The sequence below is a fragment of the Xyrauchen texanus genome, chromosome 1 (assembly GCF_025860055.1).
Source record: "Xyrauchen texanus isolate HMW12.3.18 chromosome 1, RBS_HiC_50CHRs, whole genome shotgun sequence".
Lineage (NCBI taxonomy): Eukaryota > Metazoa > Chordata > Actinopteri > Cypriniformes > Catostomidae > Xyrauchen > Xyrauchen texanus.
Genome location: NC_068276.1, coordinates 52,280,333 through 52,568,335, shown reverse-complemented (window position 1 = coordinate 52,568,335; position 288,003 = coordinate 52,280,333). Strand labels below are relative to the sequence as shown.

Here is a 288,003-nt window from a genome sequence, read left to right as displayed (position 1 = left end):
TCCAATTAACACTGTATAGCATCATCCTTCCCTCATCATTTCACTGAATGTAGAGGAAAATATTATGGACCTTTTTCACACCGGGTTTTGGAAAGCGGCATGAAACGTTTGCAAGGTAAACTTCGACAGCGGTGAATGGGAGATCACAGCAAATATTATTTTCATTAATAATATTAATGAATATTGGGGGATTAACAGTAAAAGAGTAAAAGAGTGGTGGATTAAGAGTAAAATGGGTGAAGATGTTACATTTACTGTGACTCTCAGCAGCTGTAAGAAACCCCATCGCTGTGACAATTCGTTTTTAAAACTAATTCCTGGGTAATATAACACAAATCATAATGTTTTAAATTTACACTCAATATTTTAACTATTTATAATATAAAAAATTGCTAGATGTACGCTGATAAATAAGGCGGAAACGTGTCATCAGTCTGTGGAAAAGGGTGAATGAAGAATAAACATATCCACTTATCTATAGCCTACCTATTATTTATTACAGATCTTACTGTATTTTTGCGCATAAGAGATTATAGAATTAAAGTTTTAAAAAAAAAGAAGAAAGAAGAAGAGAAGTTAACGTTATGCTGCACATGCAGAACCCAGATAATATGTTATACCTTAAATATATATATTTATATAGGCCTACCTTACGCTAGCGCCATCTTTGATTTTAATGGGAATGACAACGAGGCTGCGATGGATAGATTTACAGTCTCTTCAATGGGCTGTACTTTAGTTTAAAGCGTTTTTGGATCATTCCGCGCACAAAACATAAAAATATATTTCTGAGTACATTCAGTGCACAACATTTTTTTTATTCGGATGTGATCAATAAGCTTTTTACAGGTTTATAACGTGCATGCCATTGAAGAGATGGTAAGTCTATCCCTCACAGCCACGTTGTCAATCCCATTAAAAAGCAAAGATGTCGCAGCGTTTGACCCATTGAGTATCATTTCATTAGAGTAATAGTTCACCCAAAAAATTAAATGATCTTATCATTTACTCATCCTCATGCCATCCCAGATTACTTACTTTCTTCTGCAGAACACAAATAAAGATTTTCACAGCTCTGTAGGTCCACACAATGCAAGTGAATGGTGACCAAAACTTTAAATTCCATAAAGGCAGCATAAAAGTAATCCATAAATTCAATGTTTTAATCCATGTGTTCTGAAGCTATACAATCAGTTTTGAGAGAGAACAGACCAAAATATAACTTTTTTCACTGTGCATGTTGCATTGCAATCTCTAAAGACATGATCATGATTTCAAGCTTGATTACACTTCCTTGTGCTTGATGCGCAGAGTGCTAGGAAGTGTAATCAAACTTGAAATCATGATCGCAAAGCAGACTACTGATGTCAAGATTTATAGTGAAAATGGAGTTTTATTTTCGTCTGTTCTCAACCAAAACTGACTGGATCGTTAAGAAGACATGGATTAAACTACTGAGTCTTATGGTTTACATTTATGTGCTTTTTGAAGCTTCAACGTTTTTGGTACCCATTCACTTGCATTGTGTGGATTTACAGAGCAGAGATATTCTTTTAAAAATCTTAATTTGTGTTTTGCAAAAGAAAGAAAGTCATACACAACTGGGAAGGCATGAAGGTGGGAAAATTACAAGATATTTTTATTTTTGTGTGAACTATTTCTTTCATTTTAGCCTACTTTTAAACATTACTATAAAAAGCAATACACACTCTTTTATGGAAAAATAATCTATGCTGAGGTCTACTTTTTATTTGAAAAATACATATAGATCAGTGGCCTATTACGAGATAGGAACTCAGTGGTTCTACTTGGAGGCGTTCACGTCCTCAGACAAGTGATTAGTTTCTGTGGCAACACTTATAATGCCAAAACGGCTATGTTGTTGATAACAGTAACAAGTTTATCACTTTATGAATTCACTTCTATATGTTTTGCAAAATATTTAAGAACAAAAAGAAGGGCTCCAGGCATCAGTGGCATTATAAAATAGCAGAAATATGTTTACTACTGTATATTGATACCTGGCTTTCTACAGTATCGATAACCCCAAATACACACTCAATTCAGTACACATGCAATGTCTTACAGGCGGCTGTATGTGCGCGCACACGTAAGAAGAGCGCTTGCTATTAACGCTTGTATTTCTGGTCAACAAGCCTATGAAGCTAAATCAGTAGCAAAACTCGAGAGCTTGCAACAATAAATATTTGTTCTTGTAAGTTGAAATTTTGATGATACCACTCTTTTTCTGCAAGATGCTAACCTTAGCTCTAGAGTATATACAGCGATTTTCAGGTCTGTTGATGATGCAGTCAACATGGGATTGCATCATATCCTGCAACAACTGGATAGACTGGGGACATAAGGGATCCTTTTTGTGGACTTCAGTTTGGCTTTCAACACCATCATCACAGCTATTCTCCAGACTAAGTTAAACCAACTCCAAGATGATGATGAGTCTACATACAGAAAGGAGGTTGAACGGCTGCCTCACTGGTGCAGTCATAACAACCTTGAGCTCAACACACTCAAAACAGTGGGGATGATTGTGGACTTTAGGAGGAAAACCCCAACACTGACCCCCCTCACCATTCTAAACAGCAATGTGGCAGCTGTGGAGTGCAACAAAGAAAATAACATAAATAAAAAATATCAATAAATAATCAGTGTTTTTAGTAAACTATATAAAGAAAAGAAAATATCGGAAGGAAAATATGGTATGGATGGTTTGTTTCCTGATATCAAACATCATTTGAATAACATTTTAGAAAGGGTTTTGATGTGCATTTTAAAAACCCACATGACAATGAAAGAAACCAGAATATGCAGCGGGTGTGATCTGCACTTTTTCTGTCAGAGGGGCACAAATGAAGGGACTGGGATGACTTCAATACTCAAGTGCACTTGCATGTTTCAGATTGTGCGTCCATGCAACACTCAGCTGTGCGTGTTTGGATTGGAGGCTTGTTTGAATTTGCCTTGGTGGTCACTCAAGCGAAATTTTGGGCCTCAAAAGTGTATTCAGTGACATTTTCTTGCGTTCTAGACATGCTTTTCATCTAATGACATGGGCAGCTGTCAGTGTAAAACCATGTGTTTCATAATTTCTCTCAGTCACACATGAAGCCCTGACCACTAATAGCCATGCGCACATGGATATTAACATACTGTATTTAGCGGGTTCAGTTTGGCTCAGTGGTTGAGGCTCTGGTTTACTGACAGGCTACTGAAGGTTGGGGTTAAAGCCCCAGCACTGCCAAGATGCCACTGTTGGGCCCTTGAGTAAGGCCCTTGACCCTATCTGCTCCAGGGGCGCTGTATCATGGCTAACCCTGCACTCTGACCCCAGCTTAGCTGGGATATGTGACAAAAAATACATTTCACTGCAAACATTTTTATATAATATGTGACCAAAATAAAGGCTTCTTCTTCAACATACACAATGTATATACAATGCGTTTTGTTTTTTTGCTTGTTATCCCGTTTTCTAAAGCCAAACCAATTCCACACCATGGAAGATGCACTTTTTCCTTCATAATCTCCTCTAATCTTCTCATTCAAATAAATCTGAAGAATGAGCATTCACACCGCCTCACTCATTTATCTGACAGAGTGCGTACGTGTTATGTGTTGTACACATTTCTCATGTGGCAATTCTGTGTTACCGCAATAGAGAAGATAATCCAAAATGTATACTGGTTGGCAAATTTCTATCGGTTTATCACGTCTACCGGTATATACTGTCCCACCTTTATGGCTTTTTATGAAGAAAAAAAAACGAAAAACAAATTCATATCAGGACATGTTCAGACAAGTGGCTTTGGCTCCTTTGTGTTTTTATGCCAATTCCTCCTGAGTTTACTTAGTGTATGTAAAGTTCTGACCCACTGGAATTGTGATATAGTTAATTAAAAGTGAAACAATCTGTCTGTAAACAATTGTTGGAAAAATTACACATGTCATGCACAAATTAGATGTCCTAAATGACTTGCCAAAACTATAGTTTGTTAATATGAAATCTGTGGAGTGGCTAAAAAATTTGTTTTGTTTTTCTCCCCAATTTGGAATGCCCAAATCCCAATGCACTCTAAGTCCTTGTGGTGACGTAATGACTCACTTCAATCAGAGGACGAATCTCAGTTGCCTCCACGTCTGAGACCGTCAATCCACGCATCTTATCACGTGGCTTGTTGAGCATGTTACCGTGGAGACATAGCACCCGTGGAGGCTTCACGCTATTCTCCGCGGCATCCACGCACATCTCACCACACGCCTCACCGAGATCGAGAACCACAATATAGAGACCACAAGGAGGTTACCCCATGTGACTCTATGGTCACCCCCAGGGTTGGACTGCGAAGAGAAATCTCCCAGGATTTTACATAGCAACTGGCCCAAAAGTTGTTGAGGGGGGTGGGGCGGTGTTTGCTGTCCTTTCTGCATATCGCAGCGCCATTTTGTGGTCAATTCTGCATAACGCGGAAACAAAAGATTCTTACAGTCACTTTTACAAGTGCTTGAATTGAACAAAAGAAAATAAAAATTAACTCCATCAAGTCTGCCATCCTCCCCTCCTGGCGCTTTCTCTTAAATTCAATTCTGAGGTGCCTCCTCCAGAGAATGCAAGCAGCCAATCAAAACAGCATCTTTGGAGAGGGCCAGTAAGCAGCCAATCAATACAGAAATTGCAGAGAGGGCCAACAGTCAATAGCATTTAAAAAAAAAAAAAAAAAAAATTTATTGCATTTTAACAAGAACAAAAAATAATTTACATACAAGAGTACATATAACCATACATGTCAAGGGTACAAAATAAATAAATAAATATAAAATAACCCAAAAATAAATAAATAAAGAAAGGCATTTTACAGAAAAAAAAACTTATACCTATTAAATAGCTGTAAAGTTTTCCCTAAAGTGATTTAACTCGGTAAACACGATGGAAAATTTTATATGAAACCTCTTTCACTTTATTTGTGATGCAATATTTATGAGTGTCATCCAAATTTTACTCCAATCAAAACGTTTTTTAAATAGAAAGAATTCCAATGAGTAGTAACAGCAAGTATATTTTTAGATCGAAGAAGAGAACGCAAGAAAATATTATTACATCCAGAACTTATGAAATCCTTGCCCTGCAACTTGATACAAGCAGTAAATTCTTCAACTGTTTGTAAAGAATAATTATTATTACATTCTAATAGCCTCAACATTTCCTTGGGAATTGCATGTAAAACCAAAAAATATTGGATAGGATCAACTGAAAAGAAATAAATATGAACAAATAGCATTTGTTCACACATTACTTTGAGCCCCGCACCCGACCGTTAGCTGGCGCATAAAGACTAAACTCTTGTGTGTTAAAGACTAAACGACTCGGTTACTAACGTAACCTCGGTTCCCTGAGAGGAGGGAACGAGTATTGCGTAAGTAGCTTACGCTATGGGAAAACTCAGTTTCTCGAGAAATATTGAAGTCTTTATGTAAAACGCATTGCAGCTGCACAGCAGACAGCAATGAGCGAGGCAGCTCGGTCATTGGCTGTGCTGCGGCAACTTGCTCGAACCAATGACGGGGCGACTCTGAACGCGCGACCAATGAGCGCACTTCGCGCCCACGCGCTCAGAGCCCGCCAAGATGGGCGTGGCTAAGGCTATATATTAGGCGCCCGTCATGAGAGTTCTTTAGGTTCAATCGACTGAAGCGACTGACCAAGCACAAGCACGGCAGCTTACGCAATACTCGTTCCCTCCTCTCAGGGAACCGAGGTTACGTTAGTAACCGAGTCGTTCCCTTTCGAGAGGTCTCTCCTATTGCGTAAGTAGCTTACGCTATGGGAACACCATGCAAAACGCCGTGCGTGCTGACTTCGCTCTATAAAGCCAGAGGCAGATGCCTGAGCCTTAAAGCAAAGTGATTATTCAACGAGCCGGCCAACGGCGAGCTATATAATGGGATAATACAGAGCGCCTTTGCCCCAAGGTGGCCCATGGTGGGCGCTCATTGTAAAAACACAAGCACATATCTTATGTACTGATTTTTCTATTTACTGATATACATAAAAACTCTCTAAGTCAGTCAGAGACGGACCTTATAAGGGAGGAGATAATGCTCAGCATATACGTACTCCAGTCCATACTACAGTCAGGCTGATAGAATGTTGGAATGCAATGAGGGGACCTGTAGGTTATAAAACCTGATAAATGTCGAAGGCGAGGCCCAGCCTGCCGCCGCACAAATATCCTCAATGGGTATCCCACTCGACCACGCCCACGAGGAGGCCATGCTCCTCTTAGAGTGAGCTCTGACGCCTAAGGGGCATTGAAGGCCCTTGGCTTCATAAGCCAGCTCTATAGCATCTACTATCCAGAGCGATATTCTTTGCTTTGAAACTGCGAGACCTTTAGTGCGGCCGCCAAAGCATACGAATAATTGTTCCGTCTGTCTGAACGGGGCAGAACGTTCCAAGTATAATCTGAGCGCCCTGACCGGGCAGAGTAAATTAGCGTCGCTTTCGTCTGCTGGAGACGATAGCGCTGCCAGAGATATCAACTGTACTCTGAAGGGTGTGGAGAGCACTTTAGGAATATACCCGTGCTTTGGCCTAAGGACAACTCTGCAGTCGTTAGGTCCAAATTCCAAGCAAGCAGCGCTTGATGACAGCGCGTGCAGGTTGCCCACTCTCTTGACTGAGGCGAGTGCCAGCAAGAGCGCAGTTTTGAGCGAGAGCTGTTTAAAGTGTAGGGTTCGGAGAGGTTCGAACGGGGCACTCTTGACTGCGTCCAGGACCGTGGCCAGGTCCCAGATCGGTACCGAGGGGGGGCGAGGAGGGTTCATCCTCCTAGCCCCTCTTAGGAAACGAATGATTAGGTCATTTTTCCCTAATGAGCGTCCTTTATCAGGATTGTGTGACGCTGCTATGGCAGCCACATAGACTTTGAGCGTGGAGGGTGTGCGGCCCGCCTCCAGCAGCTCTTGCAAAAAGGCGAGTACACTTGGTATCTCGCACGATTTGGGGTTCAAGCTCTTGGTATCACACCAGTCACTGAACACTTTCCACTTTTGGGCATATAAGCGCCTCGTAGAGGGCGCTCGCGCCTCAGAGATGGTTCTCAACACTCTGCTGGGGAGGTTCTCTGGAACCCGTTGAGGGGCCATGCATGAAGGGCCCACAGATCTGGGCGGGGATGAAGAATCATCCCATTGGCCTGCCTGAGGAGGTCCAGCCTCAACGGAATCGGCCATGGGGCAGATTGCATCATCTGCATCAGTTCTGGAAACCACGTCTGGTTCTTCCAGAGTGGGGCTACCAGGAGCACTGCACATTTCACCTCCCTGATCCGACTGATGACCTGAGGTAGCATCGCGATCGGGGGAAAAGCATACAAGGGGCGGCTCGGCCAGACTTGGGCAAGCGTGTCCGTTCTCTTTGAGAAGACAAGAGGGCAGTGCGCATTTTCCCTGGAGACGAAGAGGTCGATCTCTGCCTCGCCAAAGGTTTGTCATAACCACTGAACCATCAGGGGGTGGAGAGACCATTCTCCTGGGAGAACTTTGTCTCTGGACAGCATGTTCGCTTCCTGGTTCAGGACGCCTGGCACATGCGCTGCTCTCAGCGAGCGCAGGTTGTGCTGTGACCATAAGATGAGCTCCCTGGCCATAGAGTGCAGGGAGCTCGACCTGAGTCCACCCTGACGATTTATATACGATACTACCGTCGTGTTGTCCGTTCGGACCAGGACGTGTTCGTTTTTCAGGTACGGAAGCAGGGCTCTGAGAGCCAAGGCGACCGCTTTCATTTCCAGACAGTTTATATGTAGGCGCTTTTCCAGGTTTGACCAAACACCGGAGACAGGTCTGCCCTAGTAAAGGGCCCCCCATCCTATTTTGGAGGCATCTGTCGTGATCGTTTTTCTCTGTGTGTTCACGCCCAGACTCACGCCAGTTTGATACCAGTCGACGGCCTTCCAGGGCATCAGGGCTTTTATACAGCCGTGATTCGCTCTGATTAAAAAGTGGCCCAAGCGCCACACGTGAGTGGGGACACGGCTCTTGAGCCAGCGTTAGAGAGGACGCATGTGCAACAATCCTAGCTGGAGTACAGCTGATGCTGAGGCCATGAGACCGAGCATCCTTTGAAATCGTTTGACAGGGGCGCGCGCCCGCTCTGAATGATGTTGCAAGGCGCCGAATAGCGAGCGCGCGCTCTGATGAGAGGCGCGCCATCATCTGCACTGAGTCTAGCACTATTCCCAGAAAAGAGATATTCTGGCTGGGGGATAGCATGCTCTTTGCAAAATTGATTCTCAGACCCAGGTCTTCTAGATGGCTGATAATCCAAGATCTGTGCGTCGTTAACTGACTCTCTGATTGTGCTAGGATTAGCCAATCATCGAGGTAATTCAGTATTCGCACTCCCCGCTGTCTCAGGGGGGAAAGTGCTGCGTCCATACATTTCGTGAATGTACGGGGGGCCAATGATAGGCCGAATAGTAGTACTGTGTACTGGTATGACTGTCCCTCGAAAGCGAATCTCAGAAATGGCCTGTGATGAGGCGCTATCGGAATGTGAAAGTAAGCTTCTTTCAAATCCACTGATAGAAACCAATCCCCGGGGCGAACTTACACGAGGATATGTTTGGTCGTTAACATTCTGAACGAGCGAATCATTAAAGCTTTGTTCAGATGTCTGAGATCTAGTATGGGGCGGAGGCCACCGTCCTTTTTCGGGACGAGAAAGTAGCGGCTGTAAAAACCCGCCTCGCTCATAGAGGGAGGAACAGTTTCTATAGCGCCTTTCTCTATCAGTTTGAGCACCTCGGTGCGTAGAACATGTGAAACATCTTTCCTCACTTTCGTCTCGACCACCGCTGAAATGCGGGGTGGTCTGCGAGCGAATTGAAGCGAGTAACCGTGTTTTATTATGTTCAAAACCCATTTTGGCATGTCAGGGATTTTTTCCCAGGCTTTTGCTCGCACAGATTTGGGCTGAATGCTGGCTGGGGGCGTGTCGCAGTGACGTATGGGCCCTGCCGGCGAATTGCTTTGTGCTAACACTGAGCTTATTGCTCTCAGAGCGCGGGAGCGCGCTGAGCAGCTTTGTTGAGTGCCGAGTGCAGGGGTGCGTGTGAGATTACAGGCACGCGCGCTATCTCCGTAATGCTCGCAGCATGAGCTGGAGAAATGTTTGAAACTGTATAGACAGTATTTACGGGTGGGGGTGCATACATTGTAATAGGCACGCTCGCCACTTTCATAAAGCTTCCCGTTCTTAGCGGGGAGTTTCTTGGCTCGCGCGTCGCATCTGTGATGCTCGCGGCATGAGCCAGAGAACTGTTTGAAACTGTATGGGCAGCGCTTATGGGTGGGGGTGCATATACCGTAGTAGGCACGCGCGCCATTTTCATAAAGCCTCCTGCTCGCGGCGGGGGGTTTTTGGGCATGCATACAGTGTTTGTGTGTAGGGGTGCATGCATGACAGCAGGCATGCGCGCTACCTTTATAGTATTTCCCGCTTTTACTGGGGAAGTGTTTATAACTGTGGGAACAGTGCTTGTGTGTAGTGGTGCATACATGACAATAGGCACACGATCCACATTTATGGGGCATCCAGCTTGAGCAGGGGAAGTATTCGGCACTGTTTGGACAGTATTGATATGTGGGAATGCGCACTTTAGTGTGGACACGTGACCCCTTAGTGACACAGGCAGAAAATGACTCTTTTTGTGATTTCTGTGTGTTGCCGTTAAAACGGCGTTTGATTTCAGGTGAGCGAGTTCTGTGACTGGCCCATTGTCTGCTGTACAGACATTTCCAGCCGCCTGTAAGGGGACTGGGTAATGTTTTACGCGTTTTGGAGAGAGTGGTCCGGCTTTTGCGAGACACGCACTCTCTCTTTTTCTTCCTATGGCTAGGAAGACTTATGAGGCTCCAGGTTCAGCACGATCTTGGGCCGAGGTCCCTGTCGCTCAGGCGGCTGCTTTCGGTTAGCGGAACGCGAGCGGCGTCGAGCGTCCGTTTCAGGTCTGGCTGGGAGACGGGAGGCGCCGCCCTGGCTCGCTGCTGCAGCTGAGGCGGTCTCTGGCGGCTCTGTGACGAGCTGGAGCGCTTGGGCCCAGCCAGTCGTCGGATGCAGCGTCCCCTGACGCGCCGAACGAGACGAGACCCACCGCTCTGGAGGGGTGCTGGTCTGCCTGCGTGAATTGAACTGGCGGCAGGGAGTCCTCGGGTGGTGGTGGAGCACGCGGGGAATGGCCCGGCGTGACGTCACTGAAGTCCGCGTGCTCTGGCGGCCTCCGTGAGCGGCGCTTTTTCTTGCGTGGCTCGAACAGAGGGGATGGCAGCATGGTGGTAGCAGGCTCGTTCGCGGCGAAGGCGGCAAAGCGAGCGCGCAGCTCGTGAGGCCCAGGGAGTCACATTCGGGGCATCCGCCACGAGTGAGAGCAGCTTCTGCGTGGTCAGGTCCCAGGCAGCGAGTGCAGAAAATGTGACGGTCCCCGTCAGGAAGAGGGCGTCTGCACGAGGCGCAGGTCGAAGGCATTTGAAACAACGCCTCGAATTTGCTCTTTCACTAAAGGACAAAAAGCTTCACAGAGGCGAACACTTGCAAAGTAGGCTAGCTTTTAGTAAAACGATATCAAGGTGATGCGCGCCGGATGGCGTAGCAGAAGGCTTTGAAGGCGGCTGAAGGCGCCGGCGTCCTCGTAGCAGTCCTGCTGTAGGCTTGTCGACGGCGGGCGAAAAGACTCCAATAATCCGGAGGATCCAGCGAAGAGAAGGTATTTGCTGAAGGAGATTAAATCCAAAGAACTCTCATGACGGGGCGCCTAATATATAGCCTTAGCCACGCCCATCTTGGTGGGCTCTGAGCGCGCGGGCGCGAAACGCGCTCATTGGTCACGCGTTCAGAGTCGCCCCGTCATTGGTTCGAGCAAGTTGCCGCAGCACAGCCAATGACCGAGCTGCCTCGCTCATTGCTGTCTGCTGTGCAGCTGCAATGCGTTTTACATAAAGACTTCAATATTTCTCGAGAAACTGAGTTTTCCCATAGCGTAAGCTACTTACGCAATACTCGTTCCCTCCTTTCGAAAGGGAACTCTTGTGTGTTAAAGACTAAACTCGTGCTTGTGTGTTTAGTTATGTGCGCGAGGGACCTTCCGGTTACGAGTGTTTGTTATTCATCCACACGTGTTCTGCAGAATCAAACTGTATTCGTAAGCTTTGTTACTGTGCTCACCATAATTTAATTCGCTGGCGAGCTGTGTTTCTGCGCTTGCGTGTTTTTTTCCCCCGCAAAAGTTGCGTAGTCAAGGCGTCAAGATTGAAAGTTTCCGTGCCAGATTTGAGAGGTAAGTGCCGGTTTGTGGTTGTACTGCGAAAATGAATTGAATTACAAAAGTTAACGTGTAACACAAGTTTGTGTCCGTAGTTATATTTATGTGAATGTCATTTTAATCACATTTAAAGTACGATTGTACTGAGACAAAAGTTAGTGGGACCTTTAAGTTTCAGAAATATTTAAAGATTTACTATACAGATGTCATCTAAAATTTAAACTTTTATTATAACCACTATTTATTTGATATTTCATCAAAGGATGGTCCAATATATGTCCACAGAGGTTTGGGCTAAGCCCCTGATAATATTCTTGCTCCAAGATCACACCATATTTTATAATGGCCTATTTTTATTGTAATAGCTGTATCTTAAGCTTATTTAATCAAAAGTTTATTTATTTCTATCCAGTATATGGTTCATAAAACACTGACAATGGTGACATTTGACAAATGAGGTCATCTTTAGCCAATGGGATATACTTCTGAGTTCTTGTACATCTTTTATAGTACGACAATATACTGAAATGAGAATCAATGCCATCGACACAGGTAATTACACGGCCTAGTCATGGCAAACAAGTATCATAATAGCAAATGGATCATTGCTTGAGGCTGGGAATTGATGGTGATTGGGAAGACAAAGTTAACAATAACAAGCCTTTTCAATCCTCTGTGTAAATCTGAATTACAGTGCATTTTTACTTGCACTTTCACAGACAACTGATTAACAGTCCATGTAATGGGCCTGTCAGGGTTGCCTTTGGAAATGGTTTCTTGAAAGCGAGGAATGTTCAAGTATTCACTTATGACAGTCAGTAACCAGGTCCCTTATGAGAGCTGAAAATCTCCTATAAATACTTCACAAGAAATGGACTTATTAGAACTTCGCATTTCACCAGCAAACTCCATAAAAGGTCCCGTAAGATCAACCAATCAATAATACAAAGTTTGTTTACAAGAGGGCATACTCTCAACACCAGCACAGGGTTGCACAAGGTTTATAATAATCTTGTGACCACAATTCTTACTACGCACACTGTTTTAGGACAACATTTCATTTATACGGTAATGTGCCTTTACTGTTTTTAGGTGTCTCGATTTTTATATTGTTCATGTAGGCAGCTAGTGCAAATGGGTTGACTAATCCGCTATGTTGCTTTTTTTGGTCTTTCCTTTGGTTTTGTGGTTCTTTAGTGTGTGTATATACTAGCAGTGTCCATGAAAAACATACTATCAAGATTTTGCATAATTAAACCATTCAAACAACGATTATCTTGGGGTTACAATACACACTCAAAAAGATAATTGTAAGATTTACGCATTTAACAAAATTAAGTTAAATGTAATTATCTTTTATAAAATAAAAACAAAATTTTTCAAGATTTATTTAATTTTGTTAAACATTATACTATCCAATTTAAAGCCATTTTGTTATGAAATTGAAATGCATAAATGAAGGCTACATTTTTTTTTTTTTAGTGCAGAATTAAACATTTTTTAGTTTGGATTACATGTTTCCTCTTGCATATCAAGAACGTGCCAGTACATGTATCAGTACAGTGTCCTCCAAAAGCACATTTGTGACTGAAATATAATTTGAATATATATATTTTTTTCATATGGTTGCACTATTTTAATCTAATGCACATTTAAACAACCTAGTCAACTCCTTACACTCTGTTGAAGCTGGCTTTGCTAAATTCAGAGGATGGAAGAGTTTATTTTTATTTTTTTTCCCCTTTGTGTGATTTGTGCATAATTCTTATATTCCGAAATAATTATTTTTATTTTAACTTGGAAAAGAGAACATCAGTTGCATAATTCTTCTCTTCATTGCAGACTTTACCATGGAGAAAATTATACTAAAACTCCCTTTGTTGTTGCTGGCACTGCAAATACAAAGTGGAAAGTTGATGTTCCCTGATAATCCTTTGGTTTTGATTATCGAAGCTCCAACACCAGAAATTGTGGAGTTCAACAACACAATCTATGCAACTTGTAAGGTGACCCCTATCCCCAATTTACCAACTGGCCAGCCAGAGATCTTTGGGCAAGTTCTCTTTAAGCAGGTCTTCCCCAATGGCACTTTAGAAGTCATTATCAACCTCCGTGGTTTACCTACTGATAATCATCAAGTCCATGCCATCCATATTCATCAGTTTGGAGACCTCAGTGAAGGATGTGTCAGTACTGGTCCGCATTACAATCCAAATAGAGTGGACCATCCTGGCCATCCTGGAGACTTAGGCAACTTTGTTTCCAAACAAGGAATTATACTGCGTTTTCTAAAGCTCCCAGAGGGCAAGCTGTTTGGGAGTCAATCCATTCTGGGACGTGCTGTGGTGTTTCATGAGAAGGAGGATGATCTGGGAACAGGGTCAGATGAGGAGAGTAAACGCAGTGGCAATGCTGGGAAGAGAATCGCTGGGTGTGTCATTGGCATTAGTTCTCCAAGTTTGTGGCAGATAGCTGTGGAGCTCCTCAGGGAAGTGGTGGAGGAGGATGCAGCGAGTCAAAGATGAGAGCAGAAAGGACGTGGTGGAAAGGAGAGCTACTCTGTGAAGAAACTGGAGAAAGGATGCCTCATGTCCTAGAATGGAATTTCATGCTGGTCTTTAAAAACTCATTAACTAGGAAAGAAATTATTTACGTTATGAAGACATGTATTTTGTCTGTGTTCCACATAAATATAAAATTATATTCAAAACTTGAAATTCCCTGTTTTCTTTGCCTGTCTTAAAAAAATATGGAAAGAGGGAGAGAGTAGATTTTATCATTTTGTAATCAGTTGTAGACTATCGGTTTTCAAGTTGTAAATAAACATCTTTTTTTTTTTTTTCATTTTTTTTTTTCATAGCAGAGTCATTATGACTTGGTTATCCTGTTTGGGGAATGCTTCAGCTGAATTGGGTTAAAACAAATTAAATATAGGATATTCCTTTCATTTTTGACAAGTTAATACTCTTAAGTGTGCCATTTATAATCTTCATTTATACTTCAAATTTCTCCTTGAAGTGAGGCTATAAACAAATAGACTATTGTCAACTACCAATTTATCAGGCCTTGACAAAAACAAAGAACTCTTAACCAACATTTGATATAAAATATCTATATTTAATATTAGATCCAGTGCATCTGGAAAGTATTCACAGCGCTTCACTTTTTCCACATTTTGTTATGTTACAGCCTTATTCTAAAATTGATTAAATTCATTATTTTCCTAAAAATTATACAACCAATACCCCATAATGACAACGTGAAAGAAGTTTGTTTGAATTCTTTGCAAATTTATTAAAAATAAAAAAATGACATGTAAAATGACATGTCTGTAAGTATTCACAGCCTTTGCTCAATACTTTGTTGAAGCACCTTTGGCACCAATTACAACCTCAAGTCTTTTTGTGTATGCTGCTACAAGCTTGGCACCCCTATTTTTGGGCAGTTTCTCCCATTCTTCTTTGCAGGACCTCTCATGCTCCATCAGGTTGGATGGGGAGCGTCGGTGCACAGCTATTTTCATATCTCTCCAGAGATGTTCAATCAGATTCAAATCTGGGCTCTGGCTGGGCCACTCAAGGACACTGACCAATAGCCACTCTTTTGTTATCTTGGCTGTGTGCTTAGGGTCGTTGTCCTGTTGGAAGATGAACCTTCGCCCCAGTCTGAGGTCCAGTGCGCTCTGGAGCAGGTTTTCATCAAGGATGTCTCTGTACATTGATGCATTCGTCTTTCCCTCAATCCTGACTAGTCTCCCAGTTCCTGCCGCTGAAAAACATCCCCACAGCATGATTCTGCCACCACCATGCTTCACTGTAGGGATGGTATTGGCCAGGTGATGAGCGGTGCCTGGTTTCCTCCAGACATGATGGTTGCCATTCAGGCCAAAGAGTTCAGTCTTTGTTTCTCATGGTCTGAGAGTCCTTCAGGTGCCTTTTGGCAAACTCTATCATGGCTGTCATGTGCCTTTTACTGAGTGGCTTCGGTCTGGCCACTCTACCATACGGGCCTGATTGTTGGAGTGCTGCAGAGATGGTTGTTCTTCTGGTAGGTTCTCCTCTCTCCACAGAGAAATGCTGGAGCTCTGTCAGACTGACTATCAGGTTCTTGGTCACCTCCCTGACTAAGGCCCTTCTCCCCCGATCGCTCAGTTTGGCCGGGTGGCCAGCTCTATGAAGAGACCTGGTGGAACCAATCTTCATCCATTTACGGATGACGGAGGCCACTGTGCTCATTGGGACCTTCAATGCTGCAGAAATTTCTGTACCCTTCCCCAGATCTGTGCCTCGATACAATCCTGTCTTGGAGGTCTACAGACAATTCCTTGGACTTCATGGCTTGGTTTGTGCTCTGACATGGACTGGTGGGACAGGTGTGTGTCTTTCCAATTCATGTCCAATCAACTGAATTTACCACAGGTGGACTCCAATCAAGTTGTAGAAACATCTCAAGGATGATCAGTGGAAACAGGATGCGCCTGAGCTAAATTTAGAGTGTCATGGCAAAGGCTGTGAATACTTATGCACATGTGATTTTTTTATTTTTTATTTTTTTTATAAATTTGCGAAGATTTCAAACAAACTACTTTCATGTTGTCATTATGGGGTTTTGTTTGTAGAATTTTGAGGAAAATAATGAATTTAATCAATTTTGGAATAAAGCTGTAACATAACAAAATGTGGAAAGTGAAGTGCTGTGAATACTTTCCAGACGCACTGTATGATGATATCAAATATAGTCTCTACTTTAGCCATAACTGTAGCCCAAATGCACACTATAAATTACAAGTCTTATTGTCTTGTCTAGACAGACTGCTGGACCATTGTAGCAAAAGCTGCCTCTGTTCTCATGCTACAAGAATATTCTGAGCCAATAATGTGAAATAAGTACAATTATAACATTGCAAGAATCTCCATTAGCTAATTTTTAATTACCTGATAGACACTAATGAAACACTTCATGTCAATGGACTTTTTATTTAAACATCCCAAACTATTTGTAAATCCAATTTAGTTTAATTTAAGTTAATCCATCTTGGACACACATTTTAGTGTATATTTCACTTTCTCAGGCCTTTATTTCTGACCTGTAAGTAAAGACTGAATAAAAAATTGGATGAGCCTTCTTAGACAACCAATTGCATGGTGGAAAAAATTGAAAATCGTGTCTGAATTTTGTATGTCTTATTAATGTCCCTTTTAAAGGGATAGTTCACCAACAAATTTAACTTCTCTCATGACATCCCAGATGTGTATGATTTTCTTTCTTCTGCAGTCAGTTAAGAGATAATGATTAATCGTTGCAATAATCGCCCGAAGATTCTAATAATCATTACATTAGACGATTATAAAAATAATCGTTAGGTGCAGCCCTATTCACTTGCATTGTTTGGATTTACAGAGCTGCAATATTATTCTAAAAATATTTGTGTTCAGATGAAGAAAGAAATTATACATATCTGGAATGGCATGAGAGTGAGTAAATAATGAGACAAATTTCAATTTAAGTGTATTGGATATTGTGTCACAAAAATAAGCAAAACTTTTCCAAGTCACAGATCCAAGCCAACAAGTGACATTATTTGCACTTCTTCACAAAATTTGTAAAATCCAGAATATCGTGAAGTTCCCTTGGCCACTGTGAGGCAATTTCATGAATTCCGTGTATCTGAACAACCACCGAGACAGGCTGCCACAATTCCCAAGGCGTAAACAAATCAAACAGAATATAAATAAGGACATAAAACGCAATGTTCCATGCACTTCCTCTTAAGGTCTATTTGGGACGTTGCTCTTGACGGGAGAACTGCTGAAATAATTGGATGCAATGAATAACTTTCAGCAGGGAGATCTGATGTGTAGAGGATGTCTTCTGTGAGAGAGGTCGCCATGGGGTAAGTGAACAGATTTAAATTTAGGGTTACTGCTATGCTTGAACTAATAATGTTTATGCATTAAGTCTGAATCACGGATTTCAGACTACTGTTTGCCTGATATTGTGAACTGAAAGATTTATTTTGTATTAAAGTATTATTTATGTACTCTGTGCTACATATTCAAAGCTTTAAGCTGTACAGTCTCTGCGTCTTACCCTATTTGTTGTATTGGCCACATTCCTGATAAAATGCTATTATGATTATTTTGCTTGGAACATTTTTCTGCATGAAATAATGGTGGATAAACCCTGATTAGCAAAACAATACTTAATATTTCCATTCCTAACTAATGCTAATCCTAGCCCAGGGCCAAACTCTAAAGCCTTTTGTGTCTGTATACATTTCACTAACTGGACGGTCTTTATAAGTAAATTATAGATAAATAAAATGATCTTCGAACAGCCCAATTCACCAAAAATGGACACCACTACCAATGACAGTTTCCTAGAAGGCACATCCCTTTTATTATAGGTTATTAATGCCACAGCGATATCAAGTCAAGTGGTTTTTATTGTCGTTTCAACCATATACAGTTAGTACAGTACACAGCAAAACGAGACAACGTTCCTCCAGGACCATGGTGCTACATAAAAACAACAAAGGACCAACGCAGGACCACATGAGACAACACAACGAAATAAAATACCTATATAAAAAACCCTACATATACCTATATAAAGTGCACGTGCAAACATGTGCAAAAAGTACAGGACAGTACAACAAATTTCTGACAATGAACAGGACAATAGACAGTGCAGTGCCGACCAGTACTCAGTAGTGCAAAAAGATGACAGTTTCTAGAAATGTAAACATAACATACTATGAGATAATGTTCTATGCACATATTAGTTATTGAGGTAGCAGACAGTTATAAAGTGACCGTAATTAAAGTGCAACTCAGGACACGTGTGTGTCAAACCAGTCTCTGAGTATTGAGGAGTCTGATGGCTTGGGGGAAGAAGCTGTTACACAGTCTGGCCGTGAGGGCCCGAATGCTTCGGTAACTCTTGCCAGACGGGAGGAGGGTAAAGAGTTTGTGTGAGGGGTGTGTGGGGTCGTCCACAATGCTGGTTGCTTTGCGGATACAGTGTTTTTTGTAAATGTCTTTGATGGAGGGAAGAGAGACCCCAATGATCTTCTCAGCTGTCCTCACTATCCTCTGCAGGGCTTTGCGGTCCGAAACGGTGCAAGTCCCAAACCAGGCAGTGATGCAGCTGCTCAGGATGCTCTCAATAGTCCCTCTATAGAATGTAGTGAGGATGGGGGTTGGGAGATGTGCTTTCCTCAGCCTTCGAAGAAAGTAGAGACGCTGCTGGGCTTTCTTGGTGATAGAGCTGGTGTTGAGGGACCAGGTGAGGTTCTCCGCCAAGTGAACACCAAGGAATTTGGTGCTTTTGACGATCTCCACAGAGGAGCCGTCGATGTTCAGCGGAGTGTGTTCACCTTGTGCTCTCCTAAAGTCAACAACCATCTCTTTTGTTTTGTCGACATTCAGGGACAGGTTGTTGGCTCTACACCAGTTCGTCAGCCGCTGCACCTCCTCTCTGTATGCTGACTCGTCGTTCTTGCTGATGAGACCCACCACGGTCGTGTCATCGGCGAACTTGATGATGTGATTCGAGCTGTGCATTGCTGCACAGTCGTGAGTCAGCAGAGTGAACAGCAGTGGACTGAGCACACAGCCCTGGGGGCCCCAGTGCTCAGTGTGGTGGTTGTGGAGATGCTGTTCCCGATCCGGACTGACTGAGGTCTCCCAGTCAGGAAGTCCAGGATCCAGTTGCAGAGGGAGGTGTCCAGGCCCAGCAGGTTCAGCTTTCCAATCAGGTGCTGGGGAATGATTGTGTTGAATGCTGAGCTGAAATCTATGAACAGCATTCGAACGTATGAGTCCTTATTGTCTAGGTGGGTGAGGGCCAGATGGAGGGTTGTGGTGATGGCATCGTCCGTTGAACGGTTTGAACGATACGCAAACTGCAGTGGGTCTAGTGAGGGGACAGCTGGGTCTTAACCTGCCTCATGACGAGCCTCTCGAAGCACTTCATGATGATGGGTGTAAGTGCGACGGGACGGTAGTCGTTGAGGCAGGACACTAAAGACTTCTTTGGCATGGGGATGATGGTGGTGGCCTTGAAGCACGTTGGAACGACGGCGCTGCTCAGAGAGATGTTGAAGATGTCGGTAAGAACATCTGCTAGCTGGTCTGCACATCCTCTGAGCACTCTGCCAGGAATGTTGTCTGGTCCAGCAGCCTTCCGTGGGTTGACTCTACATAGAGTTTTCCTCACATCTGCCGTGGTAAGACAGAGCACCTGGTCGTTGGGAGGAGGGGTGGACTTCCTCGCCATCACGTCGTTCTGCACTTCAAACCGAGCGTAGAAGTCATTCAGCGCATCTGGAAGGGAGGCATCTTTGTCACAGGCAACTGATGTTGTCCTGTAGTTGGTAATGGCCACATGCGCCGCGTGTCACCGCTGTCCTGGAAGTGACTGTGGATTCTCTGGGCGTGTGCGCGCTTTGCCTCTCTGATTGCCCATGACAGTTTGGCCCTAGCTGTTCTTAGGGCTGCCTTATCGCCTGCTCTGAAGGCGGAGTCTTGGGACCTCAGCAGCGTGCGCACTGAGGTCCCGCACTGAGGTCCCGATATCAGTTGGTATGAATCTTTAATTTAAGACACTTCCAGCCTATCTCAAACATAGTTTATTGCTAAAGTTTCTTTCATTTAAAGGAATAGTTCATACATGCAAAAACGATAATTCTCTCTTCATTCCTACTCGCCATTGCCATCTCAAACTTGTATAACTTTCTTCTGCAGAACGCAAATTAAGATTTTTTTTTTATGGATAAATGAGGTCTGTTTCTCAATACAATGCAAGTCAATGGGGTCCAAAACTTTAACGCTTCAAAAATGACAAAGGCAGTATAAAAGTAATCCATAAGACTCGAGTGGTTTAAACCATGTCTTCTGAAGAGATATGATTGGTTTTGGGTGAGAAACAGACCAAAATGTAACTACATTTTCACTTTAAATCTTGACATCTGTACTATACTATACACACTATAAATATTGACATTGTGTTGTATGGACAAACACACTGCATATAATGTATACTTCAAAAAATATTTTGTTTTCCGCATGAGTCATGAGTATAGGCATAAGGGTGAGTAAATTATATTTTTTTCATGGGTCAACAACTCCTTTATTAATTACATTTTCTTATATTTAATACAAAGGGTAAAGATGATACTTTCATTGTCAGATTTCAAATAAATTCCATTATTTTAAATGTTTCACAATGTTGTCATTTACAAAGATGAGCTGACTAGTACGGCTTAAAATGCATGTGCTCCTTGTAAAATAAATCCCACAAGATTTCATGCAGCCACCCTGTCACCCATCTGAATATTCTTTAGGTTAGTCAATGAATAATTCAAAAATGTACGCATGCATCCTCCTGTACAAATGCAACGTTTCTTATCTAATAGGACCAAACAGCAAGAAAAAGCAGCTGGAAAATATGCGTGACAGTGGCAAGGCAGAGAATGACGGCCTGCCATTGAGGCATCAGAGAGATGGCAGGCAAACACGGGAGGCAGCGCATAGTGGAGTCAATTGATGTCACTTCGAAGTTTTGATTTTACCTCTAGTTAAGAAGTTTTACAGTGGCAGTTTATAACAGCAGGGGACTTGACTGTGACAGGTGCAGACTGAAGCGATAGGGGAGATGACAGAGGGCTGACTGTTGACAATTCCTGTAGTGCATGGACATCCATGGATACACTCCGGCTAAAAAAAGTACAGCATCCTAAAAGCACATTTGTGACGAAATATAATTTGAAAGATAAGGATCTAAAAAGAGTTGTTGATGTATTTTACACAGCGCTGTCAATTATAAATGAAAGTACACATATTTGTGTGTGTGGTGCAAACCGGGACCAGAGCCATTTAATTCCATTTTGCCCCTCTGAATCAAATCTCCCTAAAAGGAAGCAAGTAAAACATGTCATAATACAAATACAAATACCAGAATTGGTACATATGTTGAAATTATCTATAATTGGTTAATCGGATAGCTCTGGCTCATAAAAATCATGGTAAACAAATAAGTGCTTTGTAACCTGTGGGGAAACACATAATTGCAGATTTTAAAGTATTTACAATAAATGAAACATAGAAAAATGCCTTTTCTTGTTTGATCATTTCCTTTTCCCCCACAATTTTCTGTTAGTAAAAAAATATGAAATTATGTATCTTTATTTAGTAATTTTCTATTGGGTCTTTTTGAGCAACTGACCAAAATTTTACTATTGTCACCAAGAATTTGACAATAGTGCAGATTTTCACTAACTTGAAAAAAATAAAAAGCCTTGCGTCTGTTTTATTTGGCTATCCAATGAGTAAAATGCATGTGGCCACTAAGCTATGGGATATTTCAATGGAATAAGGCACGCTAAAAAAATGTTTTTTTATTGCAAAATATCCAACAAAGTGGCATCTTCAAGCATAAATGTTAGACCATTTCTCAAAATTAAAATTTTCTTAGCCATTTTTGCACTGACGTTTACCCAGATTGTCCCAAGGTGATTTATAGTGGATATATGAAGTCAGTTCCTCTAAGTTTACACAGGTGTTGCAGCCTACCACAAATGTATTTCATCACATTAATCAATGTTCCTCTAAGTTTGACAACCAGAACGAGTTTTTGTCTTCATTTTGAACTCTGGAACCTAAAAAACTTCTTTTTGTGAAATGTTTTGCTTTGTAATTCATTGTTTTTTATCTATTTTTAAAGTTTGGCTGAAGGATCCAAATACTTTTGGTGGGCCACTGTTCCTGAAGTGTCACTCTCTATCTCACTGACATTGCAAATACACATATCAATAGAAGATGGACTAATCAAATATAAATACTTCCAGTCTGTGAATCAAATCATTCTTCGGTACAGCATGTACAGTTAATACACCAATTATCATTCTTGAGTTAGTGCATGGGTAAGGTGGCTAACCTCAGCCCGCAGAGTCTGTTAGCCACATAACTCCATTAGTTCCAACTCCCATCTGTTTCCTAAAAGTAATTCCGTCCTTCCTAATGCCTCTCAAATGGACCACATCAACTGCCTGACATCATGCCACCTAATGGGCCAGTGTATGTGTGTATTACTGAGGGAGATTAAAAGAGAAAATCTTGCCTTCTGCAGAACAAGCAGTTCTAAAGTTTGTCTTTTGATGTATTTACAGTAAGGATCCAGCTGCCTGCTGAGTCCACTTGGAGAGGTTCAAATATGCCACTACTTTTGAACAAGAATCTTTGACAGGATTAAAAGAAAAGTGACTGTTTCTTGCAGAAAATATTGAGTGTAAAAGAATGTTTAATGAATTATATTTTACAAAGGTTTTCGATCGATCACTCTTTATAAAATGTTAACTAATGCATTTAATTTACGGTCCAGACAAATGCATAAGACTTTTGGATTTACTGTGCAGGGTAGAGGGCACATCCTACACGATGTGTTTGTCTAACCTTGGCTATTAAATATTAAACCACTGTCTTGTCAGTTAGGCAACATGGTGAGCCATAATTTAGTACTTCACAAAATTCAAATGTACTTGAATGCATTTTCAGTCTGTAAGATAAACTCTAACCTGTAAGCATTCCAGAAACATATCTTGGCAGATGATTGTAAATACTGTGCTGGATTTTTTTATTTGTATGCAGATAGAAATGTAAAGGATTGCAGAACTAAAATAATTCAATGTAAATTTAAATGACTAAACCAATTCCATTGTAATTAACAATGTTTAAAGAGGCTCTTTTGAAAGAATGCACGTGTCCAATTGGTCCTTGGGTTTGACTTGGCTAACAAGCCAAGACCACATTGGCAACACTTTACATGCAAGTTCTATTCGTTAACATAAATGCATTAGGTATCATAAAACATACAATAAAAATATATTTTTTACAGCATCTAAAATACAACGGTTCATTGTTAATTCATGCAAGTTCATAGTTCATTAACTAATGTTAAAGGTACACTCAGTTATTTTCTTCCCCCATTTAAAAGTTTCACTCGTATAGAAATGAATTGGTACTTTGAAACATATGAATAAAATCAAGACCACTCACATGAGATGAGGATTCTAGTCATAAAAGCTGTTTTATTCTACATGGGACAAGGGCGCCCTCATGGGGCAGCAGTGTTGGGATCACATGACCAGCTGAATTCTACTCGCTTAATCTCAGTATCCATCTTGTTATTGGACACTTTCACTCTTGGATTAAATTAATCATGGCTGACTGTGAATAGTGAATTTCTACAATAGCATCTGTAACTGAAAATTATTGATTTTAAATGATCCTGCATCCACACAACTAGATGTCACTGTAAGTCCAAGATGACACAAACAAAAACTTACTCAGTGCACATTTAACAAATACAACATTTGATTAAAAAAATGAATTCGTATATGTTGATATTAACAAAGATTAGAAAATGCTTTAAAAGTATTGTTACAGTAAGGAACCATTATTGTTAAATGTTACTATTACATTAAATCACACTAAATTATATGAAAATTCATCTCAAAGGCCTTTTATCTGGTTGAAATTAAACATGTGTGCATATTACAGTCAAGTAAAAAAAAACTGAACACTGCAAAAAATGATGGTAAAATGGTAAATGGTCATTCACATTCACACACCAATGACGGCAGAGCTGCCATGCAAGGTGCTAGCCTGCCACTGGGAGCAACTTGGGGTTTAGTGTCTTGCCCAAGGACACTTCGACATGTGGAGTCATGTGGGCTAAGAATAGAACCGCCAACCCTGTGATTAGTGGCCGACCTGCTCTACAACCTGAGCTACAGCCACCCCATGATTTCTGCCCTCAGTCCATATTGCTCAATGAAATAAACAGATTTTACTTATGTTATGCTTTGAACTTTACTCAATTTAATGCAATATTTGAGACTTGATTTGATGTGTTGTTGTGGTGGTGGTGGCGTGGTGGGCTAAAGCACATAACTGATAACCAGAAGGTCACTGGTCCGATCCCCACAGCCACCACCATTGTGTCATTGAGCAAGGGGCATTGTCCCTGTAATAAGTGCACTGTAAGTCACTTTGGATAAAAGCGTCTGCCAAATGCATAAATGTAAATGTATTTAAAATAATGGAGAACCTCAACAAAGTTGAGAGTTATTGTTAAAATTAAGTGTTATTTTATGTGTTATGTCCAAGATGAATAAAGGGGGAGACTTGTTAGTATATAATGTTCTGTTATACTGAGATTTAGAAGAGTTTCTATAATGTTGGAGATTTGGGGGTTACCAATATAGTAAAGATTGGAACTTAGGCTTGAGTTTTTAAGCTAAATCCAAAATTTCAGAAGTTGCAAGCAATTAAAATAACTATGCTGGGCTACGTTTCCCAAAAGCATCGTAAGCTTAAGTTGATCATAGAGACCACTTGCGCCAATGGTTGATACGATCTACTTTGGCTTACGATGCTTTTGGGTAAGCAGACCTGAATGATCTTCAAATGTATATAGTGGGGTAAACCTAGATTTTAGGGTGAAAAAGAGGTGTGGTGCAGTTTTTGCAGTGAAAACATTTGTTAGGAACTAAACAATTTGGGCATTGGCAACTAAGGTTTTTAAGTAATATAAAAAAAAAACTTCCAAGTGGAATACACTTGTCATTTTCAAAAATGAAGCACTAAATTTTAAGTAAATTTAGCACATAATTTTCTACGGTGTACATTGTGACGAAATCTGATATGGTAAAAATGGGAATAAACACAACTTTTATGTCATGTGAGGGGTACTTGATTATTAAATGTAATAAAATATAACTAAATATACTCACAAGTATGTGCATTACAAAATAGCATTACAGAATGTGTGAGACCAGAAGTAATAACACAACGCAAGTATGTGTTGCATTCTCGACCTTGCCATTGCGAGATTACAGTGAACTGCCGCTTCAGCTGCGTTTTCTCTTTCTAGCCAATTATTGTTATGGCAGAGCAACAATTTGAAGAGATTATTGCTGAACAATTAAGTTGAAGTCAATATATTTATAAAAATTGGCAGAATATTAACACAGCAAGTTTAATGGCACAGACTTTTGAAGATAACTATATGCGCCCTCTTGAGTACTGAGGTTTGTTCCGGCTTGGTAACGCAAAAACGCACGTTTAGCATGTTCAACCAGAACATGTACTGATAATGCAGTGGCCAAGCGTTCATATCTGCATATGCATATTTGTGTAAAGTATGTTTCAGCCTTGAGAGTTAAATAGTTTGATCTGCAATAGACCAAAATTTAGCCACAAAATACACAAATCACTAATTTTTAATTCAGCTGCTTTGTAATTGATGCAGATCCAGGCAATAATAAACACATTAAAGCAGATTAATCTGAAAAGAAAGGAACTTGTAATCTCTAATGAAAGAGAGGAGCTTGTTTGTTGTTCAGGCGACACTTTGACTGCGGTCCATGTCAGTCTCTCCTAATTGACACCCCAGTTCCCACCCCTGCAGAAGAGAAGAGTTACTATACTCAACAGACTGCTTCTTTATGGAGGTTATATTTAATGAGGTACCTTCCAAAATATTTTCAAAGCTAGGTTTTGGCACTTCCCCAGCAGTATGAGAGTTGACATTTTCACTCACTGTTTGGTCAAGAGTAATGGAAGCATTTGGTGTCAATTTGAGTTGAGACAGAGTTGTCGCCAGAGCCAAGGCTGCATCTTCACCCTTCTCCACTACCAGACACCGTTCCCCATTTTCTTCCTCTAAATACTCTAAAATTGGGGTTCCCTCCTTGACAGGTCTGGGACCCGTTTCTAAGCAGGGACCTTCCATCACTTCAGTCCTGACCAGCCCATTAGTCTGTCTCACAATTTCGGTCCCACATAAAATGATCTCTTCCCCATTGTCAGGGGTGACAGGTGCGTCCACCTCCTCTCCACCTCCATTTGGACAGGTGTGGGAGCCATGCCACATGTTCGGGAAGCTGTCATTGCCAGCTGTGTCCTGCCCCCATAGCGATGGCAATCCTCTTCCTGTCCTGTCATCTGAGCCAAATCAGGGGGACAAAGAAGATTAATGTCATTGTGTTAGTTCAAATGCAATGGAGCCCTGCTCATTACCCTGATATTAATGTGTAATGTCCCGCAAAAGTGGAGCTTTTTATGCTACTATGATAAGCAGTGTGGAGGGCCAATGTTAAATAGCGGCTGTCCCTCACGTCTGTGTATATGCGCTTGTACTTGGGGGAATCCCAGAGTTTTACGTAAGAGGGAAACCTCACTATCGCAGCACAATTCCACTGCAGCTCTGGATAGAAACAAAACACAGCAACAACACAAAGTGAAACAATGGAGAATAAAATAGCGAAGTCTTCCTCGGATGCCATGTTTATTATTTACACAAGTGACACAGGGACATTAAAAATTTATGAATTTCATTGTATTAGATAATATATTAAATCAAGTGGCATTTATTTTTAAGGGATAGTTCATCCAAAAATGAAAATTTTCTCACCATTTTCTCATGCCTCATGCCATCCCAGATGTGCATGAATTTCTTTCTTCAGCAGAACACAAACAAAGATTTTTAAAAGAATATCTCAGCTCTGTAGGTAAATACAATGCAAGTGAAAGTTGATCAGACCTTTGAAACTCCAAATATCACAAAGGAAATGTAGAAATGAACCAAAAGACTCCAGTCTTTATATCCATATCTTCAGAAGCGATCTAATAGATGTGAGTGAGAAACAGATCAATATTTAATTCCTTTTTACTCTAAATCTCCACTTTCACGTTTTCATCTGAAAGTCACATGTGGTGCCTGTTTAGTTTCACTTTCACATCTGACAGTGAAAAAGTTAAAGTGGAGATTTAAAGATTTAAAATAAAAAGGAATTAAATATTGATCTGTTTCTCACTCACATCTATAACATTGCTTCTGTAGGTATGGATTTAACCACTGGAGTCATATGAATTACTTTTATGTTTTATTTATGTGATTTGTTTTTAGCTACAAAGGTCTGATCACATTCACTTGCATTGTATGGACCTACAGAGCTGAGATATTCTTCAAAAAATCTTTGTGTTCCTCTACAAAAAGAAAGTCATACACATTTGTGGTGGCATGAGGGTCAATAAATGATGAGACAATATTTATCTTTGTGTGAACTATTCCTTTAAGGAAAGATTGCACAAGCACACTTTGCTGCCAAAAAAGAAAAAAAGAAATATATATATATATATATATATATATATATATATATATAATGAAAACAAAGTGTGGCAGCGGGGGCGTGGTCAAGCGCCCGTCCGGGAGAGGAAAGCGGTAAGGGCGCTTACACCTGAGCTAAATTATGCCTAACACCTGTCTCTAATTCCAGTGAGCACGAGGAGAGCGGCATAAAAGCAGACACAGAGCCTCTAGTCCATGAGACGACAAGCCAACTCAGTGCGCTTGTATTATATTGTGTGTTGTAAAAACAAAGGGAATTAAAAAGCTTACCTTGTACTGAAGACCTGTTTCCTGTCCTCCTTCCTGTGAGAAGCCTTACACTGGTGCAGAAACCCGGGACTTTAAAGGAAGCATGGAAAGTGGTCGCCCCATAGAGTCCTCCCAGCTGGCAGAAGTCCTCCAGTCCCTCGCGACGCTGCATCAAGGCCACCAGCAATCCCTGCTTGAGCTCCGGCAGGACCAGGATCGCCGTTTTTTTGAAATCATGCGGGCTCAGGCAGAGGACCGGCTCGCCATCCGAGCCTCCTCAGCCAGGAGGCGTGCGCCTACAACCGCGACCCCGGACACCCGCTACGCTGCCCCCCATGCTACAGAAGATGGGGACAGCAGATGATCCTGAGGCCTTCCTCGATTTGTTCGAGGCTCAGCAGAAATCTGGGGCTGGCCCCGCGAACAGTGGGCAGCCCGCCTGATTCCCCTCCTGTCCGGGGAAGCTCAACTTGCGGCACAGCAGCTGCCGGCGTCGAACCTCCTGGCCTACACCGACCTGAAGAGGTCTATTCTGCAGCGGGTCGGTCGGAGCCCGGAAGAGAATCGCCAGCTCTTCCGGGGCATGAAACTAGGGATGTCCGATCGGCCGTTCGCGTTCGCTCAACGGCTCCGGGATGCCTGTCGGAGGTGGCTGCTCGCGGGGGGCCGCGACGTCGAGGGAGTAATCGACCAGGTGGTACTGGAACAGTTCGTTCAACGGCTGCCTCGGAAGACGGCGGGGTGGGTCCAGTGCCATCGCCCGGCGTCGCTAGAGGAAGCTGTTCGGCTGGCGGAGGACCACTTGGCGGCGATCCCGAGGGCGGACGAGCCCTCTTCTTCTTCGTCTCTCTCTCTTTCCCCTTCCCTTGTGTCTGCCCCTGCCCTCGCCCCATCCCCTATGTTCTCTCCTTCTGTTTTCTCCCCAGGGCCCGTTCCTGCCCCGCGCAGGCGTGGAGGGTTCCAGAGACCAGCTTCCCGGCCTTGGGAGAATGTACCCTCCCATTCCCGTCATTCAGCCGCTCTCCTCCTCAGGTGGGGGCCCGCCAGCACAAGTGCGGCCGCAACGCCTGGGCCGGCCTGTTGGAGGTGCGGAGACCGGACCACTTCCGGGATCAGTGTCCGCTGATGGAGGTGGGGACGGTGGTGCGGGTCTCCGGCGTCCGCAGGCTGCCCCCTATCGGGCTGGAGCATACCGGATTCGGTAAGGATCAGGGGGTATTTACCAAGCTTTGCTGGATACCGGCTGCAATCAGACCACCATCCACCAACGCTTGGTTCAACCCGGGCTTTGGGTTTAGCTAAACTGGTGAGGGTGAGGTGTGTGCATGGGGATGTTCACAAGTATCCCATGGTGACTTTGGCGATTAAATTCAGGGAAAAAACCATAGTGTGGAGGCAGCGGTTAGTTCCGCCTCACCCATCCGCTAATCTTGGGTACTGATTGGCCGAATTTTAAAGATATTTTAGAGGGTATTTGTGCGGAGGGGTCCTGCATAAAGAGGTGTGCGGTGTGCGATGCTTTGGCAGGGAGGCGGGCAGGGCCGCCTCGGCTGCTCGGAATGACGAGGGAAGGGGCGAGGTGGCCGCCCCTCCTCAGGGAATTCCCTGAGGGGGACTTCCCTCTAGAGCAGTCATGGGACAAAACCCTTAAACATGCTCTTGACCAAGTGAGAGTAATTGATGGTCAACAGCTCCGGCCGGGCATCGCCATTGCATACCCATATTTTGCCATGATTAGAGATCGGTTATATAGAGTGACGCAGGACGCTCAAACAAAGGAGGAAGTAACACAATTATTGATTCCACAGAGCCGCCTGGAAATGGTTTTCCAGGCGGCTCACTATAATCCTATGGCCGGTCACCTAGGGGAACGGAAAACACTTCTCCGTCTAATAGCCCGTTTCTATTGGCCGGGCATTGGCGGTGACGTCCGCAGGTGGTGTGCGGCGTGCCGTGAATGTCAGCTGGTAAACCCACCGGCCACCCCAAAAGCGCCATTGCGCCCTCTACCATTGATCGAGGTCCCCTTCGAAAGAATTGGGATGGACCTCGTCGGGCCATTAGAACGGACAGCACGCGGACGTTGCTTCGTGTTAGTCCTAGTGGATTATGCAACGCGATATCCGGAAGCAGTGCCTCTGAGCAACATCTCCGCGCGTAGTGTTGCAGGGGCACTCTTCAAGATAATCTCCGGTGGGGATTCGAAAGAAATCCTCACCGATCAAGGTACGACTTTTATGTCACGAACACTTCGCGAACTTTACAAGCTCTTGGGCATTAAATCGATTCGCACTAGCGTTTACTATCCGCAGACTGATGGCCTAGTGGAGCGATTTAATAAAACGCTCAAGAACATGATTCATAAATTAGTACTACGATGACGCTAGAAATTGGGATAAGTGGCTAGACCCCTGTTGTTTGCAGTACGAGAGGTCCCACAAGCCTCCACAGGGTTCTCCCCGTTTGAGCTGCTGTAGGGGCGACGCCCCGTGGTGTCCTTGACGTCATCCGCGAAGCTTGGGAGGAGGGACCTTCTAATAGCAAAAATGAAATTCAGTTCGTTCTCGATCTTAGAGCAAAACTCCACACACTGGGGCGACTAACACAGGAGAATTTGCTCCAAGCTCAAGAATGCCAACGCCGGCTGTACGACAGGGGTGCTCGGCTACGGGAATTTGCACCGGGAGATAAGGTACTCGTATTACTCCCAACATCGAGCTCTAAATTACTCGCCAAGTGGCAAGGACCCTTTGAGGTCACACGACGAGTAGGGGATCTCGATTATGAAGTTAAACGTACCGATAGACTGGGCGCACGTCAAATTTATCACCTCAACCTCCTGAAATTGTGGAGGGAGGAGGCGGCCTCTGTGACGTTGGCCACGGTAGTTCCGGAGAGGGTGGAGCTCGGACCGGAGGTAAACAAAAACTACAATCTTAACACTCCGGTTACTTGTGGAGACCACCTCTCATCGCGTCAACTCACAGAGGTTTCTGAATTACAAAAGGAATTTGCGGATGTGTTTTCCCCTCTACCGGGCCGTACAGACATCATACAGCACCACATCGAGACCGAGCCGGGCGCGGTGGTGCGTTGCCACCCCTATCGCTTACCCGAACATAAAAAGAAGATAGTACGGGAGGAATTAGATGCGATGCTTGATATGGGCGTAATAGAGGAATCCCACAGTGATTGGTCCAGCCCGGTTGTTCTTGTTCCGAAGAGCGACGGGTCTGTTCGATTCTGTGTGGATTACAGAAAAAAGTCAACGCGGTCTCTAAATTTGACGCGTACCCAATGCCCCGTGTTGATGAACTGCTCGATCGGTTAGGTACTGCTCGATTTTATTCGACCTTGGATTTAACAAAGGGTTATTGGCAGATCCCCTTGACACCAATGTCCCGTGAGAAAACAGCCTTAACGACGCCGTTTGGATTACACCAATTTGTGACGCTTCCTTTCGGTTTGTTTGGGGCTCCGGCCACGTTTCAGCGACTCATGGATCGGATCCTCAGACCTCACACCGCGTACGCCGCTGCCTATTTAGATGATATTATCATTTATAGCAATGATTGGCAGCGGCACATGCAACATCTGAGGGCCGTCCTGAGATCGCTGCGGCGGCGGGCTCACAGCAAACCCTAAGAAGTGTGCGATTGACGTGTGGAGGTACGGTATCTGGGGTTCCACTTGGGTCATGGCCAGGTGCGTCCCCAAATTGATAAGACCACGGCGATTGCGACTTGCCCTAGACCTAAGACCAAAAAGGGGGTGAGGCAGTTCCTGGGGCTGGCTGGCTATTATAGAAGGTTTGTGCCTAATTATTCGGACGTCACCAGCCCGCTGACTGACCTCACTAAAAAGGGGGCTCCAGATCCGGTTCAATGGTCGGAGCAGTGTCAACAGGCGCTTATGCAGATTAAAGCCGCGACTTTGTGGGGGCCGCTTCTTCATGCACCTGACTTCTCTCTCCCTTTTATTTTGCAGACGGACGCTTCAGACAGAGGGCTGGGGGCCGTACTCTGCAGGGGGTGGAGGGGAGGAGCCTCAGTGCTGTACATTAGCCGAAGCTCTCTTTGAGGGAGACTAAGTACAGCACCGTGGAGAAGGAGTGTTTGGCCATCAAGTGGGCGGTCCTCACCCTCCGGTATTACCTGCTGGGGCGGGCCTTCACCCTCTGCTTGGATCACGCCCCACTCCAGTGGCTCCACCGCATGAAAGATACTAACGCCCGGATCACCCGTTGGTACCTGGCTCTCCAGCCCTTTAAATTCAAGGTGGTCCACAGACTGGGGGTGCAGATGGCTGTCACTGACTTTCTCTCCAGAAATGGGGGGGGGGGGAGTGGTAGACAGGCCGGATGGTGTGAGAAGCCTTACACAAAGTATTGTTACTCTACTAGGACACATGTGAACTTGAGGGAAACTAATGTTATACATCCAGTAAAAATGACCTTGGTACAGTTGGTAAGAGTGAAGAGTGAAAGATCATTCTAAAGAAAAGGTCTTGCATCACTTGCTTTCAGATACCACTTGATTTGATACTCTGTTATCTAATCTAATGCAATAAAGTTAATACATATTTAAGAGTGGTTTCCAAATACATTGGCACTGAATACATAAAAACAGCTGATCAGCTTTTAATTGAAAAGTAATAGTATTTTTGACATTTTACATACTTTTCAAAGCATGTATACAGAACGTTACATTTAGAATAGTACACAAGCAACAAAAAAATTAAAAATACAGAAAACAAAGCCATCCAGCTGGGAGCAAGAGCATGATGGCCTGTCAGCATGATGGCCCCTCTACATCATTGGTGCCTATTCTGTTAGATTACTGACTCATAATTTGGAGCATTCAGCTAAAAACACAGCATGCAGCTTATTCGTGGAACAACAGAAAAGCGAAATACCACTTTACACAGCAGCATCCATATTTATGGGGCTGTCCTGACCACAAAACATGCCCCAAAAGTTGGTGAATGTCAAAGAACGAGAATTCGCTAGCATTTGCCAAATGCCATGGCATTTGAAAGGGATTGGATGTTTCGCCGGCCTGACCAATGAGAGTGTGCGTGAAGGATAAGCATGATAGCAAGGGGACAGGAGGGGTATTAGCTAATTACAGCACTTCAGTCATCTGACGCTATGATTAGCAAACAGCAGAATTGGTTTCACACAATTACACTGCTCACCTGTAGAAGGCCGTGGATTAGTTGTTTCAGGTGCTTCTGGCTGATCTGGAAGGCCAAAAGAGGAAGGGGTGGCGGGATACTGGCTCTCACACAGGGTGATGGCATCTCTGCCTCCTGTTGAACATCATCGAGAAGATGGTGTTATCTTTAATTGCAAAAAAGTTGATGTAACTTGCAGTATGAAAGTGTTGTTTTCCATAAAATTTACCTGTACATAATGACAATGGGACAGGGGGCCATTTTGACTAGATTTGCAACATGCTCATCCCAACCAAAAGTAAAAATTATGCAGTATGTTACTTAATAAAAGAACAAAATCGGTAATTTGGTAAAATTTTAATGTTGTTTATTTAAATTATTGTAAAGTAAAAAAATACAAATAAATATTTAATAATGAATACAATTATTTAAATAACAATTGAATTACTAATGCTAGAGATGTTGACAATTTACAGTGTGAAAGTTCTGTTATGCACACAGGTTACCAATACAAAGTAAATGTATGGACAATGGATGTGACCAGATTCATATTCATACCCAACCAAACGTATCCAACCCTTCCAAAACACTTAAATAATAAATAAGTAATGACGTCAAAATAACTGTCATATTACATTATAAAAGTCCAAAATATTACATTTTGGAAAATAAATCGTTATAATTCAAAAAAATAAATAAATTACATTAATTTGACATTTAAAATGAATGTAAATTAAATGTACATTGTATTTGATTTACATAACATATGTAAATTATATTACTAATTAATAACAATCCAAAAATATATGATTCTTTACTAATTATATTAAGTATTATTAATAAAATAACCAGTACAAATGTACATTTCAATTGTATTTTATTTACAAAGCAGAAAATTAAGAGAGAAAAAAATAACTACACCCAATAAAATGATTTTTCATTTTCTTATTCAAACACAGAAATAAGATATAAAATGCCAAAATTAATCTCTCTCTCTCATATATATATATATATATATATATATATATAGTAGCGAAAATCTAAAATGAAGATATTTGCAGTGGCATATGTGTAAACTGGAATGGATCTGGCTGCCCAAGTACAAGCACATAGGAAGAGACTACAGCTCCCCCCTCATCCGTCTTCATTAGTACTAGCTGCATGCATCACAGGTTAACACCATATCTTACTCACAGCGGACTGCACACTATATACTGGTGCCATCACAACACTGGCCACCAGTTCTTACATGCCAACAAGGTCTAATCAGTTTAAAAGCAGATTTCTAGGGATGCTGGGATATGAAGTATCAAAGTGAACAGGAACTAAAGCAGCATAGCAGTGCTGTGCCCAAGTGTCCAACCATGTATGAATGTCAGTGCATTAGATAGAAAATATCAAACCAAGAGGCATCTATAAGCAAATAATGCTGGATCTTGTCTCAGAAATAACTTAAAAAATTCTCTCATCATTTACTTACCCACATGCCATCCCAGATGTGTATGACTTTCTTCTGCAGTACACAAACAAGGATTTTTTCAAGAATATCTCAGCTCTGTAAGACCATACATTGCAAGAGAATGGTGACCAAACATTTGAAGGTAAATCCATACAACTTCAGTGGTTTAATCCATGTCTTCTGAAGTAATCCAATTGATTTTGGAAGAGAACAGACCAAAGTATAACTCTCTTTTCACTATAACTCTTGAAATCAGCAGTCTGCTTGGTAATCATGACTTCAAGCTCGATTACACTTCCTAGCGTGATCAAGCACTCTATGCATGCATCAGAATAAAAAACTAGGAAGAGTAATCAAACTTGAAATCATGATCATGCTCAGAGACTTCAGTGGCAGTGAAAAAGGACATTTAAATTTTTTACAGTTAAGCTTTGGTCTGTTCTTACCAAAATCAATTGGATTGCTTCAGAAGACATGGACTGTCGTATGAAATATCTATATGTTGCCTTTGTGCTTTTTGGAGCTTCAAAGTTCTGGCCACCATACACTTGCATTGTATGGACCTACAGAGCTGAGATATTCTTCTAAAAACCTTTGTGTTCTGCAGAAGAAAGTCATACACATCTGGGATGGCATGAGGGTGAGTAAATGATGAGAGAATTAATACATATTTTGGGTGAACTATCCCTTTAACTATCAACCAGAAAGTGTTAAAATATTTATGCCTTCATTTTGAACAGTACTGTTTGTCTATAGTTGTCATTTAAAACCTAAGAAACTTATTTTTTTGTGAAATGTTTTGCTTGAAGTGTGCTTGTGCTGTCTTATTCAAATAAATGTTAATTTGTTATCCAATGCACAGAAGTTGTTTCATTTTTAAATGTGATATAATTGTCAAATACTTTTATTTGTATTATATGCATGTATACAGAAATAAGTGAGTTTTTTATTTATTTTATTGGCACTAAAAATATACTTTAGCAGCTCTATGCTCAACATTCTTTGTTTGAAAAGGTCATTGAAGTGTTATGGAGACTGGCTTCTGAGCTAATTAAAAAGTCTGGCTAATTCTGTATGCCGAGCAGCATGGAGCTTCACTGCGGCTGCTTCACAGCTCGCTGTGCAAAACAGGATGGATGGATGAGAGGCGATACCCACCTGGCAGGTGCCCATCCATCCATTCATTCACTGCTTGTCCCTGCCTCATATTAAGGAACAAAATCATTGAGTTTTATGGACAAACCAAGCTCTGCTTCACATCTTACAGCTCAGAGGCCACAAAAGTCACCACAGAAGACTAATAATTTATTTTCATAGTGAATTTTGGCAAGTATAAAATAATAAATGATATTTCTCACTTTTGCATAAACATGCATGTCTGGTTTTTCTAAAGGGTTGTTCACACTGGACGCATTTTTATGTTAAAAAAGCACAACAAAATTGAACACTAAGAAACTTGAACTGCCTTTTTAAACGATAAACTTCTTTAAACTTAACACAGCATCTTAAAATGCATGGTGCTCATGGTTTCAGATGCTGAAAAACAGTGAAGCGCAACGCAATAGTCAAACATATAGTCAACACAAATAGTCTGTCTAGTGCATGTTTACATAGACAAAAAATGAAAAATAAAATAAAGAAGCAAGACTGTGTTCTGTGTGAACGGCTCTCTAGTCAGAACATTTGGACAAGACTCTAGTTCTTGCACACTGAAGGCAATGGCTATGTTCGGAAAAGCATACTCCAATACAATTCCTACTACTGCAGTGTATGACAGAGGAGACTCCAGTTAGAGACTCGGACGAGTCGCACTCGAGTCACATTTGAAATGATTTCAGAATTAACTCGACAAAGAGGACTCGTGAAAATAAAATAAAAAATTACTACATTTTTTAACCGTAACTACTATTATCTTATAAGGAAGAATAGGTTTTTTTTTATTTGTATGGTTTTATTAAATCTGCGTCACATTTTCCCGTGTCAGGATCGATCGGACCCTTATCATAGAATTAAATTATGTATTTTCGCGTAAACCCCAAAATGTGATAAGAGTCCCATGAAACATGGCACCACCCCGCAGTGCCATATGTGCTCACATTTGGTTGTGCCTTCAGAAGCACAAACTTCAGAAAGAACACATTCTTAAAGGTTAGTCACACTTATTAATACCCAAAGCTAGCTAATATTGTACTGGTCGCAATCATTGGGCAGTGTAGCTACAGAGCTGACAACTAAACAGACGATGTGGATGTCCACATTTTGAAAAAATTGCAAAAAACAATAAAAAATACTTTCTTTCTCTCCAAAGAGAAATTCTTCTATCCTCTATTTAAATGAAATTCTTTCACATATTAATTTTTGCAAGGCCACCAACTCTGGCGTTCAATCACTTTCATAGATTGAGTTGTGATCCTCTCTCTCATCCACAAAGTTCCCTAATAATAACACCACATTCCCCAAATGTGTTTGTAATGTGGGCAATCAGTTTCAGTAATGGATGCTTGTCAGTTTTATGGCTGTAGGACCACTGTTTTATGACAGGTGTGGGTCTGATCCACACTTCCATGAAAGTGCTTTACTACCCTCTTGTGGACGTCTACTGAAAGAACCGCTCTTGAAGTTTGTGCTAGTACGAACATCTTAGAGATGTATTTGGCCACTTGCTAAAAGCCCACAAGCAATTAAATAAAGACCTTAAAAACTCATTTAAAATGTAATTGTTATAAGTTGTTTCTGGGAGTATCACTATAACATTTGCAGGAATAAGTTTGTGACAGTCTGACCTCAAGAAAATTACTTGACTGTGTGTGCTTTCAGAGTACTACCAATACTGTCACATAATTGACTGTATTTGTGATAAGTTGAATGCCACTTTGGTGAATAAAAGTACCAATTTCTTTCCATTAGAGCAAAATCTGTACATTATTCCAATTTTGTTTTGGCCGCCAGTGTATATCCTATTTCATGTCAAATTATGATTGATATGACTTGAACCATAACCAGAGTAGACACTGAGTCTTTGAATCGTATCCTTGTGGCTAGGCAAAGATGTGGATATTGAAACAAGTCCATGAGCAAACACACTTACACCCTTTGACTGAATGGCTTTGGTTGATAGAACAGATGGAGTCAGGCACTACCCATGAAGCTATGTCAATAAATGGAAATAGCACAAAGCAAAGGAATATGAACCACTTTCAAGAAACGCTCACCTGGGAGACTCCAAAGTCCAGAAACTTCCAGTGTCTTCAACTTCTTTTCCAAATCAGCAATTCGATTTCCCAGAATTCTAAGAGGTATAATAAATTCACCCAATCAAGATTTAAAATAACATTGACTATCTTTTTGTGAAAACTATTTGTGTGTACAGTTTTTCTTAATATATAGGTTGAGATATTTGAATGTTGGTATAAGCTCTACAATAAAAGATGACAGATGGATTCAGTGGAAACAGAAGATCGGAATAGGCACAAGTGTATAGACTACTGACCAAAAGCGACCTAAAAGAGTATGGATGAGATACACACACACCTGTTGGTCTTTTTCTGGTGTTGAACGACTATGTTCTTCTCATGAATGGTCTCCAGTAAGGCTGTTGCTAAAGACTTCAGATCTGAAATAGACTGAGGTGTGGCTGGTAGACTGCGAGCATTTTCCTCTGACAACAACTCCTGCACTGCAGACAGAATGAAAACGTTGTGTAAGTGCACAAGTGTATGCAGTCAAGACATTTTTATTTGTATAGTGCATTTCGGAACACACATCATTTAAAAGCAGCTTTTCAGAATACGATGCAACAGAAAATTAAGCTGTAATGTCTATAATGTCTTAAAATCATCATCATTGTGCGAATTGATGAAAAACGTGATTGTAGATTATGCCTTTAAAAATATATTATTAGTCTTTAGACCCCCATTCTAAGTCAAAGGCGACTGTGCTGTGGCAAGGAACACCAAAAAACACAAAACTCCATAAGATGTTAGTAGTGGAGATAAATAACCTTGGGGGTAACCACGCCCACCAGGGGGAGGGGTTTGGGTGGAGCAGTTCCCCTCTGGTTAACCAGTAAAGACATTTGATATGCTGAATTTCAACAAATGTTCACTTCCTTGTCCATTTAATTCTTTGAGTTTCTAGGAAAGCCCTGAATAAGAGAAATCATTCACATGACTTATTCACCTTGTTTAGGAGAAAGGACTCCTGTAAGAGCACTGCTGTTAGACTTGCTCCCTATTTTTGAGTTTCTTCTTCGATCCAAATCTGTCTACAAGACATCCAGACAGCCATAATTTATTAACAGATTTAGGAATGTTTGAAAAACCAAATATTGAATGTTATGGAATTAATACTTAATTAATTGAACAGAAAAACAAATACCGCATAGCCTTACCTTATATTTCTGTATGTTACTCTTCAAAAGGAGGACCTCCTCTTGAACTTGTTTTAATCTCTCATGTAAATATCTGTAAATTATTCAGACATTGCTTTTTATTGCAAAAGAAACACATCTAATCTAAACTGAACATAGGCAAACATCAGCCAACCAAAACTCTGATTATTCTTATTTTTATCTATTTAGCATGCATGATTGCCAATACCCTGATAAACGGTTTTGGATGGTAGTTGGATTGACAAGGTTTCATTTACTGTATGTAATGTGTTCATTGTTCATGTATGATAGTCTAAATACTTGATCAGCTCGACTACCAGCTAGAGGGGCCAAGATCAATTCGGTTGACCATAGTGGCCATAATCAAACTTACTTAAAATGCTAAAAACCACTAAAAATGGATAAGGGCCTACAACTCATAAACTGCAGTTTCTGAAACTTCAGGAATCATGAAATAAATCGTAACTAATTCTTGTAATCTATTGACAGCGACACTATGTTAGGAATAGCCTAAAGTCTTGCCTATAAACACATTTTATTTTAGCAATTGTGCTCATTGGATATTTTAATGATCCCTTATTGTGTCCAAGTCTGTTTTCGTGTATTGTATATACTGTATTATGTTGGTGTTCAGGAGGTTGTTGTCCTCCTGCCAGGCTGATGTAAATAAGACTTTTGTTTTTAAAAGGTGCACCAGATGAGCTGGTTTGAGTATTTCTGTAATTGCTGATCTCCTGGGATTTTCACACACAACAGTCTCTAGAATTTACTCAGAATTGTGTCAAAAACAAAAAACATCCAGTGAGCGGAAGTTCTGTGGACAGAAATGCCTTGATGATGAGAGAGGTCAACAGAGAATGGCCAGACTGTTTCGAACTGACATAGTCTACGGTAACTCAGATAACCGCGCTGTACAATTGTGTTGAGAAGAATATTATCTCAGAATGATATTTTGAGATGCAGGTTGGCGCTGTTTTGGTGGCATGAGAGGGACCTACACAATATTAGGCAGGTGGTATTAATGTTGTGGCTGATCGGTGTATATATATGCAAACCTATTGCGCACAACGAACAGAGCTGATAAATGATAGCTGGAAGGCTAGTAGTGGTTGGCTATGTTAGTGCTAAACTCAAAATCCCTAACTTGTTCTCCATGCATAGGGCATCCACATCAATGATACGTCTCTCCTGGCCACCCAGAATGTGGTTCAGCTCACGGTTGAGACGTTCAGCCTTTTCCTTGAACACAGTCCTCTCTGCCTTCATATCCTGCAGTTCATCGCTCACTGTCTTAAGACTGTGTTTAAGCTCCTCTCTCTAAAAAACAGTACAAGTGGTTATTGTCACACTGTGTTAACATTGATTCCTGCTACAGCTGAGATCCTTATAGTGAATTCTGCAGTTTAAATGAAAATATGAATAAAATAATGATATGTTGTTCATCTTGATTATAACTATATGTACAAAAAAGGAGATGTAAGGATGGGAATCCTCTGTAAAATAAATATGTAAAAAAACAATGTGTCAATCATATAATTGGTATATAGGTAGATGCATAGTTCGTCTGTGAGCTTTTTATTTGATCAACATCAAGATTTTACTCTAAAATTCATATGAATGTAAAATATAAACTGTACATTTTAGGTGCTGTGATGGTCACTGTTTCTTGACCTCTGTTTTTAATCACCTTTTTGCCATCACTAGTCCATTTAAATTGTCCTGTCCTGTGACAAATTGATTTTAAACTACAGATATCCCATGTAGTCACTAAATTAACATGATGTCATTGAACTGCATCATAATAAACTAAATAATGTGAGATCAAAGCATTTCAAACCAAAGTATATAACAACTTGACTTGACTTGAAAAGAAAATGTAAACTCTCCAAATACAAAGTTATCATATGTAAGTTTAAGAGACCCATATTGCAGGTCAAAGGAAAGCAAATAATTTACCTGCAGTGCTGCCTTTTCAAGTTGTCTGACCAGGTCTTCTCGCTCATGAACAGGGAAATGTCTCACTCCAACTTCATCATCCCCAAGCCTCTGTTTTGTGATAGTCATTCTTAAAAGCTACAGAAAGATATGGGTAGGTTGATAACTATCAATCTATATTGAGGTTTAAAGCTTTATTTGCTTTTATTTGTGTATGTAATGTACCTTATTGTCTCCCTGAATCTCACTTAGTCTCTGAGTGAGCTCCTTCACCTCTTCTGAAAGTTGTTTATTCCTCTCCCGTGAATTCATCAACAACTGCGCCAAATTCACCTGAGTAAGAGAAAGACAGGAAGCCAGAGAGAAAGAGAATACAACGACCTGTGAAAACAGTCACACACAGAATGAATGAAATAACACAGTAATGTAAATCCTAATGTAAAACTAAGTCACCTGATTGCGCTTTTCTGGTGGAAGTGAAGGTTCACCATCCTGGAATATAGAAGAAAACACACTTAAGCTTTCCACATTTTGCTTAGGCCATTTTTAACCTTGGGTTAAGCAATGTTTAACATCCATTAGCAGTGTTAGCACCTACTACAGATTTGTGGTACTAAAGGTATACAGTTTAAAATGGTGTGGTGCTAGAATGTTGCAACAAGCTGTTTAGCATCAGACAATCAATCATAAACATACCAATGCTTGCCTCATGAAATATCCATGTGCTTTATAGTCACAAAAACCTTCATGCACGGTTTAGTTTCAGCATCTGAAGAAACTGTTTAAAATGCTGAACAGTGACAACAATTTGTTAACTAGATTGATAACAGTATTTATTATTAGCAGGTTTAGGTTATTAAAACAGGTTGCATGCTTGTTGTGTGCTTGTCGAATCAATTTTATTGACCTTGTAAATATGAAAATATTTATGTTAACCCAGGGTTTACAACAGAGTGAAATATTGAAATCTGACAACCCAGGATTAATTAATGACCCAGGGTAAAGTATGACGACTGTGAAACATAGAACATGGAACCCATGGTTACCAATTTCAGTTGTGCAAAACTCAAAGGTGCACAGAAATAATCCTTTACATTGAATAAAATAAAATAATGTAATCAGTATCAATTTAAATTTAATTGAAATAAAATGTAATGACATCTAAAGACACACAATTAGTTCTCTGTATTTCTTCTTTAAGCCCTGGTGTCTCTCTCGAAGCTGGTTGGCCATCAGCTTGTATTGGTCTCTCTCCTGTTGACAACTGTCCAGCTCTTTGGAAAGAATGAGAAGGGCATCCTTCTTGCTCTCCAGCTTGCGTTTGCATATCAAGAACTGCAGAAAAAAAGCAGAAGAGCACCAGTGTGGACATGTACAGTACAGTACAGTATGTGTGTGGTAAGACACAACACATGTTAAAATACCTCATACACATAACAGGATATGGATCAAGGAAATGTCAAGCTACCATAAATGTCATGGTCTTTAATATAACCGGGTCTGTACAAGTTTGGATCTGTGCTAGTGCATGTCTCTTATAACCAGTGGCATTACAGTGAGCTTAGTTACACAGACATTTAATTATTAGCATCTTGGCAACATAAATATTTGTCTCTGCTTGCACGGAGTTGATAAGGCTGGCATTTAATTTTTTTTAATTGTTAACACTTCAAGAGGGCCTTTTTGAATAAGGCAAAGGATGGCCACGTTGATAAACCTTCCAAAATAAACTGCTTTGAGTCATGTTGTCACACATTAAACATATTCAAACTTTATGACTAAGTGAGACAGATTTACTAGAATAAAGTAAAAACAATTTTTGGATAAAACTTAATATAACAAACAGCTTTATAACCTTGCTGGAATAATAAAAATAGATTCCACTAAAAATGTAATTGGGATTTTAGTATGTTTTGGGCCAAAGTTCATAATGATTTCATGGTTTATATTGGCTTCTCTTATTGGTCCCTAATGTTATCGCATCCACTAGACATGACATAACATGCCGCCGTTAGAAGCAACAGCAAAAGCCAATATAGAAGAACCCCATTGAGACCATAATAGTTTACATTTAAACCAATACAATTCCCCAAAAAACATCAATACCATTCGAATTTCTGTGAGGGTTCCTGTGTTATATATATATATATATATATAACACAGGATATATATATATATATATATATATATATATATATATATATATATATATATATATATATATATATATATATATATATATATATATGCCTATATATATATTGGAATGGAATCACCAATATATATTCAGTTTAGACTATTTCTTAATTAATTGTCCATTTGTGACAGCGCTAACCAGTGCCATATGGAAACAACTCGTGCACGCCAGCATTGTCATGCTCGTGCTTAAGTAAAGCACTCACCTCGTTCACTAAACCTTGCCAGTCACTTTCACTTCTCTTGGCAGAGTCCATTTCTTGCAGCGTCTGGCAATTCTAGTCTCTCTTATAGAAAATAAATGCTATGATACATTCGCGAGCATCGATCCACCTTCTCCTGTTCTCCTGCCCCAGTCACTGTTTACTCTGGATCAGCAGGCAGAGAGATCCGGTGTTATGGATCAACTGGGGATCATGTTAAAGGTGCAGTTTGTAAGATTCAGAAACCCTTGTTATTAATGACACCTGTGGCCGTTAAGTGAACTGCAGCAGCTACCTGTTGCTCGTGCTCGCGCTCCATAGGGATGCGAGCATCGGCCAAAACAATGACATAATGTTCAAAGAGGCTGAACGTGATCCACAGGGATCATGCTAACAGATGAGGTAGTATAATTAAAATGACAGTTATGATTGTTTTACTACAAACTTTGATACTGTATATTATATTTGACTCTCCAGTGCTGGAACAGGGCTAAAACAATGTGTGGATATATGTCTGACTATGCGAGACTGTAGTTTGAAGTAATCACTTTTCATTTGTTGATACATTGACTGCATTTATACAATAGCCTATGTTGGCGTTAGCTAGCTAGCCAGCATTATCAATAGCTGTTTGCTAAATTTGGTGGATGATGACAGTTAGCGGTTTATAAAATAGACTGTGCATTATAAATATGTTGACACAATTCAGTAGGCCTATTAGTGTTATTCCATCACAACTGAATTTTGATATCAATGCACTATTGTTTTATAATAATTAAATGTATATAATTTCTGTATAACCAAGTTACGGTATGAATGAAGCTTTTTGCATTACCTTAAACATTGTCTAGCATTAATTTAATGTATTATTGTTGTTTACCTTGCTAAATAATTAGAGATTAACATTGACATTAACCTGACTTTTAGTATAAAGAGAAGATCATTGAAATAATTTTAAAGTTATGAAGCAAGGTAGCTTGTAATTCGTCAGTGTTAGCAGACAAGATTAAGTTATCTACAATTGCACAGATCAGTCCTTATGGCACTATATTTCACATGCTTTGCAGATATGTAAGCTCACCTGCACAACAAGAAGAACGCCAATTCAGGGTCGGTTTTGATCCCCAAAACGGAACAAAGTTCCCTCCAGAAATCAAATGCCCTGCTGATGTTCACTGTTGTTTTTGCTCGACCATGATCACATTCCCGCTTAGCCAGACGGGATTCATAAATGTGTGTTTTTTTGTTTTGTTTGTCTTACTCTGAGTTTGTGTAGGAGTCGGTATTGTACTGTGAGCCGGATGTTTGCTGTATTCCATCTCTACGATAATGTTACCAAGTGTTGCAGACTGTCTGTTGACACTGTTGAATAGCGGAAGGACAAAGGCAAGGGGACTCACTCCTTTCACATGAAAATCTGTCTACTGGCTTTAATAAGCAACCTAGGAAGTCCGGTAAGGGCTCATTTTTTAAGTTGAATTACAAGTCATTCACACATTGGCACAAAATATGAATATTACATGAAAATTGTTACGTATTGCACTTTTAACTGGGGATGTGTGCGTGCATGTGAATCATTTTACTTGCCTTTTCAGCAGATTCATTCAATGTGACTTGTCAATGAGTAAAGAAAATACGTTTTGCACATTAAAATTTATTTTTTGCATTATTAACTGGCTTTGTTTCATCGATGTCTGTTCCAATAAATTTGACAATTTTAAGACCTATTTTATCGGTTTCACAGGGTAACATCTGGTTTCCCATGTTAACGTGGACATTGGTTTGAATGGGAACTGGCGATTACACTCATCAGTGTAGTAAAACATAAGTGGAACTCTTTAATTTGCTAAACTAAAGCATCATAGGCTGAAATGTGTCAATAATTGGCATATACTCTTAAATTACTTCCATTTATTAAAAAAATTATAATAATTTTATACGTTTAAGAAAATGATTGTTTGCTGATGATCAAAAGGATGTTTGGTCTGGTGGTAGAATGATTGTAACCATACAAATAGACATGGGTTCAATTCCCCAATAAACATCTGTCAATTAAATTATATTGATATAATAACAACCTTTACTTTTCAAAGGTTCTGTGCATGACAATGTCATAAATGTATGATTACCCATGACACTGCCAAAAGATGATCTTTCAGAAGTGCAATTTTGTTTTTGTGTGGAGACTGGAGAGCACAAAGGCCAGAAAGCATGAGAAAGTTCTTCAGAACAATGAGTTTGTTTGTTTGTTTGTTTGTTTGTTTGTTTGTTTGGCAAAATCTTAAGATTTTTTCTTAAATAAATTGTCTGACAATTTAAAAAAGCATGTAAACTATAGACAGCGTAGTTCATATTTTTCTTCTTAGTAATTCAAGCATTCTCAGAAAATTCATTAGGTTATACTGTGATTACTGGCTGTCAGATTAGGTTGAAATTTTGATATATTTGTTTAAAACAATGTAATACATTTTGTCTGTTTTCAATAGACCTATTAAAAGTGCATCACAATCTGCAGCAAAGATACAACTGCACTTGATGAACCAGGATCAGGACCCAGCTTGCTGAGTGATATAAGAGCATGACCTACCACTGAACCAGCATCCAAGCTCAAATTAATAGATCACTTTTTTCATTTTCAATGGTAGGAGAACATTACTCAATCTATAATGATTAATTTAGTCATTATTCATTATAAAGAGAAAAAAAAGCAATTGAAAGTATATTGCTGACATACATCAGCCTATGATGCTTTAGAGTTGTATATAAATGAATTCCGCTTGTGATTTACTCCTCTTGGCGAGTGTAATTGCCAGTTCCTATTCAAACTAATGTCCCACGTCAACATGGGTACCAGATGTTACACTGTGAAACCATATCAATCTCTTAAACTGTGTCAAATTCATCAGAACAGAATGAAACAACTCTGTTTAATAATGATACCAACATTTTTTATAATGTGCAAAACGTCTTTTCTTTACTCACTGACAATTCACATTGAACTAATCTGCTGAAAAGGCAAGTAAAATTATTCACATGCACGTGCACATCCCCAGTTGATCCATAACACCTGGTTTGTGAAACACAATGATAGCCAAACGCGTCGGCATGAATAAGTAACCGCAAGTTTCAATGTCACACATTGAATTAAGTACGAAATAAAAAGTATTTTATGATGCTTTTTAATAGCAGAGGAACAGCTCACAAAATATCTATCCAGTAGATGGCATAAAAAAAGTACATGCAGAGAACTTCTTTCAGCTTTGTTCATTGCATGCGGCATCTTTTTATTTATTTTTTATTTTCTCCCCTTTTCTCCCCAATTTGAAATGCCCAATTCTCAATACACTCTAAGTCCTTGTGGTGGCGTAGTGACGTGCCTCAATCCGGGTGGAAGAGGACAAATCTCAGTTGCCTCTGTGTCTGAGACTGTCAATCCGCCCATCTTAACACTTGGCTTGTTGAGCGTGTTACTGTGGAGACATAGCGCATGTGGAGACTTCAAGCTATTCTCCGCAGCATCCACGCACAACTCACCATGCGCCCTACCAAGAGCGAACCACATTGTAGCAACCACAAGGAGGTTACCCCATGTGACTCTACCCTCCCTAGAAACCGGGCCAATTTGGTTGCTTAGGAGACCTGGCTGGAGTCACTCAGCATGCCCTGGATTCAAACGTGCGACTCCGGGGTGTGGTAGTCAGCATCTTTACTTGCTGAGCTACCCAGGCCCCCAGCATGCACCATCTTTAATTTTTAACGGGAATGACAACGAGGCTGTGAGGGATATGTCCAGTCTCTTCAATTGGCTGTGCTACAGTATAAAGTGTTTTGGATCATTGAAAAAGATATTTCCTAGAACATTCAGTAGACGAAAAACTCCAGACAACACAAGTTGTGGAAAATCAGATGGGATCCAGGAGCTTTATACAGCTTAATACAGTGCATGCCATTGAAGAGACTGTCTAACCCTCACAGCCTTATTTTCATTCCTGTTAAAAATTAAAGGTGGCGCTACCATGAATAAGGTCTATACTGAGATGTTCTCTTATAAAACAGCAATTTTATCATAGGAAACTCCACACATAGTTCATTCAAAAGGATTGTTTAGTGTAAAACATATTAAAGATTAGTGGACAGGCGTCAGTTCATTAAGAGTTGATCTGCTTCCCCACAAAAGCAATTTGTTCAGCACACTGAAGCATGTACCATACCATTATTAAAAAATAAAATAAAAAAAACATTGAAAAAAAACAGCCTCAGGTCTCCTCACTAGTGGACTGCCATGTTATGCATTGCTTTGCTGACTTTGTAGGCTACCCTTTATAGAATGTCTCTGGGATAAATGTTCAGACAAAAAAGTACCAAAAGAGACTACCATGGATTTTATTTTATACAGTATGTTGTACCTTGGTTCTGCTATTTTTGTACATGTGAAATACCATGATATTTTCTGAAATACCTTATAGATTACCGTGTAAACTAATGTTAATGTTAATCATTCAATGTATGTCAAAGTAGCATGGTACAATTGCAATACTATTTCCATGGTAATGCTAGTGGGGCTTTTTTCCACAGTACTTGTAAAGGGAAATACAATTATTTAAACTATATTTGCTATATTTTAAAAATGTATGGTGTAGTATAGTAAGCTTGTTTCATTGTTTAGATTTTTGTTTTATATAGCTAAACATTTATTCATTTTTCCCCACTAACTGATCATGTAAAAAACAAAAACTATTTGAATCCAAATGCATGTACCCCTAATGCACTCTGAAATACTATTTAAAAATGCATTCTTTTTTATTATCATAATAAGGTAAATAATTCATCATTTTTAAAAGATAATAGATACATTTTGACCACAGTCTTTGTTCTCAATCATCCACTGTCATCTAGGGTGTCACTAGACCCTTTTTACAAGTTCTGCTGTGCCCCAGTATAATTTTCCTGATAAATCTTTGTCTGTCAAGGGAGATTACCATATACCGATCTCGGAAATATGCTTTTCTATTCATTGGATTTTACCATTTACATAAGACTAATTGTGACACACCATTTTGCCATTTCCTGGGCACGGATTTGATTGATAACATTTGCTTGTTAACTGTCCTGAGTGATTTAGTCATCACCAGGAAAGCTATTTGAAGTGATTTGTCATTTAGGGGGCTGCTAGCTGCTTTGCTCTCTAAAACTCTAGATTTTAACTAGTTCGTTTTTTAAATGTTCTGTTTGCTAGGAGTGACCAGTACTAGCTTAATACTTTTTATTTATCCAGATGAATATACACAGGGGCACTGATTCCAGGGGGGATGTTGGAGAGATATTATTTCTAAATACATTTATTTACATTTACATTTATGCATTTGGCAGACGCTTTTATCCAAAGCGACTTACAGTGCACTTATTACAGGAACAATCCCCCTGGAGCATCCTGGAGTTAAGTGCCTTGCTCAAGGACACAATGGTGGTGGCTGTGGGGCTAGAACCAGCATCCTTCTGATCACCAGATTACCAGTTATGTGCTTAGACCACTACACCACCACCACTCTAAATAAACATATTTGTCTGTGCACTACAGGTGTGGTATAGTCACAGTGCACCATTACATGATGCCCCTGAAGACGGGGCAGAAAATGTCTTCCATATAGTAATTAGCTCTAGATAATTAATGTGAGCTGAGCATAGCTCGTTCAGCAATGTCCATTCACTGTTCTCCCCTCCTGGATGGCACACCACACCTAAAGGGAAGCGTCTTTTGTTGCCACTTTCTGTAACATAAATGACCCTAAAGGCGTCCTGTGTGCATAAAACTCTGTGCTTTCCAGTGGCACTTTGCCACTGTCAAATAAAAATAAAAAATCAAATCCACTTGATGAAAGCTCTCATCCTCCAAATCCCCAATGGCAATACCTGCATGGCTGATGCCGTAAGGTCCTGTAACCTGAGACATATGCAATACTACACGCTTGGCACCGCTTTGAATTGTGGGGGACAATTAATGAGAGACAGAATACACTCTTCTAACAGACGAGAGTGTATCGCAAAGGAATTCAGCTCCAGTCCTAGAAACGTCACATCCTGAAACAGATTGAAATTGCTTTTGCCTAGATTCACTCGAACCCAAGAGATGCAAGGTACGAGATCATTAATTGTGCGTCTTGCACAACTTTCTCCCTTGAATTGGAAATGATTAACCAATTGTCTATATATGTCAGGATTTTCAGTCCTGCTAGGGGTAACGGGGCTAATCCCAATGAACTGCCCTTCTTTGGAAATAGGAAAAAACAGGACTAAAACCCCCTGTTGACACTGGTCCGGAGGATCAAACCGAATTGCTCCTTGCTCTAAGAGAGGACATTTCCTCTTCCAGAAAATTAGTCAAGCTCTCATTTATTTGAGAGAAAATTATTCAACTGAAACGCAGGGGTTTCAAGGCAAAATTAAGCCTGTAGCTGTGCGTTATTGTCTGAATTACCCAGTAAGGGGCAGACACGGCATGCCAGTCTTGTATGTGCTCCTTTAGCATTGCCCCCTGTGGTCAGCCTGCTCTCACAATTAAATTGTTAAGAGTAGACCGATTTTCCTTCGTCAAAATCGGTATACATTGACCGAAATTTCAAAACACTGTCCCAAGTGGCAAAAGCGGTAAGTGTTGTAGGGCATATGGGCACATGTGAGCTCCATTTATGTCCAGTGAGAGGTCACCAAAAGCTAGCAGTGAAGCAAGTTGTTTTCAGCTTTACAGGACATTATACAATGAAGATAAAAGCATATATTTATAGATTCTATACACCAACCCAAACCTTGCCTTAACCATTAGTGGAGTAAAAAAGTAATATTAGAGGGAAAAGTGAAACCTCAGAATCATGCTCGTCATCGATTATTCAAATATGGTTACTGCCTGACTTTGAACCCTAGTCTCCCACACGGCTGATACAAAGTGCTGCCAGTCATGCCAGGTGAAATGGTAAACGCATTGAAACCACTGCAAACATGTCTGATAAGAATGCTGTATGTCAGCACATCGGCATACAGTAACCGATCCTAGAGTACCGAAACTATCGGAAACATCATGCTGATTTCATATGTGATCATGTTGCCATGGTAGCGAATTGCACTGGGATGCAACATTGTGTTCATTTGTGATACAAGGACGCCATCTAGTGGACAACTGCTGATAATTCTTTAGAAATGCCCCTGCTGTCATCAACTTGAATTTTTCATTTTCTTTTACATCAGTGATGCAGAATCAAAGTTCGTAGTGAATCCAGACAGAACAAAAATCTAATCTGAGGAACCGAGCTAAAGAAATTTCTCAGACTTTGCCTTGAGTTCCATCCTCTCTCCTTGCCAAACATAAGCACACTCTCAAAGAGATCAGGGAATAACTCCATCAGGTTGATGCCCTCTGCATCCTGAGGCTATAGAAGGAGAAACACGTCGGTCGGTCGGTCTGTCTTATTGCAGTGTTGTACATGTTTGAAAGACTTGTATCACTTGCAGATTTGAATAATGAGGTGTTCATAAGTTTGAACCGTTAAATGTCACTGCCAAATCTGTGGCATATTATACCTCTCATCATTCCAGAAAAAAAGGATGTGCAAGGATCTGCTCCACAGTTGGTCTCTCCTTTGGATTTTCATTAATCATCCACTCCACAAGATCCTTCGCCACCTCATCATCCAGGTGCTCCAGCGAGTATTTTCCTTGCAGAATGTTGTACTCACAAACAGCCCCTTTGCCAAATGGATGGTGCCCTCTAGAGAGAATGTAGTACACTAACAACCCAGCAACCTTAGATTGCAGTGTCCCCACTTTATAAAGTACAGAGTTTTTTCTAAGTTCTTAAGATAAAAATGTGAAACACTTATTTAAGTCAATTGATTAATATGTACAAATCACCTAAATGTCAGAGCTCCTGTTGTACCCATCATTGCTCTCCTCATCTATCATCTCTTTTGGCTTCCAGCATTTAGTTCCAGCATAAGTTGTACATAAGGTCCTGGGTTTAGCCGACAACGTATGCCAAAATCAGCGAGTCTATCTTTTCCAGTTATGTCTATTTAAAAAGAAAATACCTTTATTTCTCTTCTAATAAGAAAGGCAATTAGTCTGAGAGAAAAATTGGATTCTGATCTATTAATCCAGTCTTACATATTCAAGTTTAGATTCTACCAATAAGAACATTCTGGGGTTTGATATAACAATGGAGCGTGTTGATAGCTGCACGGTGTAAAACCTGTAAGTTGCAGAGAATATCCTTCACAATTTCCTTCAAAAGAATATTTCTCGCAGCACTGTCAGCTGGTAAGTGTTCTTGAATATATTCTTCTAGTGTGTACTCCCACAACTTGATAGTCCCTCCATTGTACAATTTGTGGACTTTGTAGAGGATTAATATTTGCTGTACCTTGTCCTTCAGTTTTCTCTACACCTCTAAGCCGTCATCCCTCAGACCAAGAAAAACTTCTGTTCCATCACTTCCTTTGGCAATCTGAAATTCATCACTGAAAACAACAGCTACATTTCTCAGTATGTTGGTATCGCTAGCATCCATTTTAGCTTCTCCAATTTGGGCTTCGACGATGGCTTTGCCACTCTTCTTCACAGGAATACGTGGCTAAATGATTTAATTAGATTCCTTGATGCGAGTCACTGCACTTTCCGGAAATGGTTGTTCCATTTCTGTTTCATCCTCTTCTTTACCTTATTTGCTCTTTGAAGAAGCAGCTTTCTTACACAAAATATCTGTGAGCACTGACTTCAGATTTTGTAGCTTTCTTGTCATGTCTTTATTCATCATTATGATTGAAGAATAAAATATCATATATGGGACTGAAGACAATCCACAAGACTGAGTAAGTTTAGGGGCAAACTCATTTCTATAGGCAAACGATCCATAGACAAGAAGCTCAATTTTGCTTTAATTCCACAAAGGATGTGCAAGAGGCATTAAAGCAATGCATAACTTCTCATAGAACGAATGGGTTTTATCAGAATATAGGCTTTTTATATTTATTGAGCATTGTTAGGATTGATTTATTGAGAGTTTCTACTTTTGGGTTTATGCACTGCATAAGACCGTTTATCAGAACTGTCACAAGCCCACTGAATTCCAGAGGAGAAAAGCTTTTGCTGATAGACACAACAGCATTCAGGCAGTTCAGTCCAGTTCAACACTCCTGAGGTATTGATGGAAAGTGGTTGATGAGTCCTTCAATGCATCTGTCTACATTTGTTGTATCTGCTAACCACAATGTCATAAAAAACAGCAAATTGCAATGGAGTAAAGATCTGTGAACTATGTTCATCTTGATTAGTTTTTGCTGCAAGTATATTATTTTAACAGTGCTCATTGAAACTCCAGTTGTAACTGCATAGCGTAGATGAACTAGTCCATTTGTTGAGAATTTGTTAGGATCAGCAGGCTCTTCAAGGAGGTAAGAACAGATCGCTTCATTGCTGCATATAACTGCTGCTGACAATGGGGTAACACTGTCTTTCCAGTCTGCAAAATGGTACAGTCCATTGATATCCTTGCCTTTGATTAATTTGCAAAAATACTTAAAATTGCTGTTTACGATACATTGTATCAGCGGGTGTGTTGTACTTGGTGACACTGGTATGGAACATGGAACAGCCATGGTCCTTCAGATATTCAAAGTACTCTGTTAAGAGATGTTAAACATTTGGAATTATGACACTGAATATATGTTATTTTGTTGTCCAACATGTACTGAGTGAGACTGTCACATACGTACAAAAGCTGACAAGTTGTCAAATGATACTGACTCACTATTGGCACACGATTACAGTGCAAAATAGGCTGATAACTTTAAATTCCCCAGTGTCAATCTTAAATCTTAATGAAAAGTGGTCACACATCACAAAAAAAAAAGTTAAAGGAATGTTCCAGTTTCAATACAAGTTAAAGTAATTAAAATGATCACATAATTTACTCATCCTCATGCCATCTCACCCAAACTGATTGGATTGCTTCAGAAGACATGGATTAAACCACTTGAGTTTTATGGATTACCTTTCTGATACCTTTATGTGCTTTTTGGATCTTAAAACATTTGGTTACATTTAACTTGCTCTAAAAATCTTTGTTTGAGTCCTGCAGAGGAAAGAAAGTCATACACATCTGGGATGGCATGAGGGTGAGTAAATGATGAGAGGATTTCCATTTTTGGGTGAACTAACCCAACAGCATTTAAATTGATTATCACAAAAATTTGTGAATAAAAAGTGTTACTGTGAGACCAAGATGGCCGCAGATTGGACTGACTTGCCTTGAAATAGACTTTTCCCTGTATGCAATACAAAATAAATAAATAAATAAAAACAATTCTTTAATATAAACATACCAACTTCAATATGGTGCAAACTATTTGACAGCATGATCTTACCTGTATCTTAATTATAGGTATGTATACAGTCCACTTCAACAGCAAAAATACACAAAACCATAGTATAGCCACACAAAAGTCTTGGAAACCAAAGGATGAAAGATTCTGTGAACGTAGTAGGCTATAACAGGTGAGGTCGGATGTCGAAAAATTGAAGTCATTCTGGAGGCAATAACAGCCCCCCTAGCAGTCAGCCATATCCTCACATGCCAGATACTGAGGGACTCTGCTTAGCACAATACTAACAGTCAATAGCTTTGTGTTTCTATATTACAGTCTTATTGTTTGTAGTGCATGGACCTACTATTGTAGTACTACAGTTCACTTGCATTGTCCACTGAGGCTATAGATTGCAATACAAAAACAAGTGTCTTCATTTGAACTAATATCAGCCATAGCACAAGTTTCTTAAATTGATGTGTTGTACAATACGAACATTTATTTGTAATGGATAAAACACTTGAATAATCATATTAAAATATGTAGGAAATAATGTTGTTTATCTTCCTCAAAGCAAGTAATATCGCTGATATAAATGTTAAAATGAATAACATAATATTCAAATGAAAATAGCATGACTCAACAGATGAAGATATTAGAGTTATCACAGGCAAAGCAGAAAACCTCACACCATTAGATTAATCTGCCAGAAGAGCAGCGGTGAATCACAATTGACATAAAATGTTCCTCTGCAAGTTGCTTGCATCAGTTGCATGTAGGACCAAAGTTCAATCCCAGTTAAAATGAGGAAGTAATCACATTTGTATAAACAATCACAAGCGTGATATGGAGGTTGAATTTCTATCCCTAACATTGCATTTAGTCTCTAATGGTTAGGGTTAGATCTAGGTTTTGATTGGGGGGTACATAAAATAAAATAAGCATTTCTCTTCACTGTTTTACTCCCCGTTCAGCTGAAAACAATCATTTTTACAACTGACTTCTGGTGACCTCTTCTGGAAAAAAATGGATGTCATACTTGTTAATATGCTCTGAAACACTTCCTGCTTTAGCCTATGTGCTAAAGGGGTTTGGCACATTTTTCATTCTTATTTGAATGTCTGTCTCTGGTTAGTTACGATACCCCAACTAGGTGCAAATGAAACCTTAATTTCTAAGGTTAAAAAACACACACTGAAAGCAAATATTTATTGACTGTTTTTAATTAATGATTAAAGTTATGTTGTGCATTTGTGCCAACCCATATTGATGTTGGTGTGCACAGGTTATGGGTTGGTTGGCACAGTGTTAAAACATTTTCAGAGAGAAGCAACTCACATAAAAACAAACAATAGTTTATTTTAAACCAGGACAACAGTAGGCTACTCAATACATAATTGTCTTATATCATTAATATAAGTAATGATTATGCAATTATTATGATACTGATTTATATATAATTTATGTATAGTTTGGAGTTAATGTGACTTTTCTTTACTTGTATTAATATATATATACATCTTTTCTTATAATCCTGTAAAACATTTATAATGTCACATGATGGAAATAAATCGAATCATTGGTTTGGCTTGAACCGTGTGTATATGTAATAATAATAATTATTAACGTAATATATTATTTTAATAAAATCTCTGCATCTGTAGAGGTATTTAGGTTGTTAATAGCGTGAATGAAGGATATACATTGTTATCTTATCTTTTTTTATACCTAATGTGCTAACCAACCCAAAGACAATGAGCCAAAAAAAAACAAACAAACGAGCAAACAAACAAACAGAAAATAACCCTCTAAAAACAATATGCCAACCAAGCCCACTCACACTATTTTTGTAAATGATGTTAGCCAGCTAGCTTAGCTCATCACAGATAAGAAAATATATTTGATATCATCTATATTAACTCAAATTTATCAAAACTTTTATTTCTATAACATTTTAAGTAGTCATTTTTGTTTTGACAAATAGATTACATGAAAAGTTGTCTTCACCTTAACCAATTTTAACATGCAAATGGCCCAATAGAACCAATCGGTAAGCTATAGGTCAAGAAGGTAAACATTTGTTAGATTTTTGAAACTCTGTGCCAACCAACCACTATAGCCAACCAACCCTGGTCTCATCTAATGTCGGCGGGTTTGAATGAGAACTAGAGATGTTCTATTCACAAATTACACTTTTGAGTCAGTTTATTTTTTTTTTACAATGGTGTGGTCCCACCACACAGGATAGCAGAATGGTTTGAATTGTTTCACACTTCAAACTGAATCACCAGCTCACTCACCCACTGAACTCAGCAAAACCATACAGGATACTCTAATGGGGCTTTTCCATTGCACAGTACAACTCGACTCTGCTTGCTTTTTGGGGGTTTTCCACTGTGGAGAGTACCTGGTACTTTTTTTAGTACCACCTCAGTCTAGGTTCCAAGCTAGACCAGCCGATTCTAAATGTGACGTCAAAACCCTGTAGATCACTGATTGGTCAGAGAGAATCGTCACTACCGTCGTCACTGGATTTGCGACACGGGACATCAACCCACTAGTTTTAAAGTTAGCTACAGCGATAACAGTATCATCTGTTCACGCAACTTTCGAATTGTAAAAAGAAATGGCTGTGAGCAAAACCACGCCATGGTCAATTAACAAGGTGCAGACAGTCCAGCCATTAGCAATGAACGAAACAAAAAAGTATTTCAGGAAGTGTCTCAGCTGTTGGCCACACAGCTGAGACACGGCTACCACCGGACCTACCAACAGTGTAGGGAAAAGATTAAAAAAAAAACTTAAAAGTGACTACAGAACCATCAAGGTTAAGTGGAAGTGGTTGTACCAAATGGACGCTACCTAGACTGGCGAGCAATGGGAGGGAGAATGCCCTGGACTCACGTCATGTTATTGTTTATTGTTTTGTGTCATGTTTAAGATGATGTCATGACAGTAGAGGCGGCGCTAAACAGCAGTGGAAAAGCAAGCTCAGAAATGTAAAGCGAGTAGAGTCGAGCTGAACCGTAACGTGCAGTGGAAAAGTGCCATAAAACACAGAGAACAACAGAGCACTGGGTGGAGTGGGTATTTAATTGAGCTACATACATTATACTGAGTCATGTTGTGCATTTTTACATTTATTTTATTTTCACTTTATGTATTTCTACAATTTATTTCTTGTTTGACTGATTACTTGTGCACTGAAAGCTTCTGTCACCAAGACAAATTCCTTGTGTTTGAAAGCATACTTGGCAATAAAAATCATTCTGATTCAATCAATTGAAACCAAACCCCCTGGATGGGGAGAGGTAAGCCCAGATCAGAGCACAATAAACATTTATTTACAACAAATGAGAATAAAACCAAATATGATATATAAAAAGTGTAATTTTTTAATAACTTGCATAACAGAATAAACTAAAACTGGTACTATGAGTAGGAAGATTACTTGATTAACAAACAGTTTTTGAGTTTTTATAAGACTGAAAGGTTAAGGGTTAAGGGTTAGGATATCATGCATTTGCAGGCTGCAGTGATAATTTGGGGGTTGTCTTCCTTTCTCTATATTCAGCTGGCACAACATTAAGGAAATAAAGGCTCTTATTGTAACACTTGTTATTAAAAAAAATAAGACATTCAGTTTGTGTTTGCAGTTAGAACAATGATTAAAAAAGGCTTTTACATTCATTGCACAGAACAAAAATCTGGAACCAAAAATTAGTTAATCATTTGCATCGAAATTTAGAGAGTAACATTAAGTCACATCCATTTAATGGACATATGATGCTTTTAAAGGTTTGTGCTTTTGACAGTTTCCCTGTATTTAAGCATATATTATTATATATATATATATATATATATTTTTTACAAAATGCTTTATGTTCTTAACTTTAGTATGCCCATCCCTGTCTACCTAATGCCCACTCAATTGAACTTGAAGTTATTATTTGTTCTACTCAGAACAGATTCTGTTGAATTTGATAGAGGCGCTTCGTTTTAATTGATTATTTACCTGACATAGTTGTTCACCAACAAAGATGTAATTTCCACAAATAGTTAAATGATGAGGTAAAAATATTATTCATCGGACTTCAATGTTACTAATGTTAATAAACCTGCATTTGTCCACTGTACTTATATTTCAAATGTCATTTGCATGCCTGTTTTGAAAATTGTGCTTTTTTATTTGCTACTTTTTATTTTTGTATTTGTATTTTTCAGCCTCATCATGCATGGTATCAGCATCAGACTTTTAAAATGTTATATCAATATGGAGAGTGATTAAGATAGCTACAGGTGACAAGTGCAACTCTTTTCAGCCATCCATGCACCAAGTTTGGCAGAAATGTCTTCTGATTCAGTGTGGCTGAGGAATTGAACATGTAATGTTATAATTAATACATAACGATTCTAATATGGCATAGCAAAAAATGACAGGGCCCTCCCAGAATCATTGTAAAACTACATATATGCATGAAGTACTAATTAATGTTAGCCTGATAATGCCAATAAGCTTCTCAGACCTCCCTTGTCAATCACCCAGGAAAATGTCCATCTACCAAAGGGGGCTGCTGAGCACAAATGTGCCTCTACTGATCCAGTGTCCACAACAGCCCTCAAAGGCTCAGATCAATGATGATATGCTCAAAGATCTGTGTGCTGCCCTTGAAACTGGAGGCAAATACAAAGTCCCTTCGGTCAGTGGAGACCACAGTGAAGGAACGTGGAGCCTGGATATAGACTTCCTTGAAACGCTCAAACACTTTCTGCTCAGCATCCCACAGATAGACTTGTGAAAATGTATAGTCACTTCCAAGAGCCAGATAGTACCTCTCTTTGAAGGAAAAAGGCTGCAGGATCATGGATCCCCTTGAAGGAAGAGCCTGAATCTCAGAGAACTCCTTAGCACTCCAGCACAAGACTTTGGAGTCACCAATGTATCTCGTCATTGCCAGATACAGCTCCTCTTTGATCCAGAAGGTCTTGACAGCAACTACATCCTCCATGTTGGGGACCTCCCCATGCAAGACAAATTTCTGAGTGCTTTTGCTCCACTGGTAGATCACTGGTACCTGAGAACGGCTCGCTAGAATAAGATGGGCCTTATCGGCCAAATTTACAAATTCTGCATCAGTATCCCGAAACCATTCATGGAGGGACTGGTAGGAGTAGAAGCCCTTGTCATTCCATTTGTAGAGGGTAGACAGACCAGCCTTAGAGCTGTCAGCGATGATGAAGAACCAGTCATTGCCAATCTGAAAGGCCTCAATATCATTTGGCTTAGATATCTTAGACACCTCAATGTCCTGGAATTTCGTGAACTTGCTTTGGTCCTCATCAAATTTATAGATGTGGGAACCACCAAAAAGCTGAGCGACAATGACAAAAACCTGGTCCTGGATAATCACAGACTTGCAGCCAACAATAGACTGACCTGAAATTAATAAAAAGTGATGTTTGAGAGGATTAGTTAGGAAGGTGACATGAGTAACTTCAGAGTGACTAGTGGCACCAAACGGAATTGCAAATATAATGATTGTTTCCAAACAGATTTTCCAAGCACACCTAACATCTCTGCCCAAACCTCTATGTGCCTTCTTTGTTTTTTGTTTTTTTTGTTTTTTTTAACAAACTTGTAAAATCCATGCTAAACAACTTACTACAGGCAGTCCTGCCAAAACACTGGTTGAGCCTGAAGTTGATCTTTTAAACTGCTCAAACAAACAGATGTTCAATGCTGCCAAAGTGTTTACACTCTTTGGGAAAATCAATAAGAATGGCTTTTTTATTTTTATTTCCATTTTGTTTATCTTGTGCCATACACAATATTTCCCATCACATCATTAACAAGACTGTACCTGTGATGTTGTCGTAACTCCTGAAGTTCATCTCGATGTGGTCCCATTGGAGCACCATGCAACTCTCTATGTTGGGAGCAGCAATGGCCACATACACATCATTCTTGTGGGAGAATGTGTCCACAGACAAAGACTCAGTAGAAACAGAGTGAAGGGGGACAAAATCTGGCCAACAGATCATAAGGCAAAATCAGATCTAAGTTTTGAGTTTACACATTTAACTTTATCATTAGCTGTTCTGCACTTCTTATACTGTATAAAAGCCCTAAAGAGATACGCATTGTCTGTGTAAGATATGAAAAATGTCCATTCAGAATGTTTAAAAAATAAAGATTACCTTTCCTATTCCGTTGTCCTTGGGGACAAGCTTTTATATATATATAAACGCTATAAAAAACAAAAACGTCTATACACTTTGAGTACTGCAGTATGATGTGTGCTCCAAGAACTTATAATAATAATTCAACCAATAATGAATATTCTGTCATTTATTTTTTTCTCACACTCATGTCATTATAAACCTGTATGCTGGATATTTCTTCCATGGAACACGAAAAGAGAACTTTTGAAAATGTTCACATGGCTTTTTTCCGTAAAAGGACAGTTCATAGTGGTGTATGTTAAAGGATCAAAAAATAAAAACCTTCCCATAATAGCGCTATTAATATAGTCCATACAACTCACCGCTTTTCTGAAGCCATATGACTTTGTATATGATTAAATTTAAGTTATTGACTTTGGTATGTTCCTCACATACAATTTGTTGTGTGTTTTTAAGAAGGGCATGGAATATACTGAGTCATATAGACTACTTTTATGGTGCTTTTATAATTGTTTTTGTCCTTTTTGAAACTTCACACAGAAATGGTCACGTCCTTATATGGGAAACAAGCTATTTAAAGATTCTCCAAATTTTCTTCATCTTTTGTGAAACAGCATGCAGGTTTGGAACAACATTAGGGTGAGTAAATAATGATAGAATTTGAACTTTGGGGTGCACTTTACCTTTCATTAAGAATTTGTAAACACTGGCTGAGCTTGAAAGGCAGGTACACACTCGGGCACAATCAAGCTAGTATGCACTCACACACAGACATTTTCATACCTGTGGAGATGCACTCGTTATGCAAGCTTGCCATGTCATTGAGTCGTTTGCCCTTCATCTCCTCAGGGCCAGCACAGAGGACGTCTGATACAGTGGCATTAGTGCTCTTTAGCCACATCATCAACCATTTCGCTCGGCAATCACACTCAAAGGCATTGCCCCTCAGGTCTCTAGAAGGAAATATAACAAAAGCAAAAGATCAAAACCAACCCACCTTTAAAGATCAAAAACAGAATTGGTCAAAATAATTAGTGAACTGTTGAAAGCATTATTGTAAAAGCTTACATATTATAATAATAATAACTATAACATCAATATAACTTACTGAAATAATCTTATTACTATTATTATCATACAATGCATATGTATTTGTATGCTCCATAAACAGACCATCCTACATTAATCTAAAGGACTGTGGATTATCTACATCTTACAACAACATCTTACACACACCGAGTAATCATTTACATTTCCAGAAGTTCAAACTCACAGCTCTATCAATGAGTCCAGATCTATGAATATATCTCGTGGCAAAGCTTTAATGTTGTTATTTGCCAAAGACCTGTTAGGATACAGCAACATTGTACAGTAAAGTACAGTACAGTACAAGCATTTGGTAAAGGGATGTTATTAAATTATTATTATAATACACAGTCATAGACATACAGATGGGTCAAATCCCTAAGTCCTCTGAAAGAGTATTTTGATGTTGTCTCAATCTTGTTGCTTTCTATAAACCTAGAGAATAAGAAGAAAATTTAGACTGAAAGAGTAGAAGAATTTATGGGAATCATACAGTGGTCATAACAGGATGTGGATAATAAACAAACAAACAAATGGTATAAACAACCAAAAATATAATAATTATATATATATATATATATATATATAATATATATATATATATATATATATATATATATATATATATATATATATATATATATATTTGTGAAAAACATTAACGATTAAATAAAAGTTCATTATATTTCAATTAAATACATAGACATATACAGTATATATAAAAATAACAATATTTTCATCTTCAATGCATGAGAAATTAATATTGTTCATTATATTATAAACAGGTACAAATACAAAGCAAACAGGTGTTTGTATCTGAAAATCTCTTGCTCAAACATAAAAGGTTACTTAAAAACACATAGACCTAACCACTACTATAGCAAGAATACATTATGAGATTTTAAAATAGCTAAATATTTGTTAAAATAAAAGACCAAAATTATTACACACTTACAGGTACTCCAGGTGCGCAAGACCAGCAAACGCGTCATCCCTGATTGTAGTGAGTGCATTGGAGTTAAGCAACCTGTCAGAGATTTACAGCCAGTATGTAATTAAGACAAGTCAGACTGTGTTTTGCAGTGCTGTGTAAAAAACAATCTGTAATAAACATTCTTTATATAAATTTAGTTGGATCACAGACAGCTTTGGAATACACATACTGTAGATAAAACTTGCACTCTCACCATTAATGTAATCTCCATCTAGTGTTGGGGCAAGCATAGATCTATCTATATCCTTATGTAAGTATATCAAACCACTGACATCATGAAAGCGTCCAATAACAACTATGAGGAAGTCAACAGAGTGACTGTGTTCCACAGGGCTGCAGAATGTATCTAAATGCATTAGCAAATTAGGCTAAATGCATGTCTTTAAAAATGTAAGCATGTTATATTCCAACCTTGACCATTCTTTCAATGCTCCTTAACAAGGGCCAAAATATACAGTAGCTCTACATTCTTAATCATGATCGACGCATTTACCAGTCTGACATTAGAGTCTGCTATTTACATTAACATTAACTGGCGTTCTTACCAGCTCATCCAATGTGCGCACATGTTGAGCGCATCCTTCTTCACGGATTGATGTCAAAAGCAGAGCATAATGTGATTATTTAAAATGTCATGTTTAAATAAGCTAAATTTAATTGCGTATTGGTGTGCATCTAAACATTCTCACTGTCTGCAAGCACTTTTCATGTGGAGTTCAAAGCGCCATTTAATGCTGGTGTGGATGCCGTAGTGAGAATCGTGAAAGCAGCTGCAAGATTGCTGTAGCAAAGATGAGAGACTGTCCACCGATTAATTTTGTGGAGGATTAGCATTTAAGAGATTTAATGCCAATTGCAATGAATACTCAACCTATGGGGACTAGCTCTTTTAATAAGTCAACCTCACACTTAGAATTTGGGAAACATTTAATGTTACTTTTTTGGTGAATCTCAATAGTATCTCAATGCTTTGGCTTTCAAGGCTTTGTTTGTAAAATGTTAATAAAGCATTAGTGATATAGTATATATTCTTCTCTTTTGTTTCTATAAATGCATTTTGATAAGAAAATAAGCATATAGAGCCAATGTTCAGCACTTTCGAAATTTGCATTTAATCGTGGTTTTAATCGTGCAATTTAATCGGCTGACAATGCTAGTATTATTTGACCTGCAATGTTGTTTAAATCATCGTTTAACGTTAACGAATTGGCCCCATTCACTTCCATTCTAAGTGCCTCACTGAATGGCCCGGTTGCGGTTCCGGCAATTTGGTTGCGTATGAGACCTGGCTGGATTCACTCAGCATGCCCTGGATTCGAACTCACGACTCCAGGGGTGGTAGTCGCCCAGATTTTTGTTTAAGAAAAGGAGGAAACACATTTTTGTGGTAATCAAAATGATGCTACAAATGCTGTAGATTGAGCTTAACTTGTATTGAACTCAGAATATAAACACTTTAGTTACTAACAAAAAAAAGTACCAAAATTCACTTTTTCGGCACGGTATACCATGGTACAGCCATGTTTTTTGGGGAGCATGATAGCATTATAACACATGCACGTGAATACAGTAATCAGTACTGTTGTACTACCATCTGAAACCCTCAAAACACCACCACAGTACTTTTGTAAGGGGTATACAGAGCAACAAAGGGCAGGCAGCTCACATGAGCATGATCTCACTGGTTCAAAACTAACCTTTTTGTCTCTCAAACTAATAAGGTACATTAGGATACTGACTAACCCACATGATGGATGTTTTAGAAGGTTCCACATTTGGGAAGTGGAAAGTTTATGATGCTTCATAAGACAATATCAAGGCATTTGAGGCATACTCTTTCCCACACAATGAGTGCACATTTGCTTGGTCAGATGTCCACTTACAGTAACTGTAAGGATGGCGTGTGCGAGAACATCGCCTCCTTGACCTCGAAGAAGGTCCCATTCACAATACTCCTGCAATTGCAAACATCAGTCATTGTAGAAATTCAATGCAAGCTTGCTTTTTTTTTTTTACATATAGATGCTCTAGATATAAATGCATATGAGCCTTGTTGGCCTGGAAAATGCTAAACAATTATGGTAAACGCTTCTCCATATCTATTGAAAGATAAGTGCATGAGCCCACTCATTGAACAATAGCAGAAACATTCAATATATAGGCTTATGAATATATAGACTTACAATGAACTGACATCGTTGGGTATTAATCGTGGGACATAAGAGGACCCGACGCAAATGATGGACTCTTTAGAGCAGCTACAGGCGGACGGGCATTTAAAAACCTTTTTCGCCGTGTTTCCTGACGGGACCAGGCACGATAAAACCGCCGCTATAATCACGCAGTGTTTGACGACGGTCCGCATCTTGTTTGTCAGGTTCGCATGTGTGAATCCGGAGAAGATCGCCGTCGCCATTCACCCTGCAGCATGAAATGCAGCACTGGAGCTCCTGACATCAGCAGTTCAGCAGCAGTTCTCTCCTCTGTCTTATTTATTAGGGCGCCCAGTAACGGCGAACACTGGTTAAACAGCCTCTGTGTCAATTATGATGACTTTTTAAGGTTTGATTATTTGGCAATACATTAGCTTAACATTAGCTAAACAGCGATCCTGAAATATTATCAGAATTTGATTATATAATCTCTCTCTCTCTCTCTCTCTCTCTCTCTCTCTCTCTCTCTCTCTCTCTCTCTCACACACACACACACACCAAATAAACTGAAATAGGGCTACAATGTGGCTAAATGCCCCCCGGGGTAAAAGGCATCCCAAAACACTAAATAGGCCTAGCATCCAAAACTACCACAGGACTCTCCTAAACACCTGTTTGTCACCAGGCACTGAAACATGTTCCTGTTGCATGAGATCATTTCGTGCAATATGTCTAAAGATTGACTTTGATGTCATTTTATGTAATTAATTTCATTTTTTGTTTTTAGATGTTGCAGATTTGCTGCTAATGAATATTATGGAAATCTTCACATTTATTTTGAGACAAAATACTTTTTTGTTATTTTCAATTGTGTTCGAGGCAGTTAGGCCTACATAATAAAATTTTTCAATAACTGTCCAATATGTGAAAGGATAGTATTTGGTGGTAAAAAGCCCCCTGTTACAGGGGCTAAATGCACCTATGAAACACATTGTTTTTCTAAAGTGGAGGGATTTGGTATCAAAAATGTTCAAAGTGGGCTCACATTGGCAGATTCAATCACAATGGAGATTCATTTGTTTATAGAAAACTTAAGATGATATGAATAGTCAAAGGTGATTGAAATGATCAAGAATTTATGGCCCTTTTTCTGAAGTGGTTATTTTGAATAAGCATTATCCTAATGTGTTACTTCCTGTCAGACAAATTGTTGTGCTCTATTTTGCCCCCAGGTATCTGTGCCTTCAGGGGCGAAAATGTCATCAAAATGTTGGGGGGGGACAATAAACATAACAATTCTCAAGAGCAATTTTTGAAGGGGACACCAAGGGGTTTTTTGTTGTTGCCCCGTTTGCATTTGTATTATTTTATTTCTTAAACAATTATTTTAAGAATATATCATTATATTATTTACAATACACATATTTTAATTATATTTTAGGGGGGGACAACCCTCAGTCCTGACCCCCCCGACCCCTATATATATAGACATATATACATGTCTATATATATATATATATATATATATATATAGACATGTAATGTAAAACAACCTTTTGTTGTTATTTTTTCCCCCCCACAAATTATGTTGCTCCATCAATATTCAATAATATATTTATGTACCCTATGTTATTTTGCCATCACATAGACTTTTGCTCTTGCAATTTACTATCAGCACTATGGACAGGTCATCCATTTGCTTAGGTAAATGGTCTGCACTTATATAACGTCTTTTTAACCTTAGCAGTATTCAAAGCGCTTTACACTGTGCCTCATTCACCCATTCACATATACATTCACACACCAATGACGGCAGAGCTGCCATGCAAGGTGATAGCCTGCCATTGGGAGAAACTTGGGGTTCAGTGTCTTGCCCAAGGACACTTCGGCATGTGGAGTTATGTGGGCCGGGAACTGAACCACCAACCCTGTGATCAGTGGCCGACCTGCTCTACCTCCTGAGCCACAGCTGCCCCTTATTTTTGAGTGTGCACTATAAAGAGTTTGCCAAACTCTCATTTTCAAAATGTAACCATCTAAGTAACCTAAAATACAACATAGGCCTAATATATTCTAATATCTAATTGTTTGTAGCACCACATATTTCTCTTATGCAATTCAACATTAGTCTACATGAGCGAAGGCAGTATGACACTATTATATAGCCATAGGCACTATTATCAGCAGCCAGCTACCTTGTTGTAGTCAATGAAGCTGAATTTAAAAGAGGCGATAAATCAATGAAACACATTCCAGATAACGATGACTGAGTGTTAACAAAAGCTTACACAATGAGGTACACATTACACATAAAAGGCCACCAGCCACTTTAAAAAAAAAAAATTTTTTTTTAATTAAAATAATCTTCTGTTCTTATTTCTAGTCAACACAAATCATGTTTCTTAATTACTATTCAATTAAAACATGAAGTTTGAATGGAGTATTTAGGTCCATTTGTCAACATGGGCCATGCCTAATAAAGTAATTGGCAAAATAATTTTGATTAATCAAAATTTTCATCATTATTTTTTTTTGTCAAGAATGTCTCTAGATGATAACAGCCAAACACTCGCTTTGCAAGCTGCATGTAAAACTTAATCATCTAAATATCAAAACATAGACTGCTATAATTCTGCTCCAGTTTCACCCTGAAAATGCGAGTAGAACATTTTGCTCTCTAGACGTAAAAGTTACCACCATTGTGATACATATACTTAACAGTAAAATTATTCAATTCAGCCACTGTACATGTTTACTTCAGGCATTTGTCTACCATGTGTCCAATGCTTTGTCATCAATAAGGGGTGAATTGACTGTTTAAATGAGTAAGTGATGACTGAGGAAATGAGAAAGTGATAGGGGAAAAACTGCATTGTCAGCAAAACATCAAGATACACAGCAAGAGGAGAGTTTCTTACTTATACAGCTTGTTGAACAGATGGAATATGGACACGAAGTGCATGAGAGAGGGAATAACTGTGAGAGAATGAGAGTGCAGTATGACAGCACAGTGCCAGATAAAGGAGGTGTGCTGAGTGTCAGAGAACAGCATAGGCTGAGCCTGCATAAATCATTTAAAGAAATGCTGCTGTAGTGCACATAAAATGCATTACACTGTGCTGTGAGCAAGCTGATTCAGAACCTCTGACTCAAAAACTGATGCTATGCAGCTTCCTCTGGCACATTACACATATGTTTGTAAAAATGCTGGACAATGGTGTATAGTTTTCACATTAGAAGCTCCACTGAAATTAATAATTTTGCTCACACTGCACATCTTTAGCTTGCATTCTTTTTTGTATATGTGCTTACCCGGGGGCAGGAGAGGAACCAAATGTGTCAGTACAGACCTAAACACTCAAGAGGTCAGAACCAATGTAAAATTGTATTTTTGCGACACTTAATAAATTCAAATGTAACTTTGTCCAGGAAAAAAGGAAGTTAGTCTGTATGTGTTTAAGCACCTACATTTTACTGCTTCTAACACAACAATGAATCAAGTGCCCTTAAAGGTAAATACAGGTCGCTGCAGCTGAAGTAAAGAGAAGGCAATGAATGTAAAACAACTATATATGGATTAGAGATCAGTCACTCTACCTATATACAGATTACATCAGGACAGACTATTCAGGCAGACTACAAATCTCCACTTCATTTATCAAGTTCATCAGTTATCCAGTACATTTTTAAACAGGATTTAGGAAGCCGGTGCAGCCGACTCTAAATTGTCTGAAATGCCTCCTGCAATAGGGTTCAGTTATTATGTCCATTTTGCTTAAATATGAAAGAAATTCTCTCTCAGCAAATACAGCTATACAGGTGACCTTCTAACTTGATAAATTACCAAAATAGAAATTTGAATTATTTTATTTTATCATACATTTTTTGTCACATTTTAGCTTATTTATTTTTTTATCCCCTTTTCTCCCAATGTGGAACGCCCAATTCCCACTACTTAGTAGGTCCTCTTGGTGGTGCAGTTACTCACCTCAATCCGGGTGGCGGAGGACAAGTCTCAGTTTCCTCCGCTTCTGAGACAGTCAATCTGCGCATCTTATCATGTGGCTCGCTGTGCATGACACTGCGGAGACTCCGCATGTGGAGGCTAATGCTACTCTCCGCAATCAACGCACAACTGAACACGTGCCCCATTGAGAGCGAGAACCACTAATCGTGACCACGAGGCGGTTACCCCGTGTGACTCTACCTCCCTAGCAACAGGGCCAATTTTGCATAGGAGACCTGGCTGGAGTCACTCAGCACACCCTGGATTCAAACTCGCAACTCCAGAGGTGGTAGTCACCATCAATACTCGCTGAGCTACCCAGGCTCCCCACATTTTAGCTTTTTAAAACTGTACAATTTCATGTATTCCATATATATATATAACAACTACAACTACCGACCACTTTATTAGGAACACCTGTACACTTAGATATTCATGCGATTAATTAGTCAATCATTTGGCAAAAGTACAATGCATAAAATCATCCTGATACGGGTCAGGAGCTTCAGTTAATGTTCACATCAACCATCAGATTGGGGAAAAATGTGATCTCAGTGATTTTAACCATGGCATGATTTTTGGTGCCAGACAATCTGATGAATATTTCTCTAACTGCTGATCTCCTGCAGTTTTCACACAGAACAGTCTCTAGAGTTTACTCAGAATGGTGTCAAAAACAAAAAACCATCCATGCCTTGTTGATGAGAGAGGTCAACAGAGAATGGCCAGACTGGTTCGAGCTGAGAAAGTGTACGGTAACTCAGATAACCACTCTGTACAATTGTAGTGAGCAGAAAAGCATCTCAGAATGCACAACATGTCGAACCTTGAGGGAAAAGGTCTACATCAGCAGAAGACCATGTTGGGTTCCACTTCTCTCAGCAAAGAACAGAAAGCTGAGGCTGCAGTGGGGCTACAATCTGTGTACCTGAGCAGAAATCAAGATTCATCAGACCTGTGCCCACACAATAATTGACTCCAGCACACTGTGCCCACACACTTCTCCGACTAAATGGAATCATTTTACTATCTGTCCAATTTGATGAATTGTTTTTGACTCAAGTAACGGAATCCTCTCCGTCTTTCATCAGCACATCCTGACCTCGTACGTGCTGGTTGGTTCAACTTCTCATTCAGGGAACAAGTCAGGGCAAAATGTATCAGTATTTTCACACATGAACTCTTAACTGAAAATTGCAGGAACGTTTCTGGAAAAGGCTGTATGTGTGAAAGAGACTAATGACAAATGGATTGTGGAACTCGCGTTTGGACACACATTACACAGAATGAGTTCAACCAACCTTATACTGTCAATAGGCAGTGAAAGGCCTCTGTACTGAACTTCTTTGTCAATATACTACTCCTTAATGGTACTAGCTAATTGTACATTTTTATTGACATAGCGCATAATTTGGTGCAAGATATTTACTCGTAATTTAAAGGATTGAGTAAAAGATTGATCTTGGGATTTAGGAATCGATATCCAGATCATTAAAAGTTCAAACTAAGACTGCGACGCAATCGAAAACAGCGTTGAAAATGTAGACTGATAAATTAACACTTCAGTAATGTAAAACTTTGTAGTGTGTTTCAAAATATCTTTAACAGGAAATTCCATAAGAACATTGTAAAAAGCAACATCCATAGATGATTACAATTATTTTAATTATGTGTTGTCAGTCAGATTAAACAGCTTTCAAACACAGGTTTCCTAATTGGATTCATATGGAGGACATCAAAATATGATTTTTTTTTTTCAGATCAAAACTCACACATAAGGTAATTAACACAAATTCAAGTTATCAGAAAAATGGTCAAACACTTATCCAGAGAATTATACGATTATATATAGTCCTGATAAACAGTTTTCTCATGGGACCGTTCGGTCTTCCAAACATTCAGCTGGTGATGCTGACTCATTCTTTTCTGAAGAAGTTTCTTTCCTTAGGCTCTTGAGGGATTTATCCAGTCTCTTGATGCACAACGATATGTCTTCTTTGGCTATTCCTATAGCAGAGGCTGCGTTTAGGTATGGGCATGAATAGGCATCTGAATGGGACATGAAGCCGTGGAACGTGTGTCCACTCACAGTCTGTTCCACACCCAGTGGGACCACCCTGCAACAATGAGTGAGGCAACTGAGCAAACCATGAAAAAACATCAATGTCTGGTTTAGAAGCTTCTCTGCTGCTGGCACAAAGGCCCTTGAGCAGGTGGTGAAGACTGTACAGCTTTATTAATGTTAACAAAAACACCAAAAAACATTAACTTAAAAAGAAAACGCTGAAAAAAATTGAACAAAAATACATTTTCATGAATTATGATACCAGTTGTACGCAATTTTTTTAATTAAATTTCTTAATATTTATGTTCATATTTAACTAGTTATATAAAGGACTGTGTTCGTGAGCTTCCTACATTTTGCTGTGGTATCAAAATTGGTATAGGGATTTGTGATTGGCATTTACTGGTATTAACTACTGAAATGTTGGTATTGTGACAAGTAGTATGTATAATACATTATTACTGCAAATAATGTAGTTCTCATTTATCAGGGACTGCAGTACTGTTATTCATTGTCTCATTTAAATAACACCTCTTAAAGGCCTCATTAACTCCTAGAATACCTGTAAACACAGACAATAATGGTTCTATAACTGAGCTTTTTACAGGTTATGCATTAGCATTAATAGCACTTGGTCTCTTGTGGAAACTCCAGCATTAATTCAGAGTGAATTCAAATAAGAATCATGCATATTAAATGTCACAGATATAATTTGCAAAGCCTATTTAAAAGTAATTACTGAGAATAAACCATTAGCATCTTATGAATAAAAGGCAATAGTGTGAAATGAACCCTTGTAAAACTTAAAACAAAACTAAGCCCATTAGACATTGTGAGGTCACTGCAGTTGGATTATATAAAGAAACCAAATGCATTAAGAGGATACTTTATACCTAAACCCTGTTAGCATCACCTACATTAAAGCAGGTAAATCTTATGAACAATGAAACAATTAGATTGCTGGATCAAATAGAAGTATTTGGCTTTGTATGTTTCAAATAAACTTCAGACTGAAATCCATATAGGTACACTCAAAACCAGTGAAAATCAACAGATATTTTGTAATTTCTTGGAAGTACAAATTCTTTCCTGCTCCTTAATATGAAGTGCACACCTAGTATATTAAAATAGCAATATTAAAGCTCATCTATGAACAAAGTTAAATGGTTAGTTCACCCCAAAATGTAAATTCTCTCATGATTTACTAACCTTTAAGTCATCCCAGGTGTGTATAACTTTCCTTCTTCAACAGAAACTAAATGAATAGTTTTATGAGCAGATTTCCGCTCTGTTTGTCCATACAATGCAAGTAAATGGGTGCCATCATGCTGCTGGCTGTTTGATAGTCCAAAAGGCATATTTAAGTCGATCAAATTGAACAGTCGATGAATTAATGTCTTCTGAAGCGAATCGATACATTTGGGTAAAAAATAAATAGATAATTAAAACTTAATTAACCTTTAAAAATTGCTTCCTGCCATCAGTCCGTGCATCATGTTTCCGTCACATGAAGTAAGCGCTATGGTGCGTTCACATGAGAAGTCAGAAGCTTTGTTTACAACAGAGGAATGAACGTCATGCGAGAGTAATTCAGTGAGAGAAACAGCAATCCAGTGCTGGCTGGAAGCAACGATTTAAAGTTAAAAACGTTTCAATTATCAATTTGTTTCTTACAAAAACCTATCGAATTGCTTCAGAAGACATTAACTTATCGATTGGAGCTGTGTGGATTACATTTATGCTGTCTAAATATGACTTTTGGACCATAAAACAGCGAGCAGCCAGATGACACCGGTTTACTTGCATTGTATGAACAAACAGAGCTGCAATGGACTTATAAAATTCTTCATTTCAGTTTTGCTGAAGATGAAAAGTCATACACATCTGGGATGTCTTAAAAGTAAACATGAGAGAATTTTCATGTTTAGGTGAACTAACCCTTTAAAGGTAAGTATGTAATTCCTGCACCACTAGCTCTACTAAATGGAGTAGTAAAAAATAACAATTGTTTTCAACCAGGTTTCCTAAACACTTCACCATCTGCCATTGGTCGATAAGCAGGTAGTCCCACCCAAACTCAGGTCATTGGTTGTCCCAATGTTGCTGTGTCAGGCTGGGAATCATGCTTTAATGTTGCCTTCACGGAATGGTTGCTATCGGAATTATTCAACCTCTCACTTCGGCCATGGTAATTACATGTGTGAATGTTGAAGTGTTTTGTTATCCGAAACATGGACAATGCCTGGTTAATTCTTGCATATTTCTCAGGGAACTATTATTTAGAGACTGTACTACATGTTTGCTTGCTGACGACTGTGGAAATTTGGCCATATACATGCTATTTTCTCAGTGAAAACTGAAAATAATGTAAAAAATAAACCTAATTTGAAAGTCGCTTTGGATAAAAGCGTGCGCCAAATGACTAAATGTAAATGTAACAAACACATATATATATAAAATACAATCTATAAATATTTATTTGATATAAATAAAATATAAAATAAAACTTAACAATCACTAAAGAAACCATTCTCTCCTCCATCACTTTGAAAGTTTATGGATCCTAACTCAGAAATCAATTCAACTCATATTTACAATAATTCCAAGAGCACGTGAAGGCAGCATAACAAACAGAGCAACGTTTTGAAAGTGCCACAGAGTCACTATATAGTGTTTTCAACTTTTGGTGAAATCAACTTATCAATAGCTTACTTATCGTTCTCTGCATATTAAGCTTGGATAGAAGAAAGTCTTGCAACATTGAATAAATTACACACTTCACCTTTAAGACAAGTTACCTACATCATTTTGAAAGAGACTATGAGACAACGTTTTTGCTTAAAAAAACTAAAAAACTATTTTATTCCAAAACAGACCTTTAATGAATTGACAACCCAGAGCTACACCTAATTAAGATGAATCATCTAACGGTATGACATTTGTTTCAAGGAAAACAAATGTTCTCAAGACTTGCAACAATTAATTCTGCCACCCTACCATTAACAGTGAACGATTAATTTCTGGCCAACAATGATGAATCAAACCAGTCCTCCAAAAGTCTAATGAGGACAATTAAGAGTCTTTCTATCATGCCAATGTACAAGAAGGCAATTATTTTCTAACACAAAAAAGGCCAGTATCCATTCTTACACTCTAATTACACTGCAGACATTAAGTTCATCTTATGACTAAGTATCAAAGGATAATGCTGCAAGTGAAACCAATGAGAATGAGAAGAAAATACAGTTTTGCATACATTTTACAGCAGTTCATTCATGCACTGTTAGAAACAGTGGCCCAAAAAAGTATTAATACACTTTCCCACACTGAATGTTTGAAGCAAAACTTTTAATAAAAAAGGTGCTTTGTTCAAAATTAAGATTAAATATTCAATATTTGATAAGTATTTGAACACTTTCTGGTTCATGTCAAACATTAGTGGAACATGCTCATAGTTAATGTGATGAACTTGACCAGCTAGGGCACCAGTGATGACTATGAAAATGACTTCATACATGTACTAAAATGATACTGGGAGGAGCTGGTTTAAAAGCAATTGCAAAACTGGTATGCAGTGAAAATGAGTAACTATACATGGATATTAACCCTCATGTGGAGTTCAGGTCATTTTTAACACATTTTGATTTTGTTTCTTTAATACAAATGTTTGGACTTTTCCACCACTAGCTATCTAAACACACAAAGAAATCTGGACATGATTCGATAAGTCTAAGTGGTCGTAAAAAAGTGGCACTTGTGGTGTTTCGGGTCAAAATTGACCGGCCATTGGAAATTCATGGGAAATACTCAAATACAGAGATTTATTTTTTATTTATCAAATAAAAATTAATAAATCAGACACAGTGCAGATTACAATCACACATCAATAAAAGGGGTGATACTATAAAACATGCACAATGCAGAAAACACACACACACACACAGACACACATACATACATATATACACACACACACACACACACACACACACACACACACACACACACACAATGAGAGATTATTTTAGTAATCTTATTTTAGTAATCTCTCATTGACTTCCGCTGATTTCATATCAGGCTAAAAATATATTTTCTATTTCCAAATTCTACCCCTAAAACTATCCATTCTACAAACATGTGCACACCACTAGATTTGAACATCAACATAATCTGATCCATTTAAGAGCTTTTTTTTATTTTTTTACTGATGTGCGTAAATTACAACTTAGGCTAGTCGTGGCGTAAATGGGCACTGAGTCACAATTTACGCACTACTAAATATTTGAGCGTTGCACCATTAAACTTAGGTGGGTCGTAATCCTACATACAAACGAAATATTTACACCTCCAACCAGGAGTAACGGTTGGAATAAAAAAGCCGATTGATAATTTTATATCATCAATAAGCTCATGTTTAACGTGACAGGCATCAATAATTTTTTACATTTAGCCTACACTCTTTTACATTAACGAGAGAGGGGAAAAACATACTTTTAATCGGTTCTTCAGCATGAAACCGTTCAAACGGTGCCGTCTGAGTCTGACCCTGTGAGACAAAGTTTATGGTGGAACTGTAATGTATGATGTTTGAAATAAATGACAGGTAACAAAAAATTACTCTGTCTTTTCTTCATAACGCAGTCAGATTTGACTGTGGCAGCATGGTTTGACAGGATATTGGAGCATCATTGCAAAATCTGACATGTCAACACGTGGTTTAAAAAAATACTACAATTTGACAAATTATATTTTTTATATTGTCTTAATACATATATAATTGTGATAATATCTAGAGATACATTTTTTGCAACATTGGCTTGTAGAGATCAGCCAATGCATTGAGCACTGAAGCCATCTACTGGACATACTTGTTATTTCATGTAATTGTTTTTTTTTTAGTCCAGCAGATGTCACCAGAGTCCCCCAATGATGATTTAAATTTACTGAAATGTTTTATTGAAGTGAAGATAACATAAAATGTGCTTATTTTATATGAAAATGAAAAGCGTAAGTTAGTAATTTAGAGCTAAATAAGGTCTAAATACCATAAAAGTAAGTAAAAGTGGAAGTAATAATGTTTGCTTTAGTCAAAGTAAAATTAGGTCAACAAATACAGACATAAAAACATTAGTGCGCACAGAAGCTCACCTGGCCCCAGACACCTGTCTAGTGAAGAGCATGGAGCCCAGCTGGGTGACTGCTTTATCATTGTGAGTCTGGAGACAATTCAGTGACATGGCTGGGGTGCACAGGAAAGGGAAAAAAAGCCATTTAATGAGAGAAACAATAATTCACATGGTCTCTCGTGTGATGAATTTGCACTGGCATGTTCCGGATGTAATCTCAAGTTTTTTTCTCATCTTAGATGGAGAAGCATACAAATGCACCATTGTTAGTAAACCAATAGATACAAATACAGATCAAAACCAAATCCAACAAAGCTTCTATAGAGCATTCTCACATGCCAAAATGATTACGTCACACATGTATACTGCTGCTGACCGGAAGCGATCGCGTCACTTTATAAAACATTAATTTAAGCGCTGGCGCCATGAAAATGTGATTAGAAAGATTTTCTCAGATTTCTTTAGTAAGGTAATTTTTGGACTTTATCAGTGAATTGGTGTGCATGTAAACAGGCTTATAGTCAATCCCACATAATTTTATATTTGATTAGTGATTTAGAAATACAGCAGCAAAGTGTTTTTTTATTGTATTTATTTTATTTTAATTTTTCTAAAACCTAGAACTTATTTTATTTTCAGGTTTATATTAGATTTGAACTCCACTGACCACACTAATCCACATTAGATTTTTATAATTTCTCACCCAGTGATATTGGATTATGTGGTGTGTGCAGCAGTCTCTCTCCGTGTCTCTCGGATAGAGCTTTCAGCTCATCTGCCAGGTGGCTGTAAATCTCCTGCAGGCCATACAAAATGCAAGTTAAAACAGCTCTCCACTCTACACAGCTTTGTTTGTTGAACATTCTGTTTTCTCCTAATGTTGCAATTTTGTGTCTGCTGGCCAACACTCACCCCCTGCAATCATTCTCCAGCCCATCTGTTTCGCCCCTAGCTTTCTGTTCTCCACATGCAGATACGTTATGCAGCCATCATTCCCAACAGAAGCTTTAATGTAATTACGTCAACAGAATCGGCTGTGCTGGCAGTGCTGTTGTCCACCACTGGGATCAATTACAAATTAACTACAGGAGGCTTTCAGGTTATGGCTAAGGTTGACATTCTGTACTGTAGTGTTGTTAAAAGGAAATTTTACCCAAAAATAACAATTCTGGAACCCTCATGTTGTTCCAAACCAGTATGAATTTCGTGGAACACAAAGTCCACATTTTCTGTGTGAATGTTCATTGTGAGTGGGATATTGAATAAGAATAATGGATTCCTATGGAGTAATTCACATTGGGCCCTACAAATCATGCATATTTATACAGAGCATTCAGACTACAAAGAAAACCGGCCAACCAATGAGATAACTGCTTTTCGTAATGTGTTTCCGAGGCGCTGCAGTTACAAAATCCAGCATGTTAGTGTCATAAACCCACTAGAAGTTACTAAGCAAACCAACATTATACACCTGAACAAGAACAATGAACATTTACATTTATGCATTCGGCAGACGCTTTTATCCAAAGCGACTTACAGTGCAATTATTACAGGGACAATCCCCCCAGAACAACCTGGAGTTAAGTGTCTTGCTCAAGGACACAATGATGGTGGCCATGGGGTTAGAACCTGTGACCTTCTGATTAACAGCCCTGTGCTTTAGCCACTACACCACCACCACTCCATAAATGAACCACTGTTAAAGATAAAGATTGGTATCAGAAATCAAGGAATTATTTGATAAACACCACAGTGGCTGCAGAAATGCAGAGGAGTTATTATAGCAAAAATTTGCAGAAAGAAAAATCTGAATCAATGGTAAGTTTTTGTTACATTTATTTTAAGTAGTCTTGCGATTATGAAATTGTGTGGAGCCAAAAATAAAAAATGCCCTTTTTCTGTAGTTCTTAAAGTAAATTTGTTATTTTTAACTGTTATAGTTTTTAATATTCTATTATAGTTCTTGTTATACACATTATGGCATAAAATATGAGTTGTTTACCTTTTACTTTTAGTATAAAGAGAAGATTGTTTAAATTATTTGAAAGTTATGAAGCAAGGTAGCTTGCAATTCGTCAGCGTTAGCAGACAAGATTAAGTTATCTACAATTACACAGATCAATCCTTATGGCACTATATTTCACATGCTTTGCAGATATGCAAGCTTACCTGTCCAATAACTAGAACGCCAATTCAGGGTCGGTTTTGATCCCCAAAACGGAACGAAGGTCTCTCCAGGAATCAAATGCCCTGTCGATGTTCTCTCTAGTTTTCGCTCGACCACGATCATGTTCCCACTTAGCCAGATGGGATTCAGTAGATAAATGTTTTTTTTTTTTGTCTTACTCTGAGTTTGTGTAGGAGTCGGTATTGTACTGTGAGATGGACGTTTGCTGGATTCCATCTCTATGATAACTTTACCTAGTGTTACAGACTGTCTGTTGACGCTGTTGAATAGCGGAAGACAAGCTACTGTCAAGGCTCTCGGGAGCACGCATAAGTGTCACATCCTTTGGATTTTCCCAGCAAAAGCGACCCGCTCCCTTTGCATAAAAATCAGTCTACAGGTTTTAATAAGCAACCTAGGAAGTCCGGGAAGAGCTCATTTTTTAAGTTGCGTTTCAAGCCGTTCATACATTGGCAAAAAAAGGCAAATATTACATGAAAATTGTTACATATTGCACCTTTAAGCAAAATGTTAGCCTCAGTCACCATTCACTTTTTTTTTATTGTTTCTGTTCCACACAAAAAATAAGTCATACAGGCTTACAACAGCATGAGGATGAGTAAATGATGACATAATTTTTGGATTAACTGACCCTTTAATAAGACGCCTGAGATCTATGAAAAAACATGATAAAAAGCCCTTTCATTATACCACACGGACAAGTAATTTGTCCTTTACAATTCATAATACAGCCACCCACATTGCATGAATGCAACTCAAATAATTTCCTGATACCTGCAGGAAAGAGGCAACTTAAATAATACATTTATTTATGGTGCAGAACTAAGATTACTGAAGAAACCAGCAGAAATACAAATAGACGAAGGCATGTGTCACTTTGTCATCATCCCAGGATTCTTAAAAAAATATGTTAAGCCATTAAATCGGACCACAAATAACATAGTATCCAGTCAACAAAGGCAACTCTGTTCAATCTGATGATAAATTATTAATAATCAGGATGCATTAGTGGTAAAACAATATGTTTTATGGGGTCCATATCTCATGATGGCTAACGGTGTCTTCCACCATGAATTGGAGTTTCATCTAAGTAGCATGCCCACAGGTCTTCATGCAATCTTGAAAACATCATTTTAGGCTTCGACCAAGACCAAAAAGTCTTAAAAATCAACATGAAACCATTTGCAATCACAGACAATTTTAGCCAGTGAAACAGGATAGTCAACGAGAGAACATGCAGGGCGGGACTTGATTTATTTAACCAATTGGAATTGATCTTTGAGTTTGCAGTCAACTGTGGATGGCTCCACAATTGTGGATGCTCCTGAAACAGTTCTGGCATCAGTTGGTTGAAATTGAAGCAGCCTTGATTACATCAGGTGAAAGTAAATGTCCTTTCAGAGGCTGAGCTAGTTTTTACATTTTGATGAAAGCGTGCAAATACATTTTGGTAACACTTTACCATAAGTTTCCATATGTGTCTTAAATTAAATATGTAAAGGAAGAATATCATAAGTGAACATTTAAAAAAAGCTGAACTTTAATCCAGAATACATTTGTCCGACTAGTATATTAATTTGTACGTCCTGCATGTAAGCACCTGGCTGTTTTGTCCACACCATTAAAACAATAGCTTGCTGAACGCTCTGCACAGGACTGCATCGACAGCATAGTTCTGGCACGACTACGTCAGGCCTTTTTATTGAGAAATTCGACACTAAGGAAGGTAGACATTGTTCAGTTTCTTTTAAAGGTGTACTTGATTTCTCATTTATTTAAAAAAGTTCTACCCCTATAGATATTAAGCAATGGTTTAAAGTCATGTACACTCACATGGGATGAAGACTCCAGTCATATTACTAGCCTAATAAAAGCTATTATATTTTACGTGGAGATGGGCTGCTTCAGAGTGGTCGCCGAATTGAGATCACATGACCAGCCGATTACTACTCATTTCATCTTTATAACCACACTATTATCGGCCACTTTCGTTAATGGATTAAATTAAACATGGATGACTGCTAACAGTGCATTTTTGCAATGCCACTAGTAATCAAAAACTACTGCTTATGCAAGATGATGCATCCATGAGTGCACTTTAAAATGACTTTGAATAGAAAGTGGCTGCTAAGAACGTCGAAGTGAACATACATTCAGTGTACTAAATAATTAAGCTTGTTGCTACGATCAAACCACTTTCTAAAAGAAATGTAAATGCACATGAGGAGAAATTTGGCAGAGCAGCTTTGTGATGTCTCACCTTTCTCTCAGATAAGAGTTTCTTGTATCCGTTGGCCCCCAGAGAGAGCAACGTGATTAGCACGTCTAGAGATGGGGAGGCAGAAGCTCGACCTGGAGCAGAGCAGATATGACATCAGTGGTGATCCCAATGCCATTAAATTGACAGCTTGCAATAACATCAGGCTTATGTAAGTGAACTATAATGCATAAAGGCAAATTCTTGTCTTCATTACACTTTATTGCCTTTGACGGAGAGCAAAATTTTAAACATAATAGGGAGAGTGAAGCAGCTTGTTTATATTTGACTACATCCGCAGAAAAGCAAAAGATCTTATAAGCACTTTCTGTTTAAAAAGAAAATAATTGAAATGGATCATCAGAATATGGTAGTGGTGTCATCTTGGTAAAGTGCAGTACACTAAAGTAAAGGACAAATGCATGTTCTGCCTGACTAACTCACTCTAGCACACTGTGAGAATCAACGATTAAGTGTTTGGGATTTCCTCTGCACTGCAGAAAAAAGGTGGGAGGAAGATGCTGGTGCCAGCGGAGAGCAATTTTGTAGTGGCACGTTACACATACAAAACAGTCTTAAAAAACTCTTTGTTGAGAGGCAGCTAAACCAAGAGGTAATAAATAACTGTGTTATGAACAGCAAAATGTACATTCAGACAGAATATTTAAGGGAAGAGTTTTTACAGAATATATTCAGCAAGTTTAAAGAGTTCACCTAGAATTTAGAAAAAAAAAAGTTCTCTCATCATTCAGTGGGTTTCCATCCAAAATGTTTTGTGCATTAACATGAGGTAGCCGCCTAATCTTGGAGCAGCTGTATGACCTCTCCCTGCTTTGGGGATAGTTTTATTTACAAAATTGTAGCAAGTATCTCATTTTATTAAATGCATCCATGAGACACCACAGAATAAGGGTAATATCTGAAATAATGTGGGCTGAAATTGCTGCAATGCCCACAAAACCATGAGACCGCCAGTCTCTGCATACCTGGGAACCCCCGCTCTCAAAACTGTTCTGGCAGATTGTGCCACTTTATGGACCAGCTGTCGGTTAAAAACTTCCGAATGACAAGCGCTATCTTCAAAAATTGTGTCCCAAGGTCGGACCTTTCAGTGGGCTAGTCACAAAAAGCTATCGCACACTCATAACACATGCACGAATGGTCAAAACATGTCATCGTTTTGCAAATAAGCCATTTTCATCACCTTAATGTGCATTTTTACTAATGTGAAACTCTAGAAAATCCACCTCTTCCTAGCTCATTACATTTTAAGCGAATTTAGAAAGTTTATTTCCATATTAGAAATTGTATTCAAGCATTTCCATTCAGGATTTCTTATCCGCAATTTCAATTTAATCCATACGACTCCAGTGGTTTAAAACCATGTCTTCAGAAGTGACATGATAGGTGTGGGTGAGAAAAAGATCAATATTTAAGTGCTTTTTTACTATAAATTCTCCTCCCTATCCAGTAGGTGGTGATATGCTTGAAGAATGTCAATCACCAAAAACAGAATAAGAATGGGAAAGTGGAGATTTATGGTAAAAAAGGACTTGCATATTGATCTGCTTCCCACCCACACCTATCATATTGCTTCTGAAGACAAGGATTAAACCACTGGAGTCATATTGAATACGTTTATGCTGCCTTTGTGCTTTTTTAACCTCAAAGTTCTGCCTACCATTCACTTGAATAGGGTTCCCAAAGTTTAAATCAGCAGAATTTGCAAAAACATTTCATGCATCACAGAAAATCAAATGTTACATTTTTAAGGCATAACAACAATGCTGCACTGGCCCAAGAGGGCGAGTGACAGTTTCATCAAACAGCCCGAAACACTTGATTAAACTGCCATTTAAAGATTATATACATACCAGGGTACATTTTACTGATCTCCTTAATGAAAACGTCATCAAATCCAGCTATGATCGCCCCACCAACTGGAACCATGAAGTTCTTATCAAGACTTTGGACAAAGGCATCAATTCTCCCAATGCGGGCACCCTATAAAGACACTTCATAATCCACATTGGTTCCACTGAAATATACATTTCATATATAAATAAGTACATATAAACAAAGAAATAAAATGTATAGTAAAAGCACTTATACACAAATATGATTCATGTGGAGTGATATGAACAGGTAATAAAAATGGACTTTCTTACTACAAATGGATTATTACTTCTAAAAACGCAATATTATCCAGAATTAATATGTTCATCACTTAAACTTTCTATCTACAGTATATGCTCACAGAACCTCTATGGGGTAAAATGTATGTTTCAGTAGAGGGCGTTTGCTTCCTGTGGTTTTGACCTGCCTGTCAGGGACACGTGGTGCAAAGCAGGATGTTGTGGAATGGACACACAGGATATTTTTGGCCCCCAACTCCTCAATCTTCCTCTCCACTTCCTCCAGGTCCGTTCTCAGCTCATCTCCTTCCAGAACATTTTCAATTACCACAGGTTCAAAACCTATCAACATACATGGTACATTTGATATCATTAATGCGCAAGAAGTGTGATTCACTACTTGCATGTTCAAATTAATTTAACAAGCATAGAAAGGTCATGAGGGTCAAACATTACCTATTCTTCTTTTGACGGATTACAGTCTCTTTGTACAATTGTCATTTTAGAAACCTTCCTTTCTAATAATATCTTTCTAACTCTTTGAAGATTTTGCCTTTCCTTGTATGCAGTTAAGCTGCAAATCCAGCTTGTTTGTCCATACAATTATAATAAATATCAGGGCCGGACTGATAATCTGACATACCGGGCATTTTCCCGGTGGGCCGAAGCACATTGGGGCCACTCAGGGGCGGACTGGCCATCGGGAGAATCGAGCGGGCCGGTGGGTCGGCTGGGAAACGTGCCGAATGGGCCGTGATAAGCTAAAATGAGCCGCCGCATTATGCAGAACGAACAACAAAACGGCGCTGCGATATGCAGAAAAGGACAGCGAACAACAACTTTTGGGCAAGTTGCCATGTAAAATTCCGGGCCGATTTCTCATCCCAGTCCAGTATAATTATTTTTAATTATTAATATGTATAATTATTTGTCATACAAATAAAGCACGTGAAAACTGAAACTGGAAAACAATATCATTATTGGTTAACTTGTGACATCTAACAAGCAGTAACTCATAGTAAGTAAATAAGCAGTAAATAGTATTATTTGGGCAAACCATAAGGTGAATGTGATTTTAAATTGACTCAAAATGAAAATTTGCATAATAATAAAATCGTACCAGCAGTCACCATAGACTTGAAACAGGACTTTTGGTCAATACGAGGCCAGAGGATGTAGCGCGCTCCGGGCCTCCTGTGTCTTAGTGTGAGGAAACACAATGTGAGACTCATTCCTGTCGCTATGGGGACCACAAAACATGATTCTACACTCCTTACACCTGTGAAAATAGTTAAAGATGTGCACATACATGCTGCATTATTAGAGAAGAAATTGCTGCTATCAGTGCTCAATGATCCAAGTACCACTGGCATATACAAGCGTGTTCTCATTTAATTACTAATGTAGTTAACAATATTATTGTCCAAGGGTTCACCTGTAAATTTTAGAACATCTAGCACTACTGAATTGGTGACTTTATTCAGGAGACTGGAACCGGCTGCTTTAGGCTGGACAGCAGCAATGTCCCCTGATCGACCAATGCCATGAATTAGTCTGAAGGAAAAACACGGCATAAAGTCTTAGACTAAAAGGGAGTCACAGTTGATATTTCTGTATATAATCCATTTATCATATGGCCTATTCTTTCTCTAGATTAATGTGGCCTATTCTATTCCACTTTCTGTGCAACAACAACGCATTTTAAAGGAACAGATGGCTTGAAACAGTGAGGTGCAAAAGCTTACAGTGAGATGTGCCCAACCTGTAATGTCTTCTGGCCACCAGACTGGAGGCTACTCTGCCCTCTCTCTCTCTCCGACACCACAGTTCCCTAAAAAGTTATTACTGTCCATGACTGCCAGCTCGTTTAGAAAGAGCTCTATGGTGCTGTCGGTCCATCCTTCCACTGGACATTTGCCCTGAAGGAACAGAGAAATCTGATCATCAAAAAAGACTATAAAAACATGATACAATCCCTCCTCAGGGTTCACATCTTTCTGACCAATGAAACATGATGACTGGCACAGATGACCGGCATTTCCGGTCATCTGTGCACGATAAGGATTTTAAATAAATCATACAAACGGATTCGCTAATGCATCATTCAAAAGAACGATTCCTCACAAATCAAATGTCACAATGGCTTGAGAGCAAGTTACACTCTACACATGTGCAACAGACTATCTCAACCTGATGAAATATTTTGGAGCAAAGCATAACTATAAAAATTAATATTCATTACACAAATGTCCACAACTTTAAATATTTTAGCATTCTGAGATGATATTCTTCTCACCACAATTGTTCAGAGTGGTTATATGAGTTACTGTAGACTTTGTCAGTTCAAACCAGTCTGGCCATTCACCTTTGACCTCCCTCATCAGCAAGACATTTCTGTCCACAGAACTGCCTCTCACTATTTGTTTTTGGCACCATTCTGAGTAATTTTTATAGTCCGGAGAAGAAAAGGTGGACGCTACCATGAGTCCTGTGTCGTGCCAACAGTGAAGCATCTTGAGATCATCCATGTGTGGGGTAGCTTTTAATCCAAGGGAGTGGGCTCTCTCACAATTCTGCCCCAAAACACTGCCATGAATAAAGAATGGTATCAAAACATCCAGAAAGAGCAACTTCTCCCAACGATCCAGGAGAAATTTGGTGATTACTTGCATTTTCCAGCATGATGGAGCACCATGTCACAAGGCAAGTGTAATAATGAAGTGGCTCGGTGATCATTAGATTGAAATTTTGGATCCATGGCCAGGCAACTCCCCGGATCTTAATCCCATAGAGAACCTGTGGTCAATCCTCAAAAGGCAAGTGGACAAGCAGAAGCCCACAAATTGTGACCAACTCTGAGCACTAATAAGACAAGAATGGATCGCCATCAGTCAGGATTTGGCCCAGAATCTGATATCCAGCATGCCAGAGTGAATTGCAGAGGTTATGAAGAGCATGGGTCAACACTGTAAATATTGACTCTTTGCATTGAATGTTTTTGCCAGTAAAAGCCTTTAAAACTTATGAAATGCTCATAATTGTTTTCCAGTATAACATAGAAACGTGTGAACAAATAATCCACAAATACTGAAGCAGCAAACTTTGCAAAACACAAAAATTGTCACTGCCAATACATTTGGCCACGGCTGTGTGTGTGTGTGTGTGTGTGTGTGTGTGTGTATATATGCACTGTGTTGTTGTTTTTTGCAATACTAGGATTAGGATATAGTCTAACTAGCATTTACAAGTTTGATGTACTGTATTCTGCAAACATTTAAAATATCTTGTTTATATCTCCGACCCCCATTAAAATCTATTTTTAATATCACATTCACGTGGCTTTCAAATATTGCAATCATTTTCATGACTCTCTCAGACCAAGAAAACGACATTTTAAAATCCCTTGATATTTTCAGGACTGTGCAAACTCCATGTTATTGTATCATTTAAAGTGAGCACATAATCATAGAGTCATTACCTGCTCTAACAGGACTCTGATCAGTTGCTCATGACTGCGACGAGCTTGCAGACCATGCCGCACACATGAAGACGAGACGATTTTTTCGCTTATGTTGAAGTTTTCGTTGTTCATGTCTTTCTAGTCTCGACACTCGCTGGCAGTGTTTAGTGCACGTGTTTAATGAGCTGCTGATGTGACCTAATACTGTTTGACACTGATAAATCTGCGTATATATGCAAACGATCATTTCACTAATTTGTTTGCGTAACTGTGGCTGTTAAATAATTTCTAATATCTCTGTGTCAGCATGAGTAAAAAAAAAAGTCAGTATCTCAGTGGACTGTTTAAACTTTAAACCTTAATGGCGGCTATATTTCAAAGAAAAAGTCCCCCTTTTTCTTTAGGTGCACAGAGATCTGGTGGTACTCTATTTTTGGAACTTTGCTTCTAATTGCATGGTCAATTTCTTTTTATGAATTTTGGTCCAACAACTTATTATTATTAGATGTTAATCAGGGCAACTTCCACTATGATACCAAAACACATGGCAGGGAAAAATATAGTTTCAGGGCAATTAGTGACATTTTCTCAATTGATAAATAAATAACACACACATGTATTAGGCCTAGAAGTTTCCCCATGAACATTTATTTGAATAAAGCCAGATTTGTACCACATTGTAGATGTGAATGTTGGCCTTCAGTCATTATAATAGAGTTCAACAAACCTGGCCACTGAAATACTCAGATTGTGGCGTTCTGGACTTAAAACATTACAAAAAGTTATAAAACTTTTTATTTACTTTGGGCTATAACAGAATATGTTGTAAAAGTTTACAAAATCCGCTGATTTAAACATATAGGACTGTGTTATTTGTATAAGAATAATGTTGTAATGGCTCTATTATGGTTCCGTCAAAGGAAGTGTGTTTCCAAACCCTCCTCAACGACTATTTTAATTTCATACATCCTGAAAATAATCCTAAATTTAATTAAAGTACAGTATGAACACTACAGAAGAGCACATGCATTTAAACAGCAAAGTCACACCTGATTCCAATTGTATTTACTCAGGATCAGCAAGATCAGAATCAGAATCAGCTTTATTGCCAATTTGTCTTGGTGACAGGAGCTTTCAGTGTACAACAATACAAAAACAGCAGCAAAAACCAAACAAAAACAAAAAAAAGAATAATACAAATGTATTATTATACATATACGTACATACACTCACCTTCATACATACCCACATACACACACACATAGTGCAAATCTATTACAAATCCGTTATATAAAGAACAAAAATACAGTATATTATGTACAGTGCAATGACTGTGAAATCAACTTTGGGTGGATTCTGTTTCCTTTCATGAAAATAAGCACTTTGCACAGGAATGCTTACAGTATTTCACTCAACAGGTACATTTTCATTAATGCATTGCCAATACTTGTCTTAGAATGAAATATAATCATCAATACATCTGTAGTGAGAATCACCCTGGCACCAGTTGAAACGAACTGGGCCTCACACGAGACAGCAGGGCTGTAGCAAGGTAATCTGTGCTCCCTGACTGTATATTGCTCTGGGCCCCTTTCCTATTAAAGAAAAATACAGTTTAGAATTTGTTGTGGGGGTCCCCTGTACCTTTGGGCCACTAGAATCGTTACCACCTTTCACCCCAAGAAAAACACCAAAAGTATATGGTATCTTCACTTAAGGTGTAAGTGTGTGTGTGATTATTAATATCAGATGGTCCCTCCCTCCTCTGGGCACCAGCTAAGGAGCATTTAATTTTAATTTCATTTTAACAGTAAAATAAATATGTAAATTCTTATAATTCATCCTAACCCTTTAGAGCTCTTCTGTATCATCAACACGAGGAACACACAGTTGTAATAAAATTCATTTTATTTACAAAAAGATAAACAAGAATATCTAACAAAGCCTTCAAAATGGTACTAATATGCTAATAGATCAAATAAATGAATAGGTACATTAAGTGCATAGGATGGAAAGATGTAAGTGTTTGAATTGGATGTAGCGATGGCAAAGTATGACTATTATATTATGGACAGATAAATCGCTGTTTTTCTGTTAATTAATAAGGTGAAACCCTTATTTCCATTTAAACAAATTACTCAAATATTATTTGCAAGACATTTGATACACAGGTTATGCAATCTGAACATTAGAAAATCATAAACTGATAGTATACACTAATGCCAAGGACTCAGGAAAGAGTGTGATATAATGAAAGTGATATTTTCATTCTTCTTCATCGATCGATGAGTTCGGTTATATATCTCCTGGAAGCACAGAGAGTGCTTTTGACCTTTCATTTAAATATTCACAAAATTCTAACATTTAACTGAAGAAAAACAATTGAAAGAGGGGAACTATTTCATTATTAAATAAATATTTTTCACTCTTCGAAATTCTTAAGATAAAATATATCTGAAGTATATTCCCATACATATTTAAAACATTTTAGTGAACCTGTGTGACTAGGAACATTAAGTTGTTTAGCCATGACTTCCTGTTTCACAGGGGTATAAATATGATGTAACACACACAGGCCAAATTCCCTTAATCATCAATCACAGTGCGTTAGACTAAATAATATAGTTCTGATGTGAAGTTCCAATCGTCTGGTGATCTTATGAATCAGCCTGGACACACGCACAGCAAGGAGGATGGTTCAAGAGAATTGTAGAAGTTAGTTTGGTCTTGAGGTCAGAAAGTCCCCCCAAAAATATCAGACATCACCACAAGTTGTTTGGGAGGATTTCAAGGAAAAAAAGCCTCTGCTTGCATCAAACAACAAACTCAAGTCTTCAGTTTGCCAGACACTACAGAAACTTCAAATGCAACCGGGTTCTATGTTCAGATTAAACAAAAAATAGTTTTTTGCAGCAAACACCAGAGAAGGGTTTGGCACACACAGAGATGAAGTAGTCCCCAATGCCCACGGTTAAATGTGGTGCTGGATCTTTAATGTTGTGGGGCTGTTTTTCTGCCAGAGGTCCTCAAAATCTTGTTCGGATACATGGCATCACAGACTCTATCAAATACCAACAGATAAAAAATCTAAGCCTGGCTGTCTCTGCCAGAAAGCTTACAATGGGCCCTGGTTGAATTTTCCAGCACGACAATGATCCAAAACAAACATCAAAATCAACACAAAATTGGTTCACTGATCACAAAATCAAGGTTCTGCCATGACCATCCCAGTTCCCTGACCTGAACCCCATAGGAAATTTGTGGGGTGATCTGAAGAGGAGAGTCCACCAACATGGACCTCTGAATTTGAAGGATCCCTTGCCATGTGTTTGTCAACCTCATTAGGCATTATAAGAGCTCAAGAGCTGTTATATTTGCAAAAGGGGGTGACAAAAAGTATTGAATAAAAGGGTGCCAATAATTATGGCCAATGCGTTTTGGGGAAAAATATTTATTTAATAATGAGATATTTACCCCGTTTCAATTGTCTTACTTCAGTTAAAGGTTAAATTTTTGTGATTTTCATTTTTTTTTTTTATGAAAGATCAAAAGTATTAACAATGCAGTTAATTTCTTTCACAGCCTTCTTTGCTCATATTTACCAAGGGTGCCAATATTTTTGGCCACCACTTTAGAGTGAGACCAGAACAAAGATGTTTTAGAAGTGTATCCTGTTAATGACCCTCTGGACAGGGACTCAGGACAAAGGTGAGGTCATCCAGATGATAGTTTTATACCTTCTTGATGAGATTTCAATTTGGCGCTTCTTGTTTCAGGGTTATGATTGGCTGCTAAGATCGGAGGGGGGTCCACACAGTGTGGTTGTGTGTAGAACATTTGCATATTTTAAAGTACATAGTTAAAGTCTCATCTATGTATTTTTCCTTTTCCAAATCGTTTCCTCATCAAAAATACTTTATTTTTCTGAAGGTATAGAGACCAAACAAGAAATTGAAAGATTAAATATTACACATGCATTAATTTATACCACCATGGTTCAGTTTGTGTGAACTATTGTGCTAATTGAACAACTGCAATGTACATAAACAGAATGTGAACAAACATGGAGTGGATGAGTTGCAATTGGTGTCAATGTTAGCAATTAAAGTTTGTGTGTAAAGAGTTGTCTTTGTGGCTTCTTTGTTTCAGCTTTTGCCACATGGTTAATGTTGCTTCAAGAGGTCTTGAAGATATGTATGGTCTTTATCTCAACTCAGGACTTGGGCAAACCTTGGCATGGGAGGTGAGAGTGGTTGCTAAGAAACCCATGGACCAATGAAGTCTTTTCCAACGTGTTGGAAGGTCTTTCTTGCCTTTTGAGGGGTGTCTGGCAGCTGTCCAAGCAGCTTATCTGATAACTGTGCTTGACATTTGCAAAAATTAGCAAAATTTCAAAATTTAGACACTCTTCTTTGCCTTGACAGTTAGAGAGGGGCTCTGCCCTAAACTGGCTCATGGAATGACATCTGGTTCGATGGTTCACCACAACATATTAAAGTCAAAAATTCTACTTCAAAAATTCTGTATCTTTTATTAATCGCTGTGCTTGCATACTTTGATTGGCAAGCGTTATTTCAAAGTTATTTAAAGTCCAGTGTTATTACAGTAATTAATAAAACTATTTGTTCATTTATAAATTGATGTTGACAAAACAAGAAAGAGTAGAAGCAAAAATGTGACTGCGGTTTGGCAGTGCTGAGGTAGATTTAGAAAGAAGGTGAAGTTTGTCATTGACAACATCTAATGCTTTCAAACGTTCCATTCAATCCCACTGAACCTACACCAAACCACTATCATTTGATGCATAACACTAAAATACAAACAAATCTTCCAAAATTTAACAGTAAACATGATACTTAAAACCAATTAAAACCAATTAAAACCAATGGAGGGAGGGGTGGAAACAAGTATCAAGATGGTGGATACGTGCGTTTAGTGTGAAACTTCCTGAAGAAAGCATAATATGCATTTCAATTTTCAGACATTTTGCGAATCATGTAGTTGAGTATGCCACCATGAAGGAAGTAAGTGAGCTCCACATCCGTATCGAACCTCATCTTAGCTTGAAATGTTTTCCCAGTGTCCAGCTGCAGAGATGAATGAGAGTACACCATATGTACACCATATTTAATCACATGAAACAGATAAATCACATGGAAGTACGACATTTAAGGTATATCATAATGATATTACAAGTTTTTTTCTCCCACAAAATCTATTCTCCATTCTAGCCACTACAATATTTGAATATGGAGATGATTTTGAATTTCCTCAGCAATCTAGTAAATTAGTATTCATTTCAGAAAAAGTTATGTATCTTCCGACTACAGAGTCAAGCAGTACCTTGATGTCCACGGTCATTCTGGGCATGAGCTGTGGGGGAATGACCACAGAGTATCGCTCACGGCCAGTGAGTCCGAGGCTTTCGGCCTAGCACAGCTTTAATGCCCTGAGGGAGAAAGGGAATAACAGAGCCAATGAGAGCGTTGCACACTACACTTTTTGATACATTCTGAGAAAAATATGTGTTAGTTTTGGTTTTAATTACTTGAACCGTTTTTAGTCCCTGCTCTGTTACTCAGACAAGCAATCACATGAAAATCATACTGATTGTTCAGACAAAGCTGTCAGATCATAATAATATACTGTAGTGTTCCAAAGACAAATACGATATAAAATATGCCACTTGTGCCAATAGAGTTGGCATCTCTGTAAGTAGATAAAAACCTGCTCCCAGCATGACCGAAGGATTACTGGTGTTGGTACAGCTCGTAATAGCAGCGATGACCACAGATCCGCGAGAGAGGGAATACTCTGCCCCGTTATACTGGAATGGTACACTAGCATTGTGACGATCAGGGGCCACCTGGAATCCTTTAAAGGTTTGCTGTAGACGAAGGCAAAAATGGATGAACTAACCGTATTCTTTTCACAACAATGGACAACTTGGAATAGCTATTGATATAGAAGTTACTAAGTTTTGATAAGTTGGAAGAAAACAGAATAGTGAAATGTCACTAGGACAGTCCAAAGAGGAAAGGGGTGTCTTGAGTGTTTTCTCAGGTGTTACTGTGATATGTACCTTGGCTACTAAACAGCTTTCAAAGTCCTCCTTCATGTCTGATACAGACACTTTGTCATGTGGCCGCTTGGGACCACTGCAGCAGGGGACGACAGCACTGAGGTCCAACTCAACAACCTAGGGAAAGAGAAAGGAAGTAGATTCGCTAGTGAAAGACCCACCGGCACCATACTAAGATGTTCTGGGTGGTTGTCAGGGTATTACTCTGTGTGGTAGCTAATGAGTTCTGAGTGTTTTTAGCATGTTGTTGTGCCATTGCTAGGGTGTTGTGGGTGGTTGCTTATGGGCCTAAATCAGGAGAATGTGTATAACACATAATAAATATGAAATTTGCATTCAGAGGTGCAGACAACAGTAGCCAGAGGAAATCTGCCTGTGCAATGACAGCACATTCAACGTATGTTAAGTACTTGAGTGAAGTTTGGATCTTGAGCTTTGTTGCTGTAGTCTCTGAACATGCCCACTGCTTTTAGATATTGAGCTATGTAGCTCAGCTTCTCTGAATCCCTCCCTTAAAAACACATGCACGTAAACCATTAGCAAGCACACAGGGAAAAAACAAGAATTTCACAATTCTATTTGTAGGGGGCCCGGGTAGCTCAGTGAGTACTGACGCTGACTACCACCCCTGGAGTCGCAAATTTGAATACAAATTGGCCCGGTTGCTAGGGAGGGTACAGTCACACGGGGTAACCTCTTCGTGGTCGAGATTAGTGGTTCTCGCTCTCAATGGGGCGCATGGTAAGTTGCGCGTGTCTCACGGAGGATAGCACAAGCCTCCACGTGCGGAGTCTCTGCGGTGTCATGCACAGCGAGCCACGTGATAAGATGCGCAGATTGACAGTCTAAGAAGCGGAGATAACTGAGACTTGTCCTCCCCCACCTGGATTGAGGTGAGTAACCGCGCCACCATGAGGACCTACTAAGTAGTGGGAATTGGGGATTTCAAATAGGGAAAATAAAACAAAAACAAACAAAAAACTATACTATTTGTAGGCAGTAGCTTTAGCAATTCCACGTTCTCCATATCAGATTAGAACGGAGATGAACACATCACAGGCTTTATAAATTGATCTAACCTACCTGTTAACCTACCTGTCTGCTCCAGATACTGCACACTGATGTGGTCTACTGGGAAGAAGGCAGCAGTGGCTCCATACTCAGGGCACACGTTGGCGATGGTGGCACGGTCAGCAATAGACAGATGGGCAACACCAGGGCCGAAGAACTCCACAAACTTACCAACCACACCGACTTGCCGCAAGTGCTGGTTTTTTTTTGTGTTTTTTTTTTTAAATGAAAAGATCAATTCAACAATGAATTCACCTTAAATGTCACAGATGATCAAAGATTAATTCACCTTAACTCAATTACAGATATGACATGAATGCCATACCTTGGTGACAGTAAGCACTATGTCAGTGGAGGTGATGTATTTGGTGGGTGTCCCCTCTAGTTTGTAGCCAATGACCTCTGGCAGCACCATGCTGATTGGTTGACCCAACATGACTGCCTCTGCCTCAATACCTCCCACACCTGCTCAAAGAGATCTAGGTTTAAAACATGTCAAATTGACGAGGCCCTAATAAACTTAGACTACTATCAGAAACATCTACTCTTAATTTAACTGTCAAGTGAGAACTCAATAATGACGTTGTGTTTTCTTGAACCACTTGCCCAATAGCAATCCACTGTATGTTTTCCCATTTTGTTCACAGCAGCTAAACTTAAAGCAACCTTAGGTGATTCCTGATTAGTTTCACTCACCCCAGCCCAGTACTCCCAACCCATCAATCATGGTTGTGTGGGAGTCGGTGCCCACCAGTCTGTCCGGATAGTAGTAACCATCCTGATCAAACACAACTCTGGCCAGGTACTCTAGATTGACCTGATGTACTATTCCTGAGCCTGGAGGAATGATCCGCATGTTCCGGAATGCTTTAGAACCCCACTGTGGACCGATAACAGTAGTTAAAGGAATAGTTCACCCAAAATGCATAAATGTAAAAAGAAAATTCAACCTCATGGCATCCCAGATGTTTGACTTTCTTCTGCAGAGCATAAACTACGTTTTTTTTAAGGATATTTATGCTCGATTTGTACATAGAATTCAAGTGAATAGTGGCCAGAACTTTGAAGCTCTAAAAAGCACATAAAGGCAGCATAACATTAATCACTATGACTCCAGTGGTTAATTCCATGTCTTCAGAAGTGATATGATAGGTGTGGGTGACAAACAGATCAATATCCTTAAAATATAAATATTTATTTTACTATAAATTTCCACCATTTACCAGCCTCAACCAGTAGTTGGCGATATACACGAAGAATGTGAATCGCCAAAAACAAAAGAATGTGAAAGTGAAGATTTATAATAAAAACATTATTTCAATATTGATCTGTTTCTCACCCACACCTATCATATTGCTTCTGAAGACATGGATTTAACCATTGGTTTAATTTATTTATTTTATGCTACCCTTATGTGCTTTTTGTAGCTTAAAAGATCTGGTAACCATTGACTTGCATTGAATGGACTAACAGAGTTGAGATATTTTTACTAAAAATCTTTGTGTTCAGCAGAAGAAAGAAAGTCATGCGTATCTAGGATGGTCTGAGAGTGAGTAAAATATGAAAGAATTTAAATTTTTGAGTGAACTATCCCTTTAAAGCATGCAAATAGTCAACAACTTAATGTCAATACATTCATCAACATACAGGGAAAAAAGTACCTTTAAAAACTCAAATCGTCATCTGTTCTTTTCAAATTCAAGCTCTTGGTTTTTCTGAAGCCTGTCAGACCTTAAAATAAGAAAAAAAAGGTCATACATATTTTAACCATACATTTTTCAAGACTTTGGAAAGACGTATTCTCAATGTTTCGTCTGCTAAACAATCATTCTACAGAAAGGTAGACATGAAGTAAAACCGAAATAGCTAATGTTGGCATATTACATCAATACACATTGTGGCAGCGGGGGCGTGGTCAAGCGCCCGTCCGGGAGAGAAAAGCGGTAAGGGCGCTCACACCTGAGCTAAATTATGTCTAACACCTGTGTCTAATTGCAGTAGTGTGAGGAGAGCGGGATAAAAAGCAGCAGCAACCGAGCCTCAGAGAGAGAGAACCCGACGCCAACACAGAGAAAAGTTACACTGTATATAGTGACTGATTGATAAGTAAAATTAAAAAGAATCCTACCTTTGAAGTCAACGCTGTTTCGTGTCTTCCTTAGTGGAAAAGCTTCACACACATGTTGCAATTAATGATGTGTCCACGGTATGAGAACAATTTTCCCACTCTGTTAGGGCATAAATGCAGTATTTCCAGTAGTATTTCCCCATGCCTCACTGCTTCCTGTGACTTGGTTAGCACTCTTAACCCATAAACACAAAGCACCCACACCTTGAGCATTTCATTTAAAACTGAAAACTCTGAGAACACCCTGTCATGTAACCTGAATCTCCTTAAAACAATTCATCATGAGAACTCTGTTCTGATGTCATTTCTTTTGATGTGAAACATGCCCCTGTCCAGTTTTGTAACTTATTTTAAAAAATCTCATGTTCTGCTCTAACATTTGCGACAGCTTCATTCTTGTGTATTGTGCACAATAAACACTATATAAAGGGAAACTACTGTTGTAGTAGGGAATGAAATGTATTATTATTTTAACATAACATCAAAGAAATGAGAGTTTGAGAAATATGTTGTGCAGACTTGTGCATAAAAATAACAATAGCCTATTTTACATTTCTGACGAAAGGCAGAGACTTACTTCCTGTTGAAGTCCACTTGAATGGAATGGTCTATGACAAGATCCACAGGACAGACAGGATTAATCTTCTCAGGGTCACCCTGTAATTTCTTCACTGCATCACGCATAGCTGCAAAGTCGACCACTGCAGGAACCCCCCTATCCAAAGCAAGTGAACACAGAGTAAAACAGAGGCACAGTCCATTTAAATGGATCCAGCCAACATAATTCACACACATTAACAATCACAGCTTAAAACATTCAATACAAAAACCAACATGAAAGCCTTGTTCACAAGTACTAGAAAGGCTGCAAGTTGTTAGGTCTTAGTTCAAACGAGGGTCGGAAATTAACGGGTGCTCAGGGCAGAAATGCCACCGAAATAGACAAAAATGACCACAAAATGAAAAATATGTGGCCAAAAAATTAGTTTCTGTTGTTATCTTCTGACATTTCACTTAAACGGTTAGAAAGAAATTGCCCTTATAAAAGGTACAAATATTGCCCCATGGAAAAGTACATTTTTGACACCGGTTCAAACTTACGTGAAGTCTTGCAAGATGACACGGGCTGGTCTGAAAGGGACCTCCACGGTCTGACTCTGTCACCTTCCAGTTGAGGATTTTCTCCACATCATCCTTTTTTACTAGGAACTCATCACAGTTCCTCACGGCAGACTCCAGCAGCACACGGATGGAGAATGGAAGGTGATCTTCAAAGAAAGGGGCAAGAGGTCATAAAAAGCAGCTGATGCAGTTAAAGATTATAAACTCAAAAGTGAATTCAAAAGTATTGAGACCAACTCAGAGAGGGACACAGTCGTGTCTACAGTCCCTGGGAAAGTCATGCAATAACCCCTGAGACACCAATGACTTAACTTCCATTGCGTGAATGGTTAGATAATTCAAAAAGTCATTCATATAATAAGCTATTCTTATCATATCTAGGGTCACCAAGCTTCCTTAGGTTGAAGAACTTGTGGTCAGGCTTCTGGGGGTCCAGAGGCTCAACAATGTGTGCATAAGGGTTCGTCATCACATCAGGCTTCCTTACCACACACTCTTGAACCTGAAATTAAAGGTTAGGAAAGTTGGGGAAAAAGCTTTTAAGTATCCAGTGATCGAGATTGCTGGATTGTCATCCAGATAAGAGTCACATTTATTAGGCTACTACAACCATGTTATAAAACTATGCACTTTGTTTAAATTCTTTGTATCAGGTGAGTGGTCACACCATGATGCCAAAGTCTCTGACATCAGTCATACTGATTACCTAATTCATTATTTAAGTCATTTAGCCAGTTATTTTCATGTTGCATCAGTTTGCCGGTTTATGTAATTAACGCTGACAAATTAATAGATTCTAAAAAGGACAAATTAGGGACAGTTCTTGAGTGGAAGTAGGTGGACATAATGGACGATTCTTCGGATGATGGTAATCAAGATATGGAATTCCAAGAAGTGCGATATAATAAAAGGAAAAAAGGAGGTAACATGGGTGATGAGTTTGAATGTGAGAAACTATGTACAAGTAAAACCAGGGATTCAGGGCAAAGGATGTTGAGAAACAATGAGGGAAAGGAAATAAAAGTTATGATTACATTTGTCAAACAAGCAGAGCAATACATGCATCCTGTTAAACTATCAAAAGCGATAGAAAAAGAAGTGGGATCAGTGAAAGGGGCAGCATGTCTGAGCAATGGAAGAGTCTTGATTAAGTGTAAGAATGAAAATCAGAACGCAAAGATTCTAAAACTGAAAACACTAGCTGGTGGTAAAATAAGTTGTGCTGGTATAAATATGAAGAAACGTGGCGTTATTTCAGCAGTACCCTTAAATGTATCTATGGAAGAAGTAAAAGGAAACTTGATTGGAGGCAAAGTTACTTTGGCTAGAAGATTGACAACATGGAAAGATAATGAAAAGTGTGATAGTCTTTCTGTGCTGTTACACTTTGAAGACAGCAATTTACCAGTCAAGGTGAAGCTAGGTTTCATCAGTTATGTGGTACGGGAGTATGTACCCCCTCCTTTGCGTTGTTATACGTGTCAGCGCATAGGTCATACTGCTGCAGTTTGCAAAGGAAAAATGCGTTGTGCAAAATGTGGAGGGGTGCATGAATACGGGAAGTGTCAGGAAGGAGCTGAGATCAAGTGTTGCAACTGTGGAGGAGAACACAGCGCTGCATATGCAGGTTGTCCAGTACAGCAACAGGCTCGTGAAATCCAAAAGGTAAAATCCACCCAGAATGTAACGTATGCAGAAGCAGCTCGTAGAGTGAAACATGTAGATGATACAAGAATACATATTGGACCGGAACAAACCTCTCAGATTGACAAGTCAATGGAACAGCTGAACTTGTTAAAGAATGACTCAAATGACAACATTAACATGAGCAAAAATGATTTTGTGGCATTTATCTGTGCAGTGGTGAATGGCACTGGGCAGGTAGAAAGAAGATCTGATAAAATAAAAATTGTGGTAGATTGTGCAAACAAATTCTTGAACTGCATCGGTATATCAGCAGAACAAGTTCACAAGATTCTACAGTCTAAAGAAGGGAGAATAGAAGGTGGAATAACAACAAATTATGATGCATCTCAATGTAATAATATATAACATTATCATGTCTTTCCTGTTGCTTCATTGGAATGCCAGAAGCTTAATCGCTAATGGACAGGAGTTTAAAAAGTATATTGAAGATATGAGTAAATCTCCTGATATCATTTGTATATAAGAAACATGGTTATGCAAGTCATTAGATTTTAGGATGAACGGCTATGAGGTAATAAGGAAGGACAGGATTAATGGTAGAGGTGGAGGATGTGCAACATTCATAAAAGAAAATGTGATATATGAACAAATAAATAATGAAGGTAATGCAGAGAGCATATGTATAGAAATAATGGGTACACAGGGGGTAATCAGAGTGTTACATTTCTATAATCCATGTGCAGAATTAACAATAGATCTCCTGAAAAGTGTTATGGGAGAAAAGGCAAACAAAATGATTATATGTGGTGATTTTAATGCTTACAATAGTATTTGGGGTAGCAGGAGTACAGATAAAAATGGAGAAATAATAGAAGAGTTCATGGAAGATAACTCGTTAGTATGTTTAAATGATGGCAATCCAACAAGAATAGACATAGCAAGTGGTAGAATGTCATGTCTGGATATCACAATAGTTTCAGCATCATTAGCTGGTAAATGTATATGGTCAGTATCTAAGGATAATATAGGAAGTGATCATTTTCCAGTAACATGTGTAATTCAAAATAAGATTCAACTACAAAAATTTAAATATGGTGTAAGATGGATATATAAGAAAGCAGATTGGGGAAAACTTCAAATGTTATGTGAAGAACAATTCAAAAATCTGTCAGTAGAGGGTAGTGTTGATGACAGATATAATAAAGTAGTGAGTGGCATTTATTTTGCAGCCACTCAGTCTATCCCACAATCAAGTGGTATAAATACAAGAAAGAATGTGCCATGGTGGTCAGAGGAGTGCTCGGCAGCAATCAGGGAGAGGAATAAAGCATTTCAGTTTTTAAAAAGAACACTCACTCCAGAAGCAGTCATAGATTATCAAAGAAAAAGGGCTTATGTTAAAAAGATTATTAAAAGTACAAAAAGGACAGCTTGGCAAAACTTTTGCGATACAATAGGGAGGGAAACCAAAATAAATACAGTCTGGCGTATGATTAAAAATATGAATGGAATTAACAGCTTTAAAAAAATACCTGAAATGGAGGTAAATGGGAAGGTAGCTATCACAGATAAAGATAAGGCTACTATGTTGGCTCAAACATTTGCTAAAGCTTATAGCACTGAAAATTTAGATGATACATTTTTAACAAGATGTCAGCAAATTAAGAATATCTATGGAGATGTTTGCAAGAAAAAACAAGATTTTAATAATATTTTGGATGATGAGTTTAGTTATTTTGAATTAAAAACAGCAATTAATAACTCAGAGTACCACACCAGGAAAAGATATGATAAGTTATAGAATCTTAAAGAAATTATCACCAAAAGCATTAGAAATATTACTGGATTTATATAATTATATATGGAATGAGGGTATCCTAAACAATGGAAAACGGCAATTGTGCTCCCTCTAGCTAAGCCTGGGAAAGATATAACAAAATCTAGTAATTATAGACCCATTGCTCTTACCTCTACATTATGTAAATTAATGGAAAAAATGAATGTGAGGCGAATGAATTACATTTTAGAGAAAAGAGAATTGTTATCAACATTTCAAAGTGGTTTTAGGAAAAGTAGGTCGACGGCAGATGCTTTAGTATTGTTTGAAAATGAAGTCAAAAAAACTTTTGTAATGAAAGAGTACATGATTGCAGTCTTCTTTGACATAGAAAAGGCTTATGACACTTTGTGGAGGGAAGGTTTGCTAATTAAACTGAATAAAATTGGAATAGGTGGCAAATTTTATAATTGGATTTTAGATTTCCTATTTGAACGCACTTTTCAGGTGAAAATTGGGGAAGAATTATCAGCTCCTTATAACATTATAAATGGAACTCCACAGGGTAGTGCAATAAGCCCATTATTGTTTAATTTAATGATCAATGATGTTTTTGATAAAGTTAACAGACCAGGAATAGGATTGGCTCTTTATGCAGATGAAGGAGCATTATGGAAGAGAGGCCGTAATATTAAAAATGTGGTTAAAAGGTATACAGGAGTCAATTAAAGAAGTGGAAGAATGGTCATTGGACTGGGGTCTAAAGTTTTCAGTCTCAAAAACAAAATATATGCTATTCACAAAGAACAGGAGGAATGAACATTTAGATCTGAAGTTGTATGATCAAACATTGGAAAGAGTACCTGTTTTTAAATATCTTGGATTATGGTTTGATGGGAAATTAACATGGAATTGTCATATCAGTAAAATTGAGTCAAAGTGTAAAAAAATCTTAAATTGCATGAGTACGGTTGCTAGTCACAACTGGGGAGCTAGCCATAGTGCATTGTTGTGCATGTATCAAGCATTGATTCGTTCTTGCTTTGATTATGGATGTATTGTGTATGGTTCGGCATCCAAGTCTTTACTGAAGAAATTAGATATAATTCAATCCAAAGCATTAAGAATATGTTGTGGAGCAGTTAAAACATCCCCTGTGGATGCAATTGGAGTAGAAATGGGAGAGATGCCTCTAGATATTAGAAGGGAAAAACTGGCAATTACATACTGGGTAAATCTTCAACAATCAGCAAATAATCACCTTACTCGCAAAGTATTGGAGGAGTGCTGGGAATACTCATATGATGGAGGACACAGTTTTGGATGGAAGAGCAGAGTATGGGCCAAGGAATGTTGCATGGACAATAGGATCTTCTGTCCCAATATACCACTTACTGATACTCCACCATGGAAAGTCCCTGAACCGCTTGTAGATTTGAGTTTACTAAACAAGTCCAAAGAGGAGTACATTGGAAATGAGATTAATGCTTTTTTAAATAACACATTTTATTCAGTGTTACAAATATTTACAGATGGTTCAAAGGAACCTATCAGTCAAAAGGTTGGATTAGGAGTATATATTACACATTTTAAAAAACAGATTAGTTTGAGGTTGACTGATGAGATGTCCGTGCACACTGCAGAGCTAACAGCTATAATAATAGGACTACAGTGGGTTGAACAAGTCAGACCAAGTAAAGTAGTGATATGTTCAGATTCTTCTTCAGTTTTAAGTAGTATAGTACATGCAAGATCAGACAGAGAAGATTTATTAATGGAAGTATATGTACCATTATATAGACTGAAAGAGGTTGGAGTAGTGGTGTACTTTTGTTGGGTACCAGCACATGCTGGGGTATCTGGTAATGAAGTTGCTGATAAACTAGCAAAGAAAGCACTAGACAAGAGGGAGGTGGATGTTAGAGTACCTATGGGGAAAAAGGAGGCAAAATCGATTTTAAAGAGAAAGTTAATGAATAAGTGGCAAATTAGATGGGATAGTAGTAGCAAAGGGAGATGGTGTTATAGTATCACACAGACAGTAGGGAGGATAAATTGTCAGGGAGGAAATAGGAAAGAAGAGGTATTGTTGTCTAGGTTAAGACTGGGACATACAGGGTTAAACTCAACACTGGCAATTATGGGGTTACATGAGAATGGATTATGTGATGTGTGTGGTGTATCTGAAAATGTATGTCATGTTTTATTTATTTGTAGTAAGTATAATATTTTTCGGGGTGCATTATTCAGTCATTTGGAAAATGGAGAGGATAGAATGAAGAATGAGGATATTCTAGGAAAAGGTTTAATGAACAGACAGATGTATAGAGCACTAATTGCGTTTATATATGATTCAGGTTTGGGTTTTAGAATATAATATGTCTGTAAAGTTGAACCCGCCATGGGGGCTGAGTGTGGACGGAGGAGCTAAACATGCAGCGCCGGATGAAACTCAATGAAACTTCTATTGCAGGTACTTTAAATAATGGTGGTGTATGTGGGATGATATAGATAGTTAGTCAATGGTCCTTTTGTAGGAAGAGGAAACAGTTTTAAACTTCAGACTTATCACCTAAGGTTAATTTGCTATCCAGTACAGTAGGTGGCGATAATGCTCTTTAGGAGTTAATCGCCATTAAACAACAACAAGAAGAAGAACAAGAAAGGGTCTGAATACTTAGGACCATGTGATATTTCAGTTTTTCTTTTTTAATAAATGTGCAAAAATGTCAACAATTCTGTGTTTTTCTGTCAATATGGGGTGCTGTGTGTACAATAATGAGGAAAAAAAATGAACTTAAATGATTTTAGCAAATGGCTGCAATATAACAAACAGTGAAAAATTTAAGGGGGTCTGAATACTTTCCGTACCCACAGTAGATATGTATAAAACCTTAAGAGATAATTTTTTTTTTATGTTTTCTTTTGTTAATTGGCCAAGGAGGCAATATTATTGGTAGAACCCAATAGTTTCACAATGGTCAAATATTGGCTGATTAGACAACCTGGAAATTATTCAGTATCGGTGTGTAAAATTGGTTCAAATTACACAGTATCATTCAGATTCAACCCACCAAAAAAATATATAAAAAAAAATAAACATTACTATAGCAAAATGTTATCGAAAGTAGCAGTTCTCAATCCAACGACTAAAAAGATATGTTAAAACCATGAAGGCCAAAAAGGTCTCTAAGGGACCAATGAGATTCATCCTAGCAGACTACCAAATGTTATGACATTAACAAGTTCAGGTCAGCCCTTCTGGGATATGGGCAAGCAATGAGCACATGCTATGCAGCAAGAAAAGAGAGTAATTGTGCAATAAAGCAAATGGAATGCAAGAAGAGATAACCAACCAAGCAGGGTGAGCCACTCAACCCTTCAACCCAACCTGAGGGGGAAGTTACAAATTATTTAGGAAAAGATAGAATCAATTCCCTTAATTTGAAGATGTACTGTAGATATTAGGCAAATTAATTTCTGTAAAGCACTTGCTGTATTATATATGTGTGTGTGTGTGTGTGTGTGTGTGTGTGAGCGTGTATTTATCACTTTGTGGGGACCAAATGTCCCCATAAGGATAGTAAAACCCGAAATTTTTGACCTTGTGGGGACATTTTGTCAGTCCCCATGAGGAAAACAGCTTATAAATCATACTAAATTATGTTTTTTGAAAATGTAAAAATGCAGAAAGTTTTCTGTGTGGGTTAGGTTTAGGGGTAGGGTTAGGTTTAGGGGATAGAATATAAAGTTTGTACAGTATAAAAACCATTATGTCTATGGAAAGTACCCATAAAACATGGAAACACTACATGTGTGTGTGTGTGACCTGGAATAGTAAGACAATCTGAGTATAAAGTTTCTTATAGTTCAGTCAAATATTATCTAATATAGCTCCAAGAGTAATTCAAAGTGACTAAATGAATTTGATGCAAAGTCAGAGCACTCCCAGTGTAACAAAACGTGCATTAAAGCTCAAGCATTCATCTTGCGACTCTAATGACAGTTTTCTGCATGCATTGTGGGGGAAGCATTGTCTCTTGAACTCTTGACTGACGAGAATGTGTGTTTCCCTGTGCTCCGGGAAAAGGGGCAACCTCTACCAACATTATGCCCTGTCTTTGACTGACACGACACTCTGCAGAGCTAAAGAAAAGCAGATGATAACATTAGCTCAACCAAAAAGGAGCTAAAACTGCAAAGATTTTCATTTCACCTCAGTTCATCATGCATATATCTTAATATATCATCTTAAGAGCCTGAATTGTACGGAAGCGAATTGCATCCATTTAGTAACACCACAACACTTTAGCAACAATTAAACAACATTTTAGCACTTATCTGAGACATGCATATACAAATGCAGGTAAATTGTACTTATGCAGATATTTTCTTGGGGCAGTAAGTATTTGTACAACACCATGTTGAAACAGCCTTACCTCGTAATGTTAGTGTAGCTTTAAAGTCCTGTCACTACTAAATGCTCGTCCTCTTTCACTAGTGTTGATGCAATTTTACCGTAATGTTTCTAAATGAGCAGCGTCCACTTTCAAAAACATGGGAACTTGCTCCGACACCTGTTGATTTACAAATTATATTTACATCTCCTTTGATCTTTAAGTGTAGGCTGTAAAATATATTGACATAAATCTGATTCAGACGTTGCTTTTGTATGTATAACACTATGGATATTACGGTAATGGTTCAGCTCTGCTGCTCCCGGTTTCTGAGGTTTATGATTGTGTGGTAAATGTTAGTTAATTGCTCATGTAACACCAGCGAGCACATGTCGAACGTACACTTACATAATTTAGGCAGAAATGTCTGGGTGATGAGCATAAATATGATACAAAAAGATAATTTCAGGTCTGTATCAAATAATAATAATAATAATAATAATACAAACATCCAGCATTGTAAATAAACTGAGGGGAGGATGCTGTAATTTATTGGAGCAACATGCTGTGCATTAAAATAATGTACATAATGACAGCAACATGGTAAAAACTATTTTATTTTCTATCTGTAAAATATGCAGGGTCATTTCAAGCTGCATCTTCGGGCCTCCGAGCCACCAGGGGGCTCTGCAAAATATTGTCGTTTTATTTATTTGTGTTTAAAAATTTTAACTTAAAATTGCAAGCAATTTGCAGAAGAGCACTTCACGTGAGTTGTTTTGCCATTGCTCTTCTGCGTGGATGAATCTTATTGTTTGAGCTTACTGTACCTGGACATCACCTGTGATCATGACTGGGAGATATATCAGAGTCAGAGCCATAATGTTGTGTGTTCATGTTGATATTATGTTATTCTATTAAACATTTAAAATCAATATATTACTTGCATTCATAAAAATAAACACACTAATATATACATATTTGAAATGAAAGAAGGAATTTTACACTTATAGCGCTTTTCTGACACTACAGTCAAAGTGTTTTCACACTGATAACAAACCACTACCAGTTACCATTGTATTTGTATACAGTTTGAGCATTTAAGTGTTTTATCTACTATTAATGTTTGTATTGTACTATACATCAATTTAAGAGGTGAAATTTGTGATATGGCTGATATGAGTTCAATAGAAGACTTTAATTATTTTATATTAAATTGTACAACCTCAGTTAATGATGCAAGTAAAACCGTAATACTACAATAGTGCATCTGTGCACTGCACACAATAAACTGTGAAACATAAAACAATGTTTCAATAATGATGGGGGATGAAATATACTTTATTAAACATGAAAAGATATGCAGAAATACGCATTATAAAAATTACAATAATATGTTTCAATAATAATTTAGAAGTAAAGTTATAATTCAGAGGTGTTACACACTCAACAAATTAATTTTTTAACAACTTGAGATGATTATAAATGGTTTGGTGGTGGCGTAGTGGGCTAAAGCACATAACTGGTAATCAGAAGGTTGCTGGTTCGACCCCCACAGCCACCACCATTGTGTCCTTGAGCAAGGCACTTAACTCTAGGTTGCTCCAGGGGGGATTGTCCCTGTAATAAGTGCACTGTAAGTCGCTTTGGATAAAAGCATCTGCCAAATGCATAAATGTAAATTGTAAACAGACTATTTAAAGGACAGTAAGTGATAGCTTGTCATTTATGCGACTGGGGCAAAGGAATGAGAAGACAGTGGCCCACACACTCTTAGGAGTTTGGGGGTGAGGGCCTCCGAGTAGGAGTTTGCTTGGGGCCCTCATATGCCCAGAAACAGCCCTGAATATTATCTATTATTTAGTATTATCTATTCTGGCAGTATTTTCTGTCTAATTAAAAGATTTCCCTTAATTATTATTAAATGTGGGGCATCTTTTTAAGCTACCATCTGCACTGCTATCACCTTGTGTAAATATTTCAGACTATAGCAGCTGAAAATATTTCCCCCATAATTATCAACACAGATCATTTCTTCCAAACAAAAGAGGACAATAAAAGTTTTGATAAAAACATAATTTAATATGTATTTGTTGTGGCTTCAAATCAAAGTTTAAATGAAAAAACTAAATAATTAATGTGTAATTTATTTCTGTCAACAGGCTTTGTGGCTTATGAAGTCTGTAAAGGGTGCTTGGGTTGTTCTGGGATTGTAAATGGCTTGGCATACAGCCCGGGGGAAGCTTATGATATTATTAGCAATTCGCTGTTAGCGACGAAAATCTTTCCATCTCTTCCATCCATTTCTCTGATTCGCCAAAAAGCACAAAAAGGCAACATAAAATAATCTAGTGTTTAAATCCATGTTGTGTCAATAACTCCTGAAACCCTAAACACTATAAAACAATTAACTAATTTACAGCTCCAATAATGCACAAGTTTTAACAGAAGAATTAATGAAAGTGCTTTTATAAAATTTTAAGCCTCACATTACTGTGGTTAAACCCTACAAAAATTGGCCACATTCACTTTCATTGAAAGTGCTTGCTTAACTGTAACCTCGACTTTTGCTTTCTTTAAACAAAATTCTCAATTTGTGTTCTGCAGAAGAAAGTCAAACACATGTGGGGTACATGAGGATGAGTAAATGATGAGAGAACTTTCATTTTTGGGTGAATTATCCCTTTAAAGTACTGTAGTAGTATAGCAGTAAAGCATTTTCATTTTAAAGGTGTTAATACACTGGCTGATTTGCCGTATCTCAAATCTCAATATTACATTTTTTATAATGCTTTTACATATAGTATAGTGCAGCTTGCTCAAGTATTTGTACAGCAATTAATGTCAGTAAACATGACAACAAAATGGTACTAAGTACATTTTGATCCCTAAACTTTCCAGTGCAATTACATGAATGTATGGTTTATTCTAGAAACAATGCACAGCAGGATAAATGTCTATGTGCTACCCTACGTCCTCTCAAGCTGCTTACCTGTAGTCAATATACTGGGTAAGAGTGCCTCCATTAAAGTAACTGTGGCTGCTTCATTGTTCATCATACTAAGAATTCAGCTATTAAACCAAACAAAAGTCACTTAAAAATGATTACCGGTTAATGATAATCTTTTTTAATAATATACTGTATGTATTGTTAATGAATGAACTGCTTTTGTGAATGGATTTTATGGATGGAATTAATATATTGTTGCAATTTAATGCATGAAAACGAACAAACATATTTGCACAGCTTGTATTTGCTGTATGTCTGTTTTCTCTATTGTCCTTAATGCTGTTGCACTATGCTGGCATATGTCCACTTTATCTATTGTTTGTGTTTGTATTGTGTACTGTTCTGCATCACTTGTCTATTGCTTGTATTTATATGTCTACTGTCTCTATTGTCCTTCATGTGTATTATTATTTATCCGTCTGTGACATGGTACTGTTTCATAATGTTGAATGTATGCACCAAGGTTTCCAGAGAAACCCCATTTCTTTTTACAATAAACTGACTTTGACTCAAAAACTGAATGGGGAAAGAAAGAGGAGAAATGTCCTATTCTTTGTTGTCATCAAAACAAAACAAGACACTATTTTCACATCACTGCAATAAAGATAGGATGCCTGCGTTTTTACTTTTCTATCATAATGTAATGGTAAATGGTAATCGAAACGAAAGTCCCCTTTATTTGGATGTGTTTGTTTATAGCCTTTCAGACAACACCCACTACAATGTTTTTGTTCTAGAATTTCCTTTCCATATTAGGTATAATGCAATCCGGTTTCAACCAGACACTTGTGACCTCGCCCCGCCCAGCAACTAAACGTTTGTTACGTGATTTCCCAATACGTCATTGACGGTAAAGCGCAAGTCCCGCCTCCACATGTTGACGTCACTACAACATATATAAACACTCGACGCCAGACAGACAGTATTTCTATTTACGGCAAATAATGTATTACTTGAAATAACACACCGAGCGAGAGATGTTAATGAATAAAGCGAAAATGGAGTACATGTTTGTATCGTTGTCATATTACTCAAAGAGTGGTTTTGAGAACGTCAGTAAACTGAACATTGGAGAACCAAATCTTCATTGGAGCGATTGCCAAGCGACAGGCTGACCAAACACAGAAAGGTAAGAAATGTGTTATTAACTGTCTATTATTAAGGATTTATTAATGAACTGTACTTATGCATAATTGAAAACATTTATAGATATTTGTTTATTCGACATAAACAATAAAAGCAGATACGTGACGTGCTTGCGTGCAACATCGTTTATCTCTGCGTCATGCCGTCATACATAACTAATAAGTATCATGCTGGGACAGTAGAATGATGAAATCAAATAGAAATACCACGGTACTTTGATTAACCATGATACTGTTTGATTATCACGTTCATATATCATGTTTTTCCATGGTACATGTTCGAAAAACATGTATTCTCATTAAACATGTCTAAACAACATGATGTTCCATGGTACATGTCCAAAAAAAACATGATAATACTATGAAACATGTTTTAAAAACATAATATTACAATTATACATGTCAAAAACATGATATTAATATGAAATGTCTAAAACATAATATTACCATGGTACATGTACAAAAAACATGATATAATGTCCAAACAATCATGGCATTCTCATGGTCTCATGTCCAAACACCATGGCACTATCATGGTCATTTTTAGAGAGAAAAAACAGACATGTAATGACTTTAGTTTACATGGTAAACACCATTGTGTAAAGGGATCAATGGAAAGGAGGAGGCGAGAACCGGCTTTTCAACATAAATAATGGTTTAATAATAAACTAAAACAGAAGACAAACACACACATGACGGACATGTCCGTAAACGATCTCTCTCTTCTGCACGATCCTCTGCAGTCGACCTTTATCCCTCTCGGAGGCATAATTAGCCTAATATGGGACCGGGTATGTAGGATCGCGACCGGCCCCGCCCTCCACCCTGCCACACATTGAAGTACCTTGTTTTTAGTATGTTGAATTGGCATGACAGTACATAAAAAAGGCAGGGCAAGTCACACTGGTATGTGTCATAGTCTCTTGTAACAGCATACAAAACAAACATAGTCTTGGGAATTGGGCTATTTGAGTTAAAAAGTTATTTTGATATATTTTGAACATTGTGGATTTTGTTTGCTTCTTTGCAGAGTGAATGTGATTATGGCACCGTTCACCATTTGCCCAGCTCACCCACTATCCCATCAGGCAGCTTTATACATGCAATCCAAAATGAGTCCAGAGTTGTCATCCAATACCCTGGGAAGGCATGAAAATCTACCCCTCAGTCTCTATGGTGGAATGTCCATCTTCTCAATGCTACTAAAGAACAAACTCTATCTGTGGCAGGTCATCCGGAGAGTTGTGATCTGTTGTATGGGTGTGACAGAGCTTTTCAGATACAAGATTCCTTTCTTCATTTGTGTGGGAAAAAACATGACCATGACAGGCAAGTTGAAGACCCGAGGTGTGGAGGCCCAGGAGAGGCCTGGCTGGGAATTTAGTGTTATCAACACTAATAAGGAGATGAAAGATCCAGAGATGAGAGCCATAGTGGAGCTAGATGATGAAGAATTGACCCGGCCTGCTGAAAAGCAAGAATCGTCTGTGAATGATTTGGATGAGGAGGAGGATGATGAAGAACACAACCTCTCAGAATGGCTGGAATGGGAGTCTGAAGAAGAAATTGAAGAAGTTAATGATAATGAAGATGATGATGATGAGGAGGAAGACGATGAGGACAATGAAGAGCACGCTCCACAAGAGGAAGATTGTGAATCAGAGCGTGATGAGAATGTGGATTCTGAATGGTCAGATGATGATGATGAGGATGATGAGGGTGATTCAGAGGCATCAACGGAGAGCCTTGAGCTCTGGGAATCTTTTCTCAACAGCAGTGACCCCTACAACCCTCTGAGCTTCTCCTCCTCCACTGGATCTAGAACAAACTCTGCAAGCACATCCCAGAACCAGCTAACCCTGTGTTCACAAATCAAACAAGTTAAGCATTCAACATCAAAGGCAGCTGAAGAGCATCATCCGAAACAAAGCACAAAGGAGGGTGGGAAGAAGGTAAATATTAAATGAATACTGAGTTTAAATTGAAAGAAGTTAACTATTAATATGTAGTGTTTTAGAAATATATTGGTTATAATAATATCTTGTATACGAAATTTACCATTACTGGTGAATCTCATTAAAACATGTCCAGATTACATTTCAAAACCTAAAATAATAATCATAATAATGGATTAATTAGCATAAAGATACAAAAAAATGTTTTCGTACTATTAAGATTGTTCTCGATGGTAACCCTCCTTAGATTCTTTTAATGCCATTGGTTTTAATTTCTTCTTTCTTATGATTTTGTTATGAAATATATTGCAAGGAAACCAAGTTTAGTTCAATTTATAGAAGATGACAATTAATATGTAGCATATTACATTCATTATTAATGGTGAATCACACGTTAACATGTCCAGTTTATATATAAACCAATTTATTATAATTAAAAATATATACTGTATATATTTTCCATCAAGAAAAAAACCCTATTTTGTACTATCTAGATTTCTTATTTGCATTGTGACATTATTTTCATGACAATTAACCACAAGACAATGTTACTTACCATAATGCGTCCAAACATTTAACTTTTTATTTATTTAATTTGTTACATTTCTGTTAATTTCAATGGTAATTCTTATTAGAAATAAGCATGAGCTTTATTTTGTTTCTTTTTTTTTTATTTATTAATGAGAATTGGTGAAGTAAATGTCCTTAATTTACCATTGGTCCTAAAATAAGCTTCATTTTCTTAAAGCAAAATATAATTTATTGTTTCTGTTTATTTATGTCTATTTATTTTGGGGTGACATTTGACCTGGATATGTTCTTGGAAGTTTTGTAAGACTTCCAAGATGTATATATATATATATATATATATATAAGCAATAAAAATATCTCTGTGGAGCAGAGGTGAAAGGTTGTGCAACAAACAAGCAAAAATGCCTATAAGACAAAACTGAGAAATGTGACTGAGGGATGAAAACACTTTGTCATTGATCTGCCTTGACAACAGCTGATAAGTTGTTATAGAGGTTCCTCATAACATTGGCTAGGTTGCCACGTTACACACATGTGACTTATGCTGCATGACTAATTACAAGGTGACACTGAATAGTCTGGTTTTGAATATAACTTATGAGTACTCTGATGACTAACTCAACTTTTCATTTACTTTCTATTTTAGGTATGTTTCAGTGATGAGGTGACTGTACATCCCCTGGTGGTATGGAGTTTCGCTAGCAGGGCAGCACGGGATGGGTCTTGTTGGTTGCAGATGGCCAGAGATAGAGCACGCTTTAAAAGAAGAGTGGAGAATATTGAGACGGTCATCAAACCCTGCCTGACACCTGAACACAGAGCCAGCGTTTGGGAGATGCTTCAAAGAGAAACACTGTCAGCCTAGATTATTATTACATTATAAAGTGAAGTAGCTGTCTAGATGTTTGGAATACTGTAATCTATGGTGCTTTTAATCTCAAACAACTGAATGTTTTTGTTTGTAATGTGATAATATATTGTGGTGTAATTTTTATACATTTTTGTTTCATGCGAGTTTCATGTTCTATGTTTTGCACTTTTATACTTAATTTATACTACAAAACACTGTGTATGTCTTAAAATACTGTATATTTTTTGTAGCAACTGACAATTTATTAAACATCCACCAATTATCCAGTATAGTTTCATTTATTTATTTAAAATATTTCAGTTGTTAAATATACATATTAAAATATTATAATGAATATGTTATAAAGCTGACAGCATTAAAAGGACAGGTACAAGAATGAATAATAAATTAACATTTAAAGCCACTCTGGTTTAGTATACTAACAGTGGTCTAGGAATCACTTCTTATTGTAAAGAACATCAGCTGAGCATTAGAGCAACAAGTATGTACAAATGACAATTAAATACATATTAAAATGCTACAAGTATTTAACTTACTGTACTTTTACTGTAAAACTCTAATGGAGTAAACGATTATTTATATAAAATCACACATTAAGAAAGACATGCAGTTTTCAAAACCGTTATATGCAGCATGTTTTTTATTAAATAAGGTGTAAAAATACAATCATTTAACTAATTTGGTTACAAACAGTCATTGATAAATGGTAGTTACAAAACTATTAATCGGTTATAAGTCACAAAAAATAAATATTCTTTGTATCCTCGGTCTCTGTGTTGCATCTGAGTCTGGCTGGCAGAGACCGCAAAATATAACACACACACTCTCACACTTGTAATAGTCATTGCATTGGCTTTCAGTACATATTGTGCATTGCTTGAGCAGAAAGCTATACAAGAATACAAAATGACTCAGTAGAAAACTACTACACTGAAGGCTGGTTGAGTGGCAAAAACAATGAAGAAACAGGTATTATTCAGCTTCTCTTAGAAATACAGATGCAATTTTGTGGCAATGGAAGAAAGCAGCAAAAAGTCAAAAATGCGTAATATGTATAAATCTGCATTGGATTTGTATTTATATTGCGCAAGTAAGGTGCTTTTGGCGTTTCTTCCTTCAATAAATCCTTTGTATTGTTTTAATTGGCAGTACAAATTCGTGATCCATCGATATGTGGTCTATGTAAAGTGTTGTCAATTCAAAACGTGAAGCAATAAAAGGTCGAATTAACAGTCTTTGAGAAAACAAGCTATTCCATGTTCTTTAGCATATGTGTGCATATATATGTGTATATATATATATATATATATACACATACACACACACACACACACACACACACACACACACACACACACACACACACACTTCTGTCTGATTACATTCAAAAGAGGTTGACAGTTGACAGTTGGCAAACCTTTGCCAATCATTTTCAACGGAGCATTCTTTTACATTCACTTCACCAAACAATTTTCATACAGTGTTGTAAAAGGGTATCTTGCGATAATACATCTGTCAAATGTTCTTTCACTTTACAGTAGTGCAACATGGCTCAGAATATTTAGATCCAGTTTATACTGTTATTGGAATCAATATGTTACATATTAACATCATAAACTTACTATCAGGGGTATCAGGTGGTGGAATCAGGTAATTGGCCTCAATAAAAAACAATGATTACAATATTTCAATGTGCGAGTAACAAGGAAAATTAATAATAAAAAGCATTAGTTAGATTTAGTTCCCATGTTTTAAAGTCAATTCATATTGAAAATGTATTTTTTCATTTATTTTGGCATTCAGTAGAGAAAATGTGCTTTATATAGCAAGGCTTTGTCCACTCGGCACATGGCACATTTGTTTTTCAAATTCAGTTTAATTTAGTCAAATCCTTTAGGACAAACTCTCCACTCCTTTTTCCAAGTAATCAAACAGATCTGATGCCTTTGATCACATGCAAGGCACCTCGCAGTCGTGCTATCCTCATGAGGTTTATGAGACAACGTCATCACTGTATTTGATATATTCATGCAATCTGAAACTGCTCACTCGTTCACGCCACAGCAAATGCCAGATATTTTACACTGAAAAAATTGGTAACTTGCAGTCGTTAACTTGAGGAGCTATTTCTGTCCGGTCTTACCCTTGAAATTAGTTTTGTTGGTGTAACCTAATGTATTCAAGCTAATTTAGTGATGTGAAATAATATTTTTGTCCTTAATAAAATCTGTTCATTTAGATGTTACCATTGAAAATTTGTGAATTTGATTTTGGCCTGGGTAGCTCAGCGAATATTTACATTGACTACCACCCTTGGAATTGTGAGTTTGAATCAAGGGTGTGCTGAGTGACTCCAGCCAGGTCTCCTAAGCAACCATATTGGCAGGTTGCTAGGGAGGGTAGAGTCACATGGGGTAACCTCCTCATGGTTCTCGCTCTCAATGGGGCACGTGTTCAGTTGTGCATGGTTCGCGGAGAGTAGCATTAGCCTCCACATGCTGCGAGTCTCCCTGGATTCAAGCACAGCTAGCCACGTGATAAAATGCGCGGATTGACTGTCTCTGAAGCGGAGGCAAATGAGACTTGTACTCCGCCACCATGAGGACCAACTAAGTAGTGTGATTTGGGCATTCCAGGGAGAAAAAGGGGATAACATTTAAAAACTAAAAAAGAAAATGAGTGAATTTGGACACAGCTGTAGGCTGAATAGTGGAAAAACTACTGATGGGGGGGAAATAAAAAAAAAAATGAAATCCATTCTGCACTCAAAAATAAAATTATTTAAAAATGTACTTATTTAAAATTTTACAACAAAATTCCAACAAATTAAATTGAGTAATATTTAACTAAATAAAATACAAATAAATAAATATAGTTTAGGTTTTATTAATTTAATTTAGTTAAAAATTACACAATCGAATCTGAATTATGTCGTTAAATTAAAATGCGCAAATCTTGAAAAAAAAATACGTCTAAATAAGTGTTCCAGCTGAAATGGCTGAAAGTTTTAATGTAATCTGTAAAAATCAGATTTTTACAGTCATCAGTTTTTTTTTTCTCTCTTTTGCTGTTCAGACTACAAACCACTACATGGATTTTTCACAGTTTAGAATAATAGTTAAGCCATCATAACTATGGAATAATAGAAATAGAACTATGGGAATTACGTTGTGACAAAAAAAATCTAAAATAAATCAAAATTATGTTTTATTTTAGCATCTTCACTGTTGTCACCCTTTGCCTAGAATTTGCAGAAATATACTCTTGACATTTTCTCAACCAACTTTGTGAGGTATCACCCTGGGATGCTTTTTAAACAGTATTGAAGCAGTTTCCATCTATGTTGGGCACTTATTGGCTGCTTATCTTTATTATTCGGTCCAAATCATCCATCAAAACATTTCTTTTAATTAAATCTTAGTTTTAGATTTAAATAAATTAATATGGTGGCACAATTATATTTTTGTCTACAAAACTAATTTCAAACATTTAAGCAAACACCTTCAGATCAAAATATTTTTAAGATTTTGAGAAACATTTCAGTCAAGTGACCCCAAACTTTTGAATGTTAGTGTACATGCAAAAAAAAAAAAAAAAAGAAAAGTATTGGACTGGATCTTTGTCACCTGTCTGAACAAAACCTAAAACAGATCATTCTGAGAATCCCATAAACCAAAATCTGGGTCCTAAAAACAAAAAATGTTGCTGTTTTTTTATACCTCTTAATTTCAGAACACTGCAAGTGTACACTTGTGTGTGAAGTGAAATAACATCATGTTCTGTGTTAATATGTAACAACAACCCCTTTATGACTGTGCTACCTTATTATAAGTGCAGGTAAAATTAGATTTTCAAAATATTAACTGTACAAATTAACATAAGTATTAAATGCAGGTTCAACTGCAGGTCTGTGAAAATTTGTTTAAAAAAAGCAAACACTATTTTTATAATCCCTCATTCCAAATGTATATACCATATTAATGTGTGTATTCTCTGTGCCTGATAATCCATTAAAACATATAAAGCTGTCATAACATGAAATCCTTCCAATAATTCAAAAGTTCATTTTGTGCATACTGACATGCATATTACTGATTGACCAAAATCTCCGCCCAAACAAAAAAACAAACCCACTTGCAAAAACAGGATTCTGCAGTACAAAGTGCATTGAGGAGTAATCAGATACCTTGGGAAGAACAGTTTATGTCACCTTAACTGAAGGCTTCCGATGCACACAGAGAAGAGTGATGTATGGCACCCCGATAAAAGCCCATTTCTCACTGGGCCAGAATTTGACTACAGGGCCCTGCTCGGGAGCCTCTGATGCTATGTCAAAATAAGCAAAACACACACACCCCAGATAGGAAGCCAAGCAGATGAGAATGTGCCTGTAAACAGAAATATAAGGGGATAAAAAGTGTAGAGGAATTGATTAGAATAGCAATAAATTAGATCTCTATTACTGAAAAATTACACTGCGTAGGCTGTTCAATGTATATCAGCCCACAATAATATTGGTATTCATAATATAAGACCTAATGCACCGCTCTGTTTCCAGGTCGGTAGAAAATACTATAAAACAGATAACATAAAAATCTTAAATTTAAACCCGTTAGTTAACAAAGCTTTTGAATCTGTCACAGGCTCGTCAATCTTCGGATATTATTGCGTTTGAAAGCAATATGTTTTAGAAATTTGTACTGTCATATTGATATTTTACATCCCGTAACCCAATGCAATTCCTTAACCTGACCAATTTTAAACAATATAAAACATGTAACAGACAGGTACATTTTGGAATATTTGGCAAAGTTTGGAATGAATGCCAGTCGGGATCTGGCCGTCACGGCTGACAGGAACACGGATCATTATAGGAATAGTTCACCTAAAAAAGAAAATTCTCTCATCATTTACTCATCCTCATGCCACCCCAGATATGTATGACTTTATTTCTTCTGCAGAACACAAATTAAGATTTTAGGGAGAATATCTCAGCTCTGAAGGTCCATACAATGCAAGTGAATGGTGGACAGAACTTTGAAGCTCCAAAAAGCACACGAAAGCAGTGATAAAGTAATCTAAACAACTCCAGTGGTTTAATCAATGTCTTTAGAAGCAATATGATAGGTGTGGGTGAGAAACAGATCAATATTTAAGTCCTTTTTTTTTTTTTTTACTATAAATCAATACCTTTGACCAGCCTAAACAAGTAGGTGCCGATATGCACGAAGAATGCAAATCATCAAAAAACTAAAGAAGAATTTGGAAATGTGAGTGAAAGTGTAAATTTATAGTAAACAATTGCAGAAGAAAGAAAGTCACACACATCTTGGATGGCATGAGGGAATAAATGATGAGAGAATTTACATTTTTGGGTGAACTATCCCTTTAAGGCTATAGGGGACCGTAATAATTAATAAGAAACTCATGTTCACTTTTTAATTCAGCTTTTGAAAAAATTATTTTTTCATGGAAAATAATTGTACAAACAGAAATGCACAATAGAAACACTAGTGATCTCATACTTTTGGACCCCATTGAATATAGTTGAAGTCACAAGTTTACATATACTTAGACTGAAGTCATTAAAACTCAAAATGTCATTTTTTTTAACCACTCCACATATTTAATATTAGCAAATGATTGTTTTGGCAAGTCATTTAGGACATCTACTTTGTAAACAATTGTTGGAAAAATGACTTGTTTCATGCAAAGACAGATTGTTTCACATGTAATTGACTATATCATGATGTTACCTTAGTTTTACACACAAGTTAACATTGGCTATAGATGAAATTCCTCTGACGTCACACTGCAGGAAACCCCGTTTCTGGGTTCGTACGTGCGATCAGAGTTTGTGCGATTTCTTTGTAAAATGTTAATATCCACCAACTGCTGCTGCAGGTCAATTGCATCTAATGAAGCAGATGCGATAACAATCATGGTAACCCATGAAGAGTTTTTCCTGATACAATGATCTGGTGGAAATTTTAAGAAGCCTTAATCTCCATTAATCTGTGGAAAATGGGGGTGTTCCAACCAAAACAGCATTTTTTGCGCATTTTCAGCTCAATTTGAGCGAAGCGCCCACAGACAGTAGTTCTTTTCTGGGCAACCAAAAGAACCAGGAAAGGGCAGGGTGGAGCGTTTGATTGTATACAGTAACTTCATCTATATAGGAAGAGTGGAACCGATGTTATCTGAAATTATGCCTTTTATGTACATTTGGATAGTGCCTCATAAAGTGCAAAGGGTGTATATCAGTGCTGCACAGAATTTTTTTCCAGAATGTTCTCACAACCTGGTAGCAACTCTTCCACGGCCCAGTACTTGGTCATGACCTGGGGGTTGGGGACCTCTGCTTTAGGCAATTTGCTTCTGATAGGAGGTGTACTGAATTTGAGGTGTACCTGTGAATGTATTTTAAGGCCTACCTTCAAACTCAGTGCCTCTTTGCTTGACATCATGGGAAAATGTAAATAAATCAGCTAAGACCTCAAAAAAAAATTGTGGACCTCCACAAATTTGGTTCATCGTTGGGAGCAATTCCCAAATGCCTGAAGGTACCACATTCATCTGTACAAACAATAGTATGCAAGTATAAACACCATGGGAACACGCAGCCTTCGTAATGCTCAGGAAGTTGACGCATTCTGTCTCCTAGAAGATGAAGGTAGTTTGGTGTGAAAAGTGCAAATCAATCCCAGAACAACAGCAAAGGACCTTGTGAAGATGCTGGAGGAAACAGGTTGACAAGTATCTATATCCACAGTATAACGAGTCATATATCGACAAAACCTGAAAGGCAGCTCAGCAAGGAAGAAGCCAATGCTCCAAAACCACCATAAAAAAGCCAGACTACAGTTTGCAAGTGCACATGGGGACAAAGATCTTAATAAATATCCTCTGGTCTAATGAAACAAAAATGTATCTGTTTGGCCATAATGACCATTGTTATGTTTGGAGGAAAAAGACTCAGTTACACCAGTTTTGTCTGGAGGAATGGGCCAAAATTCCAGCAACTTATTGTGAGAAGCTTGTGAAAGGCTACCCAAAACGTTTGACCCAAATTAAACAATTTAAAGGAAATGCTATCAAAGTGTATGTAAACTTCTGTCCCACTGGGAATGTGATATTTCTTAAAATAGTGATCCTAACTGACATAAGACAGGGAATATTTTCTATGATTAAATGTCAGGAATTGTGATTTTTTTTATGCAAACTTTTGAGTTCAAATGTATTTACAACTCGGGACGGGGGAAAAAACCTCAAAGAACCTGAACAATGCCTTGACTATTAAATATTCAAGTATATTGAAGTGCAAGTTTGACAAATTTTGTTTTTGTAGCTTTCCTATATAATAAGTAGACCCACTGTTATATTGCCCACTGTTATTTGTGGCGTACTGGTATAGGATGAAGTACACCGAGCATGCTCGGTAGATGCAGTATGAATGAGACCTGAATGAGTGCACTTGGAGGGCGGTGTACTCACCAGGCACAGTGTAGATAAGGGAAGTTGACAGATGACCACATCTCACAGAAAATGCGATCACTAATCCAGCACATCAGCGCTAGAGTCCACCACAGACCTGACAGAAGACCCAGCTTAAACACACGCGGGTTGTCGCACCTACAGGAAGAGCAACACTGTAAAAAAACTTGTGACATATTTTGTGGTATTTGCTAAGTGAGGCATCACTATTGCTCATACAAAGGCTTAGGGATCAGAACGTAGTACTAACTCTAAGAATTATACTTTGGCATGTCTACATGAATGACATCTCAAATCATGTGGAGAGGTGTGTCATTACTTTAGCAAGAGGTCAGACTTACAATTATTGTGCATAGATGTGCAGAACTCTGTTTGCTTTACATTAAATAACTATAAATACTGTTGTTTCATTTCAAGGAGCGCTTGGTCACGATTGTTCACAAATAGGATCATGCTGATGATCATTTTCACAGAACTGCCCACACACACTTCCCACCAAATCTGTCTTGCTGTAACAGTGAACAAGTGTAGCAGTTATCAGATGGATGTTTCTTGCATAGCCATAATTGCTGACATCAATGGTCAATGCCACAAAAAGTAACATATAAAGAATCCTGAGGTGTACAGACACAGCAATTATAATGGTGAAGCTGCTGTGTTGAGAATGAGAAAAGAGGGTAGAGTGAGTGAGTGAGAGAGAGAGAGAGAGAGAGAGAGAGAAGGAAGAGAGAACAGTTACAAAGACACAGGAAGTGGAAACTGTTACTCAGCTAGACTGATAAAAATAAAGCTTTGCTCGGCCCTAAAGATGTTTGCATAAAAGTCTTTAAGGCACAGCAGGAAAAAAGCCCTCTAAGGGTGAGAGAGGGGAGCAGAATATAATGTGAAAATGTATGATATGACATACCATTCTTTACATAACCTAGATTTCCTTGAATTCTTGTGTGCAGCAGTCCTCTGTCAGCTCAATTAAACATCAACATTAATAACAAAGCACAGCCATTCTATCTTTTCATGTTCTGATAAGGGCTAGAAGTGTCAGGACAGTGGAGCACAAACACAAACAGGCCAATGAAAACTAATATATATATATATATACACACACACACACACACACATTTTGGATTGCCCATAAAACAACAGACTAGGGCCAAAGCAAACAGCATAAATTAAAAAGGGAATTTTTAAACACACAAGCATACTCAGAAAGAGTGGCAGACTGAATTGAGGACCATTGGACCACAAATGTGATGCTACAGTAGGTTTAGGGTGAATTCAGGTAAATAAGGCCATTTTTTGATACTGATTTCAGATAAATTGGGCCAATTATGACACTTTTTGACATTGATTCAGATAAATTCAATTAGGCCACTTTTTGACCCTTAAAGGGGTCATGAAATGAGAAACCAAATTTGCCTTGATCTTTTGGTATATAAGAGGTCTTTGTATCATTAAAACGTCCTGCAAGTTTAATATTTTAAGACGTCCTCCCCATTCTAAACGAATCATTTATTTAATCAAGCTCAAAATACAGCTCGTTCTGGATTCATGGTTAGAAGTGACGTGACGGTTAGAAGTGACGTACCAGCGTTTGCATATGACCGCCTCCAGCACAAGATAACTACGCTTTAAGCGCAAGACAACTACGCTCATTTCAGTATCGCCGTCGCCTCACAAGTGTTCAGTCGATGGACAGCGAGCTCTGACAGAGACTACTTGTGCACAGGAAAATTACGATGCCACACAGATGTGCTGTTCCTGGCTGTGGTCAAACAAAACCTCTGAATAAGCTGTCGAAAGATCCAGACGTCAGGGAAAAATGGATGCAGTTTATTTTTTGCGGACGTCCCAGTCACGGCAGTGTTAACTTAAGCGTTTGTTCTGTACATTTTAAGGATGACTGTTTTGAGAACAAATCTCAATATGATGCTGGCTTTGCCAGAAAACTGTTGCTCAAAGATAAGTCCGTGCCGACTATTCTGGGAACAACGACGACGCAAACTGTAAGTAATCTATTTTAAACTTTAAACTACTTTTTAAAGCGCAATTTCATTCATTATGAATAATCACAGTGTTTTTACTTAGTTTACTTGCATATTGTTCTGGCTGGGGCGTCAAAAATTGATACATAGGCACTGACGTTAGCCAATCATAACAGTGGGCGTTAACACTGAAGTCTTAAATGGAAAACGCCCCCAAAACAGACTGTTTGAATCAGAGGATGAGAAACAGGGTGGGAAAAGGTCATAAATCACTAGATTTTAAAAGTTTTTCTTAAAAAAAAAAATATATTAATACTATAATTGCACCTAAGGGAACATAATAATACAATAAAAAACCCATGTCATGACCTCTTTAATTCAGGTAAATTGGGCCACTATTACATTTAATCCAGGTAGATTAGGCTACTTTTGACACTGAATTCAGGTCAAATGGGCCACTTTTGACACTGATTCAGGTAAATTGGGCCACTTTTTTACATTAAATTCAGGTAAATTGGGCCAATTTTGCCATTGGTCAATTATAATTCAAAATACAACACTGGAGTTATATTTTGTCAAATAAAGTGCTGCATAACAGAGTATCACAGATGTTAGATCATGCTTAAGTAAAAAACAATTAATACTGATTTATTATTATTATTATTAGTAGTAGTAGTAGTGGTGGTGATTGTATTACAGTGAATATAACTTAACAGTTGTGATATATTTCTGCCATACAAACCCCTATAAATCTACCTTTAATTTTGACTGAGCTTTTATTTTGAAGTGTTTCTTTGTTGTTTTGACAAAGAGGAGCATTGACGTTATGATAGCAGCTTTCCACTCTGGAAAAGCCAGTTGCTACGTGACTCAAAGTGATTATTAAATCACAAAAGGCTGCTATTTAACTGAATAAGTACAGTACTGTGCAAATGTTTTAGGCACTTGTGAAAAATGTTGTAAAGTGAGGATGTCATAGTTGAATAGTTTTCATTTATCAATTAACATCATAAAAAAGTCCAGTAAACATAAAAAAGCTACATCAATATTTGGTGTAAACAGCACCAATTCTCCAAGGTACACCTGGACACAGTTTTTCTTGGTTGTTGGCAGATAGGATGTTCCGAGCTTCTTGGAGAATTCGCCACAGATCTTCTATCTATTTTGGCTGTCTCCATTTCTTCAATCTCTTCATGTAATCCCAGACTGACCCAACATTCAGTGAGGAGCTCTGTGGGCACAATGCCATCCCATGCAGAGCGCCCTGTTCTTCTATTCTTAATTTTCTATTTGCAAAAGTAATGTTTGGGAGTCTAAAATGTATTTTTACTATTGACACATTAAAGCTGAAGATATAAATAACCATCTTAAGACAAATGTTTTTGTGAAACATCTTAAGTGCCTAAAACATTTGCACAGCACTGTATGTACTCTGTATGTGCCTCGTGCTACAACGTGAATTTGTACTCTGTTTACCGTCATCTGCTACAGAGTGGGCAATGCTCATGATGGCGTTTGCCCTGTACCAGCCTTGGAGGAGCCTTAAAAAGGTATGAGCAGCCGGCGTCAGCACAACATTGTCTCCACACATTCACAAGCACTCACATCTGAATTAAATGCAAACTATATATTTATCTCATTAAATCGCAGATTTTGCGGTTAAATAATCTCACTAAGACATAAAGTGATTTTCATTTGTGGGATGAATGTTTACGTAATGACATTCGTATGTCAGATGGTATCGCTATTTGGTATTTTGTACAAGTACGAGAACAAGTACATGAGCACGATATCGGGACATCCCTAGTCGATTCAACTGGACCACTTTTTGACATTTATCAGGTAAATTAGGCCACTTTTACATACTGTATAATTCTGGTTAATTGGGCCACTTTTTGACATTTAATTTAGGTATATTGGGCCACTTTGACACTGGATAAAAAGTAATTAACCACTGAAATAGCAATTTTTTTTTTACCTTAAATTAAGGTAATTTGGGCCACTTTTTGAGTTGTCTAAATGTAATTAATATAAATAAATAGGTTTCTGTACTAATTTGCATTTCTGTACAGAGAAAGGTTTAGCAAAATACACATTTTCACTTCTTGTAATGAGAAAACAAGCTCAACTTTATGATTCGTTTCAACGGTTGTGAATTTATCACTAAAACTTCAAACTTATACAACGTTTGCAGTAAGATAAAGCATATAGCTGGTCTGTAAGTGCTATCAGGAAAACTACAGCAGCTCGTCTTGTTTTCAAGCCGGCATTGATAAGCCTTTTTCTTCATCTAGAGAGCAAGGCAAATGAACTCTTATACACACATTGGGTTGTTGTGGCCAGAGGATTTCAGGCCAGTGTGCTAAACAACAAATGTCTCAATGGCTTGCTGCTCTCATAGAGCAAAAAATGTGCCAATGTGCTGTTGTGTTTTTGCACAGTCACAATGCCTGTTTTATATTGCGACATACACTATATGGCTTCAAACGAAACAAACCTAGCAAGAGCTCTTCAAATAAATGCTTATGCAGAAGACAAAACTTTAACAGCAAAATAAAATGTTACCAGTGGACAGTCTGAAAATATGGTACAGAGTATTCTACATTTTTACATACCCTGAAGAAAATGAGAGCTTTGATTGTGGGTGGTTGCCAGGGCATTTCTTTGCGGTTGCTAAGGTGTTCTGAGTGTTTTTTAGCGTTACTATGCAGTTACTACTGTGCTCTGGGTGGTCGTTATGTGGTTGCTTACTGGCCCAAGTCAACCCATCCCGAAGTCCCTATAATATTCTGGTTCCTAGATATAGCTCGAGTCCTTCCTTCAATGCAAGTCAAGTCAAAGTCAAGTCAAATTTTGTCCATTTGTTCAAATCCCTAACCCGAAGTATTAACCATTATATCTTATTATATCTATTTTGAATTTGGCAACCATGGTGGATTACTGAACATTAAATAAAATGTTCTTTATTATGTAAAAACAAAAAATCCTAAATTCAGTCACAAGTAAATGGCTGCCTTTGAAACATGCTTTGCTTAAAGAGATATAGATATATAAGAGAATATATATAAATAGAGCAGTCAGGAACTTGTAAAACAATAAATATATAATGTGGTACCATGAAAAGCACAACAGAACTGATGTGGAAATTTGGGTGTATGTTTCTATAAGAGCACTGACCTCTTTAACTCAGTTATGAGAAGAGCAGTGCATGGGATCCCCAGCGTCATGAGAGAGATCGAATTAATGACTGGCTTGATGAAGGCAAGACAGGTGGTGATTCCTGACAGAATGCCAATTACCACTTTAAACCTCGACCTAGAGAGAGAGAGAGAGAGAGAGAGAGAGAGAGAGAGAGAGAGAGTGTGTTAGGAAGGAAAATAAGAAGCAAAGTATGCATGAGATATTGAGTATGCACTGCCTACATCAGAATAATATCAGATCTCATATCTTGAATTGAGCAAGATGAGTCTAATAGTGATAGACTGCTACATTTGATTTCAATTAATTGGTTTATATTAGGCCATTTTGAGATTGAGAATTCTGTGGGCCTGGGTAGCTCAGCAAGCAAAGACGCTGACTACCACACCTAGAGTCGCAAATTCGAATCCAGGGCGTGCTGAGTGACTCCAGCCAGGTCTCCAAAGTATCCAAATTGGCCCGGTTGCTAGGGAGGGTAGAGTCTCATAGGCCAACATCCTCGTGGTCGCTATAATGTGGTTCTCTCTTTTGGTGGGGCACGTGGCGAGTTTGCGTGGATACCGTGGAGAATAGCGTGAAGCCTCCACACACACTAGGTCTCTGCGGTAACATACTCAACAAGCCACGTAATAAAATCTACGGATTGGCGGTCTCAGACGCGGAGGCAACTGAGATTCATCCTCGTCCACCCAGATTGAGGCGAGCCACCACGAGGACTAAGAGCGCATTGGGAATTAGGCATTCCAAATTGGGGAGAATTAAAAAAACAAGTGTCATAGTCTCACACTCAGAATTTAAGCATAGCTAAGCCATACCTGTGTCTGTCTCAGAACAAATCATAATTTGTCCAAACCAGTGAAAATGTACTGATAGCTTTGTCAATGCATAGTGCACATTTTCTATTTTCAAATATTATATAGTGCATTTTGTGTAAATATTACTCAATAAATGTGCTAAATATGTGTTTATTAAATTTAGCTAATAAAAATTTGATATCATGACATTGTATTACATATGAGCATTATATAATAATACCAGATTTGACCAAAAAAAAAAAAAAAGTTCAACCACTAAATCAACAAACAAAATCTTTTAGTAAAAACAAGCACTGCAGGTATATTTTGGGTAAAATATGTATGCTTTTGGTTGAAGATGTGAGAGCACACCTGTCTCGACGGAATATCCTGGGAAGGTATCTTTTGGGAAACCACATGCCGATAGCACACATTAGCACCCACAATATGGCCAGCTCATCCAGCATCTGGCCCAAGAAGCTCAGCGTAGCATGGAAATAACTAGAGCCGATACCTAAACAAGATCAACAGGATGATGTGAATTTTTTTTAAAAAACAAAATAGAAATAAAAAAACAAGAAACTGCTTCGAACCATTATTGACATATCCCATATAGAGTGATTTACACAGTTTTGAAGCTGCTCAGCCTTGACATCAATTTTGTAGTTATAGCCAGAAGGCTAATTCACCATGGGATTTTCCCAGGTTTCTTTTAGGATTTTAGTCAAATAAGGTCTGTGGTAAGCATTACTTGAAGATATGTGGATGTTTTGTTTTATAACATAAATTACACACAGTCATACCTCGAACGTGAATTTAGAAGCTGCCTTATTTTTTTATAGGTTGCTTCAATTAGGCTTAAAAATTCACATTTGGGGTATGACTGTGTAATTTATGTTGTAGAACAAAACCTCCACGTATTTTCAAGCATTGTTTACCACAGACCTTCTTTTACTCCTAAAACCAAAACTGCCATTATAAAAACCCATAGGAAAAATCCAGAGGGAACCCAAGGCTCGAAAATGTGAATTCTCTTCCGTGTTTTTGGACTACAACCTGAACAGTTCTATTTGAAAATAAAATGTCAATCAAGTTTGGATCATTTTAATACAATAAAAGTAATTATTTATATTAATTTATATTTTTTTTATTCCCTTTTCTCCCCAATTTTGGAATGCCCAATTTCCACTACTTAGTAGGTTCTCATGGTGGCACGGTTACTCACCTCAATCCGGGTGGCAGAGGACATGTCTCATTTGCCTCCACTTCTGAGACAGTCAATCCACGGATCTTATCACGTGGCTCGCTTTGCATGACACAGCGGAGACTCACAGCATGTGGAGGCTCATGCTACTCTCCGCGATCCACGCGCAACTTAACACGTGCCCCATTGAGAGCGAGAACCACTAAACGTGACCACGAGGAGGTTACCCCATGTGACTCTACCCTCCCTAGCAACCGGGCCAATATAGTTGCTTAGGAGACCTGGCTGGAGTCACTAAAATGATTATTTATGATGATTCTACATTAAAACAAAACTAAACGCGCAGTACACATTCACTTGTGCAATGGCCAATAATTACAGTTACGTTTTTGTTGGAGTAAAGTAATAAATGCCATTGACCTATTTTCTTTCTTATTTGCTAAGGCAAGCATCATTCCTAATGCCCATACTTAGAGTTAGACATTTGAACAAACACTTCAACGTGTCTTGTACTATTCTCTCTAAGTCGTCCTCAGACGAGCCTTCCATCGTTGCCTCCAGGCATCCCGATTCTCCATGCATCCGGCCAGTTCGTTGGTGCTCTGGGCACCTGTATCCCTCTTGAGTATGTCCACGTATGTTAGCGTGGGACGTCCTCTTGACCGATGGCCATGTGTTGGTTCCCATAGCACCAGCTTGCTGGCTGGCAGCTCGCGATGCCTTCGGCAATGTCCTGCAAGTCTCATTCTCCTCACAGCAATCTTATTGCTCACTCTTGATGCTCCCTCATACAGGATTTTGTTGGTTACATGCACACTCTTACTGATATTAAACACTGCATCCTGTGTAGCACCCGTCCAGGGACTTCTCTAGGGTTGGATTCAGGGTCCAGCATTCACTGCCATAGAGGAGAACAGACTCTACCATCGCGTAGAAGAAGCTGAGTTTGATTTGGCGGGAGAGGTTGGAGTTCCATACACTGTTCATGCCGTTCAGGGCCCTCCATGCAAGTGCCATCCTCACTTTTAGGTCCTCAACTATTTGTGCTACAGATATACTGTCAAACTTGTGTCAGATTTAATTGTGCAGCACTCTAGACATTATTTCCCATCTAAATATTGCAGCCAATGAGGAATAGCCCTTGTTAAAAAAATCTAATTATATTTTGGCAAATAGACAGTATGCCAGTTAAAAGGTCTTCAAAAATGTCCTAAAACAAGCTCTGTCTTAGTCTGATCCTTTGACTAAATTAACTATTATATGACTGGCAAGGAGGATTTTGACTCTAAAAATCACAGCCAGATTAATTAAATCAGCAGCTTCCTTAGAGCGGAAAAACTGTGAAGACATTTGTACAGAGCAGTGTTTGTGCTGAGCTGGCTACTTTCCAATGCTGTTTCACAGACAGTGCTCCAGTGTGATTTTAATACACCAGCGGTTGTTGTGAGGTAAAGGTTTTCTAATGTGATTGCCCTAACCTTAACCCAAGACAGGAAAGACCAAATAAGAAGTAAAAAGGAATTTTCTTCTAACAACTACAAATAGACTTGATTTGGTTCTCACAGAGCGGTGCGGGTGACACCACTATGAGAGGGGCAGCTTTCAAAAACCTAAAGCTTAGATGGTGACAGAGCTTTTATTGTTTAAACTGAAGACCACTGAAATACTGAAAATGTTAGTGTCTCATAAATACTTGTGAACGCTCTGAGGTCATGTGAATATTAACACATTTTAAAGATGTCTATGGGAAATGTGGTCTGTGATGTCTTCCGTACACTGAACAAAAATGAATAAATAATAATTCTGGCAAAATATCGAATGAGAGCAGAGAAAGGAATAGGCATTTAACACTAGGTTTAACCCTAAGTTAACATATTCTTTAACCCCAGGTTAAAGCAACTTTGACAACTAAAACAATATTTCACACTAGTAATTTTGCTAAGGGTTTAGCTACACTTTCAAAATAATTCATATTTAGTATTTGAAATAAAACATGTGACATAAATGGTAAAAATAAAACCAAACAAAATGTTATGTTAGGTTCCCTCACACATTTCATATTCACAATGACTTCTGCCCTAAACACACTCATTTGGTTTCAGTGAGATCATGTATTTCCTGTCCTTGAAATTCCTGAATTTCCTGAAAACCAACCATATTCCTGAAAAGAAGGAAGAGTAGAGTTCACAAACTGCCACCACCTATTAAGTTGAAAAATATGGCCTCTATCGCTCTTGTGCCAGAAATTACTTTCAGTCAATCTAACACAGAGTAAGAGAGAGAAGGGTCAAATTTACCAACAACCACCAGCAGAGTCCATATGAGATAGATGCCACTGTTGAAATGCGTAGCATACTGACGGAAGAGACACATGAGGATAGGAGGCAAGACAAAAAACAGGACATTGCTTATCTGAAAAGACAAAAAGAAAAAGAGAATCTCAACAGGTTTGAAAACATGACTTGTGTGTTACATTTGTAGCAAACTGGGGTTATGCACAAGGAAAGTCTGAGGGGCAATACAGATTATAAAGATAATTTATAAAAATTAGTGTACTTCTTAAGTCAACAAAAGTGTCAGTGAAGAGCTAAGATGAAATATGAGACAAAGAAAAATCTAAGAAAATATCACTGCACCTAAAATATTTAGAATATTTCTATTGGGTGTCATTTCAATTATCCGGGCTGTCATTTAGCCAATCATTCAAAGAGTGTAATATTGTTTGTGTGTATTTAGAATATATCAAATGTTTGCTATGACACAGCAGACATTAAACCAAATGAGACTGCCGTTTTTTTTCCTCAAAAATGTTAAAGGGGTCATGACATGAGAAACCACATTTGCCTTGATCTTTTGGTATATAAGAGGTCTTTGTATCATTAAAACGTCCTGCAAGTTTAATATTTTAAGACGTCCTCCCCATTCTAAATGAATCATTTATTTAATCAAGCTCAAAATACAGCTCGTTCTGGATTCATGGTTAGAAGTGACGTGTCGGTTAGAAGTGACGTACCAGCGTTTGCATATGACCGCCTCCAGCACAAGATAACTACGCTTTACGCATGACACTACGTCATATCGCCGTGCGCCTCACAAGTGTTCAGTCGATGGACAGCGAGCTCTGACAGAGACTACTTGTGCACAGGAAAATTACGATGCCACACAGATGTGCTGTTCCTGGCTGTGGTCAAACAAAACCTCTGAATAAGCTGCCGAAAGATCCAGACGCTAGGGAAAAATGGATGCAGTTTATTTTTGCGGACGTCCCAGTCACGGCAGTGTTAACTTAAGCGTTTGTTCTGTACATTTTAAGGATGACTGTTTTGAGAACAAATCTCAATATGATGCTGGCTTTGCCAGAAAACTGTTGCTCAAAGATAAGTCCGTGCCGACTATTCTGGGAACAACGACGACCCAAACTGTAAGTAATCTATTTTAAACTTTAAACTACTTTTTAAAGCGCAATTTCATTCATTATGAATAATCACAGTGTTTTTACTTAGTTTACTTGCATATTGTTCTGGCTGGGGCGTCAATAATTGATACATAGGCACTGACGTTAGCCAATCATAACAGTGGGCGTTAACACTGAAGTCTTAAATGGAAAACGCCCCCAAAACAGACTGTTTGAATCAGAGGATGAGAAACAGGGAGGGAAAAGGTCATAAATCACTAGATTTTAAAAGTTTTTCTTAAAAAAAAATATATTAATACTATAATTGCACCTAAGGGAACATAATAATACAATAAAAAAACCCATGTCATGAGGGATTGTTCACACATAAATGCTAATTCTCTCATCATTTACTCACCCTCACACCATCCCAGATGTGTATGACTTTCTTTCTTCTGTTGAACACAAATTAAGATTTTTAGAAGAGAATTTCAGCTCTGTACAATGCAAGTGAATAGTGACCAAATCTTTGAAGCTCCAAAAAGCAAATGAAATCAAAAGTAATCCATTCAACTCCAATGGTTAAATCAATGTCTTCTGAAGCGATATGGTTGGTGTGGGGGAGAAACAGATCAATACTTTTGATCAGCCCTGGCCAGTAGGTGGAGATATGCAGATATGGATATAACAACTGGAGTTGTTTGGATTACTTTTATGTTTCCTTTATGTGCTTTTAGGAGCTCCACATTTCTGTCCACCATTAACTTTCATTGTATGGACCAACAGAGCTGAGACATCCTTCTAAAAATCTTTGTGTTCAGCAAAATAAATAAAGTCATACACATCTGGGATGGCATGAGGGTGAGTAAATGATGAGAGAATTTAAATTTTTGGGGTGAACTATCCCTTTAAACATGTCATTCCCTATGCCAACACTGTCATTCCCACCACAGAATTCTGCTAAACACAAAACAGAATGTGGAGCAAATTAATTTGAGGCATTTCAGTATAAAATGACACAAATCTCATGGGATGCATGTACATACACTGTTGGACATAGTTATTAGACACATAGTGAAAGTGTGAAAAAATGTTCATCGAGAATCCTCAGTGCTAAAAAATACCCCAAGTTAAAGAAACACCATATGTGGCATGTTTTACATCAATTGTTGTGTACTTAAAGTGCACTAAAAAAATCTCACACGTCAAACTAAAGCTATAGACAACAAAGAGCGCTGACGTACCGTGTTATAAAACTCCGCTATTCCAGGATAGATGAGATAATTCCCTTCACACCAATCCACATCCGAGCTGCCAGCCTGGAGCTGATCCCACAAATGCACGTCCATATCCGCTCGCACACTATTATAAGACCGTGACAGATGATCACAAATACCGACGGCACGAGTGCTGCACTCGCTCAATATCTTCAGACAAAGCGATGTCGGAAGGTTATTTAACACAACACACAGCGTCTCAGGCTCTCATTGTTTGTTTTAATCAGTGACGTATGAGTAGTCTTTTTATCCGAGCGTGTCATCCTGCCACCCATCTAATTCAGCTCGCCTGTGTGCCTCTTTCTGCTTGCCACTGAACAGCTGCATTGGCAATAACAACAGAGCAACATGTGATCCGCGCATGCGCAGACCGGATCGGACTTTCAGCTCATTCACTTATCAAGGACAGATACTTTTGTTTATTTCCCAGATCATATATACATTACAGCATTTGTCTAAGTAAATGTACACATTCTAACATAATAGCCCCATGACTATGAATGTGCTATGGTATTGTACAATGAAATCAGATTGTCATGCAATACCACAGTGAAGCTACTATGGAATTGAATAATTTGGGGGGTTCAATGCTCATGCCCAAAATGGTTTTCAAGAGGGGGGATCACCAAACTAGATAGTGCAGCCTTAAAGCCCAGGGCACCCCGGGCAGTCAAGGGCCCCCTGGTAGTCAAGAGCACCTGGGCACTGGCCCCATTGGCCTGGTCGGTAAACCGTCCCTGGCTGCTATTGTGTGCTTTTTTAAGTTACAATGTTTTGGACCCTGATGACTTGCATTGTATGGGCCTACAGAGCTGAAATATTATTTTATATATATATATATATATATATATATATATATATATATATATAGTTGTGTTCCACAGAAGAAGAAAATTATACACATCTGGGATGGCATGAGGGTCAGTAAATTATTTTTGGGTGAACTATTCCTTTAAACCAACGAAGTTTGAAAACTAAACAAATACTTATTTGTAATGCGATTTAAAACCATACTAATATCAAACCAATGAAGCGCTGTACAAAACAAACATGGTAGGCTTATCATCTCCAAAAAAACATGGAAACACCTTGTGTAATGTGGACTAAAAAATACAAGAAATATTACTGAAATATGTGTGACGTAATTTGTAATGTTTTTCAAGAAAATGTGTAGCTCATAACAGTGGTTGTTTTTCAGACAGGATATTCCTCAGGTCTAAAACAATGGTGTCTTAGAGAGTACATCATGGTGAGGCAGTCAAACATTTCCTGCTTGACCATTTTCACATCATAATTCTCACATTTTTGCAACGGTTACATCGCTGCTAAGGTACAATGTAAATACTCTTGGGAAAACACATCATGCACACATTTCCAAATTCGGTAAGGACATACAAATGCCCATGATGAAAACATATAATTTTAACCATTGTTATTTCTCTGTCCGACTTTGCCCCTTCAAAATAGTTTGTCTGCAGAACATATTACATTGAAAAAATGAAAATAAAAATAAATAAACCAGAATCCCAAATTGCAACAGAAGCATATCACAAGACCCATATTGAAATATGAACAACATATAGTGACATCTCTTCCGCAGGCTTCTATGTGAGGTTCAGACATTGTACCTCTTTGTTTTTTCATGTCAACAAGAACTTAATTGTGAATATTTTTAAACAAAAAAGTGCAATGAGTAACAGCATTCCAATATCAGGCATCAAATCTATCAATTTCTTCTCTTAAGTCCTTATTTGGGACCTCAGGCATATTGAACATTAGTCAGGTATTTACTGAACATGTGAAACAAAAATAATGCTGTAAATTCTGAACTAATAATCATACTTGATTATAGGGAAAGTATGCAAGTTATCAAGACACTTAATCCAGGGCAAAATGTATTTATTGCAGTGTGACAAATGCACTTCCACTTCACAGGATGGTAAAAGAAGACAAATTGTATCATATATGCCATTTTAAACCCCGTTTATGATTAGCTCTTATAATTTGTATCTATAACTGCAATCCTACAATTCATGGTTTAAAGACATCAAGGTACAAAGATACTCACGCATTGCTTTATGTAAGCTGACAATATCCAACTCTTACACAGCATTAGTTTAAGACCTGTGAATGTTAATCACATGATGTATATACATTTCACAAGTGTCACAACAATATATTTTTGGTTTGTCAGTATTATCCATTCTTGAGGCTAATTATACACATTTACGGTGTGAAAATAATGTAACAAACACAATTTTGTCAGGCTATATCTTGAGTTGAATTGCTACATTAGTATATTATTATAGGAATGAAATGCTTAAGCTCAACCATAGTCTGAAAAAACAACGGCAGTTATTTTGGGACTCTCAAGTCGGTCAAATCAATGTGTTTTAGTTTGTAGCCAGTAAATAAAATGATAGATAAGAAACCAGACATATTGCAGAATGAGAGCGCCGAATGGGTCACGTCGTCATTGTATGCAGTAAGGTTTCAGAACAGATATACTGGACACAGATTAAATCACTTCCTAATAAACAATAAAGCTCCAGATGATCATTCTTCAACAGTTTGATGCACATAACCTCAATAGTTCTTTTCTCTTTTAAGTGGCCAAGCAATGCAAACATACAGACTAACAATGAGACAATGGTACATCTGCTCTGCTAGGACATACAGTCTATATCTGTCCAGAACAAAAAAATGCATTGTGATATATACATACGGTATATGCTAACCTGTCTTGCTCTTGTTCTCACTGAACATTAGTTTGTATTCTAGATTTAGTGAGCTCTGGGTTAAACAGCTATTTTTGATTTGTATTCACTGTACTCTGTTGTTCTTGGGGATACAGTTGTATACATGAGCATCACACACAATAACATTATCTGGATAATGATATGACAAAATAGTAATTTGTTAATGCCAGATATTTGTTTACACTTGGATCATTTCAAGGGACTATAAACCAAGGGATAATGTTGCATTTACACTGGCTATCAAAAATACATATATTCAGTCAACTAAAATAGTAAGAATTAAAATGATAAATAAATTAAGGCAGACCAATTGCACTCTATCATGTTAATTTATTAGTAGTAAATAAATCTTCAGTTTTACAAATCCTATAAATTCTACCTTGGCTAGATAACAAGGCACAATAACTATTTCAGTTTCTTCTCTGATTTATTTTCTAATGAAAGTATCTGGAAGGTTTATACATCCTTTGGATTCACTTGTACAACGGGACTGCAAAATAGATTTTAAGACTGAGTTTTCTGCTCAGGAAATGAATGGACACTACTATCCCATAAGAATAAATCTAGGAGATTAAAAAGCAACAATAAAACAAATTAGCTATACATTCTTGCAGGACGTTCAATGGACGTTTTCTTTTCTGATGTGTAAGAGTCATTGCTGTATCCATTCAGTATGGAGAGATTACAAACTGTTCTTTTGTAAATGTGTGAAGAAAAACAAGCATGTGTATGAATGAATGAATAAATGAATGAGATAAATCACTTCATAAGTTGACTCCTAAATTCCCAATGCATTTCATGATACTCCCCCAATACATCACTAGCAAATATTAAGGTCTGGATAGTATTTTTAAGAAAAAATTCTCCAAATTCTACTACTATACATCCCTCGTAATGATTCCACCCTCTCTTTAAGACATTAGAGATGCATTCTGGAATGTTCTGGAATTAATTTGATTATCCGCTGTCACAGTATCTTATGGTGTGGTCTAGGCAATGCACACAAACATACACACATTCACAAACACACACACACACACGCACACACACACACACCGCAAACCTCTCACGATGCACTGTGACAATCATGACCCAGGTTTACCTTTATGGGCTCAGCAGAAATCTAGATCACGATCCCTCACTTTGAGAAAGGCAACAGTTCAAATATCCCAATGTAGAAAAATACATATATAAAAACACAATGCAACAATGGAGAAGAACGACAAAGCAACCATTTCTGGAAGTGCACATCGAATAAGACCATTGTCACTGTAACCTCTCCAGAACGCTGTCCCCATATACACAAGACAAGTGGGTAGGCTGAAGTTAGAAGGGCAGTGTGTTGAGAACTTCCAAAGTCTTTCTGTGTGAAGATTTTTTCACCCCACACCGAGATCATCATTTATTTCCATTGCAGTCCGAACAGAGCTTGCACAACGTCTGAAGGCCAACATGGTAAAAACGCAGTTTCTACTTGCTGTACACATTTCGTGGCATGACACATTCAGGAATTTCAGAGCAAACGAGACGATACACTTTTATTCTGGTACATTTTCTTGGGGATAGTGCACACAAACGAAACGACTGTACAAGAGTTTGTCTCCACAAATCATCATCCACTCCGTGCCTCAGAGATTCAACAGGCACTGTGGGTTAGATCAGATAAATGGGGCTCCGAAGCACTTGAGACACAATTGCACGCTTTTGCTAGGTGGTTTGTCGATGGGGGACAGGACTTTGAGCTGCTCTGTGCTGAGCTCATCGTATGCAAGACGGTATTCGCGATCAAAGGCCTCTGTGAGGGAAAAACGAAGCAGAGAAAGATTAAGAATGAATGTATGAAATCAAATCTAAATGTAACAAAAGTATATTCATATTTTTTTTGGATAGTAGTATTCACATACCAATGTCTATGTTATCCTTCCCCAAAGCAACAAGTGACAGAAACATAATTTCCCTGTAGATGCTCCTGGACATAAAGAGAAGAGGTGGTTTGAACAAAAGATATACATTTATATCTCACAAACAGTGTGCAAACGCTACTCATTTAACCTAAAACCAGATTCTGGTTTATTTATTTTTATTTTTTCAATGTAATATGTTCTGCAGACAAGCTATTTTGAAGGGGCAAAGTCGGACAGATAAATCACAATGGCTGAAAACCTTAAATATTTAAATTCACCTAGGCACTGGCAATCAAAGATAAAACAGTTCTTCAAACTAAATTGCAAATACAATAAATGAACAATACACTGTAAGGAATACTTGATAAGAAAGATATATTCACAGATGGGAATATTTTTGCTATTAAAGTAATGTTCCAGGTTAATTACAATTTATAGGAATGGTTCACCCTAAAGTGACAATTCTCTCATCATTTGCTCACCCTTATTCAGTCTCAAACTTGCATTACTTTCTGTATTCTGCAATATACAAACGAAGATATTTTGATGAAGAGGTGTTTTTGTCCGTACAATGTGGGTTCAATATGTTCATGTAGCAAAAAAGACTGCATAAAGTGAATCCATTAATTTTGTTTTAGGTTTAAGCCATGTCTTAAATGTACACACGCTTTATGCAAGTGCTCTGTGCAAGCGTTAAGCGCGAGGAAGTGTAATCAAGCTTGAAATCATGATCGCCAAGAAGGCTGCAGATTTCAAGATTTATATTGAAAAAGGAGTTACATTTTGGTCCATTTCTCACCCAAAACCAACAGCATCGGTTTAGAACACATGGATTAAAAACCAATTGAGTTTTATAGATTACATTTAGACTGCTTTTATGTTCTTTTTGGAGCTTGAAAATGTTGGACCCCATTGACTTGTATTGTGCAGACAAAAACACCTCATATCTTCATAAACATATCATTATTTGTGTTCCACAGAAGAAAGAACGTCTTAAAGAGTCTGAGAAAGCATCAAGGTGAGTAAATGACGAGAGCATTATCATTTTTGGGTGAACTATTCCTTTAAGCTCTATTAACCTCAGCTACAGATGCTGTTGATTACCATAGAAAATAGTTTCGACCTGTAGCTCCGTTTGTAAAAACAAACAAAAAAAGGCATTGACAGTAATGAACTTACAGTAGAAGTCTATGGGGCAAGCATACAGTACAATGGTTGACACAGAGACATCCATTGTAAGTGCATTTTATTAGAAAGTCTCATGACATGCAAGATCTAGCATGTTAGATGTCTGTCCTACCTCTGTCGCTTTACATCTGGCCGTTTCTTGATCTCTCTGAGGAGTAAGTTGATGGGGCCGTAAACATCGTTTGTCTGGATGTTGCGTACAATGCTGTTCAACAGAGTCCTTGTCTCTTGGTGGTCAGTGGGGGCTAGAGTTCCCTTTCTTTGCACTGCAAAACACACATGACATGTAGAGCCAGTCATTCAAGGAATTGTTGACTCAAAAAGGAAAATTCTCTAATCATTTACTCATCCTTATGCCACTCCAGATGTGTATGACTTTCTTTCATCTGCTGAACACGAATGAAGATTTTTAGAAGAATATTTCAGCTCTTTTAGTCCATACAATGCAAGTGAATGGGTGGCAAAATTTTTACCTTTTTAACCTTAATGGTATTCAAAGTGCTTTACACTGTGACTCATTCACCCATCCACACACACATTCATACACCAATGGTGGCAGCTAGCATGCCATTGGGAGCAACATGGGGTTCAGTGTCTTGCCCAAGGACACTTCGGCATGTGGAGTCGTGTGGGCCGGGAATCAAACCACCAACCCTGCGATTAGTGGCCGACCCGCTCTACCAACTGTGCCACAGCCAACATAAGGAAAAAATTAACTTGCATTGTATGGACCTACAGAGCTGAAATATTCTTCTAAAAGTCATAATTTTTGTTCTGCAGAAGAAAGAAAGTCATACCCTCATGCCATCCCAGATGTGTGAGTAAATGATGAAAGAATTTTCATTTTTGGGTAAACAATCCCTTTAACTACATAAGCATTTAATTAGAAGTTTGCAGAGAGCCTATAAACTCAACTACTATCAAATTACAGAACTCACTGAAATTATGAGACAAAGCGATCAACTATTCCTCTCTACAAACTCAAATTCGGCATCTCGTATGCAGTAGGATATTAACAAAACATTCTTGAGCTGTACATGTTAATGTTTCTCTACCCCCACTAAATTAATTGAGCATTCAAAAGTATTCAACAACACAACAGGCATAAATACTGTTTTGCTGTTACTTAGTTTCTGTACACAACAGTATAAACGGTCACACTGACCAGTGTAATAATACTGAACAATCTATAATACTGAACAAATACATAAATGTATAAAGGATGTGTGTCAACCCCTACTGTACTCACAGAAGGTCCTCCAGAGCTGATAAAGGGGCTCAGTGGGCTCCTGATGTAAGTTCACATTGTCCCACAGCAGCTGTAAATATACCAGCTTACTGTCCTGAGACAGAGATGTCTGCGGCAGCTATGGGAGGAAAACAGAGAAGTTAAGTTGAATGATTCAATGAAATTGATTCAAATGAATCGAATATTGGATTATGAACATATCCAGTAAAAAGAGCATATTTTCATGTCAAGGGTGAACGAGACACAATGGTTCATTCTGTAGGAGTAGGGGAGGGAACAGCATTGTGAATGAAGGTAACACACCTGTACTCCATTGTTGCAGTGTTCAGAGGTTAGGATGAGTCCAGGCAGAACGCTCGGTAGGTCCAAGCGGCAGAAATACCACACCAGGTTCCAGAAGATGATGGGATGTTGACTAAGGAACTTATGGGTATATATTACCTAAGAGATCATCAAAATGAATTCATTAAGAGACATTTAAAGTATATTTGTACATTTTAAGTGATTTTCCAGAAGACTCAACCCCCCCCTAAAGTTGTAAGTGAAGCTGTTGTTGTTGAATACCTGATCCCCCTCATTCTCTAATAGAGACTCCAGCTCTTTGCGCAGGACCAGTGGACTGAGATACGGCACAGAAACTGGTTTGGGGTTTGGTCTCTTTTGACCCAAAGTGTCCTGGAACATCAAAATACAGAATTAATCAAATAATTAATTATTAATATTGCTGTCTTGCTAACACGAGTTAACATGGTACACCTGTGTTGTGGATTTATGGTTCCAAATCAAAACTTTGCATATGTTTTGAGCATCTGCATATGGGTTGACTTGCTATGCCACTGCAGAAACTATATATTGGTCTGTTCCTACTGCAAAGCTTTTGTATGGGTTCAGGAGACTCTTAAAATAGTGCACAATTCTTTTGGGCTGCTTTTCTGGTACTCTTTTGTCCTTTTTGAAACTTGACAGCAGCAGCGATTCTAGGATTTCCAATCTTATGACACTATAAGATGTGTACATTTAATGTATTGCACTCTGGTGCTATATTGTCATTTTCCATAGTAAAAACACTTATAAAATTAGAAAAATAACTGAAACTGCTAAACAACATTCAAAGAATATTATTTTATTTTCCATTTATTAACAAAAATGGTGGAGCATGAAATAATTTCACATCTTCTATAGATTAAAGTTATACCAAACACCATGAAAACCTATTGTTACAATAAATGTCACATTTAGCTTGGTCGTTATTTAGTGGAGTGAATGAACTCCAGATGATGTTTCTCTAAATGTCACTTGTGAATGGAGTCTTTTGAATTCGTTCAAAAAAATAAAAATCACTCAGAAATGAGATTTTTTTATTTTATTATTAGTTTTTCACTTTTGTTCACTGACCATTTTTCAAGTCACTTTTACTCGTAATTCATCCAGCCCCTTTCATTCCTTGTTAAACTAAACGAACGGCATGATTCCTCTCCAACAGACGCTGATCCTCGTTCCTTCACGAATCCAATGGGTGAATGGGGTGTATTCGGTCAGTGGGTCAAACCAATGATATGCTCCTTCACAGCACACACTCCAATGCAACTGGTTCGTGCAGGGCTGTATACAATGAGGACAATTTCCCCCCAATGATCAGATATGGCCAGATTGTCCCCCCAATAATTTATATTCTTGTTGATGTTCTGCTGCAGTCCATAATGCACCACTGTCTAATTGTCATTAAGCTGTTGCAGGATTAAAATAATGGTTTAAAATAAAAAAAGTGTAATTTTTTGCGTGCTCAGTATTCAAACGCCACTCGTCAAAGTAATTTTACATAGCCAATCAATTTGATGAAGGCGGGACTCAAGTTTCAGAAGCTGAGCAGGAATGCTCGTGGATTATTCCAGTGCCACACATCAGCAAGCAGTTCAGGTTAAGAGTGTTAGTGTCATGTAAGATGTAAGATTTAAGTATCTAACTAAACATGCGATTATTTCAATATTTGCCCACTGATTGAAATGTTGTACCAACCAACGGTAATTTCCAAGGGTGCAAACTATTCACCATTTGGCTTAATCCGCAGTTATAAAAGAAAAATATGTCATGTAGGGTACGTGATTCGTATGTCATTCATCATTTTTAATGTGAAAACATTGACGAAGCAGTTTTCAGCATATCAGGCTTAAGACAAAGAGCAACGGTGTGCATATAGTAAAGGAATTCAGATCAGAACTAGAACATAGTAAGACCTGTGACTTGTGGCGCCCAGTGAGTTTTTATATTGCAGCAAGGACAGTCATATATTTTTAATTCAAATACTATTAGGTAATAATTTACAATCAATTTAATTAATTTTGTACTGCACTCCTTTTTGAATTTTGTACAATACTCCTACAAGTCTTCTTTTAAAAGAGACCTTGTCAGGTCTGTGCTCAAAAAATTACCACCAGTTAAAGGAGTAGTTGAACTAAAAATGGAAAATGCACTTTTACTCACTTATTTACTCTCCATTATGTTGTTCAAACCACATATTCATATGTTACATATTTTTTGGAACATAAATGTATATATTTTACAGTAAGCAGCTCTATTCCATAGAATAATAGTTTATAGTGAAGAGGAGCTGTCAAGCTTAAAAAAGGACAACTATATACAATACTATAAAGCACTATTAAGACATCATAGTCTTCATAGTAAATCATAGTATAGACAACAGTAGTCCATATGACTTCTGCACTATATTCCGAGCTTTCTGGGGCCATAAAACAGCCTTCTAATTTATGGAATATTGGGTATAATATGGTATTTTAATATTTCTTTCTCTTTCTCTCTGGACCTTATCAGGAGTGGTTAATATGAACGGCTTTTGTATGGAAAAGAGCAGCGTTAGGATTCTTAAAGAAAACGTTGAATTAAGATTTTACTGGAGGAAAAACACAAAGAGGGACAAGTTGAGGGCAGTAAATCACTTTGTGTATTTTCTTTTTGCTTGCCAGCTTGTCATGGCAATTTACTGATACATCAGTGATCAAATTTTGGGCCTTTATCACATTTATTTTTCCAGAAAAATTGCATTCAGCGTTGTTACTCGTTCCTATTTTAATGGTCCAAAGAGGACCATTATATTTGTGACCTCAACACCCACGACCCCACCCCCAAAATAGTTTGGTCCCCCACAATGTTCAAGACATAATTACAGCCTTGGGTTCGAGCTATATTCAGCCTTTACAAGTGGAGTGCTGAGCTGCCGCTGTTTAAAAGGTCTGCATGCTGATTGCATAGTCACAGATTTTTAGGGGGGCTACAACTAATTTTAGCGGGCCAGAAGCCCTCCTAAATAGAGTCTAGCAACACCTATGCTTGGCAGTGACTAGTCATACTTTCATACAATTTTTCAGAAAATTATGAAAGATTTTTTTTGGTTAAACTAATCCTCTAAGACTTAGCTACTGTATGTTCAATTTTATTTGATAAGATATTATTTATGCTTTACAGTAAGACCAAAAAAAAAAAAAAAGCATTCAAGTTGCTTGAAATGATCACATTAAAATGAAAAGCTCAAGATCTCTTACCGCCACCTCTAGCAGGCTGGTGGGCAGACTGGTGGTGGATATACCGTGACTGGGCCACTGTGTGCAGTCCAGGCTCTGCAGAGGGCCACCCGCACTGTTACTGCGAGTCAAAGAGGTGTTGCGCTTCTCAGCATGCCTCTCCAGTAGACCCAGGGGGTGTGAATGCACTGGCTCTGGCACAAGACTGTAGAGAAAAGTCAGATTTCATATGTAATGTGAGATTCATAGTAGTTAGCCAAAAACAGTCATCTCTGCACTACTTGCAAAGAAGCCTTTATAACCTTTATAACGGCAATGTTTAACCTCTATGTTTCTGTGTTGTGAGATCAGTCAAGCTCAGCAGGAGATTTAAGTGCAAGTGGATGACTCACCATCTATGGCTCTAACTCAACACAGATCACACTGTGGTCAATGTTTAGCACAGGCTCTTGTCTTCAAAATCAAGCCTTCAATTTTTAAAGGTGAATTGTTTAATTTCTGTGCCTCTATCATCACCAAGCAGAATTGCACAAAACTCTATCCCCCACCTGCCATTGGTGGGACAAACAGATTGTATCACTCCCAACTGTCATTGGGTCAAATCAGTGTTGCTGTGTCGGGCTGGTCAGGATGCTCAAACAAGCAATGCTTAGATAGCGGCACAGTGTTTACACTTTTTTGGGAAGTCAATCTGCAAATGGCTTGCTTTTACAGTAGTTGTCTCTGCATATTCAAGGGATAGTTCACCTAAAAACCTAAATTCCCATCCTAGATGTGTATGAATTTCTTTCTTCTGCAGAACACAAATTAAGATTTTTAGAAGGATATTTTTACTCTGTAGTTCCATACAATGCAAGTGAATGGTGACCAGAACTTTGAATCTTCAAAAAGCATATAAAGGCAGCATAAAAGTAATCCAGAAGCGATTTGATAGGTGTGGCACAGAAACAGATCAATATCTATGTCCTTTATTAATCTCCATTTTTGAGCAGCCCCAACCAGTAGGTGGCGAAATGATCAAAGAATGTGAATCGGCAAAAAACAAAAGAATGTGGAAGTGAAAGTGGAGATTTATAGTAAAAAAGGACATAAATATTGATCTGTGGATTTAACCACTAGAGTCATATGGATTACTTAAATGCTGCCTTTATATGCTTTTTGGAGATTCAAAGTTCTGGCCACCATTCACTTGCATTGTAAGGACCTACAGAGCTGATATATTCTTCTGAAAACCTTCTTTTGTGATCTAAAAAAGAAAGAAAGTCACACAGATGGCATGGCATGAGGGTGAGTAAATAATTTCATTAATTTTCATTTTTGGGTGAACTATCCCTTTAAGATGGCATTGGAGAAAGTATTTTAACATAAAAAAAATCCACGCATCACCTCTAATTATACGTTATTATAAATGAATATATTTCTTAGATTCTGGTTGCATACATCTTGGAATTTCCAGATTGAGAAACGGTTATCTCAACAGAACCCTCGCCATCCTCAGGCGATTCAGGGCAGCTCATGAGGTCAGGAGGGTCACTAAGACTGCCCACTTTGACCTCTGAGGAACCAGAGGTGGCCGGTTGAGTGCTGGAGCTGTGTATACTGTCTCCTGATGTGCTCGACTTCAAATAGAAGCTGAAAACCAAATGTATAAAGGGGCAGTCAATATTTCTCTCTGTTTATTCAAATAGCAAAGATGTTTATCAGTCAAAATATGCAATATACAGTATATTAAATGGCCCATGGGCATGCTTTCAGATACTAAATCTTGAGTAACTCACCCTGGTGTGGTACGCAGGTCATTGAACTCTACGTGGAGCAGAGGGAGGAAAGAAATCTGACAGAACGGACAGGTGGAGTTGAGGTTGGAATCATCTGCCATCCAGCCTGCCATGATCTCCTCGTCATACACCAGAGCCTCACATGAACGACACTGAGAGCAGCTCGACATGAGGACCTGAGGATGAGACCACAAAACTGAGGTTCACTTTCTGAAAGAAACATGACAGACTTAAGAACTACACAGATGGGATTTGCTTTCCAAATGTTTGAGTAACATTTATTAACTAAGGACGACTGTCATTTAAAGGTGCAGTCAGTAATTTTTTCCCCATTAAAAAGGTTTTGCTCCTAAATAAATAAATTGTTAATTTTGATACAAATGTATCAAATCATGACCGCTCACATGAGATGAGGACTAGCCATATCAGTAACCTTAAAAAAGCAGTTTAATTCTATATGGAGCAGGGGCACCTTCATGGTGACTGCCATTTTAGAGTCACATGACCAGCTGAATACTACTCGTTTAATCTCAGCATCCTTCTTGTTATTGGACACTTTCACTCTTGGATTAAATTAATCATGGCTGACTGTGAATAGTGAATTTCTACAATAGCATCTGTAACTGAAAACTATTGATTTTGAATGATGCTGCATCCACACCACTAGATGTCATTGTAAGTCCAAGATGACACAAGCAAAAGTTACTGAGTGTACCTTTAATATACTGATTGGGATGGTATTGTGATCTCTGTAGATTATCATAAAATAAAGGTGTCCATCTGAAAGTTGATGTTACAGAAACCCTATCTAGAAACCCACTGAAATACAGAAGATTTGCTTCTGTGAGTTAATAAGGGAAGGAATTAATTATGTTGAGGTTCAACCTGATGATGCTACTACAGTAGCCAATCTGAGTGGTCCATGATCATACTCACTTCTTTGATTTAATTCTCTTTTTATGTTCAATAGGATGCCAGCAGTTCTTAAACTATTAACTTTCAGTTATTTTATCAAGAAAGTTGGCAAATAGGTGCACTAGGCACTGCAATGGCATATTTAGCTTTATGTTCAGTATTCAACAAAGGACAAAATAATGATGCATTGTGATAAAAAACAGCAATCACAGACATTTCTATCCAGATCGAATCATAGTCTAGAGGAAAAACATTAGTTAATGCACTCTGTCATTTTTATTATGGCTGTGTGAGAAAAACAGACATGTTCAATTTGGACGTGATTAAAATAAATAAAAAGTCTAGTTCCAGCCGAATAGGACTACACACTACTTTATATTAAAGCCCTGTTCATACATGCAGCAATTATTTGATTAATTTTCAGTGAGAGCTGGCGACATGAGTGACAGCGACCGTTGGCAACTAGATGTGGGCGTGTCCAGCAATATCAGAAATGTCAGAAAATGTGTACTTTATGCAAATGAGGTTTGCCAACTACCAATGAGAGAGAAGACGTTCTTCATCTCATATGAGCTAATGCAGCCAAGTGCAGGCAAGATGGAGAAGTTAAAGTTTCTGTGAGCGATTTCACTGTTCTATATGATCTGTCTGTAGCCACATAGATGAAAACAATAAAACATTATGCATGGAAAAGAAGGAAGCATTCAGCAATCTGAGTGAGTCTGATTCATAAACTGATTGATCGTTCATCTTGTTAATGATTTGGTGCAATGGGCACTGCTGCAGTTTGTATAAAAAACACTCTTCCCTGCAAAATGTAAATTTTTATTAATAAAACAAATTAATTCATTGTCAAATCACAGGCAATATGGCTAGTCTGTGATCCAAATTTACATAAGATATGGCATGTTTGGTTGGGGCTTAACTGAGAGTAATTTATTCAGCAGTGATATTCTGCCATCAGCAGGAGCCGCTGTTCTCACCTCTAAAGCGCAATTCTGGTAAATGCTGGAGGTGCTGGCATGATTTGAGGAACTGTGTTCAGACCTTTCAGAGTCTGCGCCTCTCATAGACCGGCTTGGAGTCAAAGCTGTGGAAACAGAGAGAGAGAGAGAAACTGTATTCCAATAGAGGAACAGAGAGTACAGACTGATAAAATAGCAATGACGTCTTAAAAGTACATTTTGTCACTAGAAAATTCTAGCTATTTTATAATCCACATTTGGCTGGACAATCAAAACGTTTAGAGCATGATGCAGTTACTGGCGTTTTAGCTTTGTAGGTCAGTTCTGTGTTGATGTATAAAGAATGGGTGCTTTTATTTGTATGCTCACGTATTGGCAGCTGACCACGGCCGGTATCACTGCTCCCGCTGCTGCTACCCAGGCTGGTGTTGCTGCGTGTGAGCCCGTTTGATGCCAGGCTGGGCATTAGGCCTCTTGGGGTGTCTGTTGTTCCCTCAGAGGACAGAAACTGTTCTTCCAGCCTGGCTGGGAAACTGTCTCTGGGCTGGGAATTCTCCTCCTGAATCCCACATACATTCAAAATATACAGTAGTCAAGACTGGCATAAGTACAAAATTTACAAAGAGTTGAATTGCTTACGCTTTAAACAGTAATGCATGGCAGTTATTTTTCACTGTTGTCCTCAATACTTCAATAAAGTTTGAACTTCATTAAAGGTACTTTTATGCGTATAGTCGGCAAGTGTGACACCCTGTTGACACCCCGAGTTGTTTTAAATCTGCTAAGGTAGCACTGGCTTTTTTGACATGGCTGCCATAACTAAGTCAAAGTAAAATATACTGATTTGGTTTGTCTGCATCATCATCATCTCTGTTCATGAAATTTCCCATGAAAGCCAATCAGACTTTCACTCACCTCATCATCAGAGTAGGAATAAGCTGAGGCCACCGCATCCCACATCTTACTGGCCACATTGGCTGCCTGCTTCATGCCTGATTTCAGCATATCAACTTTAGGTCCCGACAGCAGTGAGTCCATCTTGATTCCTGATATGGAGTTGATGACAGATCCCAATGAGCTGCTCTGTGACGACTTCACAAGTGCGGTCAGCGACGATGACCTTTGACCTGCAGAGCCCGGGGTCTTGGGTGACTTGACGGCGAAGGTCTTTGAGCGGGTCACGGCAGGGCTTCGTTTCGGAGTCTCTGTTAAACTAGGTCCTTTGACAGGGCCGGCTGGTAGGCTCGATCTCCTTTCCAAAGGCTGCTTAACTGCTGGCGAATCTGGACAGTCACCCAAGTCACGGTTTGCCCCCTGTTGCAACTCCATGCTGGGAGATTTTGCACCCAGTGGACTCTTTAAGCTCATGTACATCTCGATTTCATCTGCAAGTTTCCTGGATACCACAGCTGGAAAGGGGCGCGTGGACTCCTGGCTTTGAATCGAGGCTGCGTCCTCCGTTTCCGAAGCGAAGACCGAGAGAGGATCCGCCCCCATCTCAACATCCTCCCTCTCCACTGTTTTAGAGGAGGTGGAGCCAATGCTTATGCTCCGCTCAACTCCTTCAATCCCTGGGGGTGTCGTCACCTCCACTGAATCTCCCTCTTTTCTTTGTTCCTCCACTTTATTCTTCCCATGTCCCTCAGAATTTGTCCCGTGATCCATTTGCTGCTTATATTCAAGTTCCTCCTCCATGAGGGTGGGGCTTAGCATGGACTCCGCCTTTAACTCCTTAAAGGGAGGGACAGTTGCAGAAGGTGGAGGGGTGAGGCTGCCAGGGAAAGCAGCAGCGAGGATTTTTGCATCAGCGCCCATATGATCTACGCTGATCTCCAGACTGCCCTTTTTTTGCAGCATGCCTGCTTTGCTTTCTGCACTGAAACTGCAGCTGCGCTCCGCAAACGCTTTCACTCTCTGCTGCTGTGCAGTTTGACAGACAGAATCTGGGTTTGTGGAATCATCCTCCACAGGCAGGGCTATATCTTCACTCTTTTTGCGGGGCATGAAGAGCTTGCCTGTGCTAACACCTGCTGGAGATGTAAAAGAGAGTGAGAAACATATTAATGATTCCACGATGACAGCTCTTAAAGGAATAGTTCAATCAAAAATGAAAATTCTCTCATTAATTACTCACCTTCATTCCATTCCAGATGTGCATGATTTCTTTCTTCAGCTGAACACAAACACATTTTTTAAAGACTATCTCAGCTCAGCAGGTCAGTGAATGGTGACCATATTTTGAAGATCCAAAAGCACATAAAGGCAAAATAAAATGTATTCATAAGACTCCAGTGGTTAAATCAATATCTTCAGAATCTATATGATAGTCAGTGAGAAACATCAATATTTAAGTAATTTTTTACTATCAATCTCCACATTCACCTTCTTCTTTTGTTTCTGGTGATTCACATTCTTAATGCATATCGCCACCTACTGGGCAGGGAGGAGAATATATAGTAATAAAGGACTTAAATATTGATCTGTTTTTCACCCAGACTTATCATTTCACTTCTAAAGACATGGTGCCTTTATGTGCTTTTTGGAGCTATAAAATTTTTGTCACCATTCAATTGCATTATGAAAACCTACAGAGCTGAAATATTCTTCTAAAAATCTTTGTTGGAGTTCTGCTGATATGGGATGGCATGAGAGTCAATAAATGATGAGAGAATTTTCACTTTTGAGTTAACAATCCCTTTAAACAACAATATGTCTTATATTGTGTCCCATTTAATGCAGAAAGTCAGAACTTTCCACTTGCAGGGTTCCCACACCATTTTCCCAATGAATTTCCATGAATTGTCCATGACTTTCCCAGTTGTTTGGATTGCTTGATAAGGATTTTTTTTAAAATAACTAAAGAGACCACACTCACATAGTAAAATTTTCATCCAAAGAAATGTTTTGGAACATTTCTATGGCTGGACATCCCTAAAGTGCAATAGAATGGCACTTGAAGTTGGACTTCCAACTTTGCAAGTTGCAAAAATTCACAACTTGTAAATTGTAAAAGTACTGTTCAACTAAAAACATTAAAGAAGTACTTGAAGTTTCACGGTTAAGGCAAACTATCACTTTTAAGCAAAAAAGATGAATTAATGAATCAAAGTTACTTTATTCCAGTATTTTACAATAAAAACCGTTTAGAAAACATTTACATAGACAGGTGTGTAAAACACGAAATATTTTGTTCAGAATTCTGCACTTGCAAAACAAATGTTAGCACTGCTATTTTATTTCTTTATACGTTATCTTCAGAGCTTCAGACAACAGAGCATTTTATAGATGGAAATAAACTAGGAATATCTCATATCCGACATTGGATGAAACAGCACTTAAAATTAATAAAATGCTACGTTGGGAGAAAACGTATACACCAATAACATCTGAATACAATATAGATGTCTACTGTATATGGAATAAATGGACTTTATTCAGACAAACAAAAATCTTCCTTGTTTAATCAGACTAAAGAATATTGTTAAAGGTAAAAATTCTTAAGTGCCCTTTTCAGTGACTGACCGGTTTCTCTGCCTGCATTGCTGTCAAAACTCCCAGTGGACAGTTTAACAATGCTGGCAGGAAGCGCCATCTCAGCAGGACTGGACGGCTCCGTCACAGCTACAACACTGTCCACAGAGCTAGCGATATCTTCCCCTTTGAAAGAGATAAATGGAGATACCAATCTCAGAAAATTGATCATAGCCTACCGTTAGCAGAGCACAATGTAGAATAAACTATGTATAAAACCTACATAACTATATATATTAATGAAACTGTAATTTAAGATTAGTCAAATTACTAAGCAAAAAATACAACCAATTAAATGGTGAAGTACAACAATAGATTCCAGTACCATTCTGTTGGGCCTTGCTGGCTTTGCTGCTGCTGGTGTGGTCACTGGAGAGGGGAGCAGAGGCTATAGGAGCATCTGTGGGGTCCTGGGGCAGCTCGTCCTTAGATCCATAACCCTGATCAGACTGACCACCTTAAGAGACATGAGACATGCTTGGTCCAAAATATTCAGTGGGGTCCAAAATCTGGGAATCTAAACCTAGAATTTCACATTTACATTTAAACAAAGTTTTCGGATTTTGAAAAAAAACAAAAAAAAACTTATAAAATGATGAATCAATATTTAAGAATCTACACTATCCAGGTCACTAATCAAATATGTGACATTGACCAAGTCAACTCCTATGCACAAAAGGACAGATTTGCTTTCTTCTACTACACAAGACACTCTTTGGATCATTCTTAAATCATGCTGGATAACATGGATCATTATGTTTTGGACAAACTTGTGGAGTTCATGCCATCATTTAAGAAAAAGGGGGACACACGAAGACATTCTGAAATTTGTAATCAACTTAAATTAATTCAAGTTTGATTCAACTTTTCACCCAAACTTTTATGGTGATAATACTGTATAATTTGTTAGATTTTAGGATTCCAATGTAAGCAATAACTTAAATGTTGTTTTATAATAAATACAAGTTTTTTTTTAATTATTACTGTGGTGTCTAAAGACCACAGAGATATAGGATCCAAACAAACCACAGACAGTCAGCATGTGCAGTGTACCTCCTACTCAAGTGTAAGCAGTACTGCTCAGTACTGCCAGTTCTCGTGTGTCCCACATGCCAACACAATTACTGAATAAGAATGAAGCAGGGGAGATGAGTCGTGAATGATCCACCTGTGCTTAACACCTGTCTTGTGTTTCAGTGAGGAGTGATAGGGGCTTTTAAGGAGAGGAGACAGCAGCAGTGGAGAGAGAGAGCCCAGCTGAGAAGCTGTTTGTGAGTGTTGTTCCGTTTTAGATATTTGAGTTTTTATGCAAAGATATATCGTTTTGCATTTAAGCAAACGTATTGAATGTGTCATTCAATAAAAGTGACATTCCTGAATTGGAATCACCATCTCCTGCTTCCTCATTCCTTAAACCTCATTTCACTGGTTCCAAAACCCAGGATTGAGGGAGATGGAGTCCTCGCTGTCTGCGGACATCATCAAGGCCCTCGCTGGCATCCACCAGACTCAACACCCAGGCCCACCTAGAGCTTAGAGTCGAACAGGAGCAACATTTCAAGGTGCTCCTACAAGCCCAGGCAGAGGACCGGCAGGTGTTCCAGAGCTTGCTGCCACGTGGTACTCCATCAGCAACACCGGTCGTAAGACCCCACCACAGATCACCCATGGCCAAGATGGGTCCCCAGAATGACCCCCGAAGCTTTCATTGAGCTGTTCAAGCAGGCCCCTGAGGGGTCGGGCTGGCCGAATACAAAAAAAGGCAGTGTGGAAGGAATTGAGGTCTATGCTTGACATGGGGTAATAGAATAATCCCACAGTGATTGGGTCAGTATGGTAGCCTTAGTCGCTAAGAGTGACGGGTCAGTCTGGTTTTGTGTGGATTACAGAAAACTTGATGCGTACCTAATGCCTCGCATTGACAACCTGCTCGATTGGTTGGGTGTGGCTCGTTTTTATTCGACACTGGATTTAACAAAGGGGTATTGACAGATTCCCTTGACTCCCATGTCCTGAGAAAAAAACGTCTTTTCCAATCCATTCGGTTTACACCAATTCGTTACTCTTCCATTCGGTTTGTTTGGGATCCCGGAGACGTTACAGTGACTCATGGTCAAAGTCCTTCGCCCACACACTGCGTATGCCGCTGCCTACCTGGATGATATCATCATCTATTAATTATCCTATTAATAACTTTTGTATTCCACAGAGAAAATAAATTTCTGTCAACATTCACTCTTCCTTTGTGTTGTTCCAAACCCATATGACTTACTTTCTTCTTTGGAACACAAAAGATGTTTCACAGAATATTCAGTCTCAGTCAATGTTCACCAGCACACCAGTATCCCATGTTAGTGACCAGCAGCACTGGTCTTTTCAATAGCAAAGCCAGCATTTCCCAAAACATGAGCACTGTGGCACTTTCACATTTGTAGAGAAAAGAAAAAAGGAAATAGCAATCTGTTTGAACATTGCTGGCTCTTTAAAACAGAGCCCATGTCTGCAGTCTATGGATTTTTTTTAAGGAAGTTTTTAGTCTTCAGTCATCGTCAGACCATTTGAACTTATAATGAAAGGGGCAAAACCTAAGACAAATTCCATTCTAATCCTTTAGGATGAGGATTTTTGTGTAAGAAATAAACCCAGACAGGGTGCTCAGAGCATGACACTAGCACAATGTAGGAGATTGGTTGACATTGGGACAACGGTCAGTTATCCGGTTTAGCGGTCATTATACAAAATGAAAGATGCTTTGATTGACCAATCAGAATCAAGTCTTCCAGAGAGCTGTTTGATAAACATATTTCTACATCTGTGGTAGGAACACAAACCTGTAGTTATCAGAGAAGGTCCTTTATGTGGAGCTGTCCCACGCAGTGCTTGTTTAAACTGCACCACTCCTCGTACCAAGTTCCTCATTTTGGTCCACATGAATATTCCACTGCGGTTCCTACTCGGCCAGGGACTTTCCAGAACAGCCTGGACAAAACACAGTCAATCAGGTCAACAAGACAACATGCATCTTCCATGGCAACACATTTGTCTTAAATGTTCCCCTTCATTGGATCAACAAATCCTATACTATTATGATGGGAAATATGCCAATAAATATTTATATAGTTAAGTGAGAATGAAGTCTAAAAAGCTTTTTCATTTGTGTGACCTCATGGAAGAATCCCATTAGGCAATGAACAATCAAGATTTTTTATCTGCACCTTAGTAGTATGTTCAACTAATGTATCTGTTAATAAATCACAAGTTGGGAGTTATTATGCATTCAAGAGCAGAGCACTAGAGGGTATCCCTACAATTAACTCTCTTATTTGCCTTTTAATCCAATTTAAATCAGTTTCTTCAATGACTGAGTCACCTGGAGCTTGGAAAAAGCTTTAAGTACAGCTTAAAACCATAAAACAAAATGTTTGACAGATACAGATCAACTGTTTTCACAAGCTCTTTCAGTATATTATTACAGGTATGGTGCACACAACAGTGTAATACAGATAATGCTATTAGCTAATAAGAGCAAATTTTGTAAAAAAAAATAAAAAAACACTCTCAATATATATATGATTAAATCACACACAGTTAACAGAAATAATAGAAGATAACATTTATTTGGGTGTAATATTATGGTTTCATATACATTTTGAGATATTATGCACATGCATTTGACACTATATACAGTATAATGTGAAGTATTCCCAGACTTTTTGACCAATTCGTTAGTTTATAATTTAGACCAATTTAAAATAGGTTCTGCGATTCATTGAAAAGAACATTCTCAAAAGAACAATTTGCTCACAAACAGGACATCACTATGGCTTGCAAGCTATTCTACTCAACATAAAATATATTTTAATCAAATATAGCTAATCAAATATTTTAAAGCAGAGCATAACTACTGTAGAAAAATATTTATTCACTATAAAAATATCCATGACTTTTAAGATTTTAATAATTTCCATGACATTTCCAGGCCTGGAAAAACTATTTTAAAATGACCTGATATTTCCCGGTTTTCCAGGAGCGTGGGATACGTGCTTTGCAGTATCAGTATGTGAGAGTATTGTACTGTTGTCTTCACAGGTATTAATAATGCATTGTAAGTGTTCTGGGGCACTACCTTGTTGTAGTATCCGTAAGTAATAGCGTTGGGTTGAACTCCAGCCTTTTTCATCTCCATTAAGACACGCACAGCCATGACTGGCATCCCCCACAGACCACACAACTGCATCACCACACGGTAACACACCTGTTAAACACATCAACTGTAGGGTCACACAGAGGTCTACAGACATGAGTAATTCTATTCAACTTCAGAAATACATAAAGGATACAATAGGGATGCCAATTTAAACTTCATTTTATAAATAAGGTGAACAAGGAAAGCTCAACTACAGTCTCATCTTTCCATAACCCCATTTACACCTTATATTAAAATATATCTTCGGTGATGTGATCAGAAGTGGACAGCACAAAATACAGGTGTAAATATGGTATGATGTGTCTTCTTACGCAAACCAACTTTAGAGGTGGTCAGGGATACATCTGGTGATACCACATCGAGTACAAAATGTAACATTCGCCAAGTGCTGAATAAGAGTATAAAAGTGTCTCTAGCAAGAAACTAAAATGCAGTTTGGCCTATAACTTAGGAATAGGAACAGTAACACAATAATACATGGTTTACTGTTAATATAATTGTAAAGAATAATAAGCTGACACTCACTGATGTGACATAAGTGATTCAAATAAACCATATACAAACGGTGTGCACCTTTTTTCATAGTGGAACTCCATGAAGTGACATATATGTGAAATACTCCTCACATAAAGCCACCAAAATGAAAATATGATAAATGTACGCACTACTGGCAGGTGTGTCAAAAAGTCTACATTTTAAGATGTGCAATTTTAAAGGGATAGTTCACCCAAAAATGAAATTCTCTCAGAATGTACTCACCCTCATGCCATCCCAGATGTGTATGACTTTCTTTCCTCTGCAGAACACAAATCAAGATTTTCAGAAGAATATTTCAGCTCTGTAGGTCCGTACAATGCAAGTGAATCATGGTCAGAAATTTGAAGATCCGAAAAGCATATAAAGGCAGCATAAAATTAATCAATAAGACTCCAGTGGATAAATCCATATCTTCAGAAGCAATATAATAGGTGTAGGTGAGAAACATCGATGTTTAATTCCTTTTTTACTATAAATTTCCACTTTTACTTTCACATTCTTCTTATTTTTGTTTTTGTCCATTTGCATTCTTTGTGCATATCACCACCTACTGGGCAGGTAGGAGAATTATTGTAAAATTATAGGAAGAATTATTGTAGAAAAAGGACTTAAATATTGTATTGCTTATGAAGACGTGGATTTATCCACTGGAGTCGTATGGATTACTTTTACTGCTGTCTTAATGTCCTTTTTGGAGCATCAACGTTCTGGCAACCATTCACTTGCATTGCATGGACCTGCAGAGCTGAGATATTCTTCTAAAATCTTTGTGTTCTGCAGAATATAAAGTCATACACATCTGGAATGGCATGAGGGTGAGTAAATGATAAGAGGATTTTAATTTTTAGCTGAAGTCATCGTTATCTTTTGCTGTCTCTGTTCAATTGAACACCATCCGACTCCATCTGCAATTTTGCACATTTCTGTAATATCTATCCTAATTTTTTTGCTATTGTATTTAATTTCTTGTCACTTCTACCTGGTTGCTACCCCAATAACTGCTATGTCCATATATAGTATAAGCTTATCTGCTGGATACAATGTCATAGTATGTTATGTTTACATTCACAGCATTTTCTATTATATTGTAATATTTTGCACTACCTGTTTCATCTGACACTTTCACACTAGAACTATGTACTGGTCGGTGCTGCACTGCCACTTACTGTGCCTTTTGTCCTGTTTTAGCGATTATTGTACCATCTTGTACTGTTTGCAAACGTTTGCACATGCACTGTGTTGAAATGTGTAGGTCTTTTAGTTCTGTATAGTCTCATGTAGTTCAGTGTTTGTTTTAAGTTGTTTCATGTTGTTTTTATGTAGCACCATGGTCCTGGAGAAATGTTGTTTCGTTTCACTGTGTACTGTACTTGCTGTATATGGTTGAAATGACAATAAAACCCACTTGACTTGACTTTTGTCCCTTCATGCAATCCCAGACTCAATGATTTTGAGAGCTGGGCTCTGTGAGGTCCCCCCACATACACACAAACACTGAAATGCACCCACCTCATCGAGCACCTCCACCTCAGAGCTCCTCATCTTGAGCAGAACGTTGAAGGCCTGCTGCATAGCTCTGGGTTTGGACTGTGCTATGCGCATGCCAGCAGGAAGACAGATAAACCACAGACTGTAGCAGTGACTGAAAAGACACTTCGCCCACATTGGTGGATTGGAGTAGAAACGCTTTGCCAACTTGTAGGCCATTTTGATTTCCTTTGTGGAACAAAAAGTAAAATTAGAATCACAAAAGGGACACTGACAGGCATATTCTGTTAAAACAACTTTCAGGTCCAAGACAAAAATATGCTGAAAAACCTGACAAATTAAAAAAAACTTTTGTTCCATTTGTTCATCTGAGCAGTATTTTCCCAAAAAACACTCTTGGACATTTCAGCCAAAATTGAAAATTCTGTCAAAGTCTACTATTATGGTACTTTTTGTCCTTTTTGGAGCTTGAACTTCACCTTCCACTAGAAAAGAACAGCTGCAAAACACGTGCGGGTGAGTAGGTGATGACCTATGTGGCTCTTGTTGGTATATTGTACTGTAAAACAGTCAAGGATTTTTTACACTACAGTAGCAAGAAGAACGTGTTTTGCTTCATAGTTGTTACTAGATTGTACATTTTAGCATGTTTGAAACCCTGTAACGGTCATTCAGTATCCAGTAACAGATCTACTTGTTTTACCATTTTAATTTTGGGTGAACTGTCCCTTTTAAGCACTTATGTAGATTTTCAGGACAATCCACATTTGCTCTCTTTTAATATGAGTTCTTTTCAGTCACATCTGACCTTACACATAAAGCATTCAATTCAATCATCCATGAGGCTTCTGTGTACTTTAGATTGTAATATATGATCTAGCTATTTGCCTTGTGTGAGTGTGCACTTTTTCATGAATTGAATAGAACCCAACCCCTTTTATCCAGCACACTGTATCAATGACCAATAAATAACTTAATAGGTTCAGGAACAAACAGTGCTTGTAGAGTATGTACACTTCATACCCATGTAGAGTACAACAATATCATGCAATTCCACCCTGTCATGTGAATATATATATGTTTCTATGTGTGCAAAAAGGGGTCAGACTACAGCTGAAAACTGGCCTACATTTGCATGTTCTTCCTTCCTTAAATAAGCATTCATTGTGTTTGTATTCTCTTCCTTATAACAATGTACAAAGGAGACTTTCAGCAACGGGGAAGATGAAGAGCACCAAATAAGAAAATAAATATATTTTCAGATCAATGCTTGTTTAAAGCACGGCCTGTTTCAAGTAATGTTCCCTAGTGTTGAACTCTGAAATCTGCAGAGGTGTGCATGGCACGTGTACGTTTGTTTGTTTGTTTGTTTTCCGTCAAGCCGGTGTACAAAATGTCTTACATGTCGACATAACACTAGGGTTTCTCCAAAGCACACTCAACCACAGAAACAGCAACAGCTGTGTTTGGGGAAGTTACAGTGTGCCTGGTCTAAGATCAGCTGACCTGATTTTAGTTTACATTTTAACCATTACATGCAAAGCACAAGAGCAAAGTGCTGCTTGACACAAATGAGTCAGCAGTTTTGAATTAAGCCTTCAAAGTTTCTCCAGTCAAGACAAATTTAATACACGTTGAGCGTAGCACTCCTCACACACTCTGACTCTGAGTGCTTTCTTGTAGAGAGTGAATCAATGGCCAGTAAGTGTCAAATTACTAAAGGGATGATTCTGGGGTTTTTCCAACTAACTTTATGATCATAGAGGCCTAAAAAAGGAATTCTTGAGCACTGTCAATCTTAAATAGCATGCAAGATTAGAACTTGTGCCCAAATAGTAGTATTTTCAAATTAGCAAGACAAAGGTGCCTGGATATCCAATACTTACATTGGAATTGTGGATTTTTTTAACTGTGCATCTATGCATGTTTTTTTTCTCCCCCAGACAATATTAGAAATCATACCTTAAGGAAGAGGAGAAGCTTGTATTGGGTCTCTATTACTTTTTAGATTGAGTAAAAGTTTCTGAACAAATGAAAATAATTGTTTTAATAAATTTACCTAAGATTTAAGCATCATTTTAATTAGCTAGATGCTAGTGCTTTTATGTTAACTCAAACTCTAACTAACTCTTTTGCAACACACTCAAAAGTACGTAAAACCTAAAAGTTCAGAAAAGAAAAGGAACATTTCATTTTAAGGTAACAGGTTTAGCTAGATGCTAGTGCTTACATGCTAACGCAAACAAAGCACATCAGAGGGGTTTGTGGTATCAAGGCGCAATTTTATGAAATGTAGCAAGTCCCATAATGGCATATACTTTTGCTTCACGCTTAAAAGTATCTACAACCTAAACGTTAAAAAAAAGAAAAAAAAAAAAGGAAAAATTTATTTAAAGGTAATGGTTTTAGCTAGATGCTAGTGCTTATATATTAATGCAAACAATGCAAGTCAAAGGGGTCAGTGGTATGCAATTTTATGATGAGGTAGTAATCCTATTACTGGCATACTCTTTTGCTACACACTAAAAAGTGTGAAAAACAAAAAAATTAAGAGGTAATATGTTTCGCTACATGCTAGTCCTTCTATGCTAACACAATCAGTATGTGACAAAGGGGTCTGTGGTAACACGATGCAATTTTATGGTGTGGTAGTCCCATTACTGGCATACTCTTTTGCTACACACTGAAAAGTATGTAAAACCTGCAAGTCCAGAAAAGGAAAAATCTATTTAAAGGTAATGGGTTTAGCTAGATGCTAGTGTTTACATGCTAAAGCAAACAGCACATATCAAAGGGGCTGTGGTATCAAGACAATTTTATGATGTGGTAGTAAGTACCATTACTGGCATGCTCTTTTGATACACACATTTAAAAATATTGACTTTCCCAACTACAGCGAAGTACATAGTTTTAGTGCAGAGTGTACTGTAGGCGAATTGGGACGTAGCCTCAATTTGGACCAGATGAAATGACATACCAATATTTCTAGTAATGTGGTGGATGAAAACATCCAAAACATGTGAATGTTACATGGGCATGATGAGGCACCTTACCTGTTTGGTTCTCTTGGCCAGCAGGGCAGGGCTACTGGACACACTGGCCCCTGCAGCTCCAGTGCTCAGCGCTGGCCTCAGCTCTTGCGGACGATCAAACAACTCCAACCGCAAACAAGGGAAATTCTTATAACTGTGGGGTGAAAAATAGGGAATAGGAAATGTTATAAAAAATATAGTGCAAAACACAATATGGGAAATATTTCCCCTAAGAGAAACTTTTTTCCATAGGGTTTTCAAAACAATTCTTCATAAGAGTTCTAAATAATGAATCAAACCAACCATCTTCGAGGTGAATCATAACATAACAAACTTTGATGTAAAGCAAAAAAGTATCTGAAAATTAGACAAAAGGCAAAGGTACAAGACTGTGTTGTTAACGTCTTTAATGAGGGAATGAACTACGACCCTATGAAGCACTGCAAATTACGTAATCAAATTAAAAATGATAGAAAAATCTATATTGATTTAAAGTTCACGATATTGATTAATCACGATCATCAGTTAAAGCAATAAACACAATGAACAATATTTTAACAGCAATTATTAATCTTGGTTAATGTTAATTTCTAAAATAAATTGTACATCTCAAGTTGTATACGTTAAAATTATTATGAACTAACATGAACAAACAATTAGCAAAAAAGAATTTGAGAACTTAACATGAACTAAGATTAATAAATGTGCTAAAATTTCCAGTTATTTCACAATACCCAATGCATTAACAAATATAAGGGATTCAAACATAATTGTAAAGTGATACCAACTGAATTCATAGATACAAGACTGTAGAAACTCATACAAGACAGTAGAAACTTATTATCCAACATCCATTACACAATGCACATGATACACAAATAAGCAGTGCATGTGTTGTAGTGCATAATCTAAGAGGGAAAATATAATAATAGCAATGTACAGACATAAAGGTCTTCATATAATATGTACTTAAAAGGGCTATGAACTCACTGATGCTTCAGAGCATCCAATAGTACTATAGATGTTATGAGGTGCCATCTAGTTCAGTGTGAATGTGAGAAGAAAATAAATTGATTGGGAGTGTTTTGTGTATGTGAAAGGTAAAGTTAACCAAAGTAGAGTTACAACAACAACCTCTTACATTAGATAAATAGGAGCTTGGTTGTTGTACACTATGGGTTTTTGTTGTGCACTGTGTGGACTACATCTTTATGTTCAACAGATTGGCTGGATTTCGATTTTTTGGGCTTTGATAGTGTTCTTCATTGTGGACAGAATTTGCATTCTGCAGACTCAAAAGTTCAATAATGAAAAAGTCCCCATGTCTACTTGCCTCACCAATAAATAACAATGCCAACACAATACAAAATAGTGCTTGAAAAAATGTTGGTCTGCTGAATGGCCTACATTACATAAAGTGACTGCAGAAAAACAGGTTCTGTGAAGACTGGCTGGGCTAAAGTGCTGCTGTCAGGGTCGGGGGGGTGAAAAACAAAAAGAGTGGAGAGACAGGCAGAGAAAAGAAAGACCGAGAGATGCCCATTATAGAACAAACAGTGCCAGCGGAGAGAAAAGTGCTTGGCACCTGCTCCAACAGCCCCGAGTGTTGGGCTCTGACTCAAGGCTGGACTGTGAATAACAGGCAGAATGGAAATAGATGACGCTGGTCTTGTGCTAAAGGATAAAGACGCTTCAGATGCGATTAGGGCAGAGGGAGGTGTAGGGTGGGTGAGAATAGCAGCCAGATAAAGTGGGTGTGGACAGAGAAGTTGAACAAGTTGCACTGAAAAGAAGCAACTAGAGTTTCAAATTGAGGGTATTATTACAGTCAATTATAGTCATTTATCTTGTTCTCCTAATTTACTTGATGTTTTATTGTTTGGCCACAGTAATCATTATTTAATTAGTGCAAACAGATCCAGTAATCCCATAAATTTTTACAATCTTGACTGTATTATGCCACAGATGCTTTCGATTGAGCTTAACTTGTATTGAACCTGGAACGATCTCTTAATACTGACTGCTTACTTGCTTTGAATGACTAATTGGCAAACTTGAAGCAAAGTATACTTAAAAGAGAGATACGTAAAAAGGTACGCCAAGGAATAGTTCACCCCAAAAATCATCATTTACTCACCCTCATGCCATCTCAGATGTGTATTGCATTCTGCTGAACACAAACAAAGGTTTTTAGAACAATATCTCAGCTCTGTTGGTCTATTAAATGAAAGTGAATGGTGGCCAGAACTTTGAAACCACAAAAAGCACATAAATGTAACCTAAAAGTGATCCATATTCCAAATCCTTTTTTATAATAAATCTCAACCAGAAGTCTGCAGGCTAGTTTGGATGGCTATCTCAGCTGCCACATCATCAAGCACAGTCGAAGGCCATCCCAATTATGAGGATGCCTTCACCTTCAGCCTTCGTTCTGAGAGACATTGGAAGGCGGCCCATAATTTGGTGACCTTCAATCACCCACAATCCCTTGCACATGTCCCAATTTATTTAAAAAAAAATTGAGGAAAACAAGTCCTTCTGCGTGCTACTGCACGACTGTGCACTGTCCTGGTTTCTTTCTCCATTATTACAAAGAACTTGTAGAGGATCAGCACAATTTCCACATCTCTTAATGGTGGTTCCCTCTTCAAAGTTCTTGCATTGAAACCATAATGACGTAGCCACATGCACTTACTAGACCATCTCATTCTAGCCCTGAAACTGAGGAGAACCCTAACCTACAGCCTCAAAAGGTCTGGTCTAGGAAGTACTGCAGCCTTCTGATGGAGAAGAACCCTCACTTCCATATTCTTCTTCTGTTGTTTTTAGTGATTCACATTCTTCAAGCATATCGCCACCTACAGGTCGGGCTGGTCAAAGGTGGAGATTTGTATAAAAAGGACTTAAATATTGATCTGTTTATCACCAACACTTATCATTCTGCTTCTAAAGACATGCATTTAACCCCTGGAGTCTTATGAGTTAATTTATGTGCATTTGTGTGCTTTTTTGAGCTTCAAAGTTCTGGCCACCATTCACATGTATTGTATGGACCTCCAGAGCTTAGATATTCTTCTAAAAATCTTAATTTGTGTTCTGCAGAAGAAATAAAGTTATACACATCTGGGATGGTATGAGGGCAAGCAAATGATGAGATTATTTACATTTTTGGGTGACTATCCCTTTAATTCTATAAACAAAGGATTTTGTTCAATAGCATATTCGTTTCTGCTGTGGTAACGAAACATGAAATGATATGGTATTGGTTTCGAGACAACCATGTATGTGGGTACCAGTATTTTGGAGCAGGGTCAGGGCCGTCTTCTGGAGGCGGTTCGGGAGGCATGACGAAGACTGTATGCTCACTCTTCTGCGACTCATCAAGTTCCATCAACCTGGTATCCTCAAAAGACTCCCCTTCCACCTGTGCAATGCATCAACACTCTTAACATCAATATGTTAAGTCATAAGATTGTCTGTTACAAAAGTAAAGCAGGAATTTGCAGTAATGCTTTCAAACTCTAATGTGTCTGATAAAAATAATAAATGGAAATTTAAAAAGCTCACATTCTGACAAATGTGACCTGATAACCTCATTAGAAATAATGGAAAGCTTTTCTTTGCATCCTTTTGTAATAAATAATGCACTTTGGCTTGTGTTATCCATCAGCCTTCAGACAGTTCCTGGAACTTTCCATTTCTCTCTCCACATTATTCCCATTCTAAATGTGTTGAGATTAACAATGTGCCAATGTACAGCACCAAGCAGCAGATGGCAGAGTTAATTATTTACTCCACTAAACCTCAACTAAATCTGTGTATGAAGATTAACTTCCATCTGGTCTACATCTCCCTTAACTGCAGATCTAAGACCAATGTCCTGCATCACAGTCTTTAAAGAGGAAGTGTGTCATTTCTGCACCACTAGCTTCACCAAAAGGAACTGGAAAAATAATGATGTTTTCAATCAGATTTCCTAAACACAACACTGTCTATCATTGGTTGGACACACAGATAGTGCCGCACAAAACTCAAGGCATTGATTGTCAATGTTGCTGTGTCGGGCTGATCAGAATGCTCAAACAAACAGAGCAATGTTTCCAAAATGCCACAGACATTGGCACCAAGGGAAATCAACCAACAAACGGCTTACAAACGGCTCCGCATATTAAGATGGAATAGGAGAAAGTATTTAAACATACAACAAATGACACACTTTAGCTTTAAAACTCCCATTCCAAAGTAGATCTGAGGTCAATATAACCGGATAGTTTTATCATTACCTCCATCTGCAGCCATTTGGGTTTACAGTGTAAATACAAGTTGAACATGGAACATGACACAGTAATTAATGCCTTACGTAAAAGAGCTGTAATGGAAATAAAACTCACCTTTGTGCCCTTGTCCGTTCCTTTGTCGGAAGGGAAAAGCTGAAAGAGAGACACGGGGAACAAATTGAATCATAGGAAACTCTGCATCCTCTGTTCTTACCACTGGGAAATCAGCTTCCTATTAGTACTTCAGAAAAGAAAGCGCTTAACATTTGTTCATATGTTTGTTTTTTTTTGGCTTATTATAATATTCTGCTTACTATATAATAAACAGGGTTACCTAGTGCAGTTAAAGATGTGTTTGTGTGCCCCCATGTCCCCTACTTTTAGAAATACCTCCATTTTATTTCCATCATGATTATATTTAAAAGTTTCATATCTCTTTGCCTCACTGAAAATAAAAACACTGCAATCAGTTGCATAACTTCGAGATCAAATAGAAGCTTCTGCCAACCAGTGGACTCAATGAACGTGACAAGCAGTACAAAGTAATATTATTACAGCTAGTGCCCCTTCCCTGCTTTTCAGCCAATCAGAAAGGACTACATGGAGTACGTCACATGATGTAATTGATATTTATGAGCCAAATGTATCCTCTCCGAATTTGTGGAGTGATCCTTTGCTCCTATGTGTATGCATTTGTGCAACTGCTTACTTTCTCAATGCAGTCATCAAAGAAGGCCAGGCCGGTGTCTTTGTCACTGACAAAAGTACATTCTTCTATGAATCGGATGAAGATCTGAGTCTTGGTGAGCTGAGAGTAGAACTTCTGGTGAGCACGGTCTCTACTCTTCAGGAATCCTAATAAGAAAAACGACAGCTTCCGTCAGTGACTCCAATCAGTTTTAGAAGCTCACTATTTTTGCAATTACAATTATGGCCCTTTGCCCCAAAGACAATGATATTTAAAAAGAAATGTACTCAATGTAAATATTAAAACAAATGTGAGCATATTAAAGACATGTTAAAGATTATCCACCAACAAGGTGAAGTGTATATTAATTTTTTATTTAAAAATACATTCTCCTATTCCAGTTTACTATTCAAAGACAACTCTGAGGAAGCCATTCAAAGGCTGAGTCCCCCTTAAGTGTAAACACTGTGGCTCTGTAGCACTATGAAAAGATTGCTCTGTCCCGACTAGGGTGGTCACGGTACCAAGATTTCAGTAGTTGGTACAAACAGTAACAAACAAACAGTTTGTTGGTACAGCAAAATTTCATGAAAATCGATCCTAAGTTTTATACCACAATTATTTTTTAATCTGCTATTGAACACACCCCTTTAGCCTATTTAAAAAAGTTAAAACAATTGCATGTTTCCTTTAAGTGTTTCTCAGTTAAGTGAACATTGCTTTAAGCTTTTTTTTTAGGAGTATTATTTTTTCAAAATTTTACAATCCATGTTTTAAGTTTAATTAAATTTCATCATCCAAATTTTGTCTAATCAAATGTATTTGTAAAACTTTAAATGAAATGAAAATAAAACTATTACTTTTTAATAAACCATTGCATTTTTTTTTTTAAATTAAGTGCTTCAGTAAAGATCCACAGAGCATAATCTAAAACAAAACATTGGACTTATTTTGTCAAAAAAACAAAACAAAAACACAAGCAAACAAATAAACAAAAAAACAACAACAGAGCATAACATTGTAAATAAAAACGTAAGTATGGCACTCCTGCTTGTGAGATGTTGCTTAAATATAATGATAATAATAATAATAATAATGATTATTGTTATTACAGTAAATATTACATTATAATATACAGTAGTAATATATTTCTGTCGTGATTTCTTTCATTTCACATGTTAAGCTTTTATTCTGAATGGAGCTAAAATTTTGACATGAAGGTTTTTCTGTTTTCAGACGTTGGTTTTATGGTCCAGTGCAATTATTAAAGCATTTATATATTTATATAAATATATAGTCTGCACACGGAACTTTACAGTGAATGAGTGCTCTCCTCTGTCATCTACTACAACAAGCACAGTGCACGATGCTCATAAAATGTGGTGTTTTTAGCGTGAGCAGCTTCACACATTCGCTTTGAAGCACGTAGCACATGCAGACTGTATATTTATTTAATAAAATGTCATCCTTTTGTGGTTTAATAACCACACTAGGATATATCATGATTTTAAAATGATTCATTACAATTTCAGTGTAAAAGGAGTAACAGAGCACGCTTAAATAAACATGTGAGCATTTGGAAACAGTGGTGTGTCAGTTTAACAGTGTGTGGGGACCAAATTGAGTTGGTGCTCGGTAATACAGAAACACTGGTATTGTTTACATTTACTCATTTAGCAGATGCTTTTATCCAAAGTGACTTACAAATGAGGAGAACAACAGAAGTGAATCATCCTAGGGTGGCAGTAGTAACACAAGTGCAGTAATACAAGTTTCAAAATTGTTTAGAGAAGTACCCCTAGTAAGGAGGATGAAAGACCATTTGTTTGTTTGTTTTAATAAGAAGACAGTGCACTAAAGGGATTTAGTGAGAGTCAGTGGTTGTTCTGTAAGCAAGCATAAATTCTTTGAACTTAACACAAGCAACTATTGGCAGCCAGTGCAGTTTGATGAAGAGAGACGTGATGTGTGCTCTCTTGGGCTCATTGAAGACCAACATCTTTTTATTTTAGTATCGACTTGGGACCAAAGCACAGTACTTTTGACATCCCTATTCCCAACCAAACCAACATGGCAACAATGACTAAGTTTAAATGGACATCAGAAAGCTGTTAATTGTGAGAAAGCTACCAAAGACTCAAAACCGGTGTATGGCTTTACAGCATATTAGCTGTGTTCACGGCGTTCTCTATACATGCGGCTCGTTCAGTAAGCAGCATTCTACACAGGAATGTAATTTCCCCTTGATGCTTGTGCATTTTAATCTTTGTTTTCTTCCAGATATTTCAGAATTGTTGCTGTGTTTGTTTCCTTAACTTTCTATTAAGATCTGCAGCAGAATTGCACTGCAATAGTGGGGTTTCCCCCTTATGACAAACTCCAGGATTCCTCCAATGTACGAACACATTTACATGAACGTTAGGGAGATATTTTACACTGTTTTGTATAAAAAGTTTGTACTGGTATGTATAGTTTATAGTGTATGTGCTTTTCCCGCTTTACTCCCAGAAATGTTGAATTGTTTCAGCTGTGTTGACTTGTTACTGGACTCCATCCAATGATGTTTGTTATCCAGTCTGTTCAGGCACATGCGCTTTTCTCAAAAACCTGTAACAACGGCACTTATGCTTTTACAAGACCACATTAAGTCACGTTCTGTGGGAGAAACCTGGGTGTGTTAAACTGCTTTCTCTTTATGCCTTAAGCGCCGTTAGGAAATCGCCATTCTCATATACATGACATTTCAGAATGCCGAATTCTGCAAAACCCCTGGAATTTTCTTAAGTGCAAACGTGGTCAATGGCTAAAACAATGCCGTGTGTTAGGACTGTTGCAAATATGACAGTGTTTCAGTCTAAGGACAACCGGATGGGTAAATACTGACACTCATGTCTCTATATTAGAGGAGTTACCTTGCAGGTCATAGAGTGAGTCGGCAGCAGTAGCCTTCTCAGAAGGTGCCTGCGTGATGGGTTTGAGGTAGCTTCTGTAGCCCTTCAGAATGATGGCCATGAAGCGCAAGAACGTCTCCTGGATCTCCATCTCCAACTCTGTCTTCTTCTTATGCCAGGTAAAGTCAGCCTCGATAGGAGTCATCTCCACCGCCGAGCCTTCTAGTGCTGCCTGCCGAACTGTTTTAAAACAAATATGCAAACAGTTCTCACGCACCCAGAACATCTTGGAAAACATACAGGTTATATTACAACCAAAAAAAAAAAGAAATTGTAGTTTGCATAAAGAAAATGACGTTTTTTTTTTTTTTTTTTGGACAATCAAGATTTGTTTTTTTTTTACAATGTGAAAAAATATCATTCCCATCACAGAAATAGAAAAAATATATATTAAAGGAATATTCCAGTGGCATAATGTTGATTACCACAAAAATATTTCAAATAAAAAAAATTGAGGTTACAGTGAAGCACTTACAATAGAATTGAATAGGGCCAATGGTTATAGAATTAAAAAGGCAGAAATGTGAAAAGTACTTACAATAATTCTTCTGTTAAAAGTTGTATTATTTGAGCTGTAAAATTGTTTTATGGCATTACGTCATTATGACATGCACTGAAAAGCAATTTGTTTTGTTTCATGTTAAATGTGCACTAATATTTTTCCCCATTAAAAAGGTTGTACATAAAATCATGACCACTCATATGAGATGTAACTCTAGTCATTTCAGTAACCTTATAAATGCTATATTATTCTACATGGTGAAGGGGCGCCCTCATGGAGGCAGCCATTTTAGAATCATATGACCAGTAGAATACACTTAATCTCTTGTTATTGGACACTTTCACTCATTGATTAAATTAATGGCTGATTGTGAATGGTGAATTTCTACAATGGCATCTGTAAATGAAAACTATTGATTTTGAATGATGCTGCATCCACACCACTAGGTGTCACTTTAAGTCCAAGATGACACGAACAAAAAGTTACTTAGTGCATCTTTAACATGCATATTGGTTATATCTTTTGGGTATAATTCTGAAACAGTGAGTATATTTTAACGATTATGGATTGGCCCCATTCACTTTTATTGTAAGTGCCGCACTGTAAACCAGATCTCTACTTTTTTTTAGAAAAAGGAGGAATGAGTCGAAATACATTTTTATGGTAGTCAAATTATGCCACAAATGCTGTCATTTGAGCTTAACTTGTTTTGAACCAGGAGAATTCCTTAAAATGCATTGTATATCATCTATACACCATGATAGTATTCACTATTCAGCCCTTAATATATACTGATTTAATTTAAAAAATCATAGCGTCCAGGTAATAATAGTAATAAAATGCATACATCCAAAATGCATACATAATAAAATATATTTTTTAATAAAATACAATTATTCTATATTCACAGTCAATCTAATATGCTTAATTTCTTTTTGCAACATTTCTATGCAAAACAAAACAAAAAATCTCTCTTGATTTTGGGGTGAAATATGACCCAAACATATTTTTGTGAGATTCACCCATACATATACTGTAGCAGTAATAGTGAAAGAGTTCCTACCAGTGGCAAGCTGGTGATGCAGGTTTCCCAGTGAGCTGATGAGACTCTTGCATGACTTCTTTGGGAGGTTCTTCCAGTTACTGTGTCTTTTTTCATCAGACCTCAAATCAAAAACATTGCAAATATGAAAATGCAGGTGGTAGCAATTATTCAATTTGTATAATGTAAAGTAGATGGCTGTAATTCCCTAAATATTTGGACTGCTCACAAATATATAGTGTTGGTGTCCAGGTCCACACAGACTACATCAGGTGGGGGATCAAAGAGGTCAAAGTATCTAGAGTCCACGCCCACAATAAAGGGGCATGGTGCGTTCAAGACTCCAGCCAGAGACAGAGGACACAGAGGGATATACGGACACTGCCACTGGAATGGAAAGATCATCTGGAAGAAGAGAGGGAGAGATACAGTGGATATGATGATGAGGTATAATGTCTAAAAATCTGCATTCAGAATCAGTTTTCAATAATGTGATGATTTCCATAACTTTGATCCCCTTTTAGAATATAAATTCCAACTAGTTTATGGTAGTTCATCCAACAAAAAAAAACTTCTGTCATCATTTACTCAACCTCATGTCATTCTTGAAACACAAAATGAGATGTTAGATACTGGTTGCCTCAGTTACCACTCACTTTCCCTGTGTGGAAAAAAAGATGCAATGAAAGTGAATGGTGATGATGACATTCTGCCTAACATCTCCTTTTGTGTTCCACTGACGAAAGAGAGTCATACAAGTTTAGAACAACATGAGGGTAAGTAAATAATGCATTTTTTTATTTTTTATTTGGTTGAACTATCCCTTTAGGCCATATCTTTGCATTAGATTATTTTCTGACTAGTCTATCACCACAATTTTCATACAAACAGGGCATATTTACATGAATGCACTATTCTAAAACCTGATTTGCCTTCCTGTTTAGTGCCAAGACAGGTCTTAGACAGTAGACTCAACTGACATCTGAATTAAATTCAAAGTTTGGATTTAGCATGTTGCTAAGCTAACAGGGTGCTACTTTGCATCAAAATACACAGCACACACAAAAAGTGGGTAAAACGATCAATACAATTTTTTTTTAACTATTGTTCTGGGATTGGTTTCTCTGCAAAGGATGCATGCAATACTGCCTTAGAATTTGGTCAAAATAGAGTCTCTTAGAGGCCAGCGCGATCATGCTGCCAACCGTTTGGAAAAACCATTGCATCAACAGTGTGTCTAGGTTGGTAGCTCACAAGGTTTTAGACCAGAGCCATGGATTCTCACCCATATTTATACAAATACTCACCGCCACAACGGCCTCAGCCACTCCAGTCAGTACGGCTGGCCTAAGGGAGTGCAGCAGGATCTTGCTCTCCAGCAGGATGAAGTGTAGAAGTGTGGCACAGTTTTCTGGGCCCAAAATCATGAGCAGAGTGCTATAGTCTGCTCCACTGGAGAGATGAGAAGTGAAAGATAGAGAACAGGAGACTATGTAAGCACAATGTCAGAAGCTGTTTTCCTGGCAAGTTTAACATTTCCAAGAACAGATACTTGCTGGCAGAGTAATAACTACATATTTGTAAAAAAAAAACACTCTACAAAAGTATCAATTACGTAGAAGATTGTAATTCCTCTGAAAGGAGAACATTCTACATTATAACAGGAACCAAAAACTTCTTCAGATTCTGATGGCATGGCAAAACCAAGCAAACTGTGACAAAACGAAACTTGAACTCTATGGAAGTGTATGGCATTCCAGAGGGTTTAATAGCAGAAGTGTAAAGCTTTTATATATTGTTTGAGCTTTTATATTAATTCTTAAGCACAAAAATACATGTTTAAATCTGTAAAATGTAAATGATCCTTTTAGCAGTTGCACTGTTGTTCAAGACCATCTAAAACTTCTGGTTATGTGATACTAAAGTAATTGACCCCTCGCTAAGCTCCGCCTCCCTTTGCTACCAGAACTTCCTATAGGAATGAATGGGAGATTGCCATGAACGGTGCAGTTTTTGGGAAAATATTCCTATAATCTGCATTGATAATATTCTTATGTGGGCAGGAATGAAGAGTGACATTTGAAAGCAAATTTATTTGAGATTTTTGTGAAAGAAATTAAATTGCACAGTAATTTGATTGAAAACTGTGCATCAGAATCGAGGTTGATGATTATCACAGTCACCTGAAATGAGAAAAGCGTCATTTGATGGCGATTAGACACTTGATAACATTAAAGTGAACAGAACTGCTCATAATGTCTCAAAACACATTCACTATGCATCTGTGAATGCTTTATTTACTATCGTCTTTACTAAGACCTGAATCAACACGTAAATAAATGTACTTTAAGTTATCAGCACAATTACCTTGGATCAAATGTTGGTGTCCTCACTATTTATTCGGTAATGAGGAATGACAAAGTTTAATCCATAGCATGCTCTTCGAGGTTTATATAAAAATTAAAAAGAGAAAAAAAAGAAAGAGAAAAAAACTGCATGCATCCTCTCACTAATACAAGTGAACCAGCAACAATGTTTTAAAAAACATTTTTTTTTTAGGATTTCTGTAAGATTCAGCTTAAATCTATGCAAACACACGTTATTAATGTAGACTCTCATTTGAAAAAAGTAAACGCTTGTCTGAGAAACTGAGGATGGCAACAATTGCCAAGATAGGATTGGTCAGAAACGCTTTTTAGGCGGGGCTTAGCGAAGGTTCAATTCCTGTGATTGGAATTTGCTCCATATAAACAGTACTTTGTGTACAGTTTCCTAAAGTCCATCTCTGGTATAACATGGTCATGACAAAAGTTGAAATATATAATTGCACAGACAAAGTTAGTAAGCAATTGTATCACACTTGTCTTATGTTAACACGTCTAATGTTCAGTCTTTCTGCTATACTTTTAAAACAGTGTATTTTAACATTTATCCAGGTGCAATGCCTTGCTCCATTGACTTCCATTATAAGTGAATTACTGTAAACAGCATTTCTGTTTGATTTTACAAACTGAGGAGTCAAAATTACTGTTTGTGGTAGCTGACAGCATGTCACAGAGACTGTATTGTATATTATTATTGTGTTGTGTAATTATGTGTACATTTGTATGTAAATATTGTGTTGTGTAATTATGTGTACATTTGATATGTAAATTGTGTTGTGTAAATCCAATGTTTATTGTAATTGGTATATGTCTTGGAACTGCACACAAGTCTTTCACCCACTGTTGCACTTGTGTACATGGTAGTGTGACAATAAAGTGATTTATTTGATTGAATCTAGAACATTCCTTCTCACTAAAACCTATAACTATAGAGCATCTTATAGCATCTTATAGCTCCTTTTGTCATGCTGCTTAGACAAAGCATACTTTGAACATGTAACCCAGAGTGGAGAGAGGATATTGATATAAAAGGTCAACATCTGTAGCTTGAGGGCAATTTGAAGTGACCCTTCTCTGATCTTTAGATTGGCTAATTAAAACACAAATACAGCATATAGAAAGAAGGAAATATCCAAAACTTGTATGTATGAGTTTTGAGGCTGTACTGCCCTGTGCTCCTTATTTTAATTCTGCGGTACTGATCCTGAAATAGCATCTGCAGGCAAGAGCTTTAATGTTAATTTAAAAGCTCTTTGGTTGTAAGAATGAATGTGTTGTGCATTAAGCAAGTCTAAATGATGAAAACTATGAAGAAGGGTAGAAAAAAAATCCAGAGATGCTTGTCTTTTGAGATACAATCTATTCATATATAAAAACGATGTTAGAAAAACTAACCAACATCCTTCTCTGATCTCAAACCATGTGTTTTTCAGCATTTGACAAAAAAACAAAAAACAGGATACATTTCCTCTGAATTTTAAAGAGTATATCGACTGTTTTATAATTTAATACCCAACAACAAACCTCTTTTTATTTTAATGTTTTTCTTGAAAAGTGTTCTTGCACTATTTTTCTTGCAACTTGGTTTGATATTCTCTTGTCTAATACAATGACATTCATACATTTTAGGTCTGGCCACTGTATCTATTCCAATATCCACATTTCTCTCTCTCTGATTCACACACACTCATGAAAGATTTACCTTAGTGGTAAAGGTGTACAAACAGGTTGGGACAGGATTAAGGTGTCATGTGCTGACAGCTTGGAGGAGAAGAAAAAAATTATATTCTGGCATTGCTCAAACAGACACAAATTATGCTCAGGCAAAAGTCACAATTTCATAATTATTTAAATATAAATTGTATAAATCATATCATGGTTACAGAAGGTTTATAGATATAAATGTAAGGTACATAAGCAATAATCAACAAATTACAAAAAAACAAAAAAGAGCCACAGTATTTTAATAAGGGAAGACTGGGATCAGTACCTGCACCAGTATTCTGGGCCTCTGAGGTGAAGGGAAGGAGACATTGTGCATGAAGTGGGATATGTGTCTACAAAAAAAGAGAAAACTGTCAAATTGACCTGACCCATATCTTGATATCACGTTCAAATGGTATCAAAATGACACACTGACACAGTGATTCATACTACAACCGATGAACTGAAATCCCCAGCTGTAAATTTCCCCAACAACACCAGCCATATCTTAACATATCTTAAGTGCCACTGTAAACTGGGGGTTGGGTCCACCTTCCCATAAGGCCAAAATAATGTAACCTGGCGCTCCCCTGATGTTTCATCAAAAATAGAATACTAGAAACTATACATTTCTGTATTTTATTTTTTTGAACACAACATTGTCCATTATCTGTTCCAGTTTTTATACATACAGTAATCCAAAACAGATGTTTTTTTTACATCTGTACATTTCTGAAGGAACGTACAGACAGTGACTGGGTGACACTGGCAGAGTGCATCCTCATTTTCACCTCTCAATAAAGGCAAAAAATAATTCTCCTTTGATATATAATTTTCGTTGGTTCTGCTAAATTACTAACATTAAATCATCTTTTATCTTAAAACTAAACCCTCGCTGAGGATAATTATTAATATGCACTCAGTGAATATGCACATAGTTTTAACGGTTTTTATCTAACACTACATGTTTGCTCACTATCAAACAGATGTAAAGTTAGTACATGGATGCTATGCAAAGAAATATCTTAGTCTACTTGTTATGTTGTGTCTAGGGTGAGTGGTTTTCTCCCTCACTATCTTTAAATATGCAAGCCATGCTAATAAACGATAAAAAAAATAAACAATACACTTCAACAAGATATATCAAATACAATTATGACTAACATCTTCCTTATAACTCTACTATGAGCTCTACACTATGCATCTTAGCCATGGTGACCAATGTAAATTCTAAAACGTATAGTACATTATTGAGCCTTACACCTTACTCTTGTCTTACAACTCTTTAAAATATGAAAATGAATCATTTTATTAAATATATAAAAGTATTTTGTTTATTTTTGATAGACATTCACGTAGAAATTATTTTGAGAGTTGTGTGTGCGTTTAGAGGCTACCAGACTTTTTCTGCCACCCTGAACCGTTTTCTACCTCGATACCATCATCTTTCCCCATGTTAATGTCATTAATGCATTAAAGTTGCCGAGTGCTAATGCAGTGACACTGTCAGAGAGAATGGAGCGGAGATAACATAACGAGTTACAGCAGAGAAACTATTTCAAGCAGTGGGCATCTCCAGCACAAAAGCTCAGCTGAATCTGGTTAACTGTTTGTGTTCAATCACTGTTGAGTTCAAAACACTGTTATTGGCCATTTTATTTTAAATAGAGGTAATATTCAAGCATTTCAAGAAGTGTTCTGCTCAGTATCAGAAATTAATCAAGGCTTGATACCAAAATCTGACCTAAATTGGTGAAAATACCTCAGATATTTAAAATGTAGGGACATAAAATACCCATGTGGTGAATTCCTTAGTTCATAATATTCTTGTCACGGTCCTGTCACCTTGTAAGGTTGGGTTTCTGTCTGACGGGACCATGGCATTATCGTCCTGTCTCATGTTTTGTGTACCTTCTTGTGTGAGCACACGGGTCCGGTTGTTAGTGACCGCTGTGTGCAAAATACCACCGTGCGCTCTCCAGTGATGTCACCTTGTCAGGTTGGGATTTGTTTGACAAGGACCATGGCATCATCATCCCCTGTCTGTCATGTATGTCGTGTACGTGCTTTGTGTGGGCGCACGTGCCCGGTTGTTGGTTACCGCCGTGTGCAAGTTACTGCCGTACGCTCTCCGGTGAGGTCTCATTCCTGTCACCTTGTCAGGGGTGTTGAGTTTTTTTATTGAATGTAGCCAAGCTTCTGCTGTTTGTGCTGTCAAGCAGCTAACCTTGCTCTCTAAGTCTAGTTGGTGCTGTCTCGTGTATCTGTTGGTTGACTGTCTCTGCCCGTGTGTCAGGAAGTGTGGTTACCTTCCAGTTATCTGTATTCCTGTCCTCGCTGCCCACAAATCACCAGTGGAGGATTCCTTGTCTTTGCCCACGTGTCAGGAATACTACTACCCTCCTTCGCCCAGGCTTTGTTCTCTGTGCCACACCACGCTTCAATGGACACTTCCTACGGGTCTGCTCATGACTTCCACAATGCATACAACTGTCTACGAACACGCTCCTCCTTTGCCCATTGCACGACCACTAAGACTCGTTCTTAACCTCCTGCTACTGCAGCCTGTGCTGGGATCGCCAGCCTTCACCAGTTCAGTTTACTGACATTTTCTGTTGTTAATAAATACTTTGAACTGTTCTTCTGCTTTTGGGTCCCTTTGTCTCAAACACACTTTCTCACATTTCGATTTAAAGCCTATCTAGTTATAGGTTTAGTGCTCTGAGCTGTAGCTGTCAGATACCTCCATTGGCTGTCTGAGAAGCAAGTGTTTTTGAATGCTTAGCTAATATGAAATTATGATTTAAATTAATTGATATAATTTGACATAAAATGGACAATACGTTTTATATAGTTTGGGTTAGGGTTTGAAAAATACTGTATGTCCAAATAGAAGGTAAAAAATGTCCCTGAAAAAAAAATTCTGATTCAAATTATTGTCCCTTAATAATAAAAAAAAACAATTTTGGACACTGGTTCGGCACACAAATTTGAATAAAATAAGAAATAAGAATCTGTTTGTACTTCTCAATGGGCAGTGGGTTGACTCCATTGGCAGATAGCTTGTACAGGAACATGAGAAACTTCCTAAATGACTCAAAGAAAGGCCAACGGGACAGCAGGCAGATGCACTTGTTGGTGTTCACAGTGAGGTTGGGTATGACGTTCTTGTCCACAACAGAGAGCAGACCTAGTTGGATCTTCTGTTTCTCACTGAGGCCCTCCACAGGATACGGCTCAAAGAACTGTATACCAGCTCCATACACCTGAAAGAAAACAGAACTGGATTGTGTTCTTTAGTTATTCCAGGGACTAAACACATCAATGTTCCTTTTCAACAGTTTCAGGTGCACTTAAATGTTTTCAGCTCACAGAGATGCTGTTAAAGAGTGTTATTCATTTTGGTCAGACCAACCGGAACAGAAGGAACGGAAAAAGCGCAGTTAGGTTTTAGCAATTGAATGCAAGTTAGATCATCCTGACCTCACTGATTTCTAATGGGATTTTACTGTACCTTTTCTCCATTGGAGTTGGTCAGGACAAATGTGGAGAAGACAGGTAATGGGTAGCGTGTGTTGGGGGCCCAGCACTCGATCTTGGCCCCCATAGGTAGGCAGAACAGGGGCACAGACTCTGAGAGGGGAAATGATTCATAGTCTTCCTCTGGATATCTAAAGATCAGACCTTTAAAGAGAAAGAATTTCAAGTTACAAGTTTGGGTGCCAGAACAAAATGGGAAAAAATTATATATATATATATATAGATATATATAGATATATATAGATATATATAGATATAGATAGATAGATAGATAGATAGATAGATAGATAGATAGATAGATAGATAGATACACATACACTGGCAGCCAAAAGTTTGGAATAATGTACAGATTTTGCTGTTTCTGAAGGACTTTGGTACATTTATTCACCAAAGTGGCATTCAACTGATCACAAAGTATAGTCAGGACGTTACTGATGTAAATAACTGCACCATCACTATTTGGCTGGCTATAGATGGCTGCTGGAAATGGGGCCTGTCTAGAATTTGAACATATATTGTATAATACTTTTTTCAAATACTGATGTTGCTGTGGCAATTTCAGTGGCAATTTCTCAGGGCCAGCAAAGCCTTCTCTACTTGCCTAATAAATAAATATTTTTTTATTCTTTCATTTTCATTTTCAATTGCTTTCCACTCCTAAATCATATTCAAACGAATTGCAAAAAACAAAAAATGTTATCCAATCAGAATTTATTCCTCGATGCTTTTGTAAGCAAATAAGTGTGACAACTGTTTCTCAATTCACATGCCCGAAGCCGAGCACCTTAGCCAAAGCAGCGCGTGAGTCTGAGCTCCACCCGTCAGGCCTTCAGAAATTCCACAGAATCCCTCAGCACTGCATTGTCAGATTCATCAGCCAATCAGATTGATTTATTTGTTCTTGTGGGTGTGGTCTTCAGGATATGTCCCAGTCCATGCCTTCTAGCTGACCTTGAGTGAAGCAATCACACTTCAAGTGATGTGCGTTATTTGAAAGCGAAGAGTGTGAGATCTTCTGATGAGTCGGCTGTCATCACTGCTGGTTTTGCCATTGAGAAAGAGATCCTTATGTATTTAAAAACCTGAGATGATCTGAATGATTGTGCGACTGATTAATTAAACAGGAAATGAGGGCTGATTTTCACTTCAAGCTAATTACTAAGTGCTTTTTGCATTGTTATTGCAACATCAGGAGTTTTCTAAGTGTAAATTAGGCTGCTTGAGCATTCAGTGTCGGATCAAGTTTTGAAAAGTATCCGTGTACCCTGACAAAACAAAATATATTGCAAGCAAAATTTAAATTGCAAATATTATTAGAGAGCTTTTTCCTGGTATTAGACCTCCTTGGTTCTGGCTTTCGTTTTTGGACATGTTTTTAAAATGTCATTTGGTATTGTCAGTCGACTGCCACGTAATGTATGTGAAACTGTGTTTTCTTAATGCATGAATCACACCGAAGGCCTAGACTTCATATGTATATATTGTGGTATAACTGTCAAAATACTTTTTGGGCCATTGCATTTAGAGTCATCTGGCCAATTAATCTTACATTATAGTTAAAGGGCAAACATTGTGAACAATTCTGTGTTTGGGTCTGGTTTAAAATGGTATCAGTATTTATTGTCCTGGTATGTAGACATTCAAGCTGAAAGTGATGAGACAGGATGTTTTGCTTTTTTGTGATTAACACAATGTAATGTGACAGGAAGTGATGCAATGTGGAGATAAAGAAACTTGCTCACAGAAAGTGAACAATGATAAATAAATGTGAAAGATCATGACTACCACAGCCAGGCATAACTAAGAATGCACTTGCAAAGTAAACCAAAATGACATGAACACAATGACATTCTGAACACTCAGGGAGGCCTATCACTATGTGCACTGAAAAACATAATAAGTCGACTTAACACAACTGATTGAGTAAACTCCTTCCTTCAATTGAATTTGGTAATGGCGTCTTCAAAACTTGTGTAATTAAGTTAATTTACTGGGTGTTTTTATAGAATTAAATACATAAGGTAACTAGAAGCAAGTGGACAACACAGATTTGACATTTATTTAAATATTGTTGTTTCTACTTAATAATTTAAGTTGAAATTACTACAATTTTGATCATACAATAACACCGGTCAAGTACAGATTATAACAGATCCTGGGTCAATTTAATTCTCCACACATATATATATATATATATATATGGTGAACTGAAATAGAGTTAACAGAGTCCAACTTCACCAAAGGGGACACAGATTACCCTAATGGCATCATCTCATTAAAATTTGCAACACAACAACATAAATAATACTGCTAAAGAGCTAAATCATCTATGAATTCTTAATAACAACTATTTAAATGCCCCCCACAACTTCTCTTTGATCAAGGAAACATAATTAAATAATTTAAGTGCAAGGAATTATGGATATTCTACATAGCCTCAATTTCTTTGTACTGAATCGAATAAAGTTATTAACACAAAAATCTTAAATCTGTAGATTTTTAAGATAAATAAGTTAAAGAAACATAAATATTTGAGTTCTAAGCCAGAAACGTGACATTTCAAGTAATGTTTAACTAAGACATTTAGATTCTTAAGCGCAATGCTACGTTAATATAGAAAAGCGTATTTAAGTACATAAAATGATATTGCTGAGCATATGCTATTTTTGCAAAATGAAGGTTGACAGTGTGTTTGAAAATCAATATGTTTTAATTAGCAGTGTTGGTGGAAATCTCAGCAGTAGAGGTGGGTCAGAATGGTTGACTAGTCATTCAAAAGTTGATTTACTGAGGTTGAGTAGTTCATTTATATTTTTTTCTTTTTGTCTTTTAGTTACTGGTGGTGCTAAAATAAATGTGCTGACAGTATGATGTGCTTTAGCTGTTAGACAGTTTGCACAATAATTTCTTTAAAGATACATCTCTAAATGAACCACCCTACAGCCATACACATTCAGGCAGCTGTTTCTGGCCACTGCACTGAATTTTAACACAGTGTGTAAAATTAGAAAAAGATGAACTTTTATTAATAAAATTTCATCATTGACTCCCCTGATGTTGTTCCAAACCCATTTGATTTAAAAAATGCAATAAATGTGAACAAGACTGACATATAGTCTAATGTCTCTTTTCTTGTTCCATGGTAGAATTTTTTTTATATGGATTTGGAAAACCACGAGGACGAATAATTAATGACAGATTTCTTTCTTTTTTTCCTCCCATATTTGGAATGGCCAATTCCCAATGCACTCTAAGTCCTCGTGGTGGCGTAGTGTCTCTCCTCAATCCGGGTGGAGGAGGACGAATCTCATTTGCCTCTGCGTCTGAGACGGTCAATCCATGCATCTTATCACATGGCTTGTTGAGCGTGTTACCGCGGAGACATAGCACGTGTGGATGCTTCAAGCTATTCTCCGCGGCATCCGCGAACAACTCGCCACGCACCCCACCGAGAGCAAACCACATTATAGCGACCACGAGGAGGTTACCCCATGTGACTCTACTTTCCCTAGTAACCAGGCCAATTTAGTGCTTAGGAGACCTGGCTGGAGTCACTCAGCACACCCTGGATTCAAACTTGCAACTCCTGGGGTGGTAGTCAGCATCTTTACTCGCTGAGCTACCCAGGCCCCCATTAATGACAGATTAATTTTTTTTGAAATAATCTATTTAAGACCAATTAGTCAACTAGGCATTTAGGCAAGTCACGGTCTAGTTGACTCTGAGAATCGTCTAGTTTTGCACATCCCTAATCAGCAGAGGTAAGGTGTTGTTTACTGTGAAATGGCAGGACTGACATTTAGATGTCACTCTTTTATCTACAGCACACAGAAAGCTTATGAAACTCAAAATCAATGACTTCAGATGAAAGGAGTGAACAAAAAGCTAAATAATGGAGGGAGACATAGACTCATGGGCTTTATCCCAAATCTTAGAAATGCTGCCTTTGCAGGTTGTATTCAGAGGCAGGAAGGCCAAATTAAATAACATAACATCCTGTCAATAAGATGCCTTCATCTGGGTCAGTTTTTGTAGGTATCATAGTCAAGGTCTTCACATCAATCATTTTTCAACTTATATCTCCATTTCTACAGAGATCATTTCTAATAAGCATCATAGTTTTATTTGCTTGGGTATCTCTAAAGCTCACTTGAGTTTGTTTTAGATCATTAGATATGGCACAACGGAACCTTGGAAGGCAGTCCAAAACCAGTGTCCTTATAAGGTTCCTTTGTGCACACAAAGCTGCATGTGAAGTCATTGCCTGACTGAGCAGTGAGGCAGGCAGCTGCCTCAGTTTTTTGACGCAGCCATACACTGAGAGAAGGAGAAAGGGAAAAAAGAGAGAATGAAGCAGAGATGGGGACTTACCAGCCTTATAGGCGATGGAGTTGGAGGCAGACACTGACTTCTTGTAGCACAAATAGACACTTGATCCCCACTGGGCATAGAAAATTAAGTATAAAAAAGGGCACCATTAACAAAATGTATTTTCTTTGAACTAGCATGAGCAAACGGCACAAAAACAGCTGGAACAATACACTGATCAATCAGCATCTATTTATAACATGCTGTACAATGGCTCGTTTCTTTCTATTGTAGGGAATGACGGGGTTAAAGCCACACCTTAAGGAAAATAGGCTTTTTTTTTCTGGTCACAAAGTGTATCTAGTTTAAAAAAATACATTTACTTTTATTGAATATTGATGAAGCAACATAATTTGTGTGAAAAGAAATAACTGATGGTTGTTTTTAATAAAAAAAGTTGCGAGGGAGTCTTTTAGCCCACACCTGGGGTAAAAGTCTCCCTCCCTTGGGATGAAAGGCCCCCAGGGGTTACTGTAACTATATTTCCATCCAAGTATTTTTGGCAAGTGTCGACATAATATTTTTCCTTTTAACTCTAACGCATAAACTCTATGGTGATATTTCAAATGTCGCGAAAAACTGGTTTGGAAACACTTTTTGTCACGAAAATTGGCATAAACACAATAATATAGTGTCACATGACAGAATTTACCCCAATCTTTAGCCTGTGTTAATCATGACGACAAGGTATACATCCTTAAAAGCCAATTTATTCTACGTGATTATGGATTGATTTTAATGGCATATAGATACGATGCTGCAAACATGACACTCCCAGAAGTATCATGCACATCGACAATTACACGGAGAACAAATGAATGGCCACTGTTTGTGATTAATTTCATTGTGGTAGCCATCTGTTTATTTATTTTAGTTGCTTTTATACACCACTCAAGGCTTACGAGACCTGACTGGAGACACTCAGCATGCCCTGGGATTTAAACTCCAGGGGTGTTAGTCAGTGTCTTTACTCACTGAGCTACCCAGGGTCCCAATGTAAGCCCACTTTGAAAAAACTTCATAACAAATATTTTCCCTCCACTTAAGAAAAACAATGAGATTGATGGGGTACAGCCCCTGCAAAAGAGGTGCTTTCCCCCCCAAATACTTTCCTTTCACTTAATGGACATTTATTTAAATATTTTTATATAATCACATTGAACAAAATTGAAAATGAAAAATTACTATTTTGTCTCAAAATAAATGTGATACTTTCCAGGATATTCATTTGATTTACAATTTTTTTTAAATGATTATATTCAAATCAAATGACATTAAAACTTCAAACTTTAGACATTATACACAATGATCTCATGGAACAGTAAAATGTGACAAACAGGTGCCTAGGAAAGTCCTGTGGTAGTTTTTGATGCCATTTAGTGTTTTTGGAGAAAATAAAATCAAAAGGAGACTTTTACCCAAGGGAGGCCTTTAGCCCCATTGTACCCTACATTGACATCCAGGCTGAACTCACCATGCCACAGTTGAGATTCTTGTCCACCTTGCAGAAAGTGTGAGGTGGAGTTTCGCTCTTGTTTGTGATGATGACGCATATGTCAGTGACAGCCAGCGAGTTCTGCGGCTGGACAGGGGGCGCTCGACGGTAGGTGATGAATATGCGTTGGGATGTGGCCGAGCTGTTGTTGACATTTGCGCAACGGCCAAAAGGTGTGGCCTTGATGACCTCACAGCCCGGTATGAGCCGCTCTTTACCCTCATACAGCACCCTACAACAAACAACAAAACACTGATAAGCAATTTAAACTAGACACACTGGGTCTGTTTTCAAATCTACCGCCAACTGAGGCCGCTTCCTTTTGAGGCAGTGTCCTAACAGAAATGGAACCTCAAAAGTGACTGAATTAGAATGCTCTACATACTAGTATAGAGCGCAACAGTGCCTACCCACTTTTTCAGTTGTCTTGATTCCGGAAGAATTTAGCCCATTCATTTTTTCCATACTGATTTCATTAAATCCTGAGTTCCAAGACATGAACCAAACTAACCAGCTCCAAGGTGAACCCAGCTTTACAAAGACTTTTTAGAAATGACTGACGGCTTCAACATAAGCACATATCAATGATTACATCCTCAATGTAGTTCTGCCTTTAAGGGTTTATAACTTGTCTATGGAGAAAATAAACTGGATTTTTACTTCTGAAACCCAACTTTTGCACTCTAGCAATGCACCTTTCTGGAAACAATGACCTAATAAGTATACATTTACAAAACAAAGCTCACACAAATACAGGGTAAAAGAATCCATCTTTAATTCAAATTGAACTAATATTAGATTTCAGTACTGAATGAATTTGAATTATAATCATAATATCATAAGTGTGCTGCTAAGCTAGCAAGCGAATAATCAATAAGCACAAGAGTACACACACATTGGATCAAATAGCTGACTTTTAGACCCACCCTCACATCAGAAGCATGTCTATGATGCCTTAAAATACCGCCACCATAGGCAGCTCAATATGTTTTGGAAGAGAGCTACAGAAATGTAAATTTAAACAGAGAGGAAATGGAAAAGAATCCATTACCATTTACTTTTTCCCTTAGGCTGTCCTCTAGCATACTTAATTAACACTCTTACAGTGTGCTGATCGCAGCATTACATTAGAACACACAAACTAGCACACACTAGAAACTAGGCTAACGTGCACCCATCATTTGTCAGAGTTGATTCATCTGTTCTTATCGGAGCAGAACAATACATTGCCATTTTACAGCCATATACCACAATGTACAATAAAACATGTACGTCAATGACACCGCAACCCTGTATTTCTATTGTCCTTGAGATCATTTTTATGAGTGACCACTAACAAAAAATGTGCAGACAATTGTTGAATGGCTACAGACGGAAAGATCTGTGGAAACGCATTGGATCAGGGTACGACAAGGAAAGCACAACAGAGTTTCAGTTGTCTTTCCATATAATATAATATCATTTCAAATAATATCAATGTGCTATTGGTGCTAATGCATGTTTGCAAGGGAATGGAGGTCATAAAAATGGTCATAAAAGACAGATAAAAACATGATATTACTGATGGCTGGGAAAGAATGACAATTAGCAAGGAATGTAAGTGATGGAGTGCACTGTAAATAGATTGAAGTGTACAGGTTTAGGAAAGAAAGAGAATATGATAACAGTCTGGAAAGAAATGCTGGAAGGCAGGTGATTCACTTCACCCAATACAATGATTCACTTCATCCAGTGATCCTCCAGCATCAGCTTGCCACCGTCTTTATTATTACATGATTTTTATGCTGAAACACTCTAACTATAATCCTTAGAAGTGTCCTTAGAAGTGTTAGTGTTATTGGACAAGTCAAACACTGGACTGGTTTTAATCTGAGGCTACAAGAATTTATATCATCATTGTGTTGATTAAGGACTCTAATAAGACTTGCTTAATCTTTTCATAAACATTACAAAATGAAAAATATTTTTTTGGGCCAGTTCCTCTCTGTAGTGTGAACACAGGTTCAGTGACAACTGTGACAAACGTTTATCTATAATAAGTCTATGGGCTGAAATACGTGCCACCAGAAACTGAATTTGAACCATTTATATTTGAATTTGAATTTGAATGGCTAAACTTGAATAATTGCATTGAAAAACTGAATTTGAATCACATCATTTGAAATTGTATTGTTTAATTAAAATTGAATTTATTCAAAAACTGAATCTGAATTGTATCATTTGAAATTGAATTTATTCGTTTGGAACTGAAGTCCAATAAAATTTGATCCTCACTGAAAATTAAACTCTCTATATGGCTTCACATTCACTTCTCACAATTCAGATTCAGTTCTCAAATTCAATTTCAAGTTACTGAGACAGACATCCGGTAGTTGGAGGATGAAGGAAGAGCAATCGAACGCAGATCGATAGATAGCGCTCATTGGCGACAGGACTCCTCTTGGGCCAATCAGCACCAATGTTTTGGAGCACAGTACGCTATCCGGCATGAAACTATGGAATTACGATTGTGTCAATAATAATGAATGTAACTTTATAAAACTGAACGTAATTTTCTGAAAAAGTTACGCTCAGTTTTATAAACTATCAAAAATATTCCATTACAAAAGAAGAAAAACACAATTAAAATGAAAAAAAAATGAACTCAGTCGCATCTAATTTAACAGGCTCTTCAAATATGCTTCATTTTTTGTTAATGTTTTTCAAAGATTCGCTTTGCAAATCGTGGATTCTGAATACATTGCCACAGATTTCGCTTACGCTTCGCAGTTTTTCGCTTGCTGTTTTGAGACAAACCTCTCGTGGGGTGGGCTTAACAGTGATCTACTCTGATTGGATAGTGAGCTTTTGATGGACAGGTGCTCTCTGACCCGGATGTACAGACGCCACTCAGTGGCGCGCGATATTGGAAAGCTCTCGCGTGATTTGTAGTTATGCAATACGTCGTGCTTTGTTGTATTACTTACTAACAATATGTAAATAATATTTGACCTATAATGATATAATTTAATATTATATGAGACCTTCGATCGCCTAATAATCGCCTTCGATCAGTCTGTAAAGATGAGCTCTCAGGAGAGACACGGAGCGCATCATCTTCCTCCTCCTCTTGTCCTTCAAGGCAGCTTGAAGTAAGTTCGTGTTACTGAAGTAACCAATAACATCGATAAAAGTTTTATTCATGTAACGTTACAGTGTGCAACAGTTCTGGCTTTATTTTGCAAATTTATTGTTGTATTGTAAATGCATGCTAAATAAAATGTTGCTGTTTTGTCATTGTGATGACTGCAAAACTGAAACCTGGCCATATCTTGGTCCACTGTTTGACTCTGCCCCGACTGCTGAACGGACTTCTGCTGACTCTGCCTTGTGCTGGTATTCCGAGCGACTGGTTAAGAATTTCAAGGTTGTTATGTACAGCTGCAGATGCAGCATCTGCACCAAGATTTCTGTCTTGCTGTAGAATAAAGACCAGTTTGATATCTGCACTGTCTACATTGACACGTCCTTGAATATAATAACTGTGCAAAAGTGCAAACAATCAAACTACATAACATCATGACATGACATCAGTGCATTGCAAATGTGAATGCACTGTGAATGACAATAAAAAAATTAAAAAAATATATAAAAATATGATATTTTATATATTGCATATATTTTATTATATTTATTCACAATGTTTTGATAAACACATTCCACCACTGTGTTGAAATTTAGAGTGTTTTCTGTAAAATTAGACAATTTCTATCCATTTACTCCAATGTATGTGGGCAGGACGCTCTTTTAAATTCAGATATGCCTAATTCTCTAAAAAATTCAAAATATCCTGCAGAGCTGAAGTGGTTAAACAATAAATTTGCAAAATAAAGCCAGAAATGTTGCACACTGTAACGTTACATGAATAAAACTTTTATCGATGTTATTGGTTACTTCAGTAACACGAACTTACTTCAAGCTGCCTTGAAGGACAAGAGGAGGAGGAGTGGAGCATTTGTTTAATAAGCAAGGTCTTTTATTCAGATATTCAGAATTTCTTTCTGAATACCAAATACCAGTAACCCCAAAAGAATTTGCTACAGTAATGGGTGCTATTCCCTGTGGTTTATGTAAAAACCGTAATTACTTCACCCCAGTATCTACTGCATCCTTTCCTAAACCTTGTGATACTTCTGTGATACTTCTGAACGCTAAAAACTATAAGATCTTTATTTCTTAAGGATTTGATTTCTGTTCCACCTGTTATTTCCTTTTGGAATAATTTGTTTGGTAACCTTAATTGGAAAAAAATCTGGTCTTTACAGCAGAAGTTCATTCTCACAAATAAAGTGAAAGAAATTTCCTTTAAGTTGATACACAGGTTCTATCCCGTTAAGAAATTTATACAAAGATTTAAATCTGACATTGAGCTAACATGCTCTTTTTGTGTGAATTCTGATGAAACAGTGGTTCAATTATTTTGGTCGTGTCATTACACTCAGAAGCTCTGGAATGATATTGATGTTTTTATCAAGTGTAAGATTTTGCCAGGCTTCTCAATACATATGACAAACATTATATTTGGGTATTTTGATTCAGACCCCACAAACGAAAATGTCTGTTTTGTTATTAATTTAATTATTTTCTTAAGCAAATTCTATATTCACAAATGCAAATTTATAAACTGTAAACCTATCTTCTCTGTCTTCTTAAATGAAATAGAAAATTATCTAAATTTGATTTCAGTATCTACTAATAAGAAAGCCATAAGGACTGTTAGAATCTGCATTGCATTTGATCTCTTCATGTGAACATTTTTGTGTGATGTAATGCCCTACCTCTTCTTTTATTGTTATATACATTATTATTATTATCTTTTTTATTATTATTATTATTATTTTTTCTATTTATTTTTGTCTTCTTTATTGTTTTGGTTGATATTATGTGATGTACGTATGCTTTCTCTTTTGTATTTTCCTGTTCTTTGCATTAAAAAAAAAAAATTAAAATTAAAAAAAAAAATAAATAAATAAAAAACAAGAGGAGGAGGAAGATGATGCCGCTCCATGTCTCTCCTGAGAGCTCATCTTTACAGACTGATCGAAGACGATTATTAGACGATCGAAGGTCTCATATAATATTAAATTATATAATTATAGGTCAAATATTATTTACATATTGTTAGTAAGTAATACAACAAAGCACGACGTATTGCATAACTACAAATCACCGCAGAGCTTTCAATATGCGCGCCACTGAGTGACGTCTGTACATTCGGTCAGAGAGCACCTGTCCATCAAAAGCTCACTATCCAATCAGAGTAGATCACTGTTAAGCCCACCCCCACGAGAGGTTTGTCTCAAAACAGCAAACTAAAAACTGCGGCGTAGCGTAAATCTGTGGCAATGTATTCAGAATCCACGATTTGCGAAAACGAATCTTTGAAAAACATTAACAAAAAATGAAGCATATTTGAAGAGCCTGTTAAATTCGTGTGACTGAGTTCATTTTTTTTTCATTGTAATTGTGTTTTTCTTCTTTTGTAATGGAATATTTTTGATAGTTTATAAAACTGAACGTAACTTTTTCAGAAAATTACGTTCAGTTTTATAAAGTTACATTCATTATTATTGACACAATCGTAATTCCATAGTTTCATGCCGGGTAACGTACTGTGCTCCAAAACATTGGTGCTGATTGGCCCAAGAGGAGTCCTGTGCGCCAATGAACGCTATCTATCGATCTGCGCTCGATTGCTCTTCCTTCATCCTCCAACTACCCGGATGTCTGTCTCAGTAACTTGAAATTGAATTTGAGAACTGAATCTGAATTGTGAGAAGTGAATGTGAAGCCATATAGAGAGTTTAATTTTCAGTGAGGATCAAATTTTATTGGACTTCAGTTCCAAACGAATAAATTCAATTTCAAATGATACAATTCAGATTCAGTTTTTGAATAAATTCAATTTTAATTAAACAATACAATTTCAAATGATGTGATTCAAATTCAGTTTTTCAATGCAATTATTCAAGTTTATCCATTCAAATTCAAATATAAATATAAATGGTTCAAATTCAGTTTCTGGTGGCACGTATTTCAGCCCATATTAGTCCATTACGCTCCAATTACCTACACAAGTCCTTAGGGAGAATGCTCTTGTGCCCATACAAGCACTGATGTAGGCTCTATATCTGCTCAATCTAAGTGACAAGACTCTTGTTAAAGAATCATTTAAAAATCAAACAACAATCAAAATCAAATCAGAATATCAGGACAATTATTTTTTTAAAGTATTCTGTTGTATGGTTGCCCCATACATAGACTTGCTATTGTAAATTCAGAATCTGGACTGCATCGTATTCTAAGTGTCATTCTAAGTCTCAAAAAACAACGTCCCAAAAACCATCTGTTAAATGCTGTTCTAACATCCAGGGTGTTTTTAGATAAACAAATGTTTTTAAAAATCTTCCCGTTAAAAACGGACTGTAAATTTTAGGCCAAGTCCACACCAATACGTTTCCGTTCGAAGATGCGTTGATTTCACCATGTTTATGCCTATAATCCAAACTTTTCATCAACTGAAAAAATAGACTTTCAAAAACGCTCTTCAAGACTGCATACTTTGGAAACCGATGATGTTATGAAACTCAAAACAGGTTTCAAACTTGAACGGATTAGAGTGGACATGGCCTTAAATGTATATACCTGCTAGAGAATTCTAAAAAAAATAATTGACATATTGAAAAATATAATTTTGTGAATGTTAAGGAGTACGTATATAGATGGCCTTAAATTTAACACACAGTCTAAATAAATATCTATTTAGATCTTGGTGCTCATCAGAAGACTACTGTACTGAGTGCCACACTCCTTAATAGTAGTGTAGTCCTGAATAATGCAAGAGAGAGAGAGAGAATGCCCAAATTGAATTATTGTGTTCCTTTTAAAGCTTCAAACATACACACACATAGTGGCATCAAATGCCTTATCAATGACTACATTAGATGGTTATCTTGATATTTAATATCCTAAAGAGAGCAATGGCCTTGAGCTGCACTGCTGCACTGACAGTCTGCTGGTGATGAAAGGAGACCATAAATAGACTTTGAATGCATGTATCCCACTCATTTTAGAACTTCATTTATCACAGAGAGGACAAACAGGATACTCATAATGTCGATTATGAGTGTGGAGTGAGCAAAACTAGAGAAATAACATGTGCATGCCTGACATGCTTAAGCACATGATGCGACATAAGAATTTGCTTGTTTCCAAAAGAACAGAAAAAGAAGATTGTTCCACATTATTATGTTGACAAATAACAACACATATAACAAGGACATGAACTTTTTTCAACATCAAGATTTAAGGTTAAAATTGCACCGATACCAATTATTGAAGACCTTTACATCAGCCACAACATTAAAACCACCAGCCTAATATTGAGTAGGTCCCCCTCGTGCCACCAAAACAGCACCAATCGGTATGTCAAAGTAGCATTCTGAGATGATATTCTTCTCACCACAATTGTACAGAACGGTTATCTGAGTTACCGTAGCCATTCACTCAACACACTTACCCAATATCAATCAGTGAGGACTTTCCACGACCCCTCTTGTAACACAGAAAGAGTTCGGGGCTCTTGAGACTGCCATGGTTGAGATTGGCTGGCTGGCCGCTGTAGGTGCTCTCAATGCATGTGAAACCTTCAGGGACTGTTTCTCCGGCTGACTTGTTGATGACGGCCAGATCTGTGATGGCAGACTTGGGCCTGCTGGACTTGGCTTCAGACAGATCCTGTTCTAGTGGGGTGGACTTGTCTGTCAGGCCAGCCACAACAAAGTAGTCCGTCACGCGGTGACCCTTATCCTCAATCATGTCTGGATGGGCCTGTTTGGAGAGAATTAACTTTTAATTTGTATTACTTATAGGGAATATTTAATTTATTTTTAGCTAAATCTGTATGCTGTTGCATAACAAACATTGCATAATATTAATATATTAATTCATCAAATACAATTTGAACAATTATTTAGTAGCTGAAAGAGCAACAATATTGACTTATCTTGTGACAAAAAAAGACTTAATGATCGCAAACACTACAACAAATGTAACAAATGTGGAAATCATTTGAAATCCCCATTTGCGATAGTCAAGATGGTGCGCATACGTATTTGGTTTTGTCCAGTAACTTGTGAGATGGTCGTATTGAATTAGAGCATGTTTCTCTGTTTTTTGCACCGCTATTCACTCTTTCTTTTGCATTGAGCAAAATAAACGATTCACAAACAAATTACTCCTTTTGAACCAGTTCTCTTTGATGAGTCAGTCAAAAAAATGTATGAATCACAAATCAGATTGAATCAGATGGTCATATGGAGCAATTCTGTAATTTCACAACTAAAAATAGCCATCTGGTTCCTAAATGCTTCATTTTCAGTCTTTTTCTTTGTGTGTCTTTTTTCAATAATTAAATTGACAGAATTACACTAGAATTTGCATTTTATTGTGAGCATAGTCATGGATAAAGGACATTTTTAGTGCCTACAACCCCTTTAGCCATGACTAGCATTAAGGACACAAATCTTCATTAAGCTCTTTAATTTAACAGAAAAATGTTCCTGGTACAATTATTAATCAATAAGCATCTAGGACCTGAACCGTTTATCCGTTTTATAATAGTTTTTACATTGGTAGTAATTTAGCAGCTGAAATCAAAAAATGGCTTTGTCCATAATTACCAGTGCATTTATATTGCTAGCACACACTTTAAGTGACTTACGATAAAGTGCAGAGATCATGATATTAACAATTATCAAAACAGGATGCTGAGAATACACCACTTTCTGAGCTAAGCAGATGCCAATAGCATATATCCAGTCCTGAGGCTGATCATAGCAGACTGGCTGGGGTCACAATAATCTGATCATGCAATGAATGACTGAATACAGTAGGAAGCCACTGAAAGCTGCAAAACCAGGAAAAAAGCTTTTGATACAAAATGTTCAGTTTTGTAATATTTGCCACCAATGGCATCAAGGCATTAAAACTGCAGATAGGGACTCTTTTAGGGTCTAAAAGAGTTACTGCCTCTACATTTTCTTAGCTCATGATTTTGGGCAGAAAGAGGTAAAAGAGAGAGGAGCACAATGAGGAACGAAGCAAATGCCATCACAAACATAAATCAAATGATTAACACCATTAGAAATCATTCCTCAGACTCTTGGATATTTTTAGAAAAACCAACCCCTAAGATTTAACAGGAGTACATGTTGATTAATGTGTTTCTTTCTGTGCAATTATGTCCTGCCATTGGAAAAAAGGCACAATGCTATAATTATCAATGAAGTCATGCCCTTTAATTAGTAGAAGGAAATGCCAAAAGACAATGTTTCTAACAATCAACCCTTTCTTTTGGTAATTGCTTTAAAGACAACGTGAAATTAAAATGGAGCCAATTTACTTTCTTAATAAATGTTCCTTATTTTACTGTGCTTGATTCATCAGTGCATATTTGACTTATTAATCTTTCATCAAAAATGTGATCCAAATCTCAAGCTCTGAAATGTCTTTCCTTTTCGGCTGACGTAAAAAAAAAACATATTGGATAATGTTAACCAACAGTCAAATAGATTAAATATCCTGTTTCATTTGGAAGTATGCCACATTGTGGAAATAAAATGAGTTGTGAATGTTGTGTCATGTTGATTTTAAAGAGACAATGTTCAGGTTACTGATTTTATTTGTATTTCAATACACACATTTTGAGTTCTCATTTGTTTCATACATTTTCAACAAGTTGACTATTTTCATCTCAGTCTTTAAAAAGCATGCTCTGAATACCTTTTTATTGAAGCCTTCATAGACCGAGACAGTGCCAAATGTAGCAGAAAGATCGTACAGAAGCATGCAAATCAAAGGAAGTCAAAAGTTCAAAAAGGCATTGACAAGAAAAGCCTTCATTGTTCAAAAGAGGATGCAAGTCAGTGCAATCCTTCAAGGACTGCCTCTTTGCATGGCTTGGAAAGCGTACGAGTATAAAAACGAAGGACGTATTACCCCTCAAAACAAGGGTATGAGATCATGAGCAAATACCTGGCAGGGAAGACACTGAGGCTGCAAAAGCAAGCATTTATCCTGCCTTCAAATGATTTCAGGGAGGGAGACAGGAAGTGAAAGTTTCCAGTCATCTGTTCACTGGTCCAGCCTCAGGAATGGGGCTCCTCACCTCCAGAGCTTCCATATCCCTACAAGTCCCTTGCCAGATATTTCTACAAAACTCAATGTTGAAGTTGTGTCCTGTACAGCAGCCTGCAGTTCTCTATATAGTGGCCCCCATAAAGTATTTGGAGACAATGAATGAATGTCATTGCATTAAACAACAAAATATCAAACCATGGTTCATTTATTTTAAACTATCACACAGGCTGCACACTTCTAAGCAAAACATTACACGAAAAGACAAAATGATAATAAATATACTGTTTAAAAAGAAGACAAAATGTATTTGGACACTGGTTATTAAACTTACTGGAGCATATTTAATGTGAAATCTAAACCTGCGATAACTCTGCTAAGACACCTGTGTGAGCTTGAGAAGAACTTCATGCAGCCACTAAAAATGAAAAAACTTAGGTTTGAGAAAACGTCTAGCGTCATTTGTTTGATATTTTGTTATCTAAGCGCCTTGTGCACCTTTTGGCTGTTGTAAGGCGCTCTACAAATAAAATTTTATTGATTGATTGATTGATTGATCTCATGAAACAAAATTATATTTAAAGTGTGGCATCAGTGTTCACATACGTTCTGGATCCACTGTTCAATAGATGGTGCATTATGCATACAGTGTATAAGTGCTGATTCATGGCCCTTAAGTAGAATTAAGTGAAAATCATTAAGCTCTGCCACAATGGTTTCTGTACTACATTACTCTTAACAAAATCCAATCAGCTTTGCCAAGAATATATAAATGTATGAGAGAGCGAGAGAGCGAGAGAGAGAGAGAGAGAGAGAGAGAGAGAGAGAGAGAGAATGTGCGGTCTGACACTGGCTAACCTATTTGTTTTCTCTATATTTCATTCTGTCTGACTCAGGAATAAGAGATTACAGGGATTAAAGCCTCAGGATCTTGGCTACGTACATGATGGAACAACCTGAAGCTTTAAAAACAGACTTTGTAAAGACTTGAGATACACTTTAAACATTCTGCAAACAGACAGATACTAAACACTGTCTAAATGATCATTTAAGTTTTAAGATTTTGCACTTGTCTGTTCAAAGTGTAATTTTATGCTGTGGTATTATTTCCCAATACTGGAGCACTGTCACTACATATTCAGGACTATGGATTTGGCACATGTTTGTTTGGCCATTTAAACTTCTGAAAGACAAGACAACTACTGTCATCGCTGACACCTTAAAGACAGTAAGGTGGGAAATGAGAGGAAAGCCAAGCTACAGACAGCAGCACTGTATGTTGTTCAAACATTATGGCAAAAGAACGAAGACGAAGAATGTTGTTATCTGAAAGCTAAAACTAATTGCGCTACATCCCAAATCATGCTGTGTCTTAAACGATATGCAAGAGTGTGCATCCCAATTCACTGTGCATTGAAAGTTAGCCGTAGATGCCAAGATTACATTTTTAATAGCAAAGTGGCAAGGAATGTGAAGCCAAAGTTGCCTTATTTAAAAAAAAAATTAATAAATGCAATCAATTTTTATTTCCGCTAGTGGCATCAAACAGAATTGCAATCTGTTTTCAAATAAATTTCCCAAAAATGCCTACATCCTCCATTGGTCAAACAAACAGCACAGTCCCAAACGTCCACCATTGGTTGAAAGCCAGTTGAACAAACTCAGGGAAATTTAAATTGGGGCTGAACGGTCCAGAGCTGCTTTCTGGAGTTCTGACACCTCCAATTCCAAAAAAAGTTCAGTCTGTCATGTTGGAACCTGTTCCACTGTACTTGCCTAATGTGGCACTGTTTTAAGCACACACGAGCTCCGCTGACTGCTTCAAGCATTTCAAACACAGGGACAAAATGTGTAACAGCATCACATCACATTGATAGCACCACAGAGCCATACTTTTATAGGTACAAAACCTATGAATGGCTTACTTATTGTTGACTATACATATTATTAGGCTAGAATTACAGAATTTACCTTGATGCTAACTCTGTGATATCAAGAAAGCAATACAAAAGTCTGTACTTTCCTGTCACCAGCGAAGTACATACTTGTAGTTAATGGTAAAAGTATGTGAATCGGGATGTAACACAGCCTTATTGTTTTCCTAAGCAACTTTGTGGCAAACATAAAGGTGCGGTCACCAAGCATTCAGAGTTAGTGCATGAAAAATGCCACTGCAGACATCACGGTAGGGCAACTTTGTAAAATTCACTGCTGAGATGTCTCTGAATAATCAATGCTTGCATGCTTTCCAAGAGCACTCTATGTTGCATGGCATCTAGCAAAAGAAGTGCAAAAAAGCCATATCAGTCTATCTGCTTGCCATTGGCTTTGACGTCATTTACGTAATGTACACTTCCAAAAGCACATTGTTGGAGACAGGAAACAATGTGTTCTAACAAACAAGAGAAAACAATGTGTAAAATATGTAACAAAAAGAACTCACACCTCACCCGTCCGGCACTCTGATAGTTTGATTATCTTAAAACCAATAGGGGAGAAACCAATTTACAACTGAGTTATGATTTTGATTGCATATAAAAACACAACTCTATGAGATTTAGCTCTAAGCACAAGAACTCTAAGGCAGAGTACTGGCAAGATTGTAGCCTCTACAAAATTGTTTGTTGATTTTCTTTTCACTAAGCTAAGATTTACAGCATTGTGGCCATGGCTACAGTTGGATACTGTTGGTCACTAAAGTGTACAGCCAGGCACTTTCCCTCCTCTTTCACTTTGGTTATGCTCTGCTACATAATCAACCACACTGTAAAAACAGCTTAGAATGTTGCCTTAATACTCAACCCATTCTGGTCCTTTTGATTCTGATGCGTGGGCAGTGAAATATCTGATTTTTACAGCAGCAAGGAAGGAGTTCACTCTTTCCATTCCAAAGATGGAAAATGGTTATAGGTCTAGACAGAAAAACTAAAACAAATAAAAGAAGAGAAGTACATTTCCACATTTTCTTTAGAAAAGTTTAGTTGAGCTTTCATGTGCAAAACTTATCCACCACATGATGCTAGTGAGTTCTGGGTGGTTGCCAGGGCATTGCTATGGAGTTGCTAATGAGTACTGAATCATCGTTAGCTGAGTTGGATGTTGCTATATGGTAGCTAGGGTATTCTGGTTGGTTGCTAGGGTGTTGCTTACTGGCCCAGACCAAAAGAATCCACCCCCAAGTATGAAATTCGTGTCTGCAATGACAGGCCAGGTACCGCCATTGTAAATCTATTAATTTATTTGCCTCTTTCATCATCTGCCAGCTGAAAATGTTAAGTCTGATTAATTCAAAGTAATTGCACAGACTTGAGGCATCAATCAGCCAGTAGCACAGGCCAGAGTTACATGCCAAATTGTAATGCTTAAAGTTAGGGGTTTAAAAGAATAAGAAAAAACATACCCTAAGAATGAGCAATAGTGATGTTTGCCTTAAAAAGAAAGAAATAGGGTTAGATTTAAGGGAACTTGAAACCAAGACCCTCATATCAAAAAACAACCTCTACCAACAAGCACCATATACAGTAGTCTTTTGTGAGCTGATTCTTTCTGGGCCCTGACGGTGTTGCTTGTGGGATATGCATAGGAAAGACTGAGTAATGGGAGTTAGGTGCCTGGCAGCTGATGCTGAGCACTGCCATCTGCTCAGCATAAGCTCAGTCTTGCTGTGGTGCTTGCTGTGACTGGCCCCATACAACAAACATAAACAAAATGAAAGTAGCACCATGCATTCTTGCCAAGTAAGCTGAGAATAAACAGCTAAGTAAAAATGACGTAACAACATACTACTGGAACTCTAAACCTAAGGCACTAAACAGTGGAGGATGCAAAAGAAAATATATAATTATACATTTACTTGATGTGGTACTAAATAAGGCAAGCATCACTATTAGTATTGCTCATACAAGTATCAAACTTTGGTATGTAACTTATCCCTACAAACACGAATACCTCAAATTGTGTGACTTATAGAGAGGTGTGCTATTTTTTTTCTAAGCAATCAGACTTACATTTTTTGCTGACAGAAAATAAAACAGGTGAAAAAAATCCAATTAGTTTACTGTACACTGAAGGAGGGCCATATAGAGACCGGAATATCCTAGAAAGCACCCTAAAAACCACTCTTAGAAACAATTAGTTTCAAGAGGTCCAGTCCAGGCTTCCCTGCAAAGGTCTGGAAAAGTCAGTATCAGTTTTTTTTTTGGAATAGTTATTATAACTTTCCACATTGATGGTTTCATTTTGTATTTTTTTTTCTACAAAGTATTATACTTTGTAAAAGAAGAACAATAATAGTAAAAATCAGGTCAAAATAGTCTCTTCAAAGCAGAGATGAGGACACCAGCCCAGAGACAAAGTCAAAGCAGTGGGGTGTGAGGGATCTTTTCTACCAAAAGTTTAGAGTTCAATGGTCAAGGACACTTGGATATTAATATTACATGATAAGATCAACATTCGTTTTCAAGCTGGGTGACAGCAGTCTAGTTTTTGTGTTAGAATATTTTTACATTCTGAATATTTATTGTGAATTATTTTTATATTCAGATACCCATGTATGGGACATAGGTGTATGTTTGACTGAGAAAATATAGGTTACTGTATGGGGGTTCAGAATTCACTCAAATTTCTTAAAATGTATAAGCCTGAATGGACCATTTTTATATTTTCATAAAGTGAGATTCTAATAACAATAAACTAACAATTTACATCTTAAAAATCCTGTTTGCTTAAGTATAAATTGGCTGACTATGAAATAATGTGAATGTTCTTATCACAAGCAGATAACTCTACTAGCCAGGCTAACTAATCATTTCTATTAATTTTAACTAATAACTAATACTAGATGAAGATAATTTCACGTTGATTTATTCTTATTTTCTGCAGTGTGTTTTAGTGAAAGATGCCAGTCTCCATCTACATACTTCCTTCTTTTTTCACAGACTGTGATGATGTCTATCTGCCTTGTTCATCAGCATAAATCTAAAAAAAAATTATATCAGAAACAGAATGAGCTTTATTAAGAAGTGTTCTCACATACAAAATGATTTTTTCTGGTGACAGAAGAAACAAGTGCACACAGAACAGTACAGTGATACAGAATATAAAACAAGGTAAGAGTATAAATACACGCAAATAATAAGACATATGACAGAATGGCATATGTACATACGCGAGTGGTAATGCACGTGCAAGGTAGGGGTATGCACAGTTACTGAATTAAATATGCAAATTTACATATGTACATGAGATATGTCTTTACATTATTCGGAAAATGGCATGAGGGTAAAAACTGTTCTTGTGCCTGGATGTCCTGGTCCTCAGTGCTCTGTAGCGCCGGCCTGAGGGCAACAGTTCAAATAAAGAGTGGGCAGGGTGTGTGGGGTCCAGAGTTATTCTACCTGCACGTTTCTTTACTCTGTAGACGTACAGGTCTTTGAGGGTGTGCAGGGGGGCACAAAAAATCTTCTCAGCAGTCCTGACTGTCTGTTGTAATGGCTGAACCAAACCAGACAGTTATAGATGTACACAGGACAGACTCGATGGCCTCCTGTAGCTCCTGTAGCAGGTTGAACTTCCTCAGCTGGCGAAAGTAGTACAACCGCTGCTGAGCCTTCTTCACAAATGGAGTGGTATGTGGGTGTCTCACTTCAGGTCCTGAGAGATGGTAGAGCTCAGGAACCTGAATGACTCCACTGCTGCCACAGTGCCGGTCAGGATGGTGGTGGTGGGGGAAGTTCAATATTATCCCCACTGTTTTGAGCGTGTTCAGCTCAAGGTTGTTGTGACTGCACCAGACAGCCAGCTGATCATCCTCCCATTTGTATGCAGGCTCATCACCATTGCAGATGAGGCCGATGACCGTGGTGTCATCCGCAAACTTCAGGAGCTTGACTGTAGTGCAGTCATTCATGTAGAAGGGAGAAGAACAGTGGACAGAGAATGGATCCTTGAGGAGCACTAGTGGTAATAGTGAGGGTCCCAAATGTGAGTTTCCCTAGTTTCACTAGCTGCTGCCTCTCTGTCAGAAAGCTGGTGATCCATCGACAGATTGGGGTGGGTATGAAGAGCTGGGTCAGTTTGGTTGAGAGAAACTCAGGCATGATGGTATTGAAGACTGGACTGATGTCCACAAATAGGATCCTTGCATAAGTCCCAGGTCTGTTGAGGTGTTGCAGGATATAATGCAGACCCATATTAACAGCATCATCCTCAGACCTATAAGCAAACTGAAGGAGGTCCAGCAGGGGTCCAGTGATGTCCTTCAGGTAGGCCAAAACCAGTATCTCAAACGACTTCATGAACACAGATATGAGAGCGACAGGTCTTTAGTCATTAAGTCCTGTGATTTTGGGTTTTTTGGGGACCGGAATGATGGTGGAGCGTTTGAAGCTGCAGGGAACTTTGCTCCAGTGATCTATTAATGATCTGTGTGAAGATGGAGGTCAGTTGGACTTTCAGACAGGCATGTGAAACACCATCTGAGTCTGGAGCTTTTCTAGTCTTTTCTTTTCTGAAAGACCCGGCACACATCCTCCTCGCAGATCATAAGAGCTGATTGAGTAGCGTTACAGGAGGTGTTGGTGTGTGTGAAGTGAAGATCAGAGCAGGGGAGGGGTGTGAGACTGGGCTTTTCAAACTTGCAGTAAAACACATCAGTTCATCAGCCATTAGTTTGCTCTCTACAGAGCGAGGGGGAGGTGTTTTGCACTTAGTGCTAGTGGTGGTGGTGTAGTGGTCTAAAGTACATAACTGGTAATCAGAAGGACGCTGGTTTGAGCCCCACAGCCACCTCCATTGTGTCCATGAGCAAGACACTTAATCCAGGTTGCTCCGGGGGGATTGTCCCTGTAATAAGTGCACTGTAAGTCGCTTTGGATAAAAGCGTCTGCCAAATGTATAAATGTTAAATGTTAATGTTAAATGTGATGCTTTTTAGGCCTTTCCACACAGATGCAGGATTGTTGGCTAAAAACTAGCTACTTTTAGCCACTCTGATTTCCTTCCTAAGTGTGTTCCTGGACTGGTTGTACAATGTTTTATCCCCACTTCTGCAAGCATCCACTTTGGCATGACGAAGCTTTCTGAGTTTTCCTGTAAACACAGCTTATCGTTATTGAATGATATAAATGTCCTTGTAGGGATGTACATATCCTCACAGAAACTGATATATGATGTCACAGTATCTGTGGGCTCGTCCAGGTCTGTGGCAGCAGCTTCAAAAACACTCCAATCAGTGCAGTAGTTCAGCTCTGCTTCATTGGTCCATCTCTTTACAGTCCTACTACAGGCTTAGCTGATTTTATTTTCTGCTTGTAGGTTGGGAGAAGCTGAACCAGACAATGAGTAGCGAGTCCTAAAGCTGCACGCGGGACAGAGCGATATGCATCCTTTACAGTGGTGTAGAAAATCCTTACTTATTTGAGTGAGATGAACTCAAGATGGCGCAGAGTATCGCTGCTGCGTTGCGAGCTCCGACACAACACTGCAGTTTATTGTTTGTTTTGTTTACAGTTTTTTTTGTCTTGGATGTTGTCTGCCTTATTGTATATGACAGACAAAGGATTTTGGACATTGGTTCTGCAATTACACGGACATTCGGCAGATGAATCCTCGGCAGTGGAGTCCTAAAACCACGTTGAGGAAGCTTCACAAGCACGCCGGCTCGCATCCCTCGTGTGCATCTTTTGGATCGCTTGTAGAGTATGGCTGCGCCTCCAACTAAGATGTCTAATTAAACGTCCGAATAATCAAACACCGGCAAAAAATTATCAGGTATGCTCAGCTTAATATTCAGCAGTTCAGCCCTGGGGAAACTGATCGGGAAAGAGTGACAACAAAACATGACAAACAAACAAAAGTAACAAAAACGCTGGACCGTGATTCGCTTATTGGTGACCGCTGATCTATGTGGAAAATACAATTGCACATTGCAAGCATAACTGATAATCGCCGCTCTTGCACCAAATTGCATCTATTTTCATAATTGCTGCAAGCTGACACTTAATATGCATACAGTAGCTTAAATACAATGTCACTAAAAATGTATGATTTATTGAGAACAGTTAAAGTGTAAAATTGTCCTTTATTACTGTAGTTTTGCACAAACCTCATTCAAGCATTTAGGTCCATTCATCTCACTAAAATAATCAATGTTATTTAAAATACATTTGTCTCACTATTTTTTAACCACAAAGTGAATAATTTAATCTGCCAGGTATGAATCAAGCATTATTATTAGGGCTGTTTTATTACAGAACTTTTGGAAACAACTCCAGGATTGCAGAATCAATGGAATAAAGTTGATTAAAGACAAATTTTCTCAATTCTTAAGAAAAAACGGGAGGCAAAGTGAAATCTTGCAATATATAATATGTATGATGAATAGTATGAATGACAAAAGATCATTCATACAGTATGGAAAGTTTAGGAAGTACTGCTCTAGGGGTTTTACTAAACCTATCAGCTCCCATTAAAGAACATCTCAAGTCACCTCGCTAATGAGATGTTACTTGGTTACATAACATTTCGCAGTAGTTTAAGATGTACTTATAACAGGTACAGCCGATTTGGTACAACATCATGAGGTTATGCCTTGCTTGAGGGCAGATAAGATTATAAACTCCTACCCAGAACTGAAACTGTAAACTTTGTGTCAGCAAAGTGTGCTGCACACTGCTTTGAAATATTAGGCAAAATTTTCCCAAGAAAAATTATCCACAGAATAAATGCATATTTTCACAATACAATGAACTGAAATCACAGATATAATTTTTTTTAAAAACATATTATTGTCTATAGGCCGATCCAACAACAACAAACTTTAGTATTCTAAGACCTCGCTCAAGCTCATTTTTAAATGTGCGTGAAAATAATTAAACCTGAAGCTCCCAGCATCCTTATCACTATTCAGTCTGACACAGTAGTTTGACCCTTTTGCTGTAACCATAGCAACAGCTGCAACCTGTCAGCACAGAAGGAAAATATCTGCTGTATTTTGACATGGTAATGTTTTGTTTCTGTTTTGTTCCTCTTTCTTCCTGACATCTAGACACTCTGGGAAAAATTCACTAAGCAGTTGCACCACTTTTTTAAACATACATCTTATAAATTAAACACCTGCAATCCAGTTTAATCAAGCGCTAAATGTAGTATATACTGTATTTAACTGTGCTCAGGTGGTCGAAGGTTCTGGCCAATAGAAATAGGATTTACTCAGCAAGAACAAATGTTAGAGGGAACATTGGCTAATACCATAAGGGTGATCACCGTATTTTTTATTTTTTTATTTTTTTATTTTATTACAGCTGTTGTACAATGATTTTGTAATTGAAATGACTGAAAATGAAACGCAGTACCAAGGGAGTACTATTATGATGCATAAATACTTTACAATTTAAATAATATAAAAAAATGAGAGTAATGAGAATCTCAACAACCATCTTTTTTTCGATTCACGAAAATAATGGCCCTAAAAAAGGTTACATTTTCTATTCAATTTGCAATACGTAAAACAAAATGTCTTATTTGTTTCTTTTGATTTTTAAGTAAAATAGGACCAAGCCATTTAAAAGAGAGAGAGAAAAAAAAAGAGTTTTAACCTGGCATATGCACCGTGTACGTACAGAAGAGCCATTTTAAAGACCTGACTTCGATTCCTGGATTTTAGTGTTGGAGCGATGCTGCAAAGTCTGAAAAGTATGTTATATGTCAATGTGATTTCATGAGAATTCTTAAGTATTCTTACGTAATGTTTGGTTTAAGTAAACATACATTTTCTTACCCTTGCATAGATACAGAAACATACAATATTGACGTACTGACAACATGTAATAATTTTACATATTAACACCTTTAGAAGTGTGCAAATGCTTAAACATACTGATTAAATAGATGAATGTTGAAATAATGGAATTAATCAGTTAATTTCATTACATTTCTAATCAATGAATTTAGTAAAATTTTGAATGTTTGAAAAGTTTTAACGAAGTTGATGCATTAACTGATTTCATTCAGTTCTGTGTGATTTCTGTTGCCCTATTCAAGGTTTTAAAGGATTAAATCACTTTAACAAACACTAAACTTTAAACTGTTTAATAATTCATTAAGCATTTAATTTTTATTTTATTTGACATAGGACACAAAATTAGTTTTCAGAATATGCCAAAATAAATAAAATAAACCACAAAAGCACCATAATATAATAAAAAAATAATCCATTTTATTAGTTTTTTGTTATCCAAATCTTCAGGTAGCTTTGTGTGAGGAATAAACTCAAATTCATGGAGCACATCAGATGCAGCGCTTCATGCTTTGGACTATTTTGTACTGGATTGTAAACATTTTTGGAATAAATTATTATGATTAAATGTATCTACATTTTATGTTTTTTTTATATATATATGGTTAGGGGTAGGGTGGGATTAGCACCTGTAAAACATACACTAAGTGACCACTTTATTAGGCATACCAGTACACCTACTTATTCATGTAATTATCTAATCAGCCAATAGTGTGGCAGCACTGTAATGCATAAAATCATGCAGGTACAGGTAAGGAGCTTCAGTTAATATTCACATCAACCATCAGAATGGGGAAAACATTTTATTTCAGTGATTTTGACCATGGCATGATTGCTGGTTCCAGACTAGCTGGTTTGTGTATTTCTGTAACTGCTGATCTCCTGGGATTTTCATGCACAACAGTATCTAAGTTTATCCAGAATGGTTCCAAAAACAAAAAACATCCAGTGAGCGGCAGATCTGCAGATGGAAACACCTTGTTTATAAGAGAGGTCAACAGAGAATGGCCAGACTGGTTTGAGCTGACTGAAAATCTACAGTAACTCAGATAACCGCTCTGTACAACTGTAGTGAGCAGAATAGCATTTCAGAATGCACAACACGTCGAACCTTGAGGCGGATGGGCTACAACAGCAGAAGACAATGTCAGCCAAGAACAGAAAGCTGAGGCTGCATTGGACACAGGCTCACCAATACTGCACAGTTAAAAACTAAAAAACATAGCCTGGTCTGATGAAACTCAATTTCTGCTGAGGTACACAGATGGTAGGCCCACTGTATATGTCAGATCACGGTAGTCTGCTGCATGCTCCACTACCTAGCACGCAGAACCGACCCAAAAAATTGTGGCCCATCCGCCTCAATTGTAATGGAAGCGTGAGAAAGACTTCAGTAAAGTGGGGAGATGAGAGCTCACAGGATGGGAGAGAGGTGACTGCCAAACATCTAATGCAGCATGCCAATTGCCGCACTAATTGCTGCAGCTCACATTCCACAGACAGAGAGTCATGCAGTGGTATTCCCAATAACTCATGAATCACAGCCACAGCTAACATTATTCATCTCAGCACGCTACAATAAGACTAAATTATTATCTTGATTATTTCATGTTGGGTTGTTTTTAACATCCAGTTTACAGACCTAATTTGATACATGACCTGAGTAAATAACAGACTATTATATTTAGAACTATTGACCAGCCGATAAATCAACAAGTCCAATAAATCCGTTATTATTTGCCATTTTTTAATGATCAGAATCTGATTGATCATTTTCCCAGTTGGCCGATTAGGTTTGGATTTTTTCAAATTCATTATTACAAATTATTTTTTGTAAATATTCTTTCCAATTAATATTCTTTATTTATTGCAGCAATTTTGTGCATGGGTCACTTTTTACAAATATTGCATAGATGCATAGAGAGAGGAGCAATGTGTAATGAGTAAGTGTCAAATAATTGTAAAAATATTGAAAAAAGGGTCCCTGCAAATACTCAGAGCATATTAACTCTGGATAAACCCACAATATTTATTTAAATGTAAAATGGCATACATTTTTTGACAAGGCAGATAACCTAAATGAAAATATTCCTATTATCAATGTTATTTTAATTATTTTTTAAATAAAAGCAATTGTTAGACAAAATGCGTTGGAACATGGAAATGTATTGTGTGCCCTGATGTGTTTGAAAATAGCAATGCATTAATTTTCATCCCTTCTCAAAAATATCACTATTTGCCATTGAAAAACCCACATCTGTTGACCACTATTTAATACAGTTAAAACTATTAAATACAAACAATCATCAATACCTGTTGTTGCCAACAAACAGAACAAAAGGTAGTTATAGTCAGAGCTCACAATGCAAACCACTTCAGAATCAGAGCAGATTGACCAGGTAAAATTGCTCTTACAAAGAATCTGACTTTGCAGTTGATGAGACTGGACAGACACATTGAAAAATAAATATAAGAATAATAAGACAAAAAAATGGACAAAAAGTAGCCTATAAAATAGATAAAAACAATGAGAAAGGGGATTGGGGTCTTTTCTTAATTCATTGGAAAAGCATTGCAATGCATTACATCTGAATGTCCAAGAGGAGTTAAAGTCCCGTTTTACACAGAGCACAGGTAAACATCTGCTGTCATAACAAGAAGCACCGAAAATAATCAAAAACCATCACAGCTCACAAAAGCACATGCCCTAAAACACACACACACACACACACACACACACACACACACACACACACACACACACACACACACACACACACACAGTAGTGTTTCCATTTTTTATGGGGACTTTCCATAGACATAATGGTTTTTATACTGTACAAACTTTATATTCTATCGACTAAACCTAACCCTACCCCTAAACCTAATCCTCACAGAAAACTTTCTGCATTTTTACATTTTCAAAAAACATAATTTAGTATGATTTATAAGCTGTTTTCCTCATGGGGACCGACAAAATGTCCCCACAAGGTCAAAAATTTCGGGTTTTACTATCCTTATGGGGACATTTGGTCCCCACAAAGTGATAAATACATGCTCACACACACACACACACACGCGCACACGCACACGCACACAAACACAAACATCTTTCTGCATATTTCCATTTTCAAAAAGCATAATTTAGTATGATTTCTAAGCTGTTATCCTCGTGGGGACCAACAAATTGTCCCCACAACGTCAAACATCTCGGGTTTTACTATCCTTATGGGGACATTTGGTCCCCACAAAGTGATAAATACATGCATGTTCGAATACATGCAACACACACACACACACACACACACACACACAAACACAAACACACACACACACAAATGGAAATGTGAATGATCATGGGTAGTCAGGGGAAATCAAAAGGCAACGTGCAGACTGTTTATTCATTAAACTCACTATTTTCCCAGACTTGGCATTAATAAATATGAGGGTGGTCCCCTCAAATGTATAGGGATCATTGACAATGTTCCTTTTAATTAGACAGACACAGACAGAAGATATTTGCAGAAGGCAGACTGAAAACATTTATCGAATAAAGTCTGAAATTTCTTAAACTAGAGCTTAATAAGCAGGCAGCGTTTCAACTCAATCTGCATGTCCATTGATTTTCAGTATGATTTTCAGTATGGAACTAAAGGCGACGCAATTATGAGAGGACAAATCGCTGACAAGCGGCACTTTCACATAGAAAGTGAAGCAAACGATCTCTGTTAACACACTGACGACTTTACAATAGGTGACATAATCGATAAGCAATTTTACCCCAGTGCAGTAGGTGTCTCAAAGCACCTTTCAGCTGGTCTGCCATTTGCCCATCACAGTTGACAATTAACTGACAAGTTATTAACGGTTAAAACATGTCATCAGTTAGAACAATACCAATTACATACCACTGCCACATATATGTGTTTAGTTAAGTTATGTAGATTTGTTTAATATAACTGCGTTATTCACACACATAATGGTTGTTAAAGAGATGTTGCCAATTGGAACTATACTGATTGTATCTTATTACCATGTACATCTACTTGTGTTACATTACTCAAAAACCAAACGTCAAACATAAACACAAAACCTTTTTCAGTCTGACCCATTATAAGATACTTTAATAGTGAGAATGGAAGCACAGCTGTTAACGACTTAACGATTACACGGCAATAATGATTACATAATTTTGAAGGAAAAAAAACACCACGGTTTTAGTATACAAAGGCACAGTCTGTGTGATTGTCAGGCACATACAGAGTATTATTATTACTATCAATATTAATTAATTACCAAAGAAAAACGAGTGAGATACATAAAGTTGAAGAAAGAATTTGACACACTTTTGCTGTAAATAAGCTTCTCTTTGTCACAATGTAATTCGGCACAAATGTACGCTCCAGGTGAGACTAGCTTGTTATGAATCCATTGTTTCGATTGAAAATGTTGACTGTGGTGACAAATTTGCCTTTGGTGTGCAAAGGTCTCAATGCTGTTAGAAAACCTGTGTGTAGAAAAAACTTTATATAATGTAACGTCAACATAAATCAGCACTTTTTAGAGCACCAGACCAATTGATTGTGTGTCACTATTAAGAAAAAAGACAAAACAGATTGGATTGGAACTTTTAATTGCATTACGAATAGAAATTTATCTCAAAATTGAAAAAAAGGAAAAAATTGGAAGGTTGAAGAGCATATCTTTAGTTTGTTGGATTCATTTTTATTTTAGCAAAATTAATGGAAGTTGCAATTCCAATAGGCCTGTATGTATAAACCTTATAAAATTACATATCTGGCCACTTTGAACAACATCTGTAGTCCACAAATTCTTTTCTCTGATTAGCAATCTTTACACCGTCCCTTAAAATGCATTTCTCTACAGTGTCCAACAATGAAATTTAAGTTAGAGACCAAATTAAAAACATAGTTAGGCCATAGCATATTACATTGGAAAGAGATTATACTAATGCTACGACAGAGTAAGTAAAGAGACATTAAAAAACTTGGCAATACAGGCTGGATTTTCTCCTGCTATCCCCTCTTTTGTCCCTTTCTTAAGAAAAATGTAATTCAATGCCGTGTGACTTCTCTGGAAACGGTCCGTCTAATTTCAAACTGGTTCCTCAGTGACTCACAGACCAGTAGATCCGGTGTCAGCACCTTTGTTAGGTGTATTGTCTTTGAATGCAGGATTTGATGCTCAAATACTCAAGAAGAAAAGGCTATTGCACTACTATATAAACCCATCTTTATTCATTTCATCCCATTCAAACTTAAGATGTTGAGCAGTTTTGTCAATCACTGGCATTTTGCTGCACAAAAGAGCTTTCTACATGGTAGCAGTCATCAGACTGTGAATACAAAACAAACAATATTCCATGTCTAAAAGATTGAAAAGGCTAATAAAAAAGACAATAAGGATTGCAACTAACAGCTACTTTGATAATCAATTAATCTGCATATAATTTATAATTATGCTCGAAATGCAGCGTTTGCCCTTTGATTACATTTCAGCTGCATCTGTGAGAAATAGTGTGCCGTATTCTTCACACTTTCTTTGTCTTTTCTGACTTTTTTGTAGTTTATTATCATGTAGTAGCACACTGGCATAGTGATAATGCATGTCATCATGAGTAGTCACAAGAGATGCATTAGAGCGATCAGGTGAAAACAGGGTTTAGTGACCATACTGGCTGCAATCTGTGATTCAAAAACCTGCAATACCTGTCAAATGACCTCCAGGCAGATGACAGAGTTAAAGAATAGCCCTCAATTCAAAAATCGAATTCTACCTCTCTGTTTCAAGTTACTTTCTTGTGTGCCAAAGTCTAGCTCTCTCCCAATGTCTTGAAGATTTAAAAGCATGTACACTTTTATCAAGTAGCTTTAAGTAATGTCATCAGATGGTGTTAAAAAGCTTCAGCCAACACACATTCTTTGCAAAGTTAAATGGATAGTTCACCCAAAATGTAACTTCTGTCACCATTTGGTCACCCAGATCGCCACTGAATTCACTGAGAAGTTATTCACTGAAAATGTTCCTCTACACCACAGCTCTCAAACCTCATTCGCACTTACGTACATTCAAACATGCCATGTCAAGATCTGTCGCACCATGTTTGAAATCGATGAGGCCGGTCACAAGACATGCAAGAACCAATTACGTTTGATGATTGTCAAACTAACACAAAAGGCATGTTTCAATGTAGACACAAGCACAAATAAAATTTGGATGCTATGGCGGAGGGGAGATTGTCTGGAAATGACAACTTCAATATCTCTCAGTTCCTCACAGAAAGCTATCGTATGAGTTTAATACTTTTTAAAAGCACCCGAAACTCATTAACTAATTTAATAGTTCTTCAATTATGCCTTTTTGTTATTTTGGGAGCATGACAGCCCCATTCATTTTTGCTGTATAAACCAAAAATAGCTTGGATATTAAGCAAAATTTCTAATTTGTTTGTGCAGAAAATAACATGGTTGGTAATGACATAAAAGTGAGTAAATGATTACAGAATTTCATTTTTTGGGGTGCACTAATAAGAGAGAGTTGTTTATAATGTATGACACACTGTGCAAACAGACACTCTTCACCCTGTTACAGATCCCCATGGTCACCGCCACATTAACTCATCCAAGCACAAAGGACCGAGCACTTTGTGCTGAAGGGACACGTCACTGGCTGCGGGGCAGAGGGGGAGAGGTGTACAGATGGCAGTAGCCTTGTGTCGAGCACAGTTTATCTCAATTCACTTGGAGGCCCCACAATAAAGCAGCTTGATTCTGGACAGCCAGGGCTGAGGAGAATGGCGAGTGACCAACACCCACAAAAAACAAGATCATACAATGTAACTGTATTATCTCCATTAACAGCAGTAATAAGGATGTGTCATAGACTGACACGTACAAGGCTGTAGAGAAGGGAATAGAAAGACAATTAGAGAATTCGAAAAGAGAAAACGATTAAGTGGCTATTGAACTTCGGGTGATAAATGAATCATTATTTTTTTTGCCAAAATCATGATATAAATAAAAATACCAATTGATTTAAATATAATCTTAACACAAAATAATAATAAAAATTTATAATATAAATTAGAAAACATGCAATTCAGCCAAAATCATGATTTAATTTAACATACATACTGATTTAAATATACACTTCAAACATCACTTTTTATTTTACTTTAACAATGAATATTATTACAAATATATAATTATATAGATTTTTAGCTAACTCAAATATTTTTTGTTTAGAAAACTATTATAAATATGCTCATTATATAATACAAATAACAGTAATAATAATAGTTATTTTATGCTTTTAGTTTATATAAATCAATCTGTATTATTTTATTATTTTCAAATGCAATTATAAAATAATAATAATGTAATACAATATTCATTATTTTAGTTAAAACCAAAAGCATTTAAATGTTTATATATATATATATATATATATATATATATATATATATATATATATATATATATATTCTCCTATTCCAATTTATGATGAAGACACAACCATTAGCAAGACATTTGCAGGTTGATTTCATCAAGAATTGTAAACACTATGACTTTGTGGCGTTATCAAAACATTGCTCTGTTTGTTTGAGCATTCCGACCAATCAGAAACAACAACACTGGCTCAACCAATAGTGTCAGTTTGGGGCGAGACGATCTGTTTTACCCATAAATGGAAGACATGGGAGTGTTCCATTTTTGCAATTCCATTGGTGTCACTAGTGGTGTAGAAATACACACTTCAGCTTTTAATAGTAACAATCTATCCATTAATAAAGTACCCATTAATATCTTCTGTTATATCTTCCATTTCCCATGAAAGGAAGCTTAAGAGGATTCTTAGCAAGCCCTCAAAGCCTGCTGACTGGTGCAGCCCATTTCAAATGACACATGGAAAGCTTCATCACCAGCTGGATATGTGGCTCCCTGTCTAGGGCACCTGTCAATGTGGCACTATTCACACTGTCTCTGCTGACAAACAACTACCACAAACCCCAGACTCAGCAGAGTACAGTAAATCATCTGATCGGAAGCAGAAACCCCCTACATGTACAAGCAGCATTCAGTTTCTGAGTAATGTAGTTGCATATGACATGCTTTGGAATTATACAGCACTTACAATGTGTATGCCACCGCCACGTTTGATTCTAAGGGGATCTCAGATTTCTTAAAGGGATAGTTCACCCACAAATAAAATTTCTGACATCGTTTACTCATCGCAGAATGTTAGCTTAAGTCACCATTCACATTGATTGCAACTTTTTTCCAAACAATGAACGTGAAGGGTGACTGAGAAAAACATATTTTTGAATTATCCTCGAATCAACTGAATGATGACAGAATTTAAATTTTTGGGTAAACTTTCAATTCAACTAACAAAAAAAAATAAAACATGACTAAGTAGCCTTCATCTCGGCAAGCAATCTATGTTTTTGGGCTACAGTAATGTCCCTTATATCCATTAGTATGAAAATTACATTGAATGCAAAATCTATTTGGAAACAGCCAATTAAACTCTGAATGAACTTTCTTGTGGTCGAATAACGACGACAGGGAAAGACACATCAGGGAAAAACATTCTAGGCTGGGCATATGGCTATTTGCTAGCCATCAAATCCAGAATTCTGAATCAGGCCTTCCATGGGTGCCACACACAGGCTCTTGCTCAGACAGGAAAATGAGTAATAGTGTAAAGAATCACAATGTCTGACTCACATACACCACCTTTCTACTAAACACAGGTTAAGCAACCGTGATATACAATGTTCAATAACCTGGAAAGATAGGTGTGTGGGCCACTAAAATTAGCTGATTAGGTGCAGCTCAGTACTTCACCAACCCAGCATTTAAAAAACGAATGCACTCAATGATAAATCAGAAGTTTTGCACTTGTTGTGCACAGCTTCAAATTCCAATCAAGATCAATGAGAAACAAATGAGAAAAAGATTGCAATATAATAGTTTTGAACTTACAATATTAACATACTGCAACCCAGATATCAGTATAATTGTTTAGCCAAGTCCCTAACTTATCTCGGGAAGAAAACCATTTCAAACATGAGAGAAATATTAAGGCTTAACCTTGGAAAAGGAGATATCTGTGCATGTCCAAAGCCTTTAAACAGAATACACGGCCAGACAAAGAAATTGCAATCAGAAGAGATAGTAAGCATCAGGCAGACTTTATGCATGTCTAAATTGGCAGGTACGTTTGAAATAATTGCCCCCCCAAATCAAAAGAAAATGAGCAAGCCAAGCTGTGGCACCAGAGAGCAAGTGAGCTTTCAACTTCTGATTGCCAGTGTTGCTCGACACAATTATGCATGATTTCACTCTGTGCATATTAATCAGCACTTTCAAACCAGGTGGAAGTGCTTGGTAGATAGAACAGGAAAATTCAATTTCAATTCCAACTGATAGACACCGCTTGTGGAGCCAGATTGCAGTTTCAGTGACGGAACAGAGTTTTCTCTGCCACATACAGACTGAAGACGATCTGTCTGAACTATCCCAGAAAGCTTGTTATCAACACTTTGGAGATAATAGACATTTCCTAATGTTTTGAAACCATTAGCCTAAATAAATGGCTCAAAAATTAATAACATTGGATGGTAGGGCTAGGTGATATATACAAAATATTGAATTGATAATTGCCTTAAAAAATATTGCGATATATGATTATATCGTCAACCCCACTGCAGAGGGTAGGTGATTTTATTTTTATTGATTTTGCATTAAAAATTACATTAATTTACTGAAACACAAAAAACAAACAAAAGACTTTTGTAAATTCTAATTGCACTTTATACTAAACAAAAAAAGCAACTAAAATAACAATGTTATTAAAAAACCTTATATATAACCACCTCCCAAAATCCAAACATTCAATGTCTCTAACTGCCCCATTTGCCACCACTCAAGCATCTATCAACAACAACAGGTGGAAAATTACTAATAGCCTACAGATTAAGAACTAAAGACAATTATTAATGTAAAGATAATAATCATAATAATAAAGCCTAATAAATTCCCTTGTGTTCCTAAAATAATACTGCTTAATGGGTGTTCTTATCAAGTTTGTGTTTGTGTTGTGTTTTGGTAATAAAGTTAATGCTGCCTAAACTCAATTCAAGGTTCAAGGTGAACGTGTCTTGTATTAGTTTATGATTTAATTACTTTCGTCTGTTTCTTTAGTACAAATAAATATATTACTGAACCTGCAGAGTTGCATTCACAATGCATGTTAACCACAAACTGCTCTGTGGAAATAAAGCAAACTAAACTCCTGAGATGTTTGGTGAACATTTGCAGCATTCTCAGACAACATTATTCTTGCAAACAGTTTTCAGATGAATGAAACAGAGAACAAAAAGAGTAAGAAGTCTTTACATGCGTGTTTCTCAAGACTCGTGCAGTGCAATGCATGCCTCTGAGCAAACAGCGAATCAGACAGAAGCATTGATGGATTTCCTTTTGTCTGTTCTTAAAAAATATAATAAAGTGTGTTTCTTCAAGCATGTGTCTTTGTTAACAGCATTGTCATGTGTTACTTCGAGACGTCTTACTGGTCGCTCGCCTGTTGCGGGTAAATTAGTAAAATTACTTGTGCATGAAATACATTTGGACAACGAGCTTGTGAACTGAATTCAGCCTTGTTGCATTTGGCGGGTGCTAGTTTCACACCCTGGGCTACTGTTTAATATACAGTATTTGCAGACTTCTCAGGTCCATGGTTTCACCATTTCCTGATATTGTCGATCACTTTTGATTAATTGAGTGTCAATCTATCTCATTATAGATTCTTATATCCCAAGATTAATATTTTACCCCAAGTGGCAACCATATAGCAAATAAATCTTTCAAATGTGTGACCAAATTTCATGATCTGCGTCTATCAATATCTGTGATTAGCTACTGGCTGGTAAACCTTTAGATTTCACTCACCAGTGATTGAGTATAGTGGCAAAGGTGTTATTAGCATCGTCATCCATTCACTATGTGTTGATCATTCTGTGTCCAAAGATGAGATCTACGTAATCCATTTGTCATTGAAATATGTCTCTTTAAATACCATTTCTGTTCTTTACAATAAGTGTTCATTCAAATTAAACATGGCTGCGCTAAAGAATCCATGCACGAGCACGTCCTCCTTGTTAGATGCGCTCACTGGCTGATGCTGGTAGACTTAGAGACAGTACAGATTTAGCACGTGTTGTACATATCAATGTAAATAACTGTAAATAGTAAATATTATGCAAGTAAACAATAAACAAACTAAGACACCACTGCAAAAGTATCAGTTTCTCTGGATTTACTATTTACAGGTATTTGTTTGAGTAAAATTAAAATTTCTGTTTTATTCTATAAAGTATTGACCACATTTCTCAGAATTCCAAAATAACAAAAAACTATGTTTTCAGACCTCAAATGAACATTGTCACAGTAGAAGGAAGCAAGTTTTCTTCCATGATATCCTTGTACGTGGCTTGATTCATGCAATCTTCACAAAAACGAATCTGCCTAATTCCAGTCTTGCTGAACACCCCCAGATCATCACTGATCCTCCAGCAAGTTTTACAGTGGCTGCGAGAAACTGTGGCTTGAATGTCTCTCCAGATCTCCGTCTAACCATTAGACTTTCTTTCTTCACCAGAACACATTTGAAGAAAAATATAAATATTTCTCAGCTCAGAAGGTCCTTAAAATGCAAGTGAATGAAGATTTATCTTCATTCACTATTAGACAGTCAGCATAAACGTCATCGATATGACTCCAGATGTATAATTAATGTCTTCTAAGGAAACACGATCACTTTTGGTGTGAAAAAGATAAATATTTATGTACTTTTTTTAAACTCTAAACCATGCTTCCAGTCAGAAGCAGTTTGTGCATGTGACGTAATCGCATTGGCATTTGAAACATGTGAGAACTGAGGCATGTGAGTCATATCTGGAAGAGCAGAGCTGTTTACAAGTGAGAAAGAGGAACGCTTTATAGCAGCTTGGTTGGTTTTGGTTTAGATCTGTATTTATCTGTTTCTTTACTCACAATGGTGCGTTTATGTACTACTCATCCTGGATATCTCAAATGAGTGTAGAATGTGAGCTTACCTTTGTATCCATGGCAACACGAATACATCACACGAGAGACCGCTTGGACACCACCCTGTCCCGGTGCCATGGATTATAGTAAAAAACTACTTAAATATTGATCTATTCACACCAGAAGTGATCGTATCACTTTAGAATACATTATTTAACCACTGGAGTCATACTGATGGCGTTTATGCTGACTGTCTGTGATTTTTGGATCTTCAAAAGAGAAATCACCATTCACTTGCATTTTAAGGGCCTACTGAGCAGAAAAATGGAAAAAATTCTCAGCTCAGTCTTTTTCACACCAAAAGTGATCGTGTTTCCTTAGAAGACATTAATTATACATCTGGAGTCATATCGATGACGTTTATGCTGACTGTCTAATAGTGAATGAAGATAAATCTTCATTCACTTGCATTTTAAGGACCTTCTGAGCTGAGAAATATTTATAATTTTCTTCAAATGTGTTCTGGTGAAGAAAGAAAGTCTAATGGTTAGACGGAGACCTGGAGAGACATTCAAGCCACAGTTTCTCGCAGCCACTGTAAAACTTGCTGGAGGATCAGTGATGATGTGTTCTGGTGAAGAAAGAAAGTCACACACACCTGGGATATCATGAGGGTGAGTAAATATTGAGAGAATTTTCATTTTTGGGTGAACTATCCCTTTAAGAAATCATTAAACCTCCAATATATCAAGCCTACCTTTTAAATCTTCCACTGCTATGTCAATGATTATTTTGTATCATTTAAATGGCCAAAAATGCGTTCTGCTAAAATGCACTAGCACCAGGCCAAATTCTCCAACGTAACCATGCATATCTGCAACCTGTTGTTACTTGTAATGTTGCCAAATATGATTGAACTTAAGTGGGTGGATGAGGACACAACCTGTCAACATAAATGAAGATCACATACTTGAACAAGAATAAGTGGCAAAACTTTTGTTTCAAGCAGCTAGACAGCCTGTTAATCAGACATTTTTATCTCACCATTTGCAGGAAAGAGCGCAGCCTAGTCTGGTATAATAGGTTACATGCAGGTTTGATAGTAAGAGGTTGTGACATACAAATCCACCACATTTGACCCTTTTGCTCTCATCCTTCTTGTTCATGTTTAACATTTACAAATAGTGTGAAAAGCAGCAAAAAAGCAAAATGCTGAATCTGTGAACTCATAGGCTTAATGTAAAAGAAATACACATGTAGTATAATTACTGTAATGCCAACAATTATGAATGAGCCACACAATTAATCTTTAAAAAATTGAGATCGATTCAGACACCCAGGAGATCTTATTACTAAATGACAACGATTCAGCTATGTATGTCAACGTTCCAGTGGCATGCCTTTGTAATTTAATTTTGAATTTAGCTTCGAGACATGTACTCGTTACATTTCAAATCATGCTTACTGACTCCACACTACAGTAAGGTTTAGGTATGGGGTTTGGGTTAGGGCATAAAATTAAAAAGCATGAACAGAATGTCTAATAGGTGGAACTTTCTCTTACTTCTGCATTACACATCTGGGAGTCTACAATTCGTACAAATTTAGCCAATTTGCACTAATTCATACAACTTTTCATGAGATCGGGTTGTTACACATGAACAGGATGACGTTCATAGTAATTAGTCACAATTGTAATGAAAATGTCACAGTGCAAAATCTGAATGATACTGCTTTTTGTCTTTATGTACAAACATAATTCCCTATTTTTTTCTTTTGACTTAAGGGCAAAATATGACCCAGATTTTTCTTCACGGGATTCACCCATTAAAGATCTGTGAAAATCATCTTTTAAGCAGGACTTTCCGAGAAAAGTACCTAGGACATAAATCATAAATTTAAAGTTTAAAAAAAATATTTTTTTTATTCTGCTTCATCAAAGATTATATAAACAGTTCTGAGATAGACACAGAGAACACACACCAACAGTATTATTACGTGGTTTTGCACTTCTCTTTCACTTGAGCGGCCCTGCCCTTTAGTCAATTGGCCTGCCTTTTGTCGTACCCACAATGCCTCGCTTTTACCTCTCTAAGCCACTCCTGAGGATCGTTTTTTTTTATGATTCCAGTCACCTGACGCAACCTTGAAGTGCAGCAGAGTGAATGTAATGAGGCACAAGGTCAGCGCACATGCACACAAACATGGAGGTGTACACAAAACCTTCAACCTAGTGATCATAACCCAATATTGGCAGTATAATGGACAGGGGTCCATTTCACAGACACAATGTAAATTGAGACAACCTGGAGGCCAGAAGAGCTATTGATCAACCACCTAAATTTGAAACGGTCAGTGAAATCTGGCCTTCACAAGCTTCACATACAATGCAGCCTTAAAATAATCTCCATCTATCTCTCTCTCCTCTTTAACCACAAATATGAAAGTTGGCAAATTACAACAAGCAACTTGAATCTTGGAATTCATATATGGGTAGTTGACAAATAACATGGACATGCACATTATTTCATCCTCAACATTTTTGGTTAAATTTATATAAGGGAAAGTGTATATTTTAGATGTTTACCATCTTAATCACATTATGGATTTTTAAAAACATTGTCTCTCAATTAATATGAGCTCATAAAAATTGCATGCATATGAATAATTAAGTAAAGCACGACATTGCCGTTTGTGAGATTAACATTTTTATCTGTAAACACACCCAATAAATGAATTAATTTCCATCTGCCTTGGTTTTGAAATGCTATATTAGGATAAACATTTGCATTTACACATGAAAACATATTGTTAATGTTACACTCATGCAGCACTGACACATTGCTGGCTATAAATGATTGACTGACAAACCTTCTGAGGACTCCTTTAAAACAACATTTTTGGAGAGTATGCCATATGTGAATCAGTTGACCTTAATCTTGGGTCAGATAAGGGATTAAAACACAGATAAATATTTGTTCCTTCAAGACAACAATTGTACTACTACAGTTTGAATTCACAAAGGGGAATGAATAAGTTATCCTCACGTGTACGCTATAAAAGAATGGAGTGAGCTGGCTTTTCATAACTTCCTGGGTTTCAAACGGAGGCGGATGTGACTTATATTTCTGTTCACTTTACCTGCATGCTGACACACCCTACAGCACCTGCATGCTTTATTTCACTCAGACCTAGAGCGGCTGCGTTTCAAAACCTAGACAGCTGCCTACCTCGACATCATTATTGGGTGATTCCCATGAATCCTGTCAAGAAAGTGCCCTGCTCATATATATAGATGCAACGTGTATAAAGAAAATGAAGCATACATTAAAGACCATTAAGATTTAAATGTAATTTTTTTTGCACTGTGCCATTATTTTGGGAACACCCAAGCACATTTTACCCCAAAATCTCAGTAACATAACGTGTTTGCACTGTTGACTTTTACTATTCTCATTGTTGATTCTTAATACCGCAAGTCATTTTTTTAAATTCCTTTAAAAAGTAAAAAAAAAGATACAGTTGTACAATGATTTTTTTTTTTTTTTAAATCTGCAAAAATAAAAGGCATTACTGAGGGACTACTACTATGATGAATATATACTTTTTAAAATGTAAGTAATTATATGTTTTTAAAGATTTATAATTTTCATTTCATCCAGACATTTTACTTTTAGCTTCTATTCTAATTGTTTTCCATGATGTTTGTCATTACCGAAACAGTTATGTTTTCATTTTAAACTAAAATGAGCAAAAACTGGATGCAGTGCCAAGGGAATGATGCAATTCAAATTATATGTAAAAATAAAATAAAATAATACAAATAAAATTCACATTCCAGTAATGAGAATATCGCCATCTTTTTTGCATTACGGTAATGAGATGAGGCATAACATGTGTAACTATCATGCAAATAAAGCCACAATGCAAACAAATCTTAATAGTCTATAAGTATATATATATATACACATTTTCTTCTGATTTTAGTAAAACTGTATCAGGGCATTTTCTAGGCTTGTTTCGTGAGACTCCCTATCGCGTTCCGGGTTGTCTGGGCTCACACAGCTCAGGTAACAAATATGATGCCCTTTAATGATATCCAAGTAGGCAGCTCACTAGGTTTTGGAACACAGCCAATTTCTCTCTCCTAACGATGCCTTTGAACGAGCTCCGTTGTGTCCAACTGTTGCATCTTCACGAATTAGATCAACTTCACCCACAACACGGCCAGACTCACTTTGTTGCTTCATTCACTAAGCGAGGCGAGGCGTTAAACCCCAAATGCCGACCGGCTCGCGGAGATTAACACGCTTTGCTTAAAGCCATTCCGAAAACATTGCAATATATGTCACTTCCGATCAGCTGGCTCCAATGTACGCAACGAATACAGTTTCGTAAATGAAGCAACTTCGCCAAACCCAGCAATACATACCAGCTGTTCAGACGTCTACAGGAAAACACGTTGACATGTAGGCAAGTTGCAGCTTTCACCCCGTCTCAAGCGAGAATAAAACGTCCCAGCAATGTACGCGATGAGCGCGCTCTGTGTATTCCAGGAAACTTTGTTGCTCTCCAGCGTCAGTCTGTATGGCAGCGAGTAGGCGCCATGTTTGTGTTGTTACTTTGGTGCGCTCTCGGGTTTCTCGGGCTGACTGCTAGAGGCGGATAGACCCGCCCATGAGTGACTCGCAGTTCCAAATGCTCCACTCTCTCTCGCGCGCGCCCTGCACTACCTGCTTTTGCCCACTGTCTCGAGACAAGTGCGCACCATGAGTTACAGGTGGCTTAGTACGGCCCTTCTTAAATTGTACCTTTCAATATATTTATGCTTGTAGCTTCTGAATGCACATGTGCAAAAATAAAATTCTACAAACCTAAATAGTAAAACACAAATTTTATGAACTATAAAATTCAATAAACCACAACAGATAGATGAAAGACGGTTTGAAAAAATAATCCTTTATTACAAAAGATGCAACACCAACATTTGCACAACTTAACATTTTATTAAGGTTTCAACAAGTCCTTATGCCGAGTGCAAGTCAAGTACATTAAAAGAAACAAAATTCATTTTGGCAGATACCCCTTGTATCAATAGTATGTAAACCATTGCAGTTGTTTTAATTAAACGAATATTCCAGATTCAATATAAGTTAACCTCAATAAACAGCATTTGTGGGATAATGTTAATCGGCACAAATTTCAACTCCTCCCCCTTTTCTTAAAAAAAAAAAAAAAAAAAAAGTACTGCAAGGCATTTACAATGGAAGTGAAAGGGGGCAATTTTTGGAGGGTTTAAAAAGGCAAGAATGTGAAGCTTATAATTTAATAAAAGCATTTACATTTATTGTTCTGTTAAAACGTGTATTAGAGTCGTAAAGTTGTTTAAATTGTATTTTTACAGTCATATTAGGGTAATGACGGCTTTGTCATCATGGCAACAAAGTTATAAAATTGGGTATAACACAGAAAAAGCCTGCAAAAATATAAAAATGATGTGCATATTGTCTTGTGGCTATACTTTCAAAATAGTGAATATTTTAACGTTTATGGATTGGCCTCATTCACTTCTATTGCAAGCGGCTCACTGAAAGTCACCAAAAAAAAAAAAAAAAAAAAAGGGGCTAGCCAAAATACATTTATCAACATTATGCCACAAATGCTGTTGATGGAGCTTAACTTTTATTAAACCTGGAAATATTTAATTAAAGCAATGTTAGTATTCATCTAGATTTAAGTTCACTAAACTGGGCAGGGCAAGTTTCTCTGACGCAGGAGGTGAAATACTCTCAAGCTGGTCCAAGTCAAGAGAGAACAGCCTCTCATCACAAGCCCAAGGGTTCAAATCTGGGCTGTTCTCTGACTGTACTGGGTACATGTAATTAAACTTCTCAAAGCAAGAGTCCATGAAAGCACTTTTGGTGGAGGTGGCATCCAAGCACATATGAGCCATCTGTAGGAGAGATTCTCCAAGAGGAGAATGTGATGCAACAGGTGGCAGAACAAGTTCTTGATCGCTTTCCTTGTTTGTATGGATCTCAACAGATCTGTCACTGTTAAATGACATGTCATTGTCAAAAATTTCTGGGAGCTCCTCTTGAGCAATGCTGAATTTAATAACATTACTTGAGCTTTGGCTGTCAATAGCCTCCAGCAGTGAGGAGTCCCATGATACAGTTGAGTGGAGAGAGGCCCCCTGCTGGACAGGAGAATTGCACTGGGGAAGGGTAGCTGTAGAGTCAAATAAGAGCGAAGGCTCTGGACTTGGTTTGTGGCAAAGGCCGTTTATCACATCTTCAGTTGGGGATGTCTTGAGCAAAGAGAGGCTATCATGTCGATTCCAGGATGCTCGTTTTTTCTCAGCTATGCCTTCCTCAACTGCTTTTCTCCATGAACTTCGCACATCATTAACTAAGGGAGAGGAAACAAAAGATACCAGTTTCAAGGGTTAGTTCAGTTACCCAACATCTCAAAGTGGTTTGGAACAACAAGAGGGTAATTGTCATTTTTGGGCAAATTCTCCCTTTAGATTAAAAAGATCACGACAGCGTACATGGAAAACAGCCAATAAACATTTTATTCACAGTAGGTTTGTATAACCTCCAGATAAAAGAACAGGATTGTCTGCTCCGTATCTGTCCGTGGCAATTTCCCTCAATTTGCACCGGTCATCAGAGAGCATGTTTGATATAGGGAAAACTTGTGATGGGAAAGCACTGCTCAGGACTGCCCATGTATCAGTTTCCCAGAGCAAATTCTGCAACACACTGAATTAATCTGCAGTCACAGCTTTAAAACGGTGTATGTTGAGATTAAAGAGATACTGGTTTGAAGGCACCAAAGAATAAAAATACTTAAACTTCTTGATACCTTTGGAATTATATCCAAGGCCAACAAATGCCATTTTGAAAACTTGACAAGCGTCTATTAAACTGGTATTCACACTGTAAAGCCTGACATATGAAAATTCTAATTTGATATTAAACAATTTTAGTACCATTAGACAATATAAATTTGCACACACCATTTATTTCTATGTATAATATGATACATTAGGTTTAAAAGGTCATTATCCTCGTTTTGAGTCCAAACAATCAATTGTTGTAAGATATTACAGGTTACAGTGGTAAAGCTTGAGGTATTAGAGGACGCCCTGGGCTTTTCAAAGAGACCAAATGTTTGAGTTTGGCCATGACAACTTCCTATCCTTGGTCTTATACATTTGGATTGAAATGGTTAAATTCAGCACAAATACATTTCTCAATAAACATCTATCATATGTATTTTATGCACCAAACACTATTGACATTTGAAAAACTTTATTTGCTAGGTCTTAGGAACTTATGGTAAGACGCCATAATACCTTGTAATGTAAAATAATGATTTATAAATGTCAGAGCAGGCTGCATATGGAAATACACAGAAATAAGTGGTCATACTTTATCATATTAAAACAAGTCAGAATTTTCAAAGATCAGTGATTTAAAATAAAAATGCAGTATTCAGACTATTTTCTTAACATTTTGTTATGTTGCAACCTTATGAGAAAATTACTACATTAGCATATCTACACACCATAATGAAAAAGCAAAGACAGATTTTTTGCAAATTGCAAACTTTTGCTAACAAAAAAAAAAAAAAAAAAAAAAAAAAGGAATTACATTGACAAGTATTAAGACCCTTTGCTATGACACTTGAAATTTAGCTCAGGTGCATCCCATTTCTCTGGATCATCTTTCAGATGTTCCTACACATTGACTGGAGTCCACTTGTGGCAAATTCAATCGATTGGACACGCACACATCAGTCTATATAAAAAGGTCTCTCAGCTGAAAATTGAGAAAACCAAAGCTGTGCCATGAGGAACTGCCCGGGATTGTCTCAAAGGCACAGACCTGGGGAAGGCTATTTAACACAAAAACAACACCCCCCACACCTTCATTGAAGGTTCCCAAGGAGTACAGCGGCCTTAACGAGTCTTAAAAGAATGAATTTGGGAACAAACTAGACTCTTCCTAGAGCTGGCTGCCTGCCAAACTGAGCAATCAGGAGAAATTCCTTGGCAAGACAAAAAAAAACTTGGTCAGCCTGGTTGACCTCCAGAGATCAAGTGGAAATGGGAGAAACATGCAGAAGGACAACCATCACTGCAACACTACACCAATCTGGGCTTTATGGCAAAGTGGCCAGACGGAAGCCTCTCCTCTGTGCAAGACACATGAAAGCCAGCTTGGAATTTGCAAAAAAGCACCTAAAAGACTATGACTGCGAGAAACAAGATTCTCTAGTCTGATGAAATGATTAAACTGTTTGGACTCAATTCCAAACATCATGTCAGGAAGAAACCAGGCACAGCTCATCACTTGCACAATACAGTCAACGGTCAAGCATGGTGGTTGTAGCATCATTCTACGGGGGTATTTCAGCAGCAGGTACTGATCAGGGTTGAAGGAAAGCTGGATGGATGCAGCAAAATACAGCGATACCCTTAATGAAAACCCGGTCCAAAAGCACTCAGGACCTCAGACTGGGCCGAAGGTTCAACTTCCAACAGGACAATGACTCAAAGCACACAGCCAAGACAATGCAAGGGTGGCTTAGGGACAGCTCCGTGAATGTCCTCGAGTGGCCCAGCCAGAGCTCGGACTTCAACATCTCTGGAGAGTCTTGAAAACGTCGGTCCACTGACAGTCCCCATCCAACCTGACAGAAGAAAATGCCCAAAAAAAAAAAAAAAAATCCAGGTGTGCAAAGCTTGTCGCATCATACTCAAGACGAGGCGGTTATCGCTGCCAAATGCACTTCAAAGTTAAGGTTGAAGCAAGTTGAGTTAAGGGTCTGAATACATAAATGTGATTTAAATTTTCCTATAATGAATTTGCAAAGTTATTAAAAAAAAAAAGGTTTTTTTTTTTTAATTTTTCCATTTGTCATTATGGGGTATGGAGTGTAGATTGATAGGGGAAAAAATAAATTTAGCATAAGGCTGCAATATAACAAAATGCAAAAAGAAAATGAAGGGGTCTGAATACCTCAAAAGCCTATTGTATCATATGACGCATGTAATTTCAACATGTTTTTTCAATAACATACAAAATTAACCAAATTCTCATTTTAAAATCAGTAACATCACGGTTTAGTTTAAAAAGTAACTGTTTATTCCAACATGACACATTTGTGGAAGTCCGCCACCATTTTAAGTGATCAATATAAACACTGAAACCACTTACAAATAACCACTAGATGGTGCCATGTGAAACTTTCATACCATACGTTTCTTATCTTAGTTTTAACAGAGTGAGGCAGGAGCTGTCAAACATAGTGTATCATATTTGACACATTGCATTATAGTGTTAAGAAACAAATGTGCTCAACACTCGTGCGCCGCTAACGTGTCGACCACTGACCGTTAATGTACTCCAGATTTACCTCATTGCACATTTTGCATAATTTTAGGTATAACTGGCCATTACAAGTGTCTAAAAAAAGAAAAAAAAAATCTAAAGAAAACCCATGGCACCAGGGTTTTGTGAATCAAGGAGATAGAGCATTTCACCATGTTTGGATGGCGCACCAGATCCTGTCAAAACTGTTGTCAACAGAAACACACAATTTTAGACCATTTAGCAGCACCACCTGCTACATAACTAACAAAATATATTACTATTGTTTATTGCAATAAATACTTTTAAAGAGATCTTAAGTGTGAAAACCCTTATATTGGAAGCATGGCCAAAACATGGCTTAATTTGTCAAAAAGGAATCATTTGCTAGTTTGTACTATAGTTTTAACACCTTGTTCAACATGAGTGCTGCTGTTTAATGTAATTTTATTTTAGAATCGATATCAAAGCTGTGGCAACAGTATTTTCTTGTCCAAATCGTGCAGCCCTGCAATAAAACTCAATCATCAGGACTAATAATTGTGATCATTTTAACCATCATTATGCAGCCCTATTTTTATCCATACAATGCAAGTCAATGGGATCAAAAAGCACAAAATTAATCCATACGTCTTGTGGTATAGTCAGCGTTCTTTAGCGATTGGACCGCTTTAAGCGAGAAACCAAGAGTAGGTACTTGCAAAAATATTCACATCTGCACTCACTGGCTTATTCATGGGGAGGCGCTGTCACACATTTCTTGAAGCATGAGCAGAGCGCTGTACACAAACCAGAAAGTGTTACTGAAGAGCCATTTAGAAAAAACATTTGTATGCACTGCAGTCACCAAAAGGTTGATACACTATTGCATTTTAAATGTAACAGTGTATTAAAACGACACATGGAAGTGCCCGGCAACAGCATGCAGCATCAAAGCGTCACCTTATTGAAGTCTGCACTGCATTCCAATTGGACCAGCTCGAGGTTTATAGTGAATAAGGACTTAAATTTGAGTCGGTTTCTCACCCAAAGCAATCATATCACTAAAGACGTTGAATATGCCATACAAATTTAATGGAACACTATGCTACCTTTGTGGAGTTTGATCCCCATCGACTTGCAGCATTGTATAAGATAAAGATATTACATTGTTCAAAATATCATGTGTTCAGCAGAAGTAAATTCATACAGGTTTGGAATAATGGAGAGAACTCATTTGTGGGCAAATTATTCCTTTGAGTAATCTTACTTAGGCTTTCAGGGGTGCGGCACAGCTGCTTCCTAGTCGAAAAGGGGTCAGATATGGAATTCAGTAACTGCCCCAGGTCCACATCAATCCTTCCATTGACTGGACTCATGATCACAGCCTCTGCAAACTAACAAACAAGGCATTTAGACTTTATACTTTGCATTCATTTAACTTTCTGAATCAAAGTGCAGGTTTATCTGCTCCGTATCTGTCCGTGGCGATTTCCCTCAATTCGCACCGGTCATCAGAGAGCATGTTTGATATTGGGAAAACTAGTGATGGACAAAGCACTGCTCAGGACTGCCCATGTATCAGTTTCCCAGAGCAAATTCTACAACACCTTAAACTAGACTGCAGCTTTTACACAAGTTTAGCAATCTGGTAGGTCTGGGTCTCGATACAGGTTCCCTAACGTGATCTGATTGATACAATTCTGATTCATTGGAGTATTAGGCCAGGGTGATTAATCATGTTATAGTACGATTTTGACTACCAACGATTATAAAAAAAAAAAAAAAAAAAAAAAGTTATGCCACTTTCCGTTCGCAATGAAACACCCAGACATTATATCTTTAAAGCATAAATTTCAAATAAGGAAGCAGACTATGAAAATAAACTCAAACTGGCATTTCTCCGTGTGGTCAGCACCACATCTTTGAGTTGTGCAGTGACCGGGGAAGAGACTGAATCTACTCCCGACTGATGCACAATCTGGCATGGGAACGCTCGCTCACGCACTTTTGCAGCAGCTAATTATAACGTAGTGAATCATAATACATGCGTCACATTCATTGTTCACGATCCAATCATGAAGAAAAGCGGCAATACGCAGCTCTGAGTTTCTTCTTCTAAACTGAGATCTGGCAACCCTGCAATTGGCATTTCACCCACCCCTCAGCAGAGAGTACGGCCATTTTAAAAAGAACGTCATAAGCCGTACTTTTATATTGTTCTAACCGGTAACCATTTGTAAAGGCTGCAGAACTTAAAACGTTTTTGCTCAGAACGAAACGGACACCGTTTTTAGTCGTTATACAGGTAACCTAACTTGGTACACTTATGAAATTTTTAAAATTAACCACAGGGCTCAACTTCAGTTCAACTGCAATTTATCTACCAGATTTAATAAATCAAAACCACCTAAACTTAAACTTTAAAAAAAAAAAAGAAAGAAAAAAAAAGAATCAACTCAGGATTTTAAGAATGATATCAGGATTGTTAAATGAAGATTTTGCGATTTAATTTGAAAAAATAGATTTTAGGCATTTTTACCCAGCCCTAATCATTGGTATGTGGCATAACACATCTACTAAATACTGCCTCTGAGTGAATCAATACAATAGGATCCACTTTTTCTTGGTTCCCCTAGGCTGTCCCTGTGCACTTGAACACATGAAACATACTTGACTTGCCAAGTGGTCACATTCCAAATCTAGAACGTGTGCTTTGTTCTTCATAATGGAGGACTTTGCCTTTGAGAGCAGAGTTTTCCTGTGGCAAGCCTATAAGAGAAAAATGCATCAGTCATGTTAAAACCAGGTTGCTGCGGAGTTTTTAAAATCAAATAGACGACCAAGACCTCTTTCAAGACCTGAATAAATCAAATTAATACCGTATCTCCATACCAAAACAAATGTTGTGATGGGGAGGGCCAGACAGTCAACAAGAGCCCAAATTTTATAAATGTATACCAATAACCAGGAGGAAAAAAAAATAAAAACATTTGAAGTCATAGCTTGGAACTGTTAACTTTAAAGACTGAAAAACACCAGGGACTCATTCATGTTTGCACTTCACTGCTTCCAACCGCTAGTTCAAATAGAGAAGGGAAATGTGCACTCCTAGAATAATCTACAACACATTACAATATAAACAGTTAGAAGTAAACATTGTCAACACTATCATAAACCATTTATCATTAATGATAGTTTGTCAAATTTCCAATATGGTCCAATGATTGTGAACTGTTCTGCAACAGCTGGAAACACTCACAAGCCCCCACGAGCTTGGAGAAAATACAACAGAGCCACATTTTCACTCTGAGGACTGCAGCTCATGCATTTAAGTATATTGTATTCTTTAAGTTTGAAAATCACATTATCATGATTCTTAGCATACTGCCCCCAAGTTTAAGACTTTATGACCTTAAATTTGGGAATACAAAATAAGGCATTTTAAGGATCCATGGGAACTCTGTTAAAGAACATGAACTATGTGGAATTGACCATTTAACAGACTGCCAATTTTGGCAAATTGTTCACTAGAATTAAGTTTCAATGATAATTCATTAGTGCAACTAGAATTCAATTTCTATGTTGTTTTAGAGAGCCATAAAACACTTACGTCAAGCAATTTTTGCTAAATTGACATTACAAAGAGCAAATGCTTTAACAGAACCCTTGTAATTTGTGCATGCAATTTTGATGTTGCTGCCCATTTACAAATTAATTTCCCCTTAGAGATTCATAAAATACATCAAAGGCGGCATGTATATGTGACAAAATACATGGCATTACAACAGAAAACAACTAGGCAATAAAAACTACCTTTACTGGACTGGGTGTCTGGACAACAGACTGAACTTGAATTGGGTGAACCAGGGGAGTTTCACATGGTTGAGCATTACTTATTGCTGGTTTTGGGGAAAAACAGCAAGAGGAAAGCAGGACTGCTTTATTTTCAGCTGGCAATGAAGTGCTGTTGAGAAATTGGGAAGGATGGTTTTATAGTTACACTGTATTCCTATGGAAAGATGCTAAAGATATTTTATTTAGTTATTTTTCTCCCATCTTTTTGACCATTTGGCAAGACCCCCCAAAAAAAATCTATTACTTCAGAACTTCAGGCATCAGGTGGACTTCTGTTTTCTCCAAGTCTGGGTTTCTTTTGGAAGTCTGCTCTAGCAGTTCTGAAAGGTGGAGAAACATGACATTTGCACCAGAGGTATGAGAGGAAGTTACACAACGCAACCACCAGTTGTTAACTTACCGGGTAGCTTACATAGATACTGGGAGAGGATGCAAGCCTTAAAGCTGGCCTCAGAAGCTGGCTCAAATGACAGTGGGGGCATTGGGGAGACAAAGTCAAGAACCTGTTAATTTTACAGAGACAAGTCAGAAATCAGCATTAAGTCATCCAAACTGAGAGATTTAATAAAATGCACCAAACCAAGGTAAACACAAAGTTTATTAGCATACTGTGAGTGTACTGCTTTGTCATTTGGCTTCAGACAGATGACATAAACTGTATGGCCAGAGAGCAGGCAAACAATAGCTCACAGTCAAAGTTCACAAATGATAAACAAAAAAAGACTTACAGTATCTTCCTTCAGAAAAGAGGTAAGGGGCATTTTTATCAAACACTCTGCCCACTTCCTGTCCCAGTCCTCTTCCAGCCTTCTAATGGAGCTCTTTATTTCTGGTACATCCTCTTTGATCAGTTTATGCCTGGAAGGGAAATAAAAAGCACATCTCAAAGAAAATCTAATCCAAATAAGTGCTAAAATGAATTACCAAAAAATGACAGTCACAAGTTCTACCATCCAGACACTTAAACTTCAATCAGTAACAAACTGAAACATAATTATTGTGTTCCAAAGCCAAATAACTAGTAAACACATTAAGTCAAAAGTCCTTCAATCCCTTCACTGCTTCAAATGCCTTTATAACTCAGGTGACTGTGAACCCAGAGGGCGTGGTCACAGATTATAATTGCCAACACATGAATCAAATCAAAAGCTTGTCATCACAGTTCAACTCTCAGGTGACTGTTACAACAACAAAAAAACAATCCTAATTTTTATCCTAAAAATCAGAGACTGATTTTTGTTTTATGTAAACAACTTTAAAATAAATTCAGACTCAAAATGACTCATAAAATAACATCCTAAATGTTTAAGAGTAAAAGGAGTTCTGTCTCCTTTCATTATTGAGAAGCTATGTTTCCTCTAACTTTTGCTCTTGCTGAGTAAATCCTATTTCTATTGGGCAGAAGCTTTGGCCATCGGAGCAAGATATATAATATATATATATATATATATATGTGTGTGTGTGTGTGTGTGTGTGAGTGAGAGATTGCTCATAAATGCTTTGGCAATACATTGTATAATTTGTCATGCCAATAAAACTCATCTGAATTTGAATTGAGAGAGACCAAACTTTTTGTTGGTTTTACCAAAAAAACAGTAACATTTTACAATTCTTAGCATTTGAAATTCAACACCACAGTAAAAATTGTTAAAAAATATTTCTACAAATATATTCAATAAAAACAAATGGAATGTTTCCGTTGTGTAAACAATGCTTAATTTATAGGGAAATATTCATAATAATAGCAAAAGTAGCCTTAGTATTAAGTAAACCAAGAACGTAGTTGGCTAATAATAACAAACAATGAACAGTCAGTGTCTTTTTTTCAATACTGTTGTTTGATTAATATTAAAAATAACATGTATATAATATCAAAACATATATATATATATATATATATATATATATATATATATATATACTACTGTATAACAAAAATAACATCTATTGAGCTGCATTAGTGCATTTATACTGCCATAGTCTTATGGACGGATCATATATTTAATACCTGATTGGTTCCACCTGTTTGGATTCACGTAAAACAAAAGTGACTGTTTATGTTAATCACTCACGAGACAAGGCATTGACCATGAAGCACATTCAACCAATCAGGCCACATTACACAATCACCAATAGCGCTTGACACACGATAAATGCAGATCTGTTTATGTGTTTATTTATGACTCAATGTGTATTTCCACCTTGTTTACACACAGATTTCACTCAAAGCTTCAGCTCCACACTGGTAAAAAATTAACATTCAAATGGACTCCAGTTGAAACCCTTAGCATGCATTTAGCTGCGATTCAGAAAAATCTCCAGGATTTCCCACAAACTGGAGTTCGCCCTCTGTGTGGATGTTTTTTTCTGTCTGCGCAGGAGCAACATCAGAAGTTGCTGCTGCACATGCGCAGTTTATAGGGAACATTGGATGATTCATGCTTCTGATACCTTATAATCTTAAGATTCTCTTTGGAGCGACTGAAGAGCAAGGCATTTTCCTGGAGGGCCTTGTGACAGAGTTGTGTAGTGGGTCTCACAATCCTTTCCCTCTCCTCAATGAGGAGGCCCAATCCTTCATTCAGAAGTTCCAGCAAACGCTCAAGCACGGGCTGTCCTTCCTCATACAAGCTACTGACACTGGACTAATGACACAGACTGAGACATTATACATCCGCAAACACCAAAAATGTATTTACATTAAGAATGACATCACTTACATAATTTCTGATTTGTTCAGCATGTCCCCCCCGTAGGACTCACCTTGTGTGATAGCCGCTCTATTCTGTCAAGTAGAACTGAAGGTATCTTTACATTCAGGTCCTTCCCATCCAAGGTATATTGGTCTACATTCCCACGGATCACACTCTCCATTACTTCTCGCTTTCCTTCAAGGGTAGATAAGACATTGTCTGTCTCAGCCCAAAGGACTCGCACCTGAGAACATAAAACGTTTTAAACATAAACCAATGAAAATAACAAAGTGGTATTGTAGAATGACAGAAAATTAGAGATAGCAATTTTAAAGGAATAGTTCACCCAAAATGAAAACTCATTATCACAGATGTGTATAACTTTCTTCTTCAGATCATAAAATACATTTTTAAGAAGAATATCTCAGCTATGTAGGTCCACACAATGCAAGTGAATGGTGGCCAGAATTTTGAAGCACCAAAAAGCACATAAAGGCAGCATAAAAGTGATTTATGCATCTCCAGTGGTTAAATGAATGTCTTCAGAAGTGATATAATAGGTGTGGGTGAGAAAAAGATAAATATTTAAGTCCTTTTTTATTACAAATTCTCCTCCCAGCCCATTAGGTGGCGATATGCACAAAGAATGCGAATAGCGAAAAACAAAAAGAGAATAACTCTTAGGAAAGAATAGGGCTGGTGAAAGTGGACATTTATCATAAAAAAAAGGACTGAAATATTGATTTGTTTCTCTCCCACACCTATTAGATCACTTCTGAGGACAGATTTAACCACTGGAATTGTACAGATTACTATTATGCTGCCTATATGTGCTTTTTGGAACTTCAAAGACCTGGTCAACATTCACATTCATTGTGAGGACCGACAGAGATGAAATATTCTTCTAAAAATCTTTGTGTTCTGCAGAAGACAAAGTCATCAACATCTAGGATGGCATGAGGGTGAGTAAAAGATGAAAGAATTTTCATTTTTGGGTGAACTATTTCTTTAATAAAATGATCAAGCTGTTTCCTAAGAAATGCAAACCTTTTGACTTTTGGGAAGAATGTCTTCCAGCAAATCTGTGTTACTGTTGTCTTCTCTACAAATAAGAAACACATTGCTTTAAATAAAGTTATAATTAAACAATTCAAAACAATTAAATTCATTTCAACCTATTTAAGCCAAGTAAAATGCTTTTAAAGGAGATTTACTTAAGGATGTTGTCTTTTTTGGCATCTTCTGCTTCTAAGTCCCTCAAAGACTTCTCCAAACCTCTGAAATATAAGCACATTTTAAGTCAATATAAATCACTAGAATATTCTCTGTTGAATTCCTCAATATCAGACAACAGTCCTACCAGTAATTTATACAAGTTAAACTACATGTTTTGGTTTTTCTGGCAAGTGGTTGACTAACTTAAACTTTTCAATGGGCCAAATTGTGTGAACTGATTCACAATAAAAAATATAAACTTCCCTTTTAAAGAAAGACATGTTATAGACACCATATACAAAGCAGACAGATTAAAAAATAATAAAAAATGCCACTCACTTAGCTCTTTTCTGATATTCTTGAATGAGACGGTCCTGCTCTACAGTCACTCTCTGGAATTGTCTCAATACCATCATAAATCTTTTCTTTTCCAGCTCCTGTGACCTTGCTGGAACTGCAGCAGCTTCTGGGGCCCACGAGTCAACTACGAGTTGATGTTACAAATGTAAAACATGAACCTGAGCATCACAACATGATTTCTGGATAATAGAAAATAACATTATTAATAACATACTTGTGGTAAATGTCTTCAATGCTTTCAGCATGACGTGCTTGGCCAAGTGGAGCATCAGGTTGATGAATCTTGGTCCTGAAGGGGAAAGCAAATGTGATGCAGCCACCTTGGGAAAAGAGCTCCTTCCTCATTCTAGAAATACATAGAAAATGTCTGCATGTTCAGTACAGTATAAAATCAAACTACTTCTCAATGGTTCATTCTCTTATTTTAGCTTAATTTAGTTTAGTGTTTCCACAATGTGTCTTTTGCTTTATTACAATTACCATGCTTTATGAACAAGACAAACAACTAAATAATGGTATTAACAAAACAGTAACAATAAACACGCACATTGCATTTATTTCTTTTAAATAGCGTGATACAATAATTTATATGGAGCTCAACCAGATTAGGTACGCATTTAATATTTAAGTTGCAATTGGCAGAAACAACTGCTCATGGCGTCTGTTTTGTGACTTTTATTTCTAGGGAAGCAGATTGTAGACAGTCAAATAGGGGTAAGAGAGGGGACTAGCATCAGGACATGGCCCACGAAAGCCAATGGCTCTGATATCTAATCCATGCAAATCCTTCTAGACATTTTATAAATTGTCCTTAAATGGTCTCTACACAAAACCAATTAGATCACTTCAGAAGACATGGATTACTTTTGTGCTCCCTTTATGTGCATTTTGGAGCTTCAAAGTTTTGGTCACCATTCACTGAATGTACCTACAGAGTTGGGATATTTTTCTAAAAAAATCTCTGTTTGAGTTCTGCAGAAGAAAGAAAGTCAAACACATCTGGGATGGCATGGGGGTGAGTAAATGATGAGAGAATTTTCATTTTTGGGTGAACTACCCCTTCAACAGCACACCTAATACACATACCGCTATTTCTTGGAGCCATCCCAAAGTCGCCTTACGAAACTCAGCATCACATTTGTGATCCCAAACTGGCCAGCAATGTCTATAAAAACAAACAAAAACAAACTTCAGTAGTACAAGCAAAACAGCAAGATATGAGAGCAAAACAGTGTTGTAGGACTACCTGAAGGCTTCTTGGGCGCGAGTGGGATTCAGTTTCTCAAATAAAAAGTGACTGATGGTGTAGAATCCTTCTTTGTTTGGCTTGTCAAACATGTTTCTGTCAAATAAAAAACACATGTAGATTACTCAAGACGGTGATTTGTCAACCGTTGAAAGGCTGACATAGTTGTGTACATTTCCAAACAACTCTATAATAGCCCAGAGTCCAGTAACAGAGGACAGTCAACTAATGGAGGCAACTATTCTGTTGAGAGTTAAACGGATCCATGAATAACTTACATTCCTAGATTTAGATGTTTGATATTTTTCACAGCCGTGTCCGGCTTGAATTCGAGGCTCATAAGGCACCACCATAAATATTTACCGTCTGCTTTGTGCGGTTTAGACATTTCGCATTTTACAGCAGCAGGCTAACTAGCTGGGGGATCATAAGACTAATAACTCACGGATTCAGCGAACAAGCAGTTTGTGAACTAACAATGATAACCCAATTATGTCATACTGTGCGTTATTGCAGCTAGGTGAGGTCGACTCAACAATACACTGAATAAATGTGTTTACATCAATTCAACAACGAAGCAAATTCCGTCTACCGCCAAATATTTCGAGCGTGTTTACAACTTCCGAGGATAAGCCTCACTACTTTCACTACAGTCTCGTTCCCTAAATGTATTAGCTTATGTCTATGTAACAGTGATTAGATAAAGCAAGATGGCGTCAGCTTCAGTCTGAATGGCGCAGGTCTGTTCAGTGTGCTTATGGTTCAGCGTTCACACAGCTGCGCGAGAACAAGGGCGCAAGAACATTTCATGTATTGGTACACAACCGAAGCATTTGGGCGGGACCTCTATGACGTTACATTTCGTACTACGGCAAGCGAAAAGAAAAGATTGAAAAGCGAGACGACTTTTAAGTTCAAGAGGCCATTTGTTGACCTACAGTATTTTTTTAATGTTGTTGTTGTTGTTGTTTTAACAATTTGGAGTGCCAGTCACATCTTAAGAAAAGAGTAGAAACAAATCTTAAATTTATGAAGGAAAACTATTTTATAATTATAATATTTTATATAATTTATAGCTATATTATAATATAGGCCTATATACTTTTTTAGGTTTGATGATTTTGACATTTAGGTATATACTACAGTATATTATTCCAAGGAAAATAATGACAGCACTGAATAATATTACTAATAATAATAATAATAATAATAATAATAATAATAATAATAAATCTTAAATTTACGAAGGAAAACGGAATTAAAAAAAATCTTACAATTATGAAGCAAAACTGATATTATTTCTTTAGGTTTGAAAATTCTTGACATTTAGGTTTATACAGTATATTATTCCAAGGAAAATAATGACAGAACGGAATATAAAAATCTTAAATTTATGAAGACTTTTTTTTTTTTTTAACATGATTGTAAAATTTGCGTTAAAAATTATATAATTTTCCAATATTGATAAATTGATAAAAATGTGAATTTATATGAATGTATAAGGGTAATATTATATTTTATATTCTGTAGCTGTTTACAACTGTAAACTAACTATACAGTGTAAACTAAAATAATAATAATATAATAAAAAACGTTTTCACTATTTGCAGTTATCTTTTTGCTGTCCACTTAAACAGCCCGTATATGTGACAAATACATTTTTAATTTACAAATTCTATGGAGTCTCTCAATTAATTAGTTATAATCAATTAATCAGTTATAAAACTGCACATATATTTGTAATTTTTAAATGTTTTAGATGGGACGTCACGCTGCAGGACACGAATCTGTTTCGTGCTATGTCATCCACTAGGCGGCACCCATGAGACTTCAAAAAATCATAGATTGCGATGTTTTTGGTGGGTTCAGCTTTAAATTAAGGAGTTTCTGCAAGTCTTGTATAAACCTACTAAGACAAGTGTTTTACACTTACATTTCATGATTAAAATTTAAGATTATTCATCATAAAGCAGCAAAACAATGATCACAGGTTATTGGTTTCAAACCAATCAGAGAACAGAATGTGTATTGCGGAATAAAAGCGTCACATATTATTATTAAGATTATACACTGATCAGCCACAACATTAAAACCACTGACAGGTGAAGTGAATAACATTTATTATCTCATTACAATGGCACCCGTCAAGGGGTGGGATATATTAGGTAGCAAGTGAACAGTCAGTTCTTGAATTTCATGTGTTGGAAGCTGGAAAACGGGCAAGTGTAAGGATCTGAGTGACTTTGACAAGGTCCAAATTGTGATGGCTAGACAACTGGGTCAGAGCATCTCTAAAACAGCAGGTCTTGTGGGGTGTTCCCGGTATGCAGTGGTTAATACCTACCAAGTGGTCCAAGAAAGGGCAACTGGTGAACCGGCGACAGGGTCATGGGTGCCCAAGGCTCATTGATGTTCATGGGAAGTGAAGGCTAGCCCATCTGGTCCGATCCCAAAGAAGAGATACTGTAGCATTTGTGAAATAGCTGAAAAACTTCATGTAAGCCATGAAAGAAAGGTGTCAGAACATACAGTGCATCGTAGCTTGCTGCGTCAGAGTGCCCATGCTGACCCATGTACACAGCCGAAAGCACCTACAATGGGCATGTGAGTGTCAGAACTGGACCATGGAGTGATGGAAGAAGGTGGCCTGGTCTGATAAATCAAGTTTTCTTTTAGACCATGTGAACGGCCAGGTGCGTGTGCGTCATTTACCTGGGGAACAGATGGCAGCAGGATGCACTATGGGAAGAAGGCAGGCAGGCAGGCAGGCAGGCCGGCCGACGGAGGCAGTGTGATGCTCTGCTGGGAAACATTGGGTCCTGCCATTCATGTGGATGTTACTTTGACACATACCAACTACCTAAAGATTGTTGCAGACCATGTAGCCCCCTTCATTGCAGTGGTATTCCCTGATGCAGTGGCCTCTTTCATCTGGATAATGCGCCCTGCCACACTGCAAAACATTTTCAGGAATGGTTTGAGGAACATGACAAAGAGTTCAAGGTGTTGACTTTTCATCCAAATGCCCCAGATCTCATTCCGACTGAGCATATATATGGGATGTGCTGGACCAACAAGTCTGATCCATGGAGGCCTTACCTAGCAACTTACATGACTTAACGGATCTGCTGCTAATGTCTTTGTGCCACAGGACAGCTTTAGAAGTCTTGTGGAGTCCATGCCTCGATGGGTCAAAGCTGTTCTGGCGGCATTAGGGGGACCTACACAAAATTAGGCAGGTGGTTTTAATGTTGTGACTGATCGGTGTATGAGTGAGCAGTTAAACTTACCTTTTGATCAAACTCAACATACTAAATGCAAATGGAAAAATAGAGTGTGTTTGCATGAGTGTATGTGTGTGACCATAGTGAGTGTGTTTGAGCCAGTTTGTGTAGACCTCACTGCAGATTTCACAGACATTCACTCTCTTCTATTTCTGCTTTGCACTAAAAAAACCACAAGAACAGACACTCTGACTAAGACACAGAAGAATCCAAAACCATAAACCAAACACTTCTCTTCCTGTTTCATTTCATAATAGAATCAGCTGTGTTCATGTAGTACATGAAAAATCAGTGTGTCCATACCTCTAAGAAGACAGTACCTATGAAGAAAATACATTCTGTTCATCCATCTGTCTGTGGTAAAGTTTAATGTGAAGTGAGACCTTAAAACTTGAAGAGGCTCATCAGAAGAGGCTCATCTCATTGTGTCACTGACAGAAGACATGAAGCAAATTGTCTTCATGTTTCTTCTGCTCTACTGGAACACACAATCAGCTCAGAGTGGTGAGTAGTATCATTATCTTTGTCTAAAGTTTTAAGATTTAAGTGTGTATGGTATGACTGCACAGATTGACAGACAAAAACTGTAATTTTTTGACATTGTTTAATAGTCTAGCTCTTCAGCAAACACCTTCTGTACTGCATTTACAGAACAGAGTGATAATACATGTTTCATTTTTCATTCAAATCATTCATGAATGGTTTTAAAAGTAACAATTTTAAAGCAAAAGTATTTTGTAGAAAAAAAATGCTTGAGTTTAGGAATGTTTTATTTTTTAATTTCTATTTCTGTTCTTAAATAAAAATGAACGTAACTAATTCAGCTGGACAATGTTTCAGTCAGAGATCAGAATAATACTGTAGTGTAGAAACAGAATTTAAACTGTTTAACTTTGTTTGTTTTGACAGAAATATTCAATCAGAGTGTCGCTGAGGGAAGTGATGCATTCCTCTACTGTGAACACAAGGGGAAAGTGGTATGGAGTAAAGCCAGAGATGGACAAAGACAGACTATTCTCACTAAAGAAGAAAATGGAGAGATAGTGAAATACATTGATGATCCACACAACCGTTATAGTGTATTGAGTGATCTCTCACTACACATAAATAAAGTTTCACTCTCAGATTCTGGAATTTACTACTGTAATAATATTACTGTGAATCTGATAGTAACAGCATCAGGTGAGTGTTCATATGTTCCACATAATTCATAAAATGTCATATTTACTGAAAAATATGTACTTTATACTGCTATAAATATGCAATAATATTTTATACAAAAGTCAATAGCTTTGACGTTTTTACTGCAAACGTACGTATTTTTTACCTTGTTGTGTTTAATAAAACTAAGCATTAATGGGTGAGCAGGAGTTTTTAGTTCCTAGTCAATTGGTTTTCTGTGCTTGTGTAATTTATCTTTTTATTAATGAATAAATGAATATCTCATTTAATACTCAATACTCAGCAGGTCTTACCTAATACAGATTTTAATCTGTTTATTATTTAACTGAAGTCTCATCTGCTTAGAGATCTTATTTATAAAAATAATCTAAACAGACATATTTAAAGGACAAAAAATGAGCATTGCATTAGTTCAGACTGGTCACGTTAGTTAGTTTTATTGCCTACACCCACAATTCCCCTCGACAGGTACATACATCTAATTAGAGTAGAAGATTTGGGGCTTTTTGCTTCTTTGGTGTTAAAGTATCGGGCAAAACAGAACATGCATCACAACAGCCTACAGTATACAGAGTTAAATGCATACCACATTTTCATTTTACTGTATGCTAGATCTTTTGTTGGAGTACATTTGTAAGATAAATTGTAGAAAATCAGATATACATTGTCACTATAAATCAGGGGTCGGCAACCTATGGCATGAATGCCAGCATTGGCACGCTGAGGTGTAATCACTGGTACGCCAGCAACAGCGAGAGAGGAATATACTATTTATTTAAATATATATAGAGAAATTCTGCCCCTGCATTCCAGTCTACATCTTGATGTAATCCTTCCTCACTATCACGCAGTGTGTTTTCATCAGCTGGCAATTATAATAAATTAAACCTGGAAATAAAGGTTTTGCAGGTGCGATTCACTGAAAAGTGCTAAATAGTTGATCTACTTGTTACGCGCAAATGGCTTGTAGCCAATGTGCAGCGCGAGTCTCGTCACACTTTTACAGTGTTTAGTTTCCCATTCAGCTGATGAAAACATGCTGCGTGATCATGAGGAAGGATTACACAAAGATGTAGACTGGAATGCAGGAGTGAAAAACGTAAAAAATGAGTAAAATAGACTGCTCCTCTCTTGCAGGTGCTTACGTGCTAAGTACCCTCACATACAGGATCATGATTACATCATAATCATCAGGTTTTGCACACACATTTCACTCAAACTGTTATGCTGATAATATAATTTGTAATGAAAAATAAACAATTTAATTAGAATAAATGCAAAATAGAAATATGTGTGGACTCAAACTTTGGAAAATCAAATGCATGCGATTTGTTTGGCACAGCCATTGACCAGGAAAAGAAAAAATGCCACTCCATGTTAAAAAGGTTGTCGACCCCTTCTCTAAATGCATGAATATTAGCATAATACATGTTTTATGGATAGTCACATGGCTCATGATTTTTTCATTTGGCTGTCCATTTATATTTAGCAGTGCAAAAACAATGTTGTCCTTCTTTTGTCTTCTAGTGATCCCCAAATCTACAGTGAGTTCACAAAGTGTCAGTGTCAAAGAATCCACGAGCACTCAATCTCACACCCACCCAAAATTCACCTCAACAGGTACATTTGACTGTTTGTTCCAGTTCTAATCAGATTAGAAGACAGTTTTCTTGGGCTTTGTGCTATAATGGTGTACAAATATTAGGCAAAATAGCACATAGGCACCAGCCTACAGTATACAGAATTAAATGCATACCACAATTTCCTTTTACTGTGTACTAAATCATTTGTTGGAGTAAATTTGTAAGAGAAATTGTAGAATATCAGAGCGACATTGTTGCTCTAAATAATAACTTTTCTTTATAAGCGCCTTTCAAGACTCTCAAGGACACTTTACAGACATAATCAATTTTACAATAAGAAAAGTTAAAAACCTAAAATCACATATAAAATTAGCATTATCATAGGAATATATACAGTCATAAAAAAGAGTTATTTGTAGTAACCTAATTTAAAAAGGTGGGTTTTGAGGAGGGACTTGAAAGTGGAAAGATGATCACAATTACGGATATCTGGCGGTAAAAAGTTCCAGAGTCGGAGCAGCACTGCTAAAGGATCTGGACCCCATAGAAGTCAGACGAACAGAAGGTATCACAAGAGAGAGAGAGGAAAAGGATCTAAGAGTGCGGGTAGGAGAATATATATGAATAAGATCTAGAAGATAGGAAGGTTCTAGGCTATGAAGAGCCTTGAAGGTCAATAACAGAATCTTGTAATCAATACGAAGTTTAACAGGGAGCCAGTGAAGTTGTTCAAGAATAGGAGTTATATGGGCAGAGTTAGAAGTTTGTGAAATAATCTGTGCAGCCGAGTTTTGTACCAGCTGTAATTTATACTGAAGTTTTTGTGGTAGACCAAATAAAAGGGAATTACAATAATCCAAGCGGGACGTGACCAGAGCATGTACGAGAGTGGTAGTGCTGTGAATTGAGAGGGAGGGGCGAAGGCGATTTATGTTGCGCAAGTGGAAATAAGCAGACAGGGTAATATTATTTACATGTGCTTCAAAATGAATGAATGAATATTAGCATAATGACATGTTTTGTGGATAGTCATGTGGCTCATGATGTTTTAATTTGGCTGTCCATTTAGCTGTGCAAAAATGATGTCATTCTTCTTTTGTCTTCTAGTGACCCCCAAATCTACAGTGAGTTCACAAAGTGGCCATGTCAAAGAATCCACGAGCACTCAATCTAACCCCCACCCAAAATTCACCTCAACAGGTACATTTGACTGTTTGTTCCAGTTCTAATCAGATTAGAAGACAGTTTTCTTGGGCTTTGTGCTATAATGGTGTACAAATATTAGGCAAAATAGCACATAGGCACCAGCCTACAGTATACAGAATTAAATGCATACCACAATTTCCTTCTACTGTGTACTAAATCATTTGTTGGAGTAAATTTGTAAGAGAAATTGTAGAAAATCAGATATACATTGTCACTATAAATCAGGGGTCGGCAATCTATGGCATGAATACCAGCATTGGCACGCTGAGGCGTAATCACTGGTACGCCAGCAACAGCGAGAGAGGAATATACTATTTATTTAAATATATAGAGAGAAATTCTGCATCTGCATTCCAGTCTACATCTTGATGTAATCCTTCCTCATTATCACGCAGTGTGTTTTCATCAGCTGAATGGCTATTATAATAAATTAAACCTGGAAATAAAGTTTTTGAAGGTGCGATTCACTGAAAAGTGCTAAATAGTTGATCTACTTGTTATGCTCGAATGGCTTGTAGCCTATGTGCAGCGCGAGTCTCGTCACACTTTTATAGTGTTTAGTTTCCTATTCAGCTGATGAAAACATGCTGCGTGATCATGAGGAAGGATTACACCAAGATGTAGACTGGAATGCAGGAGCGAAAAACAAGAAAAATGAGTAAAATAGACTGCTCCTCTCTTGCTGGTGCATACCTCATTTTCCTTTTACTGTGTGCTAAATCATTTGTTGGAGTAAATTTGTAAGAGAAATTGTAGAATATCAGAGAGACATTGTCACTCTAAATGAATGAATATTAGCATAATGACATTGTGAAACGGACCAAGGAAGGGACGGAAACAGGCGTCAGCTTAAGGGGTAAGCTTTATTTTCTCAGCTTAATTTATGTGTGTATATATGTTTGTGACACACATGTATTCTTGGCCTTGTTGTCGGGCTCTCTCTCTCGCGAAGCTCTGTGGCTGCTGGCTTTTATCCACTCTCCTCACGCTACTGCAATTAGACACAGGTGTTAGGCTTAATTTAGCTCGGGTGTAAGCGCCCTTACCGCTTTTCTCTCCTGGACGGGCGCTTGACCATGCCCCCGCTGCCACATACCCCCACCGCCCGACTCAGGCCGGGGCGTCATCCGGCCTGCCTACCACCCCCCCCCCCATTTCTGGAGAGGAAGTCAGCGGCAGCCATCTGCACCCCCGGTCTGTGGACCACCTTGAACTTAAAAGGCTGGAGTGCCAGATACCAACGGGTGATCCGGGCGTTAGTATCTTTCATGCGGTGGAGCCACTGCAGTGGGGCATGATCCAAGCAGAGGGTGAAGGCCCGCCCCAGCAGGTAGTAACGGAGGGTGAGGACCGCCCACTTGATGGCCAGACACTCCTTCTCTACGGTGCTGTACTTGGTCTCGCTCAAGGAGAGCTTCCGGCTAATGTACAGCACCGGGCGCTCCTCTACCTCCACCACCTGCGAGAGTACGGCCCCCAGCCCTCTGTCTGAAGCGTTCTTGTGTAATACAAAGGGGAGGGAGAATTTAGGTGTATGCAAAAGCGGCCCCCCACAAAGTGCAGCTTTAATCTGTGTAAACGCCTGTTGGCACTGCTCCGACCATTGGACCGGATCTGGAGCCCCCTTTTTAGTGAGGTCAGTCAGCGGGCTGGTGACATCCGAATAATTAGGCACAAACCGTCTGTAATAGCTAGCCAGCCCCAGGAACTGCCTCACCCCCTTTTTGGTCTTGGGTCTAGGGCAAGTCGCAATCGCCGCTGTCTTATCAATTTGGGGACGCACCTGGCCATGACCCAAGTGGAACCCCAGATACCGTACCTCCACACGCCCAATCGCGCACTTCTTAGGGTTTGCTGTGAGCCCCGCCCGCCGCAGCGATCTCAGGACGGCCCTCAGATGTTGCATGTGCCGCTGCCAATCATTGCTATAAATGATAATATCATCTAAATAGGCAGCGGCATACGCGGTGTGAGGTCTGAGGATCCGATCCATGAGTCGCTGAAATGTGGCCGGGGCCCCAAACAAACCGAAAGGAAGCGTCACAAATTGGTGTAATCCAAACGGCGTCGTGAAGGCTGTTTTCTCACGGGACATTGGTGTCAAGGGGATCTGCCAATAACCCTTTGTTAAATCCAAGGTCGAATAAAATCGAGCAGTACCTAACCGATCGAGCAGTTCATCAACACGGGGCATTGGGTACGCGTCAAATTTAGACACCGCGTTGACTTTTCTGTAATCCACACAGAACCGAACAGACCCGTCGCGCTTCGGAACAAGAACAACCGGGCTGGACCAATCACTGTGGGATTTCTCTATTACGCCCATACCAAGCATCGCATCTAATTCCTCCCGAACTATTTTCTTTTTATGTTCGGGTAAGCGATAGGGGCGGCTACGTACCACCACGCCCGGTTCGGTCTCGATGTGGTGCTGTATGACGTTTGTACGGCCCGGTAGAGGAGAAAACACGTCTGCAAATTCCATTTGTAAATCGGAAACCTCTGTGAGTTGACGCGGTGAGAGGTGGTCTCCACAAGTAACCGGGGTGTTGAGATTGCGAGCTTTGTTTACCTCCGGTCCGAGCTCCGCCCTCTCCGGAACTACCGTGGCCAACGTCACAGAGGCCGCCTCTTCTCTCCACAATTTCAGGAGGTTGAGGTGATATATTTGCCGCGCGCCCCCTCTATCGGTACGTTTAACCTCATAATCGAGATCCCCAACTCGTCGTGTGACCTCAAAGGGTCCTTGCCACTTGGCGAGTAATTTAGAGCTCGATGTTGGGAGCAATACAAGTACCTTATCTCCCGGTGCAAATTTCCGTAGCCGAGCACCCCTGTCATACAGCCGGCGTTGGCGTTCTTGAGCTTGGAGCAAATTCTCCTGTGTTAGTCGCCCCAGTGTGTGGAGTTTTGCTCTAAGATCAAGAACGTACTGAATTTCATTTTTGCTATTAGAAGGTCCCTCCTCCCAAGCTTCGCGGATGACGTCGAGGACCCCGCGTGGGCGTCGCCCGTACAGCAGCTCAAACAGGGAGAACCCTGTGGAGGCTTGTGGGACCTCTCGTACTGCAAACAACAGGGGGTCCAGCCACTTATCCCAATTTCTAGCGTCATCGTGTACAAATTTACGAATCATGTTCATGAGCGTTTTATTAAACCGTTCCACTAGGCCATCAGTCTGCGGATGGTAAACGCTAGTGCGAATCGATTTAATGCCCAAGAGCTCGTAAAGTTCGCGGAGTGTTCGTGACATAAAAGTCGTGCCTTGATCGGTGAGGATTTCTTTCGGAATCCCCACCCGGTAGATTATCTTGAAGAGTGCCCCTGCAACACTATGTGCGGAGATGTTGCTCAGAGGCACTGCTTCCGGATATTGCGTCGCGTAATCCACTAGGACTAACACGAAGTGATGCCCGCGTGCTGTCCGTTCTAATGGCCCGACGAGGTTCATCCCAATTCTTTCGAAGGGGACCTCGATCAAAGGTAGAGGGCGCAACGGCGCTTTTGGGGTGGCCGGAGGGTTTACCAGCTGACATTCACGGCACGCCGCACACCACCTGCGGACGTCACCGCCAATGCCCGGCCAATAAAAACGGGCTATTAGACGGAGAAGTGTTTTTCGTTCCCCTAGGTGACCGGCCATAGGATTATAGTGAGCCGCCTGGAAAACCATTTCCCGGCGGCTCCGTGGAATCAATAATTGTGTCACTTCCTCGTTTGTTTGAGCGTCCTGCGTCACTCTATATAGCCGATCTTTAATCGAGGCAAAATAAGGGTATGAAATGCCGATGCCCGGCCGAAGCTGTTGACCATCAATTACTCTCACTTGGTCAAGAGCATGTTTAAGGGTTTCGTCCCGCAACTGCTCCAGAGGGAAGTCCCTCTCAGGGAATTCCCTGAGAGGAGGGGTGGCCACCTCGCCCCTTTCCTCGTCACTCAGAGCAGCCGAGAACGGCCCCGGCTCCGCCTCCCCTGCCAAAGCATCGCACACCGCACACCTGTTTATGCAGGACCCATCCGCGCAAATACCCTCTAAAATATCTTTAAAACTCGGCCAATCAGTACCCAAGATTAGCGGATGCGTGAGGCGGGAACTAACCGCGGCCTCCACACTATGGTTTCTTCCCCTGAATTTAATCGCCAAAGTCACCATGGGATACTTGTGAACATCCCCATGCACACACCTCACCCTCACCAGTTTAGCTAAACCCAAAGCCCCAGGTTGAACCAAGCGTTGGTGGATGGTGGTCTGATTGCAGCCGGTATCCAGCAAAGCTTGGTAAATACCCCCCCCGATCCTTACCGGAATCCGGTATGCTCCAGCCCGATAGGGGGCAGCCTGCGGGACGTCGGGGACCCGCACCACCGTCCCCACCTCCATCAGCGGACACTGATCCCGGAAGTGGTCCGGGTCTCCGCACCTCCAACAGGCCGGCCCAGGCGTTGCGGCCGCACTTGTGCTGGCAGGCGCCCCCACCTGAGGAGGAGAGCGGCTGAATGACGGGGAATGGGAGGGTACATTCTCCCAAGGCCGGGAAGCTGGTCTCTGGAACCCTCCACGCCTGCGCGGGGTAGGAACGGGCCCTGGGGAGAGAACAGAGGGAGAGAACATAGGGGAGGGGGAGAGGGCAGGGGCAGACACAAGGGAAGGGGAAAGAGAGAGAGAAGAAGAGGGCTCGTCCGCCCTCGAGATCGCCGCCAAATGGTCCTCCGCAAGCTGGACAGCTGCCTCCAGCGACGCCGGGCGGTGGCACTGGACCCACTCCGCCGTTCTCCTGGGCAGCCGTTGCGCGAATTGCTCCAGCACCACCTGATCGATGACTCCCTCGACGTCGCGGTCCCCCGCGAGCAGCCACCGCCGACAGGCGTCCTGGAGCCGTTGAGCAAACGCGAACGGGCGATCGGACTTCTCTAGCTTCATGCTCCGGAAGAGCTGGCGATTCTCTTCCGGGCTCCGACCGACCCGTTGCAGAATGGCCCTCTTCAGGTCAGAGTAAGCCAGGAGGTTTGTCGCCGGCAGTTGTTGTGCCGTGAGTTGGGCTTCCCCGGACTGGAGAGGAATTAGGCGGGCTGCCCACTGTTCGGGCGGCCAGCCCCAGATTTCTGCCGTCTGCTCGAACAAGTCGAGGAAGGCCTCAGGATCATCTGCTGCCCCCATCTTCTGTAACGTGGGCGGGGGTAGCGTAGCGTGGGTGTCCGGGGTCGCGGCTGGGGCCGACGCAGTCTCCTGGCTGAGGAGGCTCCGGATAGCGAGTTGGTCCTCTGCCTGAGCCCGCATGATCTCGAAAAAACGTTGATCTTGATCCTGCCGGAGCTCAAGCAGGGATTGTTGGTGGCCTTGATGGAGAGTAGCGAGGGACTGGAGGACTTCCGCCAGCTGGGAGGTCTCTATGGGGGCGACTCTGTTCCATAGCTTGGGAAAAAAAAGGTGTTCCTTCTATTCCCGGGTTTCGGCACCAGTGTGAAACCGGCCAAGGAAGGGACAGAAACAGGCGTCAGCTTAAGGGGTAAGCTTTATTTTCTCAGCTTAATTTATGTGTGTATATATGTCTGTGACACACATGTATTCTTGACCTTGTTGTCGGGCTCTCTCTCTCGCGAAGCTCTGTGGCTGCTGGCTTTTATCCGCTCTCCTCACGCTACTGCAATTAGACACAGGTGTTAGGCTTAATTTAGCTCAGGTGTAAGCGCCCTTACCGCTTTTCTCTCCCGGACGGGCGCTTGACCATGCCCCCGCTGCCACAGACATGTTTTATGGATAGTCACGTGGCTCATGATGTTTTAATTTGGCTGTCCATTTAGCTGTGCAAAAATGATGTCATTCTTCTTTTGTCTTCTAGTGACCCCCAAATCTACATTGAGTTCACGAAGTGGCCGTGTCAAAGAATCCACGAGCACTCAACCTAACACCCAGCCAAAATTCACCTCAACAGGTACATTTCACTGTTTGTTCCAGTTCTAATCAGATTAGAAGACAGTTTTCTTGGGCTTTGTGCTGTTATGGTGTACAAATATTAGGCAAAATAGCATATAGGCACCAGCCTACAGTATACAGAATTAAATGCATACCTCATTTTCCTTTTACTGTGTGCTAAATCATTTGTTGGAGTAAATTTGTAAGAGAAATTGTAGAAAATCAGATATACATTGTCACTATAAATCAGGGGTCGGCAACCTATGGCATGAATACCAGCATTGGCACGCTGAGGTGTAATCACTGGTACGCCAGCAACAGCGAGAGAGGAATATACTATTTATTTAAATATATAGAGAGAAATTCTGCATCTGCATTCCAGTCTACATCTTGATGTAATCCTTCCTCATTATCACGCAGTGTGTTTTCATCAGCTGAATGGCTAATATAATAAATTAAACCTGGAAATAAAGGTTTTGCAGGTGCGATTCACTGAAAAGTGCTAAATAGTTGATCTACTTGTTATGTGCGATTGGCTTGTAGCCTATGTGCAGCGCGAGTCTCGTCACACTTTTACAGTGTTTAGTTTCCCATTCAGCTGATGAAAACATGCTGCGTGATCATGAGGAAGGATTACACCAAGATGTAGACTGGAATGCAGGAGCGAAAAACGTAAAAAAAATGAGTAAAATAGACTGCTCCTCTCTTGCTGGTGCTTACGTGCTAGTAAGTGACCTCACATACAGGATCATGATTACATAATAGCCATCAGGTTTTGCAATAGTTTTGTTTGTATGTTTGTCATACATAGCTAAATCAGTTGAATCATCAGGATTCTTGAAAACGTCTCTCTGACAATTTTAAAGGTTTTGGAAATCCCATGTACAGTTTGTTTTTGCCTGTTTTGCAAATAATATAATTTGTAATGAAAAATAAACAATTTAATTAGAAAAAATGCAAAATAGAAATATGGGTGGACTCAAAATTTGGAAAATCAAATGCATGCGATTTGTTTGGCACAGCCATTGACCAGGAAAAGAAAAAATGCCACTCCATGTTAAAAAGGTTGTCGACCCCTGCTCTAAATGCATGAATATTAGCATAATACATGTTTTATGGATAGTCACATGGCTCATGATTTTTTCATTTGGCTGTCCATTTATATTTAGCAGTGCAGAAACTATGTTGTCCTTCTTATTTTGTCTTCTAGTGATCCCCAAATCTACAGTGAGTTCACAAAGTGTCAGTGTCAAAGAATCCACGAGCACTCAATCAAACACCCAGCCAAAATTCCCCTCAACAGGTACATTTGACTGTTTGTTCCAGTTCTAATTAGATTAGAAGACATTTTCTTGGGCTTTGTGCTGTTATGGTGTACAAATATCAGACAAAAAAAGCTCAGGCATATACAGAATGTTGAACTATGACAACAACACCAGGTTAATTAAAATATTGCAGTTTTCAGTTACATTAAATAACAGAGTCAAAGTCTTTAAATCAGACAGTTTTAAAGGTTTCGGAAATCCCATGTACAGTTTGTTTTTGCCTGTTTTGCAAATGTAATCGCAGGACTGAGGATTAATGAGCTCATTAAATCTCATTAAATCTTCTAAATATTCTCCCTCTACAGATACATTTTTAAAGTATGTTTTAAAAAGTGACAATTAAACGTTTAATTCTGTCTTGAATGTGTTTTCTAATTGAAAATTAATCTAAAACTAAACTCTCAAAAAAACTAAATGTCTGAATTATTTTCTAGGTTCCATTGGTGTTATCGTGGCAGTCTGTGGAGTTGTGTTTGTGGCCCTCATACTCTTGATACTGGCATGTATCAAAAGGAAAGGTGAGAATCTATTAACTAGTTTTATGGAAAAGGAAGTTCATGTGATTATTAACTCCCTCTTCAAACTAAATACATAGATATAACTCTAAACCCTCTCAAAAAGAGCTCTAATTTTGATTGTATCATCTTATCAAACTGACATTTGTATAAGATGCAATAGGTTTTATTTACAGGGCTAAAAAAAAAGTTTTATAAATATAATGACAAATAATCTATATGCTAACATGTACTGCTTTTCCCTGTTTTTTCCAGCTGCCATTACTAACAAAAAGAAGGAGAATATATATGAGACTGTAGATGATGGTGATTCTACAGCACAACCTGGTAAATGTTTTCACAATATTCTTTTTGTATGAGCTAACGTATTGCCTTATATAAATAACAACAACATATTTACAAAAGTCTTTATCTCCTCTTACAGCAGTTCCCCCACAAAAGCAAAATGACATCATATATTACTTGGCTGGAGACCCTAATATAGTTCATCTTGGTAATACATGACATTTTCATATTTTACAGGATGTAATTGTTTTTTTTGTGTGTGTGTGTGTGTGTGTGTGTGTGTGTGTGGTTGCATTGGTGTTGATGGATATATTTTTAATAAATGGAGAGATAATAAAATATATTTTTTTAAATCAATACTCAGGTCAAAGCAAGGAGATTGCTGATCACACATATACTTTGATATCAGAGTCAAAGTCAAAGGAGAATCTCACTGGTAAAGACAAAATGCTGTTTGAGAGTTTTCTACGATGCAGAATGAGATGAAACACTGTATACTCAATATAGTAATATAAAGGCACCGTTCACCCCAAAAGGAAAAAAAGAAATTCTCACACATGTTGTTCCAAATCTGCATGGCTTTTTCTCTTCTGTGCAACACAAAAGATGTTAGGCAGAATGTTAGGGATGTAACATACTGCCTAACATCTCCTTTAATGTTCCTCAGAAGAAAGTTATTCAGGTTTGGAATAAAATAGGTGAGTAAATGATGACAGATATTATATTTTTGGGTGGACTGTACCTTTATGGATTTATAAGCCAGAATGTACCTGTTATTCCAAAAATGATTTCCCCAACTCAAAAACATTACAAACAATATGTATTTTCTATAACCTGTGATGTCTTCAAATGTAAAAAATGCATTCCAAATTTATTTATTATACTGACAGATTACTGTTTTTCTCTGTTTTTCCAGACCAAGCACAGGATGAGACTTTGTACTCCACAATCAAATAATTTAAAGTGATTCTGGAACAAAAATGGCAGAATAGATTATGATTATACTGATAAATAGATTGGAAAAGTATAAGAATAATGTACTATGATGGCAATATTTGTTTATAGCTTTGATTTTTAATATTGTAATAATTTATTCACAGTTGCAAGTAAAAGTTTGGAATTACATGGAATTCTGCATTGATTACAAATAAAATGTGGTCTGATCTTCTAAGTCACATTTATACATAGACAAACCCGATTCAGATTTTCATTAGAAATTAACTTGAGTTAAAAGTACACACTTTAAAAAAGATTTAAAATGTGCAGGCGCGAGGCGATCCTATGGCGAAGACAGTGGTTGTGTCCAAAATGATTCACTTATTCACTATTTCCTATATTGTGAATGACAGTTAGTGCACTGTATCTCAGCAGTGAGTGAATAAAATGAGTGAGTGAATTCGGACGCTGACGTATACACAGAGTGTCGGAGCTCTGGGACTGTCACAGAAACAGCATCACATATGCACTTTTAAAATACTTGGGTCTTACTGGTAATTCTTATTAAATTATATATTAATACAATTAATCTTCATTCTGTTAGTCATTTTTAATATATACTGTATGTTAATATAAAGAGTAATCACATTTTATCAAATAAAGAATACATTTTAAAATGTATCTGTTTATATGGCCTCTCTATATGTTATTTTAATCAAGTAATGATTTTTCAAAATATATGTCAATACATTCAGCATGAAATAAATAATTGCAGGAGTGAAGGAAGCAGTAAACTCCCAGCTCGTACATCTTCCCCGTGGTGGATTGTGGGCAATTAACCGTCATCGAGTGTACATCGAGTGCATTGTGTGTAAGAATGAGTGAACAAAAGTAGGGAATGAGTGGCTCACTAATAATTTATACACTCCTATAAAATGGACACCCGAAATAGTGCACTATATAGTGGATAGTGGATTTCAGACACAGCGTGTGTTCTGCGACCAGGGTTGGTCCTCTTCACAGGCTGCGTACTCTGCGTTTAGAGAGCGGTGATACTGCTGTACAGAACTAATTATCTAAATTCTTTCAACCCTGAAATCTGTAACTACACTGAAATAAGATTCCATGCAGGACTTCAAAAGCTATGAAAAGAAGGCATTAATAAAGTATGATCTTGCTTTGATTTATATTTCAGCATTATATATATAATGTCCTTGTGGGACATTTTCATGTTTTCACCGTAATAATTACTAGATAACTAATGTTTCCAAACCTCTTTTCTTATTGACAAATTCATCCAGAGCTCTTAAAGGGATATGTGGCAGGGTGGAGGGCGGGAGTCTAACAAGGTAAAAGGAAAAAGAAGAGGCGAGAACTGGCTTGACGACATAAATAAAATTTAATGTTAACTTCAACAAACACACAATACAACACATACAGGGTAGCTGCCTGTAATTCTCTGTGTGATCTGTTTCTCATCCACACCTATCACATCACTTCTGAAGACATTAATTTAACCACTGGAGTCTTAACGATTACTTTTATGCTGACTTATGTGATTTTGTTTTGTCACTTTTATTGTATGGATCTACAAAGCTGATCAATTTTCAAAAAATCTTCATGTGGAGCGGAGGGTGAGAATCGGCCTGATGGGGCGCGTGAGGGATAAAGGCGGACGGTGACAACGGTTTGAGAGAGAGAGAATTACGGGCATGTCCGTCATGTGTGTTTATGTTTATGTGTTTTGGTTTATGATTTCATTAAATTATTATTTATATTGACAAGCGGGTTCTTGCCTCCTCCTTGCCCATCTTAACCCCCTTACACTTCATTTGAGTTCAGCATAAGAAAGAAAGTCATACACATCTGGGGTGGCATGAGGATGATTAAATAATGAGAATTGTAATTTTTGGGTGAACTATTTTATGGCAGGGCGGAGGGTGATGCTGCACACCCGGCCCCTAATCAGGCTGATCATGCCCGAGAGGGATAAAGGTGACTGGAGGCAGCAAGTTGTGGCAAAATCGCTTAAGGACAACAAAGTCAAGGTATTGGAGTGGCCATTACAAAGCCCTGACCTCAATACGATAGAAAATGTGTGGTCAGAACTGAAAAAGCATATGCGAGTAAGGAGGCCTAATATCCTGACTCAGTTACACCAGTTCTGTCTGGAGGAATGGGCCAAAATTCCTGCAGCTTATTGTGAGAAGCTTGTGGAAGGCTACCCAAAATATTTCACCCAAGATAAACAATTTAATGGCAATGCTACTGTGGTACCCTCACCGCCTGGTAAGGGGAGATAGAACAGTGAACAAAGACACAAGACACAGAGCTGCTGCAACATCATCTGAGTCTCTGTATTGTCTGAGCAGCACGCTCCCTCCCCCAGCAGGTGAACAAGTCCCAAGGCAAAAGCAATCAAACAATCGATTGTTCATTAGGCAAGGAATATCAATCACCATCATCCAAAATCATACAGTATGAATTAATGACATTCAATTTCTTTTTTAATGACAACATCATATTCTGATGACACTAATTATTATTTCTTTTCTTTTCTCTTTTTCTTTATATATTTTTGTAACCACCACACTACCAAACACTAATAAATAGTGTAAACTTCCAATCCACTGAGAATGTGATGATAGAAATAAAAGCTGAAATAAATCATTCTCTCAACTATTATTCTGACATATCACATACTTAAAATAATAAAGACAGGAAATGTCAGTGACAGGAAATGTCAAATGACAGGAAAAATAAAGACAGGGAAAGTTTTCTACAATTAAATGTTAGGAATTGTGAAAAACTGAGTTTAAATCAATTGTGCTAAGGGGTATATAAACTTCTGACTTTAACTGTATATATGGATTTAAGTCATATTGATTACTTTAATCAATTCTTTTAAGTTATTTTTGGGCTTTCTGAGTTCTGGCCACCATTAATTTGCATTGTATGGACCTACAGAGCTGAGATCTTCTTTTAAACATCTTCATTTGTGTTCTGCAAAAGAAAATCATACACGTCTGGTATAGTATGAGAGAATTGATGAGAGAATTTTCACTTTTGAGTGAACTATCCCTTAAAGTAGCTACACTCAAGCGCTTAAGTCAACAAAAGAATTGCTGAAAAAGAAGACTGGTGTTTTGAAATGTTAAAGTTATAATCCTGACCTTAACTCTATTGAGCTCTTGTGGTATGACCTGAGGAGGGCTGTGCAATTAAGACAGCCCAGAAATATTGATGAACTTAAACTGATTTGTATGGAGGAATGGTCCAAAATTCCTCCAAAACCTTATACATGTATTTTTTAGCAGCGATACAGGAAATATACTATTGTACTATGATGTTGTAGGGGGATTCAAATTGTAAAAACAGCACTAAAGCATTCATTTCTTTTTATTTTAGGAGCATAATTTCAACATTTTCTTTAGTAGCCTAAATATATTGTGTAGCATTAATGAATGGACTAAAAACATATTGTCACCTTTTCACATTACACAGCACAAGATGAAGTTTATCAAAGATACCTTTCTTAAAGCCTGCTGCGGCAGTATCATTGGTACAGTGATGGTACAATATGGTAAAACCTTGTTATTTTATCATATAGGCCTATATCATGGTATTTATATAGAAGGCTACTCCAAAGAACATGTCCAAAAAACATGGTATTGGTTTTGGAACTTTCAAACGCTTTCATGTAATGTAAGTGATTTGATACACTTTTATTTCGAAAGTATCTTTCCTACAGTAGACAATCGTTCACAGACTGCACTCGCACTTGCACATGATCTACATCACTGGCATTGGCACTGGATTGAATGCAGCTGCAGGTTTTGTTTCATTGAATTGTAAGAAAATATTCACTTTATTCAATGTTATTTTTGTTTTCTGTTTTCTAAGGCATCCCGTTACTATTTTACTGCATGACAAAGAGCTTCAAATGATTCAGCCCGCATGTTAGACAAATTCATTGAGAAGGACCGATTCAAAAGACTGATTAATTCACTCATCATGCATCACTTTGATTCACGAGCCCTGCTGAGTTTATGGCTGTGTTCACAGTGGCATATTATTCACATTGTTTTTTTGCCAAACACAGGTATTACAGAAACAGTAAGAGTAGTATGTTAGTAAGGCATTTAGTACAAGTCCATTTGTACTAATTTTGTACACCCAGTCGTAATGCCAGTAAGAGCTCGCCACGCAACCGCTTAATGGGACAGAGGGCAATTTGGTATGTTTATAACATGATATAATGCGCTGCTTACTATTGGGAAGTGGTTGTGCATAATGTGAGGCTTTGAAGATGGAAAGCTCTTTATTGAAAAAGTGTGAGTGTCTCGTGCATGTGCAACGAGTGCTGTAATCTTTTTGCAATCTTTGTAATTCATTACAAGATATAATGTGCCACTCACCATTGGGAAGCAGTTGTGTATCATGTGTGGGCTTTGGAGTGGGAAAGCCCTTGTGGAAAAAGTGTGAGCATCACGTGCGAATGCTGTATTCTTTACCAGTGACCCGCCGGCGACATTTGGCGGTTCTGAGTCAGCTGATTTCTTCCCCATGATCCACATTAGAGAGGATGTGATAAATGCAGGGGTGTGCTGAATAGCGTGTGCCAGGATTTTGACAGTTCATCATGAACTTCAGGGAAGAACAGGGCTGTAGGAACCATTCATCAAGGTGAGATTGTGTAGGTTCCTCTGGAGGAGACCACTCGATGTCGAGCTCTTCGACTGCCCTTGAAAGGACGCAAAACATCTCCTTGTCAGTGGCGTGTACATGCTCCTTGCCCTCGCTGGGGGAGGGGGGCGGTAGTGTAATCAACTGACCACTCACCTGATGCAGCGAGAGACACGACATCATCATCATCCGCAGCATCACATTTACATTTACATTTACATTTATTCATTTGGCAGACGCTTTTATCCAAAGCGACTTACAAAAGAGGAAGAACAAGAGCGAATCATCTTAGGGAGACAGTGGTACAAAAAGTGCCATATTACAAAGTTTCACTATCATCAGAATAGTACACCAAACAGATTTAAGTGCAACAAGAAATGTAAATAATTTTTTTTTTTTTTTTTTTAGTGACCGGGTAAGTGCTTATGGAAAAGATGTGTTTTTAGCCGTTTTTTGAAGATAGAGAGTGAGTTAGCTTCCCGGATTGAGTTGGGAAGGTCATTCCACCACCGTGGTATGATGAAACTGAAAGTCCGGGAAAGTGTTTTGGTGCCTCTTTGTTTTGGTACGACAAGGCGACGTTCCTTAGCCGACCGCAGGCTTCTGGTGGGAACGTAGCTCTGCATAAATGTTTTTAGGTATGCTGGAGCAGACCCAGTGACTGTTTTATATGCCAGCATCAGGGCCTTGAATTGAATACGTGCATGAACCGGCAGCCAGTGGAGAGAGACAAAGAGTGGTGTAACATGTGCTCTCTTAGGCTCATTAAAGACCAGACGTGCTGCTGCATTCTGGATCATTTGCAGGGGTCTAATAGCACATGCAGGACGGCCTGCAATGAGAGCGTTACAGTAGTCCAGTCTAGTTTCGACAAGGGACTGAACGAGCAGTTGTGTGGCATGTACAGAGAGGAAGGGTCTTATCTTCCTGATATTGTAGAGTGTAAATCTACATGATCTTGCAGTTTTTGAAATGTGGTCTGTGAAATTTAGCCCATCATCAATGGTTACCCCTAGATTTCTGACCGTTTTGGAAGGCGCAACTGTAGTTGGACCCAGCTGCATGGTGATGTTGTGTTCAACAGCCGGGTTGGCTGGAAAGACAAGGAGTTCGGTCTTGGCAGGGTTGAGTTGAAGGTGGTGTTCCTTCATCCAGGCTGAGATGTCTGCCAGACAGGCAGCAATTCGAGCGGTCACTGTGGTGTCGTTGGGCTGGAAAGACAAGTAGAGTTGCGTGTCATCAGCGTAGCAGTGGTAAGAGAAACCATGTGACTGAATGATGGGTCCCAGTGATGTTGTGTATATGGAGAAGAGAAGTGGCCCAAGCACTGATCCCTGAGGTACCCCAGTAAGTAACTGGTGTGGCTTGGATACTTCCCTCTCCATGCTACCTCAAAGGACCTTTCTGAGAGATAAGAGTTGAACCAGTCAAGCACAGTTCCAGTGATACCCAGTTTAGAGAGGGTGGAGAGTAGGATCTGATGGTTGACTGTGTCAAAGGCTGCAGAAAGGTCCAGCAGAATCAGAACGGATGATCTGGACTCAGCTTTTGCCTGTCTCAGCGACTCGATGACAGACAGCAGGGCAGTCTCAGTGGAGTGTCCACTTTTGAAGCCTGACTGATTGTCATCCAGCAGCTTGTTCTGTGAGAGATAGGCGGAGATCTGATTGAAAACTGCCCTTTCAAGTGTTTTTGCCATGAATGGGATGAGAGAGACAGGTCTGTAGTGTTCTATCTGTGCATCAGAACCGCTGAACGGGACGAGGCCGTGCGCTCCTCGTCACGCACATAAACGTGTTACATGGAGATTGAGGAGCTTGCGGGGCATGTGCTGGCATAAGGACCACCTCAAATTCATCTTGCTCGACCTCGCAGCCCTGCTGTGCCTCCTTGTGTAATCCATCGATTGTTGTCACGGAAGAGGCGGGTTGGAGGACACAATAGGCTGAACGAGGGCGATTCACAGGCGAAGCGTCTTGAGACTCATCCCCTCACAGTGAGGGCAGTCTGTCTCCATGACAGCTGACTCTGCATGGGCACGGCCCAGACAGTGAATGCAGCTCTCATGCTGATCTGATGGCGGGATGTGCCTCTCGCACAAGGAACACTTACGGAACGACATCTTTAAAAAGACGCAAACACATAAGCGACTATACACAAAATATAACAATATACAATTGCTTATAAGGATACACAACTCCTGCCGAAGCGCTGCGGGGAATCAGGATGCTGAAGCGGCCCATTCACCAGCAAAGCAAGGCAGAGTGATGTTCGCCAGAGCCATGCAGGGGCACGGAGAGTCTTCTCATTGCATGAAGATTCTTCCCGCTGACTCATGTAGTTGATGGCAAAGCAATAGAGGGCTTCTAGACAAGAGATGAATCGCTGACTTGAAGGAAGAAAATTCTGAAGAATGGTGTTTGCTCGCCTGCTTTTATAGCAGACAGCTTCACGCCTAAAAGGGCAGGGCTCAAACACCATAGCCAATATTAGAATATTGGCGTTATTGTAGAGAGGATTCAACTAGGTTGTGTAGAAGGACACTCCCCGTATGCGTTAGCAGAATGCAATGTCAAGTGTACTCAGTCATAAGGGAAGTTTAGTTTTGACACAGAGAAAAATATTTCTATGCACCAGCACAAATTTATCATCTAAAATGGTTGTGTCAGCGAGCTTGTGCTTTGAGCATTTAGATTGTGATTCATGAAACAAATAATTCAGACCACTTTTCATACCAGTTTAACTAATTCAAAAGAATCATATTGAGCCAAAGCTTCGTCTGAAGAGAGTAAATCTAAAATCACCAAGCTGCATGCACTTTACATTTTTGGTTTTATTTTCTGTGGTTCAGTAACAAAGATTCTGAAGAAAAATCACTAGAGTAAATGTAGCCTGTTCATTTTCCTTGTAAAATGTTGTCTGTACCAAAGTGATTCTAGCAAGTCAGTCCACTGTCTGCCATTATTGAAACTCTCCCAGGAGGCAATTTCCAGTCATGAGAGTGCATCTCCTATCTACTTGAATGGGGAACGATCGAAATCTCAAAAATGGTTGATCAAGATTACGATCAAAGAATATATTTCAAATCAGCAATAAAGCATTTAACTATATTGGAATTATAAAATTGGGCTTCATTACCTCATATTACTCTAAAAACACAATTTTCCCGGCTTGTGTAGCTAAAATGTATCTGCGTTCTGCGATCTGTTGACCGTTGGCATTTAGAGCTTCTTGGTTGGGCATTCTACTTTCTCCCATTCATTTGAATAGAAGTGGCCTGTCTCTAATAAATAGTCTCTGTTTATACTTAAAAATCTCTACTTTCGTCTCTACTTTCTTTGAAGGCTGAGGAAAGCACATCTCCCACCCCCCATCCTCACTACATTCTATAGAGGGACTATTGAGAGCATCCTGAGCAGCTGCATCACTGCCTGGTTTGGGACTTGCACTGTTTCGGACCGCAAAGCCCTGCAGAGGATAGTGAGGACAGCTGAGAAGATCATTGGGGTCTCTCTTCCCTCCATCAAATACATTTACAAAAAACACTGTATCCGTAAAGCAACCAGCATTGTGGATGACCCCACACACCCCTCACACAAACTCTTTACCCTCCTGCTGTCTGGCAAGAGGTACTGAAGCATTCGGGTCCTCACAGCCAGACTGTGTAACATTCGGGCCCTCAAGCCATCAGACTCCTCAATACTAAGAGACTGGTTTGACACACACACACACACACACACACACACACACACACACACACACACACACACACACACATACACACACACACACATGTTGTGTTTCCATGTTTTATGGGGACTTTCCATAGACATAATGGTTTTTATACTGTACAAACTTTATATTCTATCCCCTAAACCTAACCCTACCCCTAAACCTAAACCTCACAGAAAACGTTCTGCATTTTTACATTTTCAAAAAACATAATTTAGAATGATTTATAAGCTGTTTTCCTCATGGGGACCAACAAAATGTCCCCACAAGGTCAAAAATTTCGGGTTTTACTATCCTTATGGGGACACATAAGGATAGTAAAACACACACACACACACACACACACACACACACACATTATCTCATAGTATGTTATGTTTACGTTTTTAGAAACAGTCATCTTTTTGCACTACTGTGTACTGTCTCTCACTGTGCCTATTGTCCTGTTCATTGTTCGAAATTTCTTGTACTGTCCCGTACTTTTTGCACATGTTTGCACATGCACTTTATATAGGTATATATAGGTATTTTATATAGGTATTTTATTTAGTTGTGTAGTCTCATGTGGTGCTGTGTTTGTCCTATGTTGTTTTTATGTAGCACCATGGTCCTGGAGGAACGTTGTCTTGTTTCGCTGTGTACTGTACTAACTGTATATAGTTGAAACAACAATAAAAACCACTTGACTTGACTTGACTTGAAATCTGTTCATTAACATCATTTTTCAATATGCAACTTTTGAATTCTTATAGTTAGAGTAATTCCTGAAAATGTTTAACATTTCTCTTGCTGTAGCTTGCTAGCTTCCAATAGCAACTATTATTATTTTTGTGATGTGAAATACAAAACTGGTCTCAGATTAGCAAAAAAGAATGAAGCAACAGGAACTGATCATCTTTATCTTTAGCTTTACTGTGCTGTTTTTTTTAAAACCCAGTCTATATACTTTTTCTCAGGAAGGAAATTGGCCAGCACAGGAAGTAGGCCTATAGTGTTCTTCTGCATTAGTCAGTATGAAAAGTGTCAATACCACAAACAGATCATCAGCATTTATCTTGCATACAATGTGTTTGTATACAATGTAGTTCGGGATTCTGGTTTCATGTTTGAAGAATAAAACTGCACTTGGGTTCATCTCAACTTAATCACCTTCGTCTCAGCCTGTTTGTCAACATTGTTACATCAAATCACATTTTTATCTGCAGCTGATCATATTTTCTTGTTTATAGCTGGTCATCTCCACTAATTCTTCCATTTATTTTCAAAGAATTTATTAGATATGCGTTTGTCTTTTCATTTTCTTTCCAGTTTATGAAAGCAAAGAAATAAGTGTCAGCATATCAAACAAGATAGTAATTCAAACAAATACCTCAGTCTTGATCAGTTCTGGTCCACACAAGAAAGTTGGTTGAGTTTTATTTAATTTAATGTTCTGTCTAAAACCATAGAACTGGTGCTGTATTCTAATGTTATTCTGATTATCTTAATTTTTGTGTGTGTGTGTGTGTGTGTGTGTGTAACAAGTGATCTCTGGGCAGTGCTGGACTGTTAGATTGAATTGTTATACTGTATTTTATATTTATTAATAAAATGAATCACATGGACCATATGTCCTTTTCTAAATTGTTACAGAAACATTGTAAGTGAATGTACAATGTATTAAATATTTTCAAATACACTAATCACACACATGCCACCACAAACATGGTTCTCACCCATGTGGCTGGACCACTTTGCTGTGTTCTGCACTTCTGATCTTCATTTCCCTGTTGTTGGACATGTGAGTCTTTGTGCATTCTGTCTGTTTCATTGTCTTGTTAGCATGCAAGCTAGTTAAAAATGTCTGTTTATCATTATAATGTAAAACCTTCAGCGTTTCCGGTCCCATGCAGTTGGAAATGTTAATAATCATATCTTAGCTGTTCGTTTCTATTTATTGTATATTATGCACAGACCCATGTAGCCACTTTTAGGACCACTGACATATATTCAGACCTCAAATATGCTAGGGAAATTACATGTACTAAATATATATTAGGGCTGTCATTTTTAATAGAATAAATTACATGGTGTCCCGATTAATTAATCGCGATTAAACGCATATACAAATATTTGCTGAGAAAGCCCCTCATATAACAATAATTCAATATATAATGATTAAATAATTATAATTTCATCATTACATTTTTTTATATATATATATATATATATATATATATATATATATATATATATATATATATATATATATATATATATATAATTTTTAATACTTAAAGATAACTATCTATAATTATTTCACCCGTTTAAGGACCCGTCACTTTACACCTGCGTCAGACATTTTTTTTATTTTTAGAAACAAGCCAGGGGTATACATAGTACACAATACTACAGATATATTTTATAATAATGCCAAGACATTATATTCATTACATAGTGTAGGCCTAATGGTTCTCTTACGAGAGGTTCTCTCGTATTGCGTAAGCTAGCTTACGCTACGGGAAAGATTCATCTTTTCTGAGATATTGAAGCCAAAAAATTATCCTTAATTTTGTATCATTTGTCAACGCAGTAAAGCAACTGCAGACCTTGAGCGGGCTAGCTAGCGAGCTCATTGGTTGCTCTGCGGCAACTGCTGCAGCCTATAGACGAACTTGGGCGAACTCGCGTCCAATGAGAGGCGTCCGCGCGCTTACTGCATCAAAGCCCGCCAAAATGGGCGTGGCTAGAGTGCATTTAAGCGTAGTTCGTAGGCTGGAACCCTGATTTTCATCTCTTCAGCGAAGCTCTTCGCATCTCTGAACTGGAAGCCGCGTCGCCGTTCGAGGGGCATCTAGCAAGCTTGGACAGCGCTCGAAGAAGCCGGCCGTCTCCGCCACCTTCAGCCATCCTGCGAGCTACGCCATCCGGCGACGTATCCTTTTTAGAGCAAGCTAGTTGTTAACGAACTTCACAAAAGAGTAACGAGCGTCTTTTTAAGATGCCTCGCACCACTTGCGCTTCATGCCGCCCCTCTCAGCGCCGGAGACCACCACATCATCTGCGCTCTCTGCCTGGGACTGGGGCATGCAGAGCTCGCCCTCGCTGAAGGCGGATGCGACCTCTGCGAGGAGCTTCCGATGTCGACCCCGCGGGCTCGACTCGAGCGCTCAGAACCGAAGCCGCCGTGCCACCTTCCGTTCCGCCAGCGCAGGAAAAGCGCCGCTCCCAAAAGCTGCCAGAACCGGTGATAGAAGCGACTGCCTCGCCGAGCCTCTCCCTCGAGCATCGCTCTCACCCTCCCCGCCCCGGGACGCCGCAGTTGCCGCCAGCGGCCGCGACTGCGGCCATCTCGGAGGACGAGGCGGAGGATAAGGGCTGTTCCATCATGGCTTCGGACAGCGAGGAGTGGTCAGGCTCCCACGCCTCCTCCTCGGCCCAGGAATCCAGCAGGACCCGTGCCGGAGTTGAAGGGGAACTAACACGCCTCCTCACACAGGCCGTCGACCGCCTCGGGCTCGAGTGGTCACCGCCCCCTGAGCAGGCTCCCAACAGACTCGACGGCTGCTTTCTTCAGAGCCGTCGCTGCGCAACACCCTGCCGGAACTCCACACTGAGCTTGCAAAGTCGTGGAATGCGCCTTTCTCGGCCAGGATCCGTTCCCACGTCTCCACCCCTCTCGCTTCGGTGGACGGCGCCACCGAGAAGGGCTACTCCTCCATCCCCCCGGTCGAGGATTCGGTAGCAGCACACCTTTGCCCTGCCCTCCGCGAGATGGCGGTCTAAGCCAGTGCTCCCGTCTAAGGCCTGCAGAGCGACTTCCGCCTATGTTGGCCGCGCCTATTCCGCCGCCGGCCAAGCCGCATCTGCTCTGCACTCCATGGCCGTCTTACAGATCCTCCAAGCGGACCTTCTTCGGGAGTGGGATGAGAAAGGCAGGCACCCAGAGGCTGTTACAGATCTAAGAAGCGCGACGGACCTCGCCGTTCACGCCACCAAAGCTGCAGCCCAAGCTCTAGGGAAGTGCATGGCCTCGCTGACTGTGACCGAGAGACACCTGTGGCTAACGCTAGCCGACATGGGAGAAGCAGAGCGCTCCACGTTCCTCAACGCACCGCTCTCTCCGTCCGGTCTCTTTGGCCCCGCGGTGAGTGGCATTGTTGACCGCTTTTCAGAAGTCCAGAAAGCCACCCAAGCCATGAACCTCTTCCTGCCGCGTCGCGCTAGCTCCTCTGCAGGCCGCCCACATGACCAGCCTCCTGCACGAGCCTCTTCACAGCGCCCAGCTCAACAAAGTCAGACTTCTCAGCGTCGACAGGGCGGCCGCCCTCGATCGTCCATGAATCCGTGCGCGCGCCCCTTCTCTGGCCGCTCTGTCACACGACCAGCCTTATGTGTAGAAAATGTGCCCACAATCCAGTGTTCACCTTTACACACAAGCATTACACTTCCCGTGTCCCGATCAGAGCCCACTTACATAAAGCGGACACAGCCCGCTCGAGTGTTAGAGTCAATAAACGCGCTCACGAATACGTGCGCGCGCCCATTCTCTGCCCGCTCTGTCACACGGCCAGCAAACACTTCTCTGTATGTAAGTCCCGTGCCCGTGACTATGCTCGCGCATCACTTAACAGATGTGACTCTTTCCCCATTCACCTCAATCGGAAGTCACTCACAGAACAGCCTGTCCCTGCTGTCTGCGAGCAGTCATGCATAAGCACAGTAAGCGCTCACACATTCTGTTCAGCGCTGTGTGCAGCAATCAGGGCGATTTAGCCATTCACCGTCTAGCGTTACGCTTCAAAGCGTGGGAAGCTATCCCAGGGATATCCAAATGGGTGTTAAGCACAATAAAACAGGGCTATTTGCTACAGTCCGATCGCCGCCCTCCCGCTTCAGAGCTGGCTCGAAACTATTGTGAACACGGAAGCAGCCTGCATGCTTCGTTCAGAAATAGCAAACCTTCTGTGCAAAAGGGCCATAGAGAAAGTGCCGCCTTCGCTGAGCGAGTCGGGGTTTTACAGCCGTTATTTTCTTGTTCCCAAGAAAGACGGCGGCCTCAGACCAATATTAGATCTCAAGGGTTTGAACAAGGTGCTTGCAAAAGACCGTTCAAAATGCTTACAATCAGGAAACTCCTCGCGCATACGCCCCAGGGGACTGGTTTATCTCTCTCGATCTGAAAGATGCCTACTTTCAGATTCAGATAAATCCCGTCACAGGCCATTCTTGAGATTCGCCTCGACGGCCAGGTTTATCAATACACCGTCCTTCCGTTCGGCCTGTCTTTAGCACCCGTACTTTCACGAAGTGCATGGATGCGGCGCTCGCACCCCTGCGGAGTCAGGGCTTGCGAATTCTGAACTATTTGGACGACTGGCTGATTATGGCACAGTCACATACGGAGCTTCTGTCTCACAGAACAGTTCTCCTCAGCCATCTGAACAGTTTGGGTCTTGCAGTCAATTGGACCAAGAGCTCACTACAGCCCAGTCAGGCAATTTCCTTCCTTGGAATAGAACTAGACTCCGTGGCAATGACGGCTCGCTTATCTACACAGCGCGCCGTGTTCAGCGACTAGCCGCGTCCTTTCAGATGAACAGCCTCACGCCTCTGAAAAAATTTCAGAGAGTGCTAGGTTACATGGCCTCAGCCGCAGCAGTACTTCAGCTGGGTTTACTGCGCATGCGCCCGCTTCAGCATTGGCTAAACACCCGCGTCTCGCCGGGCTTGGGCCACAGGCCGCCAGCCGATCAAGGTGACTCAGACCTGTATTTCAGCTCTGCAGCCCTGGACAGTGGCCGAATGGTATCAGCGGGGAGTGACGATGGGAGCTGTATCTCGCCAAAAGTCATCTCGACAGACGCGTCCAACACGGGTTGGGGCGTGGTCTGCGAGGGCTCTCCAGTTTTTGGCCTATGGTCAGTTCAGGAAAAGCTCCTTCACATAAATTGTCTGGAAATGATAGCGGTCGAGTACGCGCTATGCGCTTTCTCCGGTCATTCAGGGTCACCACGTCCTGGTCCGTTCGGACAACAGATCTGTGGTATCCTACCTAAACCGTCAGGGCAGTGTCAGATCCAGGAACCTCTTCCATCTGACGAAACGCATACTGAGTTGGTCCCAGTGCCACCTGCGCTCGCTGAGGGCGACGCACGTGCCAGGCCACCTGAACGACGGCCCAGACAGACTGTCCAGAGAAAATATTCCTCCAGGGTAATGGTCCCTGCACGCTCAAACAGTCCAGAAGTTATGGCGCATATTCGGCAGAGCAGAGATAGACCTCTTTGCGTCAGAAGAGAACTCTCACTGCCCAATATTTTTCTCGAAGCGAGGACGCGCTGGCCCAGGACTGGCCCAACCGCCCGCTTTACGCCTTCCCTCCCGTCTCGCTATTGCCACAGGTAATGCAGAGGATCAGGGAAGCGGCGTCACTCGGTGCTCCTCATAGCCCCGCGTTGGGAGAATCAGACATGGTTCCCGGAGCTTACGCAGCTGTCACTGACAGCGCCGTGGCCCATCCCAGTGAGAGCAGATCTCCTCTCTCAAGCTCGCGGCACGATCTGGCATCCCCACCCAGAGCTGGCGCTGCACGCGTGGGTGATCAACGACTACCTGTCGCTCTGCCAGAAGGGGTAATAAACACCATCATACACGCTAGAGCCCCTTCCACGAGAAGACTCTATGCGTCAAAATGGTCTGTGTTTTCAAAATGGTGCACCGACAGAGACCTGGACCCACGGACATGTGGGGTGTCGTCGCTGCTCGTGTTTTTACAAGAGCTGCTGGATAAGGGCAGATCCCCATCCACGCTGAAAGTGTATGTGGCGGCCGTCGCGGCGTTCGCTGAACCCCTGCACGGCCAGTCACTGGGAAAAAACGAGCTGGTCATCCGCTTCCTCAAGGGAGCTAGAAGGATGAACCCCCGCGCCCCCCATCGGTTCCTATCTGGGATCTTTCTATAGTTCTCGAAACTATGAAAGCCCCCCCTTTTGAACCGCTTCAATCCGTGGATTTGAAATACCTTTCACTCAAAACCGTTTTTCTGACTGCCCTGTCATCAGTCAACATGTGGGAGACCTTCACGCGCTGTCTGTCAGCGCTGCGTGTCTTGAGTTCGGACCAAGTGACTCCAAGGTCATTTTAAAGCCTAGACGCTTTAAGATGCTGCCAGCATCCGATAGCGAACGCGACGCCAATCTCCTTTGCCCAGTCAGAGCACTGAGATTGTATACTGCGCACTCTGCCTCTTTCAGACGCTCTGAGCAGCTTTTCGTTTCGTTCGGAGGGCGCACCAAAGGTCTCGCCGCCTCGAAACAGACACTGTCTAGATGGATAGTGGACGCTATTGCTGCCGCATACGTGTCAAAAGACCTGCCATGCCCGTTGGGCATTAGGGCTCACTCCACTAGAGGCATGGCCTCATCGTGGGCATGGTCCAGCGGGATTTCCATTCACGACATATGTGTGGCAGCGGGCTGGGCTTCCCCCGCCACCTTTGTCAGATTTTACAATCTGGAAGTGCCCGCCCTGCAGGCAAAACTACTAGCGGTTTAATACGCTACAGCTCCCCTGGTGAGCTGCACTGATGGGACTCATTCCACACAGACCGGCACCACCGCTCTGTCGTTCCCTTCCCACTATGTGCTTATGTATTACACACACACTGGCCCGCACTCTTGCCGGCCAAATATTATTTCCCCACTCACAAGGGCTCCCCCGGGTCCCCCCACTCCCGGGGTTCATGCAGTGGATGCTTGGCGCGCACGGCATTGACAATCGGTTCCTGTAGCGTAAGCTAGCTTACGCAATACGAGAGAACCTCTCGTAAGAGAACGAATCGGTTACCTAACGTAACCTCGGTTCTCTCTAGATGAGGGAACGAGTATTGCGTAGCCGGCCGTGCTCGCGCCATGAGCGATTTTCGCTTCATTCAATGAAAACCAGGGTTCCAGCCTACGAACTACGCTTAAATGCACTCTAGCCACGCCCATTTTGGCAGACTTTGATGCAGTAAGCGCGCGGACGCCTCTCATTGGACGCGAGTTCGCCCAAGTTCGTCTATAGGCTGCAGCAGTTGCCGCAGAGCAACCAATGAGCTCACTAGCTAGCCCGCTCAAGGTCTGCAGTTGCTGCACTGCGTTGACAAATGATACAAAATTAAGGATAATTTTTTGGCTTCAATATCTCAGAAAAGATGAATCTTTCCCGTAGCGTAAGCTAGCTTACGCAATACTCGTTCCCTCATCTAGAGAGAACCAGTGACGTGCGGTGATGTCTTAAAGAGGCTAGGCACTGAGTTATGAAAGCCAGATTACCTGATTTATTGTTTAAGCTAATAATACGTAATAACAGTGAACGTTACGCACAAGCGCGGCATATCAAGAAATGTAAAAATCAGGATGTATATCGTGTACTCTCTCTCTCTCTCTCTCTCTCTCTCTCTATCGCAGACACACACACACACACAAGCGCGTAAACAGTGAACGTTACGTACAAGCGCAGCATATCAAGAAATGTATATGTATTTTATATATGTTTTATATATAATATATACGATTTTGTTAATATATCTTCATTAGATATTATTATACCAAATGCAGTAGTCAAAACACAGAACATATAACAGAACATAAGTTGTTTATTTTTTACAACATTATGTGCTTATTTTTTTATGTGCAATCTTCATCTTTATAACAGAAGATACAATACAACAATCCTTTACCTTTTCATTGTGGTAGGTTATATACAGCTTAAATTTGCTCGTCAAGTGCAAGGTCGATCCGAGATTTTCCAAAGATTTTCAGTGTAATTTGACACTGGATGTGAGCTGACGACTTTTCATGCTTGGTTAAAGCTGCGGGCAGGTTGTTCAAATCACAATATCCTGCTGAAGTCCAAACAGTCTGACTGGTTGAAAAAAGCAGGCAGGGATGCTGATTGTTAGCACAGCCACATAGCCAATCTTTTCTTACATACCAATCAGTTTGAAATGATCGGATAATTTTTGGGCCCTTTTGCTGTACTAGTCCATCTAAGGCTGGCGTAGACCTCCCTCTTGCAATTAACTCATATTTGGAATTAAAATCGAGCTTGGAAGTTGGAAAAAATTCTTAAATGTCCAGGAATATCTCGATTTTAATTGGTCCATGTCTGATACGTAACGGAGATGATTACGGGCATAACATATTTACGTCAAAAGGCTCCCATTGGGCTGCCCTTATTGGCAATATTGAATGGAGAAAAGCGTGGTTATTACCATATAAATATTTTATTCCTAACAAGACCAAAGAAGTCCACTTTAAAATATTACACAAGATATATCCTGTTAATGCAACAGTGTCCAAATATATTGATATTTCTAGTACCTGTTCGTTTTATGGTGACTGAAGATGAAACATTAATACACTTATTCTTTTCTTGCAAATTGGTTCAGAAATTTTGGTCTAACATATTTTCTCATTTAAATAAAACCCCTATTCATGCACACTCCTTTAATTTGAAAGATATTATTTGTTATTATACTGATTCCCACACATCTAAAGAATACATTTTTAATTTTTTTATTTTATTTGGCAAATTTTTCATCCATAAACAGAAATGTATGGGATCACTTCCTATTTTCTCACATTTTTTGGCTGAAGTAGACTCATTGCTTAAATCTTTTAATTTTACTACTAATAAAAAATGTGATAGATTCCTGAACATATATGAACAATTAATTTGTAATGGCTCTGATATTCAGGATTAAGCTGCTTTATATTATATATTGTTTATTTTATTTGTATTATTATTATTTTTTTTTTTTTTTTTTATATAATTATTGTTTTTATTTTTATTTATGTTCGTTATTTTTATCTTTTATAATTATTTTTATGGCACTTAATTTGCATAATTAATTATAATTAATTATTCTGTATAATTTAGGTTATGCGTTACCTCTTTTGTTATCCTGAATATATTTGTATATTTTCATGTTTCTTCAATAAAAAAAAAAAAAAAAAAAAAAAAAAATATTTACGTCAAAAGGCACATCAGATTTGTGCTTTTTGCCGTACATGTTAAAGAATACAGGATCGAAGTGCGCATGCGCAACATGGGTTTTCCGCGTGTCGTCTGCAATGAATGGACCGTAAAAGCACTGCTTATTCTACCATTTGTTTTTAGTTGATTATGCGTAACTGCTACATTTGTCATCATAACGTCTAAACAATTGGAATAACACACATATTGCATATATAAATCACAAGAATAAAAAGTAAAAATAAAAATACAAGTTTATTATTTAATAAACATTTTATTTTTGAATTTTGGCAGGGTAGGCAGTGCCTAGTTTGCCTACCCAGACCGCACGTCAGTGGAGAGAACCGAGGTTACGTTAGGTAACCGATTCGTTTTCAATGCTTTGGAGTTGTTGGAGGTACAAAGAGTATTTAAATAATATTTTATGTCTTTACAAAAAAGTGCAAATAGGGGATTTATAGACATAAATTTACACTTCTGTATAAAAAAACTTGGCAAGAAAAATAAACAGATTAATAAAAAAATATTACCTTAAGTTATCAAAACTGTAGAAACCAAATAAAACGTCTTTATAAAGCAAAGAAAAACGAGTTAAAATAGAGGTACGTACAAACAAACAAAATTTTCTCCAAAATACTACAGGACACAGTCCCAAAAATGGTGAGGGGCAGATTCATCTACAGCATTACAGAAGGAGCAAAGTGGATTTATTTCAGGGAGAAAGTTTCTTAAATAAAGATTGACTGGGTAAAAACGGTGTAACAGTTTAAAGGACACCTCCTTAACCTTGTTGGTAATTTAATATTTGCTTGTGGCGCGTCTCGGGTGTGTTACGTCATAAAAATAAAATGTTTAGGTCACTGTGTCAAGACAGCGTCAAAATTCGCTCTGGCTGCCCTGCCAACAACGCTATAGGAAATTTGTGAACGCTCTGACGTATTGAAATAGGCGGCAACATTCTTGAGAATGTTTGGTTTTGTGAACTTTTTTTAAAGGGGCCACAAAACATCCAGACGTGTCGACCGGTATCTTTTTGACGACATATCACTAGTAGCGTATATCCTCATGAAATATTTGAATATATTATTATATAATATTATATAAACCATAATATCCACTTCATCAACTCACTTGGCACACTAACAATTTCAGACACCTTTTTCCACGCATCTTTTTTTATTTTTATGTTTATCCCTGTAAGCAAACAGGGACAGATCAAATATTACAGGAAAAGCCGCCACGGCAATAATCAGTTTCTCCTCCATTTTGTCTTCGGAATCGGAACTAATGTTTAGTGGAAACCAAAGTTTACACGGTTGTGTTCTCTAGAATTCGCTAGAGCGTAGCACCTACCCAGATAGCAATAAGTCGGCGGGCCGCTGGCGGTGCGCCGGCGGCAGTAGAAGCGGCAGAATGGCGATATCGCAAACACGTTTGACGGCGCACCGCCGGCGGCAGCCGCTTTTTAAAACCGCCTTCGTTCCGCGGCCGGCCCGCTGGCTATCCACCGTTCCGCCGCCGTTATATCGAAGGCGGACCGTCGGAGGCAAACGCTTTTTTCGAGCGATCTGCCGCCGCTTATTGTATATATATATATTTATTTATATTTAAATATATATATATATATATATATATATTTATAGCATGCAGTTTATCAAGAATAATGATTGATCAAACCAGACAAATTTCCATTTGGCGTTTTAATTCCACATTTCAAAGTAGGCCTACAGTAACTGTCATTGAAACAAGATGTCAGATCACTGAAATATAAATAACAGAAAAATACAAACATTATATATACACACACACACACACACACTAAAGAACATGCAGGTTTCCAAATCAATTTTGGTAAAAAAAAAAAAACACTTACAATAATTGTTAATAATATAAAGAGGTCAGCTCTGGGATGAAAAGAATTACCAGTAAACATAAGCAATGAGGATATTTGGTACCAAATAAAGTGCAGGATACCAAATAAATTGAGGTATAACATCATATTTACAAGTCATTTCTAACAATAGGTTAAGTGGTAATAATTTAGAGTAAAGCTCTGGAGTAGAATATACCATTATAACTGCAATGCTGACCTGTGGCACAAGGATTTACAAGCTATATTTAACAATAGAATAGTTAAGCACTGTAACAATGAAATAAGCAGCAAATTGTATATGAAATAACTGAGATCTTTGGTATCAAGGAATGTGCAGGATAACAGGTATAATATACATTTTGACATTCAACTTACACATGACAACAAGTGGGAATAAATATAATTAACAGCAGAAAATCTGGCTGTAGAGAACACAGCCAATCAGAATGTCTGGAGAGGTTGGGGACTGTGTGGCGTATTGGGCTAAGAATCACCGGTTTTCCCCGACCTCCAGAATGAGGCAGTGCAAATTGGCATATCTTCAGTGATTCCTCGTACGCCTGTATAAAAGGACAAACCATCCCATATTCATCCAAGGAGCTGCCCTCAAAGCAGGGTCACGAGAGAAAAGAAAAAAAAAAGAAGCAATTTCCACAGTGAACAGTGTGGATTGGGTGAGTGTAGTCTGACACTTTTAGCAGGCTTTTTAGGGGTCTTGATGTTACTGACTGCAGGATAAAGAAAGGGTTCCAGTTGTCAGTGATGCTGGGGTGTCAGTAGTCAGCCTAGGTTTAAGGGGTCGGCTGTGGGTCCCTCTCAGCTGTGCGGCGCCTTTTCCACCTTCATGTTCAGATGCTCCTTTCAGGTAACGCGTAACGTTAACCTGGATCGCCTCATCAGTGGCATGCTGGGTTGCCGGGTTCTTCCGGATGGCTCCTGTAGAAAATAAAGATCTGTCATTCCATTTGAATGGCATAAGGTCATACACATCTACTTAAATATAAAAAAATATCCAACTTACTTTGAACAATGGTCTTCAGGAACATGTCTCTAAAACATGCTTTATCCCCTACACCAGTCCAGGTTGTATTGATGGAAAGGTGATTAGAGAAGATACTCTGAAGCATTCGCCACACGGTTGTCTTTAGGTCCCTCCCACATTTGATTGCCAAAAACCGAAGCTGAAAATACAAAAAAAACATGTTACAAATTACATTTCTCTGAAGCTTCTCATAAATTTAAAATGTGACAGGCTGTGGATTCAGACTGTAGAATATGCAGTGTACGATCTTAATTTTACTTTATAGATTACCCTATGGCGTTATAAACGAAATCGGCACACTTACAAATCGTTGCTGGAGCTCTTTATCCTGCCTCAAACTGTTGTCAAGCAACACCAAATCTTCCTGGGTGTCTAGGGGGGAGTAACAGATCCCCTGGCAGGGATAACTCTCCAACAGACACATTGGCACTGAAATGTTGCAGCATAGCATTTTGTTGTCCATGCTACGCACAACATCGCCAAACTCCAAGACGTCGCAGCATTAGGGTTTGATCTGCACCTACAGGGGTTCCCAGAATAAAAGAATAAAGTAGTCAGTCCTGGTCCTTCAACTACTAAACTATGACATTTATATCTAGGTCTACTACATGTACAGGTGGCCCCAGTGGGAATTAAACCAGCAACCACAGGTGTTGTTTGCAAGTTGTACCCGATTGCCCAGTGCTGAGGAAATGTCTTCAACATTGTCCCAACTTGCTTCACCTGCTCTTGAAGTGAGCCGCTGTCACCTGGGAAGTAACAATATATTGATTAGCAATACACTAAATATAATAGTAATATAATATAACCACAATTATCATACCAGTAACTTTCCTTGTAATTTCTATCCACAGTATGTTATGCATGGCATACAAGTTCATAATGAAGAACCCTTATGATAACATCAATTTCATTTTTTTTCTTTGATGCAGAATATTTGTTTGTAAAAGGGGAGGAAAAAGAAAATAATGAAATATTGGTATACAGATTTTGGTTGATATATCATACTGTACAGTGAAATTTGCTATTGTTGTATCCCTACTCACCTGAAGGACGGATAGATCAGGCAAATCTCCAGTCAGGCCTTTGTAGGGTGTGTGCTCCTTTGAATAACACTTTCATGAGTGGGAAGTGGCATATCCACAGGTATTTTAATTCAAACATGCAACATATTGTAATAAATCTACAATATTCAGCCTTTACCTTACACCCTCGGTTGTTGCTCTACACTTTTATTATATTAAATACTTATTTATATAGCTTGCTCACTGTATAATCATGATAGCCTAATACTTATAACACAAGATTGCATCTTAAACGAATGACTGAGTTGAAAACTTGAATAAGAACGCATTTTACACAGAGGAGACCAGCTAGGGAAACTTACCTGCCTACAATAACTGTTTTCATTTGATTTGAGTTACATTAAACATGAATAACCTTAGCCGAGTCCCCAGGAACACCGGGCTATTAAAGTAACAAGCCTGTAACTGCGGTCTTATCAATTCTAGCTTCACCATACACTCAAACTGTGAGGTTTATCTGTTTTCCTCATGGACCTGTAACACAATGCCCTGACAGTGACTTCACCGGTGGCCTGATCTTTATTAGAAACTGAGAGGAGAGCAAGTTAATATAATTTATATTACAATTATCACAAAAATTAACAAACAGTCTGCTTTAAAACTAAGAAAAAACAAGCTTCTATACTAACCTTACATAAAAAATGAACACGTGGCGAACTAGCTTAGCCGCTATCTGCCGGCACACCACATTAGATTAAAATACTTACCCTTGTAGTTGTGCAGATAACTCGATATGTAGACTTTAAAGCCCTTGTCCCTCTTGCTTGTCGGAGCAGGGGACCAGGCATCAATAATGCGATGAACATCGCTGACGCGTATTTTCGGAAGATTCTGGAGACATCGAGTAAAAACAGACATTTTGGGCGACGCGCAAGTAAACCGGAAACAGATATGGCGACAGCGGAACTTCACAGTTCAGTCTTTGCAATACATTTTTAACATTTATAATGCGTTTAGATTTTTTTTTATTGCCTTTACAGGGACTTTAACACTTTCTTAAACATTTGTACAGGTCATAATTGCAAAACCTGTAAAAGGTAAAATAACAAAAAAAAATCGAGGTTGGAAAAAATTTAGACATAAACGAAATTTCTGCGCAACTGTGAAACCAGAGGATAATTTCGCTTTTTCATTGAGTTTATCCTTCACGTCAAAACAGGGATTTTCATGTTTATGACAGATATCACCATGGTTGCAAATTAATAAAAAAAATTAAAGTATACCCGAGATTTTGGCCATGTTGCAGTTGTCTTTCACTGTTCACTGATAATCAGGCATTCGTGAAAAGTCTAACTTCATCAATTTATTCTGCTAAATTGTTCATACCATGAATTAAATATCTATTTTAAAACCTAATCAGAATCATAAAGATATTTATTGCCAAGTAAGTTTTACAAAAGGAATTATTTTTGGTTTATTGGTGCATGTCTCAAATGCGCAGCAATCAAAGAAATGTAAACAATTTTGAAGAGCATAAAATAATTCAATATATTTTACATATATTACTGTATAATCGCTTCAGAGTTTCAAAGTAATTTAAATGTCATTTCCTAAACCTTACCTTATCATGGAATCAAGAGTCAAGACTCTGTTATAAACCCTAATGGCTTTGGAGCAAAAAATAATAATAGCCAACATGGCTGGTCGATTTTGAGAGTAGAAATCCTTGTATTTCAAAGCGGCTTGCCGCCAGCCAGCGTTTCGCGGGCGGCATATCGCAAGAAATGGGAGTGACGAATTCGGCGGCAAGCGTTTCATCCCCGCCAGTGGGACGCACCTATAGCCGACAGCTTAGGGACGGCGGCAAAAAGAAGCCGTGTGGATATTTTTTGCTATCTGGGTATATATTCCGATAGGTCCAAAAGCTCATTACCATAATGTTGGCTGCACTTGAACTTTCCTCTGACACCCACACCGCCCAAGACTCGCCACGCCGTTTCTCGCCGCCGAGAGACACTGTCTGTCACAGAAAATGAATGACTTCCGGTCTATTTGACGCTCTCGACACCGGTCTGAACGCATGTCTAGTTCGCATTTGCGCTCCTTCAAGTGTTTTGAACGCAAGAACGTAACGCATGTTTGTGGTGTTGCTGTTGAAGTGTTGTTAATGTTTTGTTCACACAGCTGAAATTAAACTTACTGCCCTCTGGAGTAAACAGGTGGTACTACAAGCTTGCATTTCTCAGGAAAGCATTGCGATTAATTGCGTAAATTTTTGTAAAATTAATCGCACGTTATTAACGCGTTAAATAGACATCCCTAATATATATATATATATATATATATATATATATATATATATATATATATATATATATATATATATATATATTATTTTTTTTAAAAAATTTTAAGGTTACTTTTTTAATCATTGTCAAAATGGTGTGCATGTCCTAAATTTATATGAAGATGCATTTTTAGATTTTGACTTCTTTTAATTGGTTGCATATAATCTATAACATGTTATCCCACACCCGAAAGCATCAGTTGAATTAATTTCCATGTAAGAAGATGCAAAAGTAGCACATGATGATAACATGATATTGTGACATGTGGGTCACAATACAGATCTCAACCACTCAAAGCACAGAATGTACACTATGTATTACGTAATAGAGGTATGATTTATTAGAAAGATTAAACAAATAGATATTTGAACATAAATGCTAAATGTAAATACAAAAAAAAAAAAATGAACATGAAGTACATTTGTATATGTTGAAGGGTTCACAAGAACATCCATCTGATTTTATTCTCCTTGTAACCCTATTTTGTATTGTTTCACATATCGTGTTTTTCCACGTATGATTTCTTTTTTAAGTTTAGTTTAGGTCATGAGCTTCTTTTGTACTTCACTTGTCCTCACATTTTATGCTGGTAGGCATAAAGAGTGGCAACAATTGTGGAAAGGGAAACAATCCTAGCTTTCCAAGGCCTAAATAGGTATAGAATGCAATATTATATTATAATTTTTAATTTGGACAATAGGGTAGACCGAGTACAGTTGTAACACCTATTGCTTTTTACTATATTGCACAAATACTGATTAAAATGAACATGGCATTTTATTTATTTATTTATATAATTTTTTTCATGAGATGCCTTTATTCCACCAACAAAATCTATGTCAAAAGCCTTTTCTCAATTATTGTGCAAGACAAAGAGCACATTTGTTACAACTTCCCTCATGCTGGGTACTGTTGTAACTTTACATCGGGACAATTGTAAAACTCATTTGTAACATGCTAAATAAGATAATAAGCCTACAGTTATATGAAATATACTGAGTCATTTTATACTCTGATTGTTTTCCACTATGCTTGTTTTCCAGTTTGCTTGCATATGTATATATTCTGACAGCTAATACTCTTCTGAAGACATGAACACACATCCAACCAAACTATAATACACATCCATCCATCCATCCATCCAACCCCCATTGTGAAATGTCTATTTATCTTTCTTTTCTAATCTTTCTGACTGACTTAATGCTAACTCAACATTAGAAGGACTATTTGCTACCATGTTTCTAATTCAGTGGGTACAGTTGTTACAAAGTGTTAGTGTATCAGTCCCCCGATGACCACCTTGCATGTCTCCATTTGTGACCTTGCATCCTAGAATGCCCCAAAATATGTTGATTTGAATTGGCCAACCATTAATTACACCATTCATTGTCCATTGTCGCCATTGGTGTGTGAATGTGAGTGTGAATGGGTGATTGGGACACAGTGTAAAGTGCTTTGGTAACCTCTAAGGTAAAAAAGCACTATATATAGTGCAGACCATTTACCATTTTACCATAAGAAAATGTCAAACTTAATCCCCAAAACCTTGGCAATAATGTGAACTATGTCCTTGATGCTAATGCAGTTATGCACACTGATTTTGATTGTACTTAGTCTACCTTTTTAAATAAAACAGAGCAAAAGAACTACAGTTGTAACATCAGCTTCATTCTACAACTTCCACATTTGTCTGCAAGCAACGTAATGATCTCATCTTCTGCACTGCAAAAATAATTTTCTTAATCAGGCCTATTTTTGTCTTGTTTGCCAATAAAAATATCTATCCTTACAAAAAAGAAAGGGGTAAGAAAAACAAAACCGATTCACAATACTACATTATAGGACAACATTTTTGATGAATGGATGTTTAGATATTGTCATGTACAGATATAGACATTGTGATGTTTAGATATTTTTTACTGAACAACAAAACATAAACTTCTTTCCATGGTGGGGACTTTCCATGTTTTATACTTAATTATATTTTCTACCCCCTAACCCTAACATTCACAGAAACGTTTTAACTTTTTAGCATTTTCATTTAGACATTACTTTGTATGTGTGGTAAGATGTTTTCCTTGTGGGTATTGTTTTCTGATGTATTTCCAAACGTTTTACTATACATGTGTAATACACACACACACACACACACACACACACACACACACACACACACACACACACACACACACTTTCTCTGAACCACATAGACATGCACTATCTGCCATTTCTCATCTTGTGGTCTCATGGATGTCTGCAGAAAAGAGATTTCCACTTCAGAATTAGGAACAAATTCAAATTTAGACATACACACAAATCGCACACATGTGCACACACACCCACACATGCATGCAATCATGTACACACGCACACATGAACACACACACATATTTTGGTGCAGCTATCATTATGAGGTCTCTTTATAGACATAATTATTTTTATACTGTATGAACTATAGATTTTGTCCCCTAAACCTAACTCTAAACCTAAAAATGTTCTGCATTTTTACATGCAACATCATTTAGTATGGTTTTTAAGCCATTTGAATTATGGGGATATTAGAAATGTCCTCATAAACCACATTTCTAGCATAATACCCTTGTAATTACCAGTTTGTAACCTAAAAAAAGTCCTTGTCCTCTGCATTTTAAATAAGAACATTACAGGTTGTTTTCTACTCAATCCCTATGATGCACAAATCAAATTAATAAAGCTCTATTGTAGAATCAGTAGATAGAATCTTAAACTTCTTGGTGAGTTCTCCTTCAGAGAGCCCCTATAAAACTGTGACCAGAGGCTTGTATCATTCGCACACTGTTCGGGGAAATGAAGCGCCTTGTCTTTATGTGTCTCTTGCTCTACAAGAACACACTCATAATTCAGAGTGGTGAGTGTTACTTTCTTGAAATGTCTAGAGACTAAATTCACTTAAAGATTGAACTTAAAAAACCTATTTATATTTACAGTTTTTTACAATTGCTAAGACACATTTCTTGATTTGTTTGATTTTGCCAGAAGAGTCAGGGGTTTTGTGAATGTAGTTTGAAGATTTGGTTTTGTGTTTAAAGTCGTGAGGAAATGGGTGAAAGTTTCAAGAAATGTGTCTTAGCAATTGTGAAAAAATAAATGGATAAACACCAATGAGACTGTTTTGCTTATCCAGTCCTTCACGTGTTTGTTTTATGGAGAACAATCAGGTCTGAAACATAACTGTACAGAAAGAATCACAAATCTATATTCATAATGCATGTTTAAAATATTCTTTATATCATATATTATTTCATATTATTATGATAGTACTTACAGAGTTGTTTACTAAAACACTAATATTTCTTAACATGCAGATCAATAAGAGAACAACATTTGTAAGAACGTATGAAAGACTGAGTTTTCTTGTTGTCATTAATGTCAGGATAAAGAAGTGTACGATATATTATAGTGTATAAACACACAGCAGGAAAACGTTTCATATTTATATATCAGAAATACACTGCTGTAAATCTGCAGTATTTCAGCTCTGTTTAACTTTGTTTGTTTTGACAGAAATATTCAATCAGAGTGTCACTGAGGGAAGTGATGCATTCCTCTACTGTGAACACAAGGGGAAAGTGGTATGGAGTAAAGTCAGAGATGGACATAGACAGACTATTCTCACTAAAGAAGAAAATGGAGAGATAGTGAAACACATTGGTGATCCACACAACCGTTATATGTGTATTGAGTGATCTCTCACTACACATAAATAAAGTTTCACTCTCAGATTCTGGAATTTACTACTGTAATAATAATACTACTGTGAATCTGATAGTAACAGCATCAGGTGAGTGTTCATATGTTCCACATAATTCATAAAATGGAATATTTACTGAAAAATATGTACTTTATACTGCTATAAATATGCAATAATTTGAAGTCAGGTTATGTATTCATAATAATATTCTATAGAAAAGTCAATAGCTTTGACGTTTTTACTGCAAACTTATATATTTTTTACCTTGTTGTGTTTAATAAAACTAAGCATTAATTGGTAAGCAGTAGTTTTTAGTTCCTAGTCAATTGGTTTTCTGTGCTTGTGTAATTTAACTTTTTATTAATGAATAAATGAATATCTCATTTAATACTCAATACTCAGCAGGTCTTACCAAATACACATTTTAATCTGTTTATTAATTTAACTGAAGTCTCATCTGCTTAGAGATCTTATTTATAAAAGTAAACAGACATATTTAAAGGACAAAAATCGAGCATTGCATTAGTTCAGGCTGGTCACGTTAGTTAGTTTTATTGCCTACACCCACAATTCCCCTCGACAGGTACATACATCTAATTAGAGTAGAAGATTTGGGGCTTTTTTAGCTTCTTTGGTGTTAAAGTATCGGGCAAAACAGAACATGCATCACAACAGCCTACAGTATACAGAGTTAAATGCATACCACATTTTCCTTTTACTGTGTGCTAGATCATTTGTTGGTGTAAATTTGGAAGATAAATTGTAGAATATCAGAGAGACATTGTCACTATAATTGAATCTACTATCTATCATGTTTTATGAAGTCACGTGGCTAGTGATTTTTAATTTGGCTGTCCATTTATATTTAGCAGTGCAAAACAATGTTTTCCTTATTTTCTTACTTCTAGTGATCCCCAAATCTACAGTGAGTTCACAAAGTGTCAGTGTCAAAGAATCCACGAGCATTCAATCTACCCCCCACCCAAAATTCCCCTACACAGGTACATTTCACTGATTGTTCCAGTTCTAATTAGATTAGAAGACAGTTTTTTTGCTTTGTGCTGTTATGGTGTACAAATATTAGGCAAAATAGCACATAGGCACCAGCCTACATTATACAGAGTGTAGCTCTCCTCACAACAACACAGGACACAGGTTGGTTCCTTGAAACGGGCGTTTATTAATTGGAAACGTCTCTGATGCATCCACTCCTTGCTTAAGCTTTAGACACTCTTCGTTCTCGCCGCGAGAACTACATTTGTAAATAAACATAATACAAAACACATCAACTAGTTATACAACACATGCATTAAGTAAACAAATTACAAAACGAGCGCTTAGCGCCATTATGGACACTTTCATTCAAGTCTACAAGTAAAACGAATACCTCGTTGGCTGCTTGCCATGAAAAGAGGTCATTGAGTCTCTAAGAGTTTCCGAAAGTCCTTTTTTAATGTCTGCTTAACTCCAGACATCAGTAATTATGAGTTTAAATCCAATATAGCAGAGCTTTGTGAAGCGTTTCTCATCCGCAGTGCATCGGGCACTTTTCTTCTTTCATTTCCGCTGAAGGCAGTGTCGAGTTTTCACGTTTTTAATTTTATTTTATCTGTTGAAAATGAATTTACTATACATCAAATAACCTCAGATTTGAATTTTAAACCTACATCAAATAGATTATTTATTATATGAAATTATGGAATCACTTATGAATCAATTACTACCAATTGCGCATCATAAACAAAATATTTATGCAAAAGCATTTACACAGAGTTAAATGCATACCACAATATCCTACAACTGTGTGCTAAATCATTTGTTGGTGTAAATTTGACAAAGAAGTGTACGATATATTATAGTGTATAAACACACAGCAGGAAAACGTTTCATATTTATATCAGAAATACACTGCTGTAAATCTGCAGTATTTCAGCTCTGTTTAACTTTGTTTGTTTTGACAGAAATATTCAATCAGAGTGTCACTGAGGGAAGTGATGCATTCCTCTACTGTGAACACAAGGGGAAAGTGGTATGGAGGAAAGACAAAGATGGACATAGACAGACTATTCTCACTAAAGAAGAAAATGGAGAGATGGTGAAACACATTGGTGATCCACACAACCGTTATAGTGTATTGAGTGATCTCTCACTACACATAAATAAAGTTTCACTCTCAGATTCTGGAATTTACTACTGTAATAATATTCCTGTGAATCTGATAGTAACAGCATCAGGTGAGTGTTCATATGTTCCACATAATTCATAAAATGGAATATTTACTGAAAAATATGTACTTTATACTGCTATAAATATGCAATAATTTGAAGTCAGGTTATGTATTCATAATAATATTCTATAGAAAAGTCAATAGCTTTGACGTTTTTACTGCAAACTTATATATTTTTTACCTTGTTGTGTTTAATAAAACTAAGCATTAATTGGTAAGCAGTAGTTTTTAGTTCCTAGTCAATTGGTTTTCTGTGCTTGTGTAATTTATCTTTTTATTAATGAATAAATGAATATCTCATTTAATACTCAATACTCAGCAGATCTTACCAAATACATATTTTAATCTGTTTATTAATTTAACTGAAGTCTCATCTGCTTAGAGATCTTATTTATAAAAGTAAACAGACATATTTAAAGGACAAAAATTGAGCATTGCATTAGTTCAGGCTGGTCACGTTAGTTAGTTTTATTGCCTACACCCACAATTCCCCTCGACAGGTACATACATCTAATTAGAGTAGAAGATTTGGGGCTTTTTGCTTCTTTGGTGTTAAAGTATCGGGCAAAACAGAACATGCATCACATCAGCCTACAGTATACAGGGTTAAATGCATACCACATTTTCATTTTACTGTGTGCTAAATCATTTGTTGGTGTAAATTTGGAAGATAAATTGTAGAATATCAGAGAGACATTGTCGCTCTAAATGAATGAATATTAGCATAATACATGTTTTATGGATAGTCACGTGGCTTAAGATTTTTTAATTTGGCTGTCCATTTATATAAAGCAGTGCAGAAACTATGTTGTCCTTCTTCTTTTGTCTTCTAGTGATCCCCAAATCTACAGTGAGTTCACAAAGTGTCAGTGTCAAAGAATCCACGAGCATTCAATCAAACACCCACCCAAAATTCACCTCAACAGGTACATTTCACTGTTTGTTCCAGTTCTAATTAGATTAGAAGACATTTTCTTGGGCTTTGTGCTGTTGTGGTGTACAAATATCAGACAAAAAAGCTCAGGCATATACAGAATGTTGAACTATGACAACAACACCATTTAATTAAAATATTGCAGTTTTCAGTTACATTAAATAACAGAGTCAAAGTCTTTAAATCATCTAGTTGTATCATCAGGATTCTTGAAAACGTCTCTCTGACAGTTTTAAAGGTTTTGAAAATCCCATGTACAGTTTGTTTTTGCCTGTTTTGCAAATGTAATCGTAGGACTGAGGATTAATGAGCTGAGGTCCCATTAAATCTTCTAAATATTCTCCCTCTACAGCTAAATGTTTAAAGTAGGTGTTAAAAAGTGACAATTAAACGTTTAATTCTGTCTTGAATATATTTTCTAATTGAAAATTAATCTATGAAACTAAATGTCTGAATGCTTTTCTAGGTTCCATTGGTGTTATCGTGGCAGTCTGTGGAGTTGTGTTTGTGGCCCTCATACTCTTGATACTGGCATGTATCAAAAGGAAAGGTGAGAATCTATTAACTAGTTTTATGGAAAAGGATGTTTTACCAAACTAAGGTCAATATTAGCTAACATAGTCATCTGAACAATGATTATTTGTCATATTTATTTGTTATTGATTTTCATAATTTTCTCGAAACACTACACAAAAATGTATCTTAGACAAGGTTCATGGTTTAAAAAAAAAATAATAAAAAATTGCCAAAAGCAATAAAATTAAAGCCGTATTCTCCAAATGCACATGTCAGATTGTCAAATGCTGATATCTGTTGTGTCAGTAATGCACACAGTAAAGAAAATGCACAAAATTGTATATTGTCCAAAATGTCAAAATGTGAAAACCCAGAACAAACAAACAATGAGGAAGATGAAGAATACGAAAACATACTGTGTGATGTGGATGGCATTTTTGAGCTGGACAGAAAGGAAAGACTTGGTGAATGTATAAATTTAATGACATTTCAAGAAAACATGACTTTATGCAATGACTTTAGCGTGGATATTTCAGACAGATATATAATTTCAATAGTATTATTGTGTCTATTGCTGAATACTATTATTAATATTATTAATTCAGTAGAGAACAATATATCTTTGATATTAATATTTACTTTAAATAAATGCAATATCAGGATAAAATACAGTGCTGCATTATGCAGTGAATGGTTAGTTTGGCTGTGTGAATTGTTTTGAGAGCATTGACTACAGTTTGGTGAAATGTTTAAAATCAATTGAAAAAAACTATAATGTAATGCCTGTCAATATGATGAAACGAAAAATGCTCACACACATCATTCTGAGTTTGAGCTACATTCTGCTGAATTGAGTCATAAATAGTCTGTTAAAAAAGTTTGAAAAGGAAATAGCAGATGATCAAAGATCTGTAAATTCACTGTAATGACTAATTAGATGCATGTATTACCAATGTATTAGCATGATGAAATGGCTTGTCATATAAGCAGCACTGTTTTCTCATCTGGCATGTTTTCCATAAATGGTTGTAAAGTACACATACAACTTTAAATTTGAAACCTAATAAGAGGTAATTTAATATTTTTCCCAACTATCCAGTGATTAATAATATTGCCCAACTGTGAGCAAGGGTAGCAGAACCCCACAACTTCTATATGCTTTCACAAAATCATCCATACTTAAAAAAGTATTTGTGAATAATTTACAAAACATTATAACACAAAAAACACTAGGATAATATTTGGCTGAACGCCACAGTAAAAACCATCAAGAACAGAGTAAAAACAGTAAATACATTTTTGTGCTTTTGATGTTCATAAATGTTACATTTCTGGGAAAAAAATATTTTACTTTGTATACTTCAAGTGAGTCACATCTCTCTACAAATATGTCTTTTTCAGATTTGGGATTTTAAAACAGATATACCATGAAAAGCACAGAGCATTTATTTCAAACACATTTATTCAAACTCTTTTAAATATTCTGAATGATTTTAGATGTACTTATTATCTAAAATCATAGAGTTGATGCAAAATGCAAAAAATTTATTTGCCAGAATACATTTGGCCACTTTCTATGTATAAAATAGAGGAATTCATAACGGTGGCCTTTTTTTGCCACCACATTTAAAATTTCTGGGGCATTTCTGTCACATTCTGTAGTACTTTTTGCAAACACTGAACTGTTTTGGTATATATAATGTTCATTATTTTTGTAATTAGACATTCAGAAATGATTCTTTGTGGGATTTCTGGATGCGGTCGTTATCTCTCCGCCTCCGACGGCCACGGGCACTGCCTCACGTGTCTGGGCAGCGATCATACTGAGGCAGCGTTTGTGGATGGTTCATGCTTTCATTGCGAGAATATGACATGGCAATGTTGCAGTAGCGGCTTTTCTTCTTCCGGGGGAAAGCCACCTCAGCCACCCTCCATGCTGCGCCTTCTACCTACGGGTACGAGGCCAGCCCGGCTGGCGCTGGAGGCGATTTGGGGAGTTCAATGGGTGTGGTCTCGCCGGGTAAATCCCTGCGGACCTCCCGTTCCCCAGCATGCTCGTTTGCCCCGTTGAGTTCCGAAATGAGACCAGTTCACCTCATGGCCAGCTTAACGTCTCTTTCGTTAGCAGGATGAGTTCTTGATCGCTGCATCGGAGAGCGCACTGTCGATGTCTGATATCGAGGACTCGATATCGGGTCTGCCCACCCAGTCTGAGGACGATGCAGAACTGACCTCTATGCTTGCCCGGGCCGCTACGAGTATTGGGTTGGACTGGAACCCTCCGTCCTCCCCTGGCCCTCACAGCTAGATGACTGGTTTCTGGGTTCCGGGCATTGATCCATGGAGAGCACGTGTTGGTCCGATCTGACAACACAGCGACAGTAGCGTATATAAATCCCAATGCCAATCCTCGCATGTTGCAACTCGCCCGCCATCTCCTCCGCTGGGGCCACTCACATCCCAGGCAGCCTCAACGCCACAGCGGACATGCTGTCGTGGCAGGCAATGCTCAGCGGAGAGTGGAGACTCCACCCCCAGGTGGTCCAGCTGATTTGGAGTCAATTCGGCAAAGCACAGGTAGACCTGTTCGCTTCCCAGGAATCCTCCCACTGCCCGCTCTGGTATGCAATGATGGGAGCCCCCCCTTGGCACAGATGCGCTGGCACACAGCTGGCCATGGGGGATGTGAAAATACGTGTTCCCCCCAGTGAGCCTACTTGCACAAACCCTGTGCAAGGTCAGGGAGGATGAGGAACAAGTCACCCTTGTGGCGTCGTATTGGCCCACCCAGACTTGGTTCTCGGACATCACACTCCTCGTGACAGCACCTCCCTGGAAAATTCCCCTGAGAAAGGGCCTTCTTTCTCAGGGATGGGGGACCATCTGGCCCCCATCTGGCAGACCAGCATCTCCCTTGGGCAGCGCTCTCTCTGCCCCCCGTTGCTGTGTTTGTAGAGCTCCTACCCTTCGAGGCAGGACCTACCACCGTGCCTCTTCCATGTGCGGCTGGTGAGCCCATGTGTCGTATTGCCACATGTTGACCTCCCCTTTTGTGCAGGATGTGGTCTCCACAGGGTCTATTCCCCCTGAAAGAATAGGAAAGGAAAAGAACACCTTTCCCGATGCGTATAATAGCGTTAGATGGCCCCAGCCGAATCTAATTCTATGTGGAGAAAAAATATAGAGAGAAATGGCCGCAGCTATCTATATAGTGTGACCATCAGTTACCTGTTATAACCATCCCCAAATCTCCTTTACATTAACTGTATGTTCCAGTTGTTTTCAATCTAATGAACAGCCATAGATGATGTAATTTTTCATATTTTGTCCTCCTTCAGTGAGCCACATCAATACAAACATTTCAGGATTTGACAGTCTGGATGGACCCACGAGTAAATACACCCACCCAAAATTCACTTCAACTCCAGGTACATTCAGCTGTTTGTTCCAGGTCTTATTAGATAAACTTTCTATTAACTAAACTTTCATAAATTATCTATTGACGTTGAAGCAGGGCTGAACTGGGAAAAATCCAGCCAATCAGGCCCACACGTTTCCTGTTAACATTTAAAATAATTGAATGAATAATAAACAATAATAGAAAATTTGAACAAATGCAGTTAACAATATTGATATTGCATTTTTTTGTCACAAAGAAAAGCACATTTGACAGTGCTTTGATTATGTGTTGGGATGCAGAAGTAAATTAACTGATACACTGTAAAAAACGTCTGTAATTTTAATGGTAAAAGACTGTAAAAATGCTGCAGAAATAAAATGTAAATTTATTAAAGAATATTAACTGTAAAATATACAGTACATTTTAAAAATATATTTTAAAAGACAATACAGTAATTTTTACAATAAAATTTTGTACAAAATAATTTTTTTTAGATGTAAAAAGTATGATTTTCTGGATAATTAATAGTGAAAATTTACATGAATTTTAACAAGAACATGTACTTTTTACAGTAAATTATTGTTACAATTACAGTAAAAAAACAATAATCGAGTGTTCCCACAATTCCCTACATGACCCATCAAATTGAATTATATTTTATGGGAATATATGTTTCTTCTTATTTTTAAAATCAGTTATGTTCATTGGGGTGTTGATGTAGTTTAGTTAATGTTTACTGCATTCTCTAAATTTCATATGTGTTACCCTGATGGTGTTTAGTGTTTGTGTGATTGACACTGAGCACTGTCTCTACATGTTTATTGGTCATTTCTCCTGGAAGAGCCACTTTAGGTGAACTTCATGTCATCGTGCACTTCTGTGATTTTTACAGTGATTAACAATACCCTACAAAGTAAAAAGCAGATTTGTACAGTTAATATTAGTAATACTTCAGTTTCAGACTTATATAGCCATAATCACACCAGTCTTCTCGCTCTGCGTCTCATTACTGCATTTGTGTAATGATTTTAATGTTCTAAACACATCTATTTTTATTTCTTCCCAGGTGAGGAGTACAGTTGTGTAGTGTACCACAGGATCTAGACAGTGGACTTGATGAAATTCATACATTTTCCTTGATGTAATAAAATTTAAATTTCTTAATAAAAACAAAAATGAAACATGGCTACTGAAACTGATACACTGCATTGAAAGTGCTTAATACAATCTACAAATACACACAGGGCATTAGGTTTCTGTTTAAAATTTAGTTTCAAAATTAATGCACAAATAAATGCAGAGCTGTTTGTATTTGCACACTGCTTCGAAAATAATGCATTGTAGACAAGCTCTCATCCACATGTCCAACATTTTTCTGTAAAAAAAACAGGTAGTAAACAAACATAGGAGGAGGAGGTACAAATTGCACATCTCTACATCATATCTAAAAGACAATCTCTAAATGACAGCATTTCTTTTAAAAATACAAGCATGTTCTAGTGGAGGCCTGGGTAGCTCAGTGAGTTTTGGCGCTGACTACCACCCCCAGAGTCGGGAATTCAAATCCAGGGTGTGCTGAGTGACTCTTGCCAGGTCTCCGAAGCAACCAAATTGGCCCGGTGGTCACGATTATTGGTTCTCCTCGTGGTCACAATTAGTGGTTCTCCTCGTGGTCACAATTAGTGGTTCTCGCTCTCAATGGGGCACATGGAAAATTGTGCATGGTTCACGGAGAGTAGCATGAGCCTCCGCATGCAAAGTCTCCACAGTGTTATTCACGAGCCATGTGATAAGATGCATGGATTGACAAGGCTACAAGCGGAGGCAATTGAGACTTGTTTTCCACCATCTGGATTAAGGTGAGTAACCGCGCCACCACGAGGCCCTACTAAGTACAGGGTATTAGGCATTACAAATTTGGAGAAAAGGTAAAAAAGCATGTTCTAATTGTCTTTTGCCCAATTGTCTAAATTTGTAACACCCTTTAAGAATCTTTTTTTCTTAGGAACTGACAAATAGCAAGTTTCCGTTTGATTTCATGTTTACTAATGTGTAAATGGGTGCTTAATATATTTAAAATTAATAATTACATTTTCATCAAAATAAGAAATGGGTTATCCAAAAGTAATCCCAAAGAAATCAGCTTACCTAAAAAGTGTAATCTACACGATTATGTAACAGATTACGATTTCAGTTTTGTAATTTTAAATAAGTAGTCGATTTAATTTCAGAAGTATTCTACCCAGAACTGGTCACAAAATAAATGTTTTTTTTTCTCCCCAATTTGGAATACCCGAGGTCCTCTCAGTCCTCATGGTGGCGTAGTGACTCGCCTCAATCCAGATGGTGGAGGACGAATCTCAGTTGCTTCGGCGTCTAAGACTGTCAGTCTGTGCATTTTAACACATGGCTTGTTGAGCGCGTTACCGCAGAGACATAGCACGTGTCGAGGCTTCATGCTATTCTCCACGGCATCCATGCACAGCTCACCACGTGCCCCACCGAGAGCGAGAACTACATTATAGCGACCACGAGGAGGTTATCCCATGTGACTCCACCCTCCCTAGCAACCGGGCCAATTTGGTTGCTTATGTGGCACAAGTAGTACAGGTTTCAGACAAGGAATTTCGACTATGCCACCCATGGGAATTTCACCCAGGGAAATATGAATGATACCTAAAACGTTTGGTCACACAGGTCCGACTCTCTTAAGAAGGTAGGCAGAAAAGTAGGTATCATAAAAAAAGTACAACATTTTATTAATACAAAATTACATTTAAAGAAGAAAAATTACATTAAAATAGCATCCGTTGTACCAGGCAGCGTATGACGGCTTGTTAGAGGTGCATGGCTGACAACGGTTTCAAAATAAACAAAAACATACACAACACTTAACATAACTAATATTTGCACAACTCAAACTTACAGGGCTGAGGTTCACCACAGGAGAAGTGATCACGAAACTAGTTAGTCAACAGCACACTTTCTCTCACACACACACACACACACACACACACACACACACACACACACACACACACACACACACACACACACACACACACACACACACACACACACACACACACACACACACACACACACACACACACACGTTGTGTTTCCATGTTTTATGGGGACTTTCCATAGACATAATGGTTTTTATACTGTACAAACTTTATATTCTATCCCCTAAACCTAACCCTACCCCTAAACCTAACCCTCACAGAAAACCTTCTGCATTTTTACATTTTCAAAAAACACAATTTAGTATGATTTATAAGCTGTTTTCCTCATGGGGACCGACAAAATGTCCCCACAAGGTCAAAAATTTCGGGTTTTACTATCCTTATGGGGACATTTGGTCCCCACAAAGTGATAAATACATGCTCACACACACACACACACACACACACACACACACGGCAACCGTTGTAGGAGCACCACCACCACAAGAGACCCTTCACCCGTGGGACCCCAGCGACTGAAAAGGAAGTGGTGGGGTTGTAGTGGTCTAATGCACATAACTGGTAAACTGGTAATCAGAAAGTCGCTGGTTCGATCCCCACAGCCACCACCATTGTGTCCTTGAGCAAGGCACTCAACTCCAGGTTGCTCTGGGGGGATTGTCCCTGTAATAAGGGCTCTGTAATTCACTTTGGATAAAAGCGTCTGCCAAATGCATAAATGTAAATGTAAACAAACTTCAAAATATAATTACAATAATCACAGTTTGATTGTATCACCATATGGTCATGGAGCAGACAATAATAAAATAACAAATCGAATACCAAACAATATATAAATATTATTACGCTAGAAGAAAGAAAACAAATTAAGTCAATTCAGACAATAGGGAAGACAGGCTCGCATGGAGCAAACACGTAGTTTTGTGCTCCTTGTTCCAAAAATCAGTGAGCGTCAACCCCAGAGTACAATAAACTATAATTTAATGAAACCAGACAGCAACAATCTCTTCGATTAGTTGGACGATACCAGTCTGCGTTCTCGCAGTATGGCAGCAGAGAAGCGACAGGGCTGTAACAGCAGAAACAAACCGATCGCCATGAACGAGAGGGAGAATCCTGAGCCAAATACAAACAAAGAAAAACACAATTACTAAAATGTATGCATCACCTGCTAAGATTCTCAGCACATAACTACGTGCACGACGACACTTACCGGGAAAGGACAATGTGCTCTATTATCCCTTCACAGGCACGGGTACACGGTATTCATATAAACCGCCATTTAGCTGAGATACAGGGATACTGCACATAACTCAAAACATCAGCCAATCTCCAAGCCCCAAACGAAGCTAAACAATCTGCTTTCCACAGAACAGTTTGCACATACCTGAGAGGTGAGCAGTCTTAGAATCCACTTAATAAAACAAGCCGAAGGAACCAGGGAGGGGAAACGACAAGCTAGAATGCAACAATGAATCATTAATGCCACACATACAGCAATTAAAAGCAGAACTTGCTACATGCTAATGGCACATACCTGTAGCTACTGTCAACAACAGAAAAGGGGAAGAGCCGGACGTAACGCATCACAGGCCATAGCCAACCAGCTCTTAAATAGGAAGAACTCCTTGCTGATAGGTGCGCACAAATGTCACTCATCTCATTCATTTGGTTACACTTTGTATGAAATCTTCAGTTTTTTGGGAATTTAAAGCATTGTATAGCCTACATTCCTCAAAACAATGATTGACTGACGAGTTTCTAGAGAAAGCTGTTTCTTTTTTGCCATTTTTTACCTAATATTGACCTTAAGACATGCCAGTCTATTGCATACTGTGGCAACTCATATATATATATATATTCATTTATAGAACCAAATAGCTTTCAACTGTGTTTGAAATAATGGCATGTGATTTTCTAGTACCAAATTAGCAATTTAGCATGAATACTCAAGGATGAGGTGTTGGAGTGATGGCTGCTGGAAATGTGGCCTGTCTAGACTTGATAAAAATTACTTTTTTCGAATAGTGATGGTTCTGTTTTTTTACATCAGTAATGGCCTGACTATACTTTTTGATCAGTCAAATGCCACTTTGGTGAATTAAAGTACCAATTTCCTTCTGAAACAGGAAAATCTGCACGTTACTCCAAACTTTTGGCTGCCAGTTACATTTACACATAAAAACAAGTCTATATATATATATATATATATATATATATATATATATATATATATATATATATATAT

The 288,003-nt window shown here is 38.3% G+C and overlaps 7 protein-coding genes, 1 long non-coding RNA gene, 2 other non-coding genes and 3 pseudogenes across 20 annotated transcripts; 3 read left to right on the top strand and 10 right to left on the bottom strand.

Moving 5' to 3' along the window:
• Positions 1-12,292: 12,292 nt before the first annotated feature.
• Positions 12,293-14,065, top strand: sod3a (superoxide dismutase 3, extracellular a). Its single transcript, XM_052146472.1, has 2 exons — positions 12,293-12,401; positions 13,176-14,065. The coding sequence occupies exon 2, from the start codon at positions 13,184-13,186 to the stop codon at positions 13,856-13,858; it is 675 nt and encodes a 224-aa protein (XP_052002432.1). The 5' UTR covers positions 12,293-12,401; positions 13,176-13,183; the 3' UTR covers positions 13,859-14,065.
• Positions 14,066-22,638: 8,573 nt separating this feature from the next.
• LOC127652366 (coiled-coil domain-containing protein 149-A-like) lies at positions 22,639-43,303 on the bottom strand. Of its 4 annotated transcripts, XM_052140366.1 has the most exons (13): positions 43,138-43,303; positions 41,909-42,070; positions 41,189-41,227; positions 40,961-41,116; positions 40,757-40,873; positions 39,945-40,117; positions 38,801-38,873; positions 38,590-38,674; positions 37,942-38,086; positions 37,623-37,699; positions 32,973-33,086; positions 25,938-26,341; positions 22,639-25,799 (listed from the first exon to the last, which is right to left on the bottom strand). In XM_052140366.1, the coding sequence occupies exons 1-13, from the start codon at positions 43,186-43,188 to the stop codon at positions 25,737-25,739; spliced, it is 1,659 nt and encodes a 552-aa protein (XP_051996326.1). In that variant the 5' UTR covers positions 43,189-43,303; the 3' UTR covers positions 22,639-25,736. The 4 variants fall into 4 exon arrangements, with proteins under 4 accessions (XP_051996326.1, XP_051994810.1, XP_051995576.1 ...); XM_052138850.1 differs by having other exon boundaries at positions 22,639-26,341; XM_052139616.1 differs by having other exon boundaries at positions 22,639-26,341; positions 40,961-41,068.
• Positions 43,304-54,871: 11,568 nt separating this feature from the next.
• Positions 54,872-64,356, bottom strand: LOC127646998 (leucine-rich repeat LGI family member 2-like). The gene is made up of 8 exons (XM_052131042.1): positions 63,933-64,356; positions 63,633-63,704; positions 61,711-61,782; positions 61,119-61,190; positions 60,943-61,014; positions 60,453-60,622; positions 59,348-59,512; positions 54,872-58,923 (listed from the first exon to the last, which is right to left on the bottom strand). Exons 1-8 carry the CDS (start codon positions 64,163-64,165, stop codon positions 58,106-58,108), a joined length of 1,674 nt encoding a protein of 557 aa, XP_051987002.1. The 5' UTR covers positions 64,166-64,356; the 3' UTR covers positions 54,872-58,105.
• Positions 64,357-69,778: 5,422 nt separating this feature from the next.
• On the bottom strand, positions 69,779-85,271 carry LOC127645578 (O-phosphoseryl-tRNA(Sec) selenium transferase-like; annotated as a pseudogene).
• A 4,151-nt stretch (positions 85,272-89,422) lies between these two features.
• On the bottom strand, positions 89,423-96,716 carry LOC127646607 (cytoplasmic aconitate hydratase-like; annotated as a pseudogene).
• A 10,568-nt stretch (positions 96,717-107,284) lies between these two features.
• Positions 107,285-111,136, top strand: ppp1r15a (protein phosphatase 1, regulatory subunit 15A). The gene is made up of 3 exons (XM_052135995.1): positions 107,285-107,502; positions 108,549-109,470; positions 110,651-111,136. Exons 2-3 carry the CDS (start codon positions 108,562-108,564, stop codon positions 110,867-110,869), a joined length of 1,128 nt encoding a protein of 375 aa, XP_051991955.1. The 5' UTR covers positions 107,285-107,502; positions 108,549-108,561; the 3' UTR covers positions 110,870-111,136.
• A 1,028-nt stretch (positions 111,137-112,164) lies between these two features.
• On the bottom strand, positions 112,165-130,530 carry acer2 (alkaline ceramidase 2). The gene is made up of 6 exons (XM_052136073.1): positions 130,186-130,530; positions 127,845-127,959; positions 124,716-124,857; positions 123,529-123,666; positions 118,370-118,507; positions 112,165-115,263 (listed from the first exon to the last, which is right to left on the bottom strand). The coding sequence occupies exons 1-6, from the start codon at positions 130,288-130,290 to the stop codon at positions 115,077-115,079; spliced, it is 825 nt and encodes a 274-aa protein (XP_051992033.1). The 5' UTR covers positions 130,291-130,530; the 3' UTR covers positions 112,165-115,076.
• A 1,551-nt stretch (positions 130,531-132,081) lies between these two features.
• On the bottom strand, positions 132,082-216,930 carry LOC127650487 (DENN domain-containing protein 4C-like). 2 transcript variants are annotated; one of them, XM_052135930.1, is made up of 33 exons: positions 216,740-216,930; positions 187,817-188,127; positions 180,238-180,490; positions 178,767-178,836; positions 174,370-174,539; positions 173,880-174,121; positions 171,142-171,208; positions 170,854-170,912; positions 168,075-168,219; positions 166,997-167,172; positions 166,789-166,889; positions 165,185-165,403; positions 162,294-162,439; positions 161,699-161,737; positions 160,601-160,731; positions 157,329-157,461; positions 154,297-154,503; positions 152,170-152,298; positions 150,875-151,022; positions 148,369-148,500; positions 148,035-148,169; positions 145,428-146,542; positions 144,882-145,071; positions 144,531-144,637; positions 142,633-142,808; positions 142,295-142,486; positions 140,876-141,059; positions 137,883-137,993; positions 137,622-137,759; positions 137,319-137,436; positions 136,182-136,335; positions 134,882-134,946; positions 132,082-134,772 (listed from the first exon to the last, which is right to left on the bottom strand). In XM_052135930.1, exons 2-33 carry the CDS (start codon positions 188,113-188,115, stop codon positions 134,636-134,638), a joined length of 5,688 nt encoding a protein of 1,895 aa, XP_051991890.1. In that variant the 5' UTR covers positions 188,116-188,127; positions 216,740-216,930; the 3' UTR covers positions 132,082-134,635. The 2 variants fall into 2 exon arrangements, with proteins under 2 accessions (XP_051991890.1, XP_051991899.1); XM_052135939.1 differs by having other exon boundaries at positions 145,428-146,539.
• Positions 216,931-217,251: 321 nt separating this feature from the next.
• Positions 217,252-231,637, bottom strand: LOC127650580 (HAUS augmin-like complex subunit 6; annotated as a pseudogene).
• On the bottom strand, positions 218,926-219,055 carry LOC127651970 (small Cajal body-specific RNA 8). The gene has a single exon (XR_007971640.1). It is a non-coding gene; the product is annotated as a small Cajal body-specific RNA 8 (non-coding RNA).
• Positions 223,131-223,261, bottom strand: LOC127651963 (small Cajal body-specific RNA 8). The gene has a single exon (XR_007971637.1). It is a non-coding gene; the product is annotated as a small Cajal body-specific RNA 8 (non-coding RNA).
• Positions 231,638-234,593: 2,956 nt separating the features above from the next.
• On the top strand, positions 234,594-283,973 carry LOC127650537 (uncharacterized). 6 transcript variants are annotated; one of them, XM_052136017.1, is made up of 10 exons: positions 234,594-234,829; positions 235,235-235,507; positions 238,198-238,290; positions 244,137-244,229; positions 245,421-245,513; positions 245,970-246,053; positions 246,306-246,377; positions 246,478-246,543; positions 246,700-246,771; positions 247,252-247,962. In XM_052136017.1, exons 1-10 carry the CDS (start codon positions 234,769-234,771, stop codon positions 247,290-247,292), a joined length of 948 nt encoding a protein of 315 aa, XP_051991977.1. In that variant the 5' UTR covers positions 234,594-234,768; the 3' UTR covers positions 247,293-247,962. The 6 variants fall into 6 exon arrangements, with proteins under 6 accessions (XP_051991977.1, XP_051991968.1, XP_051991985.1 ...); XM_052136008.1 differs by having other exon boundaries at positions 246,475-246,543; XM_052136025.1 differs by lacking the exon at positions 244,137-244,229 and having other exon boundaries at positions 246,475-246,543.
• A 675-nt stretch (positions 283,974-284,648) lies between these two features.
• On the bottom strand, positions 284,649-287,333 carry LOC127650588 (uncharacterized). 2 transcript variants are annotated; one of them, XR_007971468.1, is made up of 4 exons: positions 287,293-287,333; positions 287,143-287,213; positions 286,969-287,057; positions 286,723-286,871 (listed from the first exon to the last, which is right to left on the bottom strand). It is a non-coding gene; the product is annotated as an uncharacterized LOC127650588 (long non-coding RNA). The 2 variants fall into 2 exon arrangements; XR_007971467.1 differs by lacking the exon at positions 287,293-287,333 and having other exon boundaries at positions 284,649-286,871; positions 287,143-287,283.
• Between the last annotated feature and the right edge of the window lie 670 nt (positions 287,334-288,003).

What these genes read in the sequence shown, in the direction of transcription:
- sod3a (XM_052146472.1), top strand. Translation starts at nt 13,184, where the DNA reads ATGGAGAAAATTATACTAAAACTCCCTTTGTTGTTGCTGGCACTGCAA.
- LOC127652366 (XM_052138850.1), bottom strand. Translation starts at nt 43,188, where the DNA reads ATGGACTCTGCCAAGAGAAGTGAAAGTGACTGGCAAGGTTTAGTGAAC. An exon ending in AGATTCAGGGAGACAATAAG is followed by an intron (nt 40,874 to 40,960) that starts GTACATTACATA and finishes ATCTTTCTGTAG; the next exon opens with CTTTTAAGAATGACTATCAC. An exon ending in GCCCTATGCATGGAGAACAA is followed by an intron (nt 38,874 to 39,944) that starts GTTAGGGATTTT and finishes AATAATTTACAG; the next exon opens with ATATTTACATGAGAGATTAA.
- LOC127646998 (XM_052131042.1), bottom strand. Translation starts at nt 64,165, where the DNA reads ATGGCGACGGCGATCTTCTCCGGATTCACACATGCGAACCTGACAAAC. An exon ending in CCCAACGATGTCAGTTCATT is followed by an intron (nt 63,705 to 63,932) that starts GTAAGTCTATAT and finishes TTGCAATTGCAG; the next exon opens with GAGTATTGTGAATGGGACCT. An exon ending in GAGTTACGACAACATCACAG is followed by an intron (nt 58,924 to 59,347) that starts GTACAGTCTTGT and finishes TATTAATTTCAG; the next exon opens with GTCAGTCTATTGTTGGCTGC.
- ppp1r15a (XM_052135995.1), top strand. Translation starts at nt 108,562, where the DNA reads ATGGCACCGTTCACCATTTGCCCAGCTCACCCACTATCCCATCAGGCA. An exon ending in CAAAGGAGGGTGGGAAGAAG is followed by an intron (nt 109,471 to 110,650) that starts GTAAATATTAAA and finishes TTTCTATTTTAG; the next exon opens with GTATGTTTCAGTGATGAGGT.
- acer2 (XM_052136073.1), bottom strand. Translation starts at nt 130,290, where the DNA reads ATGGACGTGCATTTGTGGGATCAGCTCCAGGCTGGCAGCTCGGATGTG. An exon ending in GACTCTGCTGGTGGTTGTTG is followed by an intron (nt 124,858 to 127,844) that starts GTAAATTTGACC and finishes GATCTTGTTTAG; the next exon opens with GTATCGGCTCTAGTTATTTC. An exon ending in CTCATAACTGAGTTAAAGAG is followed by an intron (nt 118,508 to 123,528) that starts GTCAGTGCTCTT and finishes CTCTTCCTGTAG; the next exon opens with GTGCGACAACCCGCGTGTGT.
- LOC127650487 (XM_052135930.1), bottom strand. Translation starts at nt 188,115, where the DNA reads ATGATTGAGGATAAGGGTCACCGCGTGACGGACTACTTTGTTGTGGCT. An exon ending in AGAATCTCAACTGTGGCATG is followed by an intron (nt 178,837 to 180,237) that starts GTGAGTTCAGCC and finishes TTCTATGCCCAG; the next exon opens with TGGGGATCAAGTGTCTATTT. An exon ending in ACCTTCTCTGATAACTACAG is followed by an intron (nt 148,501 to 150,874) that starts GTTTGTGTTCCT and finishes ATGTCTCTTAAG; the next exon opens with GTGGTCAGTCTGATCAGGGT.
- LOC127650537 (XM_052136008.1), top strand. Translation starts at nt 234,769, where the DNA reads ATGAAGCAAATTGTCTTCATGTTTCTTCTGCTCTACTGGAACACACAA. An exon ending in CCCTAATATAGTTCATCTTG is followed by an intron (nt 246,544 to 246,699) that starts GTAATACATGAC and finishes ATCAATACTCAG; the next exon opens with GTCAAAGCAAGGAGATTGCT. An exon ending in GTCAAAGGAGAATCTCACTG is followed by an intron (nt 246,772 to 247,251) that starts GTAAAGACAAAA and finishes CTGTTTTTCCAG; the next exon opens with ACCAAGCACAGGATGAGACT.